The sequence below is a fragment of the Dama dama genome, chromosome 5, assembly GCF_033118175.1.
Source record: "Dama dama isolate Ldn47 chromosome 5, ASM3311817v1, whole genome shotgun sequence".
Classification (NCBI taxonomy): domain Eukaryota; kingdom Metazoa; phylum Chordata; class Mammalia; order Artiodactyla; family Cervidae; genus Dama; species Dama dama.
Genome location: NC_083685.1, coordinates 96073134 through 96317519, shown reverse-complemented (window position 1 = coordinate 96317519; position 244386 = coordinate 96073134). Strand labels below are relative to the sequence as shown.

Sequence of the window (244386 nt, the reverse complement as noted above, 5' to 3'; positions counted from 1 at the left end):
TGGTATGCATTGTGTCTGCCTGGGGTGAAAAAGTTCTGATTACTTTCAACCATAATGACAATACCCTGGGAGGTCTGGTAAATGTTTAACAACAGGAGAGACAAAAAAGATTCCTGAAATTTGTAGTGTTTGCTTATTTCCATGACATGAATATCCTCACCGGGGCCAATTTGAAGTAACTGATAAGAGTCAGTGGATTTGGCACTGGGAGGGGACACACACAATTGTCAGCTCACCATAGAAGGTGATAAATCCCACTAGGGAGTATCCTAAGGTAGGTGGCCAATACTTTGGCCACCTGATGCAAAGGACTGACTTCTAAGACCCTGATGCTGGGAAAGATTGAAGGCGGGAGGAGAAGGGGACGACAGAGGACGAGATGGCTGAATGACATCACTGACTCAATGGACATGAGTTTGAGTAAACTCCGGGAGTTGGTGATGGACTGGGAGGCCTGGTGTGCTGCAGTCCATGGGGTCGCAAAGAGTCCAACACGAATGAGTGACTGAACTGAACTGAACTGAGAGAGTATCCCCCTTCTGGGAATCAGGACCCCAAACCGGTACTCTTATCTCACCTTATCTTTACTTATTTGAAAGATTATTGTCTCCATTTTACAGGTAAGAACATCAAGGTTCTGGGTGGTTACATCAAGAATCAGCTCTGCACAGCCCAGGAAAGACCTTCAACCCAGGTCTGTCCATTTGCAAAAGTCTAGGTTCTTTCTCATTAAGGTTGACCCAAAACTTAGCTGCTCAAAAACTTCTCTAAGAGCAAACAGTAAATGATCTTTTGAGAAGTGAATAAATGCTTCGATAGGTAGAACTTGTCTTCTGCTATTCCTTGGTGACTCCTTGGTTTATGTCCCACTGACTCCTGCCATAACTGATTTTGCTAAGCCTTTGGGATGGCCATGTTCAGCTGAGACGCAGTGAACTTGGTCCGCCCACTGCTTTCCACAATGCACTTGGCACCACACGTCCAAGCAGGGGCGTCAGGACGTCCAAGTGCCGGACGCTGTCTGCCAACAGCTTCCTACGTGACCCCTTAGCCTCCCTGGGCCTCAGGCTCCTTGTCTGCAAAATAGAAGAGTTTGATAAACAGGAAGGTGCTTCAGAGATTGCGCCATGAATCTCTATTCCATTATTGTCTGGTCTCTGCATCTGGGACAGGATACCTCCTCAACCACCCTCCTCAACCCTGGACCTCAGCACAGATCTGGGCACAACCAAAAATGCCTAATGGATACGTGCTGACTGAAAAAAGAAGCCAAGTCATCTACAGGGAAAATAAGTGAGTTACATACCCAAAGGAGGAAACTCCATTCTAGCAACCTTGAGGGCCTACTTTGCCAGGTCGCATGCTGGTGGTTTGAGGGCCAGAGAGAAGAATTAAACACAGCGCCGGCCCTCAGGAAAGCCTCTCAGGTACAGAAGGAAGCCGGAAGCAATATAATGCTGGCGAGATTCAATGCCCTTTGCTGTGTGCCAGGACTCTGCTCTGAGCTGAGCAAGTCTCCCTTGGGGAACCCATGTTCTTCAGGGCAGAAGGGCACATAAGTGATTACCACTGAAACCAATGAAGACTAGTGCCATGGGAGCACAAAACGAGAGGGCTGAGAGGGCATTTGAACTGGGCCTTGAAGGATGTGTAGGAGCTCACCAAGGGGAGAGAATGTGGAGAGACCAACCCAGAGCGTTTGGGCAGCAGTAGATGGTTGTGCGTCTGGTGGGGAGTGACTGTGTTGGCGGAGGGAGTCTGACAGCAAAGTTGAGAGCCCCCATCAGGTGGACCTGCCCACTTCCTTGCCGCCCACACTTTCCTTGGCTCCGCCTCTGGCTTCCCACCACAGGAGGAGGACAGGAAGTTGGGGTGGTCTGTTTGGCCTTCTTCTAGCACATCTGACGGAGAAGGCAATGGCACTCCAGTACTCTTTCCTGGAAAATCCCATGGATGGAGGAGCCTGGTAGGCTGCAGTCCATGGGGTCGCTAAGAGTCGGACATGACTGAGCGACTTCACTTCCACTTTTCACTTTCATGCATTGGAGAAGGAAATGGCAACCCACTCCAGTGTTCTTGCCTGGAGAATCCCAGGGACGAGGGAGCCTGGTGGGCTGCCGTCTATGGGGTCGCACAGAGTCGGACACGACTGAAGCGACTTAGCAGCAGCAGCAGCACAACTGAACTGCTTCCTGCAGGAGAGGTCCCTGCAGGGATCAAGGCGCCCTCTGGTGGTCATCTGTGGAACTTTCCTCTCCTCAGGATTCTGAGCAGAGGTCAGGCTGGACAACTTTATCACCCTGTCTGTGGTTAAAAGTATCAAACTACCTTAAACTAAAAGAAAGGGGGGGAAAAGCAACAGTTCTTATTTTGGTCAGAATGGACAAGACCTTGGAGGTAAGGCTGGGCAAATAAGACGTTCACTGCTTAAAGCCACAAAACCAGTGACCATCAGACTAGAGGAGACTCAGAAGGAAGTCTAATCCATTCCTTACCCTCCACGACCGAGTGTCCTGGTTAACATCCTGCCAGGTAACACACAGCTTCTGCTGTGTTGTTTCTTCTCCCTAAGGTGGCCCAGCCACCTATAACATAAGGGTCTTATTCGTTGTGCCCCTTCACCAGTGTTCACTAATTCCTGCCATGAACAACAGCTGAAGACAGGGGTGTATGGAGTCATGTGGAGAGAAATAACATACCCAGAGGCTGTGGTTTCTGACTTCTGATTGCAAAACTGCTGACACAGGGAAGAAGTTTCCACTTGTATTGTGTGGCATCAAAACAGAATCAAAACCAATGGGTGGAAGCTCTCGGTGTGGGAGCAGCCCTTGTGGTGGCAGCTGGCACCTTGGAAGGAGTGGCCACTGAAGGGAGGACCCGAAGCTTAATGGAGTTTGCCGCCTTGAACATAGGGCACAGTTGGGCAACCTGGTACAGTGGGAAAAGAACTCAACTCAGCAAACTCAGATTTGAGTGAGGTCCTTCCCAACACTTCCCTTGTCTCTTCTGGCTCAGCTGGAAAAGAATCCACCTGCAATGCAGGAGACCTGGGTTTGACCCCTGGGTTGGGAAGATCCCCTGGAGAAGGGAAAGGCTACCCCCTCCAGTATTCTGGCCTGGAGAATTCCATGGACTGTATAGTCCAAGGGGTCACAAAGAGTCGGACACGACTGAGTGACTTTCACTTCACACTTCCCAATGCAGCTCAAGTGACTCCACTGAACCAGGATGCTGACGTCCTGAAACAGGGTAGCAGGACTTGGATGGAAGGGCTCTTCCCAAGAGGGAGGCAGGAAGGTCAGAGTCAGGGTAGGAGCCGTTACCATGGAAGCAAGAGGCTGGAGTGATGGAAGAGGGGTCATGAGCCGAGCAAAGCCGGCAGCCCCCGGGAGTGAGAAAAGGCAGAGCAACAGGTTCTCCCTGAAAGCCTGCAGAAGGAACCAGGCCTGCCAGCCTATTTGGGACACCTGACGTCCAGAACTGTAGAAGAGTACACTTGTGCGTCTTAAGCCCCTGCATTTGTGGTAATTTGGCACAGCCACCAACAGGAAACTAATACTCCTCCAGAGAAGGAAATGGCAACCCACTCCAGTGGTCTTGCCTGGAGAATCCTGTGGACAGAGGAGCCTGGTGGGCTGCTGTCCATGGGGTCACACAGAGTCGGACACGACTGAAGCGACTTAGCAGCAGCAGCAGCAGCAGCAGCATCTCCTGAATCTTACCAAACTCTCTTGTACACGTCTAAGCCAGTTCAGAGATGGTTTCAAGGTCATTTGCTTACCCAGACAATCCTTTCAGAACTAGTATCACGCCATCAGGACAGTTTCACCCCCCACCCCCACCCCCTGCAATTGCCAGCTCCTTTTTTTTTTTCAATCTTGTCCATTCTGTTCCATGGAAACTTCTAAATGATGGGTCACAGTTGTTTGCTGTTTGGTTGAGAACTGAGGGGATTTGGTGGAAGGAGGAAGGTTTATTTTTAAAAATCACACATACACAGAAGATCAGTCTCTGAGAAGCTGTGAAATCTTGTCCAATTTCAACTTTACTCACAGGAACCTACCCAAGAAAGTATTCAAATAAGCCATTCTTTTTTCTTTTTTTCTTCAATAAAATATACGTAACATAAAATTTACCATTTTTGCCATTTTTAAGTGTAGAGTTCAGTGACATTCAGTACATTTACACTGTTGTGTAACCATCACCACCATCCCTCTCCAGACCTTTCTTGTCATCCCGAAGTGGAACTCTGTCCCAGTTAGACATGAATTTGATGCCCAAAACTCAGCCTCTGTGCACAAGTGCTGAACAGATTCCTGCATGAAGTAGAAAAGAATAGCTTTATTGCTTTGCCAGGCAAAGGGGGGCACAGAGAGGTGGTGGCCTGAAAACCTGAGTGTCCCAACCAGGGAAGATTTGGTGAAGAGTTTGATAGCAGTGGCTCTAGGGCAGGTTTGCTGATGAGGATCAGGGTGTGTGCGAGGCCTGCACTCCTTTAATCTTGTCTTGGTAGTCTCTTTACAAAATTAATTAGGCTGCCTTGGGTGTCAGTCCCAGCCAGTGGAATCTTAGGTGCATCATGCAGCGTAGGGCTCTCTAGTTGTGGCATGTGGGCTCCAGAGCCCATGGGCTCCAGAAACTTGGCACATGGACTTCGTTGCTCAGCGGCACTTGGGATCTCGGTTCTCTGACCAAGGATCAGACACGCATCCCCTCCATTGGCAAACAGATTCTTAACCACTGGACCACACCAGGAATGTCCCAAAAGAAAATTTTCAATGAAAGATAAAATCATGGGCTTCCCTGGTGGCTCATTGGTAAAGAATCTGCCCGCCAATGCAGGAGACACAGGTTTGATCCCTGGTCCAGGAAGATCCTACATGCCTTGGAGCAACTAAGCCTGTGTACTACACCTACTGAGTTTGTGTTCTAGAAGCCTGGAAGCCAAAACTACTGAAGTCCAAGCACCCTAGAGCCTGTGCTCTGCAACAAGAGAAGCCACTGCAATGAGAAGCCTTCACACTGCAACTGCAGAGTAACCCCAGCTCACAGCAACTAGAGAAAAGCCCACCCAGCAATGAAGACTCAGCACAGCCAAAAATAAATAAAATTACAAAACAAAGAGAGATAAAATCATGAATCTCATGCAGATATAAAAATGAGCACCTGTTAAAGTTTTTTAATCCTACTAATTAATCAATGAGGCAACCAAGCAGACATTAGAGTAGGTTTGAAAGAAAATCCAAAGAACAGACAAATTTATAGATCAAGAGTATTGAAATAAATGTGCAGATGTGAGCCAAACTGGTTTTTCCACCAAGAGGGTGGGTGGGAAGAAAGCCAGCCTCTACAGGATAGGACTGAATTTCCATAGCTCTAGATAAGAATCATTTCTGTCTTGCTATCAATTATCTCTACACTTTATAGAGGACTAGGATCAGAAAACTCAGAGGGATGACCTCTAGAGTTTACATAATGCATAGTTTCCCACTGAATCTTTTTTTTTTTTCTCCATGAGAAGTAGCAGGGCTGAGGAGAAGAAATTAAAAAGAAGAGCAGCCCAGGGGACTTCCCTGGTGGTCCAGCAGCTAAGACTCTGCTTGAAATGCAGAGGGCCTGGATTCAATCCCTGGTCAGGGGACTAGAGCCCACATACCACAACTAAAGACCCCACATGCCCAAACCATGATGGAAGATTCTACATAGGCAACTAAGACCCGGTGCAGCCAAGTAAATAATAAATTAAAAAAGAAGATGAAGAAGAGCAAATCAGTGGAATTTCTGAGGGAGGAAGGACCTCAGGAGTAGGGGGGGCAGCGGGGGGGGGGGGAAGTCCATATATTTCTGAAAGCGGCTAGAGCTTCAACTATTAATTTGTTACTTGGGACACTACTGAATTTTGCAGTGCAACTCTGATGTGAAAGAGCTAAGGGTTTGCTTCGGGGGCAACAGGAAGGGGAAGTCACAAAGCAAAGTGGGACCCCAGTGCCGTCATGGGCAGGAGATCCACAGTGTTGGGATGAAGGCAAAGCTGCAGGGGAGTGGTACTTGGGCCACCCAGGCAGTCTGACCAAGGCTGGACCTCTCAGACCAGGTGCTGCCAGGGTGTTCTCCATGCCAGAGAGACCCTGAGGCCTAGGCCTGAATGGAGAGATGTGCACATTCCAGAAATGAGAAGGACAAGCTTACCCCTGAAGGAAGAATTCTGAGATGGAGGGAATTCCTGCCTGTGGATATGGAACAGTTTGGAGTCCCTGTGACCACTGCTTGGAGAGCACTGCCTGTGATTGCTGACCTGGCATTCTCCAAAACTGAATGAGGGAAGGAGCCACTTCAGCACCCACTGAACTGAAAAGATTCAGAAAGCTAAAGCCTGGCTGGTGCGGCCAAACCCCGCTTCTGCCTCCATTCACCCTTTTCCTGGGGTCCTCAGTGGAAAGTCTCCTCTGAAAGTCTGCAGATATTCTCCCCTCTACCACCAGATGGCGCCCCTCTCCTGATTGTCAAACCAGACAAGACTCGCTTAACAGACTCATTAGAAAGACCCTGATGCTGGGAAAGATTGAAGACAGAGAAGGGGACGACGGAGTACGAGATGGTTGGATGGCATCACCGACTCAATGCACTTGAGTCTGAGCAAGCTCCAGGAGATGGGAAAGGACAGGAAAGCCTGGCGTGCTGCAGTCCATCGGGTCGCAGAGTCGGACGGGACTGAACAACACACAGAGGAGCCTGGCAGAGCCCAACCCAGCCTGCGCGTAAAACCATGGGAATTTCTACCGTCTGGGCTGGAGGAGGAACAGTGGAAAGCAGATACTGGCTGGAGAGCTGAGAACCCAGACAGGGAAAGAAGATTCCCATCTTCCCCAACCCGCCTGACCACGTGATGCTATTTTTTTTTTTTTCACTTCACACTCATTGGTTAGGGCTTCCCTGATGGTCCGGTGGTTAAAGACTGTGCTCCCAGTGCTGGGCACCCGGATTTGATCCCTGGTCAAGGACCTAGTTTGCTCATCCTGCAACTAAGACCGACGTAGTCAAATAAATTAATTATTTTTAAAAAAACAAGATCAACCCTTTTCCCCTCCAAAATATGTTTAATAAGCACTTGTCATGTGCTCTGTTCTCTATGCTTGGGGGATACAGAAGTGCACAAAACATATATCTCTGCTCTCCTACAGTTTATTTTCTAGATAGGGAACAGTCACGACAGGAAACATAACACAAATAAATATACAATACAGCAGGTGGTAGCAAGGATTTTGGAGGATAATAATTCAATATTATTGTATAATTGTGTAACTGAATCACTTTGCTGTACATCAGAAATTAACATAACACTGTAAATCAACAGATAAAAAGCTAAGTCTTACTATATAGCACAAGGGACTATACTCAATATCCTATAATGAACCATAATGGAAAATAAAATAACATCTCTTGATGAAAAATTTCCAAGCACTTGATGAATCAGCACTTCATAATGGGGAGAAACATCAGTCAATCAAACAGACCCAGAAATGACAGAGATGATGGAATTAGTGGACAAGAGCATGTTAAGTAGAGACTTTTTTTCCCAATTTGATAAAAAATATAAACCCACATATCCAAGAAACTCAAAGAACCAAAAACACAATAAATGTGAAGAAAATGACACCAAAGTACATCAAAATTTAAACTAGCAATAAAGAGAAAATCTAAAAGCAGCCATAGGAAGAAAGGGCACATTACAGCTAGAGAAACACATTTTTCATTAATCTCCTTATTGGAATCAGGGTGACCTAGAAGATAGGGGAGAAACATTTTAAAAGTTCTAAGTGTAAACAAACAAACAAACACCCATCAATCTAGAATTCTATAGAATGACAAAACAAATACTAAAATTAATGAGTTTAATAATGTTGCAGGATACAATAGAAAACTGAATTATGTAACAGCAATGATTAATCAGATACTGAAAATTTTCCAAATACCATAAAAATATTAACTACTTGGGGAGACATCTGACAAGGACATGTAGGACTTGCACATTGAAGACTACAGAGGAATGAAAATAAATCCCAAATAGAGACCTATATTATATTCATGGGTCAAAAGACTCAATACTAGTAAATGTCTATTCTCTACAAGTCGATCTACAAAATCAACATGATTCAAATCAAAATCTCAGCGGGCTTTTTTGGTGGAACAAGTTGATTCTAAAATTGAGATGGAAATGCAAAGATGGATAATGGCCAATGTAACATGGAAGAAGAACAAAGTTGGAGGACTTAACAATACCTGATTCAAGACTTATTATAAAGCTCAAATAATAAAAGCAATGTGTTGGGCTTCCCTGATGGTCCAGTGGCCAAGACTCTGAATTCCTAGTGCAGGGGACATGGGTTTGATCCCTGGTCAGGAAACTAGATCCCACATGCAGCAACTGAAGAGGTCCCACATGGCTGCAAGAAAGACCCAGTGCAGCCACATAAATAAATACTTAAACGAAATGTATTATCAGTACAAATATATCAAACATACAAATAGCTCTTTGGAACAGAATATAAAGTCAAGAAATAGACTTGTATTTATATGGCCAGTTGGTTTTTAACAAAGATGCAAAGGCAATTCCCTGAAGAAAGGCTTGTTTTTCAATTCCTTAAATAGGTCAATGGAACAGAATAGAGTGTTCAGAAATAGATGTACACATATATGGTCAATTGATTTTCAACAAAGGTACAAAGGCAATTCAGTGCAGAAAGAAAGAATAGTCTTTTAAAAAAAAAATGGTGCTGAAATCATGGGATATCCACAGGCAAACAAAACGAAACAACTGAAAACCAAAACAGACAAAGCAAAACCGAACACTCAAAATGAACCATGGAACTAAATAGAAAATTCAGTATTATACAACTTCTAGACAAAAACACAGGAGAAAATCTCTCTGACCTTAGATTTAGCCAAGATTTCTGGGATACTACATTAAAAGCACTATCCTAAAAGAAAAAAAATCAATAAATTAAACTTCGCCAAGATTAGAAACGACTCTTCATTGAAGATAGGACACCATCAAGAGAAAAAAAGATAAGCCAGAGACTGGAAAATATGTGAAAATCATATATCTCTTAAAAACCTGAACTCTGAAAACTTACTAAGAAAACAAATAATCCAATTAAAAAATGGGGAAAATATTTGGACACTTCACCAAAGAAGATATAGTTAGTCAGTCAGTTCAGTCACTCAGTCGTGTCCGACTCTTTGCGACCCCATGAATTGCAGCACGCCAGGTCTCCCTGTCCATCACCAGCTCCCGGAGTTTACTCAAACTCATGCCCATCGAGTCAGTGATGCCATCCAGCCATCTCATCCTCTGTCGTCCCCTTCTCCTCCTGCCCCCAATCCCTCCCACCATCAGGGTCTTTTCCAATGAGTCAACTCTTCGCATGAGGTGGCCAAAGTATTGGAGTTTCAGCTTCAGCATCAGTCCTTCCAATGAACACCCAGGACTGAACACCCATCCTTTAGGATGGACTGGTTGGATCTCCTTGCAGTCCAAGGGACTCTCAAGAGTCTTCTGCAACACCACAGTTCAAAAGCATCAATTTTTTGGTGCTCAGCTTTCTTCACAGTCCAACTCTCACATCCATACATGACCACTGGAAAAACCATAGCCTTGACCAGACGGACTTTGTTGGCAAAGTAATGTCTCTGCTTTTTAATATGCTATCTAGGTCGGTCATAACTTTCCTTCCAAGGAGTAAGCATCTTTTAATTTCATGGCTGCAGTCACCATCTGCAGTGATTTTAGAGCCCAAAAAAATAAAGTCTGACACTGTTTCTACTGTCTCCCCATCTATTTCCCATGAGGTGATAGGACCAGATGCCATGATCTTAGTTTTCTGAGTGTTAAGCTTTAAGCCAACTTTTTCACTCTCCTCTTTCACTTTCATCAAGAGGCTTTTCAGTTTCTCTTCACTCTCTGCCATAAGGGTGGTGTCATCTGCATATCTTAGGTTATTGATATTTCTCCAGGCAATCTTGATTCCAGCTTGTGCTTCCTCCAGCCCAGCGTTTCTCATGATGTACTCTGCATATAAGTTAAATAAGCAGGGTGACAATATACAGCCTTGACGTACTCCTTTTCCTATTTGGAACCAGTCTGTTGTTCCATGTCCAGTTCTAACTGTTACTTCCTGACCCGCATACAGGTTTCTCAAGAGGCAGGTCAGGTGGTCTGGTATTCCCATCTCTTCAGAATTTTCCACAGTTTATTGTGATCCACAGAGTTGAAGGCTTTGGCATAGTCAATAAAGCAGAAATAGATGTTTTTCTGGAACTCTCTTGCTTTTTCAATGATCCAGCGTTTGCAGATTGCAACTGAGTCATTGAAAGCATCTCCAGCATAACGTTGTTTTTGTTGTTTAGTCGCTAAGTCATGTTCAACTCTTTTGCGACTCCATGAACTGTAGCCCACTAGGGTCCTCTGTCCATGGAATTTTCCAGGCAAGAATACTGGAGTGGGTTGCCATTTCCTACTTCAGGGGATCTTCCTGACCCAGGAATCAAACCCAAATCTCCTGCTTTGTAGGCAGATGCTTTACTGCTGAGCCACTAGGGAAGTCCATTTAGTGGTTAGGAGAATGCAAATTGAAATCTCAATCTACACACTTGTTAGAATGATAGCAATAAAGAGACTCACCATTCAAGTCTCTGTGAGCATGTGAGTGATCTTTTACATTCTGGTAGGAACTTAAAATGAAGCAACCACTCCACGGAAAATAGTTTGGTAGTTTTTGAAAAAGTTATGAGACCCACTTCCGCCACGGATCCCCTATTTGTTTACCCAAGAGAAATGAAAGCACATGGCCAGGCGAAGATTTGTACACAAGCACTCAGAGATGCTCTATTTGGGAATCAAAAACTGGGAGCAATTCAAATGTTCATCCACAGGCAAATGGATAAACAACTTGCAGTACATTCATACAATGGAAAATATTAAACTAAGCAATAAACAGAAGTGCCTTGTTGATCCATGCTACAACAAGGATGAATCTCAGAATAATTGTGCTGAGTGAAAGACTCTGGACAAAAAGGCATGTGTACTGTATGAGTCCATCTATGCATAACCATTCCCCCAGCCCAAACTGCAAGCTAATCTTTAGTGACAGAAAATGTATCAGGACTTGTTGTGTGTGGGGGATGGGGGGATAAGTGGGAAGAAGGGATGACAAAAGGACATGCAAAAATTTGGGGGAGGTGATAAATATGTTCATTATATTGACTGTGTTGTTGGTGTATGGGATATGTATTTTTGTACACATCAAAACTTAACAAACTGTACTTTTTTTTTTTTTGGCCATGCTTGGAATTTGGCTTGGCTTGTGGAATGTTAGTTCCTCATCTCGGGATTGGACCTGGGCTCTGGCAATGAAAGAGCTGAGTCCTAACCACTGAATCATCAGGGAATTCCCAAAAGTGTACACTTTAGATATGTGCTGTTTCTTTTATGTCACCAATACCTTGAAACGCTGTTGAAAAAAAGGTCTGGGGAGAAGGCTGAGTGTCAGAACATGGAGGACTTTGAGAGTCAGACTAAGGGACGTGGGTGACCCTGGAGTGATGGACAGCACTGGGCTGCTTCAGATAGAATTTGGTCTTGAGGAGTCAACCCTTGTGGGCAGGGCCAGAAATAGCCCAGAGGGGCAAAGTCAGGGCAAGAGATTCTTTTTTTTCCCCTAATTAATTTGGCTGTGCTGGGTCTTAGGCATGTGGGTTCTTGTTGCCTGACCAGGGATCGAACCCGGGTCGCCTGCTTTGTGAGCGCAGTCTTTACCACTGGACCACCAGGGAAGTCCCAGGAGATTCTTGTAATGGCTCCACCAGAGGGGTGGGGTTGTATTCTAGAGATAAAGGAAGGAAAAGCAACTGGATCAATGATGACTTAAGACCTATTCCCTGGCTCCCAGGGGAGTCATTTAATAAACCAAATCTGGGGCAAGGAGTGCCTTTAGGGCTTGAAAAAAAAAAAAAAAATCCTGCATGCCTGCTTCTTTCTTGTTTCTCCCTTGTGGATGGGGTCTGGTGACCGCAGCTCTTTCTGTTGACCACAGCTGGGCTTACTGCCTGTCAGAGAGCCACTCACTCAGCCGCAGCTCACCCGGCAGGAAGGGGCCCGACCAGCTGAGGCACTCTTCCTGCTGATCTTCCAGGCTCCTCCTGTGCCCAAGCCAGGCACTGATTTCTCCCTCAAGTCCCGGTCCCCCTTGGGTCTGACCTCCATCTTTCCAGCTTTCATGTAAGCCACGCATTCTCATCTCTGCCCTGTGTCTTGCTTGAATGAATCTGGGGTCGCTGCCCAGACATCTAGCCCCCTCCTCACTGCCCAAGGACCCACCTCAGTTTACTCCCGAAATGCGACAGCTGTCACTGTCCCCTGATTAATGGGTGACCCCATCAGGTGACAGAAATCTAAATATAGCTGTGGCTGCCTGCCTGGCTGGCTCACTTCCTGTATGTGTTCAGGGCAAAAGACCAAGATTGTGCCTTCCCCAAGCCTGCAGATCCAGGCGCTTGCTGCTGAGAGAGTACTCAGGGCACAGGTTTGCAATCTGATGACAAAGAGAGAAAGAGCAGGTGTACGTGTAGAAGACAGCACAGTCCAGGGAAAGATGGGGGCCAAACCCAAGCTAGAGGCAAGGTTTGGAGCCTTGTAGAGTGATTGACATCCCTGAAGGATGGATTTCTACAAGGTTTATCCTTCCTTGTGGAGAATCTGCAGGAGCTTTTGACTGAGATCTTAAATGAGTGTCTGAACACCCTCCTCACATTGGGTATTTCATTCTTTTATCTAGTTATCCTTGCAGCAGATATTCATTGAAGCCTCTTCACTGAAACTCTGGTTGTAGATCTACATCCTGCTTTCAAAGAGTGCGTGCTTAGTCACTTCAGTCGTGTCCGACTCTTTGCGACCTCATGAACTGTAGCCCACCAGACTCCTCTGTCCGTGGGATTCTCCAGGCAAGAATACTGGAGTGGGTTGCCATGCCCTCCTACAGGGGATCTTCTCGACCCAGGGATTGAACCCTAGTCTCTTGCATCTCCTCTATTGGCATGTGGATTCTTTACCCACTGAGCTACCTGGGAAGCCCTTTGAGGAGTGGACATCAAAGAACAAAACCAGAAATAACAGCCACTGTAATAAGGTCACTAAGAGGGCTGGTCTTCAGCCTAGATCTGGGAGGGGATGAGTCAGGGAAGGTTTGGTGGAAGAGACTCTATTCAGACTCAACCCAAAGAGTTAGAAGAAATAAACAGAGAGATGTGTCAAGTGGAACTGATGACCTTGGAGATATTTGCAAAGAACTATAAGTAGTTTGTCTATTGGGTACTTGGTGAGATGGGATGGGGTGTCTAGAGGAGGTGAGGCGAAGCTGGGATCCTGTTCTTGAAGGCCCTGTGTACCCGGCTGAGAAATGTGGGTTGTGTCCAACCAGCAGCAGAGAGCCACCCAAGCTTTTAGGTGTGTTGGAAGGATCATTCAGAGCCAGAGTGAAATGGAGGTAAGCAAGATGGGAGGTGGGGGAATCCACAAGGAGATGATGCAGGTGTCCCAGGTGGTCAGCAGTGTGAGGCCTGAGCTGGGTACTTGTGGTGAGAACAAGAGGAGAGAGTCTGAGACAGGAAGGAGGTGGAATTTGATCTGGCCACCAGACCTGGGGCGCGAGGAAGAGCAGGTGTGATCACCCCCATTTTATAGGCAGGAGATTGATGGCCCACCGTCAAATATGTTTGAACACATTCTGGAGTGTGGGGCACCTACTTTGGGTCCGATATTGTGCTGATGGATTAAGAGTAGTCCTGGATCCATTGAGAAATTTGCTCTCACCAAATGATTTTCAGATTTACGTGATTCTACCATTGACAACAGAGCTTCCCTGTGGGAGGCTAAACAACATATTTTTGAGCACATGCTACTGATTATTCTAGTTACTTACTGTATTTATAATTACTCACACTGCTGCTATAATTTTCTCAAAACTGACTATATGCTCAGGGTCAAAAGCATTAATTAGTGTGGACGTAAACATGTAGTTCAAACATTCTTTTTGATAATCTCTCTCTCCTGTTCTGTTGCTCATTTGCCAGATTTTTATCAAATCTGACTAGTTCACCATTGTTTTCATATCATACATGGCTGTAGAAGGACTTCTACCAGAAATAAGAGAGGTGTCAGGTCTGCTGTTTCCTTGTTTGGGGCGTGTACTCATTTTACTGGTTTATCTTCAATCTGTGTATCTGTGCAAGGCGTGTATCCAGTCTTGGAGGGTTGGTTTAGTGCAAACTGGATAATATCATCAGAAAATCTGTTTCACTGGGCCCACTTAAGCTGCAGCACAACACAATAGGCTGAAAGCAAAGATCGCAGTTGCCACTGTGCCCCTGTCCCCCTGCTCCTGAGCAGCTGCGGGTGGGCCTCCCCCTCTTCTCTCAGGACACCTGGTGCATCCTGATAGCGGGACTTTGGGAGACCTGATCTGCTCACCAGGAGGCCAGGGCCCAGCTGCATGATGTATAAGCCATGTGTAATGTATTTCAAGCTTTTTAGGCTTGATACAAAGTCACACTCAGATTAGCTTGCAGATCCCTGGAAAGAGAAGCCACTGTGTCCTCATACTGTTCTGTTTTGTTTTTTTATTTTATCTACTTGATTATTTATTTTTGGCTATGCTGGGTCTCTAGCTACGGTGAGTAGGGGCTACTCTCTAGTTGCCATGAGCGGGCTTCTCATCTCAGTGGCTTCTCTTGTTGTGGAGCAGGGGCTCTAGGACCCACAGGTTCCAGTATTTGTGGCACTTGGGCTCAATAGCTATGGTTCCCAAGCTCTAGAACGCTGGCTCAGTAGCTGGGGTGCAGGGGCTTGGTTGCTCCATGGCCTGTGGGATCTTCTGGGATCAAGGATGAACCTGTGTCTCCTGCACTGGGAGATGGATTCTTTATCACTGGGCCACCAGGCAAGCCCCTCATGCTGTTTTTTTTAAAGAAGCACTTGTCACTGGTGAAATTGCCTTTTAGTTTATTTGTTTGTTACCTATTATGTCTGCTCTGCTAGACAGTAAGCTTTGTGAGAGCAGGAACGATGTCTTTTTCACTGGGGTATTCTCAGTACCTAAAACAGTTTGGTGGGTGGTAGTCACTCTCTGGGGCTTCCTTGGTAGCTCAAACGGTAAAGAATCTGCCTGCAGTGCAAGAGACCTGAGCTTGATCCGTGGGTCGGGATGATCACCGGGAGAAGGAAATGGCAACCCACTCCAGTATTCTTGCCTGGAGAATCCCATGGACAGAGGAGCCTGTTGGGCTATATGGGGTCGCGTGGGGTCGCAAAGGGTTGGACACAACTGAGCAACTAACACTTTTCCTTGCAGTCACTCTTTCCATGTTGGATGGATGGATGAGTGAATGGATTAATGCAGTGGTCCCCAATCACTTTGGCTTCAGGGACTGGTTTTGTGGAAGACAATTTTTCCATGGGGTAGAGTTGGGGGTGGTTTCAGTTTTGCTGGGTGTTCATTTCCTGCTGTGTAGGCTGGGGCGGGGGTGGTTTCTGGACCGAGGCATACACATCAGATTCCCATGTTACCCCCTCCCAAAGTCTAGAGTTACAGCTACGCTGGAGAACTGATTTACATTTGTCCCCTGCATGACTGAAAAAACAGCCAGAGTCATCTCACCTCATTACTTAATAATGATCTGAGAGTTTTAACCAATGCAATGAGACAAAAAAAAAAAAAAGACACAAAAGATACAGTTGCTAGTAGTTGTTGAGTTGGTCAAAATGTTTGTTTGGATTTTTCCATAAGATGTTATGGAAAAACCAGAAAGAATTTTTGGCCAACCCAATAAAATCAAAAGAAATGATTGGTCACAAGGGTGTTTGAGGGGAGACTGAAAAGGAAACATATTTTTGCCAAAATTATTTGAGAAGGCAGGTGTTTTGCTGGTTATTGCCATCTTAGAGAAGGAAGAGAAAAAGTTAGCACTGTTGGGGACTAGTCAAGCATCAACAAAGATCTAATTTATGATTAAACTATACATGCTTGCTTCCTTGTCATCATCATAACAGTTCTTTTCAATGTATTTACTGGGACTGAGAAAGAAGGAACTAAAGATGTTCCATAAGATACTCATCTATTAGAGGACAAGAGGCTTTTTGTTTTTGTTTAATCTCACAGGAATCTAACCTTTAACCGTAAGGCTCAGGATAAGCAGAAAACTTGTAAACTGTGTTTATCATGAGAGATCGTATTTGTTCATTTGGGCCACAAAATACACCTGATATAGGACATTGAATTTGCTTACTTAATCCAAAAGTTAACTCGGTGGTTTTATGATATTAATGTGCCACTTTATAAATGAAGTAATTTGGGTTGCATACACATGGATTGGCTCAAAGAGTTGCTGGGAGGTCTGGAGAACCAGGTTGGAGGTTATGTGCTGAGACCCACAACCAAAATTACGGCACACAACCAGTCTGGAGAGGACACCTCTGCTGCCGTCCGAGAGCTAACTGTGCGGTGACATTGTTGACGGCACTGGGAACTGGAGGCCACCGTGATGCCAGGAGCCGGACGTTGCTGTCACCCCCTCTACCACTGTCAGTGATGATGCTCCACCATCTCTGTTTATTCCTTAGCTCCTGATTTGATATTCTGGACAGTGCACTGGTTGGCTGTACCTAGATCATGTGCTCAGGCCCATCCTCAAAGGAGACTAAGAAAGTAAGTGTCTGGAAAATTTCAGCTTCTATGCTGGGAGGAGGCATATATCACTCACTAAGACTGTTAAGGTGAGGGAGAGGGCTTCCACATGTAGGAATGGGGTTCTGATATGGGAAAGGGGCTCAGATTTTGAGCAGTCCATTTATTTATTTATTTTTAGCAATAAAGTTATTTATTTATTTATGGCTATGCTGGGTCTTTGTCGCTGCCCACAGGCTTTCTCTAGTTGCGGCAAGTGGCGGCTGCTCTCGAGTTTTGGTGCATGGGCTTCTCGTTGCGATGGCTTCTCTTCTTGCAGAGCACGGGCTTAGTTGCCCTGTGGCATGTGGAATCTTCCTGGATCAGGGACTGAACCCATGTCCCCTGAGTTGGCAGGCAGATTTTTTACCGTTGGACCACCAAGGAAGTCCCTGAGCAGTCATTTAAAAATATAAAGTCATCATAACGGGATAACTTTAGCTCTACTCTTTGCACGTTGTGAGAACATCACCTTCTTATATTGATTGAACTCACTTTTGATGTGTGACCACGGGCGAGTTTGCAACACCGCCACACTATTCTGCTTCAATTTCCTAGCACCTTCATTTTTTCTGCTTTCATGTTTCTCTTAAATCTGTAGCATCTCCTCCTCAGCCTAATTGTGTCTCTTTTTAGTGATCGCTTGGGAAGACAGACACGTTAGAGGAGCTCTATCCGGCTTCCCTGGTAGCTCAGTTGGTAAAGAATCTGCCTGCAATGCAGGAAACCCTGGTTCAAGTCCTGGGTCGAGAAGATCCCCTGGAGAAGGGATAGGCAACCCACTCCAGTATTCTTGGGCTTCCCTTGTGGGTCAGCTGGTAAAGAATCAGCCTACAATGTGGGAGACCTGGGTTCGATCCCTGGGTTGGGATGATCCCCTGGAGAAGGAAAAGGCTACCCACTCCAGTATTCTGGCCTGGAGAATTCCGTCAACTGTACAGTCCATGGGATCGCAAAGAGTCGGACACAACTCAGGGCCTTTCACTTTCACTTTCATCGTCTCTTCCCACCAACCCAACCCATCTTCCTTGTCCTCTGGATCCTACCCCCTCTCACCTACTCAGCTCCTTCCCTCCTTCACCCCTTTTCAGTCTAGAAGATCACCCCTACTGGCATGGAAATATGTGTTCACATCCCCTACCTTCAGAATCATGCTTTCTAAGCAAAACCAAAACCTGCTCCAAGCCCATGTCCCCTTCCACCTCTTGCTTCATATCTTTTTCTTAAACCAACCTCAGCATCAGAATTGTCTATCTTTGCTCTCATTCTTCCTCAAATCCAATTTTTCCACAAGCAACTTCAGTTAGGCTCTTGTCCTCACTATTTTATTAATATCAAGGTCACCAATGATCTACTTCTTGGGTCAAAGCCCATGTTTGTTGGATTTTTCTGTTGTCATTTTATTGAAATTCAAAGCAGCACGTGATAGTGTTTAACACTATGTTTTTTGAAATGCTTTCTTCTTGAGCTTCCAGGACTTCACACTGGTTTTTCCCCACTTTCTCAACTGACTTTGTTTCGCCAGAATTCCTCTCCTTAAGAGTCTCCTCTCCTCCATCTAATTCTTTCCCTCAGCGATTTTTCCAGCCTCTACCTATCATTTTTTAAAGCTCAAGAATATTTATAGAAATTCAAACATATACAGCATCCAACAAGATAAAATTAATAGTGTCCAATAAAAAATTATCAACATGCAAATAAGCAAGATATTATGATCTATAAAAAGTAGGAAAAAAATTAGTTAATGAAAGCCAATCCAGATGGGACACAGAAGATAGAATTAGTAAACCAAGAATGTAGACAATTCTTCTTAAACTTACAGAATGTAGCTATATTCCCTAAGTTTAAGAAGCTGGACTAAATATTGCACATTTTAAATAAAGACCAAAGATGTTAAAAAGACCCAGCTGGACATCCATGGATGAAAACTGTAGCATGAAATGACACTAATGAGATGACACCTTTCAGTTTTTGCCTGAACCTATTTTTTATTCCTCCATGAATTTTATCATTTTCCACTTAAATTGTTATTTTGAAAAATTTCAAGCTTAATTAAAAGTCAGAAGAAAAGTAACTATGAACTCTTCTATGAAGTCCATCAGTTGCTAACATTTCCCCAACATCTATGTGTGAACTCTGTCTTCCTTTCCCCCTCCTTTCTCCCCCGTCCCACTCACTTAATTTTTTGCTGAACCATTTACAAGCAAGTTTCAATCAATGTAATACTTATCGCTTAAGTATTTTTGCATGTATATACCCAAAGATTGGAATAAAGATCTTCCTAAGTAACTATAGTACTATTATGACATCTAAAACAATTAAGAATAAATTAATGTCACCTAATAAGCTGTGCCTATTTAAATTTCTCCAAATTTCTAATATATGACTTATATGGACATTTTTTTTCTTTAAATCCAAGATCCAATCAAAATGTATCTATTACACGTGGTCATTAATATCTAGTCTCTTTTATTGTGGAACAGATGACCCCCTACCCTACCATCCCCCTCCTTCCCACTAATGTTGATTTTTGGAAGAGCTGTCTCTTATAGAATGCATTCTAGATCAGTATTTCTTACCTAGGGTGATTTTTTACCTCCAGGGTAAATTTGACAATATTTGAAGCCATTTTTGGTTGTCACAACTTGAGAGGTGTATCTTAATCCCTTTGGACTGCTATAACAAAATAACATAGACTGAGTCATTTGTAAACAATAGAACTTTATTTCTCACAGTTCTAGAGGCTGGGAATTTCAAGATCAAGATGCCAGAAGGTTCAGTGTCTGGTGAAGGCCCACTTCCTGCTTCATGGACTTTTTTTTTGTTTTCCTATAATCTCAAATGGTGAAAGGAGGGAGGGAGCTTTCTTGGACCTCTTTTGTCGTTTTTGTTGTTCAGTTGCTAAGCTGTGTCTGACTCTTTGCAACCCCATGGACTGCAATGTGCCAGGCTGCCCTGTCCTTCACTATCTCCTGGAGTTTGCTCAAAATCATATCCATTGAGTCGGTGATGCTATCTAAGCATTTCATCCTCCACAGCCCCCTTTTCCTTTTGCCTTCCCTCTTTCCTCGAGTGTGTGCATGTCTACTAAGTCGCATCAGTCATGTCTGACTCTTTGCAACCCTATGGGCTCCTCTGACCGTGGAATTCTTCAGGCAAGAATACTGGAGTGGGTTGCCATGCCCTCCTCCAAGGATCTTCACGACACAGGGATCAAACCCGCATCTCCTGTTCTCCTGCATTGGCAGGTGGATTCTTTACCACTGAGCCACCAGGGGACGCCCTCTTTCCAAGCATCAGTATCTTTTCCAATGAGTTGGCTCTTCAAATCAAGTGGCCAAAGGATTGGAGCTTCAGCTTCAGCAGCAGTCTTTCCAATGAATATTCAAGGTTGATTTCCTGTAGGATTGATTGGTTTAGTCTCCTTGCATTCCAAGGTACTCTCAAGAGTCTTCTCCAGTGCCACAATTTGAAAGCATCAATTTTTTGAGGCTCAGCCTTCTTTATGGTCCAACTCTCACATCTGCACATTGGAAAAACCGTAGCTTTAATAAGGATATTATTCCCATTCATGAGCCTCTGCTCTCACGATCTAATCACCTTCCAGGGGTCCCACCTCCTAATAGTATCACCTTGGGGAATAAGATATCAACATATGAACTTTGGAGGGACATAAACATTCAATCTATAGCAAGGTGCTACTGGCGTGTAGTGGGTAGAGACCAGGGATGTGTCTAAACATCTTTCAGTGCACACAGCAGTACCCACAATAAAGAATTAACCAGCCCAATTATCAGTGGTGTTAAGGTTGAGAAACTCTACCCTAGAGTTATCTGATTGCTTACTTATGATTAGATTCAGATTTGACATTTTTTTTGGTGAGAAACCTAAACAGGTGCTATTGTGGCTTTTTAGTAAATCTCATCAGGAGGCTCCTCCTGTCACATTGTCCCTCTTGGTGTTCTTAAGTCTGATCACTTGGTTAGAGTGGAGACTGCTGGGTCTCTCCACTGAAAAGCTACATTTCCTGCTTTGTAGTCAGTGAGTAATCTCTGAGGTGATACTTGGAGATCCTGCGAATATTCTATTGCCTCCAAATATTTCATCCAGTAATTTACCATCCATTGACAATCCTTGCCGAAACCAATTAGTACACCAGGGGTTGCAGAATCGTTGTTTTTTTCTAGTCTATTTTTCCTTCTATCATTATTAGCTGGGTTTCTTCTGTAGAGAAGAGCTCTTCGTTTCTACTTTTCTTTTTCACTTAACTATACTATAGATTAACAGAAATGTTAATTTAACATATTATAAACCATTATCATTGTTACACATTTTGATACTCAAATTGCTACTAATTTGGCCAATGGGAGTCAAGTTAAGCTGTCTCCTGTGTCCTTTTGACATTCCCCTTAGTCTTTGAGCTTTCTTTAATTTTTTTTAAAAAGATGCTTTATTATTTTTATTTTTCATGGTTATTGACTACATTCCCCCCACTGTACATTTCATACCCATGACCCATTTACTTTGCAACTGGAAGTTTGTACCTCTTAATCTTTCTCATCTATTTCTTTCCTCCCCTCACCCTTTCTTCAGCCTTTTTGGTCTTCTTTGCTTTCTGGCACAAAATATATCCCAGGCTCATATTCTCCTTTCCCTGCCCTGGAATCATTCATTTCTCCAATTTCTCCAAATGTTCCTCCCCTCCCCCCTTCCCCCCTCCCCTCACCCCTTCCCGCCTCCCCCTCCCCGTCCCCCTCCTCCCTTCCCCCTCCCCCTCCCCCCTCCCTGGCCAGTTCCTGCTGCTTAGTTCTAGTGGTTGAACCCATGCTCCCTGCAGTGGAAAGACGGAGTCTTGTCCACTGGACTGCCAGGGAATTCCCAAGGGGGATAGTGTTTAGAAACCAAGAACTGGGTGTTAGATATGTTCATTGCTACAAGAGTATCATTGCTTCTAAGATCTTTCAGTTGACTGAGAAAAAATCATGAACTCTTAAAAAACATATACATTTTAAAAATTCTAATACTAAATCAAATTCAACAAATACTACTAGATTTTTGTTCTTCTATATTTGTATCTTATTTCTCACATGGTCAGAATCCTGGTTCTTAATAAAATCAATATATTTGTGCATTTGCTCTGTCCTATAACATATCCAAATAGTTTGAGGACTTCTCTCAATAGTGATTTTTGTTAGTCTGTGGTTTATCATTTCCTTTTGTGAAAAAATGAATACATATAGAAACATTTTCAGAATAGCAAAACAAAGGTCTCTGAAAATCTAGTCTTCCATAAAAGCAACAAAAATGCAGGCAAAAAAGGTCAAAGCCAACTTTTTCAGAACTCTGGAAATTAACCACAGGCTTGCTAAAATTCAAGAAGGATTTATTCAAGAAAAACTGCTAAAACTCGGTAAGAACAAAAAACTTTCTGACATTTTAATTTACTCTATTCTCCTTCCCTTCTCCTTAGCTTTGTGGTAGACATGAAACTAGCAGTTATGAAAACAAGCGGCCTAGAAGACCCTGGAGGGGATGGAGTAGGTTTGAATCTCCCTGCAAAATCCCCAACTCAGAGAACTGTCTCTATCTGGTCTGTCTGGTAGCTCTCTATGAATCTCCACTCTTAGGGCTTGTTTTCATTAGAGCTGACTCAGAGCTCACTCATTGCAAACAGCCCTATCCCCAGGGGAAAGTCAGTTGTAATTGTTTAATAACGTCACAGCTGCCACAAGTGGTAATACCAGTTGGGACTAACAAGAGGCTGACCAAAAACTTGAAAGGAAAATCTGGGGAATGAGACACCCATAAAGGATTTTGATCATATCTGACTTATTCTTGGAACCTTAGAAGGACATATGCTTGTGTAGGGCTGTGCACATGTCTAAGAAAGATCTGAGAGGCCTCAATCTCTCACTTCTGGCCAGCCTTGGGGCTTTGCACAAGCAGGAAGTTAAGGATAAGGCAGAGTTATAAACTGCCTACTGGAGCATTGAAGTCATGACCGAACACACACAAAGAGCCCCTTGGCAATGGCTGGGGACTCTTTGTCTAATCATTAGCTGATTGTTAAAATAATTGGGTAGAGACTTCAGTGACTGTGTAGACCCAAAATACAGACTTCATAGAATTAGCCCAGGAAAATCATTAAACAAACTAACTGCAATGGTGTCAACAACAAACTGGAACAACAACAAATCCTGGGGAACTGGGAGTATAATTTCCAGAATCACCACATTGTATTTTCAAGAAAAAAATTATGATTCACAATGAGGCATCATTCATGTCTGGACAAAAAAGAATGGCCTATATATAGAGGGGGAAAGGAGCAGTCAATAGGAGCTGTCCCTATGGAAGTCTAGACATTAGACTTATTAGACAAAGACTTTAAATCAGCTATTATAAATGTGTTCAGATAACTATAGGAAACTATATTTGGGACTTCCCTAGTGGTCAGGTGGTCAGATGGTTAAGACTCCATGCTCCCAATGCAGGGGACATGGGTTCGATCCCTGGTTAGGGAACTAAGATCCCATATACTGCATGGTTCAGCCAAAAAAAAAAAAAGGGAAACCATACCTAAAACACTAAAGTATGAGAACAATGCTGTACCAAATAGAGACTATCAATAAAGAAATGGAAATTATAGAAAGGGACTAAGTAGAAATTTAGGAATCGAAAAGTATAATATCTGAAATGAAAAATTCACTAGAGGGGCGAAACAGAAGATTTGAACTGGAAGGAAGAAACAGCAAATTTTAAAATAGGTCATTTGAGATCATCCAGTCTGAGAAAATGAAAGAATTTCTTTTGAATGAAGAAAAATGAACAGAATCTCCCTTCTCCAGGGGATCTTCCCAACCCAGGGATTGAACCTGGGTCTCCCATTGCAGGTGGATTCTTTATCAACTGAGCCACTGGGGAAGCCCAAAAGACCTGTGGGACACACATTATTAAGCATACTAACATATGAATAATGGGAGTCCCAGAAGGAGAAGGGGAGAGACAAAAAGAATATTTAAAGAAATAATAGCAGAAAGCTTCCTAAATTGGATGAAAAACATTAATTTGCACATTCAGGAAGCTCAACTAATTCCGTATGAAAAGCTCAAGTGATACATACTTAGCTCCATCATAGTCAAACTGTTGAAGACAAAAACCAAACAGCAAACCTTGAAAACAGCAAGTGAAAAGTGACTCATCACATAACATAAAGTAATAACATTAACAGTTGACTTCTCTTCAGAAACCACAGAGACCTAAAGGCAGAGGGATGACATATTTAAAGTGCTGAAGGAAAAAGATTGCCAACAAGCATTTCCATATCCAGCAAAATTATCTTTCAGAAATGAAGGAGAAATTAAGACATTCCCATATAAACAACGACCAACAGAGTTCATCACTGGCAGACTTGTTCTACAAACAATACTAATGGGAGTCTTCAGGCTGAAAGACTCAAATTCACACAAAAAAATAAAGAATAGCAATAAACATATGAAAAGATGTTCAACATTATTAGCTTTCAGGGAAATGTATTCCAAACATGAATGACATATCATTTCATACTCGCTAGGATAGCTAAGACTAAAACAAAACAAAACAAAACAAATCAGACAATCAACAGCAAGTCTTGGCAAATGATGTAGGGAATTTGGAACCTTCATTGTTAATAGAACTGTAAAATGGTGTGACCATTTTGGAAATCAGTTTGGTAGTTCCTCAAAATTCTAGAGATAGAGTGACCATATGAGCCATCAGCTCACAGTTGGATAGACAAGTGAAATGAAAATATGTGCCACACAACTTATATATGTATATTACAGAAGTGTTGTATGGAAATATCCCTCAGCTGATGAATGGATAAACAAAATGTAGTATATGCATACAGTGCAATATTATTTGGCCACAAAAAGAAACCAAATATTGATACATGCTATAATATGGATGAATCTTGAAAATGTTATGCTTAGCGAACAAAGCTAGAAACAAAAGATAGCATGCTGTATGATTCCTTTTATATCAAATGTCCATAAGTCCATATTCATGGAAAATAGATAAATGGCTGTCCATAACTGCAGGAAAAGGGGGATAGGGAGTGACTACAATGAGTAAAGGGTTTATTTTGGTGTTAATAAAAATGTTCTAAAATTGATTGTGGTAAAAAAAAAAATTGATTCGGAAAAAAAAAAATTGATTGTGGTGATGACTGCATATCTTCATGAACATACTAAAAATCATGAAACGTATATTTTAAAAGGGTGAATTTTATGTTTTATGAATTATGTCTCAATAGAACAGTACTAAAAACTAAGAAATATAGACAGTATAGGCTTATTTCCCCCACTTTTTTTCTTAACAAAATGTAGCATACTATATATACTTAAAAAATTTTTTTTAATTGGAGGATAATTGATTTACAATGTTGTGCTAGTTTCTACCATACAACAATGTGAATCAGCCATCAGTATACATATATCCCCCTCTCTCCCACCACATAACATACAATATATACTTTTGATTCACTTAACAATATAGGCATTCTTTTCACACTAGTACTTAGAAATATTCATTCTCTTTTTATAGGCTATTTTGAATATATATTTTTATTTACGTATTTATTTTATTTGGATGCACTGGGTCTTAGTTGTGGCATGTGGGCTCTAGTTTTCTCACCAGGGATCAAACCCAGGCCCCCTACAATGGCATTGCAATCTTAGCCACGGAACCACCAGGGAAGTCCCATTTCATTCTCTTTTATGGCTATGTAGTACTCAGTTGTGTAGCTGTACTATCTTTAATTCAGCAAGTTTCCTATGTAGCATTGGGTTGTTTTTAATGTTTTGATATTAAAATAATGTCACAATTAATAACCTTGTGCATTTGTTGTTTTGTTTTTTGCAGATGTAGCTCCAGGGTAACTTCCTTTAAAAGAGATTACTGAATCAAGAGGTAAATGCCTGTGAACATAAAGTTTTGTTAAATATTGTCAAATTTTCCCTCCATAGAATTTGTTCCATTTTGTTCTTTAAACAGCAGTGTAAGACAATGTCTGTTTGCATTACACAGCTTCACTAAAAGGGTAGGTTGTCAATCGCTTGAATTTTTGTCAGTCAGTGATAAACAGTATCTCTGTAGTTTCATTCTGAATTCTACTTTGAGTGAAGTTGATATGTGTAAAGAACTTAGTCTTTTTTAATGAACCACCATGTCCTTTTGCCCATTTTTTCTATCAGGCTTTCAGTCTTGTTTTTCTAGATTTTTACAGAGTTCTTTATATATCCTAGCTACTGACTATAAATATCATGTAAACTGGTGACTCTTAAACCATATGTCCATGCCTGAGCTCCAAATTTGTATATCTAACCATCTACTTTTTTCCCCCCTCAACTATCTACCTGACACTTCCACTCAGATACCCAAGAAGCATCTTACATGTACTATGGCAAAAACGGAACCTTATATTCCCCCCTCAGCAAATCCTCTCCTCTGTAAATAAATAACTCAACCCCCAATACCTATTTTTCTGTATCTTCTCTGATGTAATTCTGGACCAAGCCACCATCATTTATCCTTCTGAACATGGCAGCACTTCCTAACTGTGCTCCCCACATCCGTCTTTGCCTCTCTCCTCCCTCATAATCCACATTCCCAAGTAGTGGCCAGGATGATCTCTTTTAAAAGTGTAAATTAGAGCTTCCCTGGTGGCTCAGTGGTAAAGAATCTGCCTGCCAATGTAGGAGACACAGGTTCGATCCCTGATCCAGGAAGATCCCACATGCCTCGGAGCAATTAAGCCCGTGTGCCATAGCTACTGAGCCCAGAGCCTAGAGCCTGGGAGCCACAAGTGCTGAGCTGACATGTTGCAGCTGCTGAAGCCACACACCACAGAGCCTGTGCCCAGCAACAAGAGAAGCCACTGCAACGAGAAGCCTGCCCACTGCAACGAAGAGTAGCCCTAACTCACGCCACTAGAGAAAAGCCCTCGCAGAAATGAAGATCCAGCACAGCCACAAATAAATAAATAATTTTTTTTTAAAGTGTAAATCAAATCCTGTAGCTTTTCTCTTTAAAACTTTCCAGTGGCTCCCATAAGAGAAGGAATGTGTGCATGCTCAGTCACTCAGCCATGTCCGACTCCTCTCGGCCCCGTGGCCTGTGGCCCGTCAGGATCCTCTGCCCATGGAATTTTCCAGGCAAGAATACTGGAGTGTGTTGCATTTCCTACTCCAGGGGATCTTCCTGAGCCAGGAATCAACCCCAAGTCTCTTGCATCTCCTGCATTGGCAGGCAGATTCTTTACCACTGTGCCATGTGGGAAGCCCCAGTAGAAGGAATAAAATAGAATAAAATCTAATCATTCTTGTGGCTTCAGTATCTGACAGGATTTGACCCTTCTTACCTCTCTAGGAGTCTCCCACCCCTCTGGCCTTCATTCGCCCTGCTCCACTCACTGTGGCTTTCTTCTATCTCTAGAACATTTCAAGTTAGTTGTATTTGTAAAACTTTCATACATTTCTCCTCTTTTTGCATGAATGTTCTTCCCTTTCACGTCTTCCTATGGCTGCCTCCATCTCTCCATTCAGGTCTCCACCAAAATAGCCTCATGCTCTATTCCTCTAGTTAGTTATATTCGAAGCTTCTTCCCAAACCAGTTGGTGCTATGGATATTTCAGTTACATAAGCAACCAAATTCCATCTTTTTAAAAAACTATTTGAGGTTTTTCTTTCCCTCTTGCAACAAAAAATAAGTCTAGTTAATATATTTATAGAAACATCAACAATTAAAGTAAGGAAATAATGATTTGGGGACAGTTGCCTATTTATCTGAAAAAATTAAGTTAGATCCCCTACCTTATGTGTGAGTGCATGCTAAGTCACTCAGTTGTGTCAGACTCTCTGCGATCCTATGGACCATAGCCGGCCAGGCTCCTCTGTCCATGGGTTTCTCCAGGCAAGAATACTGGAGTGGGTTGCCATGTACTTTTCCACCCCTGCCTCATTCCATATGAAAAATAATTCCTAGTAGATTAAAAAACCAAACTAAAATTATAATATTGGGGAAATACTGGGAAAACTATTGAGAATACATGTATGAATTTGGAAGTGAGAAAGGCCTTCTTGGACAAGATGAAAAATCCAGGAGCTATGAAAAGATATATAAGTTGACAATTAAAATGTGAAACTTCTGTGATTTCTCTGGTGATCCAGTGGCTGAGACTCAGCACTCCTAATTCAGGGGTCCCAGGTTTGATCCCTGGTCAGGGAACTATATCCTACATGCTGCAATTTGAAAAAAAGGATCCTACATGCTGCGATGAAGATTGAAGATTCTGAGTGTCACAGCTTAGCACTCACACAGCCAAATAAATGAATATTTTAAAAAATAAAAAAATGTAAAACTTCTGTAAGTAAATAACACTATTAGTGTTATTAAAATGAAAAGACAAATAACAAACTAGAAGAAATACACTATATATAACATACCAACAGTTACTATCCAGAATACCTAGGAACACCTACAAATCAATAATAAAAGACAAATAGCTTAATTTATATAAATTTCATTGTAGCTGTATACAAACAGCAGATAAAAATAAACATGAAAAGGTTTCTACTCTCACTGATATCCAGGGAAATGCTTATTGTATACTTACAAGTATACAATAATTTTTTGTCCATCAGATTAGCAGACATAAAGAAGATTGACAAAAGCCAATATTGGCAAGGAGGTACAGAAACAAATATGTGCATATACTGTTGTTATATTATTGATGTGATACTTTTTGTCAACATTCATTAAATGAAAAAGTAGTGTTCATGATTTTTGATCTAGTAATTCTAAGGGGGTAGATAAATCTTCTGAGAAATCACTCATATAAGTGCCTAGATAGGTCTACATGTTCCTTGCAGCATTGCTTGTAAGTAATGAAAAACTGTAAGTAACCTAACCAATTACCAAAATGGAAAACTACATGAGAGTTAAAAAAAATGAAGTAAAGCCATAGGTATTGACCATACTGTTGAGGAAAAACACAAGTTCAGAGTAAATGTACAATATGATCATAACTATGTGAGGAAGATAAAACAGAGGCACGTGTTTCAGCATGTTCATAGATGCATAAAAAAATGTCTGAAAGGATTCATACAAAGCTGGTTACAACAGTAGTTTGCCCTGGAGAGAGGTGTGGGATTGTGTGTGTATTGGGGGGAGGAGAGGTTGAGGAAGTATTTTTGCTTTCTCTATATATTTAAAAAATTATAACTAGAATTTTAGTCAAATAATCTGAAAAAATAAACAAGTAATTAAAGGAAGTGTAACTTGGGCTTCCTTGGTGGCTCAGTAGTAAAGAATCCACCTGCCAATGCAAGAGACATGGGTTCGATCCCTTATTCAGGAAGATCCCATGTGCCTCAGAGCAAATAAGGCCATCCATCACAACTATTTCTAGAGCCCGGGAGCTGCAACTACTGGCCTCACGGGTTTCAATTACTGAAGCCCGTACACCTAGAGCTCATGCACCGCAGCTAGAGACTGGCTCCCGCTCACTGCAACTAGAGAAAAGCCTGCAGCCTGCACAGTAAGTAAGACCCAGCACAGTCAAAAATAAATAGATAAAATTATTTTAAAAAGAGTGTAACTTTCGGAGATACCATTTAAATGTCTAAAAACGAATTCAGTTGATAATGGCACTGAAGTGTTGGGGTATTTGCTGATACCCGATAGACATGGTTAGTCAGCACTGACAGCAAAAACATATACTCTGGGGTGAGACAGACTTGGATTCGAATTCTAGTTCTTCCGTTTACTGTGTGACATGGACAAGTCGTTTAACCTCTCTGAGTTCAGGGATAATAGAATCTACTCCTAAGAGCTGTTATCAGGTAAAATCTCTAGCATATAGTAGTAGGTGCTCAGCTAAGTGGTGTTATTATTAATAATGGTTAAAATGATGGTCTGTAATCCAATGAGAAGTGAGAAGCAGGTGAATGGTGATCAAATAGCATTGATGTGGATGGTTTACAGAAAACTTACAAGGGGAAAGCATACATGTGAAACACTTCCATCCTGCACAGAAGTTGTCTTTATTAAAGATCAGAGAAGTATGGTGTTATAAGCCTACTCTTTGGTTCCTTCCTGCCCTAGAGAATCTGGATCCTAGAGAGAGAGAACCCCAACACTTCTGAGTACTGTCAGCTGGTTGCCAAGTTGGGACAACTCATCTCAGAGCCGTACCTGTATTTGCACAAACTGGAGGATTCTGACATGGAAAATTTGGAGAATTTTGACATGGGATTTATCCAGGAAAGTTTGGTTTATCTACTTTGTGTCTACTGTATACCTTCTGGAATGCTGTGAGAAGTAAAATGAAGTAATACATGAGAAACTGCATGTATGCTCAGTTGCTCAGTTGTGTCCGACTCTTTGTGACCCCATGGACTATAGCTCTTCAGGGGGATTTTTCAGGCAAGAACGCTGGAATGGGTTGCCATTTCCTTCTCCAGAGGATCTTCCTGATCCAGGGCTCAAACCTGCATCTCCTGCACTGGGAGGTGAATTCTTTACCACTGAGCCACCAGGGGAACCTAGTAAACTTTAAAATGCAGCAAACTTATTGCCATTAGTATTGCAGAACCTTGAGGCTAAAAAGGACTGTAAAGATGGTCTAGTCTAACCTCACAAATGTAGTAGGAATCCTCCTATAAGCATCTCTAACCAGTTGCTAGCCAGCTCTACCTGCACACTTACAATGACAGGGACTCCGTCCCTGAAACGTAGCCCCTTCTCTCTCTAGTTAGCTGTGAGAAAGAGTTCTTCTTCAGGTCGGGTTGAAGCCTGTTTTGCTGCAGTCTCTGGGCATACAGCACGCTTGTTGTACACATTGACTTCCACAATTTGGAGACAGCCTTCACAGCTCAAGTCATCTTCCCCGCCTCCCCCACCAGAGTACTTTTGCCTGCTATTTCCATCAGGAAATAATTTTCAGATTCTTCTTTCCCTGGGACTCCACCCACTCCAGCTGGTTAGCGTCCCCTTGCAAACAATGGTGTGCAGAGCAAACATAGTCAGCACTGCTGATGTGACCTAATCAGGACAAAGTGCAAAACAGGCATCACCTCCTGTGATTTACACACAGTGACTCTATTTTTTTTTTCCCAATTGTGAATTCCACCAAGACTCTCTGTGACTCTGTTCATAAAGCACAGAATCAATACTTTCCAGCAGTTGCATCAAGTTGGCTCATTTTAAGATTGCATTTGGCAAATACTCCTAAGTCTTTCTCATTTGAGCATCAGCTTCCCAGATTTATAATTAGTTTAGGTGGACCCAGTTTAAGGAATATCACATTGCCAGCACCATTGATTGCCAGTAGAAGGTGGGCTTTTAGTTACCACCCTTCATCCCGTGTCCTTCCCTCCCTGGTTCAGGAACCACTGTCATGACTTCTGTGAAAGTCCTTCTCTTCCCATCTTTACAGTTTACCAACTTTGTGTGGATGAGGTTTAGTTTTGCCTGTTTTGGAATTTTATATAAATGGGCTCACTCTGTATGTATGATTCTACAACTTCTTTCTCTCAGAATTATGTTTGTGGGATTCATCTATATTGACTATGTAGCTGTTTGTTCATTATTATTGCTGTAGACTATGTGTATGAATATTTAAAAATTTATTCTGTTGATGAATTCTTGGGCTTTTATTTATTTTATTCTAAGCTATGTCACCTTAAATATTCTGTATCTACTGTGGCACATGTGCAATGTAATTGATAAGCAATTATTACATGTGTTTAAATCTTATCTCCCAATTTCTTTCCAAATATAAACATCATATCTTTACAGTTAATTAAGGCTTTGAGCACACACTAGTTTTCTTTAAAATGTATGCCTGGGGGTGGAACTGCTGGGTGTTAGGATTTACCTAAAAATATGAAAATGTACATAACCCAAGCATGCCCTTAATGTGATTTCCAAATTCCAACCACCTCTTTTGCATGGGGTGCTCTATGTGTTTAGATCAACAGTCTAATCCTTTTTGAGTGACCTTGACCTTGGGTCCTGGCTTCAAGCCCCAGATTATCAATGGCAATAAACACACCTCTTACTCACTAGAAGAGTTCCTTCTGTAGAGGGTATCAGCATCTGCTATCTTTATGGTCCCTGCCTTGAGTTAGTCATCACTAGAGAGAAGGTGCACAGGGCTGTCTTATCCTGGACAAAGGTCTTCATGTCCAGCATGGATCTGCAGGAGAGTCATTTAATGGGGGATTGGGGAAGTCACTCTGCTTGCTCTCTCAAAGGCATACCAGTCATTCGAAGATATTAACTGCTCAAAAGGCTCAAGTCTGTATACAGGCCCTTCTCTAATGTTAGCGGAATTTGGGGCAAAAGTACAAACAGATGCAACATGTCTACCTAAATTATTTAAAATTATAAATCACTCCAACTGTTCATATGATCTATTCTACGTTGACAAATATACATCTTTAATACCAGGGAAGACCAGGTCCAAATTTAGGATCCCCAGACTCCTCAGATTTATGCACTAAAATGAGGTGGTGGTGGGAGCACTTGTGCCGGCCCACTGCCCTCTTTTTCCATCTCTGTCCTGCACTAGGCATCTATACGCTGCTGCTGCTGCTGCTGCGTCGCGCGTGAGTCGTGTCCGACTCTGTGCAGCCCCATAGACGGCAGCCCACTAGTCTCCTCTGTCCCTGGGATTCTCCAGGCAAGAACACTGGAGTGGGTTGCCATTTCCTTCTCCAATGCATGAAAGTGAAAAGTGAAAGTGAAGTCGCTCAGTTGTGTCCGACTCTTAGCGATCCCATGGACTGCAGCCTACCAGGCTCCTCCGTCCATGTCCATGGGATTTTCCAGGTAAGAGTACTGGAGTGGGTTGCCATTGCCTTCTCCAGGCATCTGTGTACAACAGAAGCTCAAATGTCCGAGTGATGTGCCCCTCTCTCAAGCACAGCTGCCCCTCAGCCACTTCCAGGGGTTCCCAGACTCTACCTTAGAGAACATGGCCTGGAGAAGAGCCCACTGGCTCCAGTCATTTGGGGAGGGAATTCAGGGGTCACAAGTTCCAAGAACTTGGTCCTGAAAGAGAGGCACAGACGCCAGGTGGGCATGGCCCCTGGACACTATGTAAGGAATGCGGTCAGACCTGGGGTAGAGGTGCACCTCTAGTGTGTGTACCTATGCCCAGGTGTAAGGGCGGTATTGTCTGCCTACCACCTTCTCCCTCTCCCCTTGTGGGTGCAAGAACTGTCTGGCTGTATCCCCATCACCTCTCATGATGTGTGGCACTGAAAAGTCATAGCGCACGTAGGTGCGTGATGGAAAGTACCTAAGAAACAGTTCCGCACACTTCATTTAAACTTTTAGCAGCCATTATACAGGCAAAGGCTGTGAGGTTCAAAGAGGTAAAGTGACTCGCCCAAGGTCACACAGCTAGAAGAAGCAGAGGCTGGATTTGCACTAATTTCACCATCTAGCCTCCTCTCTCGCCCTTCTTTTTGTAATTATTCTTTGCTCGTCTCTGTTCTGGGGCGGAGGGTGGGGAGCTGCCCCTGAACAAGGCCTGGCCTCTCCCGCCGCCGCTCTCCTCCTGTTCCCTCTCCCCCTCCTCGGGTATTCAGCCTCCTCCTCCCCCACCACACCCCCCGCCCCTCCTCCAGCCTCCGCCTCGCGCTGCGCGCCCCTCCCTTCACGAAGCCCCGCCCCTCCCCCTCAGGGCGACGTCACGTGCCGCCCCATCCCCCCGCGCCTGCGCACTGCTTATTTCCCGCTGTCAGGATGAGGAGGCGGAGGTCGGCGCTCGGGTCCGTCTCTGCCCGCGGCTGTGGCGGCGCCGGCGGCTCCAGCCTTAGCGGTTCCTCCCTGGGCGGCGGCGGCGGCGGCTCGGTCGACGCCTCCTCCGCCAGCTGAGCCCGCGGGAGCCCGGGACGCCGCTTCCCCGCCCATCCCCGCTCCCCGAGGCCGGCCGCCCGGCCATGGCGCAGCCGGGCCCGGCTCCTCAGCCTGACGGTGAGGCGCCCACCATGGCAGGCGCGGCGGGCGCGGCCTGCCCGGCGCCGGCGTCGCGGGGGGACCTGCGGGCGGCGGGAAAGGCGAGCATGGGCCCGGGAGGTGACCCCGCCGGGCGGAGGCGGGAGCGCGCGGGGTCCGGCACTGGCTGCACGCGAGGGCGGTGCGAGGGCCTGGACGGCCGTCTTTGGCGAGGGGGCGGGAGGTGCCGGCGTTGGCCGTGGCTGGGGTGGGGGTGGAGTGAGGGGGGTGGTGAGGGGGGTGCGGGTGAGCTGGGGAGAGTGGAGAGGGAGCTGCTGTGGGTAGCGGTGGGACCGGCACGTGGGTTCTGCCCGTGAGGAGGATGGAAATCAGGAACATGTGCTATATTCTTTAAAAGAAAAAGAAATTGCTTAGGTAGTGGTGATGTGCCCTCCCCACGCCCCGCCTCCGTCCTTGTCACTGAACGCTTTGAGCTCAGTTCTGTGACTGAAACTAACTGGCTCGGATCTGTAACTGGTTTTAGTAGCGTTCCTTGAGAGGCGTCGTGGCTTAATGGTTGTGCTGGGGCCTGGGCGTCTAAAGCACCTGGAGCCTTCACTAACAAGCACGATGCGGGTTTCTTAGCCTCTTGGAGCCTGAGTGTTCTCATGAAAAGAGATTCAATCGTGCCTTTATTTTTTGTCTATAAGGGAAGTAAAGTGACTTACATAAAGTGATTAGTATTAAGGCGGTATTTGGGAATGCTGAAATCGAGGTAAAAACGTGTCTCTTTTATAGCACTTCCATCCATGGAAGGAGAAAGAGCCCCATCTTAAATAGTCCCAGGTGGTTGTCAGGCCTTTCCTGTCCTCTGGGAAGTTGGCTAAGCCCTGCTTCAGAGAGTGACCACATGGTTCCAGGTGTTACTATTTTGTGCCTGGTCCTTGGCAAGGTACTGTTGTATCTGGGAGTGAGAGTTCTTTCAGGTGTATTTCTATAATCAGCGTGTGTGCTTAGCATCTTTAAGTGTGAGTGGAATGTTGGGATTTGGCGCTGGGCACATAGTTGATGCTTAAAAACTTGCCTTTGCCTAGGGTTGCCTCAAGAAAATATTTCATGAAAACCTGATTCTTTGTTCTTGCCTTTGGGGAACGTGAAACAATGTTACCAGATTTTAATGCTAACTTCTTTCTTGGAGTGTGCTCTAAAGCCTGTTTGCCTTTAGTTTTGGGTTTTGTTAGCTGCCTGAGGAGAGATGTCTGTCTAGCACCCACACACCTGGAGTTGTGTGAAAATCTGGATGCTGTTTCTGCTTCAGTAGATGGGAGGCATTCTCTGGTGGACTGTTGGAGGAAACGGGTTTTCAGGCTAAGGAAAACGGGTTTTCTTTCTTTTAATCTTCACCTTTTGTATTTGGTGTCAGGGAAGAAAACATTGCCTTTCTACAAACACCTCTTTGTTACTGCAGACGAAGCAGAGTAGAGGGAGCCCCAGTGGCTTCTGGTTCTGATCTGGAGTGGTAGGTATGCTTAGCTGGCGGCTGCCTTCTCTTGAGTTGCATGGAAACAAAGGTCTAGGGCGGCTCAGGTGACAGGACAGTCCCGAATCAAAATTCCCTCCCTCTTTCTAGATGTGAAATGGTCTTTGTTGTAAATAGGCAGAAGTGACTAAGCACTTGAAAGAGGCTAGGAAAAATTAGCTTTAGGAAATCATGTATTCTTACTACAGGTTTATTCCCCATTTTTCAAATCCTGTGACTATGGGATGAGATTTAGTTTGCATAGATTGCAGTATTTTCAATTAGTGTAGTAAATGAGCAGCCACAGCTACTGTTAACAAAAGGAGAGAGAATTCTGTGTTTTTGAGTGCTTTGTGTCTGTGTCTTCTTAGAAATTCATCTTGGGGGATTTAATTTTTCTCTTTTGCTGAACTTAATATAGATCACTACTTAACACTTTAGCTTTAAGCACACTTGAATTTCCTAGCCCTACTGTTATAAAAAAAATGGCAGAATTCTTTTGAGTTAAACTGACAGTAAAAGGTAACTTTTACTTTTTGACTTTAATCTAGCTTTTATTCCTTTTTATTTTTTTCTTTGACCGCGCTGCACGACTCATAGGATCTTAGTTCCCTGGCCAGGGATTGAACCCAGGCCCTCGGCAGTGAGAGCACAGAGTCCTAACCACTGGACTGCCAGGGAATTCTCAGGTATCCCATTTTAGAAGCAGTTTTAATTTACGTTGATGTTGTTTTCTTTTCTTTCTTTGACATATCTTTTATTTTTCATGGAGATATTGTAGGTTAAAAAAAGAACTGATTTGTGTGTAAAATCTATAGGTTAAAGTGTAATAATTTTCTTGTTTTGTTGCTAAGTCATGTCTGACTCTTTGTAACCACATGGACTGCATCATGCCAGGCTTCTCCGTCCTCCACTATCTCCCAGAATTTGCTGAAGTTCATGTCCATTGACTCAGTGAGGCTGTCTAACCATCTCATCCTCTGTTGTCCTCTTCTCCTCCTACTCTCAATCTTTCCCAACATCAGAGTCTTTTCCAGTGAGTTGGCTGTTTGAATGCTGTGACCAAAGTATTGGAGTTTCAGCATCAGTCCTTCCAGTGAATATTCACAGTTGATTTCCTTTAGGTTTGACTGACTTGATTTCCTTGCAGTCCAAGTCCTTATTTCGTAAGTTTTTTAAAAACTGTTTTTTGGATTGTGCACCTTAGTTTACTCATTTAGAACAAAGGTAACTTTAATAGTCAAAGAAATTTCAGCCGATTATTTATTTTATCTTGAGAATTCAAAGAGTATATGTGATGTAAGCTATTTCAAACTGTAATATTTTTGAATCTAAGTTAAACTCTTAGAAGCATTTGCTCTGATTTTACTTCATTTCTTTTTTATTTAAAAACACCATCTTCTAAAATCCTTCCATTAAAAAAAGGTGGCTATTAAGTATGTCTTCTCTCATCTCTGAGAGGAAACCAGTATTAAGTTTTCTGTACTTGACTTTTTTCTATAAATTTCATAGGCTTTTCCCCCTAAAATGGACATGGTTTACATACATAGGTCTGCAACTTGTCTATTTCACTTGTAAATGATAACTGTACTTATTATATACTTGTAAATGGTTATGTGCCCATAAATGTGCTATAGACACTGCATGCATTATCTCAGGAAATCTTCAGGTCAGTGAAGTGGATACTATTATAATATTGTTCCTGTTTTATTGATGAGGAAACTGAAGCGCAGAGAAGTTAAAAAGTGCCTAGAATTACCTAGCTAGGCAGTGAGGGGAGCCAGGATTCAAATCCAGGTTATCTGATGCCAGAGCCCCCTGATCTGTTTACTAGATTGTGGGCTCTTTTCCAGTTCATTGCTACAGATGTGCCTCATTCTTGTTAAAGAATGTTGTCACATAACATGTACCACATATGATTTATTTGCCTCTATCTTTATTGGTAGATAAGTAGATTGCTTTCAGTTCTTCCATTTTGTAAGTAGTTCTGATCTAGATATTCTTGTACATACTTTTCAGGTACTTTTACTTCTGTAAGACTACTGAATTAAAGGGCACGAGCTCTGAGTGATTTAAATTTTAATAGCTATTGCTAGCTTACTCTCAAAAAGTATCAATTTACATACCTGCCAATAGTATATGAGAGGGTAGATTTCCCCTACACTCTTACAAGCCCTGGATAATGCCAGTTGTTTTAAAATTGTATTTTCTGATAGACGAAAAAAAAAAAAATCCAGTTAATAAATGTTTGTGTGCCTAGTCTAGGCAGAGCTCTAAGAAATAAAATGATGAAAAAAACCCAGTCCTTGTTCCTAAGTAGTGAAACAGAAGGCCATTAGTTAATCCCACAGACAAGTGTAAAACTGTTCAACACATGTGAGTATGTACTACTTGCCAGGCGCAATTCTAGATATTTGGAATATATCAGTGGACAACACAGATAATAAAAAACCCTGCCCTGGCGTGGGAGAAACAGATATTAAACAACAAACATATCAAATCATATGGATTGTTAGGTGATAAGGGCTATGGAAAAAGAAAAAAAATGGAACAGGGTAAAAGGCAGGGTAGGCTGGTTTTAAATAGGGTGGTCAGAGTAAGCTTGTTGAGAAGGTGACATTTGACCAAAGACTTGAAGGTGATAGAAGACCTAATGTGTGGATATCTGAAGGAAGAGTATTCCAGACAGAGGGATCAATTTTTGCGAATACCTTAGTGAAGGAATGTGTCTGTCACGTTTGAGGGATGGCATGGAGATCATTGTGGCTAGAATGAAATTACTGGGGCGGTAGGTGGAAGGATGTGGGAGAGGAAGGGAGAAGTGAGCAGTAAAATAAGAGGTGAAAGGTGGCAGGTATTATAGGGTCCTAGAGCATTGTAAAGATTGACTTTCACTGTGGGGAATCATTGAAAATGTTTTGAGCTGAGGAGTGATGTGATCTGACTTACATTAAAAAAAAAAAAACACCAAATCACTCTGGTTGCTAGATTGGCAACAGAGTTAAGGAAGGCAAGGGAGGTGTAATTAGTACTATAGATTATCTGAAATTTATTTCTTTTTAAATTTAACAGATAAAGTTTAATATAAAGAATTGTTAACTAGATATTCCTTCTCCAGGGAATCTTCCCAGCTCAAGACTTGAACTGGGGTCTCCTGCATTACAGGTGGATTCTTTACCATTTGAGCCCACATAAGAGATTACCTAAGGGAAAAGAAGAGCCTGAAGAATATAGGGATAGTAGAGATAGTGATCAGCTACTGCCTCTAGGGCTAAGGGAGAGCACCCGAGGAAGAAACACATCTTCAAGAGGCTGCTCCCAGAGATCCAGACTTGGTTGGAGGAGGTGCAGCTGTGGCCCTCTGAAGGGCAGAGCTCCCTGGAAAGCTGCTTTCTGGCTTGCTGGGGGATCCTGCCTGCATCTGGAATTCATTTTTGATGTGACATAGGGCTCTAACTTAATTTTTCTTCCAAGGTGTTGGTGATGGACAGGGGGGCTGGCGCCCTGCAGTCCTTGGGGTCGCAAGGAATCAGACAGGACTGAGCAACTGAACTGAAGGTGTTAAAGCTAGTTGTTTTAACACCATTTTATTCAATAATACATATATTTGGTTTATTATTACTTGATTAAGCTCCCAGCCACTAAACTTGATCTGAAACACAAAAGCCCTGAGCTTACCTCTCACAGTCTTAACTACTTCAGAGTGCCTACATGCAGTAGCCTGGGGTTGTATTATAATCCTTTAATTGTATGTCTTACCTGACTACCCGGTGGATGGAATTGCCTTTGACTCTTAAGGACTCTGATTTTGGTTTTTATTTAGTGAAATTTGATGTTGTTCTTGTATAATTAATCATTAAATTGAGTTTAGTCTTCATAAAACTATTTCGTAAACAGTTGTTCTCTTTTGTGTGGTACAGTTGTGCCAGGTAATGCAGAACTGGCATTCTGCATAGTTCCGATTTCAGGAATTTTATGGTATAGTGGAGGAATGAACCTTAGGCACAATAATGTGAAATGAGGAGGTGCCTAGTGTTGGTACATTGTTCTTCTCTGGAGCACAGGGGAAACTTAACTACGAGTAAAAGAAAGGGAAAGCTATGACGGAATGTGCCTTTGTTCAGTTTTCTCATTAGAGACTAATGAAGGAGTCAAAATCGATCTTATTTTCTCTTCCACACAGAAAAGGTCTAGATATTTAAAGAGTTTGCTTCCATCTTGCAGATCCTCACATGAGGGTTCTATACCCGCTCCATCCTTTGTCGTTTCCTCTGCTTGGCTAACCAGACGTTCCAGTACCATGTAGTTTGTCAGCGCTCTTCCTAAAATTTCAGAATATTCCAGACCTGGAGTCCATATGACTTATGCATTGAACATCTAAGATACTCGTTTGATTAAAACTCTCAACTCTGTTTAATATGTGGTAACATTCCCTCAAATTTGTTTTGTTTCTCTGTATCATATTAGTTTATAATAAAATAAAAGCTGTGGTTTATTGACCTGTTACATTCCTTGCTTTGTGCTGTGTGTTTTTTAATTACTACTTTTTCAGTGTTCACTATAGACCAGATACCATGCTAGACACTGGGGATACAGATATAGTTACAGGTTCTAGAAAATCAGTAGACACTATTTTTTAGAGTAGTTTTAGTTTCACAGCAAAACTGAATGAAACATAGGAATTGAACAGAAAGTACAAGGAGCCAGAAGTTTCCTTGTACCCCCTCCCCATTTCCCCACCATCAGCATTCCACAACATTCCACCAGTGTAGTAAATTTTTAAATAATCGATGAACCTGCACATCATTATCACCCCAAGTCCATTTACATTATTCACTCAGTGTTGTACATTCTGTGGGTTTCGATAAACATGCAATGCATGTATTATTGTACAGAATAGTTTCATTGCCTAGGAATCCCCTGTGTTCTACCTACTCATCTGTCTTTTCCTCTAGATCCTTGGCAAGCACTGATCTTTTTACTGTTCCCATGGTTTCTGCCTTTTCCAGAATGTTATATGGTTGGAATCGTACAGTTACATGGCCTTTTCAGAGTGCTGCTTTCACTTAGTGATACACATTTAACGTTTCCTCATGTCTTTTTGTGGCTTGGTAGCTTTTTTTTTTTTTTTAAGGACTGATTAATATTCCATTTTCTGGATGTACCAGTTATTCAGTTATTGAAGGACGTCATGATTGCTTCCTAGTTTTGACAGTTACCAATAAAACTTCTGTAAAGCAGGTTTTTGTGCGGATATAAGTTTTCTACTCATTTGACTTAAATATTAAGGAGTGTGATTGCAGAATCATATGGGAAAAGTATGTTGAAGTGGGTGTACCATTTTGCACTCCCACCAGCCATAAATGAGAATTCTTGTTCCACTTTTTCCAGCATTTGTTCAGCAAGTGTCTGTGTTTTGGATTTAAGCCATTCTAGATGTGTGGTGGTATCTTTAATTGTTTTAATTTGCAGTTACCGAAAGACAGATGATGTTGAAATTATTTACTGTTTGTATATTTTCTTTTGTGAGGTGTCTGTTCAGAATTTTTGCATAACTTTTAATGAGATTGTTAATTTTCTTATTGTTTAGCTTTAAGAGGGCTTTGTATATTTTGGATCACAGGACTTTATCAGATATGTCTTTTGCAAGTATTTTCTCCAGATCTGGGGCTTGTCTTATTCCCTTGGCAATGTCTTTCACAAGCAGAAGTTTTAAATTTAATGAAACCCAAGTTATTTCTTTCATGGATTGTACATTTGGTGCTATATCTAAAAAGTCATTGTCATCTAGATTTTCCCCTATGTCTTGCTCCAGGAGTTTTATAGTTTTGCATTTTACATTTAGGTCTGTGACTCATTTTGAGGTATTTTTTGTGAAGGGTGTAAGGTCTATATCTAAATTCTTTTTTCTTTATTTTTGCATGTGGATATTCAGTTGTTCCAGCACCATCATTTGTTGAAAAGGCTGTCGTTTCTTCATTGAATTGCCTTTTCTTTTTTGTCGCAGATCAGTCATCTATATTTGTGTGAATCTACTTCTGGGCTCACTGTTTCTGTTCCATTTATGTATTTGTTTATTCTTTCATGTTGTTGTTGTTCACTCAGTTGTGTCCAACTCTTTGGGACCCCATGGACTGTAGCATGCCAGGCTTCCCTGTCCTTCATCATCTCCCGAAGTTTGCTCAAACTCATGTCCATTGAGTCAGTGATGCCATCCAACCATCTCATCCTTTGTTGTCCTCTTCTCCTCCTGCTTTCTGTCTTTCCCAGCATCTGGGTCTTTTCCACGGAGTCAGTTCTTCACATCAGGTGGCCAGAGTATTGGAGCTTCAGCTTCAGCATCAGTCCTTCCAATGAATATTCAGGGTTGATATCCATTAGGATTGACTGGTTGGACCTTCTTGCTGTCCAAGGGACTCTCAAAAGTCTTCTCCCTCACCATAGTTCGAAAGCATCAATTCTTTGGTGTTCAGCCTTTTTTATTGTCCAGCTCTCACATCTGAACATGACTGCTGGAAAAGCCATAGCTTTGACTATACAGACCTTTATAGGCAAAGTAATGTCTCTGTTTTTTAATATGCTGTCTAGGTTTATTATAGCTTTTCTTCCAAGGAGCAAGCGTCTTTTAATTTCATGGCTACAGTTGCTGTCCACAGTGATTTTGGAGCCCAAGAAAATAATCTGTCTCTGTTTCCATTGCTTCCCCATCTGTTTTCCATGAAGTGATGGGACCGGATGCCGTGACCTTCATTTTTTGAATGTTGTTTTAAGCTAGGGTTTTCACTCTCCTCTTTCACCTTTATCAAGAGGCTCTTTATTTCCTCTTCACTTTCTGCCATAGGGTGGTGTCATCTGCGTATCTGACGTTATTGATATTTCTCCCTGTAGTCTTGATTCCGGTTTGTGCTTCATCCAGCCTGGCATTTTGCATGATGTGCTATTGCATATAAGTTAAATAAGCAGGGTGACAGTATACAGCCTTGACGTATTCCTTTCCTAATTTTGAACCAGTCTGTTGTTCAATGTCGGGTTCTAACTGTTGCCTCTTTACCCGCATACAGGTTTTGCAGAAGGCAGCTAAGGTGGTCTGGTATTCCCATCTCTTTAAGAATTTTCTAGTTTGTTGTGGTCTACATATTCCAAGGTTTTAGCATAGGCAATGAAGCAGATGTATATGTTTTTCTGGAATTCTCTAACTTTTTCTGTGATCCAACAGATATTCGCAATTTGATCTCTGATTCCTCTGCCTTTTGTAAATCCAGCTTGTACATCTGGAAGTTCTCAGTTCACATACTGTTGAAGCCTAACTTGAAGGATTTTGAGCATTACTTTGCTAGCATGTGAAATCAGTGCAATTGTGCAGTAGTTTGAACATTATCTTTGGCATTGCCCTTCTTTGGAATTGGAATGAAAACTGAACTTTTCCATTCCTGTGGCCACTGCTGAGTTTTCCAAATTTGCTGGCATATTGAGGGCAGCACTTTAACAGCATCATCTTTTAAGATTTAAAATACCTTAGCTGGAATTCATCACCTCCCCTAGCTTTGTTCATAGGGATTCTTCCTAAGGCCTACTTGACTTCACACTCCAGGATGTCTGGCTCTATGTGAGTGATCACACCATCATGGTTATCTGGGTCATTAAGATCTTATTTTGTGTAATTCTTCTCTGTATTCTTGCCACCTCTTCTTAATATCTTCTGCGTCTGTTAGGTCCATACCGTTTCTGTCCTTTATTGTGCCTATCTTTGCATGTATGTAAATTTAAATTTCTTAAAAATATTTTTTTGCATCAGAAATAAAAAAATGCTTGTAAAAATTTGAAAATGTATAATATGAATGGAAAAGTCCATATAAGTTCATAAACTCGCCTCTCAGAGATAAACACTGTTAAAGATCTGGTATATATTTTTTAAAAAAGAAATGTATATTCTGATGATTTAAAAGTGGAGTCACGGTGTATATGCTTTTCTCAACCCTCTTTTTCTTTACTTTGTTTTTGATATAGATAATGTTACTATTTTTGAAATAGATCACTTTTGTGGCTGCATAATATAGCTGCTGCAGTCCGTGGGGTCCAAAGAGTAGGACAGGACTGGGTGATTGAACAACAATATAGATGCACTATAATTTTTTAAAGTAAGTCCTCATTGATAAATATTCATGCCATTACAATAAAACTTCAGTGAATATCCTCCTACCTGTCTTCACACACTCATGTGAGTATTTTTGTGTCACAAATTGCTTGAACCAAAATTACTGAGTCAAAAAATGCATGTTTAAAAATTTAATGGTGAATGTCAAATTCTCTTTCAAAACAGTTTGACAGTTTACAGGCTCACTGTCAGGGTATAAGACAGCTTGTTGTTGTTTAGTCACTAAGTTCTGTCTGACTCTGTGACCCAGTGGACTGTAGCCTGCCAGACTCCGCTGTCCATGGAATTTCCCAGACAAGAATACTGGAGCGGGTTGCCATTTCCTTCCCAGGGGATCTTCCAGACCCAAAGAGTGAACCCAGGTCTCCTGCATCACAGGCAGATTCTTTACCGTTGAGCCACCTGGGAAGCCATATGAGAGCTTATAGCTCCTTAATTTAACAAATTAAGTTCTTTACATATGGGGAAGTTGACCGTATTATCATGTGTGTAGCGAATGTAGCAAAAATTTCCCCCATTTTGTATATTTATTTTGAGATGTTTTGGCATATGGAAATATTTTAACTTTGTGTGACTTACCAGTGTTTTCCTTCAGTTCAGTCACTCAGTTGTGTCTGACTCTTCAACACCATGGACCTCAGCACGCCAGGCTTCCCTGTCCATCATGTGTTTTCCTTAGTGGCCTCTAGATTTCCTTTGTCTATGTTATCTTCTAGTATTTACTTTTTTAAAAGAAATATTTTTATTTGCTGTGCCAGGTCTTCGTTGTGTCACGTGAGATCTTTAGTTGTGGCTTGTGGGCTCAGTAGTTGCAGTGCCTGGGCTGTAGCATGTGGGACCTTAATTCCCCTACCAGGGATCAGACTCTGAGTCCCCTTCTTTGCAAGGTGGATTCTTAACCACTGGACCACTAGAGAAGTCTCTAGTATTTACTTTTAAATGTTTCATCACTTTGGAATTTATTTTGATGTAGGCACTGAGATAGGAATCCAGCTTTTATTAGAATTTGTTTCACTGGCTAGCTGGATAGCACATATAGTGATTTTTCTTCATTGATTTAGACATGTCACACTATTTATTACATGCTAAATATCCAGAAATACTTGAGTCCATTTCTGAATAGTGTTTTGTGTTTTCTTTGATTTATCTTTTCTGGTGTTATACCACATAGTTACAATGACTTTTCCCCTACTTTCTAGTGTTTTAATGTTTTAAAGAGGGAAGAACCTTCTCGAATTTTCCTGAACTCTTCCTAGGTATCTATTTATTCAGATAAAAGTTGGAATGATCACATTAAGTCTGCCACCATGCTCCCTGACGGCACTTTAAATGCATTAGTTATTCAAATCTCTGAATTCTTTAAGGTTGATATTCTCCCTATTTCACAATTGAGGAAGTGAAAGTTTAGTAAATTGCTCAGGCTTCATGACTATTTTCATTCTACCCACTATCTCTTAGGTCAGGTTTAGTTAAGTAAACTCTCATCATTAAAAAGAGGGCAAAATTAAAACACCAAGGTTTTTTTTTTTTTTTTTCCCTACTGTAAAGTACAAAGAAAGTGTAAACAAAACTGGACTTATTACTCGTAATCATATGCTTTGGGATATTTTGTCATTTTAGTGTATTTCTGGTCATGTTTTATATCAACAAATACAATTTTTAAGCAGTAGATCATACTGCACTTGTAGTTTTGTATTCTTTTTTTTTTTAAGTTATTTTTATTTATTTATTTGGCTGTGCCGGATCTGAGTTGCAGCACGTGGGATCTTCGATCTTCAGCTGCACAAGGAATCTTTAGTTGCCACATGTGACCTCTTAGTTGCGGCATGTGGGATCTAGTTTCCCGGCCAGGGATCGAACCCTGGGCCCCCTGCATTGGGAGCTCAGAGTGATAACCACTAGACTACCAGGGAAGTCCCTCTATTTTTAATTATGATATAAAATTTTTCTGTGTAAGTTATTTTTCAAAAAAATTGGTTTTAAAAGTCTTAAAAAAAAAAGTCTTAAAGTTTATAAGTATGTCATAATTTATTTTCCTGTTTCTGCCTATTTGATTATTTGTAAGATCTTGCTATTAGTAAATAACTCTACAGGAGACATCCTTGGACATCTGTCTTACTTAGTTTACATTTCTCCTGTTAGTACTGATATCTTTTAGTGTAACCTCATTCCTGTTAACATTAAGTATAGATTAAAATTTTTATTACCAATAGCATAGACAAATGTTATTGCTGTTTTAAGTTACTAAATGCAACTTAAAACAGCAATAAGATACTGTTTTGATGGGTGTGATTAGGCTTTAATCACACCCATTATAAGTATTGACTACAAGTGTTGACTATTTGTTTTCTTTGTGCATTGCCTCTTCATGTCCTTTGTCATTTTCTTATTATTTATAAATATCTTTTTCATGGGCATTGGCCTTTGTCGTTTATTTGTTACAGATACTTTAGAGTTTATTCTTTCTCTTATTGCTAATGTATGGTATAAAGAAGCCTAAGGATTCTTTCGAACAAACTTGATAATGCTTTGATAATTTCAAAGACTTGCTTTATCTCAGTGTCAGATATCTGCTTATACTTTTTTCATTTTTGTTTCTTTCCTAAATTGTTGGCCATTTTTTTTCAGTATCATTTGCGTTTTCTGAGTTGTTTCTATATGAGCTGTTTGTCAAGTTAGGAATTTGAGATAAAATTAATATTGCCTATTGCAAGCAATTCAGAAAATGTAGAAAAGAAGCATAAAGAAAAAATGATTAGCCAAAGCTAATACCCATTCATTTGTTGGTTTATTATCTTTGCAGAGTTTTAATATGTATAATGTATGAAAAAACTCTTGAAAATTCTAATACTTATATAGGATGTTCCCACTTAAGTGACAAATTTTATTTTTAATGACTGCATGGTATTCCATTGCATGAATTCCATAATATTAATTAGGTCTCTTGGTATCTATTTATTAATAGTTAATTTTTTTTCTATTACAGTTAACACTGTTGTAAACATCCTGCTACGTATGTCTCTAAATATTTGTGCAAATACTTACCTTAATCCTTATTAGTTCAAAGGTTCAAAGGTTATGTGCATGTACATTTTGATACTTTTGATACATATACATTTTGATGTATTCTTCTGTGTCAAGAATACTTCTCCCCACAGCAATTGGAAATCCAGTCCCAAGTGACTCAAGGGTTGATTTTTTTGTGTATGACAAGTTTAGAAGTAAAGCATTCCAAGGCTGGTTCAATTGTTCAGGGATGTCCAAGATCCAAGTTCCTTCTATTTTCTTCCTGTGGCAACCTATTTGCTCGCATCTTTATTATTTTTTGTTGTGTATTCAGTTCTGGTTTCCTTTTGGAAATACTTGTTCTTTTAAATCTTTGAGTATTTTCTTTCTTTTTTCTTTTAATATTTTCTTAGTTCCATTTGTTGGGTTCTCTGTTTTAGGTATGTAGATCATCCTTTTTATTGGACATTATTTGTTTCTCAGAGCTGTTTTCCTCTTTCATTGCTTTACTTTTTTCCTTTGTAATTCATTGAGATTATTTCAGGTCTTTTTGATCTGTAACAAAATTGATTAATTGGTTTCCTAATGTTGGGACAGATTTTGTTGAGATAAACTCAACTTGGTTGTGGTGGGTTGTTCTAGTACGTATATAGATTGGGTTTAATAATATTTTAATGTCTTCTTCATTTGAAAAAGTTCATAACTGAGATTGGCCTATAGTTTTCCATTTTGGTACTACCTTGGGTTTTGGTATCTTGGTTATACTAGCCTAGTAAAATAGGGAAGCATTCCATCTTTTACTATGCTGAAGACAGTTTAAATAACATAGGACATATTTATTCCCTGTAGATTTGTTAGAGTTTGTTATGGTCTCTTTCAAGTTTGATCTTCAAACTTGTTCGGGGGTCACTTTTCTTTTGTTAGGCATTTGCTTATTTCTAACGTTTGAAATTCTAATGTTTTGAAATAAATGCTTTAAAGAAGTAACATTCTTGTAATGAAATCTGTATATTCATCATCATTACTTCTTAGGATATATACTTGGTAGTGAAATTGCTTGGTCGAAAAGTATACAAAATTTTAAGACTTTTGCTGTTGATTATTACGTAGTCATCTGTCCTGAAATATATCCTGGATTTGCTTTAATCAGGTATGGTAAGGAGACAGCATTTTAGGATTAGAATGGACTTAAAAAAAAAAAAGAAGTATAGTTGATTTATAATATTGTGTTAATTTCTGCTGTATAGCAAAGTGATTCAGATATATATATGTTTTTTCATATTCTTGCCCATTCTGGTTTATAACAGGATATTCAGTATAGTTCCTTACCCTATACAGTAGGATGCTGTTGATCAATCCTGTATGTAATAGTTTGCATCTGCTAACCCCAAACTCCCGATCCGCCTATCCCCCACCCCCTTGGCAACCACAAGTCTGCTCTCTGTGAATCTGTTTCTGTTTGTGGATAAGTTCATTTGTGTCATATTTTAGATTCCACATATAATATGATATGTCTTTGACTTACATCACTTAGCATGGTAATCTCTAGGCCATCCATGTTGCTGCAGAAGGCATTATTTCATACTTTTTTATGACTGAGTAGAATTCCATTGGATGTATATACCACAGCATCTTTATCAATTCATCTGTCAGTGGACATTTAGGTTATTTCTATGTCTTGGCTATTGTAAATAGTGCTGCTTTGAACAACAGGTTGCATGTATCTTTTTGATTTGTAGTCTTGTTCGGATATATGCCCAAGACAGGGATTGCTGGATCATATGGCAACTCTAGTTTCTTGAGGAATCTCCATACTGTTTTTCCATAGTGGCTGCACCAACTTACACTCCCATCAGTAGTGTAGGAGGGTTCCCTTTTCTCCACACCCTTCCCAGTTTTTGTTATTTGTAGACTTTTTAATGACGACCATCTGACCAGTGTGAGGTGGTACCTCACTGTAGTTTTGATTTGCATCTCTCTAATAATTGATGCTTTTGAACTGTGGTGTTGGAGAAGACTCTTGAGAGTCCCTTGGACTGCAAGGAGATCCAACCAGTCCATCCTAAAGGAGATCAGTCCTGGGTGTTCATTGGAAGGACTGATGCTGAAGCTGAAACTCCAATACTTTGGCCACCTCATGCAAAGAGTTGACTCATTGGAAAAGACCCTGATGCTGGGAGGGATTGGGGGCAGGAGGAGAAGGGGACGACAGAGGATGAGATGGCTGGATGGCATCACCGACTCGATGGATATGGGTTTGAGTAAACTCCGGGAGCTGGTGATGGACAGGGAGGCCTGGCATGCTGTGATTCACGGGGTTGCAAAGAGTCGGACACGACTGAGCGACTGAACTGAACTGAATAATTAGTGATGTTGAGCTTCTTTTCATGTGCTTTTTGGCCAGCTGTATGTCGTCTTTGGAGAAATATCTATTTAGTTCTTCAGACCATTTTTTTGATTGGGTTTTTGTTGTTGACTAGTATGGGCTGTTGGAGAAGGAAGTGGCAACCCACTCCAGTGTTCTTGCTTGGAGAATCCCAGGGACGGGGGAGCCTGGTGGGCTGCCATCTATGGGGTCGCAGAGAGTTGGACACGACTGAAGTGACTTAGCAGCAGCAGCGGTATGGGTTGTATCCTTTGCAGATATTTTGTCAGTTGTATCCTTTGCAAATATTTTCTCCCATTCTGTAGATTATCTTTTTGTTTTGTTTATGGTTTCCTTTGGAGAGCGACTTCATACCTGTCTTCTAGTCTGTCACTTGTATCTGAAGTTCTCGACCCTCCCTATCAGTTTATAAGAGATTTCTCACCTTTATCACTATTGACATTTTAGGCTGGATTATTCTTTGTTGTATATGACTGTCCTTTACATTGTAGGATGTTAAGCAGCCTCTTTGACCTCTAACCACTGAATACCAGTACCCTTAGCCCTCGGTTGTGACAACCAGGAATGTCTCCAGACATTGCCAGATGTCCTCTGGGGAGCAAAAGCACCTCCAGTTGAGAACCACTGGTTTATAATAAAATGCTTTAGATTGTGCCTTTACAATTCTGATATAAAGTTACAAAAATAACTTAAAAAAACCAAAAACCCTAACAGTATAATGCCCTTACTGTGAAGGGAAATGACTTCTTATTGAGTATATGTATTTCAACATGTAAATTAACAGTGTGACTAAATATAAGAGCCAACCTAGAAAGTGGTATTATACTTGTTTATAACTCATGTGATGCATGGATCTCCTATATTAATCTCTATTAAATACTTACAATCACAGGGAAATCTTTCTAGGCCTTGACAGATTGGTATTTGAACCCAGCTCTGCCATTTATTAACTCTGCAACAGTAGACATTTTACTTAATTTCTCAGAATGTTTCCTCACCTATAACTGGGGATGGTATGCCTACTTTATGGTTTGTTTTGAAAATTTAATGAGCCAATGTATAAAATAACTTGCCTAATACTCTTTAAGCTGTGTATAGATTATTCAATCCTTCCTACAACCCTGGAATGTAGTAGTAATCTAGTCTTCATTTTTACAGGTAAAGAGAAGGAACCAGTTTATAAGTGGCAGAGCTGGGATTCAAAAATCAATTCCAGAGCCTGTGCTTTCAATTATTATGCGTTACTGCTTTCTATATGATACCTGATAGGTAAGGGATACTTAATTGTTAGCTTCCATTATTTAATTTTTTCTAACTTTGAGACCCTGCAACAACCCCAATAACATCAGCACGCTCTCCTGGAAATATTTTTGCTCATTGATTTCTCATGTCTCCTCAGGGATATATAATTAATCTTCTTTCTCCACACTTAGGATAACTATTTATCAAAATTCTGATCCCTTTCTATGTATGACCTTGGTATTTCTGAAAAGCTCATAAATAATGCATTTAACTTTCCTTATAAATAAAATATAATGCTTGTGTTTTTATGATTTATTTATGAAGAACTTTTCTTGTGATAAGTAACTCCTAATGTCAGCTGTGTAGTTTTATTGTAGTCCTATAAACAAGTGTAGAGAGATAAGAAATTACATCTACACTTTAAGAAATTACATCTACATTTTAGGTTTTCTGTGTTATAATGAAGGACAGTGTGTACATAGGGGATTTGATTTGTTTTATAGTATAATCAAACATGGTTCTAAGAGGTATCATGTGTTGTGTTAGGCTTGACTTTTTCCCCTTGTAAATGATTTAAAAAAAAAAACCTACATTAAGACAATATGGTACTGGCACAAAGACAGAAATATAGATGAATGAAACAAAATAGAAAGCCCAGAGATAAAGCCAGGCACCTATGGACACCTTATCTTTGACAAAGGAGGCAAAAATATACAATGTAGAGAAGACAATCTTTTTAACAAATGGTGCTGGGAAAACTGGTCAACCACCTGTAAAAGAATGAAACTAGAACACTTTCTAACACCATACACAAAAATAAACTCAAAATGGATTAAAGATCTAAATGTAAGACCAGAAATTAGAAGACTCTGAGAGGAAAACATGTAGAACACTCTCTGACATAAATCACAGCCAGATCCTCTATGACCCACCTCCCAGAGTAATGGAAATAAAAATTAACAAATGGGACCTAATTAAACGTAAAAGCTTTTACACAAGGAAGGAAACTATAAGCACAGCGAAAAGGCAGCCTTCAGAATGGGGGAAAATAATAGCAAATGAAACAACTGACAAATAATTAATCTCCAAAATATATAAGCATCTCATGCAGCTCAATACCAGAAAAATATACAACCCAGTTGAAAAATGGGCCAAAGAACTGAACAGACATTTTTCCAAAGATGACATGCAGATGGCTAACAAACACTTGAAAAGATGCTCAACATCACTTATCAGAGCAATGCAAATCAAAACCACAATGAGGTACAATCTCATGCTGGTCAGAAAGGTTGCCATCAAAAAGTCTACAAACAAATGCTGGAGAGGGTGTGGAGAAAAGGGAACCCTCTTACACTATTGGTGGGAATGCAAACAAGTATAGCCACTATGGAGAACAGTGTGGAGATTCCTTAAAGAACTGGAAATAGAACTGCCGTATGACCCAGCAGTCCCATTGCTGGGCATACACACTGAGGAAACCAGAATTGAAAGAGACCAGAATTGTGCCCCAGTATTCATTGCAGCACTGTTTGCAATAGCTAGGATCCAGAAGCAACCTAGATGTCCATTGGCAGATGAATGGATAAAGAAGTTGTGGTACATATACCCAATGGAATATTATTCAGCTATAAAAAGAACTCTTTTGAGTCAGTTCTAATGAGGTGGATGAAACTGGAGCCTATTATACAGAGTGAAATAAGTCAGAGAAACACCAATACAGTATATTAATGCATATATATGGAATTTAGAAAGGCGGTAATGATGACCCTATATGCAAGACAGCAAAAGAGACAGATATAAAGAACAGGCTTTTGGACTCTGTGGGAGAAGGTGAGGGTGGGATGATTTGAGAGAATAGCATGAAACATGTAGATTACCATATGTAAAACAGGTGACCAGTGCAAGTTTGATGCATGAAGCAGGGCACTCATAGCCAGTGCTGTGGGACAACTCAGAAGGGTGGGGTGGGGAGGGAGGTGGGAAGGGGGTTCAGGATGGGGGACATATGTACACCTGTGGTTGATTCATGTCAATGTATGGCAAAAACCACCACAATATTGTAAAGTCATTAGCCTCCAATTAAAATGAATAAAAAAAAAATCTTAGACTATTCTGAGTAAATTTGCATTTTATATTAAAGGGATTGTTAACCAAAAGTAATTAAATTTTTTATTAATAGTTATGTGCTGTGAATTGTATGTATGAGTATGTATAATGCCCCTTTATCTAGAATGGTGGAGGAATGGTTTTATGGGGACATTATTCTTCAGCTGGATAGTCCAGGATAAACTACTTTTCTCAAGATCCTTAATTACATCATTTACTATATCAGGTAATATTTACCTGTTAGGTGATCAGGAAATTAGTATTTGAGGGGAGGGGTTGGTTCAGCCTACCACATTGATGTTCACATTATCTCATCATTGGTCATTGAATCCTCTAAGTTGACTCCTTTGTTACAAAGGGAAATCCTTTGATAAAACTGCAGTAGGTGCCAAGGTGTTCCAGGTTTATCATTTATACTTCTGCCCCAGACCTAGAATCAGTCATTTTTTTCTCAAGGAACCCTGGAAATGTGCTCAGTGTCCCAGTTCATCTTACATTCTTGTACAGACTCCTTACCTCATCAGGCCACTAGTAGTCTGCCCGCTGTAGCTGAGGAACACTGTGCTACTGTGAGAGCACAGGGGAGAAGGGCATCTTGGGTTTTAGGATGACTGACCTTAGTGTCTCACCTGGCTGTGAAGTATGGCGATACTTGAAGCAGGCTGGCAAACTGGGGAAAAGAGAGAGTGTAAGGCAAATAGAGGTAAAAATGAGGACTCAAAATATCTAGGGTATCCACCTCCCCACATAAGCTCTCTAGAACACTGCTGTCCAATAGAGATGGAATGTGAGCCAAAGAGTGTAAATTTGTTCTGGCAGCCACTTTGTGCTGTGCTAGGTCACTTCAGTTGCGTCTGGCAGCCACTTTAAAAGATTAAAAAAATCAAACCAAAACAAACACTGCTAAATAGGTGAAATTAATTTTATTAACAGCTTTATTGAGGTTCAATTCATACACCATCAACTTCACCCCTTTAAAACATACAATTCAGTGGTTTTTAGAGTATCTGGCAGAGCTGTGCATCCATCACCACTAATTTCAAAATATATTCCTCATCCTCCAAAGAATACCCCAAACGTTAACAGTCATTCCCCATTCTGTTCCTTCTTCCCCAACTGCTGACAACCACTAATATTTTAGTCTTTATGAATTTTCCTTGTCTGGATATTACATATAAATGGAATCATACAATAGGTAGCCTTTGGTGTCTTGCTTTTTTTACTTGATGTTTTCAAGTCTCATCTGTCTTGTAGCTTGTTAGTACTTCATTCCTTTTTTGGATATATAGTATTTTGTTGTATAAATATACCAGACTTTGTTTATCTAGTCATCAGTTGATGAACATTTGAGTTTCTTTTCTTTAGCTGTTATGAGTAATGCTTCTGTGAACACGTGTGTATAACTTTCTGTGGAGTGAATTTTAATACTCAATTTTATTTATCCAGTATATTCCAGATGTTGTAATTTCTACATGTGATAGAAAGTATTAATGAGATAGTAAAATTTTTTTGTACTGAAGTCTTCAAAATTCCATATGTTTCATATTTAACACATAATTCAGATGGCCACATTTAATGTGTTTGGTGGCTCGAAAGTGAAAGTTGCTCAGTCATGTCAAGACTCTTTTTGACCCCATGGACTATACAGTCCATGGAATTCTCCAGGCCAGAATACTGGAGTGGGTAGTCATTCCCCTCTCTGGGGGATCTTCCCAACACAGGGGTCAAACCCAGATCTACCGCATTGCAGACAGATTCTTTACCAGCTGAGGCACAAGGGAAGCCCAAGAATACTGGAGTGGGTAGCCTATCCCTTCTCCAGTGGATCTTCTGGCCCAGGAATCGAACCAGGGTTTCCTGCATTGCAGGCAGATTCTTTACCAACTGAGCTACCAGGGAAGCCCCATGGCTACCATATTGGAAAGCCAAGGACTAACTCATTGGGACTTGTATGCAAAGTTGGGAAAGTTGCAGTTTTGCCCTCATCAGAGATGTTTGCTTGCTGGCTCCTAGACAGATATACTTCACTGTCTCATTTCCATTGCAGTTGAAGACTCTTCTCTCCTTTGGTTCTTCAAATCCTTGCTGTCTTTTAAAACCCTGACTTATGCCCGTCTTCATCAATGGGTCTTAGTTATTCCTGCTTATCTTTTTTGTTTACTTATTTATTTAGTAAATGTTTATTGAATGCCTTCCATGTGTTAGCCACAGTTCAGGGTGTTAAAAATGTAACATGTAACAATGAACAGGATACATACAGTCTCAGTTTTCACTGAGGGTCTCCTCTAGCATGGAACAATATTTAAACATTCAGGAGGTGGGAGGGGGGATCGGGATTGGGAATACATGTAAATCCATGGCTGATTCATATCAATGTATGACAAAACCCACTGGAAAAAAAAAAAAATTTAAACATTCAGATATTTAGGGAAATAGTTTCAGATAGTGATAAGTGCTATGAAGATAATAAAACTGGCCTGAAGAGGACTGCACTTGTGCTTTGAAGCACTAATAGGATAGCACTTAATGCTACCAAGCACTGATTTATTCTTGTAATTTTAAATTCTTACCACAGTTCAGTTGCTCAGTCATGTCCGACTCTTTGTGACCCCATGAATCGCAGCACACCAGGCCTCCCTGTCCATCACCAACTCCCGGAGTTTACTCAGACTCATATCCATCAAGTCGGTGATGCCATCCAGCCATCTCATCTTCTGTCACTCCCTTCTCCTCCTGCCCCCAATCCCTCCCAGCATCAGGGTCTTTTCCAGTGAGTCAATTCTTTGCATGAGGTGGCCAAAGGTATTGGAGTTTCAGCTTCAGCATCAGTCCTTCCAATGAACACCCAGGACTGATCTTCTTTAGGATGGACTGACTGGTTGGATCTCCTTGCAGTCCAAGGGACTCTCAAGAGTCTTCTCCAACACCACAGTTCAAAAGCATCCATTCTTCGGCACTCAGCTTTCTTCACAGTCCAGCTGTAGAGCTGATCAAAAAATAGTTTATGCTAAAATTTACTAGGTTTAAGTATATAGATTCATGAGTTTTCAAATATACATAGTTTGTAACCATCACTTTAATTGTGTTATAGAATGTTTTACCCCAAAAAGTTCTTCCATGACACTTTGTGGTTAAACTCCTCTGGGCAAGTGCTGCTGTACTTTCTGTCATCATGGTTTTGCCTTTTCTAGAATTTTATATAAGTGGGATCATACTTTTTGTGTCTGATTTCTTTCACTTAAACGATGCTCTTGAGATTTATCCAGATTGTGTGAATTAGTAATTCATTCCTTTTTGTTGCTAATATTTCATTGTATGGATACACTATTATTTGTCCATTTATGGTGGGCATTTTGGTTTATTTCCAATTTTTGGTTATCATAAGCCAAAGAAGTTTTGTAAGTATTATCAAAGCTTTGGTGAGCACTTGTGTGCAAATCTTGGTGTGGAAATATGTTTTCATTTGTTGGATTGCTGTATCATATGGTAGGTGTGCATTTGTAAGGAACTATTTTCCAAAGTGGTTGTACTAATTTGCATTCTCACCAGCAACCTTACTGATACATGGTTAATTCAAGCACAAAATAAGGATTAAATTCAACTTCACTGATAGTGAATTCTCAGAGTTCGAAGCCAGGTCCTAAAGTGGCATGATGTAGTTCTACTTATGAATGCCAGTAGAGTTATAGGCAGAAAGCTGAATTCTTTTGGCCTTTTCTTAAGTAAGCCTTCTTTGAGTTTTAAGCTTAAGATATATAAGTTTTGAATTGCTTTCTTTGTCGTAAGTGGGACTCTAAAATATTTAAATATCCAAATAGAAAATATATTTGCTTTTCAGTCCAGTGAGAGTCATGCTTTTTCCTCTGTCTTGGCATTTGGTATTTGAAATACTCGAAGTAGAATAATACCAATTTGTACAAATTGAATAGATAGCTATCCATTTTTATACATGCATAGTTATATCAGTTGTTGAACATGAGCTTTTGACAGTTATGGTAATTGGGCTAAGTGTAATCAGAAATTAAGGTGATTAAAAAATTATCTGGTAAAATGGATGTAATGGTGGTTGAACTATATTGTATATCTTGACCAGTATTCAAAAATGTCCATAATTTATTTCAACCATATAGTTAGCTTTTTAAAAAAATTGAAGTATTATTGATTTACAATGTTGTGTTAGTTTCAGCACAGTGATTCAGTTGTATATATATGCTTGTGTGTATACATATTCTTTTTCAGGTTCTATTCCCTTATACGTTATTACAAAATATTAAGTATAGTTCCCTGTGCTATACAGTACGTCTTTTGTTGATTATCTTTTTTTTTTTTTGGTTATTCATTTTATATAAGGTATTGTGTATGGTCAGCTTATTTTTGAAGTTATCTTTATTGGGCCAGCAATGACAATGTGAGATCACGGCTAGTAAAAGCTAGGGTAAATTTATAGTATGTTATTAAGAGTATAGCCCCCAGATACAGTGTTTCTACTAAGCTGGTGTTGTGTTAGGATTAGTGTGTCCTGTTTTATGTAGAATTTTGACTAACTGTAGTGTGCAGAGAGAGCAACTGAGATTATGAAGAATTTAGACATTACTAAAGGGTAAAGAGATGTTTCATCTGGAGAAAACAGGAGAGGGCAAGTGTGAGATGTCAGATAATAGAAATTTTCCTCACTGATTCTGTAGGGCAAAACTAAGATTTCTAAGGAAGATGATTTAAAGTTCTTTTAGTAAAAATATATATATTTCTAACAGGTTACCAGTTGTTCAAGTAAAGTGGGGAGAATAATCTAAAATCTCTTAATGGTGGAATTGGCTGCCCCATAAGGCAGTGAACTGAGTTGTTAGCTTTATGTTTATGTGTAAGCCATGTGATCACATGTCTTTTATAGGAATGGATTCCTGCATGAATTAGGAATTGGTGTTTAAAACTATTTTGACCTCTCTCCACTGTAAGAAGCCCTTTCTCCAGTGCAACCCAATCATGAAACAACATATACCCATATTAAATGTGTTGCTGGTATTTCCTATTATATTTTATTTTTAACTTTAAATGGCAGATTGCTGATCACTAAATTGATGTAACAGCTTACTAATGGATTGACATTTAGTTTGAAATACATTGGACTATAATAATTGATAAAATCCTTATAACACTATTATCCAGTTATTATTCCCACTCAATAATTTAAACTAAAAATTGGACCCATAAAAGTCCACAAATAAAAGTCTGCAAATGCCTAGAGGTTAATTAATTAATTTTGATCATTAACATCTCTAGGGAGGTTGAAAATTAGAAAATGTTCTGTTTTTCGATTCTTCTCACGCTGTTCTTGTCACCTGTCACCCATTCCCCATATCAGTCTTTTCCAAAAGTAGAATTAACTTTTGCCCTTTTGAAGACTCTCTTCTTAATTTTGCATTATCTCATTATCTACCTGAATTAAAATTTGGTGCCAGTTCTTTTCATTTAATATTTTTCCTGGATTTATGACAACATTTTCAAGTCATTTAGATAAACATCAATTTTTACATGAGAAATGATTGATTTTCTTATTTGAAACCCATCATTTAAAAAGTGTTATCTTTTATCTGAAATACTGTAGCACCTAATTATTTAAGAGAGTTTTATAAAATGAAGAAAAGAGTTAAAGAAAATAAGGGTTTTCATTTTGCTTCACATAAGGAAGGCTAAGAAGATGTTCTGTGTAAACTTCATCACCAGATGTTCTTTTGTTTTAGAAATGGTTCATCTGAGTAAATGGACAGGGTGAAAGGCTGCAGTATCTTAAAGTTGTTAGAGTCAGATTTTGGAGGATTATATAAAATGAGATGACAGGTTTTCTATTATACTAAAGAATTTATGTTTATCTTTAGTATTATGGGAAAAATTATTCCCCAGTGCTGTATCTGTTTGCTCTAATGCTGTCAGGTGACTGGTAATGTTATTGTAGACTAGTTTACCTTCTCCTTCCACTTCCTTATTGAGGCAAGTGATTGTGGATTTACTGAATATTTCCTAAACAAAGCATCATTTAGTGGGTGTATTTACTGCAAATAATAATTTTTAGTAATCCCCCAAAAGGCTGGACAGGGTTTTCAGAGTACAGGGAAGGGTTTTCAGAGTACAGGTCATTTGCCAGCTGAAAGGCCACTTCTGAAACAAAAGATTTTTGTTTTTAGCAAATTTTTTTTTATTTTAGCAAATTATTTGTCCTGGGAAAATATACGTGTAGTTTTAAAAACTGACTCTTTAGTGTGTTAAAATATTTTAAAACCATTGAAGTAAGTTATGTGTACTTTTTATGAGCAGAGAAATTGAGATGGAGCAATAGGACAAAATAATAACCACTGAAACTAAAAAAAAAAAAAATGAAGCAGCTTACTACTTTTTAATTTAAATCCAATCAAGTGTAATTTACCCTTTTGATTAGCTTTGATTCAGAGAGACAACCACTCTGAATATAATTTGGCCTATTCTTGCCAGTCTGTTTTATATATATATATATATATATTTCCCTAGATTATATTATGTTATGTATCAATATAATTTTGTGTCTTAATCTTTTAATATAATTTTTCTGACAATATTATTCCATTGGATGGATGCACATACCTACAATACTTTATAGTTTCACTTTAAAGTCAGTGATACACAAGTTAAGACTTCTGAGTTTCAGGAACTGTTCAGATTCTTTTGTTCCACTGGAGTTATGCATTGTTGTTGTTTTTTTTTTTGCTTGAAATAGGTGTTTTCCTGAATCTTAAATGTTTTTAAATAAAAAAAATTCTGATTGTAGTGACGTTTAACCTAGATTGTGTTTTTCCCCCCATTGATAATGTCTCAAGTTTAGTGTACTGTTAGAGTGTAATAGTAGGACCCAGCTTGAGGCTTTAAAATATTTCTGAATTATTGCATATTCTCACATTCATGTCAAAATTAGGGAAGGAGATATACCTAACAATTATTGCACCTTTCCTTCATTTATTTGCCGTATTATTCTTTTCTTTCTGTATTGTTCCTTAATTCAGACACTTTTGGAAGGCAGCTATGCTCATCATTATACCACCAATGCAGACATTTTGAATAAATGATGTAATAATTTTTCTCTTTGCATGTCAAGCCTTAAAAGAAGTCATTGCATAACATAGTGTGCTCCCTTTATTTTATTACTCAGAGGAAGGTAGCAGTATACAGAATAAGTGGAATGTTTAGCAGAGTCTGATATGCTAATAGCTCTCAGCTGTGAGTTACAGCAGGCTTAGTGTTGTTGAAGTTGGCGTTAATGGTGGCATGTTGCTAGGATGATGCATGGTAGTAGGGAATGATATGAGCTGGAAGTCTAAGCATGGAACTGAGTCAGAATCATGAGGCTAGAAGTGACTTCTGGTCTTTTGTCAAAGCCGGTTCATCACTCTGCTGTTTTCCCTTATTCATTTAATATCGGTAAATCTTACTAGTTTATAGCTAACATTTACCCAGTTTTTCTTATATGCCAGGCTAAGTGGTTTTTACATGAGCTATTAACTAGTTATTGTGAACTGCTAGTCGCCATGTTAAAAAAAAGTATTTTGTGTGATGAGATCTATTTTCAGTTTGATTTGTGGTTGGTTGCTCATGCGTTATGATATAAGAGATGCCTGTTTTTAAACTTTCTTGCTGTTTTATGCAAGGTGAATTGATTTTTCCAGATAAAGCTTTAGAGGCATTCTTATAAAAAGCAGTTGTTTGGGCCTTTTTATGTGTTGTAGAACTGCAGTATGTTGGAAATAGTTGAGGTGGATTTAAAAAAATTTTGGGAGGATTAAAAATTTTTTTTATTAAAAAAAAAAAAGAATAAGAGAGTTAGTTACTTGGTATATCCTCAAGGGGATCACGATTGCAGGAATTGAAATTTGTCCTCAGTTGCGGAGAGAGGCAGCCAGATCTGTGGGTGTGGACTGCGCCTCAACTGTAGATCAGAGCCAGGACAGGGTGGGGAGTATTGGAAACACACTTAATTTTTCTTGGCTATAATTTTAAAGGCTATATTTTAGTTTTTATTGATTTATTAGCTTCAGTTCCTAAATATAATGTCGAAAGGTATGGACATTTTGTGTGTGTGTGTGCTTTAGTGGAAGGTAGTAGTGGGTGGGAGTGTAGTTTTTAGTGACAAGTAAGAACAGAAGGATCATCTTTCTTTATTTCCCATTGCTTTTCCCTAACTCATGTTTTAATAAGTAGCTACCTGTAACTAAAATGTGAAGTGGAAAATTTGCTTAATTTATTTAACAATTGGAATCTGGACAATTAAAAATACCAAGACAAGTAAATAGCACAGAGAACTTACTTTCTTCATGATTTCAAAAGTAAATATGAAATAACTACACATTTCCCTCTTCTAGTGGATTCTCGATTCCTCTTTTTCTCTGAAGGTTAACACGTGTTCAGATGATCAGATGTCATTCTTTGCTTTGACCCAAAGATTCTAGATGTTTGCTCCTCAAAATATCTCCTTACCTTTAATGACAGGGAACTCAAAGCAGCTATCATTTTCTCTTTATGCTGTGGATTGCTTTGATGCTGTTAGATCTGTAGTGAGGCTTGACTGAAGATGTCATGGGAGCAAATAAATACTGGTTCTAATTATTTAGTATTGAAGGAGTTGTAGAGAACTTTGATAAGCACATGGAAGAAATTAATTAGCCATAATTCTACATCTTGTAGACAGATCATTGCGTTTTTTCCAGTCTTTTTTTTCTGTGTGCTATAAATTTATAAGTTCAATGTAGTTGAGTAATAGGTTTAGAGGAGTATTAGGGCCTTCAGAGATAATCTCAGATCATGGTTAAAATTTTAGTAAATTGTTATTATCTGGTTGTAGGGGCTGACCTAGGTAGTTAGGCAGATGTGTTACTACCGAAACATATGTAGTATTATCTCCCTTTCTGGGAGAAGGAAATGGCAACCCACTCCAGTATTCTTGCCTGGAGAATCCCAGGGACAGAGGACCCTGGTAGGCTGCCATCTATGGGGTTGCACAGAGTTGGACACGACTGAAGCGACTCAGCAGTAGTAGCAGCAGTCACTACTGAGAAGCCTCCCCCGGAGCGATGAGGGCCGCAGCCCGTGGCTGGGTCACTGCTGGGGTAAGGACGCCGCGAGCATGGGCGTCCCTGGGCTCCCCTCTCTGTGCCTGAGCCAGACATGCTCAGGGTTTGGTCGGGATACGCGTTTATGTATCAGCTGCGGCCAAGGTACTTACGAGCTCCTCGAGTAAAAACGGGTCCCAGCCCCTGCCGTACCACAATCAAGTTAATCTAAAAACCAGATAATCTCCCAGTAATGGAGCGTTCATACAGAATGGACAGTTCATTATCCTTTCTATATGAAAGGTTTTTTCATTATGATTTCAGTATAATGAGCCATCTTGAAAGTGGGAGAGTGGTTCAGTCTGGAATAGCTGTCCTAATCAGTGTGCCCTTTAGATTTTGCTCAGAACACATGAGAGAGACAGGAACTAGCAAGATTGGCAGTGGATTTGTTTGTGGGATAAACAGCCCAAATAATCCAATGTTTAACAAATCCATAAGTGGATGGACATACTCAGTTATACAAAGGAACTTTGAAGCTTTCTTTTGGGAAATTTGCTTTATGTGATTCTCTATATATGTACATTTTCAGCTTACAGGATTCATTCACAACATGTATATTAAGTTGAGTAGAAGTGTCTTTTTTGAAAAATTAGAATTTCCGTGAATATATTGGATCTTTGGGAGAAGCTTGACCACTTGTTTCTTTATAGAAATATGCAGCTGCAATACTGATCTGTTCTTGTAACTTAATTTATAAATAAAAATTATTACTTGTTAACTAGTATTTTTCTTTTCAGTTTCTCTTCAGCAGCGGGTGGCAGAATTGGAAAAAATTAATGCAGAATTTTTACGAGCAAAGCAACAGCTTGAGCAAGAATTTAATCAAAAGAGAGCAAAATTTAAAGAGTTATATTTGGCTAAAGAGGGTAAGTTAATAAGTTTCCCCCTACCCCTGTACTAAAACTGTCTTAAAATGTCAAGTTTCTTGGTAGTATATACAATGTTAATTTTAATCACTGAATAAATCTTGATTTTATTTCTAGTTGCATTGTATAATAGAAACCTATTTAGAGGTTAGGGTTAAGAATGAAATTGTAAAACAAGTTGAATAATGGATTATTTAGAAATTTCTTTGTCTTTTGACCTTAATGATATTTAATATGGTAGGCTAGATAGTCCTAGGACACAGGACTTTCAGTCCTCTTAGCACTTGGGAGATAGCCCCAGGTAAATCAGGACAGTTGACATTCTAATAATAGCCTTAGCTGTATTATATTAAAACTGACATTTCATGTAATTTATTCAACAAATGTTAATTGTCCATTAATATGTTTAATACCTACTATCAGGTAGGCATTGTGCCTTGGTCCTGGGTATACAGAAGGGGCAAGATTTGTGTGGCTTTTTTATTCATAGAAGTTTGATTCTACTGAAGAAAAAAGATTAATAGTGTACTTAGTTGCTCAGTCGTATCTGACCCCATGGACTGTAGCCTGCCAGGCTCCTCTGTTCATGGGATTCTCCAGGCAAGAATATTGGAGTGGGTTGCCATGCCCTCTTCCAGTGGATCTTCCCGACCCAGGGACTGAACCCGGGTCTCCTGCATTGCAGGCAGATTCCTTACCATCTGAGCCACCAGAGAAGCCCAAGAATACTGGAGTAGGTAGCTTCTCCCTTCTCCAGGGGATCTTCCTGACCCACAACGCTCTGAGATGACATCTTGCAATGGCTTTGATTCCATGTCCCTGCCAGACTCTGCTGAGTACCCCCAAAAAGCAAAGTGTATAAGGCAAATGGACAAAGTGTATAAGGCAAATGTGTGAGAGCATATCATGAGGGAAACCTACTCTGAAGGATGACGGGAAGGGTTTACATTTTGGATATTGACATAGCAAGGTATAGATATGGTTTCTAGAGCCCTCTAGACCAGTGAGTGATTCTCAGAATGTGATTGTGAAAGAGCAGCATCTAGTTAATAATCTCCTGGGGAACTTGTTAGAAATGAAAAATTGTGGAAGCTACCCCGGACTTACTGAATCTGACACTCTGGAATTAGAGTCTATAGCAATTGATGTTTTAAGGAGCTCTACAGGTAATTCAGATGCACATCAAATTTTGGGAATAGATGCTCTAGTATAGACCAGCAACTTTCAGACTCTAAAGTGGATAAAAATAACCCAGAAAACTTGCTGGAACATAGTATGTTGGGCTGGAGCCTGAGAATTTGTGTTTCTGATAAGCTTGTAGATGATTGCATTACTGTCAGTCCAAGGGCCACAGTTTCAGAACCATTACTCTAGGCTGGTGATCCTTCAACATTTAAGTTTATCTATTCTGTAAAATGTTTACATACACCCCTCATTCCTTAAAAAAATTTTAAATTTAAAAAGATTTGAAGTATGTCAATTCTACTGTATTGTTAATGATGACAATTTAAATTAAAAATTCATGCTTTAGACATATCCAGTATAGTCAGTGATAGTGATTTATCATAATATTCATCACTGATCCATTGAATTAAAAAAATGTGAATAAATTCTTTTTTTTTTTTTTTTGAATAAATTCTTTAGCAGGAATTTTACATTTTCCACCCCTTGTGTTATTTTTAACATCTTCCTCGGAATTTTATTCTAAAAAGTGATTTTTAGAACACAAATTTGAGTGTGCATCAGAATTTTACCTCTAGGGTTTATGAAAAGGAAGATTGCTGGGCCCCACCCCCAGGGTTTCTGATTCACTAGATCTGTGGGATCCTAGACTTTGGATTTCTCGAAAGTTAACAAGGTAATGTTGTTGTTGTTGGTTCAGGGACGACACTTTGAGAACCACTGGCCTACAGTAATATTTTGTGCTTGAAAGCCATTGGAAAAATTGGTCTGACTGTTCTGCAATAAAAATATGCACATAAATTTCTTTTGTATTGCATTATCGCAGTAATTTAAAGTATACAAGTGATTACATCATAAATATTGTATACACTTAAAAAATAGTATGATAAGGTGTAAAAATTACTGGAAATGCAGGTCTTAAGAGATATATTGGTTCTCCCACCCAATTAAGTCATTAACCTCTAGTGAATATTATTAATGTCTAGAAAAAGATATGTTTCAGTTTTTTTCTTTTCTTTCTTTCTTTCTTTTTTTTTTTTTTTTAAACTAGATATAAGTTGGGAATTTCCTAGTGGCTTAGTGGTTAGGATTCTGGGCTTTAACTGCTGTGGCCCGTGTGCAATTCCTGGACAGGGAACTGAGATTCCATAAGCTGAGCAGTATGGCCTTAAAACAAAACAAAAATAGATGTAAGTTAAGCCCCTGATCTCATAAAGAAGTAGATGGAAATAGAAGTTTTTCTTTTTTTAAATAGTGATTGTTATTTTATTCTCTTAACTCTTTCTGAATTACGTGTTCAATCACCCAGTGCTCTAGCTTCAATTTTATTTTATAGACTGACAACTCAAATAGGTCTTCTTTCAGTTTTGTTGAAGTAGACTTTGCAGTCCATGCGTGCGTGCGTGCTAAGTTGCTTCAGTCATATCTGACTCTGTGACCCCGTGGACTGTAGACCACCAGGCTCCTCTGTCTATGGGATTCTCCAGGCATGAATACTGGAGTGGGTTGCCATGCCCTCCTTGTGAGGATCTTCCCATCCCAAGGACTGAAGCCATGTCTCTTATGTCTCCTGCATTGGCAGATGGGTTCTTTACCACTAGTGCCATCCGTGTGACCTGCCAAAAGATTTGTTACCCAGTTACAAGTCATTCACTTTGTTACTGACAGTGGAGTTTTTACACAATAAGGCAGTGAAAGTGAGGAAAGTGAAGTCACTCAGTCATATCTGACTGTTTGCGACCCCATGGATTGTAGCGCTACCAGGCTCCTCCGTCCATGGAATTTTCCAGGCAAGAATACTGGAGTGGGTTGCCATTTCCTTCTCCAGGAGATCTTCCTGACCCAGGGATTGAACCCGGGTCTCCCGCATTGTAGGCAGACACTTTACCATCTGAGCCACCAGGGAAGTCCAATAAAGCAGTGAACCATAGTAAAATTCAGGATAGTTGAAAGCCTTTCATTTGCTATGTAGGTAGAAGGGTATTAAGAAAAGGGAGGTACAAGAAGAATCTACACATAAACACCTCTCTGTTTTAGGAAAGATTTTTATAGAAGTTGAGGATCTAGAATTTGATTCCTTTAAAACACCATGTGGCTCTGAATCCCTTGGAAGATCTTTGTGTACCCGCTCAGGTACATGTAACTCACTTTGAAAACCACCGTCCTGGAATGGTGTTATTCAGACTAGGTTGTAGCTCTTTGATGGATAGTAGAATTGAATGGGTTGTGACCAGCAGTTTTTTGAAAAGAAATACAATGGAAAATAACAGAGCACATTATTTACCTGGCAAGGTTAAGTTACTATAATTGAATAAAATTTTCTGTTTCAGTTACATATACATATGTGTGTATAGAGTTGTGTGATAAAATATATTTTTTGGTATGAATCATGGTAAAAACAGTTTGAAAGTCATTGTTCTATAGAATGGAAAGTTGCTAGGGCTCACAGAATTCAGCCCTTGCTTTGGAAAGGTTTACTCACTGCAGTGTGGAATTGGATGGTTTTCTCATGGGTTGCAGGAGGGCTGGCTGTTCCCTGTTAATTTTTTTCCTTCATAGGCTGACAAGGACATGGGAAAGCTAGTGTTCCTTTCTAGACATGGTGGTAGTCTGCAAGACACTGTGGAGGTTGGGATGAATGAGATGGTTTTTATCTTCAAGAAAGTATAGTTTTCCTTATCTTTTCTGAAGTTATAAAATTGCCTTTTCTATAAAATTCTGAAAAAATGAAAATGACTAAGAAACTCATTTCTGAAATACATTATCAATTGCAGTTTTTTATCTAAGCAGCTTTGAATGTGGGTTTGTTCAAAAACATACCTGGTATATTAAAATTGCTTTGAATAAATCTAGACCCAGTAAATAATACTTTTGTATCTTTACTATCTGAACTTCTCAGTGAACTTAAACTGGCCATAGAAAATAGGTGAGTTAAATTTTTATGAATTTCAAAAGGAATATTGTGATTCTTTTTGAGAGTTTTTAGTGTCATTTCTAAAGAAATTGCACAATGTGTAAAAGGTAGAGGTTGATTTAGTTTATGGATGTCTTTGCCTATACAAATTCAAAGATGTCCTCTAAAGCAGCAGCTCATCTTATTGCATGAAGTATAAATCTAGTCTTCTATGATTTTGACCGGGGGTAACAGTGTAAGTCATGGTTTTGTTGTGTTCAGTAGTCTTTGTATGTTTTATCTTTCAGCAGATCAGGTCACAATAACCCCGGAAGTCCAAATATTGGTATTTTTCCCAATTAGAATAGCTTTTGCTTTGGTGTTGTAATAGCTGTGCTTTCATTTATTTGGAGAGTGGCTGAAATAGAAGTGCAAATAGTAATGAGAAGTACTAACAGGGGGTATTACTTCTTGGCTCCCCTTACTGCCTTTTCCTGCCTTAACACTCATTCTTTTCCCAGCTGACATCAACTGGGAATGTTATAAATACTTAAAATTCTGTTACTTTTCTGCTGAGATTGAAAAAGGGATTTAACTTTCAAAAAGCAGTTTTTGATTTAGGTTTCCCCTTTAACCAGTTTCAGTACAAAGCTTGGCACTGCAGCCGTGTTTGTGTTTTGGAAATCCTCAGTTTTGAGCAATGAGTAAGAGCCTGTTACACAAGGAATCAAACAAAAGGCCATAGAGTTCTCAATTTGAAGGAGCATAGTAGAAATAGAGCTCATGTTAATCACCAGAAGACAGTGAAATTTTCTAGTGGTGTTCAGAACGATTTTGTACATGGTCATTACTTATATAAAGCTCTGATGCCAACTAGCCAGAGCAATAATTAAAAGCTTGGTTTAGGAAGATACGTAAAAAGAATTGCAGGAGAAGAGAATGGAGGGAATAGTAAAGAATATTTTAGGAGATAATGACTGGAATTTTTCAAGCATTAAGAAACAGAAGTGTATCTTCAACATAAGTATGGAGTACCAAGTAGGGTAAATACTAGTGAATTTATACTTTAAAGATATAACAATTTTGAGCAATGAAATTTTAAAAAGCTAGCAAGGATGTACCCAGGAAACCAAAAAATACAGTCTTTTATATTCATCAGGGAGGCCTGGTGTGCTGCGATTCATGGGGTCGCAAAGAGTCGGACACGACTGAGCAACTGAAATGATCAGTTCAGTTGCTCAGTCGTGTCCAATTCTACGACCTCATGGACTGACGCACGCCAGGCCTCCCTGTTCATCACCAGTTCCCGGGTTTACTCAAACTATGTCCATTGAGTCGGTGATGCCATGCAACCATCTCATCCTCTGTCGTCCCCTTCTCCTCCCCCCTTCAATCTTTCCCAGCATCAGGGTCTTTTCAAATGAATCAGTTCTTTGCATCAGATGGCCAAAGTATTGGAGTTTCAGCTTCAGTATCAGTCCTTCCAGTGAATATTCAGGACTGATTTCCTTTAGGATGGACTGGTTGGGTCTCCTTGCAGTCCACGGGGCTCTTAAGAGTCTTCTCCAACACCACAGTTCAAAACCATCAATTCTTTGGAGCTCAGCTTTCTTTATAGTCCAACTCTCACATCCATACATGAATACTGGAAAAACCATAGCTTTGACTAGATGGACTTTTGCTGGCAAAGTAATGTCTCTGCTTTTTAATATGTTATCTAGGATTGTCATAGTTTTTCTTCCAAGGAGCAAGCGTCTTTTAATTTCATTGCTGCAGTCACCATCTGCAGTGATTTTGGAGCCCAAAAAAATAAAGTCTGTCCCTGTTTCCACTGTTTCCCCATCTATTTGCCATGATGGGACCAGATGTCATGATCTTCGTTTTCTGAATGTTGAGTTTTAAGCCAACTTTTTCACTCTCCTCTTTCACTTTCATCAAGAGGCTCTTTAGTTCTTCACTTTCTGCCATAAGTGTGGATCATAAGGAGCACTTAAAATATTATGTATATCTCAAAGGAATACTTTACATATTTTAAATGTCAAGCTACTTATCATATTTTCTTACCTAATGCAGTTAGAAAGATTTTAAACAATGTAAATTTTTAAAAAAACTTTGGAAACTAAGAATGCATTCCTATTGTTCATGAGTTAAAGAGGAAATCATAATGAAGACTGTAAATTACTTAGAAAACAATGAAGATATTTGTGGGATGCAGCTAAAACAGTATTTTGCAAGTAAGCTTATAACTTTAAAAACATTTATTAAAATTAGCTTATTAAAAAATGTGAGGGTGTAAGAAAGTGAAACTAAGTGATCTAAATGTTCAACTTCAAAAGCTAGAAAAAGAGTGAACTCAAAGAAAATGCAAGAAATAGACCAATAGAAATGGAAAGTGAAGTTGAGTTAAGCTCAATAAAATCAAAAGCACATGTTTTGGATGTACTTTGAAAAGATGAGTGTTCATAGTAGCACTATATTTTTAAAAATTAAAAAAAGTTAAGTATAGTTGATTTATAGTGTTGTGTTTTTGGTATACAACAAAGTGATTCAATTATACATGTATATTCTTTTTCATGATCTTCTCCATTTTGGTTTATTACAGGATATTGAATATAGTTCCCAGTGTTATACAGTAGGACCTTGTTGTTTATTTTATGTATAGTGGTTTGCATCTGCTAATCCGAAACTCCTAATTTATCCCTTCCCCACCACCTGTCCCCTTTAGTAACTATACATTTGTTTTCTATGTACTGAGTCTGTTGTGTAAATAAGTTCATTTGTTTCATATTTTAGATTCCACATATAAGGGCCAGTCCATCAGGAAGACAGAATAGTTATATACACATCTAACTACAGAATCCCACAATACAGGAAACAAGCTGACAGAAATGAAAGGAGAAAAATACAGTTTTACAGTAAGATTATATTTTTTTTAGTACTCCACTTTCATTAATGAGTAGAATAATGAGATCAACAAGGAAATAGAGGATTAAGTATAAAAGGATTGATAATACAGTCTTTGCTCTCTGATCACAATGGAATGAAATTTGGGAAACTCACAAATATGTGGAAATTTGGTGATATACTCCTGAGTTATCAATAGCTGAAAGAAGAAATCATGAAGAAAATTAGAAAATACTTCGAGATAAATGGAATTGTAGACATGCCATGCCAATCCTTATGAAATGCAGCTGCATCAGTCCTTAGACATATATAACTATAAATGCTTGTATTAAAGATTAAATATTTCAAATCAGTAATCTACTCTTTCACTTTATAACACTGGAAGAAGTGTTAATGAAGCCTAAAGCAAGTAGAAAGAAAGAATTAATAATGATTGGAGTAAAAATCAGTGAAATACAGAATAGAAAATTGGTGAAACTATTACTGCTTTCTGTGGAAAGAGCAACAAGTTGATAAATGTTTAGCTAGATTGGCCAGTAAATGAATATTGACCTTACAGAAATTAAAAAAAGCATAAGGGAATACTATGAATGAGGAAGTGGGTGAATTCCTAGAAAGATACAAGCACCAAAACTGACTGAAGAAGTGGAAAATCTAAATTGGACACGTAGAAAATAAAGAGGTTGAGTTTGTAATTAAAAAACTGCCCCCCGCCCCACCAAAATGAAAAGAAAAGCTGAGGCTCAGATGGCTTAAGTAGTGAAGTTTACCGTATGGTCAAAGAATTAACACTAATTCTTCTCTAACTCTCCTAAAAGTAGACAGAAAGGGAACTTGCCCTCCTGATTCATTGCTTCCAATTCAGGGGGCTTGGGCTTGATCCCTTATGAGGGAACTAGATCATGCATGCCACAACCAAAAGATACTGCTTGCTGCAGCTAAGACCCTGTGCAGCCTATATATATATATATATATATATATTCAGTTCAGTCACTCAGTCGTGTCCGACTCTTTGCGACCTCATGGACTGCAGCACGCCAGGCTTCCCTGTCTATCACCAACTCCCGGAGCTTGCTCAAACTCATGTCCATTGAGTCAGTGGTGCCATACAACCATCTCATCCTCTGTTGTCCCCTTCTCCTCCTGCCTTCTATCTTTCCCAGCATCAGGGTCTTTTCCAATGAGTCAGTTCTTTGCATCAGGTGGCCAAAGTATTGGAGCTTCAGCTTCAGTCCTTCCAATGAGTATTCCGAGTTGATTTCCTTCAGGATTGACGGGTTTGATCTCCTTGCAGTCCAAAGGACTCTCAAGAGTTTTCCCCAACACCACAATTCAAAAGCATCAGTTCTTTGGCATTCAACTTTCTTTATAGTCCAACTCTCACATCCATACATGACTACTGGAAAAACCATAGCTTTGACTAGACAAACCTTTGTCAGCAAAGTAATGTTTCTGTTTTTTAACATGCTGTCTAGGTTTGTCATAGCTTTCCTTTCAAGGAGCAAGCGTCTTTTAATTTCATGGCTGCAGCCATCATCTGCAGTGATTTTGGAGCCCCCCAAAAATAAAGTCTGTCGTTTCCCCATCTGTCTACCATGAAGTGATATTATAGTAGAAGAGGGGCTTCCCAGGTGGCACTAGAGGTAAAGAACTCGCCTGTCAATGCAGGAGACATAGGAGACATAAGACATACGGGTTTGATCCCTGGGTTGGGAAGATCCCCTGGAGAAGGAAATGGCAACACTCTCCAGCTTTCTTGCTGGAAAATCCCGTGGACAGAAGAGCTTGGTGGGCTACAGTTTTATGTGGTTGCAGAGTCGGACATGACTGAAGCAACTGAGCATACATAGTAGACAGAAGCACTTGCATACTCCATTTATGAGGCTAGTATTATCCCGATATCAAAACAGTATGGACATCACAAGCAGAAAGCACAACCAAGAAATTACAGACCAGTATCCCAATATAGCTGCATAAATCCTCAGCAAAATACTGGCAAGCCAATTCAACAGCACATAAAAAGAATTACACAAGGCAGCAGTGGAGAAACAGACATAAAGAACAGACTTATGGACACGGGGAGAGGGGAGGAGAGGGTGAGATGTATGGAGAGAGTGACATGGAAACTTACATTATTACCATATGTAAAACAGATAGCCAATGGGAATTTGCTGTATGTCTCAGGAAGTTCAAAACAGAGGCTCTATATCAACCTAGAGGGGTGGGATGGGGCAGGAGATGGAAGGGGGGTTCAAGAGGATGGGGATATATGTACACTTAGGGCTGATTCATGTTGAGGTTTGACAGAAAACATAAAGATTCTGTAAAGCAATTATCCTTCAATTAAAAAATAAGTAAAATTTAAAAAATTCCATGCATGACTAAACAGGATTTATCCTAACAACATAAAGTTGGTTCAGCACCTGAGAATCAGTTAATGTACCACATTATTAGGATAAAAAACAAAATAGGATCTTCTCTAAAGCATTTGACATGGTTCAACACCCTTTTATGATAAAAACTCTAGACTAGTAGTAGAAGGAATCTTCCACCTGATAAAGGGCATCACAAAAACCCCGTAGATAGTTATCTTTGTTGTTGTTTAGTCACTAAGTCATGTCCAACTCTTTTGTGATCCCATGGACAATAGCCTGCTAGGCCCCTCTGTCCGTGGGATTTCCCAGGCAATAATGCTGGAGTGGGTTGCCATTTCCTTCTACAGGGGATCTTCCAAACCCAGGGATTGAACCCAGGTCTTCTGCATTGCAGGTGATTTCTTTACCATCTGAGCCACGGGAATGTTAAATGGTCTAGTAACTGTAAAATAGCCTTTCATTTTCTCAAATGGTTAGACTTAAGAGTTACCATTTGACCCAACAATTCCACTCCTAGATTTATACGAGAAGGGAAAACATGTCCATACATAAACTTCTATGTGAATTTCCATAGCAGCATTATTCGTAGTAGTCAAAAAGTGAGAAACAACCCAAATATCCACAAACTAATATGTGAATTAACAAATGGTTTTTGTTTTCCTCCATAAAAAAAATGAAGTACTTATATTACAACATAGATGAACTTTAAAAGAATTATGCTAAGTGACAGAAGCTAGTCACAAGTATGAATGGTTCCATTTATATGAAATGTTCAGAATAGGTGATAGATAGGGATAGAAAGAAAGTGAAGAGGAACTAAAGAGCCTCTTGATGAAAGTGAAAGAGGAGAGTGAAAACGCTTTCTTAAAACTCAGCATTCAAAAAACGAAGGTCATGGCATCCGGTCCCATCAATTCATGGCAAATAGGTGGGGAAGCAGTGGAAACAGTGACAAACTTTATTTTCTTGGGCTCCAAAATCACTCCAAAATCACATGGTGACTGCAGCCATGAAATTAAAAGATGCTTGCTCCTTGGAAGAAGAACTATGACCAACCTAGACAGCATATTAAAAAGCAGAGACATGACATTACCAACAAAGGTCAGTCTAGTCAAAGCTATGGTTTTTCCGGTAGTCATGTATGGACGTGAGAGTTGGACCATAAAGAAAGCTGAGTGCCGAAGAATGGATGCTTTTGAACTGTGGTGTTGGAGAAGACTCTTGAGAGTCCCTTGGACTGCAAGGAGATCCAACCAGTCCATCCTAAAGGAAATCAGTCCTTGAATATTCATTGGAAGGACTGATGCTGAAGGTGAAACTGCAATACTTTGGCCACCTGATGCGAAGAACTGACTCATTTGTAAAAACCCTGATGCTGAGAAAGATTGAAGGCAGGAGGAGAGGGGGACGACAGAGGATGAGATGGTTGGATGGCATCACTGACTCAATGGACATGAGTTTGAGCAAGCTCCGGGAGTTGGTGATGGACAGGGAAGCCTGGCGTGCTGCAGTCCATGGGGTCACAAAGAGTCGGACATGACGGAGGACTGAACTGAACTCTGAGGGATAGAGAGTAGATTAGTGGTTGCCTAGAGTTAGAGGGTTGGGGAAGTGATAAAGAGTACTGGATTTCTTTATGGGGTGATTAAAATGTTCCAAAGTTGATTGTGGTTATGGTTGCAGAAGTCTATGCATATATTAAAACAATGAGCAATCACTGCAAACCTATTAAAATGGCTCAGATATAAAACACTGACAACACCCAAAGCTACTGAGGTAGAGCCACAGGAACTTTCATTCATTGCTGATGGCAATGCAGAATGGTACAGCCACTTCGGAAGGCAGTTTGGCAGTTTCTTACAAAACTGAACATACTCTTGGCATATGATTCAGCTGTTTTGCTCCTTGGTGTTTACCTGAATGAACTGACGTACGTCCATGCAAAACCTGCACAGAGATGTTTATAGCAACTTTCTTCATAATTGCTCAAACGTGGAAGCCACCAAGATGTCCTTCAGTAGAAGAGCTGATACACTGTGATACAGTGGAATATTATTCAGTGTGAAAAGGAAATGAGCACTCACGTTATGAAAATTCATAGAGGAATTGAATGTTTACTAGCAAGTGGAAGAAGCCAACCTGAAATGACAATGTCTGTGAGTTTCTGGAAAAGGCAAAACTATGGAGACGGTAAAAAAAAAAAAAAAAAAAAGCTAAGTGGTTGCCAAAGGTTAGGAGGATAGGAGAAATGACTAAGCAATACAGAGAGGATTTTTAGGGCAGTGAAACTTTTCTGTATGATAAAGAGGGGTGGCTACATGTCATCATACAGTATCCTAATGTAAACTGTGGACTTCAGCTGGTAAGGATGTGCCATTGTAAGTTCAGAGATTGTGATTAATGTACTGCTGTGGTGGGGGATGTTAACAGGACAGGAAGTTGTACCTGAGGAGGCAAGGCCATTTATGGGAACTCAGTACTTTTCTGCTCAGTTTTGCTATGAACCCAACATTGCTCTTAAAAGTAAAGTTTATTAATTACGCAAACTGGTAGTTGGGACAAGATTGCCTGTGGCTGTATGGTGACTGGGTCTGAATGATTGGTACATGAGGCTTTAATAATTTTAATATCCGGGAAGGCAGGTCCATCCCTCCACTTTATTCAAAACTGTGATGGGCTTTTAAAATTATTTACTGTGGGAAATGTTAGGCATATGTAAGAGTAGGCTAAATGTTATAAATAATGCTGTATTAAACAGTCTATTATTGGTATGAGAATAGACAAATAGGCCATACTTATAGAATAGAGGCTTCATAATCAGGCCCTCATTTATGTGGAAATTTGATATATGACATAGCATTATAAAATTGGGGAGACTGGGGCAAGGGTTTAGAACAAGGGGAAGATCTGTATAGAAAAAGTAGATTCCCGGCTCACAGCTGAATGCCCGTGAACTGTAACAGCTGATCTATTCATACTGTGGTATTGCAATTAATGAATGAGGTAGTTGCGTGTATTCAGTTCAGTTTAGTTCAGTCGCTCAGTTGTGTCCGACTCTTTGTGACCCCATGAATCACAGCACACCAGGTCTCCCTGTCCATCACCAACTCCCGGAGTTTACCCAAACTCATGTCCATTGAGTCGGTGATGCCATCCAACTATCTCATCCTCTGTCGTCCCCTTCTCCTCCTGCCCCCAATTCCTCCCAGCATCAGGATCTTTTCCAATGAGTCAGCTCTTTGCATCAGGTGGCCAAAGTATTGGAGCTTCAGCTTCAGCATCAGTCCTTCCAGTGAACACCCAGGACTGATCTCCTTTAGGATGGACTGGTTGGATCTCCTTGCAGTCCAAGGGACTCTCAAGAGTCTTCTCCAACACCACAGTTCAAAAGCATCAATTTTTCGGCACTCAGCTTTCTTCACAGTCCCAACTCTCACATCCATACATGACCACTGGAAAAACCATAGCCTTGACTAGACAGACCTTTGTTGCATGTATTAGCAATCTCAAAAACTGAGAGATGTGAGGTAATTATAGTAGAATACTGTGTTACAAGAGCATTAAGGTTTAAAAACCTGCAAAATAAAGGTGTAAAATATGCATGGTAATAATAACTCAAAATTCCTGATCATTATTACCTCTGAATAGTGTATTTGTAATGTTTTATTTCTTAAGGTTAAAAAGGAATTGAAGCAGATGGGACAATAATATAAAAAATTATTAAGCTAAGTAATAGGTATCCACTATAGAATTCTTTATACTTGTTTCCATGAAATATTTTATAAAGTATTAGTATTATCAAATGAAGTGTCTTATTTAGGTCCTAATCCAAACAAATTTTCAAAAAGACATTTTTGTGGCAGCTGGAGAAATTTCAGTAAGATTGAGTATAAGATTATATCAAGCAATTGTTAGCTGTGACAGTGACACTGTTTATATAAGAAAGTACCCATGTTTTTAGAGATGCGCGTGTAGTGTGTTAGATGATGTAATGCAGTTTCTGAGACTTACTTTTAAAAAAAGATAGTTGAAATAAATGGCAAAATGTTGATAATTGGTGATAGGTATGTGGAAGATTGTTGTAATACAATACTCTTTTGAGTTTGTTTGAAAATCTTCATAATTATACATGCAAAAGAAATTGTCCTTTATTAATAACTTGTGCTGTTGGCTACCATATTTGAAATGCTTTGTTACAAAAAATTTTTTAAGTTCTGTTTGTTTTCTGGTTTAAATATACACATACATATATATTTAATGCATATATTATATATCATATATAATAAATAACCTATGTCTTATCTAAATATTTACAAAGTAAGTCAGGAATGAAATTTGATCCGCTCTTCCTCCAGGATCTCTACACTGCTTTTAACTAGGAGAAAACATGCCAAAATTTGTATTTAGGTTTAATATTTATTTGAAGTGTTTCTATTCATAGTGACAACATGGTAGTGAATAGCCCTATGTAATTTTTGGTAAGTCAGAAGTAGCAGGGATAATTAGCATGAGGAGGTGTTAAGTATATAAACTGCAGCCTTGACAGAATTGTATTAATTTCTCAGAAATTGATAAGCTATTCCAGAAATAATGCTTTTTATTTCACATTTTATGAAATAGCACTTAGAGTGTTGATACACACACCTGCATACACACACCTTCAGTGGTTTCACGTGTTTATGTCTTTACTCAAGTTTCTTGGTCATTCCCAGTCACACACCTACCACTGTTTCTTAGATATCCAGCTTGCCTTCAAGATACTTTAGATAGTTACTTTCTGCAGCTAATGTTCTTATACCTGCCTCTGGCTAATGTTTCAAGATATTTTAATGGTGGTGACAAAATGATGTGAAACTGACGTTGAGAGAGTACAGATTTCTTAAATGACTTCACTTAAAATTAGTATGACTAGTTTTTTTTTCCTGTTACTTGAACTACCAAATTGTTAGTTAATTCTTATGGTGGTTTGATAATATTGAATATCTTTACAACATTTAAAAGTTCTATAATTGATTTATCTATTTGATTTTTTCAAGTACTTAGACATTTATGCAGACATGTGCATATTATTATCCTGTTATTCTGGCTTTAGGGCCGTGTGATTCCTTTAAAGTTACACAGCAGGTTAGTGGTAGTCTTAGATCTTATTTTGCCACTGGTTGAGGTAGTTATTGTGCTCTGTAAATGCAACTGATGATTTTGCAAAGATGAGAAGTTCTTCTGCATAAATAGTTTTTATAACATTAGATGGCAAAAGACATTAAAAAAAAAGTTGAGACAAAACAACAGCAGACTGGGAAAAGTTTTGTAAGATAAAATAAGACTAATATCCAGTATATGTAAAATATCCCAAATTAGAAGAAAAATTCATCAGAAATCACAGGTAAAAGCACTAAAGAGGAAATACTGGTCACTAATAAATATATGAAGAGATGTTCAACCTCTCTGTTAATAGGGAGCTATAGATGAAAACTCACCATTTTCTATCCATGATACAGAGAAGGACTTTAAAAAAATGAAAAAGTGGTTTGGTGTAAGAAAACAGAACACCCACATATACTGTTGTTTATCTTTTTTTGAAGTCAATTTGGGCAAACAGTTGTGCTCTTTAGGCTTAAATCGTGTAGTAGGCACATTAGATTGACTTTATATTTAAGATATTGTAAGTGAAAGTCGCTCAGTCGTGTCTGACTCTTTACGACTCCATGAACTATATACAGTCCGTGGAATTTTCCAGGCCAGAATACTGGAGTGGGTAGCCATTCCATTCGCCAGGGTATCTTCCCAACCCAAGGATCAAACCCAGGTCTTCTGTATTGCAGGCGGTTTCTTTACCAGCTGAGCCACAAGGGAAGTGTAGTAAAGGGGTGCTGAAAAATTAATCCCAACTTTAAAAAAGCCTTAACCTAGTAACTGCCATGTACTCTGGCTTTCATTTCTCTTTTCCACCAGGGAAGTCCTCAACCATTTCTTGAATTGTATTTCAATAAATTGTTTTATCATTAAAACAACTTTCTGGGTGGTTATTTTTATTCCAGTTTTGTAGATGTGGAAATTGAGACCAGAAAATTTAAATAAGTTTATTTAGCCAATAAGTGGAAGAGCCTCAGTTTAGCTCTAAAAGTATGGCTTTAATCACTCTTTGGTTACATAGTTAATAATTAATTGATTTGTGAAACCCAGCATACCTTATACCTTAATTATTAAAATGATTTCATTTCCTAAGTCAACATTTAAAAATGTAATGCTTAATTTCTTCATTGGAATGTTAACATTATAAACTTCATGCTTTATTTCTTTGTTGGAATGTCAGCCTGATAAAGGTGAACTTTTCATTAATGGAAAGTCTTTTACTTTTTTGCCCCAGAGGATCTGAAGAGGCAAAATGCAGTTCTACAAGCTGCACAAGATGATTTGGGACATCTTCGGACACAGTTGTGGGAAGCCCAAGCAGAGATGGAAAACATCAAGGCCATTGCCACGGTGTCTGAGAATACCAAGCAAGAAGCTATAGATGAAGTGAAGAGACAGTGGAGAGAAGAAGTTGCTTCACTTCAGGCTGTTATGAAAGGTAAAGACAATTTTATTTTATGATTTTCTAAGATAACTGATTCTGATGACTGAGGACATTTGCAGAAGGTCTTAAAATATATCCTGAGTTTCATTTATGGCTTTTATGTATTACTGTCTCTAAGATGTACTGTCATATTCAAAATAAAAGGGAAGCCAGTGAGATCATAAACGGAGTGTATCATCTGTATCTTTAACAAATTTAATGATGGAGAATTATGATGAGAGTGTTACAAATGAAAACTATAGTTCATTATAAGATTTAAAACAGGGCTTCAAAACGGATTCTCTTATAGGAGACAGGCCAGTAATGTCAATGAATGAAGTTGTATGGGCAAAGGAAGCGTGCTGGAGAGACCTCCCATGCAAAGAGTAAAGTTACTATTTATACTTGTTAGTTCCATCAAGTCCAGTGTTGCCGTATTTTTTTCATTTTAAAGAAAAATTTGGATTTTTATGTGAAATTTTCACTCAGTCTGTGAGGTAGAGTGGCCTATGAGTTAGAATAGGCTTTATGAGCTTCTTGCTGGTGACTGTAGATCTAAAGGAAGAGTGGTGGTTTAATCTCTATCAGCTGTTAGCTGGGAAGTCCCATACTTAATTACTTCTTGAATTTCTGAAAAATATGATAATGATATAAGCTGCCTCCTGAATCTTTGAGTTTCTGGAATTAGTTTAGTTAATAATATAAATGTGAAACAGTGGTTACTTTTTTCCCTGTCTTTGCAGTTATGTGTCATTGTTGCCCTAGTACTATTTATAAGAAGGCAAGTAAGACTAGCACTGTTCCTGAGTGTTTGGCTATCATCTAGGGATTACTCTGATCCTCATGTTACAACCCACCATAGCAGCTTGCCCAAATAAGAGTTCATTTTCTCACAGGAGAAGTTCGTAGGTAGGTAATCTAGGGCTGGGTACAGTGGTTCCTGATATCATCAGTGTCCTAGGCTCCTTCAGTTCTTCTATTTCTTCATCCTTAGCGTGTAGTTTTCAACTTCATTTTACCTTGAGGCTGAAAAAAATGACTGCTCCTCCAGTCCACCTCAGTAAAGCAAAGATTTTCTAGAAATCTTCAGCATATTTCCCCCTTGCCCTCCCTCCCTCACCCCCCAGTTTGTAGAGGTTTCTGGTTACACACAACTACCAAGACATGTAGAAATTTTAGATTTTAAATTGGGCCATTGATTTCTGGAACAAATTTGGGGTTTTATTAGAAAGAAAAAAGAGTGGAAATTAATGGACAACCAGCGGTGTTTAGCACGTTTTAGGATTGTCTTGAAGATAGTTGTTTTATAAAGATTTTATGAAATTTGTGTCTCACTTTAGAATCTTGGTCTATAGTAAAACATTATGTCCCTTTTCTCACACTTTCATATATGTAGTTGTATTGGAACGCATGTTATGTTTGTCTTGGGAGTCATACAGTTTTATCTAAGAACATAGATTTTAGAATTGGTCTTAGGTTTGAATTCTGGCTCTGTTTCTTTCTAGTTACAAGACGTTGGCCAGAGTATTTAACCTTTCCTAAGCTTTTTCTCATCTATAAAATAATATGTGGCACAGGTTTATTCTGAAGATTAGAGATGATTTAAAGTCCTTAGGAAAACTTCTATGTGTAGTAAGAACTGGAAATGTTAGTTTAGTGTTTTTAGTGAATTATTTCCAGAAACTAGGCTTGCTTACGTTCTTTATATAACTACTTTTAAAATTTTAGTGTGCCAGCTCATTTTTTCCAGAATGCTTAGACATGAAATATTTGGTGATGTTTTGTAGAAACAGTTCGTGACTATGAGCACCAGTTCCACCTTAGGCTGGAGCAGGAGCGAACACAGTGGGCACAGTATCGAGAATCTGCAGAGAGGGAAATAGCTGATTTAAGGAGAAGGCTGTCTGAAGGTCAAGAGGAGGAAAATTTAGAAAATGAAATGAAAAAGGTATGGAGGAATGTATTCATTTGTAGAAATATTTGAATCCAAATATGTTTGTGGTAATGCTTTAACTAATATTATTACGGTAATAGAAATTTTACTGTTTTGTTTTCTGTTAGAGAAATTATTTGGACACAGACCTAAATAGAGTACTAAATAATTTGGTGACCTTCCCCCACATTTATATATGGCTAACTCTCTCACCTTCTTCAAATCTGTGTCCAGTTGCTTCCACCTCATGAGTCCTGTCCTGACCACCCCATTTGACATTGCAACCTGCCCATCTCCCCCCCCCCCCCCCCGCCCCCCCCACCTACCACAACTTGCTCGGATCTTATTCTGATTTTTCTTTTTCTGTTGCACTTATTTCCTTATAATGTACACAGAGTTCTCCTATTTGATATGTTGACTGTCTGCTGCCTTTTCCTTCTCATTAGAATGTGAGCTTCATGAGGGTGGGAGTCTTTGTTTATTGTGTATCCTAAATGCTTAGGGTAGTGTCTCCCTCATAGGTGCTTAGTAAATATTGCTTGAATGAATGTTGTTGCTTGGTCTCAACTGAAGCTTGAGAATAGGTGTTAAGTTTTCCTTCTTTCTCAATATACTGTGGTTCCAGTGTCATGTATGTACTGCATATTATGCTTGAACATTTTAGATTCTGAAGATAGAGCAACTAAAATAGAAGATGGAACATTTTATCATTGAGAAAATTTAAAAAACTTTTTGGCCAGTTTGATTATGTAAACTTTTATTTTTCATTAAAAAAATTTTTTATTGGTGTATAGTTATTTACAATGTTAGTTTCAGGTGTACAGTAGAGTGAATCAGTTATGCATATTCAGATATCCACTTTTTTAATTTAAGATTCTTTTCCCATGTAGGCCATTATAGGAACTTTTGCTTTCTTAATTTATATACATATGTATATTTGAAATCACATATAGTAATTAGAATTTGATTTTTAATTTTCAGTTGAATTAACCATAATCTTTGTTCATACAAGGACTACTATTATGTATTTAGAAGTTTATTTAATTTTTTTTTATAATGTAAAAATCATATGAGAACTCAACACCTAGAACAAAAGCCTGTACCTTGAGGAATAGCTATTTTCATTGTCTTATTTCAGGAGAAGATTGTAATTCAGCTTCTTCATGAGGATCTAACAATGTCTTCATGATCACTAGTCACTTAGTCATCTACCATAGTTAGCCACAGTAGACAGTCTTCAGTTCTCTCAAGGCTTTTGAGATGAATTCATAGTTAATGCTATGATTAGATATTTTATTCTGAGCCACAGTACCATTCACATGAGGATAGTTTTCTTTTTCATTTTTCTAATATATTCATAAGAGACATCCCTGGTGGCTCAGTGGTAAACAATCCGCCTGCCAATGCAAGAGATATGGATTTGATCCCTGGGTCAAAAAAATCCCCTGGAGAAGGAAATGACAACCCACTCCAGTATTCTTGCCTGGAAAATCCCATGGACAGAGGAGCCTAGTGGGCTACAGTCCATGGGGTTGTGAAAGTGTCGGATATGACTTAGCAACTAAACAATAACAACAACAGTATATTCATAATCATTTCCACAGTCCACTTTTTATCCTTTTAAAAATTTTTTTATTTTTTAAAATAAACATTATTTTTAAAACAGTTTTTGATTTATAAAAAAACTGAAACTTAAGAGTTCCCATATCCTTCACTCCCAGTTTCCCCTGTTAACATCTTAATATTAGTATCTTAGATTTGTCACAGTTAATAAATCTGTATTGATTATTTTTAACTAAATGTCCTTTCTTTGTATTCAGATTTCGTTAGTTTTTACCCAAGTTCTTTTTTTCTGTTTCAAAATCACATCCAGGATACCATATTACATTCAGTCATGACTCTTAGGTTTCTCTTGGCTGTGATAGTGTCTTAGATTTGTTTCTATTGACATTTCTGTCATTTAAAAAAGTCATCTTTAAAAGTTTCTTTTTTTGATATGTGTCACTTAGAATTGTGAAGTCATCTTTGCATTAATAAATGACTCAATCTGTATTAAATTCTTCGTTGCTTTTCTCCTTTTTTTCCCCTGGTGATTTTTACCAGCAGATCTCTATAAACATCCCAAATTAGCCTTGACTGAAGATATTTTAAGCTCACATATCTTTTCCTAACTGGACTTAATTCAAAATAAAATAAATGATGAAATGACTTTGCAAGCACTGGCAAACAAAGTATGTCACTCTTTTCTGGGAGATAATCAATTTTTTTTTTTAATCTTCACTCACGTTTCTGCATAGGTAATATTTTCCCTATCACAAGCACTTTAGGATAAGCTTGGATTGGTTTAAATTCAGTGAATAAGATTAATTTTAATTTTCACTAGAAGGGAAAAAGTGAACTTTTTGAGTCGGTCTTTGTTTCTGTATAAATATACGTATGTGTATAAAGTGAAAATTAAGTTTCTTACCAATTTATTAGTTTATGGATGTTTGCTTTTAATCTGTGTTTTTGAGAATGAAGGATGGTAAACACCATGGCTTTAGGGGTTATTCTTTGAGTTTGTTTCATTTAGATGTCAAAAGTAAAATGATAATATTCTGTTTAAAAATTTAGGTTGAAGCCCTTTTATAGAAATATAATTTTCTAATATTTTAGGAAATAAATGTTCTATTTTTATGTTAGAAAATTAGTCCTTTCTGTATTTGTAAGAGATTATGGTTTTTAAAATTTCGTAACCAGAATTACAAAAATTAAAGTATTTATTATATGCGTTTATATATATACACATATATATATCTATATTTTCATCTCAGTTACTCAACTAGTTAAAAAGTCACATTTGTGGTTGCTCTCACTTTCTGAGACGACCACATTCTGTCTATGGAATGTATAATCTGTCTAAATAAACCTGCTTTCACTTTCCAAAACAAACAAAAAATTCAAGTTTGTCATAGTGAATACATTTTCCTACTTATTCCTGAATTCTAAATGAAATATTTGATAAAGCTGTGATTATGACTTGACATTCAAAGTAATGCAGCATTTAAGAGTAAGACATGGTTCAGTTTTGTGAGTGCTCATACAGTGTCTGCTAGCTTATTATTTCTTAGAAAAGTGATAAATCGGTAAGTTGTGGCATTTAATTCTTTTTAACAGGCCCAAGAGGATGCTGAAAAACTTCGGTCTGTTGTGATGCCTATGGAGAAGGAAATTGCAGCTTTGAAAGATAAACTGACAGAGGCTGAAGACAAGATTAAAGAGCTGGAGGCCTCAAAGGTTGTGAAAAGTTGTAATCCATTTGCTTGGAGCCAAAGTTCTACCCTTATGCTTTGAGCAAAATTAGAATACTGAGGGAGTAAAAACTGTAATTTAGACTATGTATTGTCAGAATCTTGCTTTCTTTAAAATGCAAGAAAATGCTTGGAGATGATTTTGCCTTTATGGATATTTAAAATAATGACAATAGTGTTGCTTGTGCTGCTTCATTACGTAGTCAGTGTTTATCTTCTTATCAAAATGAGTATCACTCGTTTTGAAGGAAAATAAGTTGTTCAAAGGTGACTTTGTTTCCTGACATCAGCCCTAGAATCGATCTTTGAGAAATTACGTAGCTGTAGTACAGCTGGATTTGTTGGCTGTAAAGACCCAATAGAAAAAAAACACAAGATTTGCTGTTATGTAGATCCAAATCTCTGACCACAGGTTATTATTTACAATAAAATGTAGTGAAGGTATAATGTTTGAAAATGAAAAAAATTAACTCATGGGAAAGGAATTGTCAAACATTTTAATAATTAATTTAAAAAATAGGAAAGAAAAAAAATTTAGAGGTAGTAATCAAAAGGACTATATAGGAGTGTAGAAAAAAATGTAGGAGTGTAGAAATGGATTGTGTATCAGTAATTCTAGTAAGTATAAGCTGATAATTACCTACCAAAAGAGACTGGATTTTAAATTTATAATGTAATATAAATTTATATTGCTTGTAAGAGACAAACCTAAAATAAAACTACAAGGTAATATTGAAAAAAAGAGATATTTAAAGCTATGCCTCGTAAATTCTAATCAAAAGAAAGTTGATACAGCATTTATTAAGCAGGATGAAAGGAAAAAAGAATTAATAGAGATAAAGAGGGACCTTTTTAAATTTATAATCCATCAATTAGATATGACAGTCATACACCTGAACGCATTTACACAGCTTTGAAATATGTAAACTAAAAAGTGACAATTAAAAGGAGAATTATTCACAATCATAGTAGATGATTTAAATTGTCCTTTAGCGTATGATAATGCAATCAGAAAAAAAATATTAGTAGGGATATAGGAGTTTTGAGCAACTTGGTTAGTAATTTAGATGTGATAGACACAGAATCCTGTCCTTAGGAGAAAGACTATTTTACACAGTAGTAGAGCATAGTAGTTAAGAGGATAGTGCATGGAATAAAGTATTGTTATTTTTAGGTACATTATACTTTTCATTGTCACAAAGAAAAAGTAATTTTATTTTGAAGATTTGTTATGCAAATCCAAATCTCTGACCATGGGTTATTAATTATTTACAATAAAATATAGTTAAGGTAAAATGTCTGGATATGAAAAAAATTAACTCATATGGGAAAGGGAATTGTAAAATATTGAGGGTGATTTTATTTTTTTACTCAAGAATCTAAAAGAACAATAGTACAAACAGTACGAATGGAAGGAAGTGATGCAGATAAGAACAGAAATTAATGAAGTAGAAAAGCAAAAGGAAAATTGAGAATGTAAATATAATGGAAAAAAAATGGAAAAACAAGAAAATGGAAGAATGTCAACCTGATAAGACTAATCAGGAAAAAAAAAACAAAAAGACTTAAACCATTAGAAATGAAGCAGGGAAATAACTACAAATCAGTTGAGACTTAAAAATAATAAATACTATGAACAATGTCACAGCAATAAATTTGAAATGAAATAAGATTGATGAAAAATTTTCTAATAAGAAATAATTAGCCAATATTGTCTCAAGGTATAACAGGAAAGCCGATGTAGTTAATACCTATTAAAGAAAGTGAGTTTATAGTCGGAATCTCCTTTATTCCTGTTTCCTTTCCTCCCAGAGATATTAGACTCAATTAGTTTTGCAGGCAAGTTTTTTCAAACCTCTTGGAAAAAGAATCCTTATATTTTACAAACTGTGTTAGAGAACAGAAAAAGAGGGAAAGCTCTCAACTTATTTTATGAGACTTATATAACTTCATTAGAAACAAACTCACTAAAAAGTATTAACAAAAAAATTGTAGATCTATCTCATTTAAGAAACAGAAACAATTTTTCAGCAGAGTAACTAAAAGAAAAAATGCAAAAAAGACACCACGATCAAAAAGGGATTGTCCTGGGGCTTCCCTGGTAGTCTGGTGGTTAAAATTGTGTTCCATGGGGGCACAGGTTTGATCCCTGGTCAGGGAACTATGATTCCACATGCCACTTGGTGCAGCGTGTGGTCGGGAAAAAAGTGGAGGAGATCTTTCCAGTAATTTAGGATGATATATCACCAGAAAACCTATTATTTTTGCGTACCACATAAAGAGATTATAGGAGAAACGTAATATATTCATCTTAGATTTAGAAAGGCATTTGATAAATTTAAACACCCTGTAACAATAAATATTTTGGCCACCTCATGCGAAGAGTTGACTCATTGAAAAAGACCCTGATGCTGGGAGGGATTGGGGGCAGGAGGAAAAGGGGACAACAGAGGATGAGATGGCTGGATGACATCATCGACTCAATGGACATGAGTTTGAGTAAACTCCGGGAGTTGGTGATGGACAGGGAGGCCTGGTGTGCTGCGATTCACGGGGTCGCAAAGAGTCGGACACGACTGAGCAACTGAACTGAACTGAATAATAAATAAAGGGCTGTTTATCAAACCTTCAGCAAACCTCAAAATCATGGTGAATGTTTAGCAACCTAACTGTTAATGACAGGAGCAATATGAGGAAACTCGTGCTCATTGATTTTGTTCAGACTGCTTCTGTGGTCCTAGATGATACAGTAAGACACAGTAAAGAAATGAGGCATAGCAACTGGAAAGAAAGCGGTGAAACTGATTTTTTTTAAATGGGAAAGCAGTAACATATTGGACATACTGAATTTCCTTTACCCTCAACTGAATTACCACCTCTCCAGGTGATAGGGAAAGTGCCTGATGACAAATCAGCCCTATGTCATGCTTGATTAGTGCATTTCTGATTGGCTCACAGCCTTTAGCGGCAGCTTAAATAATCATTTTGGTCCATGACCTAATGGTCTAGGAGTGAAGATTACTGAAAACAGATCAGCCAGCTATTTCAAGTTGGAGAAATGGGAAGATAAAAGGCATAAATATGACCTTGAAAGTGGAATGAGACATAACCATTTGAAAACGGTGAAAGTTACATAGCCAAAATTTAGGATGGACAATTTATAAGGGAAGGTAGAGCAAGTGATTCTTACATGGGGCAAGATTACAGTTTATTTTGGTTATTGATATTGTTTCAGACATTAGACTATATTGTTAGTACTTGAATATTGTAGTTAATTATTTAATAGAAATAAGACACTTAAAAAATGTGATTTTTAAAAGTACTCTGCAGTTGCTTCAAGTTTCTGTTCATTATGGTATGAGTTTATTTTTTCTGTCATGACTTCCCCTTTTTTTTTTTTCATGAATTTATGCCTATGAAAATGTCTCCTTTTTGTAAATTTAAGGCATTTGGAATTATCTCGCCAGAAATCAAAGAAAAGCAAACTTGAAAGAGTATGACACCATGTTTATCTTTAGGAAATACACTGATTAAAAACAACAAAAATAAAAAATAAAACCTCAGTAACCTGGGTTCACTGAGTATGTGATAAAATGAGCACATGTGTGTGTTGCTCAGGGAGTAGAGTTTGGAACCACCTTTTTAAAAGCTAGGTACAAAGATGTTGTGTGTAATCTCAATTGCATGTTTATTTTGGTGATGATTATGGATAATGCTTACTATTAATTATTGTCAATTATGTTATTTTCCCGGGCTTCCCTGGTAGCTCAGTTGGTGAAGAATCCTGCAGCGCAGGAGACCCCAGTTCAATTCCTGGGTCAGGAAGATCTGCTGGAGAAAGGATAGGTTACCCACTCCAATATTCTTGGGCTTCCCTGGTGGCTCAACTGGTAAAGAATCCTCCTGCAATGTGGGACACCTGGGTTCGATCCCTGGATTGGGAAGATCCCCTGGAGAAGGGAATAGCTACCCACTCCAGTGTTCTGGCCTGGAGAACTCCATGGACTGTATAGTCCATGGGGCTGCAAACAGTCAGGCACGACTGAGCTGGGAAAATATTATTTTCCTAGTTTTCTATAGTAAGTATGTGTTTGTTTTGTAAACTGGGTGGTAAATTTAAATTTATGTAAATATAAATGTAATTTTCTTTAAAGACAACCCAGAATATTATGCCTAAGGTAGAAACTGTTGGAAATTTTAGTTTAATAGAATTGCATCTTTTTCAGGTGAAAGAGCTGAATCATTATCTGGAAGCTGAGAAATCTTGTAGGACTGATCTAGAGATGTACGTAGCTGTTTTGAATACTCAGAAATCCGTTTTACAGGAAGATGCTGAGAAACTTCGGAAAGAATTGCATGAAGGTAAATACACACACACACACACTTTATATGTTTAATCTCAGTCTCTAAGAGAACTATGTAAGTAAAATTGGTATTGATTAATAACAATAACAAATTGCAAAATGCCAGTCCGACACGTTAGTTTACAGTTGGTTTGAAAAGGTATTTGGATTGTTGGTGGCTTCTTGTTTCTCTAGGACCCTAGTAAGAACTCACAGGTCATAAGCTCTGGGCAGACAGGGAATAGGGAATTTCTGCTTAAACTGCTTTGCCCCAGACCTATTTTGATGGAAATGAATTGGCAAAAGTGAAAATGGGAGAGAGGGCAGGTGGTATATTCTGGTGTTCTTAACTAACACCCCTGTTTATAAGAGATAATTTTTATTTTGCTAACCTAGTAGCAGAGTGATGCAGAAATTGACTCTGTTTTTCAGGGTAGGAGAAATAGACTTATCCTTTCCCATTAAGATATACATTTGTTTTTAATTCTTCTAATGAATCTTATATACCTGAGATTCTAAAACTTTTTGTGTCACAGACTCCTTTGGCAGTCTTGTGAAATCCTCTCAAAATCATGTTTTTAATACATAAAATACATAGAATTATACAAGAAATTAATTATATTATAAAACAGGAAAATATAAGTAATTGCAAACTTATGGTACAGTAATAAATGTACTGTTTCATCAATACATTAAATAACAAGGTCCAGTACCAGGTCTAATAACTACTGTAACTTTGAAGTGTGATGAGCGTAAATAATGAGATAGCTGCAACAACTCTACTAACATACAGAAGTATCTATGACTTGTTGGTGAACAATTGATGGGTATTGTTATACTTACTGTGGTTTGTTGCCTATATTTTATAATTGAAGGAAATGCTAAATTTCAGTTAGAGGTTAGTGAAAATAAAGATCTAAATTATTATTTAAATGTAAATGGAATTCTTGAAATTTTATACTTCTTGTAGCTTATACTAGTAACATGTTTTAATGTGAAAATTTAGGACTGTGGTCATGGAAAATATAGTTCTTTCACAAAAAATTCATGGAAATTGTTTTTTATCCCAAAATAGTGGGGATAGTGAAATTATATAAACTTACAGAATTATTTTATAAAATGTTATTAAAGTAATCCAAAATTTGAGTCTTTGGCTTTCAGAAAATGCTTTTCAAAAGTGCTACTGCAGTCAAAAAGACACCCAAACTCTGAAAGAGTGTCCAAAAGAAATAGGAATTTCTGTTTAACCTATATGTCCCAACCCCTTCCAGCAATAGTGCAAGACTACTAAACCTCCCTAATATGCCTGGGAAAGTGTCTGAGAAGTTTCACTAAAATGAGTAAAGGGATAGAGTAATTTCTACTGAAACAGTCATACCGAAAAACAGTATTTACATGAAAAGAAGATACTTAAAAATTAAGCAGCAGTTTTGTGTCTTTTGTGTCTGGCTTTTCCGAAGGGTTTTAAATTTTACCTTCTATAGAGTTAAGTTTTACAGCAGTGTGGAGGGTAGGATAGAGAGGTCCAGACAAATGGCAGGAAGAGTAACGGAGGGACCCCTGTTGTAGTTGTCTATGTCCTAAATCTAAGGCAGAAGGCAGACGATGGCTGTCATATCGAACAGGAGGTAGCCTTATTAGAGGCCTCTGTCACAGTTGAATGTGTTGGGTGAGGAGAAGTCAGAAGTATGAGTCATCTTTCAGGTTTCTGACTTGGATGACTAGGTGGATGGGCTGATAGATGATACCATCTCCTTCTTTTTCTGAAGATGGCTGAGCTGATGAATGTTGATAACAGAAGCATTTACAAAGATTCTTTGACTTATCCTGAGAGGTCAAACTAAATGGGCTCAAGAAGGATTCCTGGATAACAAGTTTATTCAGAATGTATTAAATTAGGAGTGGTGACTGTGCATTTGGCTGTAAGAGCAATGTTTCCCAAAATGTATTCCCTAGAACATGTTATGTGAGTGGCATTGTGGAAAGGACTTTTTGGTAAAATAAATTTGGGACGTATTGTATTATGTTTTACCTTATAAGGGAACATAGATATACTTAAGACCTTGAGTTCAAAGTCCTGCAATAAAGACATTTTCACTAAAAAAAAAAAAGCTTTTAACCTAAGTTTCTGAAACTTAATGAGTTCAGAAATCTTTTTTTCACATGTTCCTCTTCCTAGGAACGTACTCTGAGAGACTCTGCTTAGAGGGGTGGTGTGGGGACAGCTGCCTTGATCTATGGCAGTTTGCCCTGGGTTCTTGTCAGAGACAGAATCCTAGACTGGAAGACATTTGGCCAGACCTGGCTTGGTAGGCCTATGTTAAAGAAATTGCCTACCATTAAAATTCAGTGTTTTTGATTGGGGGATTCCTAAACAGTTTGCCATCTCTTGGAGCAAGAGCGACAACAACACAACCAGTTGAAACACACGTGGCAAAAGGCCAATGACCAATTCCTGGAGTCTCAACGTTTGCTGATGAGGGACATGCAGCGAATGGAAATTGTGCTAACTTCTGAACAGCTCCGACAAGTTGAAGAACTGAAGAAGAAAGATCAGGTGAATAGTGGTTTTGTAGAATTTGTTTGCTTTGTCAGTAAACCAGCCCATCCCAACATGAGATCGTATATTACTTTATGTATAATACATATTGACTTAAGCCTGAAACAAGGTTGATGTATGCTGTTTCAGAAAACATTATAGTTGTATTTGAGGGATTTTGTTTTTCAACTTTAGAAATGGCCTCGTCTGGGTGGGTGGGAAGGAATGGTTTAGAAATGACCCTCTTCAGTTTGCCGGTGCAGTAGTGCATATTTCTGAGAAAATCTTTCTCTACAGTTCTGTCTGCGTCTCAGACAGAAGTCTGAGAAGTCTAAATCCTCAACTTGAGGATTTAGGTTCTAAAGTACAGATCTCATTGTGTTAATACAGGCCATGTCTTCCACTCCAGTACTCTTGCCTGGAAAATCCCATGGACGGAGGAGCCTGGTAGGCTACAGTCCCTGGGGTCTCTGAGAGTCGGACACGACTGAGCGACTTCACTTTCACTTTTCACTTTGATTCCTGCATTGGAGAAGGAAATGGCAACCCACTCCAGTGTTCTTGCCTGGAGAATCCCAGGGACAGAGGAGCCTGGTGGGCTGCCATCTATGGGGTCGCATGGAGTTGGACATGACTGAAGCGACTTCGCAGCAGCAGCAGCAGGCCATGTCTTTTGTGATATTGCTCTAAAAGTCTTATTAGAAGGTAATGGGTGGAGATGGAGAGGCTGAGTGGTGTGAAAAGACAGGTGTCTAGAGTGCTACATACCCAGCATCCTGTTTTCTCATCTTAAAAAATTATTTAAATTACATGAGTAATACATAAATACATTCTCATGTTAAAATACTTTGTTTTAAATACAAAGTGAAAAAGTGATAAAATTAAACTCTCCCTTGATATCTCACACACTTCCCTTCCCAGAAATAGCCACTTTTAAAAATCAGCAATAATCCATTTGGAAGGTGGTATTCAAGACCATTTCTTTGTGTTTATAAGTGTATGTTTAGGTTTGTTTGTTTTTTCCCCATACAGCTGGAATCATGGTGTAAGTATTTATTCTGTAGCTTATTTTTCTCATAAGTAACATCTTGGATATATTTTTCAGAGGTCTATCTCATCCTTGTTAACTGGTACCAAGGATGTATTGTAATTGATTTAATCCTTTGTAGTGGGCGTTTCTTTCTTTTCTTTCAAATTGTTTTACAGCTAATATACTATGTTGTATATACAAATACTTCCTTAGGAAAATACTTTCTTAGGATAGCTATTCAGAAGTTTTCTAGGTATTGTAAGAAATATTTCAAGTTACCTTGTATAGTTTAGGTTAGATTTTGTTTTTCAGAAGTTTCTTTTTAAATTTCTTTTCTATCTCTTGTCTGACTCATTCACCTTGTATGTAGACACAGGCAACTTGAGGATTTAGATTCTAAAGTACAGATCTAATCATGCTCTTTCTACTTCCCATTCAGTTCAGTTCAGTTCAGTTCAGTCGTTCAGTTGTGTCCGACTCTTTGAGACCCCATGAATCGCAGCACGCCAGGCCTCCCTGTCCATCACCAACTCCCAGAGTTTACTCAAACTCATGTCCATCGAGTTGGTGGTGCTTCCTGTGAGAACAGTCTAAACTCCAGAACTGGTCATTTAAGGCCTGCATGTCAGCATTGTGCCAAGGCTTTGTATGTAAACTTTTATCTCATGTGGTTTTCAAAACAGATACACACAAGAAAACTTTCTACATGAGACAGGGACTAATGGCATATCTGAGGGTTGACCAGTCTCTGGTTCTAGAGTCTAAGCACTTAATCATCATCCCTTTCTCCCTGTACCTTGCTACTCATATGCCTGCTCTTCCATGCCTCTGCCCCTTTTATGTAGTTTTTTCCCTGAAACCCTTGCTTGTCTCCAAATTGGCAGGCTCATCTTACCAATTCTTCAAGATCCAGCTAAAGTGTTACCTTCTTTGGGTCCCCTTTCTGGCTGCCTTAGATGAAATCTTTATTTTGTTCTTCTGTAGAACCTTGTACATACTTGAGTAGTAGTCTAATTGTGTGTTTGTCCCTCACCACTAGAGTGTTTGTTGGGGGGGGGGGGTGGGCATTGAGGGTATTTTTCATCTCTATTTAGTGAATTATTGTATCAGCTTTAATAATTCATCTGTATTTCATATTTATTTGTACATGTTTCAAATGGATGTGTAATACCATAACTTTTTCCCGTTTGTTTTCCATAATAACCTGAAGGAACATTCTGTGTTAATTTTCTTTCTTGGATCACTTGAAGAAGAGGAGGTGATCTGCTTTCTTTTGTTTGGCTTTTCACATAGTGTACTTTTATATTTGTTTTGAGTGGTTAAAGAACCATTCAGTATACATTACCTGAGTAATATATATTTTTTCTTCCTAACTTTCAGGAGGAAGATGAACAGCAAAGACTTAGTAAGAGAAAGGATCACAAAAAAACAGATGTTGAGGAGGAAGTAAAAATACCAGTAGTGTGTGCTTTAACTCATGAAGACTCTTCAGCTCAGTTATCAAATGAGGAGGTACAGTGACTCTGTAATTAAAATCATTATATACACAATATTTCCATTTTTAGCTTCTCATACATCAGTCAGTTACATTGTTCATATGGGAAGTGCATATACTACTAGGTGAAGATTAGATAAAATGACTTTTATGTTCAATTATTTTTACAGTATTATGCATGTGTGTGTGTGTGTGTGTGTTAGTATTATAGGTAGTTCTGTTTGAAACGTGCAGGTTCTCTCATGGTCTGTGAAACAGTTAGATGTTCTTTTTTCTAGTGGTTCCAAAATTAAAACATTAGAAGAAAATTTAAATAATATCTGCAAAATATTTTCTGATGTGAATAAATATTTCTGATACTTTGAGCTTTTGTTTAAAGGGAAAGAAATTATCTAAAGTATTGAAACACTTAATTCTTTATGGCATGTATTTGAGTGTTAACAAGTATTAGGTATTAAGCCCTGAGAACAGTAGCTGGGTTTGGAAGACTGTGATGGGGGTAGGGTAGGACATTTTCGGTGTTAGGAATGAGTCCAGTAGAGAGACCTGGAGGTGGAAACTGTAAGGCGGTGTTCCTATGGCCTCATCACCTCTCACCCACATGTGGCAAGTGCCTCCTCATTACGTTTCCTGTTTTTATCCTGTCCCACTCCACTGTACCCTCAGCATTACTATCAACTATTAATTACTATTACTATTTTGCTTAAGTGCAGCTATAGTCAGGCTACTCCCCTACTCAGAACTACCACTCAGTCACATTACTTACATAAGTAAGTACAAGGTCCTTACTCAGATAGTCAAGACTTCATAAATGCACTCTGTTTTAACCACATTGGTTATCTTGTTATGCTGTACTCTCCGCCTTACATGTTGGTTCCTTCACCTGGAATGTTTACCTCGCTCTGCCTTTCTGAGTTCTAGAATCCTTCTATTCATCCTTCAGGACTCCAGCTAATACCTCCTTTCAGGAAAGGAAATGCTTCTGTTAATTGACTTTAGGGTAAAAAACTAAGGTCCCTAGCTTGCCATATAAGAGCCTTATTTACCATGCTCTCCGCTTCATCACAGCAGAGCTTTCCACTAGCTGTCCATGCTCATGTGCATTGTCTGTACTGTCTAGAGTTTCATACTCACGCCCCCACCTCCTTTCCCTGCCTGGTGAACCAGTTTCAGTTAAATTGGATATGGATCTTGTCTCACTTTCAAAGCTGTCATGTTTGTGTTTAGTTTGCAGATTTATGCTGAACCATGTATAGTCTACTTCCTGGTGGCTCATATTTCCATGTTTATGGATTATTTGACATTGAAAAAATGCTTTAAAAAAATCCTAGTGGACACTGAAAAGTATTATGTAATTGTTTTTGTACATTCTCTGTGTTGGCTCATGCACTGGGAACCTTGGCCTGATTTTGCTTTGTGCTTTTTTAAATAGTTAGACTTCCAAGAGAATGTCTCAGTTTTTGGGTACTGCCAAATATTATGTGGTTTCTGCATCATGCAGTTCTGTGTCCAGGAATGTTTGGGAAAGTTTCAGACTTTTAAAAAAATATTTTAGCAGGAAAACAGGAAAGGGAAATTTGTTGTGATTTACAGTGAAGCACTTAAAATTTTTTAATTCCGTCTTAACAGATTTATACTAAATGTTGTTTATAATATTATTTTCTGACATTGAAATCTCTTATAGACTTTCAGATCTGATGTTTTGCAGTTTGAATGTTGAATGTATACTTGTTTTGTATTGAGAGTCAGTGACAGATTACCTTAGCTTGTTGATTTAAAGTTAATATGGACTGCTTTGGAGACTTAAATAATAATATATTGCTAAAGACACTTAGAATGCATAGGATCCATATCTTCTTTGATCTAATGCTTAGAATGTGATTTTATCACTACAAAAGTAATATATACTCATTATGGACAATTTGGCAAGTAGAGAGTCACACCTTATAAAAATAACTGATAATTCTATTGCTCAGAGATACCACCGCCAACATTTTGGTATGTACCTCTCCTTTCTCTCTTTTTCCATTTCCAAAGGTAACATATGTGTTTCTGTTTGTCCTTTTTAAACATAATACAGATTGTAAGTACATAATGTTTTATGTACATTTCCCACTTAAATCTATTTATAAAGGTTTTGGTACATCAGTAATTGTTTTCCTTGAAAATGTTATTTAATTACTAACAGTATTTCAGCATGTAAGTATACTGTAATTCCTTAATCTCCTACAGATCAGATTGTGCCCAGGTTTTAATTTATAAAGGTAACTGAGGGACGACATGGAGAGATAAATGCCACTGAACAAAAATTTTAATGTTACAGCTGCCTAGACATGAGCGTCATGGCACACCATGCAGAGCCACATGACGGAAGCCCCATCAGAGCTGGTCATGAAGCAAGAGCAGTAGCAGGGGGAAAGCATGGACCACAGCCATTACCGGGATTTTCGAGGGAAAAGCAGGGTAGATGGCATAGGACTGGTAGATGGCTAGTTGGAATAACTCCAGTGGGCTTTGGGGCAGAGAATCTGTCTTCAGTATTCTGGTACCTAGCCCTGGGTTGATTTAGGGCAGGGGAAATACTGGCTTGGTGGATAAGAGTTAGATAAAGGAGTTGGTTAGGGGTGTTGACTTGGGATTGGTTGATTTGGGTGTGAAAGACATAGTGATAAGCAAGTTGTTTATTATTTCTGGGAGTTAGCTTAATTGGAAAAGGCAGTCACTCCTCAGCCAGCAAGGCCTTCAAAAGGTCAAAAACATCATAAAATATAGAAAATAAACACAAGTTGTTTCATTTTTTGCTAGTAAAAAAATGTTTCACTATGAGTAGTGCCATAATGCTATTATATATAATTCTTTATTGTATAAAAATCATGGGTTTATCTGATTACTTCCTTAATGTAAGTTCTTGGGAAAAGAACTGCTGAGTTTAAGAGCATAAACAAACATATTGTTGAATCATCTTTCAGCAACACTGTAACAGTTTACACTCCCCTACAAGTCCATATTCCTTATAAGTAAGCACTGCTCTGAGCACCCTGGTCTGGTGTTTCTTAAAAGGCCCTCGTAGCTTTTTGCCCGATCCCTTTCACTCTTCAGAGTCAAAGTAGCATTGTGTATGATAATGTTAGATGTCAGGTCTTCTATAAGCTGGCAGAATGCTTTCTCATCCCAGTTTCTATGAGGCTGCTTATCTGGGACCTTTGCCATAGCTTGTTCAGTATATGTTAGATTTGCGTTCCTTGGCCATCTGAATTTCACAGATTAAAAAACCTTAAAAAAAAAAAAAAACTTTAGAAAGAACTGAGGAATTAACATAAACGTTGTCAACTTTGTATTATGCCAGGTAAGGCATTTTTAAAACATTAAAAGAAATCTGTATTTTAGTTTTTTATAGTTCATAAAAGGAAAGACATTAACAGCAAAAAGTAGAAAGGATATTATCTGAAAAGCCAGTTATTTAAATTGAATAAATTTAATGTTTAGAAAAACTTGCAACATTTTCCTTGTTTTCTAATTTTCCTACTAATTGTGCTAGAATGGTACTGCTGTGCTTTTTGACTTTGGGAGTGTGCTGCACCACATTAAATGTAGAGTTCCAAAGAATAGCAAGGAGATAAGAAAGCCTTCCTCAGCGATCAATGCAAAGACATAGAGGAAAACAATAGGATGGGAAAGACTAGAGATCTCTTCAAGAAAATTAGAGATACCAAGGGAACATTTCATGCAAAGATGGGCTCAATAATGGACAGAAATGGTAGGGACATAACAGAAGCAGAAGATATGAAGAAGAGGTAGCAAGAATATACCAAGAATTGTACAAAATAGATCTTCATGACTGAGATAATCACAATGGTGTGATCATTCACCTAGAGCCAGATGTCCTGGAATGTGCAGTCAAGTGGGCCTTAGGAAGCATCACTACGAACAAAGCTAGCAGAGATGATGGAATTCCAGTTGAGCTATTTCAAATCCTGAAAGATGATGCTGTGAAAGTGCTGCACTCAATATGCCAGCAAATCTGGAAACTCAGCAGCGGCCACAGGACTGGAAAAGGTCAGTTTTCATTCCAATCCCAAAGAAAGGCAATGCCAAAGAGTGCTCAAACTACCGCACAATTGCACTCATCTCACACGCTAGTAAAGTAATGCTTAAAATTCAAGCCAGGCTTCAGTAATACATCAACCGTATGTTCCAGATGTTCAAGCTGGTTTTAGAAAAGGCAGAGGAACCAGAGATCAAATTGCCAACATTTGTTGGATCATTGAAAAAACAAGAGAGTTCCAGAAAAACATCTATTTCTGCTTTATTGACTATGCCAAAGCCTTTGACTGTGTGGATCACAATAAACTGTGGAAAACTCTTCAAGAGATGGGAATACCAGACCACCTGACCTGCCTCTTGAAAAACCTGTATGCAGGTCAAGAAGCAACTGAACTGAACATCAGTTAGATGTTAGAACTGAACATCGAGTTAGAACTGAACATCAAACAACAGAGTGGTTCCAAATCAGGAAAGGAGTAAGTCAAGGCTGTATATTGTCACCCTGCTTATTTAACTTATATGCAGAGTACATCATGAGAAATGCTGGGCTGGAGGAAGCACAAGTTGGGATCAAGATTGCCAGGAAAAATATCAGTAACCTCAGATATGCAGATGACACCACCCTCATGGCAGAAAGTGAAGAAGAACTAAAGAGCCTTTTGATGAAAGTGAAAAGAGGAGAGTGAAAAAGTTGGCTTAAAACTGAACATTCGGAAAACAAAGATCATGGCATCTGGTCCCATCACTTCATGGCAAATAGATGGGGAAACAGTGGCTGACTTAATTTTTTTGTGCTCCAAAATCACTGCAGATGGTGATTGCAGCCATGAAATTAAAAGACGCTTACTCCTTGGAAGGAAAGTTATGACCAACTTAGACAGCATATTGAAAAGCAGAGACATTACTTTGTCAACAAAGGTCCATCTAGTCAAGGCTATGGTTTTTCCAGTGGTCATGCATGGATATGAGAGTAGGACTATAAAGAAAGCTGAGCCCAGAAGACTTGATGCTTTTGAACTGTGGTGTTGGAGAAGACTCTTGAGAGTCCCTTGGACTGCAAGGAGATCCAACCAGTCCGTCCTAAAGGAGATCAGTCCTGGGTTTTCATTGGAAGGACTGATGTGGAAGCTGAAACTCCAATACTTTGGCCACCTGATGCAAAGAGCTGACTCATTGGAAAAGACCCTGATGCTGGGAAAGATTGAGGGCAGGAGGAGAAGGGGACGACAGAGGACGAGATGGTTGGATGGCATCACCAACTCAGTGGACATGGGTTTGGGTGAACTCTGGGAGTTGGTGATGGACGGGGAGGTCTGGTGTGCTGCGGTTCATGGGGTCGCAAAGAGTCGGACATGACTGAGCGACTGAAATGAACTGCACCACATTAAAAAAATTGAAATGGAATTCACATAAAAAGAAACCATTTAAAATGTGCAATTCCGTGACCTTTAGTGTATTCACAGTGTAGTGCAGCCATCACCTGTCTCATTTCAGAACATTTTCATTGCCTCCAGAAGAGAGCCCCATATAGCATTAAGGAGTCACTCCCTACTTTATTTTCTCTTTAGCCTCTGGCAGCCACTAATTTGTTTTTGGTCTCTGGATTTACCTCTTCTGGGTATTTCACTTGGATGGAATCACACTGTGTGACCATTTGTGTCTGGCTTCTTTCACTTGATGAACGCCTTATTTAATGTGCTGATTACATCTTGCTTGAAACTTGGTTTCCAGCGTACAACATTCTCCTCATTTCCTTTCTATTCTGGCTACTCCTTCCTTTGTCCATCTCCCAGATAGACAAAAGTGATGTTTCTCAGGGCCTTGCCCTTGGTTTTCTTCTCATCCTGCAGACTCATCCAAGGTGTTCTGATTTGCTGTCATAATTATTACTATATGGTGGTTACGCCCAAATTTCTATCTAAAGATTTCTTTGTCCCTCTGCTGGGTGGAAATCTCCACTTGGATATACAGCAGGACCCCATGTTCAATATACCCAACACTGAATTTCAGGAGACCTTCCTGATTTCCTGTGTCTGGGCTGAATTCTTCTCGTTGAGCTTCCAGAGCATTCAGTACGTAGCTGAAGCCTGTCATCATTTTATCAAGTATGATATTCTAATAGCCTGTTTCATTGGTTCTCTTGTTTATTTTCTTGATGAAACTGTAAGCATCTTGGGGTCAGAGATTGCTCACAGTTGTATCCTGAGTGCTTGGTTCAGTGCCCAGCATATAGAAGACCATCAGTAAATGTATGCTCAGTGAATATACAGAGGTGGTGTACTAAAGACTGTCATGTGTAACATGTGGCAAAATACTTGATAAAATGTGGTAGTTTTTCCTCTTTGAAAATAACAGGAATTGTCTAACTTGGCAATATATTTTCCCATTTCAGGAACATTTAGATAGCACCCATGGTTCAGTCCATTCTCTGGATGCAGACTTACTGTTGCCATCTGGGGATCCTTTCAGTAAACCAGACAATGATGTGTTTAAAGATGGACTCAGGAGAGCACAGTCTACAGATAGCCTGGGAACTTCAGGCTCGCTGCAATCCAAAGCTTTAGGCTATAACTACAAAGCAAAATCTGCTGGGAACCTGGACGAATCAGATTTCGGACCGTTGGTAGGAGCAGATTCGGTAACTGAGAACTTTGATACCGCCTCCCTTGGGTCACTGCAAATGCCAAGTGGGTTTATGTTAACCAAAGATCAGGAGAGAGCAATCAAGGCGATGACACCGGAACAAGAGGAGACGGCATCCCTCCTGTCGAGTGTCACACAGGGCATGGAAAGTGCTTATGTGTCCCCCAGTGGCTACCGCCTAGTCAGTGAGACAGAATGGAATCTCTTGCAGAAAGAGGTGAGCTCTCCTCCTGGCTTTGCCTCTTGCTTGCTCTGAGGGATCCTGGATAGCTCTGGATTTATTGTCCATTCAAGAGATAGCCCCTGGAGCCAGTGCTCACACTTGTTGCTCAAAAATGGGTGTTAATCCATGTTGTCTGACCCTTACCTTTTCTGCTTTGGCTGTTCCAGGTGGTTATGACAGAGAAGGGAACTTACTAGCTGATTGTGTTGAGTGTAAACATCACCTCACGTCACACATCTTCAGTTGGAGTGATCTGCCTGAATAGTATAGCTAAGTTTGTGTAGCTGAATTTGTTTTGCTTTCCAGTTTTGCATAATCTCAGTGTATTCTAAGATTCATACTTTGATCTTTCTTTGAGGTCTCAAGTACAGATGCTTTTCAGTAGTTGATGCTGAGAGTGAGTTTAAGGTGGGTTGGAAAATATGGGAGAGAAGAGTAGGCAACCTTTAATGAGGTTAATTTTCCTGCTAATAGTATTTGCAAACTAAGAAGTAAGATTAGGAGATAGAAGCGTAAATATGTAGTTGCATAGTGCTTTACAGATTACAAAGCTCTTTCACATACCTCTTCTCTTTGACCTTCTTGATAATAATGAGACAGTCAGGGTATGATTTTCTCCAACTTTAGAGATAAGGAAACTGGCTCAGAAAGGTCAAGTGAGTTGCTCAAATTTCCCCTTTGACTTAGAGGCAAAACCTGGATTGGGATTCACGTTTTATGACTTCTAGTGCTTTCTTTTACTCAGGGCCACTTTTCTTTAAAGAAACTTGGTTAGCAAGTGGAACAGCTTATTTAGGCTGAAAGAAACTATTCTCCTTGGGCTTATGCAAAACATGTGAAAAGGTGCTACTTAATTGTTTCATACCTGCTTTGTGCTTGGAGCTGGTGAAATGGTTAATTGGCACTCCGAGCTCCTGTCTCCTGTTGTTGGCTAGTATTGATTTAAATTGTGTGCCACAGTATAGTACCTTTTACTTTCCTTGTGTTTTCCTCAAATGTGGTAGTTTGGGGTCCCGAGCCTCTTGGTGATAAAGTTGTGTCCCTTGTTTTCCTATCATACTTGTATGGGACTTAGGATTTTTTAGAATTCAACTCTGTATTATAACTTCTTGCCATAAGCCCCTGAATAAATTGTTCACTCTGTTTTCTACTTCGAGTAGCATAGGTAAGACTACAAGTATTCCTCATGTATGTTTTGTGGGCTTATTTTGTTCTCGCTGATAAGAGATTATTTTGGTGTCCTTCAGATACACAATGCTGGAAATAAACTTGGTAGACGCTGTGATATGTGTTCCAATTATGAAAAACAATTACAAGGAATTCAGATTCAGGAGGCTGAAACAAGAGACCAGGTGAGTTTCTTTTGGGGTGTGCAAAACTGGTCAGCTGTTGATTTCATTGGAGGTGCTGAATTAATTGCCTTTCAGCCCTCCCAATTTGCTTTATGAAGTTTATCCATCTTGTGAAGTCTGAAATAATCTGTTGCATGTGATGTCAGTTACATTTCCAGTGGAAGGACATGACAGAATTTTTGCTTTTGTGTGTCTTTGCATGGCTGGCTTGCCCAGTACCACACTGGTCAGCTCAGCTGTTCCTTCTGCTTAAGGCCTAGACAGGTTATTGTCATATACACATGGAAAGTGCTTTATGATATGGAGGGTTAGGGAAATAAGGGGTTGACTATTGCTTATTGGATAAAAGCTTAATTGAATATTACATTAGCAGTATTTGGACTCTTTGTTGCTTATTGCCTACGTCTTGTCATAAATTTGTTGAATTAAGGGTAGTTTATAGGGTCACAGAAATTAAGATTTGGTAGATCAGATATGCTGAGATTGACAAGACCTTTCCAAATACAATACAAAAACAAGACTGGGAGCTGGCTGTGGCTCAGATCATGAACTCCGTATTGCCAAATTCAGACTTAAATTGAAGAAAGTAGGGAAAACCACTAGACCATTCAGGTATGACCTAAATCAAATCCCTTACGATTATACAGTGGAAGTGACAAATAGATTCAAGGGATTAGATCTGATAGACAGACTGCCTGAAGAACTATGGATGGAGGTTCGTGACATTGTACAGGAGGCAGTGATCAAGACCATCCCCAAGAAAAACAAATGCAAAAAGGAAAAATGGTTGTCTGAGGAGGCCTTACAAATAGCCGAGAAAAGAGAAGCAAGAGGCAAGGGATAAAAGGAAAGATATAGTTCCAAAGAATAGCAAGGAAAGATAAGAAAGCCTTCCTCAGTGATCAGTGCAAAGAAGTAGAGGAAAACAACAGAATGGGAAAGACTAGAGATCTCTTCAAGAAAATTAGAGATACCAAGGGAACATTTCATGCAAAGAAGGGCTCAATAAAGGACAGAAATGGTATGGAGCTAACAGAAGCCGAAGATATTAAGGAGAGGTGGCAAGAATACACAGAAGAACTGTACAAAAAAGCTCTTCACAACCCAGATAAGCACAATGGTGTGATCACTGACCTAGAGCCATACATTTTGGAATGTGGAGTCAAGTGGGCCTTAAGAAGCATCACTATGAACAAAGCTAGTGGAGGTGATGGAATTCTGGTTGAGCAACTTCAAATCCTAAAAGATGATGCTATGAAAGTGCTGCACTCAATATGCCAGCAAATCTGGAAAACTCAGCAGTGGCCACAGGACTGGAAAAGGTCACTTTTCATTCCAGTCCAAAGAAGGGCAGTGCCAAAGAATGTTCAAACTACCGCACAATTGCACTCATCTCACACCAGCAAAGTAATGCTCAAAATTCTCCAAGCCAGGCTTCAACAGTACATGAACCCTGAAATTACAGATGTTCAAGTTGGATTTAGAAAAGGCAGAGGAACCAGAGATCAAATTGCCAACATTCGTTGGATTATCGAAAAAGCAAGAGAGTTCCAGAAAAACATCTGCTTTATTGACTAAGCTAAAGCCTTTGACTGTGTAGATCACAATAAACTGTGGAGAATTCTTAAAGAGATGGGAATACCAGACCACCTGACCTGCCTCCTGAGAAATCTGTGTGCAGGTCAAGAAGCAACAGTTAGAACTGGACATAGAACTACAAATTGGTTCCAAATTGGGAAAGGAGTAAGTCAAGGCTGTATATTGTCACCATGCTTATTTAACTTACATGCAGAGTACATCATGTGAAATGTTGGGCTGTATGAAGCACAAGCTGGAATCAAGATTGCCAGGAGAAATACCAGTAACCTCAGATATGCAGATGACACCACCCTCATGGCAGAAAGCGAAGAACGAAAGGGCCTCTTGATGAAAGTGATAGAGGGGAGTGAAAAAGTTGGCTTCAAACTCAGCATTCAGAAAACTAAGATCATGGCATCCCGTCCCATCACTTCATGGCAAATAGAGGGGAAAACAATGGAAACAGTGACAGACTTTATTTTTTTGTGCTCCAAAATCACTGCAGATGGTGACTGCAGCCATGAAATTAAAAGATACTTGCTCCTTGGAAGGAAAGCTATGACCAACCTAGACAGCATATTAAAAAGCAGAGACATTACTTTACCAACAAAGGTCCATCTAGTCAAAGCAATGATTTTTCCAGTGGTCATGTATGGATGTGAGAGTTGGACTATAAAGAAAGCTGAGCTCCGAAGAATTGATGCTTTTGAACTGTGATGTTGGAGAAGACTCTTAAGGGCCCCTTTGGACTGCAAGTAGATCTGAGCAGTCCATCCTAAAGGAAATCAGTCCTGAATATTCATTGAAAGGACTGATGCTGAAGCCGAAACTTCAGTACTTTGGCCACCTGATGCGAAGAACCGACTCATTGGAAAAGACCCTGATGCTGGGAAAGATTGAAGGCGGGAGGAGAAGGGGACAACAGAGGATGAGATGTCTGGATGGCATCACTGACTTGATGGACATGAGTTTAAGTAGGCTCTGGGAGTTGATGATGGACAGGGAAGCCTGGGTGCAGCAGTCCATGGGGTTGCAAAGAGTCAGACACAACTGAGCAACTGAACTGAACTTTCCAAATACAGTGCCTAATAGTGGGTTCCTTGATAACATTTAGGAAATAATATAGAATTTCATGAGAGTAGACTTGTGAAAGTATATATAAGGAAAAAATAACTTTTTTTCTTATATTTCCAGATTGTTCTTTGGTTATTATGGAAGTGCTACTCTAGTCTTGAAGCTTAAGCTGATTAGAATGATGGCTTAATATTTTCAAATGCCTTTGGCATTAATTTCCTCCATATGTGTGTGTGTTTTTTTTTTTTTTTTTTTTACGATGTCTCAAAGGTAAATTTCTAAAGCCGTTTGTGAAGCTAATACAGCAATAGATGACCTCTGGTAGTTTGGTACAGGAATGGGTCATCTTGGGTTCCATAGTCATGTCAGACATTTTGCTCTTGCTTCAACTGTGCAGGCACTTTGCTGGGTTCTGAGTGTTCAGACACGGACAGAACACAGTACTGCCCATGGGGACGTTTTAGTGTTTCAACCCAAGCCATCCATTCAGTGTGGTTTGTTCTTGTACAGATAGAACTAGATGAGGAGCAGAGACATCTAACTTAACTCTGGGCTCTTAACTAGGGAAGGTTAGGGTTAGGGTGCAGCGAAGTTTGTTTCAGAGCTAGTGGGGAAAGGGTGTTCAAGGAGAGGAAAGATGTACGAAGGAACAGTCATGAAAGAAAATTGTGTGTTCCAGGGAGTATGAATAGTTCATGTGGCTAGGCATAGGGCGTGTGAGGGTCAGGGGAGAGAGAAGAGAAAGAGTGGGGGAAAATGGTGGGAAAGGAAGCTCCGAAGGGAAGGCCATGATAAGATCACTGAGGGGAGTAGTGTTGTGATGACTGAAGGGGTTTAAATTTTACCCTGAAGATTTTGGGAGGCATTTTAAGGATTCTAAGTAGGGACATAATGTGATTCGAGTTTCATTTTAGAAATATTTATTGTGTTAGTGTGGATTGTAGACTGGAGGATGAAGATAGATTAGAGTTAGGGAGGCCAGGGCCCTAACCTAGAAGACATAGGAGAGGAAAAGCGTCTGTTTTCAAATGGATATGAAAAATGTTTTGTTAACTGTAAAGCACAATATAGTTGTTGAGCAAGGTAATTCATCTCAGTTTTTTCTCAAATTGACAAATACGATTCTCAGGAAAAAAAGATTATATTTAAAATTTTCTGGAGCTAGGGATTTAAAAAAATTCTATGAAAATTCTGTTACTTCCTTCTAATTGACATTTAAAATTGCATAGGTGAAAAAACTACAGGTGATGCTAAGGCAAGCAAATGATCAGTTAGAGAAGACAATGAAAGATAAACAGGAATTGGAAGACTTCATAAAGCAGAGCACTGAAGATTCAAGTCACCAGGTAAATGAGGGTTTTAGAATGTGACCCGTGGGAGATGACTGAGTTGTTTAAATAAGACAGTTCTGAAAACAAAGTAATGTTTTTTTCTTGCCCTGAAGATCTGACAGTTCTGTTATTTTCCTTCAGTTAAAAATAATCTCAAACTGATCTTTCTCTGGTGTCTGTTTTATAGATTTAAGGAAAATAATTTTTGAAATAACTGATTAGTGAATAATCAGGAGGGTCTTGTTCCTTTATCCCCTTTGATTTTTATTAGGTTTTTCTGCTGCACAAGAAACCTGCTGACAAGAAAGATACTAGTTATCTTCCTGACTTTTTGAAAAAGTGTAGCATGCATAGAAAAACCCCCAAGATTGACTGATTAGCTAGAAAATTAGCCAAGAAAATTAGCTAGTACGTCAGAAACCCTCACTTCCCCCCTCCATGTACTATTTTCTTTCCAGAAGTAAGTATAGCCCTAACTTTTAACACCATTAGATCAGTTTTGTCTGCTTTTTTATTTTACAAAGTGAATTATATAGTTTGTATTCTTTTCTGTCTGTCTGTCTCCATTCAACATTGTGACGTTCCTGGTTACAAATGTCTGGCAGTTGTTATTTTCATTGTTGTAGTAGTTGTACAATTCATTATATGGCTGTATTATAATTTATCCATCTTAATGTTGACGAGCCTTTGGGTTGTATCCAGTTCTGGGATATTATGAATAATTCTACTTTGAAATTTTTGTATAGGACTTTATGCACATGTTGCTGCTGGGTATATGCCTAGGAGTGGAATGTCTGGATCAAAATGTTCAAAATGTATGTCAACTTTTGGAGATAATAGTGCCAGAAAGTGGTTGTATGAGTTTATACTCTCCCCAGCAAAGTATGAGAAGAATTCCTGTGGGTCCACAGTCTTGGCAGACTTTGTTTTGTTTTAATTATAGCTGTTTTGGTGGGTGTGTAATGGTATTTCATTGTGGCTTAGTTTGCACTGAGGTTATGTAGCATTTTACGTGTCTATTAGCCATTGGGGTATTGTTGTGTGTATGTGTGTACGTGTGAAATTACTTCTTAAGTCTTATTTTTTTTTAATTGGGTTGTCTTTCTCTTTTTTTCCACTTGTTTTTCTCTTCAGTTCAGTTCAGTCGCTCAGTCGTGTCTGACTCTTTGCAACCCCATGAATCGCAGCACGCCAGGCCTCCCTGGAGGATCTCTTAGGGGTCCTTTACGTAATCTTGTTAGAACGTTTGGTGATGTGTCCCAAATGTCTTCTACCTAGTACCTTATGTTTTTGTTATTTTAATGATGTCTTTTGAAGAAGTTATTAATTTTAATTTAGTTAAATTTATTGATCCTTCTCTTTATGATTTAGTGATTTTTATTGTGATCCTGGGGTTATGAAGATATTTTCATATATTTTGTAGAAGCTTCAGCGTTTATAGCTACCCACATTAATATCCAAAATCCATCTAGAACTGACTTTTATGTATAAGCTATAGATAAAGGTAAATTTTTACACATTTTTTTTCATTTGGATAGTCCATTCCTGTACCATTTAGTGAAAAGATTACCTTTTTATCATTGCTCTGCAAGATCATCTTTGTAAACTATCAAGTGAACATACATGTGTGGGTCAGTTTCAGGACTCTGTTTTAATTGATTAGTCTATTCACCTGTTTTTGTGCCAGATTCTGTGATAGTCATTTTTTTTTTAGTTTTTATTTCTCTACTGAGAACTGTTCTTATTCATTTCAAGAGTATTTATGTTTACTCTAGGCAGCAGAGTTACAATAGCTACTTCAAAATCTTTGATAATTCCATTCTAGGTCGTCATGGGGTTGGCATATGTTGATTTTCTTTCCTCTTGAGAATTGGCCACATTTTCCTGGTTCTTTCTATGTCAAGTACTTTTACATTGATCTTGGAGATTATGAATATTTTTTTGTGAGACTGAGTTTTGTTACCCAGATTAGGTTCAGTTCATAAGTTCTGTCTTGCCTGGTGTAGTAGGTAGTTCTAATGTCAGTTCATTTTTGAAAGCCTTTGCTGTGCTCCTCTGGCTGTGTCCCTGTGTGTATATAGCTCAGGGGTGAGTGTGAGACTTGCGCTGGTTCACGCGCAGAATTAGGGCGTCCTTTTCTAGCTTTCTCTCTCAGTACCACTCTACGCTTCAGCTCACAGGGGCCCTGTCCTGGCCCTGTGATCAGAAAGACAGTTGTTCATCCTGTGCTGCTTGCTGCATCTCTTACTGCTTTACAATTGGAGCCACTCTCAGATTCATGCTGGCAAGAAAATAGGAAAAACCTCAAATAAGCAGTAAACCACTGTATGAATTGTTTCTTCTCATTTTGATTTCCTTCCCTAAACTGTCTGCTTTTGCTTAGTTTTTAGAGCCCTCAGGTAGTTGCTTTTTGTATTTTATGCAGAAGTTTTTAGGTGTAATGGGGGAGAGAATGGTGTTGGTGGGCTTAGTCCCTCATGGACAGTGCCAGAAGTCTCCGTTCTCTCACATTTTTGTTTATTAGATATATCTTTCTCTTTCACCTTCATTCAGGAAGGATACTCTGGCCAGGTGTAGAATTCTGAGTACTTATGTTGTTTTCTTTCAGCACTTTGAAGTTATTATTCCATTGCTTCTGGCTTCCATGTTTCTGATGAGAAGTCAGCTATCAGTCTTATTGTTGCTCCTTTGAAGGTAAAATGTCATTTTTTCCCTAGCTCTTTTTGAAAATGTTCTTTTGTCTTTTGTTATTAGCAATTGTACTCTATTATATACCTCAGTGTGTTTTTCTTCATATTTCTGCTGTTTGGAGTTCACGGAGTATCTTGGATCTCTGAACCAGTGTCTTACATCATAATTGGAATATTCTCAGCCATATGTCTCTTTAAAAATCTGTTTTTATTGATACAGTAAGTGCATAAATCTCAAGTGTACAATTTGGTGAGCTTTATTTTGTGTAAAATTTTACCAGGTAATAAATCATTATCTACATCAAGATACAGACCGTTTTTAATACCTTTATGTTCTTTACTAACAAGTAAATACCCCACCTGCTGTACTTAGAGGTAGCCAGTATTCTAGCTTTTAACACTATGTTTTTAGTATTGCTTGTTCTTGGACTTCATGTGAATGGAATCATATGGTATGTAGCCTTTAGCATCCAGTCTGGTCATTATGTCTGTGAGACTTATCCATACTATTCTGTGTATCAGTGGTTAGGTTTTTTAATGCTATGTATATTCTATAACATGATTATAGCATAATTCATTTATCCATTTTGCAGTTGAGAGATATTTGGATTGTTTCTTGTTTTTGACTATTGTGAGTGAACACACTCTCTAACATTCTTCTTGTACATGTCTTTTAGTGGACATGTGGACTTATTTCTCTTGAGTATATGTAGGTGTGAAATTATGGAGTTTTTGCATAGGTTAATTTTAACTCTACCAGTTATTTCCATTGACTGTTACTATCTTCAAATATTTTTATATGTTAGACATTAGCATTGCATCTACATGGCTTCTTTAATCTTCTTTATTTCCCATCTTTTTGTCTTTATTATTGTAGGATCACTGATTTTCGCTTCCAGTAGGTCTAATCTGTTAAACTTATTCATTGAATTTTTAATAATTTGGATAATTGATTTTTTTAGTTTATTATTTCCATTTGGTTGTTTTTATTGTTTCCATTAAATCTCTGGTGGGGCTAAATTTCTGAACAGATCAAATACAGCTATTTTAAAGTCTGTTTTTAATAACATGTGGATTCATTGTAGATCTATTTCTGTTTTGTTTTCTATCACTTCCTTTTGTTTTTTTTTATCATAGTCTTTTCTTGTGCATTCTTACTTGAGTGCTAGACATTATATATGAAAATTGTTGAAATAATTTTTCTTAGAGGCAGACAACTAGTTGTGGGTCACCAATAATCCAATCATGGATCACCTTAATTTGTTTACAGGAATTGAGATTATATGCAGTTGTGAAGGTTGGATTATTTTAAATTCTTTCCTTATACTCTTGGGTGTGTCCCTTTGGGGACCCGATACAAAGTGCAGGGTGTTACCAGGGATTCCTCTGGGTAGTGGGTCTTGGACTCTCTAACTTTTGCCCCTCTTCCTGAGGCTCTGAGACGCTCTGCTCCATTTCTCAGTGTCACATCTGTTTCTTTTGGAATTGGCACGTGCTTCTGGAGAAGAGTTGTTGCAGAGGCTGCATCCAGTTCTCCAAGTGTCCTCATTCTGGTCCTTGGCTCTGTGATTGTTTTTTGCCTTATTTTTGTCTGGTTTTCTTAATTCTCAGCAGAAATGTTGGTTTGCACTACCTATTTTGCCACTACTGGAGACAGAATTCTGAAAATAATCATTTTTTAAATGTCTAACCAATTTATTTTTATTTTACCACTCTTATATACAAGTCATCAATTTGTACATAAACCCCTCATTGGGAACATTAAACTAATTCAGGGGAGTTTCTCATGTATCTGTTCTCTTAAGTACATCATCTTGGAAGACTGCAGCTAGTTCAGAGGAGATTTGTTTATCCTTTAAATGGTGTGGGTTTTTGTGTGTGTGGACAGTTTCAAAATTTTTTTGATTTTTAATTAGCTCTTTTAAGAATAATATTTATAATTGGATCACATGGATTATTACTATGTCTGGAGGCCATATAATGCATTGTTCATGTTCGGCAGTGGCTGAGCCCTGAGGACTTTGGTACTGCCTTGTGTCATCTGAAAGGCTGAGACTTTTGTACACAGTAGGTTCACACATATTTGTTGAATGATGGATGAGTGGTGTTTTATGAACTACTAAAAAAGTCAATTCTGGACATTAAGCAGGAGATGGTAGAGTTAGTTTCAGAATAGCCAGATTCCTAATAGCCATGTTTTCTGTGTATGATTTTTTTTTTTTTTCTTTCAAGATCTCTGCACTTGTCCTAAGAGCCCAAGCTTTGGAAATCTTACTTGAAGAGTTACAGCAGGGGTTTTCCCAGGCAAAGAGGGATGTTCAGGAACAGATGGTAAGTTAACAGTTAAATAAACATTAACTATGGTAAATATTTTGAGTAAATTCTAAGAGATCATAAAGGACAGAGGAGCCTAGCATGCTGCAGTCCATGGGGTCTCAAAGAGTAGGACATGACTTAGTGACTTAACAACAACATATTAAATGCATTCTGTCTTGAAATAATCTTTGATGTGACTTTATCTTCCTGGCCAAAGTGGTTCCTGTTATGTTCTTCAGAGCCTACAGAACATTAGTAATGAACAAGATTATGTAAAGAGATTATTTTTTTTTTAAACTTACCTCTTGATTGAAAAAAATGATCACTTTTAACTTACTTTTCTTTGATCTGAGAAATCTAAACAAAATAAACTATGGACCAGCATTTAATTTTCAGTTATAAATACAAGCTAAAAGTTAACCTCTCAAAGACCTAGGAGGTACAGCTTTTGAGCAGCTATTGCACTTTCCCTGGACAGCTGACTTATTTAAAAAAAAAAAAAGCCTCGGTAATTTCATAGGAGTTATGATATGATAAAAGTGCATCATAATTGCTACAGTAACGGAGAACTTCCAGAAGGCTGTCAATTTTGAGAGGAATAGAAACAGATAAGCTTCCCAAAGAAGAGCTGCCTGGAACCTCTGCAGAATTTTCTCCAGCTTTGGGCCTCCTCCTCCCCAGGCAGGCTCCATTTGCCTTGTTCTTCCTTTTTCTCAGAGTTGGAGCCCTGCATCTGATGGCCCTTGTAAATTACAGCAGTGTTGGTCCTGCTGGAGTGATCCTGCAGAGTTGCCTCTTGTTCATCTCTTCCAGGGATGACGGGAAAACACACAAACCCTAGGTTGTATGGTAATTGTTTTTGAGGGGCATTGGGTCAGTATATGAATGGCCTTGAGCTGACCCCTGAATACCAGCCCTGGTCTGTTGTGGAACATCTCATTCTCAACACTGACTGGAGAGAGTTTCATGTCGTTTCATTAATTAGAGACTATGAAATAATAATCTGACCTCAAAAACAGTTAAATGCTGGCAAAGTTTCATTATTCAGTTTCTTCTCTTCAGAGAAGAGTAGCTATGGTAATGGTTGGAATTTTGATATCTCCCACTGTTTGTTTTGAAAATTTTCAAACTTAGAGATGTTTATGTTTATGGACTGAACACTCATAAGATCTTCACTTAGGTTTACCAGTTAATATTTTGCCACATTTTATGTGCTTCCAGTTGTTACTCAGTCTCTTTCTTTCATATATATGGATGTTATGTAATGTACATGTGTATTTGTTTTTTTGTTTTTTTTTTCTGAGCCATTTGAAAGTAAGTTGTAGACATCATGACACTCCTAAATATTTCAGTATGTATATTTCCAAAGAACAAAGAAATTGTTCTACGTAATCACAATACGGTTATTATGTGCTTAAAATGTAACCACTGTCCCCCAAAGCCCTTGATTGTTTTAGTGCTGGTTTTACTTTTTGATCAAGGAACCAGTCAAAGATCACATACTGCTACTTTGTTGTCATGTCACTTTATTCTCTTTTAATCTAGAATAGTCACCCACTTCTTTTTTTTCCTTTGGCATTTACGACATTAACATTGTTAATAAGAGTCCAGACCATTTGCCTTGTAGAGTGCATTTGTCTGATTATTTCCACATGGTCAGACATTTTGGAAAGAATACTACATGGATGAAATGATTCAGTGGAAAGTTCATAACAAGAGGCATGTTATGATGGGTGGTTCCATTGTTGGTGACGTTAAGTTCAATCACCTGGTTAAGATGGGGACACAATAGTTTTAGAATGACTACATTAATATTGCTACCAACAGCAAACCTATTAAATGAAGCTCAGCATTTCTTTGTTGGCCCTCCATTGGGTCCGCATATGTGGATGCAGAGGGCTGGCTGTAAGTGAGTTGAGTATCTCAAATTTGGTATGGGAGCGTGTCTTGGAACCAATACTCTGTGGATACCAAAGAACAACTGTAGTTCTTTTTACCCTGAGAATGCATCCCAGGTGAGGATTTACAGTCTGGGCGCTGTGTTCAGAGATTACTTGAACTGGTTTTTCTCTCTGTGGTTGTGTTACCAGTTTGAACACAAACAGAAGCAAATGGAGCTGTGTATTACATTTTTTATTTTCTTCTTTTTTGATTTACTTTTTTGTTTTTTGAACAAGCAACATGGTTCATAAATCAGAACTATAAGCATATGCAATCGCTTAGAAATTTCACTGCCATTCCCTCATCCTTTCATTCAGTTCCCACACACTCCCATACATGATATTTTACAAGTATTCCTGGTTTATCTTTCTGTTTTCCTCGTTACAATAATAAACAAATATAAACATATTCTCTTTTCCCTTCTTTCATATCCAAGAGGTAGTAGAGTGCTAATATTTTGTTGTAAGTGGGTTGAAATTAAGCATAAGGCACCATTCTGGTCTGAAATAAATAAGAGTCGGTAGAATTAACCAAAGCTTTTACATGACCTTGCCTTCCTACTAGCAGCCTATTTGTCCTTCAGGATGCAGTGGGCACCTTCTATGGGAAATCTTCTTGAACCCTCTCTGCTAATTAGATGCCCTTTGTCCTTTTATCACTGTGGTACCCTTGTCTGTTACAGCACCTGTAGTATGGTTGGGTGATTCTGGGTTTACTTGTCTTTCCCTCCACTGCTCCATGAGCTTCTCTAGGGCAGTCTGTTGGTTATCCCTGTTTCCCGTAGGCAGTAAAATGCTTGGTTAGAATAGTAGTTGCTAAACAAATGTTGAAGGTGGAGTAATCTTGTTAAGTATATGTTTAAGTTCAATGCTTAGTATTAAAAATTATCAGAAATATTTTTACAGAATTGTATCTGCAGTTGTATCTGCAATTGTATGTTATACTCAAATTAGCTGACTAACTTTTATATTGATATAAATTCACAGGAAATACCTAAAATTGTTTTATACATCAGCTAGCAGAAAAAGTAAGAACATGCTCCATTTTAAGAATGAACTCCTCAAAGGCCCTGTATTTCCTAATATTTGGGGTCCTTGGGCCACTCACAGTGGTCCTGAGCTTGAACACATATGTGTGTGATGAAAGACGAAGTCACTGCTTTCTGTTGCCCCCTACTTCGTGTGGGATGCGTGCTGTGAGGAAATAGGCGTTCTCTTGGAATAGGCTCTGTGTTTGATACAAGTCTCAATTATGTAAACCTCTTCCACTGAGCTAGAGATGCTGGTCCTAGGGGTGTGGGGGAAGAAATTCGTTACCTTCAAGCTTTTGGTGGCAACAGCGGAGAATGAGCTCAGGTACCCATTTCCTGTCCCCTTGAATATACGTAATGGCTGTAGGTCAGTCAATCTCTGATCTGCTTTCTGTGAGTCTTACAGAGCTTTGTCATGTACCCTCCATCCTCAGCCCTTATTTCGTTTGACCTTTGTTTTTCACTGGTGCAGTTATCAGCAGACAGGATTTACCTTTCTGGCTGTGATTAGTGTCTGTTTCTATTTTAGGCAGTGCTGATGCAGTCACGGGAACAGGTTTCAGAAGAACTGGTGAGGCTACAGAAAGATAATGACAGTCTTCAGGGAAAGCATAGCTTGCATGTGTCATTACAACAAGCAGAAGACTTCATTCTCCCAGACACTATGGAGGTAACTTGTTTTCTATATGATAAAAAATGTAAACAAGTACATTTTCTGAAATATCTATAAATTCTTCTTTTTAAAAAAGTTTACAAATAACAAATGCTAGAGAGGGTGTGGAGAAAAGGAAACCCTTCTGCACTGTTGGTGGGAATGTAAGTTGGTACAGGCACATAGAGAACAGTATGCAGGTTCCTCAGTAAACTAAAAATTGAGTTTTCATATGATCTAGCAATTCCACTCCTGGGCATATATTTGGACGAAACTGTGATTTACAAAGATACATGCACTCCTATGTTCACAACAATGCTATTCACAATAGCCAAGACGTGGGAACTACCCAAATGTCCATCTACAGATGAATGGATAAAGATGATGTGGTACATAATATACAATGGAAAATATTCATCCATAAAAAAAGAACAAAATAGTGCCATTTGCAGCCACTTGGATGCAACTGGAAATGTGGCCAAAAATTTAAAAAAAAAAAACCAGACTTTACTGAAATATAATTCACTTACCAAATAACTTACCCATTTAAAGTGTACAATTCAATGTTTTAAAATATATTCTCAGATGTGTAGCCATCACCACAGTCATTTTTAGTACATTTTCATAATCTCAAAGAGAATCCCCTTACCTTTTATTCAACCCTTCCTCCCCAAGCCTTAAGCCACAACTAATCTACTTCCTGTCTATAGATTGTCCTTTCTTTCATATGAATGGAATCCTACAACTTGTGGTCTTTTGTGTCTGGTTTCTTTCATATATCTTTTTGTTTTCAAGGTTCATTCATGTCATATAGCATGTTATCAGTATTTCATTCATTTTTATGACCGAATAATACTCTACTATATGGCTATTTTGTTTATCCATTTGTCTACTAATGGATATTTGGGTTGTTTCCACTTTGGACTATGAATATATTGCCATAAACATTCATGTATAGGTTTAGGTGTGGACATATGTTTTCATTTCTCTTGGGTTTAAACCTAGGAGTGGATTTGCTGGGTCATTTCTCCACATTCTCACTGACAATCATTGTTATCTCACTTTGTGATTATCGCCATCCTAGGGTGTGAAATGGTGTCTTATTGTAGTTTTGATTTCCATTTCCCTAAGGTTAATTTGCATTTCCCTAATGGCTATTGAGCATCTTTTCATATGTTTATTGGACATTTTTATATCTTCCTTGGAGAAATGCCTGTTTTAAGATCCTTTGTTTACTCTTAAATTGGGTTGTTTGCTTTTTATTTTTTTGAGTTATAAGAGTTCTTTATAAATTCTAGATTTAAGTACTTTCTCAGGTAAATAAATGATTTACAGGTGTTTTCTCCCATTTTATGGATTGTCTTTTTCATTTTCTTGATGGTGTCCTTTGAAACATAAAAGTTTTTAATTTTGATAAAGTCCAATTTATCTCTCCTTCTGTTGGCTTATGCTTTTAATGCTGTATCTAAGAATCCTTTGCCAAATTGAAGGTCTCTATTCTTGCAGGATAATTGAGAAGGCACCAGAAATGAAATATTTGAAGGGGGTCTCCATGCTGGCTCCTTGTGATGTTAGGTTTTCTATATAGCACTTAGGATACAGCACACTCCTGTCTTCTGATAACTTTTATAACACTTGGTCACTTCCATTCTTTTGTGGTTGGGTGAATCAGGGTTGCGAAGCCTGAAGTTTCTTGAGACATTTATAACTATCTCAACTTTTTCCAGCCTTTATATTCATGTTTAAAAATCTTTCACTATATGAAAAATATCATCTTGGGCTAAACCCAAGTAAACATAAATTGAATAGGCAAAGATGAGATTTCATAAAGCAACTCTCAGAAAAATACTTCTTGTAAAATCTTTTGGTCTTTTTTTTTAAAAAAGAAATTTATAATTGTTAAATTTTTAAAAGTCAGATATTACAGAGATTTATAGCTTTGTAAGTAACAATGTTTCCTAATCCTGCCCTACAGATTAATCCCCTACTGTTTGGACCTCATTCTGTTTTCCTGTATAGATGTTAACATGACTTTTTTTTTTGTTCTTATTTACTTATTTACACAGGCTCCATTGCCTGCCCTTCCTTTTAGCTCCTTGCTGTCTCCCTCTCCTTTCCCTGCCCTTCCCCAACCTGTGGTCTCAGCTCAGGTTACAGACACTCTGAAGAGCTCTCTATCCTTTCTGAACTGGTCACTGATATCATCAGGGAGAAAGTTTTGGGGACCTGTCTACTTTTGCTATCAGTATACCACTTTCCTTGTCAAACTTTTCTCTTGGCAGGAAAGATTCCTCTCATCCATGTTCTATAGAGACTTTTAATACCTAGATTTTTAAGAAGTTCCCAGAATCCTTGAAGGTTATAACCAGTCAAGCTTGTAAAGCTTGATTTTTTTTAATAAATCTTAATGAAATTTTTCTTGATACAGATTTTCAATTACTTTTTTTTCCCTGCTGTTCTTTAATTTATATACATTTGGTAGTTATCTAAGAATCCCACTTTTTACTGTAAGGTTGCTTTAGGATATAATTGGGAGGGTTTTTAGAAGACGACAACTACAATTTAGGGAAAAAGTAAAATAAGACTTAAACTGAATTTATTACAGAAAAACAGCTGATCACCTTGGAAAGCCTCTCATTGCATATTTGCCTCAGACCTGACAGTACTTTGCCTTTGTGGTAGATGTTCAACAAGTGTTTATTTGAATGAATAAATAGATAAATAAATAAGGATATTTTGTCATCTTGGAGTTCACACTTGCTTTTGAGTTTCAGTCTTTTTGGTCCTCATTCACTAACTCCTCTCAAATTTAAGCAGGTAATAGTGGAAGTGTCTAAGCTATTCATAGTGAACCCCACATTGTAAGTCATCCAACATTTAAATTTTTACATTTATGAAACAGTTTTGAGGGAAAAATACATAGTTCACAATATACAGTTTTTGGTTGGCAATGTTATCTTATTTCTGTAACATACTGAATATTAACATGGCATGACACCTGCCTCTTGAAGCCAAGAATGGGTTGGGTTCAAAGTCCTGAGTTTTGAACTATCTAAAATAATATCTGAAGTTCTGGTTGCAGAAAATCTTTAGCTTTTTTTGTTTATTTTCTTTCACCCTTAAAAACCCAGTAACTATTTGTTTCTTGGATCCAGGCACTCCGGGAGCTGGTGTTAAAATACCGTGAGAATATCATTAATGTGCGGACAGCAGCAGATCACATGGAAGAAAAGCTGAAGGCTGAAATACTTTTCCTGAAAGAGCAGATTCAAGCAGAACAGTGTTTAAAAGAAAACCTTGAAGAAACTCTGCAGCTAGAAATAGAAAACTGCAAAGAAGAAATAGGTGAAGATAAAAGTGATGTAGTTTAGAATTGGAGGCACTAAATAAAACTTCTCTCTGGTTATGAGAAGTAGTAATAGTCTTGGAATGTAGAAAACAAAAAGTATAGGAAGGAACTAAGTAAGGACTCAGTCCCTTTTCCCACATGTTCTGATGATATAGCCCCTGATAAGGAGTTTAAAAAAAAACCCAAACATCTTTTTAGGAGCTCTGGTGGTCTCTGGCAGTTACTAAATAGACAGGGAACTCTGGACTTGAACCCAGACACTGGAGCCTGTGAGAAGATGGGTGGCAGTTCCTCCAGAACTTAGAATTGTTAACAGACTTCTGCCGGGGTTACCCTGGCCCCGCCCCACCACATAGTGAGGTGTCAGGATTTGAGGCAGATAGTTTATGCCATGGTGTTCATCTGTGTGCGCTCTGACCTTGACATGAGCTTGAATGTTATGCTGATTGGTTGGGGATAATTGTGAGAAGGGATGTTGGTCCCCCACCACCACCCTACCCACTGTGTTCAGTACATTTGACTCCTTTCATTCTGAGATTGAGCTAAGGTACAAAAGGGCATTTTAAGATTTAAATGCAAAATAATCAATAAATGCTGACATGTCTCCTTTTTTCCTCCTAGCTTCCATCTCTAGCCTAAAAGCTGAATTAGAAAGAATAAAAGTAGAAAAAGGACAGGTGAGTTTCATGAGTTTGAAATTGATTCTGTCAGTAGCTAGTAGGTATTTATTGAATCCTACTGTGCTAGACTCAAGGAATAAAGTATAGTTAGAACATAGTCCCTGCCTTCAAGGAACTCCCGGGAAAAGTATAGTGGAATATGACGGAATATAGTGGCTGATGATGGTAGAGACCATTTAGTGAGAGCCTGCTCTGTGTTGGCAGGAGGAGATACAGGGAAGACTGAGATGTGACTTAGTCTGGAGCTTCCACTGTGGTGGGAAGACAGGCAAGGCATGGTCTTTTCTTTAAAGGTTTTTATTTGGCTGGTTTAAGTGACTGCACTGGGTCTTAGTTGTGGCATGTGAGATCTAATTCCCTGAACAGGGATTGATCCTTGGCCCCCTGTATTGGGAGCATGGAGTCTTAGCTACTGGACCACCCAAGGCATGGCCTTAACATGACACGTACTTAAAGCTACCATGGAAATACATATGAAGTCTGTTACAAACAGGAGGTGATGTTTTCCACTTGCTTAGTCTCCGTCTCGTAAGACATCATGAACACCTTCTGGTAAATGACCCATTCAGCTCACTGGCCTCATAATTTCTTGAATCAGTGAACTTTACTCCATCTAGCCCTTCCTTGCCACACTCCTGCTTGCACCTTGCCCCACTTCTGACGTCACACTCCAGGCTCATATCTCTTGACCTCAGTCTACCATCTTTCTAGCCCTTTATCCTATAGGTTTATCTGTCTGAGAACGTCATTCAAACCTTCAGTTCCTTTTTTCCTTTTCTGGTTTTAGCAGCTTCCTCATGACTTTGCTTTCTTTGCTTCTAAGCGGCATCTGACAGGGCTTGTCTCTTTATCTAGTCTCCCCCCAGTGCCTGCAAGCCCTCTCATCCCTTGTCCTTCTGCTGACCTTATTGATATGCCCAACCCCAGACTAATCCTGGTGTCCACCTTCTCTGCCTCTTGGACCACTGGAAGGAGTAACATGCCTGCTCCTGCTGCCACATGCTGCTCAGTAGCTTTTCATCTGTTCTTAGTTGTTCCCTTCCATTCCCTGCAGTGGTTGTCCAGTCCCCACTCACCTCACCTCTTGATGGCCTTGTACCCCTATCATAAGCAGGACCATCTTCAGCTCTTGCCTCTGCAGTAACATGTTTGCTTTTTTCCTCCCAGCCTTCTCTTGCATCTTAAGAAAGGATGATGACCTGATTCTGACCAGTCTTCTGTCACTGCACATGTGCTTTGACTTAACCACTCACGTCTTTTCCTGGCATCTTTGCTGTCTTCCTCTTTCACTGTGGGCCTTGAACTTCTATGTGTTGATTGGTTTTTTCCATTTTGCATAACCACGCTCAGAGGTCTCCTAGTAAAGGGGAGAAGTTTCTCTTTGAATTGCACTTCTTTCTCCAGCTACTGATCTTTCTTTTTCCTTTTATGCCCAGAGTTCTTGAAAGAGTCATCTCCACTACCTGACCTCCCAGTCATTCCCCCGCCCACTGCCGTCTGGCTGCGGCCCCCCTGTGCTATCAAGGTTGTGCTGGCAGGAGTCGCCAGGGTCCCAGTGTGTCTGGCTCTCCCACTCCCACTGTTTGGGTTGACTTCAGTGCTCACCTGACTCATTGTAACAGTGTAACTTCTTTCCCTGACTCCAAAATGTATCCCTTTCCAATTCATTTTTGTATTGAAACCAAGGTGATCTTTAAAGATTATAAACTTGACTGTGAGCCAGTCTGGTTTAAGACCCTTCAGTAGTTCCCGTAGCCTGGCGGGGCTCCCCTGCCTCTCAGGCCTCAGCCTCCAGGGCCAGCACCCTGTGCTGTGAGGTAGCAAGAACTCAGCTCAGTTCCTTAACTCATTATTTATATATGTCCACTCCCTCCTTTTGGAGTCTCTCTCTCCACCTTCTCCCCTTTACAACCCCTTTAAGGGTCAGATGTCATCTCTTCAAGGAAGCCCTTGCCAACTTTTCTGGCAGAATTAAGTGCTTCTTCATCCATGTTCATATGCCACAGTTAACTGACATGTCTGTCTCTCCTGCAGCACGTAGGAGGTACCTAATAAATGTTTAATAAAAGAAACAGTAGGTCTTGAAGAATAAATTGAAAATCCACAGATACCAGAGGGCAAGGAGAGGATTCCAAGCACAGCCAATGTCCAGGGCCCTGGAGGATGAGCGTTTGGGTGCAGCTCTTCAGGCTGCAGGCTCCTGGCAGGTGTGCCGTCACCTGCAGGGAGTTTCTGTGTTTCAGCTTTCTCCTTCTTAATTTTACAGTTGGAGTCCACATTAAGAGAGAAGTCTCAACAGCTTGAGAGTCTTCAGGAGATGAAAATGACGTTGGAAGAACAGCTGAAGAAAGAAACTGCTGCTAAGGTAGAACATTTTTGTTGATAGTTTCATTTAAACAAAACAAAACAGGGACTTTCCTGGTGGTTCAGTGGCTAAGACTGCACTCCCAGTGCAAGGGGTCCAGGTTCAATTTCTGGTCAGGGGACTAAATCTGACCTGCCACAGCTTTGTTTGCATGCCACAACTAAGACCTGGCCCAGCCTAATAAATAAATAATATTAAAAAAAACCACAACAATGTAAAGGATGTAGGATCACATCTTCCCTGTTTAAAAAAAAGCCCTGCTCCTTTGATAGAGCCCCCTTCTGAAAGCTGGCAACTCTCTGCTTCAGGGAGAAAATGGATTTCTCTCTTCAGAGCTGGGTTAGGTCTCTGCACACTGCCAGTTTTGCGGGTCTGTCACAGGCCCTGCTGGCTGAAGGCCATGAACCAGACTTGGCACCATCGAAGCCAGAGACACTGCTCTGGAAGTGCCATTCCATTCGATTGATTTTATCCAATAGTGCATTGAATTGTATTTGCTGCCCACAATTCTGATTAGTCCTGTTAGAATAAAAGTGCATGGGGCTAATTGTGGGGGAAGTTTGCTTTCAGGGGGGCTGTGGTCTGATCTTTAAGTGTAAAAATGTTGTGTTTGTGTTTTTTGATAGTCCTTTGTTTTTAGAAAGGATCTGGTGGAGTTTCTGTGAGGAAGACTGGAGATAGCCGGGCTGCCTATAAGGCTGACTCAGAGAGGATTTTCCTGGCAGATGCTTAACTGTCGTGATTGCCAGAGAAAAGCCCTAAAGTTTCTCTCCCTGTTGCTATGATAGCTGTTGATTTTAACAGCAGCTGCTTTTTGATGATTAATCATTATCAGTGGGCTGCTGGGGGTGAGAGGTGGGGCCTGCACTTTCATTCAATTTGGCTCTAATACTCGATTCATTTTAGAATCTAGAGCAGGTAGCTTAAGCAGCTTGCACCCTTGCCTTGTGAAGACAGAAATAAAGGGAGACGAACAGGATACGGAAATGTGACAGGCACCATCTTTCCTCTCTCACAGTAGGAAACAAGTGCTGCCCAGGTTTCCTCAGTGACTGACCTGTGGCTTTCAGCATTAATCCTCATTCAAAACTTGTATTTTTTAGGTTACTGTCGAACAACTAATGTTTGAAGAGAAGAACAAAGCTCAGAGGTTGCAGACTGAACTAGATGTCAGTGAACAAGTGCAGAGAGATTTCGTAAAGCTTTCTCAGACCCTTCAGGTGAGGCATTTGGGAAACCTAGATGGAACACCAAGGAGGCACTTTCAGGGTTCTTGGCTTCTAGGAGAATTTCCTAATCCCTGACTCAACCTCTGACAAAACCTAGAAGACTAGAGACTATGGCTGCCCCTGCCCCATATTCCTGCCTGGTCATTTCAGCTGGAAACCTGTCCCTCCAGTGTTCCTCACACTTGTCCCCTTTTCTTCCTCCTTGCTGCCCTTAAGGGTGGTGTGTAAAGCCCTTACGTGGGATGTAAGACTTTTCCCAACCAGGCCTATCTCTCTACACCTTACATTTTATACTGTTATAATTTTTAAAAACTATATGTGGTTCCTTGCACCCAACATGGTGTTCCCTCTGGAAGCATCCTTGTCTCATTGCCCCCTTGTTCCTTCTTCCAAGGCCCTGCTTATTAGCTTTTTCCTCCCCGTGGAACCCTCTTTGAGTCCTCTTTGAGGCATAGTGTTTAGTATATTGTGCTGAAATTCTGTAAAGCTTGTTTGTTCCCTCAACTGAACTATGGCTTCTCAGGGATCAGGTCTCACTCATCTCCACAGTCCCAGCACCTTACACTGGGTCTGTTACACAGCAGCTTTGGGGAAGTATTTTTTAGTTTGTTTTTAATCTTTTTAAAACTTACTAATTGAAGGATAGTTGCTTTACAGTATTGTGTTGGTTTCCTCCAACATCAACATGAATCAGCCATGGGTATATATATGTCCCCTCCCTCTTGAACCTCCCTCCCAGGAATTTTTTGAATTTAATTGTTCTTGCTGCTTTCTTCGAAGTGACTTGTCTCTGGTTTTAGCTGAAATAGAGATTAACTCACCAATCACAGTAAACCAGAAAGTCAAGCAAGAGCCACTTGCACTTACATCACTGCGTTATTTCTCTAGGTGCAATTAGAGCGGATCCGACAGGCGGACTCCTTGGAGAGAATCCGGGCAATTCTGAATGACACCAAACTGACAGACATTAACCAGCTCCCCGAGACATGACACCCTCATGGCAGGACTCTAGCCTGCACTTTGGGTTTTTAACTCATCTTTAGAGCAACATTAATTATTATTTAACTCTTAACTGAAGAAGAAGTCACACACAAAAAGGAAGACTGGAGAAATGTTTAATTCTAGTGGGAGGAGACTGTGCAGCACAGGAACAGCAAACAGCCAGGGTAATTTGCAGCAAAAAGACCTTTCAAACGGAACACTAACCAGACTCCAGACTGGATTCCAGTGAGTGTGGGATCAGACTTGGTGACGGAGAAAGTGCTGTTTCCTTGCCTGCTTCGTCCGACATTTCCCTGCCCTAAAGCACCCTTCTAATAGTGTTTGAAATGACATTTCCTGTTCATAGATATTGGAAGAGAGAATTTTTTTTTCCTGTTGTCTAGAGTTAATCAGTAACAGTATTCAGCTAGCAGACAGGTGTAGTATGCGGTATGAATATTTTATATTAAAATATGAAGTCTGAGAGCAGGCCATTGGCTAGTGACTGTATTTCCTAGCTCAGTGTATTTTTTTTAAACCATTGTATCTTGCGTTGGAGGACCTTAAATGCTACTGAAACTTGCCTGAGAACCATAAGACGGTGGCAAACAAAACCAATTCAGTTGGAACTGAATTAATTATGAGAATTTGAAAACTTGGCTGGGGCTATATGTATTGGAAATTGAGGTTAAAGGAAAAGCACAAGAAACTGTTTGGAAGCACTTTTTCTGCTACCTGGTAAATTTCGTGGACCCACAGGTACCAGGGTCAAGCTGAACCCGCACCGTCTACTCTTAAAAACTGTTTTAGTTACTGGATCAGTGGAAGAAATATTAATAAAACAAGCTATGTCTGACAACACCTAGTATAAATGTATAAGTCTGCTGCTTATTTTATTTTCAACTTGAATAGTGGATTTGAGTACTATTTGTTTCAAAAGTGTCAGACGCAAAAATGGTGATAACTAGGTTTGGCAGATACCTGTTTTGTATTTTTCTTTTGTATTTTAGACCTGGAGTGTGATGATGCTTATGGTGAAGTTGGGGGAAACCCACCTAGTTCATCAGTTTGGAAATCTGCTTTGTCATTTCTATGAGGTTAAATTCCGTTCCTGTGTGGAGAAGGCATCAGTGGACAGGTTGTCTTTGCCGTAGCCTTATGAAGTGTTGCAGAAAGCACAAGAATGGATGTGTGTTCACTGTTTACCTGCAAGTACTGTTAGCCGGTGGAAGGCTATGCTGTTTTATCAATAATTCATCATATAGGTGGTTCAAAAGTAAAACTCTTGTTTTCAAGTACTTTTTGTGATTGGTGGTGTGTAATGATGAGTTCTTGAAGGAACTATGTGGGAATTAAGTGGATTAGGTAGATTTTCTGGCTCAAGTAAGCCTACAACTTGAATTGTCTTTGTTATAAATGAAGTCAAACTAGTCCTAAAGATCTTTATTTCTGTCTTCCATAAGACAAGATATGGCCTACATACCTCATTCCTTGGGCTACTGCTGTAGTCTTACATTCATGATTATGAATTTGAAAGTAAATACTAATTATGGAAATAGTGCTATAGGCTTGCATGAATGAAACATCTTAATTGGTTTAAAGTCCTTTTGTATAAAGGGGTACTTGGTTTCCTTTAAAGGAAACATGTATCCTCACTGAATTACAGGGAATTTTTATTATTTCCAAAAATGCAATCACTTTAAATTATGTAAGATCAGTTCCTTGGATAAACTCCAAGCTCATTTGTTTTAGATTATTAAAACTGGCACTGTAGTAAATCAAGGCGGATAATTCATAATCCTCCTGAATGAACTATAGCTCCCAGGGAACTGCTAGGCTGAAATTGGGCACCTTTCTCATGTTTTTCTCCAAAAGATGGTTCTGGGCCAATAAAATCATGATTAGGAAAGTGTTAGCAGTCTTTACAGTGGCAGATGCAAATTGTTGGAACCCACTTTTTTGAGAAAAAATCTCTTTCTGGTATGAAACACCTCTTTAAACTGGGTTTTCTGTATAAATGGGAAACTGATTTGGAAGGCAGTGTTTAGCCCTCCAAGACAAATGAAAAGGTTGGGTTTCATAAGTGTTCCTGTGTTTGTATTTAGTCCATGTACACATGTTCCCATGCATGTCTAACCTGATTTTACCCCTTACCTGTAACCTACCTTACCATGTGGCTTTTCATCGGCAGTCACTTAGCCATTTCTAGGCAGGTATAGTGTTACCTTTCAGAACTCATATTTGGCAGGTATAAAAATATTACCTAAAGCTAAAGGACAAAATCATATACTGTATACCAGGCTCTCTGTCTCTCCATTTGAGATCCTACACGTGCACCTCACACCCATCAGTGACATGAACCGGGACACAGCACAGCCCAGCTCAGCTCTGAAAGGTAATACTGCCTGTCACGGAAGTGAGCCAGCGGTAGCCTTGCAACTGTGGAGCCTGAGTTCCGCTCTGAGCAGATTTCAGGTATAACCATTTGTTAACTGCACTGGAGGTGTATCCTTAAGAAGAAAGTGTTCAAATTAAAAAAGCTGCTGCCTAGTATACTGTGTGGCCTTTTTCTTTGAATCTGAGGGTTCTGTCTCTCTTCAGAGTCACATTTCTGGTGTTGCTATACTTTAAGATAAAGCTTTTATTCTTGCTCAAATATGGAGAAAACTCAGTAGGGTTTATGGAGGTCTGGCAGTGTGTAGCTCAAAATCTCAGGCTTTTTTTTTTAATTAAATACAAGCATTTATTCAGTTAATTATAAAACAGTATAAAAAGTGATGTACAATCACACCAAAGTTCATCCAGAACGCCTCTTTATAAATTATGAGACTGATATGCTAACAAGGCACCTCCTTCTTTATAAATTAGTGCTACTTGTTCATTTTACAATGAGATTAAGCCTTCACATTGTTAACTTCAGATGCGAGTGTGTTCTTGGTGGTTCAGAAGTTAACATGATTTCGGATGTCGTTAATTTGCTTCACCATTTCTCTTATGTGCTCACCCCTGTAAAATCATACAGTTACTCACTTTGGGGGAATACAATGAATTAATAAGCCATTAATAATTAATATTGAATCTTAAGAATTTAGTTATGTTGAAATATCTTAGAAGTGTTTTGCTAAAATTAATGGCTTAAGGTTTCAGATGGATGGTAATGTTAATTCATTTAAGGCTAGCAGCAGCAAATATTGTAGTGCAACTGCTGGAAATATTTTTGAACATATTCACTGGGGAACACCTGGACCACCCAACAGAATTACAAAGAAAGACATCCATTTTGACACTCCCTCCATACTCATCTCTTAAGTCCTTATTTATCACTACCATAGACCTCCTGTCCTGGTAATTACTTCACTTGCAAAATGTCAAATGCTCTTATCTGGGCAAAGAAAGGTTGATTTTGGCATTTTGTAAAGTAAAAAACTACCTTGCAGGAACAGCTGATTAGTAGTACTACTTACTCCTCCTTCAGGATGGACTGAATGCATTTTCGCTGGTAGGCGCTGAGAGTAATGGTGGGCTTTTGAGGACTCAGTACCTTTTCCATCTTTCGTTGTTGATAGTCTTTTTTCATAGTAACCTTAAGTATCAAAAAGAACACATAGACACTTTAGCTGTGGTTTGCTACACATTTTCATAATATTTATTTTAGCCTATTCTTTTTACACTTGATAAAATTATTTTCTGTAGAAGGAACACTTTAAAAAGTACCAACCAAATGCAGCCAACCTTGTATCCATTCCTACCTGTTTGATGGCATTGCCCAAATGTCTAAGTTGATCAGGTATCAGCTGTAATTCTTTCTTCATGTCTCTCTCACTGTCAGAGAGAACTGGGAGCTGAGAGTGAAAACTGTGAAGTACTTTTTTCATCCTGGGCAAGAAGTAAGTAATAAGCAAACGTTGCGGCTTAAGATCTCAGCTCCTTAGGAGGAACACAATCCCAACTAAAGCTTCTAATATAGGAATCTGGTGCTTATGAAGGAGGGCCCTCCAGGGTGGGTTTGGGGAAAGCATCACCGCACTGTGTTCTGTAGGACACACCTCACAGGGAGCGCCCAGCACCTAAGAACTTGTAACACTAGTAGTACCTGAGTGGGGAACTGAACGTTACGCAGTTTATACAGCCCACTGACCTGTTCATGATGTCTTCTTGTTTTTCCTTGGCTTCCTCGTATCTGTCAGCTAAGTGCTCAGCCATTTCCCGTAGACTTTTCCTAATGGCATAAAAAGCAAGAGCCCACCATGATGGTGACGCCACTAATGTTGCTCACTATCTTAGGGAGAGCTCCAGCTCCAGTCTAGCTGAACTGTTTGCTTCCTCTCTGGTTGTGGCACTCACCTCTCCTCTCTACAGTAATTGAGATCTTCTAATTGTTTCTTTTTTTGGTCACATAACAATTTGACCCTTCAAGAACAAAGAGAAATTTAATCAGAAGCCGGGTACCAGCCAGGGACTGATTGGTCTGTGAACAGAGGCCGTCCTACCTCCGCTGAATCTCCTCCTTCGCCAGGTCCTGTTTTAGAATGTACTGTTCTCTGAACACCTGGGTGGCTCTGCTGATGAGCTGAAGACATTCTTCAGGAGGAGGAGCCATATCTTTTTCAGATGATCTTAAAAAAAATTCTATCATTAGTTTCCTTAGTTGAGTAAAACAAATGAAAACAGACTCATGACATTACTGCTTTTTACACTTGCTGTTTATTCTTCTCAAATGCCTCCTGGTATCTGTTCCCTTCCTCCGTTCTCACTAGCTGATTAAAGGTGCCCTGTGTTTCTTCCAACTCCAACATAGTAAAAAGTATATGAAAAGAAACAGCTGAGGACAAAGAGGATGAAGAATAGTTACAAAACAGAGAAGGGAGGCACTTTTCAAAACCGATAGGCCCTGGGACTTCCCTGGTGGTCCAATGGGGAAGAATCTGCCTGCCAGTACAGGGGACATGGGTTCAATCTCTAGTCCAGGAACTAAGATTCCCTCATGCCACAGCGCAACTAAGCCCATGCACCACCAACTACTGAAGCCCGTGCAGTAGAGACCGTGCTCTGCAACGAGAAGCCACCGCAGTGAGAAGTCCCCACTGACTGAAACTAGAGAAAGCGCACATGTAGCAATGAAGACCCAACACAGCCTTCAAAACAGAACTGATACACCCTAAATCCCATACTTCAAAAATGCTGGATTTGCAACACTACGTTGCAAAATGCTTCTAATATGCTTTTCAAAGGAATCCGGGGTTTCAGCCAGAATACGAAGGGGAGACTCTGCCACTTCAACATCCTCTCGGGTACAAAGCAGGGGAGGAGATGCTGGATGGACTGTGCTTCTGCAAAATAAATAAAATTGACCATGGAGATACTTGAAGTATAGGGAAACCTGTCGCATTTATCCAGAATTCTGAGGGTTAAGAAACTATAGTATGTAACAGAAACTCTCAATAACTTCAGAAAGCTTGAAAGACTGAAGACTTTTTAACAGCTTGGCAAGTGACTGACTGCAATAATTCAAACCTGGGAGTTTGTTAATAACGTTACTTTATATAGACAACTTACATTTCAGGGAGCTGGCAGAAAAACAATTTGAAGGTATCTAGATAACTAATAGCTTACTATGGGTTCCTTAAGGGGAACAAGAATTATGAGTTCAGCTGCATGTTCACTTTCTTCCAGAGTTTACACATTCTATGTATGATGAGCCTGACAGGCTGGCAGAGATGTAGAATTTAAGAGTGGGTGTGGACTTTGAAGTCTGAAAGCCCCATACCTGCAGCCGCATTCTCGGTGTTCCCTATGATTTCAGCATCTACTCAGCCTCTCTATTCCTGTTTCCTCGTCTATGGAATGAGGGTAACACTGCTGTCCTTGCAGCACGGTGGTGGTTGAGTCGCTCAGTCGTGTCCGACCCTCTGTGACCCCGTGGACGAGGCCCGCTGCTCTGATTACAGGATGCAGTGCGGGTAAATGGCTAGTACTTCTGAGCCTGACACAGAGTTTAAAATCACTAAATCTAGCTAGCTCATATTAATGATGGAGTTCAGTATTTTAGTATTCTTTCCACACTTGGAAGTAAAGCTCCTGATTCTGCTAGCCAAAGGAGATGCCAGAAATTATGCCTAAAATAAACTCTTCCAGAGATGACAGGAGCAACAGAAATACCCCACTTCCAACCCTCTAGTCAGAAGCCAGAGCATAAACCATGTACTGGTTTATGAGTACAGTCTGGTTACTGAGGGCAGCGCCCCAGCTTAGATTCTGCAGAATTAATGAGAGCTGTGTGGGAACACAAGAGTGGGACTTACAGTAAAGGCCTGACGAGGCATTCGTAGGTACTGGTGATGCAGATCATTGTTGGCCCCAGGATGTCAGGGACAATCCAGAATCCTCGAATCGGAGCCGGCTGCCTGAAAAGAACACAAGGGCACAGTCACACTGCAGAGCAGCCAAGGCAGCGGATCCAAAGCAACAACATGGCTGAGGTTTGTGGCCTTCTCAGGCCTGGGCTAGCAGGTGCCTGGGACATGCTATCAGTGCAGTAACCTCAGAGGTGGTGACTGGAAAACCCGTACCACTTATAGCTCCAATGGGGCTGAATCAAGCTGTCACTCAGCAGCCTGGGGCCATCTGACTTGCAGGTCACTCAGGAGCCCACAGCCCCCTGGTACTTGCTGTCATCTCAGAAGTTACCACGATACCATGAAGCCAGTTCTCCATGCGTTTCTTCCCAGCCCGCCCAGAAGCCCCAGGGACCTGTGCATACCTAGCAGAGCACCCAACCCCATTAAAGCTCAGATCTCTGAAGCAGTGTCTTTCTGACATTAAAAATTCAACGCGGGCCAGTATCTGTGCCACAGAATTCACTGTACCGTGCACAGCAGGCAGCTTCCTCTCAAGTCACGGTTCTTACTTCACTGAAGAAACCGAAGACGGGACCTCAGACAGGAGCTGTCTTTCCTGCCAGTGCGCGCCTTCCTGCCCTCATGCTCCTCCCACCCCCACAGGTGTTTCTGCCCCCGCACTGTAGACGCCACCCCTCTCCCCTCTTCTGAGCTCTATCGGCTCTGATCACAACCTCCCCACTATCTACTCACCCTCAGCTTATCAGCAGCTCACACCTGTCCCACCTGAAGCACTCTCCTCAACCTACTCCCTCTCCCTTTGAAGCCAGCAGTCTCTCCTCAGCAGCCCGAAGCACTATTTCTCCTGCCACATCCTTCAGTTGTCTTATTTTGCAGAGGGAGGGGAGTGATGGTGAGTGGGGGTGGGGGGCAGTCTGGGAAGTTATAATTTTTACTTTTGTATTTTTAGTGTGTGAAATATACACACAACGGAGTACATACGTGCACTCTGCAACCACTCTCCAGGCCAAGACTTAGAACACTGCAGGGGCCTTAGACCTCCCATGTGACTCTCCCTGACCACAACCTTCCACTTGACTTCTATGATAATCAGGTTCTTGTTTTGTTTTATAGCTTTCCTATCTATGTACGTATCCATTCGTATTCAATACTGTTTAATTTTACTTATTTATGAAATGTTTATACATGGAATTTTTATTACCTGTTTTCCCCATTTATTTTTCACCTGTGCTATCCTCTCCTGCCCCAAAAAGCATTTCTCTATGGTTCCTGATGAGCCCCCATGTGGACACTTCACCTCTCTGCAATGCTCTGCTGTGCTTATTTGAAGCTGCTGCCCTCTGCCTCCTCTTTGAAACATCCTCCTCCCAAGCATCCTTCCCTGGGTTCTCTTTCAGTCTCTCTGGCAGCCTTTTACTCCAGTAAAATCCACCTGCCATTGCAGAAGACATGAGTTCCATCCCTGGTCTGGGAAGACCCAACATGCCTTGGAGCAGCTAAGCCCATGTGCCACAACTACTGAGCCTGTGCTCCGCAACGAGAGAAGCCACCACAATGAGCAGCCCAGCCCTCACAATGCAGTGAAGAACAGTCCCCGCGTGGTGCAACTAGAAAAGACTGATGCAGGGAAGACCCAGCACAGCCAAAAATAAAAAAAAATATGTATATAAAAAAGTATGAAACAGACATGGTCTCTGCCTTCATGAAACATATATATTCTAGTAGTGGTGACAGTAAATAAACACAAACATGAATATAAATTATGTGCTTCAAAGATAAAGAATGAAAGAATGTGAAGGGGTTCTGGGAAATCAAGGGAACCCTCTATGAACTGATATTAAGATCAGATAGAAGAATCAGAGTTAGTCAAGTGAAGCCTGGGGTTATGATAGGGGAAATACCTCTGAGACAGAGGACATACAACGTGGACTGGGCGTGGGTGGAGGAGAGCTTTTGAAGAACAGATTCTTTTGGGGTGAAGAATCCTGTCTACGTGTGAGTGTAATATACACATATACCCATGGACCTGAATTACTGAAACAACTACTATCTGTGTTTACAAGGGCGAGAAGGTCTTTACCTGCATGGCAGTGGCTTTGTACAAAGAATGTGTTCTACAAAGCATTTCTGTTCTGTAGCCAGTTCCTGTAAACTGTCCTTATCTTCTTCATCTACAAAGAACACATTATCGAACACAAATCCATTATCAGATATATAGATAGCAAATATTTACCCCCGTTCTGTAGGTTGTTTTTAGTGTGTTCTTCTACGTGGTATATAATTTTTGCTTTCATATTTTAGTCTTTGATCAATTTTGAGTTCACTTTTGTGTCTGGTGTGAGGTAATAGTCCCATTTCATTCTTGCCTGTAGATGTACACTTGTCCCAGCACCATCTGTTGAAAAGACTATTCTTTCCCCCAAGTAATTGTTCTAGGACCCCTGCTGAAACCAACTTACTATAAATGTAAGAGTATGTTTCTAGACTCTCAATTCTATTCATTGACCTACATCTGTATCCTTACACCAATTATCATACTGTTTTTGATTACTGTACCTTTCTAATAAGTTTTGAAATTGCAAAGTGGGTCCTCCAACTTTTGTTTCTGTTTTTCAAGATTGTTTTTTTACACCTATACTTATAAGAGATATTAGTCTCTAGTCTTTTCTTGGATGTCGTTATCTGGCTTTTATCACAATAATATTATCCTCATAAAGTGATCAGGGAAGTGTTTTCTCCTCTATTTTTTGTAAGAGTTTATGAAGAATTGGTATTAATTCTTCAAAAGGCTTCCTAGGTGGTGCAGTAGTAAACAATCTTCCTGCTAATGCAGGAGACATAAGAGATGTGGGCTTGATCCCTGGGTCAGGAATATCATCCCCTGGAGAAGGAAATGGTAACCCACTCCAGTATTCCTGCTGGGAAAATTTCGTGGATAGAGGAGCCTGGTGGGCTACAGCCCAGAGGGTTGCAAAGAATCAAACATGACTGAGCAAAGCACAGTAATCAAAATCAGTTTTGATTACTGATTTAATCTCATGCTATGTATTGTTATATAATAGGTCTATTCAAATTTTCTATTTCTCTTTTAGTCAGTTTTGTTGATTTGTATCTTTCCAGAAATCTGTCCATCTCATTTAGGTTATCTAATTGGCATACAGTTGTTCTTGGTATTCCCTTATCATCTTTTGTTCTTGGTATATCCTTATAAGCTCATATTTCTGTATGGTCAGCAGGAATAGCCCCTGTTTGATTTCTAATTATAGTAACTTGAGTCTTTATTTCTTGGTCAGTTTACCTATAGGTTTGTCAATTTTGCTGATCTTTTCAAAGAACTATCTTTTGGTGTCATTTATTTCCTCTATTGTTTTTCTGTTCCAAACTAATTTTTGATAGACTCTATGAAACATACTGAAAAGCACAAAAACTCACCTGACCCAAGAAACTTGTGAAGTTTATGAATCCAAGTTAGCCCAACACTATGTACACCAGCTTCATGAGTACAGTGGTATCTTGAAGGACACTTGGGATCTGAAAATGGAATCAACAATATAAAGGAAGCCATTAGAAAACTAAGAGAATTCACCTGAGTAGGCCACAAATGCATCTGGTGATGGAAGTGATGCAAGGTTGACAGGACCTTCATACTGTGGCACTATGCCAGGGGTTTGGGAATTTAAAAACATGACTTCAGTTTTCAAATACATTTTAAAAGTATAATTAAGAAACTCATTTCAAATATGTTATTTCTCCAAGTATTAACACAGAGTTCACTGAACATAAACACTTGTTATCAAGTAACTGACTTATGCCTTTCTGTCCATCTCTGTGCACTTATTTACAGTTTTCAAAATAAAATGGTAAGAAAGGCTCTAGCTCTGTAGAAAACCTGTGCTCCCACACATCTACTTACATGAAACTGTTGAAGCTACTGCACTCCGCCAGCACAGGTGCTGAAAAGACTTCAGCACAGCAGCTTAGTGAACAGTCCTGCCACAGATGGTAAGTCAGGTGTGAAACGTGCAGTTTTACTTGTCCTGATAACGTTGACTTACAGAGAATTGTTTGTTGAAATTTTAGATATAATTTTTGTATTTATATTTACACCAAGAAATATGAGCAGTTATTACATAATTTTAATGAAAATTTCTCTATTTCTTTGAAGCCCTAGTTATCAGTAACACTATCATTAAACTAATAGATGAACTCTTGAATATTTATTATTTATATTTATCCCTGTGAGTCAGGATTTTTAAAACATTAAACAATGAAAACAAGATTTTTTTAAAAAATGTATATACTAAAGTTGGTTTAAGATGGCAACTGTCAACCATAAGGTCCTAAATCAAATTTTTCTTTTATCTAACATCCTCACTTTCTCACTGCCAACTTTATAGTAAGTAAATGTTGTAAAGTAAATGTTATATTATTTTTATCTGTTTTATATGTTGGGGTTCTGCATAACACCTCTGAAAATAGCATCATGTTATGAACAGTAAAAAAAAAAAAAAAAAGGCTTCTGGCAATCTCTATGGTAATCATCTCTCTGAACAATAAAGTCCTGAAAAGTTTCTTTTCATCTGCTCACACCTTAAGACTTAATTTGGGACTTCCAAAGCTCAAATCATCTCATTAGGTTTCCCATTGTTTAACATGGCTTTTTGAAATGTGTCTGTGGTGCTGAAGTTAACAGAAAAACCCTAATATTGGGATGTGACAGAATCTGTTATGAAAAAAGGAAATACTAGTAACTGCAGTAGTAAATTTGCTAGACACCCCTGACAAGATATGTGGTAACATAAGCCATTCATTTACGTCATTAAAAATCTGGGAATGTTTCAGTGATTGTAATATGCTTTAATTAGTACAAACATGAATGAGTGAGAAAATTTATTAGTTTCATATATGAAAATGTTCTCTTATTCAAAGAATCAAGAAAAAAGCCTACAATTAAGATTTCCCAAAGACATATGTATCTATAAGGAAACCAATTAGTTTACATTACTTTACCTCACTAGGTCTCAATTTCCTCATCTATAAAGCAAAGTTCTGAGACTTAACATTTAGACTATATCTCTCCAATTAGAGAGATGAGACACGCCCAATGAGTTCTCTTTGCTGGTTTATTACATAAAGACTACTATGCTCTTAAATGTTAGACTATACTTTAGTACAGAGTTGAAGCCAGTATTACCAAACCTGGGCAAACGGGCTTATAGGACTGTAAGCAGATTAGATCAGGCTGCTTCAGGATTGAACTCCCTTTCTCTGGACTGAGAGGAAAACTATGAAAGGTTCACCCCATTATTCCCGACTGAGGAAGCTTTTGTTCCTCATTCTTCACAGGGAAGACACCTAGATCCTAGAGGAAACTAAGAAAAAGTTGAGGAGCAAATTGGATTATAGATTTTTATGTCAGAAGGGACTTTAGAGATCATCTGATGTTATCCCTATTATTTTTAGGTGAGAAAATTAATGATCAGGCTGAATAAATGTCCAATACTACAGAGCTGATTAACATTAGAGCTATAACTAAGACCTAGGACACTCCAGATTCCTAGTTACCAACTCCTTTCACTCAACCACTCTGAGTCTGAATGACACACAGCAGTTTAGCCAAGAGCTCCCTAGATGAACAGAGATAAGCTGCCAGAAAGCTCTGGAGCCAACCCAGGTAAGTTAAAGCAAAACAAAAAAGATAAAAAGGTAACATTCAAATGGGTCTGGGTATAACAAGATAATATGTTCTCAAATGAAGAAAGGTATTTTAAAGAGATATCTTAATACAAGCATATTATCACTTAATTTTTAAAATTATTTTTACAGTTTATTAAAGTCTGCATAAATTTAACAATTTGAATAATGAACCTACTTTTAATTAGACCAGGAAAAAAAAATGACTATTATAAATCTGAGTTGATCCAGCCTGAAGACCACGATCTGAATGAAAACTTGGGAAGTTTGCTTTTCTTAAATATACAGTGTAATGTTGTGGCTAAAAGGCCAAAAGAACCTAGTCAAATTTTTAAAGGCTGGAACCACACAAAATACAATTACACAGGAATGGTCTGTGACAATATCATTTAAGAATAAATTTAGTGAACACTTTACCTCTGTGAAGTTTGATTGGACAAGAAAAGTCAGAATCAAAGGGCTCATCTTCTCCAGATGCCAGTTTCAGGGCGAGCTCCAACTCAACACACTCAAACACATACAGAGACGGGATGAGGTCAGCCCTGGAATCCCAGGACTTTTCTGACTGTAAACAAACAAACAAAAAACATGCATTGTAACTTTAGTGTTTCATATTCCTCTGAAAATGTACACAACTAAAAACAGAAGCAAAAAGCTGTATCAAATAGTGTTTCCAGACTTTTCTTATTTCCACCCTCTATTCCAACAGTGTGCTCTGTTACTCTTAAAAGAGGATACAAGGCTTCTCTGCTCTTGGGAAGATGTAAACACACAAATTTAGAGAAGAGCCACTTCAGTTATTCAAAGGTTCTTTTTACCTGTCACCAAAGGCAGCAGCTTAGAGTTAAGAAACATGTAGGCTGCTGGACCAAATAAGCTGGGTACATCCTAACTTTTTTCAATTTAAGTATTTAGAGTGGGCTTCAATTAATTTTGAGTGTTAAGTTTCCAAAATAGTGCCAGATATGAAATTCCAAAATAAGTGCCAGATACATAGCTCAGCAGGTAAAGCATCTGCCTGCAATGCAGGAGACACAGGAGACATGCGTTCAACCCCTGGGTCAGGAAGATCTCCCAGAGGAGGAAATGCAACCCACTCTAGTAATCTTACCTGGAGAATCCCATGGACAGAGGAGCTTGGTAGGCTACAGTCCACAGAGTGGCAAAGAGTCAGACACAACTGAGCACATGCATACACACACACACACACACACACACACACACACACACACACACACACACACACACACACACACACACACACACACACACACACACACACAAAGTATAAAATTCCTCCTATACGAAGCCTTCATACCATTCTAAGAACTGTCCCCAGTGTTGGAGATGCAAATATGCCCACGATCGCCCGACTTACTGTTTGGTCATCTTCTTCGTCCCCCTCCAGCACAACACAGTGATAGAGCATTCCTGACTCAGTAGCAATCACCAGGATGTTAGGGACACACGGTAAGCAGAGCACAGCACAAGCATCATAGCCATAGTTATCTTCCGCAGCAGGATGCATGGGCAACGGGCCCAAAAGCTTGCCCACACTCCCAGGGCTAAAAAAAGAGTGAAAACATACTTGGGAAATGTTGACAGAAGACCATACCTATCACTTAAAACCCTTTTTGACTCTGTCTCCAGCTATGAGACACTGATTAAAAATATAGTCTATTCTCCATGTCTCCACTTTTTCACTTTCCAACTCAATTTCCACCTCTTTGGTGCTTTTCTACTGGAGATAATTTTGTCCCCAAGGGGACACTGGTAACGTCTGGAGACATCTTTGGTTGCCACAACTGGGAGGATGGGGGACAGGTTACTGGTGTCGAGAGGCCAGAGATGCTGCTAAACATTGCCCCACAGGGCAGCCCGTGTCAATAGTGCAGAGGTTGAAAGGGGCCAGCCCCCCAGTTCACTGTGGTTTATGCCTTCACCACTCTACTGAAGTTGCAGGACGGTTTTGGTTCGTAGCATGACTTTCTGGTGAACAAGGAACCACACAGCAGGGACTCTGCCTTCGATCTTGTACTCCTATATTCTGCCACATATTGAGCCCTGAATAAATATCTATTGAGCTGATTTATAAATAAATCATGATGTTCAGACTTAGGCCCTATGCCTAATTACGAACTTTCCCAGAATTCTTATACTCTACTGACACTCTCATTAGAACAGTTTTCTCTCTAGTCCTATATTTCCAACTGTCCACGGAATACTTCCAAATTATTGGAATTATTTATTTCAAATTAGTTGCCTTTCCTGACCTCACTATTTGTGTCAATGCCTCACTCCCTTCAGCTTCCCCTGTAGCTCAGTCGGTAAAGAATCTGCCTGCAGTGCAGGAGACCCAGGTTCGATCCCTGGGTTGGGAAGAGCCCCTGGAGAAGGAAATGGCAACCCACTCCAGTATCCTTGCCTGGAAAATCTCATGGACAGAGGAACCTGGTGGGCTGCAGTCCATGGGGTTGCAGAGATGGGCACGACTGAGCGACTAACACTTGTAGTATTTCCTATGTTCATTTCTCCCTCACATTATGACTAACACTTGTAGTATTTCCTATGTTCATTTCTCCCTCACATTACCACCAGAGTTTAAACTCTTGAAGACCATAAGCTAAATTTTGGAACAATTTCTTTAGAAGTTCCTCTGTTCCAGTCCCTTTCCAGCCAATTGTTTTATCCTCCTGTTTAGAAACCATCACTGTCTTCCTATTACCCTATTCCTACAGAAAAGACTCCACATCCCTTAACTAGGTACTTGACTCCACCAAGTTCTCCCTGGACAGATACCTCCAGGTTTATCCTTAAATGCTCCCTATGTGAATCTTCAGCTCTAGTCCCAAGTGTGGAGAAGGCAATAGCACCCCACTCCAGTACTCTTGCCTGGAGAATCCCATGGACGGAGGAGCCTGGTAGGCTGCAGTACATGGGGTCGCTAAGAGTTAGACATAACTGAGTGACTTCACTTTCACTTTTCACTTTCATGCATTGGAGAAGGAAATGGCAACCCACTCCAGTGTTCTTGCCTGGAGAATCCCAGGGACGGCAGAGTCTGGTGCACTGCTGTCTACGGGGTCGCACAGAATCAGACACGACTGAAGCAACTTAGCAGCAGCGGCAGCAGCAGTCCCGAGTGTTTAATCACTGGGACCTTGAATGACACTTGCACTTGCCTATTTTCATACTTGACTTCAAGCTATACTTCTGACTAAAATGGTCATTGATGCTTCATTTAATCCTGCATTAAAGCCTTAAGTTCCATATGACACAGTCCTTCTCTATGAAAATCTCCTTAACTTCTTCAGTCAGAATGATCTCTCCTTCCTCTGGGCTTTTATGAATATAGTCTATAAATCATTACCTTTCCATGGTTATGTACGTCTCTTCCCCACAACTGGGACATTAAAAGACCAGATTACCATGTCTCACCATCCCCATGGTACCTTGTTCACATAAGATCCACGATACAGATCTTCCTTGACTTAAGGTGGAGTTACATTTCAATAAATCCATTGTTAAGTTGAAAATATTTTAAGTCAAAAAAGGATTTAATACACCTTATCTACCAAACATCATAGCTTAGCTGAGCCCACCTTAAATGTGCTTGGAACACTCACATTAGTCTACAATTAGGCAAACTCGTCTAACACGAAGCCTATTTTATAATGAAGTGCTAAATATCTCTATTTCTTGAACACTATACTGAGTGATACACAGAATGCCTGTACGTGTGTTTACCTTTGCGATCGTGCAGCTGACTGGGGGCTGCGCTCACTGCCCAGCATCACAAGAAGCTATCAATTGACTATCACTAGCCCGGGAAAAAAATCAAAAGGAAAAACTTAAAGTACAGTTTCTCCTGAATGTAACTGTTTGTGCCATCATAAAATCATAAGTCTGACTAAGTTGGGGACCATTTGTAAATACTTTTTGATTGACTAGACTTTGTGAACACAAATCCAGCCTTAAGAGATTATCTGAATATTCTATAGAACGTACCCAAATAATATGAAGAGGTCAAATGATCTGTACAAACTTTCTCTCCAAAATGGGCAAGCCAGCATTGCAATATTTGCAATGGTTGCAACCATTTGCAAAAGGTTGCAATATTTCCAGAAACTCATAAACATGGACACTGGATCCAACCATGACAATCTATACTACAGCACAAGCTCGACTTTCATTTCAGGTGGGTTCCCCCCTCAGCTTACCTTTGCAACAGACTAATGTATGTAAGAAAAGTCTCCCCATTCTCATATAAGATGTACAGAGGGTAAGCTGCTACTTCTTCTTTGCCTTTTTGTCCAAATATGTGCTTCGGGACTGCTGACAATGGCCCAAAGTCAAATGCAACTGCTGTCTCTCCCAGAGATGCAGTGTAGGCCCTTCTGAAAAGGGAGTTAAAAACCAAAATGAAAACAAAACTTCCAATAACAGCAGGTGGGGTGGAATTTGTATTCAATGGAGTGAGAAGACAAAAAGTTATGATTATGAAGAATGCTAAATAATACTGGAAAAGGTTCATAAAGTTAAATGAAAGCAGCAGACTATAGAACCATATAAACTGTTTAAATATAGAGTCACACAAATAGTAAAAATACACACATACAGACATGCATAAATATAGAAAAGAAACAGGAAGAAAACACATAAAGACATCCATAGTTATTTCTAAGCAGTAGGAAGCATTCAGTTCACAAATATTTACTAAGTATCTCCTTTGTGCCAGGCACTGTAGGTTCTGGGAAACCTCAGTGAATTAAACAAAGGCCCTGCCCTCTAACGAAAAAGATGTCAACAGAGAAGACACAATCAGATAACACAAAAATCAGAAAAAGATGGTTATTAAGAAAAATAAAGCAGGGGAAGGGGGTGCTGATGGAGGTGCTACTTCAGGTGACCTGAGAAAGGCTGGGATAAGGTGATATTTGAGCAAAGATTTGAAGGAAGTAAGGCAGTGAGTCTGTGGTTATGCGGAGGAGCAGTAGTTAAGGAGGAGTAGCTGAGACAGAGGCTGTGAGGAACTGCAAGAAGGCTGAGTGGCTAGAGCTCAGAGCCAAGGTGGTGGGAGGACTGAGGTGGAAGTGTGCAGTAAGGAGGCAGACTCGTAGGCCTTCAGGCCATGGCCTCTCTGGGAAATGAATGAAGTATAGAGAGCAGGGAAGTAGAATGAGCTGATTTATATCGAAAAGTAGCACTCTGGTGCAATATTAAGATCACACTATAGGAAATTTTTAAATATTTAATTTTCTTAATACTTTTCTATAGTTTTCCCGATTTTCTACAAAAATACACATTACCTTTATAATCAGGAAAAATAAATGATAAAACATGCTATTTTATTATTTAAAAAATTTCATATAATTGGTTTTTCAAAAAGATTCAGCTTAATACAAAAGTAATAATGAATATGGTTAAAATAAAACCACAATTTCATACAGTTTTTGAGACAGTCAACATCATTCCAAGGTGTGATAAGTACCACATCTTAGTTCCTTTATCACATGGAAAGGTATATGGTATTAGGAGGCAAGAAATGAGGAATCCCCAAATCCAAAATAAAAGAACAACCTGAGAGTTAAACTAAACAATTAGGACAATGACTGGAAACAAATAGACACATCGGTTATTTCAAAAACTTAAAGCTATCCAAACCTAACTGGAACTTAATATAGTAATATTTCTAAATGATAGAAGGTATCAATTAATGAGTACTTATTCTGTGCCATGTTAAGCACTTTCTATGCATGATCTCATTCATTCTGTACAGTAATCCAAGTACATGGTGACTATTCTTTTAAGTGTTATTTATTTATTTGCCTGTGCCAGGTCTTAGTTGTAGCATGTGGACTCCTTCGTTGCAATGCACAGCCCCTCTAGCTGTAGCACATGAGCTGAGCAGTTGTGCTGCACGGGCTTGGATGCTCCATGGGATGTGGGATCTTAGTTCCCTGACTAAGGACTGAACCTGCGGCCCCTACACTGTGCGTTGGATTCCCAACCACTGGGCCACCAGGGAAGTCCCCAATTTTTACATTCATGGAATATATAGTCATGGAAATGAGACCAAGTGAAATTGAATAACTTGCCAGATGCCACAACTGACAAGTGGGAGAGCTAAGACTGGAACACAGGTGCTGACACTAGAGCCAAAGCTCTTAACAACTGTGTTTGTTCTATAGCCTCTCAACTAGACAGTGAGTCTGGCAAAGGTTGAGAAACTATGGAAACGCTCTGCCGACACCAAAAGAGGACCTATTTGCAGATGTTTCCCGATTGTGAAGATGGATGGATGGGATTTTAAGAAGCTAATGCTGTATAAGACATTAAAGTCATCTGATTGAAAACTTTCAGTTCTGGGACTAATGAATTCATTCATTCATTAATTAATGAGAATTAATGTGGTCCCAGGCTAGTGGCGACCTCTGACTCCTAACAGAAGCAGAAGAAATTCCCCTCTGGAAGAACATACTCCCAGCTTGGGCTCTTGACATTTCCAAACATTAAGATCAAGTAAACACAAGTTCACAATGAGAGATCAGCAACCACAGGAGGAAGTGACTGTGATTACAGGACAGGAGAAAGAACAAACAGATTTAGAGCCCTGCCTCGCCATGACTTCAGAAACTGAAACTGTCACATATAGAATAGCTGTGTGTAAAATATTCAAAGGAATAACAAACAGAAAAACAAAAATAGACTATTAGATATGACCATTATGAAGACATGAAAAAGAACTAGTTGGAACTTCCAGAAATATTACTACTACAGGCTTCACTCCACATACACACCCTGTGGGTGATAGGGTGTGGTAGTCACCAGAAAGACTGAGCAGGAGGCCAGAGGAAGGGAGTTTGTAAGTTCAAAGGGTGATTCTGTTACTGGTCAAAGTAGGCAGGAACTTGCTCTGCAGTGGGCAAGAAAACGTAAGATAAACCAGGGTCACATGAGAAGCAGGAGGCAGTCTGTGGTCCACTCCAGCTTCTGGGGTACTAGGTGCTGGTCTGGGGGTCCAGCAATCTGCTCGTCCATAATGAGTGAACAGCCGGCAGGCCTCCAGCCCAACACTCTCACCTTCCACTTTTTCTGTGACTTTGAAATATTATAATTCATTCTCTTATTCAAGATACAAGAGGGACTAAGTTTTGGCTACTCACAGTTTTGAACTTTCTTGAAAAAAGATCAAGCTAGCAGAGTAAATTTCAGATTTGTAACTTCTTATTACCTACTCATATCACGTATTTTTTCTTATTTCTCATATTAACAAAAACCATGCTAAAGTCACCTTTGTAAAATCTTATAATCTTAAAATTGCACTTACAATCCCAATAAACCAATTTTTAAAAATTTAATGACAGAAATAAAAACTTACCCTTTGTTGAGTATTAGGCTTTCCTCTTCTGCTTCTGAAAGTACAATGACCTTAGTTGGTGTCTGGGGCTCACGCAAAGAGTAAATTCTAGCAATCAAAAGAGAAGAAAGCCAGCACTTAAAATTCTCTTTTATTTCCTAAAGTTGCTCCTTCCTTTCCACCCAGTTTTTGAGAATTTTCCTACCAGTCATTACAACCATTTGCCAAAGACCTGACTGTTACTGACAAAAATAGCCTACCTCATTTGTTCTGAAGCAACCCAAAAGGAAGGTTTCCTTGGTACATGAAGAAATATTCTCTGCCCTTACCAAAATTCCTTATATCAGCCTTCCCCAACCACTGCATCTCAGTTCTTAGCCGTATACACCTTGTCTAGTCATCTCACAAACTTTTTACATAAGGCAGATCCAGAAAGTTAACTGGTAATATCAATCTCTGTAGGACGAGGGCATTTAATCATAACAATGCAAACCTGGAAAGCAGCTTTAGAAATGATCAAATCAAACCTGCTCATTTGACAAAATAGAAACAGATGCCCAAGTCGTTTTTTAACATCCCAAAGACAGAAGTGACACTGGGAAAAGAATTCAAATCTCTCACTTCCCAATTAAATTCTCTTTTTCTCTATGCTATATCACCTCCAAAAGAGTGACATGGTAAAAGCAGTTTTAGGGAGATTATTTTAATAGTTAGATTGGGAATGGAGAGACTGGAGGCAGAAAGACTAGCTGAGAGGGAACAGCAGTAATTAAGTTAGGGCAGCTGAACACTGCTTCCATGATGGAGAACAGGTTACAGCAGCCATCAGATAGATTTCCAAGCTGTTAACTGGCAATTAAGAGAATCTTCCCACTCACAAAACTGTAAGATACAGACTTACCTTATGACATTATCTGACGTTAACAGCACTATGTGGGGATCTAGCATCTCGCTCGGATACCAGGCAGCATGCTTCAGAGTTAGAGAGGTTGAACTGGTGAAAAATCTCTCAGCAACGGGAGTGGTACTAAAATAAAGACAGCAATTTTCCAAAACTTTCTAAAGGAAAACCTATCTCAACACTTTTTGCTCTTCTTTCCTTTAAATTCCTTTTTCAAACATCTTGCTGAGACAGCAAAGCATCTGCCAACCAGTATCAAAGAATCAAATATTTTCTAATCTGTATTTTATAGAGTACCAGTGATTTTAGACAGAGTAACTTATCCTTTTAGTACCTTTGTAAAGAAAATACAAAGGCAATTATTGTCACTCCTATTGTAGATATGAAACAGACTTAGAAAAGAAACATTTTCAAGGAGGCCCAACCTAAGGGTTGTGGAGCTAAAGGTATGTTTCTACCTTATATTCTTTTCATATTTTTCACACTCTCATTTCTCAAGATATGTTGACAAAGAAAAAAATACAAAACTAAGTTATACTTATGAGAAAACTGTTTGGCTCACAGACAATAATTGCTTTTAAAGCATCTTATTTCAACCTACCTGATAAAACAGCCTGACTTCCAATGAGACAGCAATGTGGTAATCTAGGCAAAATATATATACTATATATATCATATATACTATAAAAGTCATTATCACAAGAGGCCAATGTGCAGACTACCTACAGTACACTGATGTTTCAATAGTAGCAGAGTAAACACACCTTAAGAACCATTGATTTTAAGGAATTTTCTGCATGTATTACAAATTATACAGATAAACACTCAATGGAAATGCAACTTACCTACAATTCACTGTTGATTTTCCACCTTCAAACTCAGAATTCTTTCCCCATCTTTTAGGTAATTCTAATATCATAAGACCTTTTATTCCCATAAGTGCTACATGATGTTGTGTTGGGCTTAACAAGACTTGATAGATTTCAAACAGGGGTGGATTTATGCAAAGCAATCTCTGAAAATTAAAGCAAATTGGTCAAAATAGTTCACTTGAATGTAAATATATATGGTAGTTACTCGAAAGTGTAGTACCGCTTTAGTTTTCTATTAATGTAGGATAAAGAAGCATTCTAGATAAGTACTAACACTTCAGCCATTAACTGATGAAATATTTTTTTAACTGCTTACTTTGGAATATTATATAAAATGCATCAGATTTCCCTACTTTGGTAAAAATACTACATAAAATTTGCCTTTTTATGATCAAACTCCAGACTACCACTTTAGCCTCAATTTTCCACCATTCCCCACTTGTACTTTATACTCCAGGTTAACCTGATTTCTAGGAAATCATGTATTTCTGTACAACTATCCTTCCTGCAATGCCCTCATTTTCGGCTGACACATTCTTGGAGACTCAGTTTCTATGTACTTTCCTCCCAAAAAATATCTCTGATTTTCTGCGCAGGAACCAGCGCATCTTTTCTGTCCTCCTATAGCACACCCTAAATAATTCTACTGTAATCCTTATCACCCTGCATTCCAATTATCCTTTTAATTGCTCATCCCACACAACTGTGAATTACCTAAGCTCTGTGTCTTTCTTGTTATCCTTGGCAAAGTATGTGGCGTGTTGCTAACTCTTAGTATATGTTTTAGTTGACTAGCCAGTTAAGAACTCAGAAGTATTAGTAAATAATTACTATGTTATAAATAGTACAACAAGATAGTGGCTTCAAGAACTTCTGCAGCAAGTAAAATGCTGCTTTGCCTAAGCAGATTTAGTTATGGAACAGAGACATTTTCAGGAAGGTTCTGTTTAAGTTGTCTGTCTTGGCATTATACGCCTTCCGAAAAAAATTGCATTTCTTCCTATTTCTTCTCTTATGAGTATCTCAAATTCCCAAATTCCCTTTTTCTTTTCTATCCACTTTCAGTAATAAACCAAGAGATTACCAATGTATTCCTTATCCTGGTGTACAGAGAATCACCGTCTGCCAAAATCGTATTAGACAAGACTGTTATATATAATGTGATTCCAGTTAATTGTTACTGATGTAAGTCTGGGCTTTGTTTTTTGTTTGAGTTTTTTTTTTTCTTTTGGGGGGGGGGGATTGCTTTTGCTTTTAGCTGCCCTTTGCTGATTCTAATCAAATTGCTTTTTCTCCTGTCAATGGTTCGTTACTTCTTTCCACCATCTTCTCAATCTTCTACATGATTCTAAAAATCTATCTCAAATCAAAGGCCACCTTTCTTTGGCAGAACAATCTCATCACTTTAAGTTACCTGTGATAATCAAAGTATTCAGGTGTTTTTTGTTTGGGGGGTTTTTTGGTTTGATTTGGTTTAGTTTTTAAAGTCACTATTCATGCCTTTGATCTGTTTTTTTTTGAGGGGGGTATTTTTTTTAAATTTGGTTTTTAAAGTTACTATTCATGTTTTTATTTCCTTTAAAGTTGAGACTCATGCAAAGCTGCCGCCTCCTTCGAGTTTTTAGATTTCTGAGGATTGAAGGTCATTCAGACAGTGAGAGTTCATATGTTCCAGGCACACAGAAGTACTGGTAATACAAAACTAAGTAAGGCAGACAGCCCTGCCCTGGTGCTTGTAATCCAGAAAAGAATTCAGGCAATGAATTAACAAATAAAAATAATTTAATCAAGACTGTGCTAAATTTTGCACAGAGATATAGAGCGCTATTGTACTGTGTGCTGAACATCTAATAATTACTCTTAACTTTTAGGACTTCCCTAGTGGGTATAGTGGTTAAGAATCCACCTGCCAAGGCAGGGGACACGGATTCCTTCCCTGGCTGGGGAAGGTTCCACACGCCTTGTAGAAACTAAGCCTGTGCACCAGAACTGCTGAAGCCCAGGTGCCCTAGAGCCCCTGCTCCACAAGTGAAGCCACGGAAATAAGCAGCAGCCCCCACTCTCTGCAACTAGAGAAAGCACAGACAGCAATGAAAACCCAGCACAATCAAAAATAAAAATAAATAAATAAAGCCTATTAAAAAAAACTGAAATTTTAAAGTGAGTAGACAGTAAGCTCCTGACCTGTTTTCAAAACTGCAGAAACGTTGCTAGCACTCTATTCAAATAATTTCTCATCGACAAGGTTCAACCAGCACACAACAGCTGCCATAGGTTAGAATGGGTGCCAAGTTTTCTTATTTTGTAATCTTTAAATGACAAGAATTGGCTTGTTGTTACAAGTAAACTTGCTTGTAACGTTGCTTCCATAAAGCAACGTTTAATCACAAGAAGTCTAACACTCTCTGATTACACCGACTTTCACATGCTGCTGGTTTCTCCAAGACAAGCCAACATCCCTTTCAACTTTGGGGATGGCCTAATTTCCAGAGAATTCCGCCTCCATGTCAGGCAGGAAATCTGGTGCTTTGGAATCGACGACCTGACTTGAGGCTCACAACCACCCCAAGAGAAAGTCAGGATTGTCCCTCTCATTTTATGCAGTGACGCCGTGACACCGGTTTCTCAGGATCCACCTCCTAAAAACAGCGAATGCACCCACGCTCTCAAGTCCCGTATCCCCCTCTGTTTTTCTCAGAGCACTCGTACCACTGATACTTCACTGTGACTCCACGCTCCCTTCCTTCCTCTCAGACCCGGACAACTTAAGCGCCTTGAGCGCATAAATTCCTGTAACAGTGTCCAGCGCGATGTCAGAATCAATGAACATTTGTGGAAGGAATGAAATACGGGAAGAGAGGCTTCCAAAAGCTTCGCGGCCGTGGTAGAGCGAATGAAAATAAGAGACTTCTCCACTCGCTGCTGGGCACCCCCCCAAAAGACGTCTGCTTATGCTCGCATAGCACCCCTCCCACCCAGCGGACAAAAAATAGCCAGGATGCGAAGGGGACGAAAACGCTAGTTAAGGGTCGTTTCCCAATTCGGCCTGGCCGTACCTGGTACTGGGAGAGGGAGGGCTCCTCACCAACGCCGCTGGGGCCCCGAAGGCGCACGACTAGGAAGGAGCTGTCTTCTGGGTCCCACAGAAAGAGTTCTCCGCCTAGGCCTAAGACCAGGTTTCTCGTCAACAACTGAGGAGGCAGCGGCGGCGACGAAGGCAATGATGAAGCCGGCTTCTTAGTTTCGGCTGAGCTCTGGTTTTTCAGTCCCTCTCGGAGCCGCAAGAACACGGCGTGGTTGGGCAGCCAGGTCTGCCACAGCTCACCGTCGCCCGGGCCTCCTTCGGCGCCCGCCATCTTGAACCCACAGCTCTCTGCGGCCTCGCCGCGGAGCGCAGCCAATCCGTTTCCAGCCTCCACTGCTTCGGCCAATCATCGATCAGGCAGACCGGAAGCACGAGACAGGATAAGGGGCGGGGCAAAGGTGAGAGCAGCCCATCAGACAGCGTCATCGCCAAAGGAAAGCCAATCACCAGTCAAGCCTATTCTGAACCAAAGGGGCGGGAGGAGAAAGACAACAGGCCAGAACCTGAATTGAAGCGTCGGCGTTACTGGAAGTCTGGTACGGGGCGGGAAGGATGTGGGTGAAAACTGAGATCTGCGTATCTCGTTGTTTATCGGACATCTCCGCCTGGATAAAGCTAGACATCTAAAAACTTCCCTCAAAAAATAAAATCTTCCTTCAAGACTTACCTCCTTCAGTCTAGGTTGGATAGACTTCACAAATGTCACTACTTCAATCCCCCATCCTGGGGTTGCCCAAATCCGTCTCCGTGTGGGACCCACCGAAAAGAAAACGTTTCCCAGAATTCCCCGGGACCTGGCGCGGTCGGAACCCAAGAACTACAACTCCCAGGATTCTGTGCCCCGCTGGAGGCGGGGCTTTCTGGCGACTACTCCCGGGAAAACGAGAGATGGCAGAGAGGCCGGGGTCTCGGCACCGCTCGCTGTATAAACTGATGGGCTCGCCGCCTTGGAAAGAGGCTTTCAGGCAGGTGAGTGTGAGATTTGGGAAGCCTTGGCCAGGTTGTTGCCACTCCCCTAGTTCGTCCCAGGAACCGCTCTCCTCCGTAACTTCCCTCCGCCCGGCAGGGTGAAGTAGGAGTCGGTGCAGGTGGATCTCCCGGACACTTCCTGGAGCTTCTGGACCCATGGGTGTGGGACTAGCCTGGACCGGCCCGGTCCCAGGAAGCCTTCGTCTGGGACTCGTGTGCTTTCAGTGTGAAATGTGGCCGTGACTGCACCTCTACACCCGCTGTTGTTGGGTCGGTGGGCACCAGAGAAGCACCTTGTATACTCACCGCAATCTAGAGAGGCGTTATGTCTATTCCAAAGGGGAATAGAATAATTAGATAGTATTTTTTATTCCGGAAATGATTTCTCATTCCATTCCAAACGGTTTCTTCTGTGCCTCTGTTACTAAATCTAGCAGAATTGTAGCTTACAGTCAGCCCTGACCTTTCCTGAACTCAGTCTCGTTCCTGTAAATACTGTGGCCTGTCTTTCCTGGAATTTAAAGTAGTGGATCTATCCCAGGAAAATAATCTGATGCTAGAAATGACTGTTGACAGCAGGATTTCTCAACCTTGACTGTCCACAGTTTGAAGAAGATAGTTCTTCATTGTGGAGTGGGGGGCAGTTCTGGGATTGTACAGTGTTTAACAACTTCCCTGGCCCTATAACTAGAGCTGTGACAACCAAAAATGTCTCTAGGCATTGCCATGTGGCCACTAGGGGAAAAGATCGCCTGAAGCTGAGTAACTGATTAGGAAGGTGACTACCAGAGCCATATCTAGAGTAGCAAAAATTTGGAAGCAGACTAACTGTCTTGATAGCACAGTGGATGCTGCGCTAATATCACCAACCATTCGGAAAGCTGGTATTGAAGATAGACTGCGAAGTATGTTGATCTGGAAATACATGACCCAGGCATTGTAATTGCACCCATTGACATGTGGGTAAGGACTGGAGAGGAAAGTGCCAAAATAACAATATTTAGAGTTAGAGTTTAAATTACATGTCTATAAATTTCCTTTAGTGTTTTAACAACTAATCTGAAGGTTATTTTTTTTCCCCTCTCTCATCTTTCTCCTCTTTCCAAGGGATGCCTGGAGAGAATGAGAAACAGCCGGGACAGGCTCCTGAACAAATACCGCCAGGCTGGAGGCAGTATGTCAGGAGGCGCTCAGAACACCCTTCTAGTGCAGGAGGTGATGGAAGAAGAGTGGAATGCTTTGCGGTCGGCGGAGAGCTGGCCACAGGCCTGGGCTCAGGTCAGGCTGGGATATGTTCCTTTAGCACCAAGAGTGGCAGTGTCCTCTCTCTTCCTGTCTCCCCAGCTTCTCTAAACCCACTCACCCTCCAGCCCCAAATCAGGACTCTAATGGCCTCTGACCCAAGTTCTTCTACCTTTAACGTTAGACTCTTCTAGATCAATTGATGGTTCATAAATTCTAGACTTTCAACCTGCTGCATCATTGCATCATCAGTTCAGTTCAGTCGTTCAGTTGTGTCTGACTCTTTGCGACCCCATGGACTGCAGCACACCAGGCTTCCCTGGCCATCACCAACACCTGGAGCTTGCTCAAACTCATGTCCATTGAGTCGGTGATGCCATCCAACCATCTCATCCTCTGTCTTCCCCTTCTCCTCCTGCCTTCAATCTTTCCCAGCACCAGGATCTTTTCCAATGAGTCAGTTCTTTGCATCATAATCACTTACAAAACTCAACAGAGAGAAATTTCACTCCTTGGCTTCACCCCTGGAACTTTTGATTCAGTAGGCCTGAGCTAGTGATCTCTCTTTTTAAAAAAGGTCTCCAGGAACTTTCTGATTCTAATCTCAGCCAGAGTTGGGAACTGGGTATGGATAGGAAACCATTTACCATGTATCAAGAAAAGCACTGGATTGGAAGTCAGTAGTTCTGGAATTCCTTTTTTTTTTTTTAAATATTTATTTGGCTGTGCTGGGTCTTAGCTGCAGCACACGGGATCTTCAGTCTTTCTTACAGCATGAGGTGTCTTTTAGGTGCAGCATGTGGGATCTAGTTCCCTGATCAGGGATGGAACCTGGGCCCCCTGTGTTGGGAGCACAGAGTCTTAGCCACTGGACCACCAGGGAAGTCTCAGTAGTTCTGGAATTCTGATCCTGGTTTTGCTGCTGCTGCTAAGTCACTTCTGTCGTGTCCGACTCCATGTGATCCTATAGACGGCAGCCCACCAGGCTCCCCCATCCCTGGGATTCTCCAGGCAAGAACACAGGAGTGGGTTGCCATTTCCTTCTCCAATGTGTGAAAGTGAAAAGTGAAAGTGAAGTTGCTCAGTCGTGTCCGACTCTTAGCGACCCCATGGACCACAGCCTACCAGGCTCCTCCATCCATGGGATTTTCCAGGCAAGAGTGTTGGAGTGGGGTGCCATTGTCTTTTCCACCTGGTTTTGCTATTGCCTCTTAATTCTGCCTCTTTGAGCTTTAGTTTTCACATTTGTAAAATTGATAATGTTGTCAGTACTGTGAGGACAGTATAAGAAACATGTGGGAAACTGCTCTGAAAACATCAAGGCTCTCTCTAATAAACAGGCATGATTTGGTGCCTGCTGTGTGTCTGAGTTACATAATCACAATTAGTGTTTACAGTAACCCTCTCGGGTAGGTTTTATGTCCATGTTACAGAGGCCCAAAATGAGGCTGATGGTGATTAGAAACTTTCTAGTGGTCACACAGCTTTTTGGCAGAACCATACACTTAGCTGCTACCCTACACTGCCTCCCTCAGCTTTGGCGCCATTGTTTTGTCACTGGCTGGGTGAATCATTTGTGGATGCTTTCTCAGCATGGCCATGTTACTGCATTGTCAGCACATTCTACAGGATTGGGTTGATTTCTTCAGTTGAGTCTGGGTTCTTCCAGCCAGTCTCCAAGTGTGAATCATGTGGGTCTTGTCAGTTGATTGTAACTTCAAACCTCTGGTGAACCCACTTTCTCTTGCAGTTGGAGGAGCCGATGGACCTGGCTGTGCTGGAGGAAATCCAACAGGAGCTGATTGATCAAGGTGATGTCTAGGAATAGTTATTCCTGCCTGTACATCTAACTGCTCTAATGCTGACCTCATTTCTAAACAGAATGTTTTTAACTCCTTTGTTTCCACCTTCAGTCGAGTGTTCAGGGGTCTCATGTTCTTACTCTAAAGTCTTGGCTGTACTTGGCTGTCCCAGTAACAAAAGAGTCTTCAGTTGCCAGGCCTTGTGCTCAGACCTCTCCTTCTACTGTTCTGTCCTTATGATGCCCATATGAGGTAGTATGAGGAGACAGTGGTGTCCTACAGGCTGCATAGCTGGTGGTGGAGTTGGAAAGTAAAATCGATTTTGTGAATCCAGTTCCTGTGTCTGTTCAACCCAACAGTACTTCTCTGTTAGTAGATTAATAGTAACCTTGTCCCCTTACAGGACAGTGCATGATCAGATCTCTTGTGCTACCTAATTTCAGTACCTTCTCTCCCATCTGTTCTTTACTGACTCTCCAGGGTCTTGTGAGCCTTCCCTTCCTGTAGCATCAGAGAGCCACAGAGTGCCTAATTTAGTACCTCATATAACTAAGACATTTATTTCACACAGGCCTGTCTTGATGAAGCTCAGTTTTTGTCATCTGTTAAACACAGAGAAACAGACTGCCTCTGTAGTTTATTTGTAGGCTTAAATAACATGTGTTGAAGACTTAGAGCAGTGCCTGCCATATAAGAAAGCTTTCAATAAACAATCGCTATTATCTTGAGGATGCAAGAGCATGAACTCTTGGCCCAGACGGCTAAAATTCACTTCTCAGCTTTACCACTTTAACTCGTGTGGTGCTGGGCAAAACACTTAATCTCCTTGTGCCTCAGTTTCTTCATCTTTAAAATAAGACGAACAGTGAAGATTAATATATATGTAAAGGACTTAACATAGCATTTGACACATAATAAGTGCTATGTGAATGTTAGTTATGATTGCTGTGTTGACTCCAGTTAAAACTGTAGATTCCTTTTTTTTTTTTTTTAATTCATTTTCTCTTTACTCTCACCTGCAAAACCTATCTCGGTGGTGAAAGGACTCACTAAATGTTTCTTTTGGGGTGTATTTAATTGAAAAATCTGAAGTGATAAGAATTTGCTATGTTCTGCCATCCTCAGTCATGAGGAACCCTCTGGAATTGGGGTTGGCAGACTCTCCCTTAGGAGCCAGATTGTGAATGTTTAGGCTGTTGCTACTACTCAGTTCTGCTGTTGTAGTGGGAGAACCATCACAGCCCATTCATCGACCAAATGAGAATGGCTGTTCCATTACAACTTTACTTTAAAAATGGAAGGTGGTTAGAGAAATGCAAATCAAAACCACAATGAGGTACCATTACACGCCAGTCAGGATGGCTGCTATCCAAAAGTCTACAAGCAATAAATGCTGGAGAGGGTGTGGAGAAAAGGGAATCCTCTTACACTGTTGGTGGGAATGCAAACTAGTACAGCCGCTATGGAAAACAGTGTGGAGATTTCTTAAAAAACTGGAAATAGAATTGCCATATGACCCAGCAATCCCACTTCTGGGCATACACACTGAGGAAACCAGATCTGAAAGAGACACATGCACCCCAATGTTCATCGCAGCACTGTTTATAATAGCCAGGACATGGAAGCAACCTAGATGCCCATCAGCAGATGAATGGATAAGGAAGCTGTGGTACATATACACCATGGAATATTACTCAGCCATTAAAAAGAATTCATTTGAACCAGTCCTAATGAGATGGATGAAGCTGGAGCCCCTTATACAGAGTGAAGTAAGCCAGAAAGATAAAGAACATTACAGCATACTAACACATATATATGGAATTTAGAAAGATGGTAACGATAACCCTATATGCAAAACAGAAAAAGAGACACAGAAATACAGAATAGACTTTTGATCTCTGTGGGAGAATGTGAGGGTGGGATATTTCAAAAGAACAGCATGTATACTATCTATGGTGAAACAGATCACCAGCCCAGGTGGGATGCATGAGACAAGTGCTCCAGCCTGGTGCACTGGGAGGACCCAGAGGAATCGGGTGGAGAGGGAGGTGGGAGCGGGGACTGGGATGGGGAAGACGTGTAAATCCATGGCTGATTCATATCAATGTGTGACAAAACCCACTGAAATGTTGTGAAGTGATTGGCCTCCAACTAATAAAAATAAAAAAAAAAAAAAAAAAAAAAATGGAAGGTGGGCAGGATATGGCCTGTGGTCTGCTGAGCCCTACTCTGAAGTCTAGATGGTGAGCTCATCAAAAGCAGGGACCAGCCTTTTTCATCTTTTTATTTACCCTAGGCCTCCCAAGTACTAGGCCTTTTTACATATCTGCTGAGTGGATGAACACACACATTCTGAACAACATAGACTGAGTCTGGGGACACTGGTGAACAGATCACCTTAGACTTATCCAGGTGGGCCTGGCATCAGAAATACGTGTCTTTGTCAGCTTTCTTCAGCTGCCTGACACTTTTTCAGCTCCACTCCTGTGGCCTCATCACTTCAAAAGGAAGAGGGCAGACAGGAGGGGAAGGATCCAATAAGATGAGGCCTGACAGAGCAGTGAATATCTAGCGATTGTAGTGTGGTTTTACCCTCATTTTTCTCTCATGTGGATGGAGCCTTTGGAAATGAATCTAGAGCACGCGGGACAGGGCGCCCCAGGTGACGCAGTGACACTCCAGCTCTGCTTTGCCTTGCAGAACAGGGCATCATCAGCGAGTACGAGAAGAGCTTGCAGTTTGATGAAGAGTGTCTCAGTGTCATGCTCGCTGAGTGGGAAGCAAACTCCCTCATCTGTCCCGTGTGTACAAAGTAAGAGTTTTCACAACCTTTTCAGCACTGTTCATTCCCACCCCCCACTCCAAGGTGAGTGGAACTCCCCCCAAATCTGTGCTCTGAGAAGGTGGGGGGATAGGGGTCTGCCAGCTGTAACGCTCTGGTCTCCCTTCTGCTTCCAGGTACAACCTGAGGATAGCAAGCGGACTGGTTGTCTGTCAGTGTGGCCTGTACATCCCGTCTCATGTGAGTGTTCCTCACACAGGTCTTGCATTACCTCTTCCCACATGTACCAATTTCTTAAATAACTGCAGCGGTATGCACAGCTTGTCCCAGCCTCACGTCCAGTTCACCCACTGGTAGCTTGAAATTGGTCACAGTGGCAATACGAGACACCATGGAATTGGCAAGCTCCTCCCAAGCCATTTGTGAGGCACTTGCCTCTATGAAGAGAGCACGGTTTAGAACTGGAAACTCTTGGATCTGATCTACCATAAAAACTGTCCACATCTGAAGACAAAGCTGCATTCAGAATTTAAGTGTCAGTAATCTTCAAGTATAGGAGGCCTCTTATTTGACATGTTGTTGACCAAAAGTTTGCCAGTTGATTGAAGTGAATTATACAAATGACATACTTTATACTTTGTAAGTTTCAAACATACATGTTTACTTGCCAGTCCTTGAGCAAGACTGTTGACTGGAGAGCTGAGGTGGTTTTTCATAAAATTCTCTTAAAGTCTTGTGTTTCCAGTTGTTTCTATAAAGTGCATCAAGAAGTTGTATACACTTCAGGATTTTTCCTCCCCATCTTTTACTTTTACCTAATTCAACAGCTTTTTTTTTTTTTTTTAAAGCATCTTTTTTGTTTCCTAAACATTCCATTTACTATCACAAAAACAAAACTTTGTTTTCTTATTTCATTAGTTTACAGAGTATGTAATTAAATCACTCAGTTACAGTAGCAAGTTCAGTAGCAGACCTTGCTGGTTCTGGGTTAGCGCACACTTGGCTGGTAGAGGCAGAAACACAGGGAGGTTCCAACCTTCCAGCTGAGTGTTCCTGGTGCGAAGAGCAGCAGTTAAGTGTTTCCCAGCAGGAGCGGAAGAGCACTGGTTCATTTGGAGAGGCGGCTAGATGGACATTTAAAGAGATCCTCTTAGCACAGTTATAGCGTTTTTAAGGGTCCAAGGAATCAAGCCATCATGGGGAGCCAGCTTTGGATTGGTGTGAGGAGCTGCAGGTTTTCAGCCTATTGACTGTGAGGCTAGTAAGATTAGGTTGTAGTGTAATTTGTCTATTTTTTAGTCTCCGGAGGTGACAGAGCAAAAGCTTCGCGCCTGCTTAGAAGACAGTGTGAACGAGCACAGTGCACATTGTCCCCACACGCCAGAATTTTCAGTCACTGAGGGGACAGAGGAGAAGTCGAGTCTTCTCATGAGCTGTCTGGTAAGCCTCCCACGGGAGCCAGTAGTTGGGAGTGGGTCAGCGGTTGGTTTTATTCCCACCCTGGTAGAAGAGAGGAACTTAGGTGCATAGAAAAGTGATGTCATTTCAGTTAAAAGGCCAACCATCTCCTGAAGGGGGGAAGGAAAGAGGCCACCCAGGTCGTGGAAGGAGCAGCTTAAGTGTCATTGCTATTGATGACTTTTAACCATATGCTGAGACTATCTTTGTGACTGGAATAACTCTAACTTTTTTCTATTTAAATCCAGGCTTGTGATACTTGGGCTGTGATCCTCTAGAGTCAGTCCCAGTCTTGATGCACAATCTACTGGGTTGGAAGAAAGTCCCATCTTGAAAAGTGGCCTTGTAAATACAAACCTTTTATTTATAACTTATTTAATATTAAAACATTTCAGACTTTCCTCTGTTTCATGTTTTGTAATGCAGGTTGAAAGGGAGGGTATAGAAATAGAAAAGACAAATCACCTTGGAGATTTTATTGTCCATCATTATGTTATACAAAAATCCAGAAATAATGGGTTTGTAGAGGATAAATGAATGGTAAATAAGAGACAACAGAAATAAGTTAAAAGTGAATTATTTTCCATGATATTGGGATTTAAAAAAAAACCAAAAACCATTTCAAAGCATGTGGGTCTGACTTCAGAGTTAGGTTTTGTTCACTGGCCAAAGCCTGCCCTAAAATTAAAGGTGTTCAGCACCTTGTTGCCTGCTCTACTGGCTTTTGACAAAACCTTTGAGGTCTTCGAGGAAAGAAATATACTCCTGGTGCTCTAGGGCTGTGCTGAGCTCCACCAATTCATCGGCAAAAGTGTTGTCCACCCCTCGGTCCGCAAGGAAATCCATTAGGTGGTCGTATAAACCCTAGGAGGAGAATCATTTACTAGTTAAAAAAAAAAAGACACCTGAGACACTTACTACGATGCTTCTTTGTCTCTCCTTGGATTAGGTAGGCCCCTCCCCACCTTATCTAGCACTCACCCAATCCAGGGAATCTGTGTTGAGTGTGTAATTTGTGTCCTTCCAGTCAGACTCGCCGGTGGCCTGAAAACTCACTTCCTTGATGGAGAAAATGTCACTCTGGTCATCCTCTTGTCCAATCTGAAGAGAGACAGTATTTGGGGAAACGGAAAGGTTTTCCAGGACAAGCGAGACTCAGGCAAAGAAAAGGGATTACTTACAGCTTGAAACTCAGATTGTAACCTTGCTCTCTCCCCTCCCACTAATCTTCCCAGCTTTGCTGCTCCAAGCCAGAAAATGTTAATATCAGCTAGATGGAACCAGGGAAGCCCCCTGGAGGCCCCCCTTGTCTTCAAGGCCACCAGCTCTTCACTCTACACACCTCATCTTCTGGATAGTGACAGTCCAGCACAAGGGCCTTGCTGCTGCCATCCTTTGTAACTTCGACCACGAAATTGGGAGTGGATGTCAATTCAGGCTAGGGAAACAAGAACAAGTCAGTAAATGTATTTGTCGGCAGGGGTCTGGACTGAAGGTCTCAATTCAGGGGTCTGATGGCCACTGCTATTACAATATTACTTAGCCACTTGCAAGTCTTACACTATGCTAAGAGGTTCCCAAATAAGAAACCTAGGATCTTTAACACAGTATTACAGCCACATAACCCACTTGTTCAGAGACTGGGCAGAACACATCCTGTCATTCCTTTCTAGAGTTATGGACTGTGTTTTGGAGGAAGAGTATCACAGTTTAGTACAGCCTTTCATTTCTATTAGCACCCTGCTTGTTTAAAGAACATACAAGGTTCAGAATTAGGAACTCAGCTCTAGCCCCACCTAGGGTACAGTTAATTTTCCTGGGTCAGTTTCTACATCTAGACACTACAAAGCTGGCTCAAAGCTCCTAAACCCCTTTCCAGCTGTTTCGGGATCTTCATTACAGCCCGGGACCAAAGGCTGGTGCCTCTGACTAAATCCCAGAGGCCCTCCCTTTGAGGGTGAGCCAGCCAACCTCAGGGAGGAGGAGGGTCGGGCTGGGAGTGGTCTTTGTCAGGGGGGCTGGGCCAGTACTCCAGGGAGCTGAGCTGGGTCATAAGACAATACCAGGCCCACCCAGCCAGAAAGTCTGGGGACCTGTGGCCCTCATACTGGCTGGTTTATGGGCCAGGCACAAAGCTTCCTAAAATGTTCGAGGACTAAGCACCATCCAGGTCCAACCAAGAAGGGCAGCAACTTAAGGAGAGGCCTTGCCAAAGTCTCTGGTGCCCCTGGCTGGTGTTTACTACCAGCCCGGGAAGTGTATTCCTCATGTGGAACACTCCAAATGATTTATCTCCTGATCATGAGAAGGGTTAAGACAGTTTCAGTTTAACTTCCTGTTCAACTGTTCCTGTTAGGTGAACACAGGCCAAACTATAATGCTTAAGCCCACAGAAAACAATTCATTAATACTTGGCCCTTGGGAAAGAAAAGTGGCCACACAGTTCTGGTGCTCTACAAGTAAAGGCCCAAAGATGGCTGCCTTTGCCTTCTCTCCTGGCATTAGAATTTAAACAAAACAAAAACCAATGCTCCTTCCCTAAGCCTGTCAGAACTAGGTGGGTACAGGCTGGTTACAGTGTTAGAAACTTACCTCCTGCTCCTCAGCCTTCTGCCCTTGGGAGGGTTCCTCCTCCTCACCACCAAAAGCTGGTGGGATGCTATTGTTAATGTTGAAAGTGACAGTGATCCTAGAAAGGCAACCAAAGTAAGCACAATGGAGAAGATGCCTTTTTAACTGAGTAGCTGAGTAAGTACTGAGGCTTGCTACAGTTAAAAATGCTGTTGAAACAATGTATCTCAGCCGGCTTTATGTCTAATTTGCCTGCATCCCACCCACAGTCGGATTCAGCAGGTCTGAAGTGGGCCTACTATGTGCTGGCTGCTGGAAGTCAATTAGGCACTATTTCCTCAGCCAAACACAGTTGTGTGTGGGCTGCTTCTGCCATCAGGCCACCATCCGGGCTCTCTGTCAACCTTATGGCCACAGTCAGCTGACACTGCCACCCTTGTCTTTCCAGGGCACCTTCCAGTGGTGGTAAGCAGCTGAGAAGCTGGGGGCATAGGATAGAAGCCGCCTCTAAAAAAATAAATGTACTTGGCTGCACAGGGTGTTGGTTGCGAGGTGCGCATGACCTTCATTGCTATGTGTGGGATTGCTCAGTTACCGCATGCGGGATCTTGGTGCGCATGACCTTCATTGCTATGTGTGGGATCGCTCAGTTACCGCATGCGGGATCTTAGTTCCCTGACCAGGAATTGAACCCAGGTCTCCTGCACTGAGAGCAGAGAGTCTTAACCACTGGACCACCATGAAGTCCCAGAAGCCTCCTTTAAAAATCTTCCTCCATTAGAAGAAAATCTGCCTGAGAGGAAGAGAAGGAGCACTGGAGAGCTGTGGCATGAGCTGAGAATGAAGAGTAGCCCTGGCCCCAGGGAGGGGAGGCCTCACAAAGGACACCACACAGCGGAGTTCTCTGGTGGGCCAGCGGTAAGGACTCGGTGTGTTCACTGCCATGGCCTGGGTTTGATACCTGGTCGGGGAACTAAGATTCCCACAAGCAGCATGGCAAAAAAAAAAGAATATGCTGCTGGATAGGTTTATTCTTCAGAGCAGATGTGGGACGTTTAATAAATGACAAAGCAGGCCACAAACACCACTTAATGACAATTTTAACTTGCAAGAATCTTCACCTGACTTATCATATTCCAAAATTTGAATCGAAAATTGAGTGACACCTGGAAGGAGCACTGCTGGGTTGCAGATAATGCTGCCCTCTCCTCACCAGGCAGAGGTTTGATGTTCAGGCACAAAACCTGGCTAAGCTGTGACAGTGTGGCCCAAACTGACCCCAGGACACAGAAAGGCAGTTACGTTCAGCAGCACATTATGTGGTCCCAAAGCGCCTGTGACTCACCCGGAGAGTGGTATGGGTCACCTTACAGACTACACAATCGACCTATGAGGAGGACAGACACTACACTACTAGGCAAAACAACCAGGCCGCTACTTCACAGCACATGCAAAACTTCAAAGTGGATCATGGATTTAAAACAGCTTCAGCAGGTCAAAAGCTTCCCTCTTTTCTAATGAAAAGCTATACTGTAACCCCACCTTGTTAATTATCTTGCTTTCTCAACTGTAAACAGAACAGGGGCTTTATTTTCCTCAGCCAGAGCCTGAGCATAGAGCCAGCAGAGTAAATCTGATTCTGTTGGCACCGCCAGAATCTCTGAATTTGCACGCCTAGTTGTGGGCAAGGCAGAGCCTCATCACCAGGAAGGGCTCAGTGACCGCTGCCCCTACTGGTCCAAGACACTCCCGGTGGCTTGGCTTCAGTGCTACTGGGGTGATGTTTAGTCACTCAGTTGTGTCTGACTCTTTGTGACCCCATGGACTGTACCCTGCCACGCTCCTCTGTCCATTGGATTTTCCAGTCAAGAATACTGGAGTGGGTTGCCATTTCCTTCTCCAGGGGATCTTCATGACCCAGGGATCAGACTCACGTCTCCTGCATTGGCAGGTGGGTTCTGAACTGCCAAGCCACTGGGGAACCCCGATACTAGCTTACTGTCTCCTTATTAACCGCCACAACACATTACTGTGCAGTGAATGAGTGAAAAGGAGCTTAAGAAGTTATCCAAATTAATCCTACCATCTCTGGGAAACCAGGAGTCAGTTAAGCACCTCTCTTCCATAGGCCCCTGGTACTTACTTTTCTCCAGCAACTTTCCTCACTAATTTGGCTTCCGTCCCATTCACTTCCAGTTCCCAACCTCCTGACATTTTGGGGAGAGACTTATATTTCTGTATCTTCTTTTCCTCCTTGATCTCATCGCTGAGGAAGTCAACGAAAGCTTTGTCTCCTACAATGGAAATAAGTTACAGAAAGAGTCAATTGATCTAAAATGGAAAATGACCCCGTTACTACAAGCAGAGACCAGGACTTGGTCTGCTTTTTCCTAATACTTCTATTCTTAATGGTGGCTCTGTGAACTTAGCCCAACTCATATCCATTAAGCCTCAATTCCTTCATCTATAAAAATGTAAGCTATCAGTGGGAAGCTGAGCTTGGATTCTGGGAAAGTGATCCCCAATAATGAACTTCTTACCACGTTTCAAAATAAAGCAAAAAAAAAAAAAAAAAAACCAAAATTCGCCACTACCCTTTCACTTGCCAAGAAACATCACCACGCTACTTCTAACCGCGACCTTGGGCTTTCGCAAAGTTCCATTTTCGAGAGACTGAGGTAAAGCCGGCCTCCAGGACTTTACAGTCTCTCTCCCCGCAAAGTCAAACAGGGGTGGGGCAAGACAGGAAATGTTATTATGCGTGGGTTTAATTAGCAGGTCGCCCATCAGTGGGAGAAGGTTCCGGACCTCAGGAGCGCTCCGGACTGTCCTTTCAGGTGGTCTACACCTCCTAGCCCCTGACACCCCGCCCCACCTAGGCCCCCGCCCCTCACGCCCCCAGCCCACGTGCATGAGTCTCACCTTCGGTGTGCAGTCCGCTACAGCCGCAGCCGCAAGCGCAGGGCCCCCGAGGCTTCAGAAGGCCGGGCAGCTGCACCGATCCCGCGCGCACGCTGAGCAGCCCGAAGGGTCGGGCGCATGGCCGGGACGCGGGCTGCAGCAGCGGCAGGGAGGGCGCGGCGGCGCGGAGACCAGCGACGGCAGTACCCAGAACTCGGGGCACGCCGCGCAGCAGCTGGAACATTTTGGCAGCGAAGGCGGTGGCGAACACGTGCAGATGCGAAATACAACTCTCGCTTAGAAGGACAACTCCTTGCCGCTGCGCCCCCTAGATCTAGGACCGCCGCCGGAAGTCCCGCCCCGCAGCCTGGAAGTACTTCCGCGCCTCCGCCTTGCAGACCAGAAGGTACAGTGGATAGGACCTTGCCCTCTGCTGGTGGCCTCCGTCGTAGTCTCCCAGGGAGGCTTGGAATCTGATTCCTAAACTTCTTTAGTTCCTGAAGATTCCTAGACATCCTGAAATGCGAAGTCAAGTGGGCCTTAGGAAGCATCACTACAAACAAAGTTAGTGGAGGTGATGAAATTCCAGTTGAGCTATTTCAAATCCTGAAAGATGATGCTGTGAAAGTGCTGCACTCAATATGCCAGCAAATTTGGAAAACTCAGCAGTGGCCACAGGACTGGAAAAGCTCAGTTTTCATTCCAAGCCCAAAGAATGTTCGAACTACTGCACAACTGCACTCATCTCACATGCTAGCAAAGTAATGCTCAAAATTCTCCAAGCCAGGCTTCAACACTATGTGAACTATGAACTTCCAGATGTTCAAGCTGGATTTAGAAAAGGCAGAGGAACCAGAGATCAAATTGCCAACATCCACTGGATCATTGAAAAAGCAAGAGAGTTCCAGAAAAATATATGCTTTATTGACTACACCAAAGCCTTTGACTGTGTGGATCACAACAATGGGAATACCAGACCACCTTACCTGCCTCCTGAGAAATTTGTATGCAGGTCAAGAAGCAAAAGTTAGAACTGGACATGGAACAAGAGACTGGTTCCAAATCGGGAGAGGAGTAGGTCAAGGCTGTATATTGTTACCCTGCTTATTTAACTCATATGCAGAGTACATGATGTGAAATGCGGGCTGGATGAAGCACAAGCTGGAATCAAGATTGCTGGGAGAAATATCAATAACCTCAGATATGCAGATGACACCACCCTTGTGGCAGAAAGTGAAGAGAGTGAAAAATTTGCTTTAAAACTCAACATTCAGAAAACTAAGATCATGGCATCTGGTCCCATCACTTCATGGCAAATAGATGGGGAAACAATGGAAACAGTGAGATTTTATCTTCTTGGGCTCCAAAATCACTGCAGATGGTGACTGCAGCCATGAAATTAAAAGATGCTTGCTCCTTGGAAGAAAAGCTATTACCAATCTAGATAGCATATTTAAAAACAGAGACATTGCTTTGCCTACAAAGGTCTGTAGAGTCAAAGCTATGGTTTTCCCAGTAATCATGTATGGATGTGAAAGTTGGACTATAAAGAAAGCTGAGCGCCGAAGAATTGATGCTTTTAAACCGTGGTGTTGGAGAAGACTCTTGAGAGTCCTTTGAACTGCAAGATCAAACCAGTCAATCCTAAAGGAAATCAGTCATGAATATTCATATGCTGCAGTCCATGGGGTCGCAAACAGTCGGACACGACTGAGCGACTGAACTGAAACTTCTTTAGCTGAGTGGCTCTGAGTCTGGTGTCCCAGGACTGCTGTTTAATTGGCTTCTATCCAGTACCTGCTTACTCTCCAAATTTCCATCTACTGTTCTCAAGCATGACCAGGCTTTCTGTGACTTCGTGGAGCGCACTCTTGCTGCCTTTGACTCCCAAAACCAGCCTCTGAGGTCATCTCCTATGAAAGGCCTTCCTGGCTCTTCCTCCTCTTTTCCCTGAAAAACCAAAACTCATGCCTCTGTGACCAGATCCCTGTACTTCATTCTTTTCTCAGCAGAAACCTCCTGGCATTTCTCGTTTACCTGACAGCTGCCCCTTACTCCCATCAGACCTGGAGCTCCTGAAGGCAAGATGCCTGGTTAATTCTTGCAGCCCTCCAACCTTACACCCAGGTTCTGATGGAACGTTATTTTTCAGGGGGCAAGAAGCCACAGCTTACATTAGATTTAGGTTAAGAACCAATGTTGCTACTTTACCAGGAACCATAAAATATTATAAGGTACCAAGAAAATAAATCTTCCCAAATCAGTGGTAAAGATATGACTAATATTAATATATTCTAAACAGCATTCTGTGAATAAGGGAAAGGAGACCCAAGAAAGAAGCCACACACAATATGTACTAGATTCACCTTTAATGGGTTTGAGTCATGTGCAAATGCTGATACTTCTACAGATCCCTTCCTGTTTGAATAAGAAAAGAGTCTCAAAACACAACATGAATCTGAACTGAGCTTTTCCCTGCAAGTTATAATATTCTGATCAAATAAAATATAAGAAAACTCTTCCTTCCCCACAGGTGCAGTGTTTCTTTATATTCACAAGGAATGGTATCTTAAATGTCTGGCCACAGGTTTTCTTGAGAGCTGGATTAAACGGATTTATGCATCACAGTACATAATCAGTTCTTTCACAGAGCACAAACTTGCCTCCCTTCTGGCATCTCTTTATTCCTAGCAGAGACGCAACATTAAGGAAGGGTTTCTACCAAGAACTGGGTGTTGGGCAGTTCTTCCCCTTGTAAATGGGATCTGTGCTGCCCTCCATGATTACTAGAAGCAGAAGACAAACATCTGAGGCATGCAATCTGCTTGGAGTGCATCTATTTATTAATACATAAAGGTGCTCAAGGGAACTAGTGATTCACCCAGATATGATATGAAATCCATATCAGATATGGATTTCATAGGTTGGAAAAAAAAAAAGGTGGCACACCATCAGAGATTTTAGGGATTGAAAGGAATAGCTCAAGATGAGATTGCAACATCACTGTGAAACATTTAACTTTATTAGAAAGTTTAAAGTGTACTTATCTGTGCCCTGCAGCTAGGTATAAACAACCTTGTATCTCTTTGTAGTAACATGGAGCAGGGATAGGCTTTTCCAATCTGATTTAATTCCTGAGCAGCTATGTGAAAAGTTAACTTTTTAAAAAGCCTGATAAAAAACTACTGTATCAAAACTCTACCAGTGATAAATATATCTTTGTACAGAAACACAGACGCTACTTACATTTATTTAGAAGCTATTTACCCCTTACTCCTGCTCAGAAAAAATACATTTCCTGAAACAGTTCAGGAACTTTGAGGTGCACAAAAATGATTAAAAGCTAAATTTTACTTGCCCTAGAGAATGTGCTTAGTTGGTTAGCTGTGTCTGAGTCTTTGTGATCCCATGGATTGTAGCCTGCCAGGCTCCTCGGTCCATGGGGATTCTCTAGGCCAGAATACTGGAGTGGGTTGCCATGCCCTTCTCCAGGGGATCTTCTCAACCCAGGGATTGAACCCAGGTCTCCCACATGGCAGGAAGATTCTTTACTGTCTGAGCCACCATAATATGCAACGTTATGAGAAACATAATACATCTCTCCACTCCCAATATTTTTTATCAGTGTGATGAATGTTTTATTAAAAATACAGTAATTTCTTTTACCAAGTCAGGCTACACCTCCTAGGACTCTTAAATAAGTGAGAAAAATAGTTTGTTTTTCTGAAAAACTTCTCAGAAAGTCAGCACTGGTAAGAACAAGAAAAATCTAAGAATTTAGTAAGACAGGGTATTTAGGATCTGTCGACTCTTCTTTGGCCTTAATGTAACTATTTTTAACAGGAAGAATTCACATATGCCCAGATAGCTGGGAACGCTGGCTACAAGTCTGACTGCTTAGACCCACAGCTGGTGCTGGCAAACTTGACACACACCACCGTATGAGGCCTGGGAGGGGGTGTTCCCATCCGCCAGGCTCTCACTGAACCAAAATGAAGACACCATCCGTTATCTCTGAAGAGTCTCTCAGGCCATTTGGGCCTCTGCTTAAAAGCTGTATGATTCACTGTATGTAATGACCAGAATACTGTATATTGTGTTTAGACAATTAAGCACAATAAAAGGGCTAATTTTGGCATTTTCCAGGCCAAAGCATTCTCTGGGGAAGGTCTCAGGTTTGATTCCTGGGTTGGGAAGATGCCCTGGAGGAGGAAATGGCAACCCACTCCAGGATTCTTGCCTGGGAAATTCTATGGACAGAGGAGCCTGGAGAGCCACAGCCCACGGAGTTGCAGAGTCAGACACAACTTAGCTATTAAACAACGACGATTTTCAAATTAAATAGCTAAGAAGGACTTTTGGTGTCTTTTCCCTTCTCAAAATATGAGAACAGGAAGTCTGTGGAGACCCTTTAATCCCCTCAGACAAATATTGAAAATGAGTGTGAGAGAGAGGTGCCAGCAGCAAAGCCAGGATGTTCCTTGCTCCCTAAGAAGAAGGAAAAAAGATCATAGGAAATAAGATAAAAGAAAATAAACACTAGATGAGAGGAGGAGATGAGCCAAGACTGCCTGGCTTGACCTCCGCCCACCCCCAGAGGCCTGGCCAGAAGGGAAATGGCTTAAGTTCAGCTCAGTCAACCCTTAGCTCATGGGTTTATGGCCCAGAGACAGAAAGAGAGAGGTTATGCTGAAGGCCATCACACTACAACCTGAAATCAACCCTGAATGTTTATTGGAAGGGCTGATGCTGAAGCAGAAGCCCCAATACTTTGGCCAGTCGATGTGAAGAACTGACTCACTGGAAAAGACCCTGATGCTGGGAAAGATTGAAGGCAGGAGGAGAAGGGGACGACAGAGGATGAGATGGTTGGATGGCATCACTGACTCGATGGACATGAGTTTGAGCAAGCTCCGTGAGATGGTGAAGGACAGGGAAGCCTGCCATGCTACAGTCCATGGGGTCACAAGGAATTAGACATGACTGAAGGACAACACACAAGATCAGCTTTCCCACTTCAGAAGATACAAATACCTTCACTCAGGAACTTCCCTGAAAGCAGGGTGGGGACAGGGCTTAGCACTTCTTTGCTGTGAAAGCTCCCTGCCCTGGGGAGTGAGGTTAGGTGCTCAGCACCTCCCTATTGAAACAGAAGTTAATCTCTTCTATTACATAACTTCATACAGATAGATGTTCAAAAAGATCCAAGGTCAAGAGCTGTGTGACCTCTTGTGGTCCCCCTCCCAGACCATCCCCTGCAGTCTTGAGGACTTGGGGGTTTTGCTGTACCCGATCCATGGCACGTACATAAGCAGTAACACCAACCAAGCACCTCGGAACCCAGTCCACCGTGGCTTATCACAGGCACGCACACCTCTGGGTACTTTTCTTTTCACTTGCTCTGAGCTTCATGACTCCAACCCTGTAAGTATCATCACTCCCACTTGGCAGATCAGGAAACTGCACCTCAGAAGTAGAGGAAGTCACCCAAAGTCATCCACCAAGAACCCAAAGCATCATTTTGAAGTCTCCCAGGCCTCTACATGACTGTGCGGTTCAGTCTGAGGAGTGTAGACAAAGAGGCTCTCAAGCTCCTGGAGGCCAGGCATGACCCACCCCTAACCACCGTGGCCTCCGTAGGTGCCAACGTCTAGAAGTGGCAGTGAGGCCGGCTGCAGCCCGGCTCCGGGCACCAGGCGGCTCAGGTCCTGGCAGTCCGCAGCTTCCTCCTGAAGAAGTCGGGGGCGGCCTCGTACAGCCATTCGGCATCCACAACGCACAGGTCACGCATGTAGCACTTGTTGGTGAAGAGCAGCTCTGTGAACACGACGCAGGCCGGCTTGCAGTGGAAGAGCACGGACGAGGGATGGATGGCCACTGGCTGGTGGGTGTCCGTGGTGGCGTAGGACCCGTCCGGCTGCAGCTCAGCGGTGCTCATGAAGAGGCTGTGCGCCAGGCATCGGCGGATGCTCTCCGTGTCCCCCCGGGAGGACAGGATTGGCATGGACATCTGGTTCGGGAGGAAGTGAGACATGGAAAAGACCCCAGACGTGAGCACTGTGCAGCCAGCCCTGGTACCTGGAGCCACACTGCCTACAGCGCAGCCTGGTGCAAGGCCGGCAGAGGAGGCTGACATCCGGGGTGGACGCTGACCTCCGGGAAGCTGCCTCAGATGCCTGAGGTGAGCGCGGGTCGAGGAGCGCCACTTCTACTGTCAGTAAAAGATGAGAAAACTCACAAAGCCAAGGGGTGGTCTAGCAGGAAAGCCATTCAAGGACAAGAGGGGTGAAAACATGTATGCAACACAGAACACAACAGGCTACTGTGAAAAGAGCTGTGTGCTCAGTCGCTCGGTCGTGCCCGACTCTGTGACCCTGCAGACTGTAGCCCGCCAGCTCCTCTGTCCATGGGATTCTCCAGGCAAGAATACTGGAGTGGGTTGCCATTTCCTTCTCCAGGGGATCTTCCTGAACCAGGGATTGAATCCGCGTCTCCTGTTTTGGCAGGTAGATTCTTTAGCACTGAGCCACCTGGGAAGCCTGGTAAGAAGTTACTTCAGTGCTAACAATAGGCTGCTGGCATGGGATACGGGCCTGGGTAAGGGTGACAACTGTCTCCTAGGGTCATGTGGATGGTCTGCACTGGGGGCTGTCTCAGAAGAGGCCTTACACAGAGACGTCTGGTCACCACAGAGTTGTTCACGGCAGCAAAACGAGGACACTCAGTGCTCAACACAGGAGACTGCGAACACAAACCACCCCACCTCTGAGGTAAAACATGGTGCGTCATACAGTCACTGAATATAGAAACATCATGTCCTCTAAGAGGGAATATAAGCTGGTAGGAGACTTTTTGGTGGAGGCTTGGCAGTGTCTATCAGAATCTAAATTCCCCATCCAGAAGTCCATTCTCTGTGCACCAGAGCACAGATGTTTGTGCAGGAGGATGATCACTCTAGCACAATCTACATGACCGCCACTAGGGACTTAGTTAAATAACTGTAGTGAAGACAGGAGCCAAATGCTACCAAGTCAATAAAAAGAACGATAGACATATACAGGCACTGAGAGACAGCCCACATACAAAGTGAAATTCAAGAGGTACTCCAAGTGGAAAAAAACAAGTTGCAAAACAAAACGTACATCAAACTTTTTTAAAAAAGAAAATGCATATATCCACGTATATGCATAACACACAAATAAACAAAAATATACATACATAGAAAAAAATTCTAGAAGGATCTACACTGGACTATTGCTTCTCTTTGGAGGGGCAGGATTATACTTTTATACTTTCTGCACAACATATCACTATTTTCTTATTTTATTTTTATTATTGGAGTATAATTGCTTTACAATGTTGTGTTAGTTTCTGCTGTATATATATCACTATTTTCTGCACTCTATATCAATGTGCAACAAGTATGCACTGATTTTGTAAACTGAATAAAATTGACAGGTATTTCCACTAAAAAAAAAAACTTAGGAAGAATTCCAATAACATTGGAAAACACTGTTAAAGTTTATAAAAGCTGGATATAAATCATATATACAATGTATTAATAACTATCCATGTAAAAATACATTTAAAAGCAGAGCCATGATGAAATGGACCAAACTGGTGAGAGGTGGAGTTGTGGGTAATTTTTACTTTCTTCTTTATTTAAAAATTTTCCTACAATGAGAGGTTTTTCTGCAATCACTAGTAACAAGCAATTTGAGAATTTTCACCTAGAAAAAGGTGACAGCTTCGCCCCCCAAAGATCAGCAGGAAGAAAAATACCTTCATGCAGATGTCCCTCAGTTGTCCTCTGACTTCAGCTACTAGCGTCATATTCTTGCTGTTGACAAAGTTCTCTTTGCACCATTCCTGAACAGGGAGAAAAAAAGAGATGTCACAGTTCTCTTGTTTCTTCAGAGATAAAAATATAGCACAACTTTTAATTTTTTACTTAATTAAAAAATTTTTTTTAGTCATAACATGCAGCATTTGGGGGTCTTAGTTCTCTGACCACGAATTAACCACTGGACCACCAGGGAAGTCCCAGCATAATTTCTAGAACATAGTTTGAATTCGGAGGTTAAACTGCAGTTGCCAAAAGTAAATACAAGAAAATATCTTTATATCAAAAAGCATGAACCATAATGAAAACCATAGTGGAAAAAGAATGATGACCTTCAGAATATACTTAAAAAAAAAAAACAACACCTACAAATCAGTCAGAAAATGACCAATAATCTAGTAGAGCCACAAAGGATATGGACAGACAACTCACAGAAGGTTAACTACAAATGACAATAAACTTAAGCAAAGCTTCTTGGTCTCTCGAGGAATCAAGTCAGTACAGTTTCAAATAACTGAGATACTATTTGATGCTTTCAAACTGCAATGCTGGAGAAGACTCTTGACAGTCCCGTGGGTTGCAAGAAGACCAAACCAGTCAATCCTACAGGAAATCAACCCTGAATATTCACTGGAAGGACTGATACTGGAGCTGAAACTCTAATACTTTGGCACCTGATGCAAAGAGCCAACTCACTGGAAAAGACCCTGATACTGGGAAAGACTGAAGGCAGGAAGAGAAGTGGGCAATGGAGGATGAGATGGTTGGATGGTATCACCAACTTGATGGACATGAGTTTGAGCAAACTCTGGGAGATGGTGAAGGACAGGGAAGCCTGCAATGCTGCAGTCCATGGGGTCACAGAGCTGGACATGACTTAGCAATTGAACAACAACTACTTCACATCCATCAACCTGCCTGTGGACAGGAAGTGAAAGCACGGTGTTGCCCAGGGAGGTCCAGACCCACTTCAGGACGGTGGTTACAGGAGGCAGGGAGGACTACACGAGGAGCGGCGTGGGGCTCGTGCTGTGTCCACAGCATTTATTTCCTTAAAAATAAACTGACGTGGCCCTCCCTGGTGGTCCAGTGGCTAGGTCTCTGCACTTCCACTGCAGGAGGCATGAGTTCCAACCCTCGTCAGGGAAGTTCCACATGCCATGCAGAGTGGCCAACAAGAGAAAATAAACAAATAAATTGAGGCAAACGGAGCAAAATGTTTACAACTACTAAACCTAGGTAGTGGCTTTTCTTTTTATTAAGAACTGACTGCATTAAAACACAAAGTTAAAGTGTGTATGGTATGGCACAATTACTGATTCTTTTGGGAAGGGCAGCCACTCGGCAGGCGGGATCTTAGTTTCCCGACTAAGGATTGAACCCAGGCCATGGCAAGTGAAGGCCTGGAATCCTAACCACTAGGCCAAAAGGGAACTCCCCCAAATATTTATTTATTTTTAAAATTTTCTTGATAAATGAAGGCCCTGTTTGAGAAGAGGAAGAGGACAAGGCCTACCTTGTTCCCGCCGGTGTTCTTGAAGGTCCGGTAGACATTGAGCAGGGTGAGGTGATCGCCCTCGCTGGACACAAACTTCTTCCGCACGCTCTGCACTTCATCCCGCCGGGATGGAGGGTTGTAGAGAACGCTGTCCACGGACAGCAGGGAGACAATGGTCAATATCTCCTCCGTGCAGTGGAATTTGGGGGACAGGAGGATGGTCTGCAAACCACAATGAAAACACTGTGTGAGTCCAGTTTTTTCCTGGCTTCTGAATTTCCATGTATTGCTTCTGTAGCTTCCCTTGTAAGGCATAAAGGGGCAGGTGTTTCTAAAACCACGACAATATATGTTATGCTCTTTTATATATTTATTTGTATATTATTTTCTGTAGAACAGATAGCTGCCTTTCTTGTATGATCCATACAGGTAGGGCTCATGACTTCATTGGTGGAGGAAATGGCAACCCACTCCAGTATTCTTGCCTGGAAAATTCCATGGACAGAGAAGCCTGTGGGCTACAATCCAGGGGGTCGCAGAGAGTTGGTCATGACTGAGCATGCACACACACATGACTTAATATGAGCTTGAAATACACAGAACGTAAGTCGAGGTTTGACACAAAGCAGGTGTTGATGATCGTTTAAGAGAAAAGGTGAAGATGAACCTAGAAGCACTGGGCTGAGGAGACCCTGTGGGATGGCTGACCTGTAAGGTACAGAGAGGGGACTGAGAAGAGGGTGTCACTTACTTTGGCAAATTTGGGTTCGAGTGGGAAAGCCGCCATCTTTCTTCCCATTGGAGTTAGGGTGAGCTGGCCATCCCTCTGTTCAAGGGCACCGAGCAGCTCCAGCTGGGCGATGGCCGCCTGGATGTGATCTAGAGAGAAAGACATGAAAAGGAGTCAAACATTCAAAACAGGACGGAGCTGCAGCTGCTTCATCACGTCAGCGCATTTGTGACAAGCCTAAGTCAAACCACGGTGAAGACCGCGACCACACTGTCCCCATGAGGTACTTTTCAAAGCTATTCATGACATCACTGTCTTCAGCTCATCTCTTTTCATTTTTTAAATTTTCCAAAAATAATTTTACGTGTTTATTTTTTGCCTGTGTTGGGTCTTCGTTGCTGCTTGGGGCTTTTCTCTACTGTGGTGGCTTCTCACTGCGGTGGCTTCTCTTGTTGTGGAGCACAGGCTCAACAGATGTGGTGCACGGGCCTAACTGCTCTGTGGCGTGTCAGATCTTCCTGGACCAGGGATCCAACCTGTGTCTCCTGCACTGGCAGCCAGATTCTTTACCGAGCCACCAGGGAAACCCTCAATTCCCTTTCTAAATAGTAGCCTGCAATTTGGCGATATGTATGCAAATCTGAAGCCCAGCAAAGTTACACTTCTGAATTTCACACTCGGATATACCTGAACCTCGTACAGGGACCTGTGTCTCCAGATGGACACACACAACAATGGAAACACCAGGGGCCTTGGGAGCCCCTGGAGAGAAGGACACTATTTACTATTTACTGTTTAATCCCTTTTTAATTTGAACTATGTAAATGTATTACCTATTAAGCATAAGGATGCATGTCTAAGGATGCAATAAATATATATGTACAGAGAAAAACTGATCTATAAAATATATTAAGTGAAAAAAGCAATGTGCCAATGTCTACCAGGAGGAGGAAAAATGCATCTTGGCTTATTCATAGAATGGAATAGTATTTACGTGATAAAAATACATCAAACGTAAACTTTACAAAACATGACAGATGAAAACGAAGGTCACCAGAAAATTGAGACATAAACACACCAATCGAAACCATGCTTGTGAATGGAATAGATATATTCAAGAAAAGCAAGGGAATCACAGATCAAACCTGGGTGGTGGTGACCTTGAGGGAGGAGTGGGAAGGAGGTGAGGGGCGGGGGTGGGAATGGGCGGTCCCAGGGCTTGGTGGCCCCAGTAATGTGCACACAGGTGTGGCTTACTTCTACCTGACATGTATATTCCTCCTCTTATTTGGTGGTGGTGGGTTGGGGGTGTTGTGTGGCAATGCAGGATCTTAGTTTCCTGACCAGGGATTAAACCTGTGACCCCGGCACTGGGAGCTCAGAGTCTTAAGCACTGGACCACCAGGGAAGTCCCTGTTCCTCCTTTATATGTAGGAATTTAGTAATTGATAGGAAAAAAAAAGTATAGAACGGACTGAATGGGTGTTGCTATTTATGTTTTGAAAAGGAGACTGTATGTACTTACCCACACAGATTTTCTCTAGGAGACACTAGGAAATGGCCCCAGGAGTGGCTGTGGGGGAGGGAAACTAAGAACCTGAAGATTGTGGCGGTCCATGTCTACCTATCCACTGTTTACTTTTTTTTAACCAATTGCACTTCTTCACTTTAAAGAAAAAGAAAACGGTATGTGTTGAAGGGATGCCAAGGGCTAAGCTACCATGACAAAGAACCCCAACTACTTTTTCTTCCTCCATGGAGATTCCCAGTGAAGGGCAGAGACCCATCAAATTACAGCTGAAAGCAAAGAAACGCAATCTGCTCAGTCCCTTTGCAAAAGTCAAAGTTTGTTGGGGCTGCAGTAACCTGTGGACCCCCTCGACTACCTTCCCTGGTTCCTGTGACCACGGAACCCACCGGAGATGGTGCCGACACGAAGCCCCTGATTCTGTACCAACATGGTGTGAACAGCACCGGGTCTCTTCCATGATTCTGAGACTCTTCTCTGAGAGTTAAGGTTGTTATTCCCCCCAATTACACTAAACAACAGGTCACCAGGGGCTTCCCTGACTGCTCAGTGGTTAAGAACCCACCTGCCAATGCAGGAGACATGGGTTCAATCCCTGCTCCGGGACAATCCCACACGCCATGCAGCAACTAAGTCCATGCGCCACAACTATTGAGCCTGTGCTCGATGGCCTAGGAGCTGCAACTACTGAGCCCTCGCGCCCTACAGACTACAGACTGTGCTCTGCAACAAGAGAAGCCACTGCAATGAGAAAACCAGTCACTGCAGCTACAGGGTAGCCCTCCTCGCCGCAACAAGAGAAAAGCCTGCACAGCAACAAAGATCCAGCACAGTCAAAAATAATAAGTATATAATAACAAAAAAAGGAGACTGCCAGAAGGCCTGTGTGGAGCCCGTGGAGGTCCCTTTCTGTGTGCCCACCTCCCGAAAGACTCCACTCACCTGGAGACGGCTTGGACATGAAGTCAAAGGTGAGCACGTTTGGGACTTTCATGGCGAGGAGCTGCAGCATCACGCTCGCCAGGTTACACCTGCAAGACAGAGACACAGGTGGTTCACAAGGGCGCCTGACCCCCCAGCCAGCAAGGCAGAGCCACGCACCAAGGAGTGGCAGTTGGAGGAGACACAGGCTGCATGACAGGACCTCAGGACGCATGGCAGGTGGCGAGCCCCACTGGCTACCTTTGGATCTCTGGCACCGTCATCTTCTCAAACTTCTCAAACTCATCCTCCGTGTAGAGCCGGTAACAGATGCCGCTGTCCTCTCTGCCGGCCCGGCCTGTGCGCTGCCAGGCCTGGGTCTTTGATACCCGCTGCACGGCCAACACCTCCAGGCCACTGTCTGGTGGGAGAATGGCCAAGTCAGACTCTGCTCATCATGTGAACAAACTCCTTCTACAACGTAGACAATGAGGAGCATTCCTGGGGATACCCAGGATTCTTTCCGCAATACATGAGTCCAGAAAAACTCAAGGCTACATTGGAAAGAGGGCTTTCCTTCGTGGCTCGGTGGTAAAGAATCTGCCTGCTAATGCAGGAGATGTGGGTTCAATCCTTGGGTCAGGAAGATGCCCTGGAGGAGGAAATGGCAACCCACTCCAGTATTCTTCCCTGGAGAATTCCATGAGGAGCCTGGCAGCGTACAGTCCATGGTATTACAAAGAGCTGGCCACCATTTAGTGACTAATCAACAATATGTCAGAAAGCACGTAACCAGACTGGTTTGTGGTAAAAAGAGGCCTCGCCATGAACACTATGTGAAATCTGTGACTGTAGCATCAGAAGGACCTTGAGCTTGGGGCAGTGGCCAAGGCGAGATTTCAGAGGCCTTGCCTTAGGTCACAATTGAAAACAACCCCTGGGGTGGCCTGGGACTCAGGGGTCCTCCAAGAGGTGGCATTTTCAGTGCCAAAACCCAGTTTCCAGCAAACCAGGATGGCTGGTCGCCCACTGATCATGACCCCAAAACGAAACGCCTCCAGTCCCTTGTGGGCTACAGCCTCGCTCTGCTCTATTATAAAAGAGAGACGGTGTCATGTCACTACACCTAGGAGTAAACAAGACTGATTTTCTTGATAAAGGTGTATGCGGTGCCAGACAGTATGGAGAACCAAGCCCTTTCACAAACATGGTCCCCAATTTTCAACACACGTGAAAGTCAGCATCCTTGAATGCACAGCAGTTCATTTGAAGTGAACACCTGGGAGCTATCATGTCAGCTGCCTCAAATCCTCCATGGAATAAAGCAAGGTATAAAACAGACCTGAATAAAAACGACTTCAAGCAAGCTGCGCACTGCACACAGTCGGGAAACAGCTAGTGCCTTGGCCCAGCTGGGGGTGGGGTCCTGCTTTCTTTCTGGGAGACTGGGGATTGAACCAGCCATGCTCCGATATCATTTCCCAGGAAGCCTCTGATGTGGTATCGGGCTGTCCCTGGCCTGACAGCCACCATTCTCGCCCACCTTCTGATGGAATCTCAGTCCCTCTGTCCCCAGGTTTGCCACGGATGGGCTCTTCTTCCCTGCCTCACGTGTCTTTCTGGCCCCGCCTGCTGGATGGGGTGCCTGGTACTCATACACGTGAAATGCTCAGGTGGGGAAACTGCAGGACCACGGGCCGCTCACTACACAGAGAAGAGACATCAGGGGCTACAAGTTCTCACCAGGGTTATACTTCTTTGCTTTAACCATGCCCGTGTCAACTACATATTTTATTCCTGTAATGGTTATGGAGGTTTCAGCGATGTTGGTTGAAATGATCACTTTGCGATAACCCTAAAAGGAGGAAGAAAACCAAAAAGCCACATGACACATGTATGATGCAGAAGTTTGAAAACATATTCCTCATTGCTAACTGTCACAATTCACTCATGATCAAGAAGAGATGACTCCGCTATCTGGACAGTTATTAATACTGATGGCCGGGTCAGTGTTGGGTTGGGGGGCTGGGTGTTTCAGTCTTCAAGGCTTATTTTGAGGTGATGAGGGGTGGTGGGATGGGCATTAGAGCCAGGAGGAAGTAGATGTTACTTGGGATCCTGGCCCTGCCCGGTACTTACTGTACCCCGTGGGCACCTATCACTTCACCCCTTGGGGCCTCAGGGTTTCTGAACTGGAATGGAGACCGGCCTTGTGGTTCTTGAGAAGATGAGGGACAGTGTGTGTCTGGTGTTGGCGCAGTAGCTGGCACAGCAGGGGTACCCAGGGAACATACGGTAGACATGTGCTTGTTTACTGTGGACCCCGGGAGAGTCACTCAGGGAGCTTCCGGCTTCCGCGGGCATCTCTCCCTCAACCCCAGACAACTGTCTCCCTGTTCCTACCATGGGAGAGCCATGTCTGCAGCCCTGCATTGCATGCTTGCGTCTTTCCAGCTCGTGAGAGATAGCTGGGTACCCTGTCCACACATCTTATCTGGAGCCCGCTGACAGGGGCACAGGCCCCACTGGTGCATCCGTCTGGGTACCCAGGGACGGGCCTGGGCAGGAGACGGGGTGCACTCACCTTTGGGGCCCCCTGGAAGACGCGCAGCTGCTGGGCGTAGGGCAGGGAGGCGTAGAGCGGAAGGACCAGCATGGAGGGGCAGCCGTCGGGGAGGTGCTTGGCGATGTCCCGGCAGGTCTTACTCACGGCTTCGATCTCTTCCTGCCCGGTGAGGAACACCAGGATGTCATGCGAGGAGGGCGCTTCCTACAGAGAAGGCAGAGCGGGGCTACTGGGGTTACTGGGCCTTGACAGATGCGCAGGTGGCACCGAACAGAACAATGATCGTTAATGAAGTTTCCCAGTTATTCTTAACTTTGGAGCTGTAACTGAGCCTAGATATTGGTGTCACCCCTGGGGAAGAAAAAAACAACTTCACCAAATGCATAGCTGCATCTTATTCAAGTTAGCCAGCTATGTTTAAAAGTGAATTAAGAGGGGAAAAAAAGAGACATAATAAAAAATTAAGGGGATTTTGAAGGGAAATCACCAGATTGCTTTTGCAACAAGAACAATGCCATGAAAAAGCACAACCACACAAGCAAATAAAACCTGCCCGGAGCTGCCTTCCTTTCGTAATCATCTTGAAAGATGAAGCTGACAAAGGAGACAACTTAGAGAAACCCTGATCCATGAAAATGGCCAGAGTCTGGAAAAGAAGCCCTTATTGAATGAGGCCATCAAACACACTTTCATAAACTCCCAAAGCACCCAGAACTTGGGCAAGGGCTTGGTATCTCAGGTTTAACTGGGTCCTTCACCTTGAGAAGGGAAGAATATCTAAGTGTTAAGTACATATACCCAATTGACCCAATCTTCTTTGAAGTCTGTTTAGATACATTAAATTGTAGAGTGCCTGTTTGGCAAAATAACTGAAAAATGTTCAATAATTATCTGTATTTGTGAAGGTGTGCAAGTTGCTCTGTCATGTCCGACTACCTATATTTGTATGTACATGTACATATAATGAAGGCAAATATGGCTCAGACAATAAAGAATCTGCCTGCAATGTGGGAGACCTGGGATTTGATTTCTGGTTCAGGAAGATCCCCTGGAGAAGGAAATGGCAACCCACTCCAGTATTCTTGCCTGGAGAATTCCATGGACAGAGGAGCCTGGGAGGCTACAGTCCATGGGGTTACTAAGACTCGGACATGACTGAGTGACTACCACCACATTTTTTTCTTTCTGTATATATACTATGGCTATGTTTGCATACATGTATCTATGTATTTATGTGTGTGCATATACTTTTTTAGCTCAGTGTTAAGAAGACAAATGTTCAGAGGTACACACACAGAGACAGGATAAAATCTAAAACAATAAAAGCTTCATCACTAGGAGGACTCATCAAAGCTATTATATAACTTGAGGGCACCACAGGTATCATTCATAAAATATCCTTATCTCAAGTTTGCTTCTGGCAGCTAAACAAGGCTGACTGGGACTTCCCTGGTGGTCCTATAGTTAAGAATACACCTTTCAATGTAGGGGACATGAGTTTGATCCCTGGTCAGGGAAATAAGATTCCATGTGCTACGGGGCAACTGAGTCTGCGAGTGGCAACTGTCGGCCTGTGTGCCACAACTAGAAAGTCTGTGCACTGCGACCAAAGATGCTGTGTGCCACAACTAAGACCTGAAGCAGCCAGTTAAATAAATAAATAAATAAATACATTTTTTAAAAAGTTGGCTTCTAGATATTTTCAGAAAGTTAATGGGAAGGTAAAAACAGTCAATTATATACAAGTTAAACCAAAAAATGAGGTTATACACTCAAATTTTTAAATAAATGTTTACTAAAATGAAAAAACTATTGAAATGTTTCTCTAATACATTTTTAAAAAAAGCAAACTCTAAATTGCACTCCATTATTGGCTAATACACCAACTTTTTATTTTTCAATGAGACAGAATATCACATGGAGTAAAAGGAGGCAGTATTTCCTAAGACTCCTTTCTACTCAGTTCTACATGTGGTGTCCTGGTTGCAACACAAAATGTGCTTCTTACTGGGGTTTCTGATCACATTATGCACACGGGCCACTGCTCTAACACATGGAGGTTTTCCAGCTCAGCTGAAGAAACATGCTGGTTGGGGTTTAATTTTTTTTTAGAGGAAAAGAGAGATACTATAAAAAAGTATAAAAACGGGGACATGGCAAGGAAATTCCTTATTCACCTAAAGAACATAGCTTACAAAGCAGTTTGGTCCAGCACCTTTTCTTCTCATGGCTGACTTCAAGGTCAAACAGGCCTTTCCAGGAATCCGCTCCCCACTGCCTACCTGGTGGATCTGGAAGACGGAGACCAGGGCGGCATGCAGGTAATCGTGCTGGGGCTGCTTGGTGTAGAAAATCTGGATCGGGTGCTGCCGGCCCTCCAGGTAGAGGACAGGGGCTCCGTTGAAATACTGGGAGAACAGGTCCACGTCCATCGTGGCTGACATCACAATCACCTGCCAGCGAGAAGGGGGAGAAGGATGGGAGGAAGGTTCGGGCCAGGCTTTCTGTGCCCTGCCAAACCCTGAAGGCTGCTTGGGAAGCTGTACTCCTCTCCCCCCGGCCCCCCAGCACCTTTGCCCTGAGTCCCGCAGCAGAACGGCTGCACCCACTTTGAGAGGCAGCTTCCCCAGCTCCTTTCGCCTCTTCTGTGCAGCTTTCACCACCCCGAAGAGCACATCCGTGTGGATAGTCCGCTCGTGGGCTTCATCCAAAATGATGCAGCTGTACTTCCGGAGCAGGGAGTCTGAAATGGCCTCGCGCAAGAGCATGCCATCGGTCAGGAACTTGATCTTGGTGTCGTCAGAGGTGACATCGTCGAAGCGCACCGTGTAGCCAACCTGTGCAGAGGTACCACTCATTCATCCAGCCAACATATCTGCTGCACCCAGGGTACCCAGAGGGGCGCCAGGCGCTGGTGCTAGTGTAGTGAACATGACCCACTCCAACCCTACCCTGCTCCCATGGACACACACCCTCAACTGCAACGATGAGAAACTCTGCAAAGAATGTAACACTAGTCCCCTCCCCTCAGCCACTTCAAGCGAAGCTACATACACAAGTGAAAAGATGCCCAAGATGTTTTGAAGTCAAATGCCTGAACACAAATAAATCTGACTTACATATGCTTCTGGAACTCATTCTCAATAACCACCTATATGCTAGGAAAATGCTTACAAGTTTGTAGAAAGATATATAGACAAACAGACCTAGCAAGTGTTACTGAAGCCTTAAAAGTGCTCAAGGAAAACAACTAATTTATTCTACTTGCCAAGAGACTTTGAAAGCAAAGCAAATGGGACTGATAGACCCTCTGATGTCTAAGGAACTAATAAAGAACTCTGAGTCTGAAACAACTGTGGCAAGAAAGAAACTTGGAAAAAAAAAAAAAAAGAAAGAAAGAAGCTTGAGATGTATAAGTAGTCTTGTTTAGAAAAATAAAAAAGTCAGGGAGGTGGCAGGGGAAGAGGGTAGTGAGGTGTTAGGGACCAAGAACTGTTAGTGAAAAAGAAGTTAGGTACCAGCTTCCCAAGTTCTGTTCTCTTCTCATCAGAGACTCTGGCAGCCAGAGAGATGGCAGCCACTCGGCGAGGCTGAGTCACAGCAATGATGGCCTGGCGGCCAATCCCCCCTTCGTAGAGGTACTGAGGAATCTGTGTTGTCTTCCCCGAGCCTGTTTCCCCTAGGAAAGAAGAAAAGTCTCATTTAAACCTCAACAACAACAACAAAAAAACCCCAACAGATCAAAGTCAGAAGGAAAAGACATAAGAAAAATACTAGAGGGACTTCCCTAGCACTCCCAATGCAGGGGGCTTAGGTTCAATCCCTGGTCAGGGAACTAGATCCTGCATGCCCCAACTACAGATCCCTAGGCTGCAACTAAGAGCTGGCACAGCAAAATAAAATAAATAAATATGAAAGAAAAGAAAGAAAATAAGTCGATAAAGTCATGGGAAAATGTGCACCCATGAATACTGCTAGTGGAGTGTTAATTGGAATTGCTTCTCAGAAGGTCAAACTAAGTAGGAAAATCTTTAAAATGTTTATACTCTTGACCCACAATTCCACTTGCAGGAACTGACTCTAAGGAAATAACGATGTGCATAAAGAATCAGCTTCAAAAGTGTTTTATTCACCTTTGCTCATGGCAGTTAAATTTGGAAACAATGTAAATGGTTAGCAATAGTAACTGGTAAAGACGTACAGTGAAATACAGCTGTTATATAAAAAGTCCTACTTTTCGAAGGGATAAATGAGATATAAATGTACTGACATGAAGAGACATCTGTTCCGACACTGCAGCCATAGCTGGCTCCTCACCCAGCCTGCCGCTTCCTTTCAAACCCTCTGCCTTTGCCCACTCGATTATGAAGTATCTGCTCCCACACTGCCTGCATGACAAACTCCACAAGATGAATTAGACCTCAAACTTTCTCCCCAAGGGCTGCACCTGCCTCTGTGTTCCTTAGTGCCTCCTTCATCTCTCCTCCATCACTGATCACTCTACACTGTTTGAGTGTTGAAACGTTTCTGTTTGCCTCCAGCATCAGAAGTCCAGGGAGGACAGACACCTGTCTCTTTCATGTACCTGAGCACTACATACAGTAAGCACCCAACCTTATTACTACCGTCCTGTGTTTCCTTCCCAGCACCTGACCAGAACAAAGAACTGTAAGCCTGGGCATCCCTCCCTCCACGACTACCACTACCCGCCCCACCCCCCCCACCCGCCGCCCCCGCCCCACCGAGTCCTACAGGCCCATCGTCCTTCCATTTTCTCCCCTATGGCTCATCCTTCCTGACCTGGACACAAATCATGGACGAAGAACTTGATTATTGTGCACTTCTCTTACTGAGTTCATCAGGCAAAACCCAAACTTCGATCAAAGTCTCCCTGCCCATCTCTTCTGCTCCTACACCAAGAAACTGAGCACTGGGGACTTCCCTGGTGGTCCGGTGGTTAAGAATCCGCCTTCCAAGGCAGCGAATGCAAGTTCGATCCCTGGTGGAAGTAGGATCCTACATGCTGCGAAGTAACTAAGCCCAAGGGCCGCAACTACTAAACCGGGGCTCTAGAGTCCGTGCTCTGCAACCAGAGAAGCCAGAGCACCACAACCAAAAACCTTGTGCAGCTAAAAAAATAATAATAATAAAGAAACTGAGCATCACTATAATAAAATAATCCAGCTGGGCTGACAACGACCTTAGTTTGCCATGGGGCCAAATGCACCTGGGTGCCAGCACCACGGCTGATCCTTGTTCTTGTTTTTGTAGCCCCTTTCCTCTGTTCCCATCCTCCCCAAGGACCCCGTAAGTCCCAATCTCAGAAGAGCTCCTGCACCTACTTCATAGAAAAAGTGAAATCCTCAGTCTCCCTTCATCTCCTCCTACAAGCTCTTCTGCAGTCACCCCATTTTTATCACCTTCCTCCAGTCCCCTAACCTCTTGCACCACCTTCCTTCTATTCCAGGCCAGTGCCAGCTCTAACCCTTGTTGCCAAAGGCCCCCTTTCCCCACGCCCTCCATCTCTGCTGTTAGTGCCCACTTTCCATCTTCAGCATCCCTCTCTACTGAGTTCTTCCCCTTAACCTATGAAGACCTGCAAGTTCCGCTAGGTCCCCCTGCTTCTTCTCGAAACAGAAGTCTGTTCCCATTGCCTTCATGACCTCCTCACTTCCAGCCCAATGACAAATCAGTTCCCATCCCACAGCTCTGCCAAAACAGCGCTCACCTCCATCCCTAGTCAAAAACTCCCACCCAATCCAGCGGTCATTTTTTGGGTCCCTACTTACTGGACTTCATTTTTGCATTTGATCGCTGCCTTCTTCTTAACAACTCTGTTCCTTAGACTATCAGCTCTCCTGGATCTCCTCTTTGGAGGCTCATCCTCTCCGTCCTTCAGGGGCTCCTCTTACTTAAAACGTTGGGGATCAAAGCCCCTTGCAATCGGTTCCCGGCCCTCAACTCTGCTTCAATTAATGCACCAGAAACTACTTCTTCCCTCAGACTGGACTGTCTCGTCTCCACTTCGTCTCTTATACCGCAGGCTCTCTCCTGTGTCCAACGCCTTTCTAGGTCCACCCCCTTGCCGTCCCCTCCACACCGGCTCAGATCCACTTTTCTAAACTCCCCCAAGTCTTCGGTGCATCCCTCTACCCTTCCGGCCCAGAAGGCGAGTTTTTGCCTAACGTGTGGTCACTCGCCCGGACCGTGAGCACCTCCAGAAAGGGGGACTGTCCGACTCTCTTCCGAGGCCCCTCTCCTGGCTCCGAACAGAAATAGGCGGTCAGGTTTGTTGCAGAAACGGATGAAAGACGGTGAGGAGCCACCTAAGAAAAGCTGTTCTCTCAAGAGAACGAACGGGGAGTGAAAAAGGACCCGCCGGCATGGTCACTCACCGATAAGGACGGCGCTGTCCAGGTTTCGGAGCTGGGCCAACAGCTGGCCTCGCGCCTGGAAGATGGGCAGATTCCGGCGCTGCTGCTCCACGGCCTCGGGGTAGAGGCTGGCCGAGGGCTGGGCCAGGGGCGGCTGCTGCCTCCGGCCTCCACCTCCTCCGCCGCCGCCCGCGGCCAGCAGCATCACCACACGCCGCCCGGGAGGGCAGGACCCGGTGCGGCTCGGAGGCCCGGCGCGCGCCCGGAATTTCTTGGCGGGCGGGAAGCCCGCCTCCTCGGGCATGTCGGGAGGGCACAGTGACTGGAGGCGCCGCGACGCGAGACGCGAGGGCAGGCAGCTCCCGCGGCTCTCGGGAACAGACAGCTAGTGCGCACCGCCCCTTCCCGCCACGTGCTAGAGGCTCCCAGCGACGCGGCTTACCTCACGGCCATTGGCAGCCTTTAGGGGGACTCCAGCTCCCAGCATGCACTTGACAGCGTGGCGAGGCTTTCACTTCCTGAGGGCGGGGAGATCAGAGTCTGAGGTACAACGGGAAAAAGATCCGGAGCGACAACAGTGAAAGACGGTGTGTACGGTTCCACGGAACCTAACTGCATAGCAATCACGGTTCCTAGTCTGTTTTGTTGTCCTGCTAACACTATTTCTTTCCAGTAAACACACGTTTCCCTTTCTCTGCCACAATAATACTCGCTCTTCAAGAAAGTGTTGAATTTTGTAAAATTAATGAGGAATACACAAGTGAAACTCGTTCAGTTGTGTCTGACTCTTTGCGATCCCATGGACTATACTACTGTTCATGGAATTCTCTAGGCCAGAATACTGGATCGGGTAGCCTTTCCCTTCTCCAGATCTTCCCAACCCAGGGATCGAACCCAAGTCTCCCTCATCGCAGGCGGATTCTTTATCAGCTGAGCCACAAGGGAAGCCCAAGAAGACTGGAGTGGGTAGTCTATCCCTTCTCCAGCGGATCGTCCCAACCCAGGAATCCAACAAGGGTCTCCTGCATTGCAGGCGGCTTCTTTCCAACTGAGCTATCAGAGAAGCCCTGTGAGGAACACACAAACATTTGCATTATTTAGTCCTCCAAACAACTGATGTTATATACTAGATACTAATGTCATCCCCATTTTACAGATGAAGAAACTGAGACTCTGAGATGACTCAGATGTCACAGTAACCTAAGGTTGAAAAGGATACTTGTGATCATCTTGTGTTACAGAAAAAGAAGGAAATGCATGATATATTCTGGGACAATCATACATTCTCCTCAGAAAGTAGCTATCCCAGTGGAGGTGATCTGCTCCTCTAACACAAACAGGGGAAGAGGAAGTCTGATGGAAATAAAATTATCTTTTACCCTTCCTTTCCCTGACTATTCCTGCCAGACTCTCAAGTTCTTTACAGGACTCCCAGTCTCATCATACACATGGCAATCAATGAAAAGATTTAGAACTCCAGCGGGAAATAGGATATAATTAGTTCCTCCTTCCCCTCCTAAATTCAAAACTCTTAGAGGATTTGCTAATTCGCCACAGAAAAACTGGCAAGTAGCTCTTTGCTCTGTGTCCAGGAAAAGCAATTTCCGGAGAATTCATGGTAAGCTTCAACTCACGTTAAAGACATCAGGCACCTTCTAAAGTTCATTTCCATGAGACTTTCCCTGTTTGTGAACCTGTTAAAAATTCTCCTTCCCCTTTCCTCCAGATCAGAGGTAATTTTCCTTTAGTTGTTGATGGCATAGTGACCAGGAGCTACTGAAAATGTGCATGTTGAACTAATAGCAGATATGTATTTAAGAATGTGTGTGTTCAGTTGCTCAGTCATATCTAACCCTTTGTGACCCCGTGGACTGTAGCCTGCCAGGCTCCTCTGTCCATGGAATTCTCCAGGCAAGAATACTGGAGTGGGTTGCCATTTCCTTCTCCAGGGGCTCTTTCCGACCTAGGGATTGAACACGCATCTCTTGTGTCTCCTGCATTGGCAGGCAGATTCTTTATTACTAGCACCACCTGGGAAACCCATATGTAAGGATAAATTGACTTAATTCCTTTCCCCTAAATATTAATTTAGAAAGTCAACCCCAAACTAAAAGGGAAATAACTGTCTTAGTCTTTCCAGGTTGCTCTTACAGAATACCACAGACTGGTGGCTTATAAATAACAGAAATTTATTGCTCACAGCTCTGCAGGTACCAGCCTGGTTGCCTTCTGGTGAGGGCCATCTTCCTGGTTCATTGCTGCTATTTTATATATAATATATGGCTGCCTCGGGTCTTAGTTGTGGCATGTGGGATCTTTTGTTGCTGTGCGTGGACTCTCTAGTTGTGGCATGTATCAATAGTTGTGGCACGTGGGCTAAGTTGCTCTGTGGCATGTAGGATCTTTAATTCCCCCACTGGGGATCCAACCCTCGGAGTCTTAACCACTGGACCACCAGGGAAGTCCTGCTGACACCCCTCTGCTGTGTCCTTACTTGATGGAAGGGGCTTGGAATCTCTCTGGAGCTATTTTGTAAAGAGTTAATCTCACTCATGAGGCTTCCACTTTGTGACTGAATTACCTCCCAAAGGCCCCACTTCCTAATACCATCACATCAATCATGAGGATTGCAGCATGACTTTTACTGGGACATAAATATTCAGACCATAGTGATATCTAAATGGTCATCTGAGTTCAATTCACCCATTCCAGTCCGTTTTAGTTCGCTGATTCCTAAAATGTCGACATTTACTCTTGCCATCTCCTGTTTGATCACTTCCAATTTGCCTTGATTCATGGACCTAACATTCCAGGTTCCTATGCAATATTGCTCTTTACAGCGTCAGACCTTGCTTCCATCACCAGTCACATCCCCAAATGGGTGTTGTTTTTGCTTTGGCTCCATCTCTTCATTCTTTCTGGAGTTATTCTCCACTGAGCTCCAGTAGCATATTGGGCACCTATTGACCTGGGGAGTTCATCTTTCAGTGTCCTATCCTTTTGCCTTTTCATACTGTTCATGGGGTTCTCAAGGCAGGAATACTGAAGTGGTTTGCCATTCCCTTCTCCAGTGGACCACATTTTGGCAGAACTCCCCACCATGACCTGTCCATCTTGGGTGGCCCTACATGGCATGGCTCATAGTTTCATTGAGTTAGACAAGGCTGTGGCCCATGTGATTAGATTGGTTAGCCATCAGAGTCAACAAAAGAGTCCAAATGCAGTACTTGGATGCAGTCTCAAAAATGACAGAATGATCTCTGTTCGCTTCCAAGGCAAACCATTCAATATCAAGGTAATCCAAGTCTATGCCCCGACCAGTAATGCTGAAGAAGCTGAAGTTGAACGGTTCTGTGAAGACCTACAAGACGTTCTAGAATTAACACCCCCAAAAGATGTCCTTTTCATTATAGGGGATTGGAATGCAAAAGTAGGAAGTCCAAAAAAAAAAAGTAGAAAGTCCAGAAACACCTGGAGTAACTGGCAAATTTGGCCTTGGAGTACACAGAATGAAGCAGGGCAAAGGCTAATAGAGTTCTGCCAAGCGAATGCACTGGTCACAGCAAACACCCTCTTCCAAAAACACAAGAGAAGACTCTACACTTGGACATCACCAGATGGTCAACACCGAAATCAGATTGATTATATTCTTTGCAGGCAAAGATAGAGAAGCTCTATACGGTCAGCAGAAACAAGACCAGGAGCTGACTGTGGCTCAGATCATGAACTCTTTCTTGCCAAATTCAGACTTAAATTGAAGAAAGTAGGGAAACCACTAGACCATTCGGGTATGACCTAAATCAAATCCCTAACGATTATACAGTGGAAGTGAGAAATAGATTTAAGGGACTAGATCTGATAGAGTGCCTGATGAACTATGGATGGAGGTTCATGACATTGTACAGGAGACAGGGAGCAAGATCATCCCACCATCCCCAAGAAAAAGAAATATAAAAAGCAAAATGGCTGTCTGAGGAGGCCTTACAAATAGCTGTGAAAAGAAGAGAAGCAAAAAGCAAAGGAGAAAAGGAAAGATAAACCCATTTGAGTGCAGAGTTCCAAAGAATAGCAAGGAGAGATAAGAAAGCCTTCCTCAGTGATCAATGCAAAGACATAGAGGAAAACAATAGAATGGGAAAGACTAGAGATCTCTTCAAGAAAATTAGAGATACCAAGGGAACATTTCATGCAAAGATGGGCTCAATAAAGGACAAAAATGGTATGAACCTAAGAGAAGCAGAATATATTAAGAAGAGGTGGCAAGAATACACAGAAGAACTGTACAAAAAAGATCTTCACGACCCAGATAATCACGATGGTGTGATCACTCACCTAGAGCCAGGCATCCTGGAATGTGAAGTCAAGGGGGCCTTAGAAAGCATCACTATGAATAAAGCTAGTGGAGGTGATGGAATTCCAGTTGAGCTATTTCAAATCCTCAAAGATGATGGTGTGAAAGTGCTGCACTGAATACGCCAGCAAATCTGGAAAACTCAGCAGTGGCCACAGGACTGGAAAGGTCAGTTTTCATTTCAATTCCTAAGAAAGGCAATGCCAAAGAATGCTCAAACTACTGCATAATTGCACTCATCTCACACGCTAGCAAAGTAATGCTCAAAATTCTCCAAGCCAGGCTTTAACAATACATGAACCACAAACTTTCAGAGGTTCAAGCTGGTTTTAGAAAAGGCAGAGGAACCAGAGATCAAATTGCCAACATCCGTTGGATCATTGAAAAAGCAAGAGAGTTCCAGAAAAACATCTATTTCTGCTTTATTGACTATGCCAAAGCCTTTGACTGTGTGGATCACAACAAACTGTGGAAAATTCTGAAAGAGATGGGAATACCAGACCACCTGATGTGCCTCTTGAGATATCTGTATGCTGGTCAGGAAGCAACAGTTAGAACTGGACATGCAACAACAGACTGGTTCCAAATAGGAATAGGAGTACATCAAGGCTGTATATTATCACCCTGCTTATTTAACTTCCATGCAGAGTACATCATGCAAAACACTGGGATGGATGAAGCACAAGCTGGAATCAAGATTGCTGGGAGAAATATCAATAACCTCAGATATGCAGATAACACCACCCTTATGGCAGAAAGTGAAGAACTAAAGAGCCTCTTGATGAAAGTGAAAGAGGAGAGTGGAAAAAGTTGGCTTAAAGCTCAACATTCAGAAAAAGATTATGGCATCTGGTCTCATCACTTCATGGCAAATAGATGGAGAAACAGTGGCAACAGTGAGACTTAATATTTCTGGGCTCCAAAATCACTGCAGATGGTGATTGCAGCCATGAAATAAAAAGACACTTAATCCTTGGAAGGATAGTTATGACCAACCTAGACAGCATATTAAAAAGCAGAGACATTACTTTGCCAACATAGGTCCATCTAGTCAAGGCTATGCTTTTTCCAGTGGTCAAGTATGGATGTGGAGTTAGACTGTAAAGAAAGCTGAGCACTGAAGAATTGATGCTTTTGAACTGTGGTGTTGGAGAAGACTCTTGAGAGTCCTTTAGACTGCAAGGAGATCCAACCAGTCAGTCCTAAAGGAAATCAGTCCTGAATGTTCATTGGAAGGACTGATGTTGAAGCTGAAAACTCCAATACTTTGGCCACCTGATGTGAAGAGCTGACTCATTTGGAAAGAACCTGATGCTGGGGAAGATTGAAGGCAGGAGAAAGGGATGACAGGGGATGAGATGGTTGGATGGCATCACTGACTCAATGGACACGAGTGAGTAAACTCTAGGGGGTTGGTGATGGACAGGGAGGCCTGGCGTGCTGCAGTCCATGGGGTCGCAGAGTTGGACACAACTGAGTGACTGAACTGAACTGAGTGATATCTAAATGTTAAGTCTCAAATTACGGACTTAGAGTAACCCTGCTGTGCTTTCCAAAGTAACCTAAGGGAGGAGACAGGCTGCACATGGTTACAAGAGTACCTGGCAGGAGATAGCAACAAGTGAAATAGCCTCTTAACAGAGCACAGATCCTGTCTATAGAAACAGCCACTAGTCATCTCTAGGCCATAGCTGCCATGCAGGCCTGGTTTTTCCAGATCTTTGAGTATTTTTTTTCAAGAAAAGCCCCAAATGAAGGTTTCCATGCGAAATCTGTGAATTTAATATTGGCTCAAATTGAAAGAAAACAAAACATGATGCAGGCAAAACAAGTCATATGCACAGGTAATTCATTCATAATCCCTAGCCTAATGACCCAGCTATTCTGAAGCCTCAGAGCTAAGTAGAACAGTGTTGGAAAATAAAATCCTCTATTGGCATTAAGTGGTGTTACATACATTACCCCCTCCACCAATCCCTCAGGTTAGTAGTCTGAAAGAGGCTCTCTCTCTGAAAGTAGGCGGCTTTCACATACAGATAGTTATAAACTAATAGCTCTTCAAGGAGTATCTGGGCTCTTCTAAAAGGTGAATTGTCAGACACGTCATTCTTAACTGCTCTGCAATGGTCCACACCAGCAGAGCATGACCATGACCACACCAGCTGGTGGTCATTGTTGGCTGGCTTGTCAGACCACCAAACCCTGCCCTTGATCACATTCAGTTGTGCTCCATCCCACTTTGACGGTCACAAGCCACAGCAAATAGGTACAAGCTTGCATGCACATACATTAATCCCTCTATAATTAAAAATACCAGATAATAGTTTGCTGATCAATAAAGTATTTATTCAGCACCCATGTGCCAAGCATTGTGCTAGGCACTGTGGTAGATACAAAAATGTAAGACTTGGTCCCTGCTCTTAAGGAGCTTACATTCTCAGGAAGGAGACAAGACTAATATACAGGTACCAGCTAAGAACAATACAAGACAGTTTGGTCTAAGAGTATGTTGTACAGCCTGGAAGGGTCCTAAGAATTCAGAGAAGATAGACAATGAAATAGGCCCTACAGTCACGGTTTGCAGAGGAGCCAGGAATTGGGCCAGGCCTTGAAGGACTGAAGAGGATTAAATTGAGGTCCCTGTTAGCTAGAAGTAGGAGTTGAGGTTCAGAGGAAAGACAAAAAGTATGCATTTGCTATGGGAGCTTACTAAGAAGTTACTGTGGATTTCTGAGCAGAGAAGTGATTTGATTATACAAAGTGCAACAAATTTTATGCAAACTTGTAAAACAGTAAGTAGTTTAGGGGTAGACAGACTACAGAACACTGAAAACAATGGCAATATCATGACTAGCAACATGGATGGCACTTACCTGTTAAAGGAAAACATAGTCACAACATAAAATGCCTGCTATCAAGGACAGATGACAATTCTAGGAGGTCCTTTACCCAACAAGTCAGTAACACCAACATTTCCTAACTTTCAAAGGCCCCAGAGACAGAGTGAGGGTTTCGTTACCAAGATCTAAGACTTGGGTGCTCTCTGCTTAGAGACTAAACAAGAGGTGTGAAAGATACTAGGACACACAAGGAAAAGAACAAGTGGAAGGGAGAAACAAAGAGAAATCCATAGTGGAAAAAACACACCAAAATGTATAAAGTGTATCTCCTATGGAGATGCAATTTGCATGTCCATGTTTTTTTTTTTTTTTTTTTTTTTAATAAACATATACTGTATTTCTACAACAAAAAAGCTACGCCTTAGTCAGGTGCACCTTTCAGTATTACAGGTGGAATCCAGGAATCCTTTAAATTCTATGCATGTCAGGTAAATTAGTCACGCAATTCCATGCATCAAATCTCACTTTTTGGTTGACTTGAATTAAGAAGAAAACGTGTGTTCTGGAAGAACCTAACTCCAAAGTTAACTAAAGGAGAATAAATTTAACTAGAGAAATCTATTTCTAGCCCCCAAACAAAAACCCAACCTTCTAATTAAATTCAAGCTTTCTTGAACAGACAAAACTTAAGACTCCCATAAGGACTATATATTCTAAGATTGGCATTTAAAGATTTTTTTTTAAGTCACTTAGGAAAAAAAAAAAAAAAAGCAGTCCCATTAACCCACATTCCGTAAAATTGCAACAACCATATTCAGTTACTGACTAGCATCATGTACTTATATTGGGTTCCACTACTGATGTGTATTCCATTGAAAGGTATGAAAAATACTTTTCACTTCACAAATGATCTGAAAATTCCCATTTAAGATGTTTATTATGTTTAACCTAAACCTCATGTCCATCTTTCTAAGAGAACTCTCCCACTCTAGAAAGCAACCACTTAACCAAGCTGGAACTATGGGGGAAATGTTTCCAGACCTACATGCTGTTTATTAAAACAGTTTGAACTAATCTCTTTTCTGGGGTATTCATTCTATCCTTCTGAGTTTTCTGAATTACTTACACAGTCTGATAATAAACTTGTTGAACCCCCAGGAAGTGAACATCTGGGGTAAGTACTTACTGAACCACTGCTGACTTCTGTGAACCTGTCCTGTTTCTACCTGGTTAGGAAGGTAAACCAGGTACTTGGCTCTGAAGGCTTCTTGGCTTTTCATGAAGCAAGTGATAAATATTCACTAGCCAAAGACCCAGGAGCTATGTATCCTTGTATTCACTTATCTGGCTCCAGAATCAACATTCTAACTCATTTCCAACTTTAAATGTTGTTTTCCAAAATGGTTGCTGTGACGTGTCTTTCCCTGGATATTTCCAGATGGAGTAATAGAGTAAATAAACGGGATACCACATTAGCATCAAGCCTACCTGACTCTCCCACAGCAGAATTCCAGGATCTAGAACACCTAGATCCATCCTATCCTTCCCCTTCCACCCCTTGCCCCCCAGTGTCTGATCCTTGCAGTATCAGAAAACCCAAATGGAGAACAAACTATCTGGGCAACAGAAACAAATCTTCTTCCCACTGGAGCTGGCATTCTGGGTTAGTAAGAGGTGTGCACAGCCATGGCATCTCAGCCATGTATTTCCAATCTTGCAATGAAATCCAGTCGAAGGCCACGAAGACACAGGGAGAGCGGGCATGGAGACTGCTCTGAGCGCAGACCTGTGCAGGAGAGCTAGGAGACACGGTGGTAATTTAAAAGATCACACACAAAAGCTTTAATTCAGTGAGAGAGAGATGGAATTCAGTTTTATTTCGTTCTCTCTGAAACTTCCATTTACACCACGGCCTCGTCTATCAAAGAGGAGGAGGAAGAGGAGGAAAACACTCTGCCCGTCACCACAGAACTCAAGTATCAGGTACTCGTTCCTAAGAGGTGGCAGGGTATTTGTTGCTCCAGTTTTTTGGCTCTGAGAGATCACACATTCAGTACCAGCGTAGTGAGGAGCCACTGGCGAACTGCTGGAAACGTCTTCTGGGTGAATCAGTGGCCATTTCATAAAGTGCTTCTGGAGTTAAAATTCTTGTTGAGCTGTCAAAAGTGTCCACGCTTCTGCAACACAGAGGATAAAAGAATCCCAATGGGTGTGTTACTGAGTCCGTCCCAGCTGGGTCGTGTTCTTGGCATTGCCGCTTTAGCCGCCCAGGCGCTGGCCCTCACCCCAGGCAAAACCTCCTGGCCGCTCTTCAGGTAGTGGATTATAATTTGGATCTTCATCTGGTGTATCAAAAATAGCCTTCCTAAAAGACAGGCAACAGATATAATTTAGTCCCAGGGTCATCTTAGGTCCTAAATGCTACTCTGAGATCAAAAAGATCCCATAGGGTGTCTGCCAATGGATAAGTATGTCGTCTGCCTACCAATGAAACAGTTCTCCTATTTCGAAGGTATTTATAATTATTGCACATTTACATTAACTTTTACCTCCTTTACTAATTTTTACTACAAAGCAACATATGGAATCGTAGAGAAAACAGGAAACATATACGAGCAAGACATCCTCAATCCCCAGAGATAATTATGTTGGTGTTTTCAATATTCTTCCAAAACGTTTACATATGAAATTTTACAAAGGTTAGATCATACATGTTGAGAAGTACTTCAGAGCCAGTGGGACAATATAAGCATCAAAATAACAATGTTAAGGGATTATAAGCCATGAATAAAACAAGAAATCATGGATTCTTGCAGATATAAATGAACTCAAATTTTGTAAGAAAAAGGATGTTTTCCATAGTCTCAAGTACCTCTTCACAAAATATTTAATCACAAAGGAGAAAAAAAAGTAACTGCTGTGGAGAAGCCCTGCAGATACCTTAATCAAGTAATCAAAGTGATTAACACCACTCTGGCAAATTCAACAACCTGAAACCCTGTGCCAGCAGGCTGCAATTAGAATGCAGTATCACTTCTCTGATGTTCCTGCAACAGACGAAAAACCTGAACCTCAATGTGAGGGAACATCAGACAAACCCAAATTGAGAGATGTTCTACAAAAATGGGCTTACAGTTTTCAAAAATGTGAATGTCATGAGGGTCAGAGCAAAACTGAGAAGCTGCTCCAAACAGAAGGAGACTAAACAGACATGACAACGAAGTGCAACGCCTGAATCTGAACTGCATTCTTCTGCTATAAAAAATCAGGACAATTTCCCAAAGTGGAATTGGGTCTGAGGATTAACGTTTCTTTCCAGATTTTGACTATGTAGAAGAAAATACACATTAAAGGGGATCATGGGGCAGTAGGTTAACAATTCACTTTCAAACACTTAAAGGAAAAAAGTCCTTTGTCCTGTTTTGCAAGTTTCTGCAAGTCTGAAACTGTTTTGAAATTTTAGAAAAAGAGTAATAGAAGACAACAAGACACCACTTTACAGCTATCAAACTAAGAAAAGGTAAATACAACTTCTCCCACATTTTACGAGATTGTGGGGAAATGGACACATATGGTGCTGGCGGAAATGTAAACCTGAGTATCCATTCCAGATGGCAGTTTGGTGATAAACCAAACAGCTATTCTACTTGTAGGAATTCATCCTTTGAAAACAATCATGGAAGTGTGCAAAGGATGTGCTGCTACATGTGCTACACGAATGTGTAGCTACAAGGACGTTCACCACTCTAATCATGGAGGGAAGAACAAGAAGGATGTCAATGTCCATTGATGAGGGATTCGTAAATTGTGTTCCATTCATACTGGGGGTATCATGAAGCTGTTATAATTTCTGTCAGAAATTTATGACAGAAAGATGATTATATTACATTAGAAAGCTATGAGATAGCACTTTTTAAAAAGTTTACAGACAGTAAAAGACTGATGAATACATATCAAAAAGTGCATCAAATCCCACCACTGTTATATCTAAGTGGTGGGGTTATGGCAGATTTTACTTCTTTCAGTTATTCTACAACCAACATTTTATAAGAAGAACGCACATTTTATTCCTTAAGTGAACTCTTTGTAATGCAGTACACCCCAAGGACACAAAATTCTGGCATAGAAGGAGGTGCTCTGAATCAAAGCTCTACCCTCAGGACACCAAGGTATGGAAAAAGGAGAGGCGCTTGCTTAAAATCACACAGCTGGCTGGCAGCACAAACAGCCCATGTCTGGTTTCGAGCCGAGAGCTGTTTCTACTCTATTTCACTGCTTCTCTCTACCACCTGTTTGGAAGACCAGACATTCCACCTTTAGAAACCCTCGTTTGGTCAGCTTCTTGCCATCTTGCTACTTCACATCTCTAAACTAAGACAGCAGTCTACATGGAACCAGCAGGCTCTTTCCTCCTGGGGCCAGGAGGTGCTGGTGGTCATGTGAGACAATTACCACGTTACCCTCGGGACACCCTGAGCCTCTGGCCACAAATCTGGCGCTTCCCACCCAATCTGAATGTTCCCCAACGGCAGCTGGATTGCTCAATCTGTAAATATTTACTGGCCTGAACTATGTGTGCTGGGAGCTTTGGGGGCCCCAAGAAAACAAGATCCTGGACCGTGCCCTGGTTTTTCTGCAAGAAACACATAACCTGGTGTTAAATACTCACAAAATAGATGGTGTTTTCAAAATTCTTATTCCGCCGGGTTGATTGGGAAATACATCTTCCAAGAAAAAATATATGTGTCCAACTGCAATACCTAGAGTCAACCAGAAATAAAGGATGAGGGAGAGGATTAGAATTTTGATTGCAGGTGTCTGTACCAATGGAAAATCTTTCTACTTAGGAAGAAGTGTCAATATACTGGGATTCCCTGGCAGCTCAGCTGGTAATTTATTTATGAAAAAGTTGAAAATGAACATTATAGTCCTTGAGCATATAACTATCAAACAATCCTACAATAACTTATATGAAGGCCAGACAGAATTAACATGACAAGTATGACAGAATAAGTTTGTAAGTAAAATAACAGAAAAAGTACTGCCAAGAATCTTACCCAAGAGGTCCACAATGATTGAGTTCCCCAACAACAAGGAAAAGCCCATGAGCACCCAGGGTAGAAAGGGGGCCTGGAAATTCAGAAGGCCGAAGAAGTTCATGCGGACGTATGGGTTCCTCCGGCTCCACACGTAGACAAGCATTATTGTAAAGGCCTGGCCCAAGAAAACTAAGCTCACAAACAAACCAAAAAGCTAGTGGTTGGAATTAAGGAAAATAGCAACATTAAATGTTAACAGAGAAGACTGGGCAAGAGAACTAAGGATTGTACTCTAACACAAGTTTGCATTAGGAAAGGCAAGCAGTTGTTACAAGTTTGGAGTGGGGCAGGGTTGGGGGGGGGGGGGGGGCTGAAAATAATTACCCAGAGTGATGAGGCAAAAACCTTAGGCACCTGGATTGTTGCTACTTCAAATTAATATTCTGCTTTCATGAAGTTCTTGCCTCTTTGGTCAGTTATTACATGAAAGCTCATTCACCATGAGGACTCTTAGAGGTGAATCAAGCCAGCTGGGGCAAAACCATCTTGTCAGACAGGGCTCCCTTTAAGTTTGGTGACAATTATTATTTAAAAAACAACAACAACAAAAACTATCAGTTTTGATGGTGACCAAATAAATGTCCTACCAGCTTAGTTTAAAAGTGAAGTATACCTGGGGAGTCCCTGGCAGTCTAGTGGTTTTGACTCCATGCTTTCACTGACAAGGGCCTGGGTTCATTCCCTGGTCAGGGACCTGGGATTCCACAAGCCCTGTGGCACAGCCGGAAAAAAAGAAAAATGAAGTACACCCACCAACCAGAACACACCCAAGATTTCTAATAGTAACCCAACTGGGTTAAAGTTTCTCAGACTTGCTCACAGTGGAAAAACACCCTGTGCAACCTCTAGGCTTAGACAAGCTGTTACATAAACTGGGCTGTAAAATAAACAGGAGCCTGAAGCTAAAATGGAGAGGGAGAGGGGTGGCGCGGGCGCAGAGAGTTGATACTTTTATATGTTCATTCCGAGTCTCTAGCCTCTAGTGCACTTCTGGAGACAGACGAAAAGCTTTAGGGAGAGAGAGGGAGTTCTTTAGTATTTTCCTGTATTTGTTCTATTCGTCGAAGGATACGGTCATTAAGAATCCACCAAAAAGGAACATAAATACAAAGTCTGCTGTCCGACCTCGGAAAGAGCCTTCTTCTAGCATTCGACAGTAACGATATCTTAAGTTCCAAGTTAAGAAAATATTAAGTACACAAACATGGAGAAAGTGAAATTGAATGTATCACCTAAGTACACTTGGACTCCCTGTTATTTGTGAGAAGTCAAGACTTTGTTTCTGTAAGAATGTTTATGAGTGGTATTATTGTTACTTCTTTTTCCAGGCATTCTAGGCAATGGCTCTGTGTTTTACAAAAACCGTTCCTGATTGGGGAACGAAGTCAGACGCCACATAAACATGCTTCAAATCTGTACTGTCTTCCCACGTTCAGCCACACCACAATCTACACCATCCTCGCTTTTTCCAACCTAACTTGGTGGAAATCCCCATCAAGAAGCCTCATGTGATAATCTGCTGTTTTTAAGGCCAGGAAGTTAAGTATATCTATACTTCAGTCAATAAGGAGGCATTTCAATGAAAAAACTTAATTATTAGAAACTTACCAGAATGATGTAACATAGAGAAGACACAGGAATCCATCCCAGGGCAGGAAGCCTGTTACCCCGACAAGGCTCTCTGGCTACTGCAAATGAGCTGAGCTGCAAATTCCCCACTTCATCCAGGGGGTTGGGGCACAGGAGAAATGCCCTGCCCAGTGGCCCCAATTACCATCTGACTACAGCAAAACCCTTCCTCTTTTTCAACAAACTGGAACATGGTGAGCCTGGCAGACAAAACACTGTATTTCCAGGTGGCAGAACCAGCAACTGAGATCCAAGTAGATCTCAACTTCTCCATCCCCCATGAACCCACTTCTAGGTTGGGCTTTATCACTTGGGACCCATTGGTGTTATTTTGTAAGAACACCTCAATTAAATCACTCTGATCTCCCTTAATCAGACCTGTAAGTGGCACATGGGCAGAATTGTAAGAAAATGCTTACAATAATTAAATACCTCCCATTTGAATAAACAGTGACCTACAAACACCCTCAAAACATTACTAACTGACCAACTATTCTGTGTATCACTGAGCCAGTAGCCAGAAGTTACAGCTGAGATGGTAACAAAAACAGCAAAGTTAATAGTTTCAAACTTAATACTGTATTTCCTAAATAAAACTAAAGTTTCTATGCTAACCCCACTTAGTAAAGGATACAGAAAAATCATGTTAAATAAAAAATTGAATCCAACTGGCCCAAAAAATAAGAAATTGGTGATTAGCCTCCATATCTGTTAAAAGAAAAAAAAAAAAAAAAATCAAGAGAAAGAGATTAAGTAAAATATATCAGGGAATATTTTCATATTAAGACAAGAGATAGCCTATGACCACAATGGTTGTAGGCTACAATGGAAAGGCCACAAATAGGTGATTCTATTTTCTAAACTCAAAAGTGAGACACACAATCGGACACTGAATTTTTGTGTCGCTTCAGTGAAAGTCTGAAAGATATCACTTGCCCCTGGAAAGTTCTAAGCCTGACAGGACAGAAAACTTGCAATTGTGATTGTATTTAAGAAAAAAAAAAAAGAAAAACACAAAAATCCATACCATATGGTCAGGCAAATGATGGGAAAAGTGTGATGGCAAGACTAGACTGTTTCCTAATCTGTAGACTAGGAAACAGAGCTTTCATATATGTAGTATCACAATCTAATGAACAATCTCAAGATACCAAAGGAAAATTACAGGACCTAACAGCAATTGTTTCTATATTAGCCATCAGAAACATCCAGAGTAAAGAGTAATTCTAAAGCAAATACTTGAGTACTAGCCTGAACAGAGAGCCAACTCACTACAAGTAAAGATCTAATACTGTAATAATTAGTTTAACTGGTAGATATGCACTTATTTTCAAACCCTGATATACACTTCCCCACCCAAACCATCCATGCCTGCAATAAGAACAACTACTCACAATGATAGAACACTTAACATTTAAAGTGTTTTAAAATATTATCTCATGTGATTTTAATTATCCTGTGAGATGAGCAGGCTGGCAATACCATCCCCATTTCACACACAATGTAACTTAAGAGACTTGGATGATTTGGCCTGCCTAACATCACACAGCTTGTATAGGGAGACTCTGAACTCAAACCTAGAACTCCTAATTTCACACATGGTGTGAAGAGTTTAACCTCAGGCAAAATCAAGCTTTGTTTGTTTGGATGGAGCTAAAGCTCCCAGTGAAGGGCTTGTGAGTGGAGAAGGAAGAAGGCAGTGATAGGGTTCACGGGACTCCTTTATGATCATTAAATTCTTAAGAATTGCTAACTATTAAAGTTGAAACAACTCAGTTGAAACAACTCAGAATTGTTTACTGCATACTAATTGCATCCAGGATTATAGAGTCCTCAACCTTGTGAGGAGACAGGCATATAAACAAGTGCAAGTATGAGATGAGAGACATAAGAAAAATTATTTACAGATAACTCTAGGGACACAAAGGAGGATGAATCTGAGAAGGCTACACAAAAACTGCATTACTGAAAGACAAGCTGGAGCTCAACGGGTATAAAGCGAATGAAACACCTCTGAGACAGAGGGAACAGCAGGTGTAGAAACAGAATTACTGGCTTTTGGGTCTCTCTTACTTCGACTATGGCCAATATGATCCTAGAACAGAAAAACTCATCTCTCTTTAGCATTCTAATTACTGGAAAGGACCGTCTCTCACTGTAATCTAATGAACTGGCGTTGTTTTAGATGTCAGTCTTCGTGAAGATGATGTGATCCCTGGGAGATGGATTAGAGCACTCACTGAGTTTCTGAACTGGACCACAGGGATAACACCAAGGTGGTGACTATGCCACATGGTGCTGAATGGACTAAATATGGACATCCTCTCTGACTCTCCCCGAACAACTAGCCAATCCAGTCTCCTCTCAATCTATAATACTAAATCTGAACCAGTGATTCCTAAATATAGGAACTGGACGCATCAAATCAAAACCATGCAGGGAACTTTATAACATACCCTTGGTGATTCTGATTTGGTACATGCGGAGGATCCTGAGAATCTCTTTAAAAGTTCCAGGCTGCAGAATCACTGCTTTGTACTCCCCCACCCCAACACTTATAATCAAATATTCCCACTGAGTTATTTGAGATGTAGCAGGATTAGCTACTAAAAAGTAAGAAAAATAAGTTTAAAAACTGCAACATTAAATGGCGGTTGTGATGGGCCACTTACTTGAAAGTGTTTAAAGATTAATTCAGGATTGAAGTACAACTGAAAAGGTGTGATCAGTTCCAACTGCTGAAATAGAAAAACAGCTTCTTCAAGCAAGTCAATCAAGAAACAAAATATCATCATTTACTACAAAAGACTAGTAGTTCTGGCAATTTCCCACTCTCAGTCACTTACACTGAATTATTTAAGGTTTACTTCTTAAGCTGGAGGGAGGTTGGTAAAGAGTTCTCTAGAACTGGCACAATTCTTTGAGTTCCCCAATACCAAACACAAAATAAAAGTCTGTTGTTTCAATAGCTGAGGCTGATGTGAAGGTATGGAAGGCAGATGGTAATGTCTTAGATTCAGGGCAAGAGCAGCTGCTAGGATTACGCCCAACACGTGGGCACCACCTAAAACAGCTGTGTGAAGCAACACAATTCACTCGAACCAACACTCAGTACCCTGCCACTGTGAGGGCTGCGTACTTCCAGCCAACCTCTATATCAGACTCTTTCTTTCAAGACTTCCCGCTCAACAACTTCTATCTTTTTTAAAAATTCATTTTAATTGGAGGCTAATACTTAATCAGACACGGGTGTACATGTGTTCCCCCTCCTGACCCTCCCTCCCACGTCCCTCCCCATCCCATCCCTCTGGGTCATACCAGTGCACCAGCCCCGAGCACCCTGTCCCATGCATCGAACAACTTCCATCTTTCTATCTTCCACGTCTACGTTTCTCCACTAAGCGGACCTTCCTCCCAGTGGTCACAAAGTATCATTTTGTGGATCTGAGAACACCCTCAGAGTTCTCAGACACGTTTCCTGGGTGGGCGGCTCCCGAAGCCCTGACTTGGTACAGATCCTGCCTGCCTTTATGTCTCCCAACTGACCCGCAGTCCTGATCCTCCACCCCTCATGGAACAGCACCCCTTTTTCTGGATCACTGGATAGCACTTACGGGGCGATTCTGAACCCCAGAGTGAGCCCTGTACGCCTCCACCCACCCTTGAGACCAACCCCTCTGAGCTTCCCCGAGGCCCAAACCCCAGTTTCCCAAGGACCCGGGGATATCCAGTACAACTCATGAGAAGCTGGCGCTGCAGCTGCTCACCACAGCGGCGGTGGTGAGGACGCAGGCGGTGGTGTAGGCGCGGCTGACCGGTGGGATCTGCAGGTACTCCAGTCGGAGGCTCTGGTACGCCATCTTCCCCACCGCCGCCGGCCCCCCCCACTTCCCCTTCCGCCAGTCCATCCCAGCGGCGGGGCGGGATCAGGGCGGAACCAGAGCGGGGCCCCTCCCCGTTACACTGCTATCCAATCAGCGCTGACCAACCGTCCAGCCACCAACCGCTAGAGCCCGAAGAAAAGCACATTCGCCAATCACGAGTTGCGTTTCCGCGGCGGCCCAACCTAGCTTCTCCACCCACCAACGTCTCGGGGAAGGGAGTGAGTACCGATTCCTTCTGCCAATCCCCGCCGGCCACAGCTAGCTTTCCCGCCCGGCCTCTTTCCGTCACCAATCTAGGTGGCCCCCTTCCCGGACAGTCGGCCAATCAGGAGCGCGGTGGCATCCTGCCCTAGCTGTCGTTCGCTAAAGCAGATAGCGGTCAGAATCTGGGGAAGTCAACCGCGCCGCCTATCTCTGGCAGCCTGCGGTGGTTTAAAGGAGGTGGCGGGAAGCTGGTGTTTGGTCGAATTCATCACTCTCATAGTCGCTTGGGTAAGTGCCACGGGGCTGCATTTTCTCTGAAGAGGAGCGGGAACAGGTGGCACTCGGTGGGGCGCCATCCCGGGCGCTAGCGCAGCCTGAAGGAGCAGCGTCGCCGGCGGGCCGCGAACCTCCACCCTGAAGGTCCCGGCATGCAGCGGGGGCGCGGGGCCTGTCGGGAGCCACTTCTCAAGCCGGAAGTAGTTCCTGCCAGGAGGTTTCTGGAGCTTCGGCTCCTCAACTCGCCGAGGTACCCTGTGTACTTCCTGCGTATCACCTGCAAATATCAGTTGAAGCCGTATCGGTTTCCTGCCCTCAGGAAATCTAAGGCTTGCAGAGAAGATAGGCTTGTGATAATAGTATCCTAAAGCAGGACTTGGGGTCGCAAAGAGTCGACGACTGAGCGACTTGTGAACTGAAAGCAGGACTTGATCAGTGCCCGAAGAGAGGCTGTTGGTTTAAGGTCGATTTTTTAGTTTGGAGGCTTGATTAGGATTGGGTAGAGCTCATGAAAAGCAGTCCAGTTTTGGTAGAAACTGCTGAATCAAGAGTTTCAGAGAATCTTGCTGTAACAAATTGTTGGCGAGATATCCTGGAAATGGCAGCACACTCCAGTATTGTTGCCTGGAAAATTCCATGGACAGAGGCGCCTGGCGGCCTGCAGTCTATGGGATATAGAGAGTCAGACACGGGGAGAGCTGGTTCGCACGCACGCCACGCATTCCCATTAAAGAGTTCATCAGTCTTTGGGGGTTTCATAATGAACAATCCAACCATTTGGACAATGAAAATGTTATTCTGGTCTAGAATAGCAGAGTCATGCTAATGTAAACAGTAAGTTGTTGCGGGGTGGGGCAAGGAGACTCTTTGTTAGTTTCAGTTCTCAGTGTTCAACCTGTGTGTGTGTATGGGTGGGGGGTTAGATGTTTTTGGTTTTCAAGAAACAACGCTGTAAAATCATTTTACCAGATTGGCAAAGATTAGAAGCATTATCACTTCAATTATGCTTATGTAAGGTACTTAAAAAGGAGGACAGTGGTTAGTAAAGCTCCTTGTAAGCCATGTGAAAAAGTTTAAAACTGATCTTGAAGGCATAGGGAAGTGTTGAGAAGTTAAAATCCTGTTAATCCACAGAATCCTCTCCACAAGACAAAGAAGAGAAAGCAGTTCTATTACTGAATAAGCATATCCAGATTATGATGCATTAGAGATAATCTGTAAATGAGATTACAGAGACAGAAATTCTACCCTATTTATACTGCTAAGCTATTAGAACCATTCTATTTTTAGCCATTACATAAATTCTCAAGATTAACAGCACAGTCTTATAAAAAGATTTGACAGCACCACTTGCTTCAGATTCTTTGATAAGGTTCATCCTAAATTTGCCTGGTAATTGAGGTAGCCATTTGTTTCAGCTAATTTGCAGGAATAATGAAACTTCTTTTATTTCCATGACAAGTATCTGGTTACAGCCCCAAAAAGGTCCCTAGGTTAAACACCCACAGTGACAGGGAGATAGGAATGCTCTTTTCCTAGATGTTTACATTTGAAAGGAATGACTCCCAGACCCTTAAGAAAATGCCAGGGTTGTAAAGCTTACTGGAGGCTTACTCACCTTCTAGTGGTATTTTTTCAGATAGCAAGATTGGAAGGACAGGGAGTTGACATTGGTAAAGGAGTGGTTGACGTGATGGGTCATGGAGCCTAAAGTATTGTGGGGAAGTGAAGTGGGAGAGACTAAAAAGAGAGGCTCGGAGGGCTGAAAGTCTTGAAGATTAAGATATAATATGAATATAGGAATGAGTGTTGGAAGACTAGCATATGAGGTTGTGGTCAAAAAGTAGGAGAGTTGGGGAGAGAAGTTACAAATGTCAGTACCCAGGTCGCTGAAAGAGTGGAGATGAAGGTCTGAAAAAGTGGAGATGAAGAACTGAGTTTCTAGGGCATTGGTTAGATCATCCATGTAAATCTGAATGTTGTCTGGGGTGATAACAGAATTTAGAAGGCTGAGCCATGGGCCAGAGCCTCAGTAATTGAGAGGTGAGGGAAATGGACAAAGAGGAGGAAGAAGGGAGGTGATAGGCTGATGAGAGTGTCAGAGAGGCAGGATTTGTATCCTGTTGTGCATGTGTGAGGCTGGAAGTAGCATCAAGTATCAAGGAACATAAACTTCATGGTTTTTTTTTTTTTTTGAGCATTAAAATATTTTATTAAACTTCATGGTTTTTGTTTGCCACTTTGTTTTGTTTGTTTTGCTGTCTATAATGTCTAAAAATTTGTTACTTTTTTTTAAACAAATGAAAATTTTTCTTATTACATTTGCAGGTTGTTCACAATCAAAATTAACAAAGCAAAAACAAAACAAAACAAAACCCCACCAAGATGTCTGTTGATCCAATGGCCTATGAGGCCCAGTTCTTTGGCTTCACACCGCAGACTTGCATGCTTAGGATTTACATTGCCTTTCAAGACTACCTGTTTGAGGTGATGCAGGCTGTTGAACAGGTTGTTCTAAAGAAGCTGGATGGCATCCCAGACTGTGCGATTAGTGCAGTCCAGATTCGCAAGTGCACAGAAGAGTTTCTTTGCTTCATGAAAGGACGTTTTGATAACCTTTTTGGCAAAATGGAGCAGCTCTTCTTACAGTTGATTTTGCGGATTCCCCCAAATGTCTTGCTTCCAGAAGATAAATCTCAGGAGACACATTCTTACAGTGAGGAAGAATTCCACCTTCTCCAAAAAGAAATTGAACAGTTACAGGAGAAGTATAAGACTGAATTGTGCACTAAGCAGGCCCTTCTTGCAGAATTAGAAGAGCAAAAAAACGTTCAGGCCAAACTCAAACAGACATTGTCTTTGTTTGATGAACTTGAAAACGTTGGCAGAGACCATGGGGCTAGTGATTTTAGGGAGGGCTTGGTGTTCCTGATCCAGAACTCCAGAAAACTCCACAGTATCAGAGAGAATGTGGAAAAGGAAAGCAAACGATTGAAAATATCTTGATTTCTCAATAGAAAAAGGAGTTTCTCAGAAGGTGGACTGGTACGGGATTTATATCGATGATATCCTTAATCCTAGTGAACACTATATTTTTGGGAGGGTTTGTTTGTTCACACTTTCTTATATTCCACATCCTCCTCTTTTTTAGTCCACTCTCCTGAAGCATCTGTGCTTTATATTGAACTAATCTTTGAAGCATCTGTGCTTAGAGGTCTGTAATGGGTGGGAATGGATTCTTGGTTCATTAAGAACTCATTTGGGGGCATGACTGAAGAAGTAAAGCTTTCCTTGGCCATTCAAAGATATTTGTAAAAGTTGTACCTTGGTCGTGAGTCCTTTGTAACCTTGACCTTTTTGTCTTACTCTTTGGATAAAATGAAATGACACAAAGGTTAAGTGGGTGTCTTCTTTATTAACCAGTCACCACACTGCGGGACAGCCAACACAGACTGCTTGTTCTTGCCCAGTAACTTTTTTCTCACATGAGGAAGTTAATGACTAGCTGAAAGAAGCAAGTAGCAGAAAAAACAACCATGACCTTTAGAAAGAAGAAAGAAGTTGTTTGTTTCTAAGATAAATCCTTGATGATGTTAAAGAGTTTAATGTCTTGGAGCCCAGCAATGGAAGACATTGGACAAAAAGGAAGCATCTCACTGGCATAGAAAAGGAAGCCTGGAACATACTGAATTGCAAAGATTATATTAACTGACTATTAGGAATATATACCATTTTTTTGGTCATACTTCAGTTAGTTTTGGAATCTGCCTTGAACCTAATATTTAATTAACTTATTTATTCACACTCATAGAAACTCTCAGTGATAAATTTTAGCTGTATCTTGTACTTAAATTCAATGGAACCTAATATTTCCTTTTGTAACTAATCCATGTAAAATGTTAGATCAGCCATGGAAAGGGGAGAAATGGCAATAACTGCTCTCAAGTTATTACTTGCCTTCCATGTCTTCCTAAAGAACAGAATTTGAAGTTTCTCCTTTATATAGAAGTGTAATTTAGGGTATTCATATTTGCAATTAAATATTCATCAGTATAAGAAGCCTGTGTTTACCTGGAATACAATCCTGTACATTAAATATGTCTATTTTAAAAGCTTTGATTTATGATATTCTGCTGTATTTAATGTCATGGTGTGTGTCTCAGTATGACTTTTTAGCCAAATGATCCTTTAAAGTCATAATCATTATTTTTTACATTTGGAGCTTATTTAAAATGTCCTGGGACTTTCCTGGTCCACTGGGTAAGACTCCAAGCATCCACGGCAGTTTCAGTCCCCGCTCAGGGAACTAAGATCCCATATGCCCCAAGGTGTGGCCAAAAAAATAAGGGATGGGGTTGTGTGAATGGGAAACAATGGGATCACATGTTTGGAGAGCACTAGGCCATGTATTGGAGAAGGCAATGGCACCCCACTCCAGTACTCTTGTCTGGAAAATCCCATGGATGGAGGAGCCTGGTAGGCTGCAGTCCATGGGGTCTTGAAGAGTTGGACATGACTGAGCGACTTCACTTTCACTTTTCACTTATGCATTGGAGAAGGAAATGGCAACCCACTCCAGTCTTCTTGCCTGGAGAATCCCAGGGATGGGGTTGCACAGAGTCAGACACGACTGAAGTGACTTAGCAGTAGCAGCAGGCCATGTATTGGGATTCAGTGCTTAGTCAATATCAGAGGACAGTAAAGATCCAGTATCCAAGATTGTAAACTGGAAAAAAATGGTACATATTGTACCTTGGAGACTTAATTTTGGAGAACAGTGCCTTTTATTGGGGGTAAATTATTGTAGTAAACTGGCTGCACAGCTCAGGATGATGTTGGGAAATGGTAGGTGTTACACTTTTGGTACTGAAATAAAGGGTCCAGATATCAAGGCAGGTGGTGATATGGGATTCTGGGAAAACAGAACTGGGAAATGACAAGATCCTGCTGTCAGCAAACACTGAACTTATAAAGGTACAAGCTGGTGGATTGGGACAAATTCTAGAGCTCAGTGGGGGGACTGTCGGGGGGTGGAAGTGTCTTGATAAGAGGCAAATGGGGACTGGATACTGAGGGCAGTGAGTCACTAGGGGACAGAGGCCTGCTGTCAGACAGGAGAACTGGACTCTGGTATGCTGTCAGGACATGAGATGGAGAAGATACCATCTTCTATATAGTTTCTAGCTATATAGTTTCCATGGCAACAAATTAGAGGTCTATATAGCTATTTAACTATCTACTTCCCTTGTGGCTCAGTTGGCGAAGAATCCTCTTGCAATATGGCAGATCTGGGTTCAATTCCTGGGTTGGGAAGATCCCCTGGAGAAGGGAAAGGCTATCCACTCCATTATTCTGGCCTGGGGAATTCAGTTCATGGAGTTGCAAAGAGTTGGATAAGACTGAGCAACTTTCACTTTCTTTTTATAGCTATTTAGTGGAGAGAAATGCTGTATCTTGGAATGCTGGGTAATGGGATGAAATTGGTTTTGGAGGGACAGTAGGGACGTGAAGATTATGGGGTGAATTTTGAAGCGGAATAGGAAGTTTGGTGGGCTCGCTGCATAGTTGGAAATAAAGGACAGAAATAGAGGAGACCGAAAAGGAAGAATTTATTTCATCAGAGGTACCACAATTGCAGACATTTCCAAGCATACACTGTAGTAGAGAGCTATGTTTTGACATTAAACATTCATGAGAAAACAGAGATGGCATGTGGGTAAATAACCTGCCAAGGTGGGTTTTGGTATTGCGCCTTTTGGGTATGAGATGACAAACCCCCAGGGGTTGGGTGATTTCCTAGAGCGAATTCTCGTCAATCAGAGATCTCACTCCCTTTTGCGAGGCTCTAGAAGGGCTCCGGGCCAGGATAAGCAACCCCCACCCCCTCAATTCCTAAAGACGCAACGGCAACCCTCTCTTGGGCCCCAAGCCTCATCCCGCGCAGCGCAGCGTGCAAGCTATGGGCCGGCGCGTCCCTGGAGGTCTGCAGCCGCTGGTCCCAAGCGTCCAGGACACGACGAGAGCGTGACTTCCTGGCAGAACAGCTCCTTTGGCCTTGTTTCCGCTCGGTTCCGATATCGATAGCGTCATCAAAGCCTAAGGCAGGGAAAACGCAGTCCGGGTGAGCTCAAGTCTCTGGGGAGGTGGTGCGCTACCCCGACAAACGCCACTCACTGTGTGCTGCGCTCTTGTGACGTCCGCTGCGCGCTCAGGTCCGCCAGCTCCCTCCCACGCGCCGGGCTGTCTGCGCCAGCTCGGGGTGGGGTGAGGGGCACAGCTGGCTCCTGGGAGGGGGTGGTCGGGCGATGCAGCACCACAGGACTGCGGCCCCAGCCCAGGCTAGGGCGCCGACCCTCCCCGCGGGGCCCTCTCTGGAAGTCCGCGGCCCGGGTCGGCTCATCCCTTAAAAAACAGAAGGTTGGACTCGCTGTACACGCCCCAGACACAAAACGACAGGCTCCCTCTGCGTCCCCCCACCTCACAAAGCGGTAGGGTCCAGAGACATTATCCTCATGATAAATGGGGATCCATCTCACCGCGAAGACTCTAAACGTTGGAGTCTGTGTTCCCGTCCCCTCGTCCCCAGGTGCTCATTTCATTAGCGACAGCTGCTTTGGATGTTTATACTGATGGACACTTAGACAAAGGCGGTGACAAGCAGAGAAGAAAAGACACAAGCGTCAAAAGCTAGACGAAGGGGGTGCGGCGCGTCTCCAGGCACAAAATGCTGAGCACTTCCTTTCCCTTCCCGCCCGCCTCAGCCCTGCGCGCATCCCGTCCCGCCCCCGCCAATCAGGCAAGCTGCAAATGGATATAGGTAAAGATGCAGGAGGTGATGGAGAAGGCGATGGCCGCGTAGATAAAGATGGAGAGGTGCGGAAAATGGTCGAGATAGCAGCCTTCGTCCAATGGAGGGGCCTCTTCCTGGGGCTGGGGGCGCATCGCGCCCTTAGGGGGCTGCCCGGGGCGGGCCCCTTGCGCCTTCCCGCCAGTGCGCCGACCCGCCTTCCTGCCCCCGGCCCACGCCGACTTGGGCCCACGGACAGCGGGGGGCTCTTCCGGAGGAGCCTTGTCAAACAGGCCTTCGGAGTCAGAGTCGGGGTCCGGGCGAAGCTGCTCGGGGTCCCAGGGTTTGCGCTGAAAGAGTTGGTCAGCCATAGGCGAGGAATGCGGGGAGACGGGTATGTGGGTTCCAAGTGGTCCGGTCCTGGCAAGGTCTAGGCGCAGTGGGCGGCGACGGCGGGGCTGCGGCTGTTTTTCAACTACCCGGGTGGGGGCGGAGCCGGGGGCCTCTGCAGGGTCTGCGCCACGTCTGTCTCAGTCTTGGAACCTCTTATTTCTGGCTTGCGCTTCAGCTCCCAGCCTGTTGCAGAGGTTGGCTGTCTGGGTTCAACCTCCAGGATGCTCCAGGGCTGGCGCCTCAGGAGTTCTGTGTAACCTGGCTTGTTTCCATGGCAAACTGACCCGGGGGCGGGGGGGTGGGGGTGATGCAGGAAGCGGGTGGGGGTGCGAGCTGCTAACTGGGACCCGGGAGGGCAAAAAGGGGACTTGGGGCCGAAGAGGCTGAAATGCAGACGGTCAGGATCCCAGTTCCACGCGGAGCTCCCTGGGGGTTTATTTCTCCTTTCAAAAGAAATATTATGTGATCTTTTTTAATTAAAAGATTTAATACATAAAGAAATAATACATAATCTTTGTAGAAAGCACTAAAGTTCGAAAACACTATTGCAAAAAGAGTAACAAAATAAAGTCACCCACAGTCTCAAGCCCAGAGGTAGTACAGTCAGCCATGGTGGTGCTTTTCTTCCTGCTCCTCACCCAGGAAGGCAGTATCCCAGCCTTTTGGGCGTATCACATGTGGTTAGAAGATTAGGAACAAATACTTTCAAAGATGGCCTGAACTGAGCAGCCCGCTCCCCCACTGCCACCCCTACCCAGGGTCCTCTTGGCAGCTGCAAGACTCTTCCACGGGTTCCACTGGTCTACCACAGATGGCTGAGTACCCTCTTCTGGCATGTCTGTCGCACCCACGTTTCCAAAGCTGGTTGGTGTTCCCTTGTGGAATTGGGGAAAGCAGCCACTAGGAGTTACTTGGGTCCCAGTGGTTGGGAGGAATACATGGCAGGCCCTGCCAGTTGCTGCAGACCCAACTCTGCCATTCAGGAACTCATTCCCTCTTGCAAGTGAAAGGCCAGAGGGGACCAGAACTAGCATGCGGAAACAGTGTCACCAGGCTGCTGTCTCTCTCCATCTCACAGAGCTGTCAGGGACTTCTTGTGGGGCCAGAGTCTACCACATAGTGCCTAGTGGTAGGTATTCAGATAAAATTTGTTGAATGAATGAATCGAAGTGAATGAATGGTTGTTGGCAGCAGCAGGATCACAGTCTCACAGTTTAGCAAGTTTAGCTGAAAGAGCATTTAGTTTCCTAGAGGTGGAGTATATGGAACCATTGTTGCGAATGTAAAATGGTGCAGCAACTTTGGAAAACGGTCTGGTAAACTGCATGAAAAGTTAAACCATTCACTTACCATACAATCCGGGAATTGATTCCACCCCAAGGTTTCTATCCAACAGAAATGAAAACATATGTCTGTGTAGAGACTACACGAATGTCCATAGCAGTGTTATTGGTAATAGCCCCAAACTGGGAACAATCCAAATGTCAATCAAATGGTGAATAGATAGGCAAAATGTTGACTATCTATGCAATCGGGTAATATTCAGCAATAAAAAGGAGTGAACTACTGAAACATGCTACAATGTGGATGAACCTCAAAAGCATTATAATAAGTGAAAAAAACCAGATGAACATGGACACAGATTGTATGATACATTTAAATGAAATGTCCAGAAAACAAAAATGAGATATCACCTCACACCTGTCAGAATGGCTGTCATCAAAACCCCCACACATAACAAATGTTGGCCAGGATGTAGAAAAAAGGGAACTCTAGTAGCAGTTTAGCAAGACAGAAAGTCATGATATTCATGTGCTTTGATACAGTCATTTCACCCCTTAATATTGTTTTCAAGTCAACAGTGTAAAGAGTAAAGAAAAGCTTTCAGCAGAGAGATTCATACTGTTTATCATGGCAAAGAAACTGGAGCAAACTCAATGTTGGAACAAGAGGAGAATACATAATTAAATGATGGTGTGTATACTGCAGCCATAAAATTAAAAGACACTTGCTCCTTGGAAGAAAAGCTATGACAAACCTAGACAGTGTATTAAAAAAGCAGAGACATCATTTTGCTGACGAAGGTCTGTATAGTCAAAGCTATGGTTTTTCTAGTAGCCATGTATGGATGTGAGAGTTGGACCATAAAGAAGGCTGAGTGTGGAAAAATTGATGCTTTTGAATTGTGATGCTGGAGAAGACTCTTGAGAGTCCCCTGGACAGCAAGGAGATCAAACCAGTCAATCCTAAAGGAAATCAACCCTGAATATTCATTGGAAGGACTGAGGATAAAGCCCTGTTACTTTGGCCACCTGATGTGAAGATTCTACTCATTAGAAAAGACCCTGATGCTGGGAAAGATTGAGGGCAGCAAGAGAAAGAGACAACAGAGGATGATATGGTTGGATGGTACCATTGACACAATGGACATGAGTTTGAGCAAACTCCAGGAGACAGTGAAGGACAGGGAAGCCTGGCGTGCTGCAGTCTATTGGGTTGCAAAGAGTTGGACACGAATTAATAACTGAACAACAACAGTCCACTGCATGGTATCACACAGAGGCATCAGAGAGCTTATTCTCAAAACTCTCAAGTAGCTTGAGGGGTGCTTATCATACTGTAAATCAAAGTCAGAAAAGCAAGGTTTAAAACCACATGTGCTAGGATGACAAGATAAAAATGTATTCCTGCAGAGAAAGGTTAGAACAGGAAGAGTAAAGATGGTTATTTTTGAATTGTTTGGATGGTGAGATCATGGGGCAATTTCTAATTTTTCCAGACTTTGTTTACCATTGTTATACTATTTTTTTGTGCAACAAAAGCAATTAATAGATGAGAAAATCTAAAAATAGGCCCAATGGCCACTTGTCAGATTAACAATATCCTGCAATGTTCTGATTGGTGCCCATGCAGACTAAGGACAGTACCCAAGTGTCTGGATGGCCCCACATTGCCTAGCAACCACATGCTCAACAGTGGTTGCTAGGAAACCAGGGACAGAGACAGGACTCCTGACTAATACCCAGTGCCCATCGCGCTGCAAGCCTCTTCCCCTTGTTACTGAAAGCTTGGCCTCTCTGTACACCAGTGCCAAATCAAATCTCAGAGACTGAATTTTGGGTGATGTAGAAAAGGATAGCTTTATTGCTTTGCCAGGCAAATGAGGACACATCAGGCTTCTGCCTCGAAATACTGTGTGTCCCTACCTGGGAGGATTTGACGAGGGGTTTCATAAGACAGTCACAAACCCTCTGTGTGTGTGTGTGTGTGTGCATGCGTTCTTAAAGAAAAAGATTATTCATGACAGTTGTTCAAATAGTAAGGCAGAATTTATTGAGAACTACTGTGATAGATGGACTTCCCAGGTGGCTCAGTGGTAAAGAATCTGCCTGCCAAGCAGGAGATGCGGGTTTGATCCCTGGGTCAGGGAGATCCCCTGGAGAAGGAAATGGCAATCCACTCCAATATTCTTGCCTGGAAAATCCCATGGACAGAGGAGCCTGGCTGGCTACAGTCCATGAGGTTGCAAAAGTGTTGAACTCGACTTAGTGACTAAACAACGACAACACCGTGATAGGTATAGGAACTTCTGTGACAGCATTTGGCAGCAGAGGGGAGAGACTGGGCTTAACTCGGAATACAAGGGAAACGTGGGGGTCTATAGCCAAGGGCAGAGTGGGCTGGCTGGGAGATGGGGCAGTGGTAGTGGTGCTGGAGGTGTGTTTGTCAGTGGAAAACTACTGGGAGAGCTGGGTAATTCTTTGCTAACAGGATTGTTGCTGAAGGCAGGCCAGAGTGATCAGGTATCATGTGGAGGATGAGGAATTTAATCAGGTATCAAGGGTGGGCGATTCTGGATAAACTAAATTAGTAGGGTTCTAACTAAAACCAAACAACGCAAAAAAAGACATGGAAGTCCAAGAGTCAAGGCCCAGTTGGGAAGAGGATTCAGAAGAGCCTAAGTAAAGTTCGTTCCAGGAGAGACTTTTGTCAGTGGGTACACAAACATATATATGATTATAGAGATAGGGCTTCCCAGGCAGCTCAGTGGTAAAGAATCCGCCTGCCAATGCAGGAGATGCAGGATGTGTGGGTTCATTCCCTGGGTTGGGAAGATCCCCTGGAGTAGGAAATGACAACCCACTCCAGTATTCTTGCCTGGGAAATCCCGTGGACAGAGGAGCTGGGTGGGCTACAGTCTATGGGGTCGCAAAAGGGTTGGACACAACTCTGCGACTAAACGACAAACAGCAGAGAGAGAAAAAAGGTGCGAAAGGAGATACGGAAGACTGTTATCAGAATTTCTGCATTTCTAGGGCACAAAGCAGCAGCAGTACTACCAACAGCAAGGATGTCTGTGGGCAAAGGTCTGACTCAGATGTCACCTCCTCAGGAAAGCCCTTCATGAATGTCACTTCCTCAGAAAAGTCCTTTCTCCCTGAGCATTCCAAAGTTGTATGCTGTTCCCTCAGCCCTAGCTATCACCCTCTCCAATTTTTGTTTTCTTAAAAGTACCTCACAATATGTGAAATTATCTTCTAAATGGATTTATTTATCTCGTTTTCTCAGGCTTTCTCTAGTTACAGCAAGCAGGGGCTACTCTCTAGCTGCAGTGCACTGGCTTTTCACCGAGGTGGCTTCTCTTGTTGTGGAGCACAGGTTCTAGGCATAGGGGCTTCAGGAGCTGGGGCCTGCAGGCTTAGTTGCTCCGAGGCATGTGGAATCTTCCGCAAACAATGACTGAACCCGGATCCCCTGTATTAGCAGGCGGACTCTTATCCACTCTACCACCAGGGAAGTCCAAAATGGATTTATGATTTCTATTAATATTTCCTTACCACTGGAATATAAACTGCTCATCTAGAACGTCCTCAAGCACAATGAAGATAAGGTTTGTTGACTGACAGTTGTTCACTGAATCGTAGCTGTGGACTCACCTTACGCATCAGTCCATGCTGTCTTCAACCATTTCAGGCAAGTATCATTATCCCCCATTAACAGACCCAACAACTGAAGTTCACAGCAGTTTAGACTTTTCCAGGACCACATCTAGTGGGTGAAGCCAGGATTTGGTTCCCAGCTCACTGCCTTTCCCTCAGTACCCCAACTGTTGGCGATTAGGATTCGGATCCAAAGTAGTCAAGCATCTTTTCCCCCAGTTCCGGACCTACCTTTGTTTCTGGCCATTCTCCTCCCCCAAGACCCGCCCCACTTTTCAGTTGGCTGCCATGAAGATGGCTCCCGATTTGGGAATAGATTACTGGGCCTCCGGAAACGAGACTGCAATGGACTGGAAGGGAGGGAAGTGAGTAGGGGAACCCCGCGGGAGAGGGCAGAGCAGGCAGACCCTTCCTCGCGCACCCTCACCCTGACCTCCACCTCCTCTCTCTGCGGTCCGGTCCCGGGTCTTGGCCCGGAGTGCACCTGGGCTTTTCCCTCACTTAGTCTGCAGAGGTCTCGGGGTCGCCGCCCTCCTAGCTAGGGAGAAAACTCAGCTGGATGCACCCTCAGGAGGCCTCCGCCAGAGGCCTGAGCTTCTCCAAGAGTTTGTGGGAAGACCGGGCAGCCTGGGCACCTTTGGGTATCCTAGGGCCACCCTATCCCCAGCTGTGGTCTCTGCTTCCTCTCGATCATTCTGGAACTCATGCACACTTCAGCTTTCCGAGGCATTGGGGCCAGTTGGGAGAGGAAAGAAAGGGCAGATGGGTGTGAGTGAAAATAGAGGATTTGTGTTTTCGGGTGTTTGATACTCTGTCATCTCGTGGTTTGGGGGAACGGTGTGTGTAGATATGTGTGTGCGCCCGCCTGTCTGACCTTTGTTATCTGTTCTCCCTGTAGAAAGGAACAATCCATGACTGCTGCTATCAACCAGAAATTTTGGTTTGCACCGCGACATTTCCCCTGACTTTATTTGGGAGTGGTTACCGAGTCACTTTATGCGCTCAACTATTTTGTGATTTGGGGAACATCTCTGCATTATCCCAGGAGTTTGCTCATCTGTGTGAACAGGATGTCCCGGGAGTGGGACCGCAGCCCTCCAGCCGCTGTATTTGAGGAGGGGTTGCCTTGGAGCCCTGGGGGTAAACCTCCCTCTTCATGGCCCCTTTGACGGTTGGGCCTGGGGTTGTGGGTTTGGGGGAGCCTGGAAAGTAGAGACGCCCTTGGTCGCACCTCTGCATGTAGGAGCCTCTGCGTCCCTTTTTGTTCTTGGCCTGTCTACAGGTTGGTGGGTGGGCTCGAGTTCCCCTGGGAATGAACCCGAGGAGGGCCCTGAGGGGAACGTGGGTGCCCCAGCCCTGGCTGGACAAGTGAAAAACCAATCTGTTTTTGTTCCTGTTCACAAGCCTTTCGAAACCCCCAAGGTGTCCATTTCCATTGTCTATCTCCAGCCAGAGCCCCCAGTCCCACGTTCTCTCTGCTCCTCTTTGCGTCTGCATAGCACAGGGAGGACTCTGGGTTTGGCTGCTGTGGCCAGCGGACCAGGCTCTTGGGCGAGGCTGCTACAAGGTCTGCAGAACTCCTGCCGGCTCCAGGTGGACATTCTCTGAGATGCTGTCGTTTCACCTGGACAGCTGGCCCGTGAAAGCCAAGGGAGGCCGTCTGGGTTCCTGTGTGGCTTTCCTGGGCAGGGCAAGGTAATGCCCAGCAAAGGCATCATCATCAAAGTTTTCTTTAGGCCTAGAAGGCAACTCGGATGGTAACTTGTTTCCCGATGAACAACAGGCCCAGGTGCTCTCAGGCAGAGCGGGGACTCACAGCAGGTGTTCAGACAGCAGCCCAGCTTGTCAGGAGCCCGGCCTGGTCTCTTCACTGCCCCACTTCTCCCAGAGTTCCATGATTAGGTGAGGATGGGTCTCCTTCAGGGCTTGGTAGAGACGATCTTTGCAGGCCCAGTCCCAGGATCGGCTGAAGCCAAACAGCTTCCGCATCTGGCCTGGAGCGGTGGCCTCTGCCCGCACCCCCTCATACTGTTCTTCGCTCAGCACCTGTCCATGCAGCTTGTCCAGGACAGGGTCCACGGATGTCACTCGAGCCACCAGCTGTTCCCGATGTCGGTCCACAAAGTGCCTCAACCTCAGGGCAGCTGGGGAGCCAGGTGAGGCTGGAAACGAACAAAGAAGGGCTCGTACCACCGCCCCTTCCTCTGACCCTCCATCTCTACTTCTCTTCGCTCAGCTCATCTGCATCCCTGGCTTCCTTCTGCCCTGTAAAGGCATTTGACCACCAGAAAGCCACTTTTGCCCTCCCTCACGTCAGTACCTGCCCATTCTGCTTGAGCTTGGAGTGGGGCTCTTGGTGGAGGCATCTGAGGTGGTTTGGTGGGAGGTGCCAGGGCTCCCATGGGCAGGAGGAAGGGGCATGGGGCACACAGCACTCTCCAGGGCCTGACTGCTTGTGAGATTTGCAATGAGAGTCTTTCCTTCCCCTCTTCCCAAATCTCCAGGACCTGAAAGTACACCCCAGAACTGCCACTGGCTCATGTGGTCTCTAACACCTGTTACTGACCTCTGAGGCCTGGAGAGGCCAGAGTAACTGCCCGTCTGAGATCTCCTGGAGGGAAACAGAGATGAAGAAGCATCTGTAACAGTGCTGGTTATTTACACACGCGATACTCCTCTAAACTCCTACCTACTTCTGAGAGTCTCTCATTCTGAGAACAAGCTACGGATAAATTCTGATAGAATCTGGAGTAAGGGCTGGAAGGGCCTTTAGAGATTATCCAGGTGAATCCCTTCCTTATGCATATGGGGAAACTGAGGCCCAGAAGCCATGATTAGACAGAGGGTGGGAGAGAGATAGGAGGCATCCAAGTGAACAATAGCAGTTTCTCTCAGCATCCCAGACATGGTTTATCCAGTGTTGTCCTGAAGGGAACGCTGGTAGAGAACTAACCAGGGTTAGTTAGATAGCTTAAACTATCTAAGATGTCCTTAAATAGTTTAAGGACGTCTTAAACTTCTGAACAGACATCTATCTCCTTGCCCATGTTTGGCCTCCTAGATTCACACAGATGAAATCTGTTCTGAATTTTGATGTCAGAAGATCAAGAGATTTCCCTGGTGGTCCAGTGGCTAGGACTGTGTGCTCCCAATACAGAGGGCCTGGGTTCAGTCCTTGGTTGGGGAACTAGATCCCACCTGCCGCAACTAAGAGTTCACGTGCCACAACTAAAAATTTGCAATGCTGCAACTAAGACTGGCCCAGCCAAATAAATAACTTAAAAAAAAAAAAAAAAGGGAACCAAGAAAACCTTAGCACTTGGGAGTAGTGTGATAATTTCAATAGCAAAACAACAGAAATGACTCAAGGGGCTTAGACAGTTACTTGCATAAGGCGAGAAAGGGGCTGTTTACAATAGCTCATGTGGACAAGACCTGAGAGTCTGAGCAGACTCAGGTTCACTGTGACCTGATGGTGTGTGGAGGTGGGCACAAGATAGGGGAGCTCCAGCTGTGGCTTCAGGAGCATTGGGTTCATTTGGAGGGTGGAGGAGGGTATTCCACATCCCCCCAAAGACTGGAAACTCAGGGAGTCCATCCTGGCTCATCTGTAAATGGCAACATCTACCAGAAAGGTGTCTGAATGGCAAAGAATTTAAAAACCAAAATACAAGAGGAATGATGGAAGTAGAGATATTTAACTTGCATAAGAGGAGACTTAGGGGAGGCCTTGATCCCAGTCTTCAAGTATCTCTTCTTGAAGAGGTACTCTTCTTGATACTTTCTCCTGGGCTCTCCCAGGAGAAACAGATTAGAAATAGAAATAGATCTGTCAGCTCCAAGGGACAGAATCAAGATAGGCAAGGAAGTTGGCTTAATACAAGGAAGAAGAATAATATTGCTACTATTTACTAGGGACCACTGGGCTTTACTATTTCCAGCTCAGATGGTAAAGAATCCACCTGCAAATGCAGGAGACCCAGGTTCGACCCCAGGGTTGGGAAGATCCCCTGGAGAAGGGAATGGATACCCACTCCAGTATTCTTGCCTGAAGAATTCCATGAACAGAGGAGTCTGGCGGGCTACAGTCCATGGAGTCGCAAAGAGTTGGACACGACTGACTGACCAACACTTTCACTTTTTACTAGGAACCACAGCACGAGATATGAACATATCTCATTTTATTTAATCTTTTCAACAATTCCACACATTAGGCATTGTGATCCTCACTTTACAGATGAGGAACCCAAGTTCAAATGAATTAGGTAATGTTCTTAAGATGACCCAGCAAGTAAGGGTCCTAGCTGGGGCTGGTGAGTTCTCCACCTGTGTCTGCACCCAAGCTGGGACCAAGTAAAGTCCATTCTCTTTCTCCCACACTGTGATGACTGTGCAGCTCAGGATGGAATGTGACCAAGAACCAACAAAGGCTGGTTGTCCTAGGAAGGACTGTCCAGGAGATTTTGTTTCTTGGGGGTGCTGGTGTTGGATTAAGAGATTGTAAAATTTCTTCCATTCCTGAGAGTTCAATATTTGGATTTCCTTTTGCCTGCCTTGACAATAACTGAATGATCTGGGTTAGAGTATCTGATATTGCCAGAACTGGCCTAATCCACACAACCATACAACCATCTGGCATCTAGTTCTTACTCTTTTTTTTTTTTTTGACCGCATGGCATGTGGGATCTTAGTTCCCAAACCAGGGATTGAACTTGTGCCCCCTGCAGTGGAAGTTTGGAGTCTTAACTACTGGACCACTAGGGAGTCCCTTAGTTCTTCCTCTTTCATCTACCTTCCAAGCTTTCGTGAGAAACTGCCAAAAACCTTGTGGGTATCAAAGTCTATTCAAGGGCAGAGTGGACACACATGGCGCAAGAGAAGGCAAGCACAGGGCTTACAGTCAGGTTAACCTGAGTTCCGAAGAATTGATGCTTTTGGACTGGAGTGTTGGAGAAGACTCTTGAGAGTCCCTTGGACTGCAAGATCTAACAGTCAATCCTAAAGGAAATTGGTCCTGAATATTCATTGGAAGGACTGATGCTGAAGCAGAAGCTCCAATACTTTGGCCACCTGATGTGAAGTACTGACTCATTGGAAAAGACCCTGATGCTGGGAAAGATTGAAGGCAGGAGGAGGGGACAACAGAGGATGAGATGGTTCTATGGCATCACCGACTCGATGGACATGAGTATGAGCAAGCTCCGGGAGTTGGTGATGGACAGGGAAGCCTGGCGTGCTGCAGTCCATGGGACTGCAAAGAGTTGGGCGCGACTGAGCGACTGAACTGAACTGGACTGAACCTGAGTTCCAGTTCTCCTCTTATCAGTTGTTGTCACTAGGAAAAGGTGCAGAACTCCCCTGGACTATTTCTTTTCATCAGCAAGTTGTGATAATACAAACTCCCTTTCACACACACACACACACACACACACACACACATTCTTTGACTTTCTCTCGTTCCACCTCTGTGCTCCCTGGACTTGACTTTACCTGGCTTCACCAAGGCTTCCCACACCACAGTCTCATCTTTCTTGCTTCTTATTTGCAACCTGATCCCTGACCTCAAATGGCGAACGTAGAACTCAGAGAACAGCTGAGATTCTTGAGGGCTCCGATAGCAGAGCTCCAATTCCTGTAGAGAGAGAGAGAATCACTGCATGAGAAGCCACCTCACAGCCTGCCAGTAAGGTCTTTCCCCACCTGACACCTCACTTGGCCCTGCTCAACTCTGACCATCTCCTGGACTGAAGTCAATCTTTAGACCCTACTTTTTTCTTTCTTTTTTAAATCTTTATTTATTTTTGGCTGCACTGGGTCTTTGTTGTTGCCCAAAGGCTTTCTATAGTTGTGGAGAGTGGGGGCTAGTTCCCTGACTAGGGATTGAACCTGGGCCCCCAGCACTGGGAGTGTGGAGTCTTTTTTTGGTGGGGGGGAGTGGGGGAGTATGGAGTCTTAACCACTAGACTGCCAAGGAAGTCCTTGGTGGCTTTAATTGGAGGTCATTGTCACTCTATAGCCCAACTCTTCCCAATGTTGTCCCCATCCTGAATGTGATCCTCCCCAGCTTCCTGTCTCCTACCCTTTGAAGCATTCCTGCTCACCCTAAATCTCACTTGTTTTCTGTGCTGTGCTTAGCCACTCAGTGGTGTCCAACTCTGTGACCCCATGAACTGTAGCATACCAGTTCCTCTGTCCATGGGGATTCTCCAGGAATCAAACTGGGGTCTCCTGCATGGCAGGCAAATTCTTTACCAGCTGAGCTACCAGGGAAGCACCACTTGCTGTTTGCCCAACCCCAGTGCACCGGGTCCCTGGGAAAGCTCTGAGACCCACTCAGAGCTATTTCCAAGCAAGACCTCTGACCCCAGCAATGGCTGACCGCCTGGGCTGCTCACCTCCGGCAGTATTTCCAGCTTCTCTGAACCAGACACAATGTAGCGGGAGCCCACGTAGAGCGGGGTCAGTGGGGGTGGCTTGTGAATTCGTACAAACTGAAACTTCTTTTCTTCATCGTCTATGGCCTGAGGAGTACAGAACAAGGATCAAAGCAGCAGATATGTCTGGCCCCTGACTCAGATTCTGCCTACAGAACCCGGTCTGAACAAAGTGAGATGATGTTTCTGTGTGTGTGTGTGGGTGATGGGGGCTGTACCCCCCCTGCTGGCTTCCCACCCCCCACCCATGCTTGGCCTCTGCTGTGCTCAGGGTGGGAATTGGCGATGTTGGAGAAGACATGGTAACAGGGGAAAAGAGACAGTTCTAAGCTCCAATAGTTTGGCTACCTGATGCGAAGAGCCAACTTACTGGAAAAGACCCTGATGCTGGGAAAGATTAAGGACAGGAGGAGAAGAGGATGACAGAGGATGAGATGGCTGGATGCCATCATCAATGCAGTGGACATGAGTTTGAGCAAACTTTGGGAGATGGTGAAGGACAGGAAAGCCTGCAGTCCATGCTGTAGTCCAGGGCATCACAAAGAGTTGGACACGACTTAGTGACCAAACAACAACAACAAGAAGCATGGAAACCACCCATTCTTTTGACTCCTGGGAAGAGGCTTGTCCTGAGATGAGTGATGGTGTGGCAAAGTCAGCCGGAGGAGAACTTGGGGAGCCAGACTAGTCCATGGCAGGGCAGGAGCAGGACTATTTACCCACTTCAAGGTTCCTGCTTATAAGCGGCCCATCCCAATTCCCAGTTGACCCATCTAGGGGACTCTTTGGTCGTGTTTCCTGTTTGTTGTCAAGCCCACCCTGGCCCAACCTTTCTGGCTCTTATTTCCACCTTCTGAATGGAGCAATCGCTGGGGATCAGGTAGAGGTGGAAGGTAACTTCTTCAGGCTGGAGGTAATGGTAGAGCAGCACAGTGGAGGTGATGGGAATGAAGCGCAGGGCAGTGTGGACCATCCTCAGTAGAACTCCCATGGGCGAGAAGCTGGGGTTTTCCAGGGCGGCGTAACATGGCGTCACCCTGGCTGGCTTCTCCAGGAGCATCCCCTCCTCTTTGAAGTGGGCCACTTGAAACCGGGAGATGTCCACATCGTTCTCTGTCAAGGGACGGATATGAGAGGCAAGGACTTAGCACCTCACTGAATCAGACTTGGCTGGGGGAGTGACGTCCTTGAGTGTAGCCTCAGTGTTCTTCCTTAGGGAAGCCATCGTGCATAGGCCTGCCACCTTTGGGGGCTTCAGACAATACTGTCTCTAGGGTGGGAGCACCACAGAAACTCCCTTTAGCCAAACCCATACAGAGGACCAGCCCCTGACCCAGGAGTCGGGAAAGCTATGGACCCTGTGGTTACTGGCTGGTGTGGATTCTCTAACCATGAGGGCCACTGAGCGATGTGGGCGGGTTTGACTCCAGGCAGAGGGAGGACGAGGAGGAGGAAGGGACAGTGAGGAAATGGAGCAGCCAAGGGTAGTATACACTTGTCCAGTGTTTGGCCACCCACCATTCATACTCTCCTTTTAGGGAAGACCCCTTCCCCCCCCCAGTGTGGGGGGTCTCGGCAGGAGACAAGCAGGGCCTCCCACCCTGGAAGCTGCCATCCCCTGGTGGCTATGATGCAGGCATGTGACCAAAACTTGAGTAAGTGAATGCTCCTTACCAGGACCTGGATCTAGAGAGAATGAAGAAAGATTCTTCCGGCAGTAGCAGTGGGTCGAGTCCAGCGGCCACCATGGCAGGAGGGTCCTGCAATGGCTATGCCTGCGGCACAGGTCCCTGCCTAGTTTTGTTGGTTCTCAGCATCCTTGCACACTGCCTTTTTTTTTTTTTTTTAAATGTTGCCTAATCTTCTGTGAAGTCTACAAGTTACTCAGGAATCTTTTTATATATTCCTTTCCTGCCTAAATCAGCCAGAGTTAGTTTGCAGTCAAGAAATCTGACAAGGTATGGACACTGATGAGTTTAAGATGAAGAGACAGCTTGAGAGATGAAGGCTGGTAGCGGGAGAGGCACAGGCTTAGAAATCAGGAGTCCTGGTTCCATCTCTGTGTTGTTTGGCAACTGCAGCAATGCAGTGGTTTCTGGGTAGCAGAGGGACATCCAGCAAGCCAGGCAAGGCCCTTAGGCTGATGGGCACCAGTCAGAACATTGCTGACTGATTTTAGTCCCAGAAAAGGCCCCCAGAGAGCACATTCATTGCTTTTTTGGGTGTGAAAATAATATCACCGTGGTATACACCATCTGACAAAATGCTGAAGAATTCACTAAATACAACTATAATTACCATCTTTCTCTTTTCCACTAGTCTTTCTTTGAAGCAACACCTTTTCATGTTTCTGTCATAGCCCATGGATTTTTTTCAATTTCTCATCATTGTGTGTCTTCCTCTTAGTATCATGGTGAGTATCCCCGCCTGTCATGTGGGAGACTGGGGTTCAATTCCCCAATGGGGAGACTAGAGTACTACCTTTTGGGCCTGTTTGGTGGCTCAGATGATAAAGAATCTGCCTGCAACATGGGAGACCTGGGTTGGGAAGATCCCCTGAAGGAGAGCATGGTAACCCACTCCAGTATTCTTGCCTGGAGAATCCCCATGGACAGAAAAGGCTGGTAGGCTACAGTCCATGGGGTCACAAAGAGTCAGACATGACTGAGCGACTAAGTACAGCACAGCACGGAGAAGTCACATCTTTCAGTGATCATAGAAATTTCCTGGCAATTCTCTCTTTGAATATTTCATCTTCTCCATTCTCTCTGACATATCCGCTGGAATTCTGATTAGGTGTATTCTAGGCCTTCTCATAGTATCCTATCCTCCATGTCACTTAATCTTTTTTTTTTTTTTTAATGTTTTCCTATTTTCTTTAATTAGCTTGTTTCCAAATTTGATTTGTCATTTTTAATGATTTATTGCTTTTTGCTTATTTTTTTCCCAGGGTGATTTCTATAAGTATATGGTGGTTTAGTCACTAAGTCATGTTGAATTCTTGGGACTCCATGGACTGTAACCCAACCAGAATACTGGAGTGGGTTGTCATTTCCTTCTCCAGGGGATCTTTCCAACCCAGGAATCGAACCTGGGACTTTTGCATTGCAGGCAGATTCTTTACCGACTGAGCTATGAGGGAAGCCCCATAAGTATATGAAACACATTTATTTTGTGTTTTGTTTCTGATTACACAAAATGTGTGGAGTCTTTATGGGGTTGATTCTTATTATTTTCTTATTTTTAAGTTATTTTAATTAATTAATGTATTCATTTAACGGGACCAGTTCTGCTACCTGTGTTTCTTCAGGTTCTCGTTTGTGATGCCTTGTTTACCGTTTGTAATTTTTGACTGTGAGATTATTTTTTTATAATGTTTTATTTTCAGAATAATTGATATCCTCTCCTTATTGTATTTATTTATGACTTTCCCTGGGTCTTCATCACTGCACACAGGCTAGTTGCAGCAAGTGGGGACCTCTCTGCTTGCAGAGCATGGATTCTAGAGCACAGGCGCAATAGTTGTGGCTCACGGGCTTAGTTGCTCCGCGGAAAGTGGGATCTTCCTGGACCAGGGATTGAACCCATGTCTCCTATATTGGCAGGTGGATTCTTACCCACCGTACCACCAGGGAAGCTCAATGTTAGCTTGTATTGTACTTTCTATTTAGGGAAGCTTTTAAGTGATTCAGGCAAAAATTATTATGAGTCTAGGGACAAAAGTGCTTCAAAAAAGATATGCCCAGAGCACCATGGAATGAGAGAAAAGCTGTCTCCATTTCTGTTAATCCTTTCTCAGTCTCTCTAAGGAAGCCCTGAGTCCCCCTCAGGACATCTCCTCTAAAGCCCTTTTCAGGCCCATTCTTACCACCGTCACCTTGCTTCCGCCTCTCCCTCCTGCTTACCTTGGAAGGCCACAAAGTGAGGGAGGAACACCACTGCCACAGCGCCTGGTTCAGCCTTGATGTCAAACAGAGGCCCTGCAACCAGCCAACTGTGCTGTGGGAAATTCCTGTTCAGGAACTGGTCCCAGGCACAGAATTCAATTTCAATGGTTGCTGGCCCTCTCACCTCAAAGCGGAGACCTGTGTTGGGCCAGTGGTAGAAGCCAGCCACAGGCAAGTGAACTCTGCAAAAAATGGGGAGAAGTGGACACTGGATTACTGTATGCAGACTCACTGAGCACCTACTGGGTGCCAGGCCCTGTGCTGGGCATTATGGATCCTATAGAGTGGCTATCAGCCCAGACGTTGACGTCAGATGGATTTGAATTTGAATCCTGGCTCCCCTGGGCTTCCTGGGTGGTGCTAGTGGTAAGGAACCTGCCTGCCAATGCAGGAGACACAAGATGTGAGATTAAAGCAGCATAAAAAGTCAAATACAACAAGTGGTCTGTCTTTGGATCATGATTAGAACAAATCATCTGCAAAGACACACTTTATACAATTGAACATATTTGAATAAGGATTGGGTATTGGACGATATGAAAGGCTTAATTGTAAACTTCTTGACATGTGAAAAATGACATTGTGGTTATGGAAGAAAAGGTCTTTGAACTTTTTGAAAGGTATCACAAAATATTTAAGGCTAAAAGCACTCATTTCTTTGGACTTAAAAATACTGCAAAAAAAGGGGCGGAACGTGAATAGTTGAAACAAAGTTGGTAAAATGAAGGTTGAAGCTGAATAGTGGGTACATGGAAGTTCCCTGGACTCCACGTGTGTGTCTATTTAAAATTTTTCATAACAAAATCTCTTTTTCCAGGGACTTCCCTGGTAGTCCATTGGCTAGGACCCTGAACTCCCAATGCAGGGGGCCTGGGTTCAATCTCTGGTCAGGGAACTATATCCCACATGCTGCAATTAAGACCTGGCACAACCAAAAATAAATAAATACAAATAAATATTTAAAAAAATCCCAACCAATGTTCTTCCTCCCCCATCCAAACCCCTTCTTTTTTCATAATAAAACACCAACCAACATCTCAGTCCTGTCTTTCTTTGCATGGTGGTGTGGTGAAGGGGGATACAATGGACCATGACTGGGGTGCAGACTGTCTGTGGGGACCCAGCATGGGGATGGAGGGAATGGGACAGGACAGGCCCCCTCACTTACCGGTACAGGCTCCTTTCTTTGTCAACCGCCTCAGTAGCCACAGGCCCTGTGGGGCCCCAGAGATCATCCTCGGTCCCCAGAGACTCCATGTGCCCGTCCCCCGGAGGGACAGGAGAAGACAGACAGAAGGGTCTCACCTGTGCTGCTTGAGGAGAGCTGCCCTCTAGAACAGACGGGGCAGTGGCCAGCTTTAGGTTCTCCTGCCTGGCTGCCCCCGGCCCGCTAGGCTAGACCACAGAGGGACCCTTCCCAAGGCCAGTCTGCCTGCTGTCCAAGGGGGCTCAACCCTGCTTCCTCCCCTTGCCCAAACCCTCCTCCCTTCCCTTTCTCACTTCCCAGAATTATTGCTCTTCGCAGCACTCCCTGGGTGGTCAGCTTTTGAGGGGAACATGGCTCCAAAGACAGACAGGCAGAGATGGAGAGGGGATTCCAGGCCTTAGAATCCCAGAGTGGGCCTTAAGAGACTGGGCTCTGGTTCAGAGTATGAGTCATGCTGTAGATATTTAGGAGAGGAACAGTCCAGCCCCCTGAGGCTGGAAGAGAGGGAAGCAGAAATCCTGCAAGGTTCAGGGAGTGCAAGATCTTTCATGGAGTCTCCCCTAGGTGTCTCTGTCCCACTCCAAAGGCAGGAGGATGGAGGAATGACCTTTCACAGCTGCCATAACCCCCTCCACCCCCACAAGCCCACATCATGATGCTCCCAGCCTGGCCCCTTCAAACTACCTGATGCTTGTCTCTGTCGCTTGAGTGAGGACGTATCGCTCATCTCTGCTCCACGTGGGACCTCGTGAAGGATCCTCAGACTTGGCTTCCTGGATAGAATTCATTCTCCCTAAGATCGTGGAGGATTCTGGGGGCTGTCTCCACGATATCCCCACTTGAGTTCAACTCATTGGAATTTGAACTCCTGATCCGCATTGGGCTTCTCCTATAGTCCCTGCTTCCATGAATGGCCCCCATCCACCCGGCTGTTTATACCGGAACTGAGGCATCGTCCTGACTTCTCCCTTGGCCAGTCTGAGAGCTGATTGATCACTTTGACAGCCTCCAAAACAGCTCTTTTCTCTCCATCTCCATGGCCTCCACCCTGGTCCCAGGCCCTGACATCTGTGGCTGGAACCACTGCTTCATCTTAAAGGGTTCCCTGTTTTTGCTCTTGACCCTCTGGTCCACTGTCCACTCAGCAGCTGATCTGAAAATGGGAACCTGGCACAGAACTTCGATGCTGAAGTCCTGAAATGTCTATTGATTTGGGGAGTAAGATCGAAATTCTTAACGCGGCCCAGAAGATGTTAGGTACTGACTGCCTCCCACCCCCAGCCCCACCTGTGCCAGTCTCCCTGCTCCCATGGCTCTAGATCAGTGTTAAAAATCACCTTAAGCCCTGCGTTAGAACACGGATTCCTGGGCCCACCCCAAGATTCTGACTCAACAGGTCTGGAGTGGGGCCTTTCTGCCGAGCTCCTTACTGTTGTTTAGTCGCTAAGTCATGTCTGACTCTTTCACGACCCTATGGACTTTAGCCCGCCAGGCCCCTCTGTCCATGGGACTTTCCAGGCAAGAATATGTGGGTGAGTCGTCATTTCCTTCTCCAGGGTATCTTCCTGACCCAGGGATCGAACCAGAGTCTTCTGTATCGGTAGGTGGGTTATTTACTATTGAGCCGCCTGGGAAGCCCTCTGAGCTCCCAGGGAATGTTGATTCTGCTGCTGATTCTGAGGACCACGATTTGAGTAGCTCTGCTCCAGGTCCCTGACCTCCTATTCCTCAAAGAAGCTAAGCTCAGCTCCTCTCCTGAAACGGCAAGTAAAACATGGACCAGCTTAAACTGGTTTTGCCGCCTTTAAATAAGTTAATTGATTAACGCAGCCTTGAGTTATTTAGATAGCAACCCCACGTGCAAGACAGAACCTGTGTCTCCAGTATTCAGAACCCATAATCTTCAGTCTACAGAACTCAAAGGATAGAAATGTTGCCCCAGGAGCCCTTTATGGGGCTAGAAGTCCTTCAAAAAAGGAAGATCTGGCTTCCAGCAGTGTGAGTAGCTTGTTTGGCTTATTTGAAACTAGCCAATCAGCTTCCAAGATTGACATTTCTCTAAACCCCTTAAATGTCGCCCTGAACCGTGGATCGATTTGAGAGCCTTACCTCCTGTGCCCTTGCTAGTGGACCTTGCAATAAAGCTCTTTCTTTTCTCAAAAGCCAGTGCCCTAGTCTTGGCTTCTATGCACTTCGGGCATCTGGCTCTTGTTTGGCAAGCTACACCACCTCTGCCTGGAATCAACCCCTTCCGGGCCCAGCACACCCCTCCCATCCGTTAGAGCTCAGCTCAGCTGCTCTGCATAGAATCTAGTGGGCCCATCAGTGTCCTTAAGAAACCCAGATGTAGTTCTGTGGGCGGAGGTGGGAGGCTGGGGTGGGGGTGGGGGTGGGGAGGGAATAATTTGCACCTGCTGGGCTGAGCTCTTGAAATTTGGGCCCTTGTTCACTGCTGTGTGCCTCACACGTCGTGTGAGGGATACAGGGCATGTTCTGTGACAAGTGGGTCCTCCTTCTAAAGCTAGGAGCCTTTTCCTTTCCTTTTAAGGTGAGGCACAGCTACTGAGAATCAGGGAACAGTTGCCCTTTGTGGTCACAGGCCGAAATGCACCAAACTGGGAGAATATGGGCGCTGCAGCAGATTCCCTGGGGAGGAAGAGGGACTCTCCCATCTCTGGGGCTCATCCCTCCAGCCTCTCCGGCTGTGTGTATATGTATATTGGCCGGTGAGGGTCGGGGGGAGGTGTCTGGCACTTCCAAGGTTCTCTCTGTCTTTGTCTCCCCCTAGTGGTCATTGCTTTCCAAGTTCCAAATCTCATCCACGCACCCATTCACCTTTTTTTTTTTTTTTTTTTAATTTTCTTATTGGAGAAGGCAATGGCAACCCACTCCAGTTTTCTTTCCTGGGAAATCCCATGGACACAGGAACCTGGCAGGCTACAGTCCATAGGGTCACACAGTGTCGGACACAACTGAAACGACTTGGCACGCACACATTCATCTAATGGAAAGGTTTAAGCAGAGGAGTGGCATAATTCCGTTCGCACTAAACAAATCAACGCCCAAACCTCTCTCTGGCTGCCATGCTTTCTTGGTTTCTTCCCGGCTCTGCCGTGTCTGCCTCCACCCCATGTCTTTCCCCATCTCTTGGTTCTGGACCTGCCCCAAGGACTCAGCCGATCCTGGAACAGCAAGAGTGGGTTCTGAGTCTCCCCACCTTACCATATCCCGGAGACTAGCAGCTGAGGCTTCTCCCTCTCCAGGGCCCTCAGCATCTCGGTCACCTCCTCGCTCAGCTGAGTCTGGTCCAGCCTGCAAGCACAAAGGAAGCCTGGTTCTCCCAGGACCCCTGCGTGATCCCGAGGTCCTTGGGGGCTCAGGATGGTGGAATCTGCCACCTCCCAGAGGAAACTGTTGCAGGTTGGGTTTGCTGGGAGTTGGGCTCTGAGATGGAAAGTGGAGTGAAGTTTATTAGGGGGTGTTCTTGGATCAACACCAGGGTGGTGGGGAGAGGGAAACAGGTCTGGGCAGAGAGGAAGAAGTTGGGCTGTGATGCCGTCTCAATGGACACCTCAGCCAAGGCTACTGGAGGCTCTGAAGTTGGGATGATCCCTCAGAGCTATCCCAAATTGGGAGGAGGCGCTGGGTCTTTATACCCTGACATTGGTCAGGCCTTAGATGCAGGTCACTCCAGGAACGGGATGGATCTTGGGAGAGGGGGCCCTTGTAGGCAAACGTCATCCCAGTAGCTGGCTGTCAGTAGCATTCCCAGTGGCTTAGGATTACATCCTCATTCCTGGAGAGCATCTGGGCAGTGGCTCACAGCGCCCACCACAGAACACCCATTCCCCACAGCCTGAAGATGACCACTCAGGGGTCGGTCCTGGGATTTCCTGCTCAGAGGCTAGATGTTTGCTGGAAAGGCGAGTGCCCTGTTTCCGTTCTCCTGGCCTTGTGTTCTGGGCTGCTTCAGATTTCAGAAAGCTGTTGCTCTTTCTGGGCCCCCATGCCCTCCTCTCTAACACAGACGGACAGGCTCCACCTGTTGTGAGCCCCGGACAGGACGCACTGTAGAGGGCAGTGCACGCTGCACTCGTTGCTATGATCAGAGCTAGTGTGCCCTAGGGAGAAGATGGAGCCCCCCCACGTAGACGGTTGTCCCTCCCAGTCTGGTCCTGGGTCTCTGGGAGGAAGGAAGCAGAAACCTTCACAGGACCACAAGGCACAGGCTGCTCTGAGGCAACCCAGGTCTGACCAGTAACCAGTGAGCTGGCCACAAATTCAGATGTCCCGGTTGAGGCCAAGCTCTGGAGAGGCCTTGCACTATGTAGCCGGAAATGCTTGGTGGGGAGGGAGCTGGAGTCCCCCTGGTTGTAAACGGTCAGGGTTAGCCTTGGGGGAACCCACTTGCAGAGTGTTTATCTCATTATCTTGTCCCGACTTCGCCTTTAGGCCTGAGAGTCTAAAGGAGGGAGTCCTGGCTGAAGGTGGCCAGGACCCAGACTTTGCAGACCCCTCAAAGACCCGGGTTCGATCCCTGGGTTGGGAAGATTCCCTGAGAAGGGAATGGAAACCCACTCCAGTATTTGTGTCTGGAAAATCCCATGGACAGAGGAGCCCGATGGGCTACCATCCTTGGGGTCGCGAAGTCAGACACGACTGAGCCACTAATATTGTGATTCCCACTATGTTTCTAAGGGCTGCTGGAGCTCAACAGAGGACCCGAGCGGGTAGGGGATGGAGGGTCTGGAGCCCTCAGCTCTCTGAGTGTGTGACAGGGTCCCAGCCAGGAGCAATAAGCAAGGGCTCAGCCAGAAACAGCCAGTGGACTTGTTCTCAGGAAGTGGAGGAAAGAGGAAGTGGCTGAGAGTCACGGTAGGGGCTGCTGCTCAGAGAACATCGCCCTCAGGGCCTGCAGGGCAGCAAGGAGGGCTGGGGGCTCACTGCTTGTCGGCTGCACAGGACTCCAGTGCTCCAAGCCCATTTCTGTCTGAACTCTGTCCTAGTGTTCACAAGCATTTTATTGTTATGATGGCCCCATTAGACAGATAAAGAAACCAAGTCTCAGGTGAAGAGCTGCCTGAGTCACACGGCCTAAGTAAGTGGCGTCACTGGTGAGGAACCCTGGCTGACCGTGCATTTGTCTGTCCCTTTTCTTTTCTCTGTCCAGTTCTGCGGCACTTGCATCCCCTCCCTCCATTCCCTGCCCTCTGCCCAGAAGGGGCCCGCAGAGCCTCACCATAGGAATATGAGCTGGCAGGAAGGGTGCCTGAGTCCTTCACAGAGCCTCCTCACGCCGAGGTTGTCCAGGTCATTCTGCAGCAGGTTTAGCTCCATCAGGCTGGGACTGACCCTGAGCACGGAGGCCAGGTCCTGGCAGCAGCCAGACGTGAGGCTGCAGCCTTCGAGCCTGCAGGGAAGACACATGTGGGCCTCCAGTCAATGTCCTAACTGGCATCTGGTTTTCCTTTCTAGTACCTATGGCCCTATGAGGGTTCTAGGGTGACATTAAAGGAAGATAAAGACCTGCCTGGCTTGCAGGAACCTGGGAGATTTAAATATTCCTCTTGCAGCCAAGGAGCCACTCAGGATAGAGACCACATCCCCTTTTCACTTCCGTGTGATTCCCATGAATCCTGCTCACTCATTGTATCGATGTTGTATGATTTATTTACACCGATGTTCCACTGGGATGCCTGGATCTCATTGTTAACTACCTTGGCCCTCCCAAATGCCCAGAGTTACCTGACATAGGTTTCAGCATTTTGTGCGTTTCAACATTAAGGGTGTCTACAATACAGGAAGAGAAAATAGCGAGCTTCTAATATAAGAACAAAAATTAAGGAGGAATATGAGGGCTTCAGTGGGAATCTATCATGGCTTCCATGAGCCCTTGCTTTCTCTCTGCCCCGTGGTGCTAGGGCAGCTCCTTCTGTCTCCCCGTGCCCACCCCACAAAGTAGTGCCAACGAGGAGCAATTACAACAGTCGCTGCAGCTTGCAGGTTGGCTGTCTCAGGCCTTGGCAAAGGTGCTCAGCTCCTGCGTCCAGGATTGTGTTGAAGCTCAATTCCAGTTGCATCAGAGTTTGGCTGGCGCTCAGCCCAGAGGCAATGTCCTTGCAGCTCTCAGCTGTGAGGCTGCAGCTGGCCAACCTGTGGGAGACACATAACGATGGCCTTGCCTTTACTTATCTGTTGATTCCACAATCACCCATGAACAACCTGTTGAACATCTACACCTGTGGGCCAGGTGGAGGTCAGTAAGCCCCCAGGCCCCCCAGAAATGCACAGACACTGGGGGATAGACATAGAAACAAATAATAGTAAGTCAGGTTTTCGATCTCTTTGGATTAAAATCCTCCCACGTTTTCCCAGGTCATCAGAAAGAAATTCATGGTCCTTGACCTTGTCTGTGAGACAGTGGCTGTCTGACTCCTTGTCCTCTCTGTCCTCATCTCATATTCCTTTTAGCTGCTTCTCCACTGGCCTCCACACTGTTCCTTAAACTCTCCAGGCATGGTCCCACCTCAGGTTCTCTGCCATGGCTGTTTCTTTTGCCTGGAACAAGCTATCTTACCTGATAGCTCATGGCTTATTCCCTCACCTGCTCCCAGGTCTTTGCTCAAAAGTCCCCTTGCAGGAACCTTGCCTCACCACCCTCCCTATTTAAAATGGCACACCCAGCCCCAACTCTCCACTCCTTTTTGCTTTACCTTTCTCTCTAGTCCTTACCACATGCAATATACTTTACTTGTTCTTTTGACTTTTTGTCCCCACAGCCTCTGGAATGTAGGCTCCATGAAGAAGGAGCTTTTGCCCATTTTCATTACGAGCTGTACCCAAGTGCTCACAGTAGTGTCTGACACGTAGTAGGCACTTAAAAAGTAGATGTTGCCCCAAGGGACAAGTCAAGTGTGGCTGAAGGCAGAAGAAATGATTAATTTTGACAAGGGAAGGAGGTGGAAATGTACGAGGAATGCCTTGAATGATGAGTCGTTCATCAAGACGCCCATCCCAAGTAAATCTTCTTCAGATAAATGCCCAGAAGTGGAATAGCTGGCTCACATGATAGTGTTGTTCTTCTTATTTTTTTTTTTTGAGAAATTTCTATACCATTTTCCATGGTGGCTGCATCCATTTCCATTCTCACCAACAGTGTATGAGAAAGTACACATTTTCTCCACATCCTCTCCAATACTTGTGATTTCTACCTTTTTGATAGTAGCCATGTTATCAGGCATAAAGTGATATCTTTTTTTGGCAGTGCCGTGAGGCTTACAGGACCTTAGTTCCCCAGTGAAAGATCAAGCTCAAACCCACAGCAGTGGAAGCACTGAGTCCTAAGCACTGGACTACCAGGAAAGTCCCCAAGTGTCGCTTCCTTAAGGACGTTTTCCACTGGAGACCCTTATCTGGCCCTGCAGTTACACCTTTATCGGCATGGTTCCTTGACTAATGTGTCTTTTGCAAGCCCTCTGAGAATAGACACCCGCCTGTGTTTGCTTACCATGGTGACCCTGGCACCCGGCACAGTGGTGGGCCAGAGAGGGGCTCAGTGAGTATTTGCTGAATGCAAGGACAATTCCCCCTCCCAGAGTCAGCGCCCATCTTAGATCTCCTGTCCCTCCCTGTTCAGAGCAGAGCCCAGGCCAGACTCACCGCAGGGTCTCTAGGTGGCACCCAGGGCATCTCAGGGCCTCATCAAGACTCTGTACTGCAGAGCGGCTCAAGGTGTTTCCACTCAGGTCCAGTTCCTTCAGGTTTCCAGTGACCCGGAGGACGGAGAAGAGAACCCGCCAGCCGGCCTCTGTGACCGGGACCCAGCTCAACCTGTGGAGGGAGAGAGGGGTTGGAGGGAGAGAGGGGTTGGAGGGCTGCGATCTGTGTGTGCAGGCTGGGAGGTGCTGTCCCCAGGGCTGACCAGCCTCCCTGACTGCCCCTGAACACCGCAGATAAAAAAGATGGAAAATGGCCCCCTTGCCCCTCAAGAAACTTCCAGACTGAGGCAGAAGCAGACATCCACGATGAACACCTCAGAGGAGTATGACAAGGGCTGTAGACTGACGAGCCTCAGAGGAGAGGGGCCCCCAGCCCAGGGTGGGGGCGGCAGAGGGGCAGCCAGCTATAAAACAGAATGTCCAGTGTGGTTCAGTTTTGCCATGAAAATCAGCATAAAAAGACTAGATGATATACCTCAATTCTTTTTTTTTTGTTTGTTTCTTTTTTAAATCTTTTGGCTGCTCTGCGCAGCATGTGGGATCTTAGTTCCCTGACCAGGGCTCGAACCTGTATCTCCTGCATTGGCAGCATGGAGTGTTAATCACTGGACCACCAGGGAAATTCCATACACCTCAATGTTTTAAAAAAAGTTTTTATTTAAAAAATTTTTTTTCTAATTTTTAAATTATGAAAGCATGATAACACATTTACAGGAGACTTGGAAAATACAGAAGAAATACATCTAGTTACATAGAGTTCCACTGTTTACTATAATTGTTTTTTAAGTAGGTAAATTAAGATTTTTAGTTGGAGTTTCAATGTCAAACTCTCAAAAATTACTGGAATGAGTAGACAGAAAAGTAGAAGGATACAGTAGATCTGAAAAGCACTACTTAATTCAACATAATTAAGATGTGTACAATTTTCACACAATAGCACCATATACTTCAATTCTTAATGACAGTCATTTCTGAGTGATGGCATTCTGGTTGATATTAATTTCTGTCTTTTTGCTTCTCTACATATTGTCATTTTCCTATAATGGACATGGGTTTTGCTGTGAGAAAAAACCCTTGAAAGTCTGAAAAAACCCAAATCCAACATTTCTTCCTCTGACTCTTCTCTTGTGTGTGATTGTGTGATTATGTGTGATTGGGCTTCCCTGGTGGCTCAGACAATAAAGAATCTGCCCACAACGCAGGAAACCCAGGTTCAATCCTTGGGTTGGAAAGATCCCCTAGAGAAGGGAATGGTAACCCACTCCAGTATTCTAGCCTGGAGAATCCCATGGACAAAGGAGTCTGACGGGCTATGGTCCATGGTGTCGTAGAGAGTCGGATGCGACTAACACTTTCACTTTTTCCCCCCTGTTTTTGTGTGTGATTACTCCCTTCCTATGGGCTTCCTAGGTGTTGCTAGTGGTAAAGAATCTGCCCACCAATGCAGAAGTTGAGGCAGGAGTTTTGTTTGTTCATCTGTGATCTGGAGGATCCGGCCTAAAAGCAGTGCCAGATAGATATTCACAGAACAAATCATAAAAGGACTAAATGACCAATACTGCAACTGAGGTTGGGGAACCTGGGTGGGGAAGTGAATGGGGTTGGAGGATGTTTAGAGAAAACCCTGCCGTCACACTCAGGTTGGTGGGGGCGGGTTTTAGGCTAAGTGCCTGGGGTACAGGAGTGCATTATTGACACAAAGAAGTCAGATGTGCGGGGGAACATGGAGACTACCTTTAAGACACACACATTCTGTGATGGAGGAGATCTCTGGACCAATGCCATGGTCAACAGCCATCAAGGGGAGTGTCTGAAGCAGCTGAGGGAGTGGTTGCTTAGAGACAAACATGAGGGAGAAAGGGAGGCCGGTGGGCTTCGTGGAGGGGAAGTCAGGTCAGCACGGGAGGTGGAGAATATGGTGGTTGTCGAAGAGACAGGACGAGGAGTGGCAGGACACAGTGGGCCCACCCAGAGGCAGGCAGGGCACATCACTTGGATGGACCCTGCTGCAGGGGATCTTAGGCAGATGGGGGATGGTGGGCGGGTCTGCCATGGTGGTCGCTGGAGGCCTCGATCCTTGAGCCCCTGGGGTTAAGTTTAGTGAAAGTGACTCCAGCGCCTAGGATGGAGGAGCCAACAGAGGAGCCGGAGAGAAGAGAGAGTGGAGTACTCACAGCACTGCATCGGTGGGCCTGCATGCTCCTTGGTGTTGTCCGCCCTCGTTCAATTGAAGCCGCCACACGTGGCAGCAGAATCTAATGCAGAAAGTGAACACGAGCAGCTCCATGCTGGTTCGGATGCACACTCTCGTTCCTTGGAAATGGGCCATCGCTTGTGTCAGGAACTCCTCGTCCTGAATCTCGTACAAACAGTGAAACAATTGCAGAGAGTAATGCTCACGCCAGACTTCCAATTCAGCCCACCGCAGCAGTGACTCTCGCTTTCTCTCCCAAGACAGCTTGAATTGGAAAATGTTCTCCACCTCTCTCGCTCCTTGCTCACTCAAAAGGCCGGATAGGAAACGCACGGTTGGTGCCCCAAACAGGTTTTTGATCCCATATACTTCTACTAACTTTTCCATGCTTCCAGTGCTGTTAGGATGGTCACTTTTGTCCCCCATGTCCCATAAGGCAAAGGACACTGCTGCAAGGAACTCCTGGAAACACAGGTGAATGAAGCTGTAGTTCAGAGACATGGGGTGCTTTTGAAGAACATCCATCTTTAAGGGAGTGGAGTTGATGACCCCATCTAATCCATGCTTCTTGAGGTCCCCTGGACTGAACAGAGTCTTTCCTTGCCAGATACCCTCGGCAGCTAGAGTACAGAAGCCCCTCAGTTGAGTCCCCAGGGGCTGAGCTTGGATAGCCTGGGAAAGGTAGCGCAGATAGAGGGCTGTCATGGTCTGCGACCTCAGTGAGAGTTCTTCCCCTGCCTCCATCTGCTGCTTCAGGCAAGTGCAGGCCAGCCAGGACACCAAGGGCGTGAGACACATGGTCAAGAGGGCTTGGTTTGATTCAACCACGCTAAAGGCTCTAGTTGCTTGGCTTTCCTCTGTGAAATATTCATAGAAATAGTCCTTCCTGGAAGACTCGGAGAACCCCAGGACCTCCACCCAACATGGCTGCTTCAAAGAAGGAATGAATCTCCGCAGAGCTGCAGTCCGAGCTGTGATCAGCAAGGATGCCTCCGGAAATATGGTTTTCTCCAGCAAACTGCCCAGTAGTGTCTGCACGGGCTGCTGCTGGCTCCAATGCAGACAGAGCTCCACCCTCTGCTCCTCTGAGACCCATTCCAGTTCATCTAAACCATCGAGGATGAAGAGCAGCTGCTCTGGCTGAGACTGGACCTGTCCAGTGGGAGCCACAGTGGCGGACTGGTCTTTTGTGATGAGTTCCTCCAGACTTGTCAGCTTGGACGTAGCCAGCTCTCTGCAGTTGAAGTAGAAGACATGCTGGAAGTGGTTCCTGTATAGCTGGCCCTTCTCCCAGGCTCTTCTCACGTGCCTGGCCAGTGTGGACTTCCCGATTCCAGCAGCTCCATGCAATATGACTGTGTGAGGCCCTTCCTGAGGACCCAGGTCTGAGCCAAATAAGTCTCTGACCTCAATCAAATGCCCTTGCTCCTCAACCATCCCATGATCCCAGCTTCCCCAGTTCAAGGACTTGTAGTCTCTGGGGTAAGGAGTGTGTAGAAGTAGCAACTGCATGAATTTTTGGTGCAAATCTTCATTTTTCCATGACCAGGTGGAGCAAGGTCTCTCTCTCCTTTGGTCCTGGTATCTCTCTCTGCTTCCTAAGTAAGGGAGGGAGAGATAAAACATAAAGGTATAGGATAGATGTGTTCACTTATCCCTCCTTCCAATACTCAACAACTGTTTTTTGCACCTGCTCAAGCCACATGCTGTGCTGGCTGCTGATTCAGAAATAAAGGAAATCGAGATTAGAAAAACAGTAGAGAGGCTGGTGAGATATCTGCACTCCCACACTCATTACAGCACTACTCATGATATGGAAGCGTGATACGAAACAACCTAAGCTGTTTCAGTGGATGAATGGATGGATAAAGCAGACATAGTCTATTGATCTAGGTATCTACCTATCTCTCTATAATGGAATAGTATTCAGCCATAAAAAAGAAGGAAATCCTGACATTTGTGATAACATGGATGAACCTGGAGGGCATTATCCTAAGTGACATGAGCCAGACAGAGAAAGACAAATACGTATGGTATCACTTATATGTGGAATCTAAAAACAAAAAATTAACCTTATAGAAACAGACAGAGGAATAATGGTTCCCAAGCATGAGGGGGTGAGGGAAATTGGGAGATGTTGAGCAAAGAATACAAACTTTCAATTTTAAAATGAATTAGTTTTGAGGCTTTGATGTAGAGCATGATGATGATAGCTAATAATACCATACTATATGCTTGAAACTTCCTAAGATAGCAAATTATAAGCATTCCCAACACACACACACACACACACACACACACACACAGACACAGGTATGCAAGGTGATGGATATGTCAGTTAACTTGATTGTAGTAATTATTTCACAACGTATATCAAATCTGTACACTTTTAACATAGTACAATTTTATTTATCAATCATGCCTCAATCTTGACTGGAAAAACCAATGAAAAAGAATTCAGCATTAGGAAAAGTTGTATTTCTTCTGAACTGGTCTTTTCTATTCTATTGTGCAGGGCTTCCCAGGTGGTACAGTGGTAAAGAATCCACCTGCCAATGGAAAAGATTCGGGTTTGATCCCTGGGTCAGAAAGATCCCCTGGGATAGGAAATGGCAACCTATTCCAGTATTTTTGCCAGGAGAATCCCATGGACTGTGCTTGCCATGGAGTTGCAAAGAATTGGACATGACCGAGCGACTGAGCGCACATGCATTCTGTTGAGTAATAGATATTAGGTAACCAACCCATTGTCTTTCCCTTTTTGCCCTGGTTGCTAGGATGCTCAGAATCAATGAATGTTTTTTTTATAACAACTAATTAACCTCTTGGCTTTCATATTTACTTCTTCATGTTTAAGGTTATTACTTTTGTATGTTTTGGTAAGATGCCTCTTACATATTACAAAATTCTTTCTTTTCTTCTTTATCTTCTTCCCTCCCTCCTTTTTTTCCTTCCTTTCTTCTTTCTCCCTTCCCTGAATGGGAAAAAGTATGATTAATTAAGTCAGTTAATTCATCTCCAACCTGGGTCATATTTTAGGACCATGAATTCTACAAGTATGCTCCTACCTGGGTGCAGAAGGGATCATTTTAACAAAATATCTCTCAGATTTCAAAAGGGACTTCTCTCATCATTGAGATCAATGTTAAGAAGATGCCTTGTGCATGTCCTAAGCCACTTCCGATATGTCTGATTCTTTGTGAGCCTAAAGACTGTGTAGCCCACCAGGATCCTCTGTCCATGGGATTCTCCAGGCATGAAAACTGGAGTGGGTTGCCATGCTCTCCTCCAGGGGATCTTCGTGACCCAGGTGTCAAACCTGCTTTTCTTACATCTCCTGTATTGGCAAGCAGGTTCTTTACCACTAGCACCACCTGGAAACCCTTAGATGACAAAGGAAGCAGAACATTAAATGTGTGGATAGTGGCATTTAGAACCAAACATGGAACAACAGACTGGTTCAAGTTTGTGGAAGGAGTGTGTTAAGGCTGTATATTGTTGCCCTGCTTATTTAACTTATACCCAGAGTACATCATGCAAAATGCTGGGGTGGATGAATCACAAGCTGGAAGCAAGATTGCCAGGAGAAATATCAGTAACCTCAGATATGCAGGTGACACCACCCATATGGCAGAAAGCGAAGAGGAACTAAAGAGCCTCTTGATGAAGGTGAAAGAGGAGAGTGAAAAAGCTGGCTTAAAACTCAACATTCAAAATTAAGATCATGGCATCTGGTCCCATCACTTCATGGCAAATAGATGGGGAACAATGGAAACAGTGAGAGACTTTATTTTCGTGGGCTCCAAAATCACTGCAGATGGTGACTGCAGCCATGAAATTAAAAGACGCTTGCTCCTTGGAAGAGAAACTATGACAATCCTAGATAGCATATTAAAAAGCAGAGACATTGCTGACAAATGTCCATCTAGTCAAAGCTATGGTTTTTCCAGTAGTCATGTATGTGTGTGAGAGTTGGGCCACAAAGAAAGCTGAGTGCTGAAGAATTGATGCTTTTGAACTGTGGTGTTGAGAGTCCCTTGGACTGCAAGGAGATCCAACCAGTCAATCCTAAAGGAAATCAACCCTGAATATTCATTGGAAGGACTGAGGCTGAAGCTGAAGCTCCAATACTTTGGCCACTTGATTAGAAGATCTGACTCAACTGGAAAAGACCCTGATGCTGGGAAAGATAGAAGGCAGGAGGAGAAGGGGACGACAGAGGATGAGATGATTGGATGGCATCACCGACTTGATGGATATGAGTTTGAGAGAGCTCCGGGAGTTGGTGATGGACAGGGAAGCCTGAGTGCTGCAGTCCATGGGGCCGCAGAGAGTTGGACAACACTGAGCGACTTAACAACATCAGTGGCATTAGAGAGAGTGCCATCTCTGCCATTCTGAGAGTTTCTATTTTTGAGCCTCAGTCTTCTTATTTCCGAGGTGGAATAATAATAACATCCATCTCATGGAGTGGTCATGAGATTTTATACTGTGCAAGCAAAGCACATGGCACAGAGCCTGACACATAGAGAGTGTCCACCTGACGTGCTCCAGGCCATTTGGGGCCTGAGAAGCTCATCAGAAATGGAATCTTTCTCTTCCGACTCTAGGCCAGTGACTGTCCACTCACCAGGTGATGTGTCTCCTGTAATGGATAATACTCCTGTATTTTAATTTCCAGGGGCTTCCTGGAAACAGTGCCTTAGGCAGGTGGAGAGATTCTGGCAGTAGGATTTCTTTTTTATTTTTTTAAAAGTAGTTTTACTTATTTATTTATCTTTGGCTGCACTGGGTTCTCATGGCTTTGTGGGCTTTTTCCTTGCTGTGGCAAGCAGGGGCGACTCTTCGTTTTGCGGTGTTTTGGCGTCTAAGTGCAGTGGCTTCTCTTGTTGTAGAGCATGGGCTCCAGGGCGTGTGGGCTTCAGTAGTTGTGGTGCACTGGCCTAGTTGTTCTGCAGTATGTGGGATCTCCCTGGAACAGGGATCAAACCCATGTCCCCTTCATTGGCAGGCAGATTCTTAACCATTGGACACTAGGGAAGTCCTAGCAATAGGATTTCTGGAGAGAGGTCTCAGATGTTTGCCAGACCCTTTCTGCTCAGTCTATCAACCGGGCCCCCATCCATGTCTTTGCCTCACCCACCCCTTTCCGGAAGCTCAGCAGGGCCTTACCTGTGCAGCTGTTTCCAGATGTTTCAACCAGTGGCCATATGGTCCCAGGACCCTCCTTCTCTCTGGGCTCTGGACAGGAATGACTTGGGGGTTCACAGACTCTCAGGACTGCGGTGGAGGTGGGGTCATTGGGTAACTCTTGGCTTGGTGACTCATGATATGGGGAACTTGGAAAAGCTTGGTAAATGCTTAGGGAATGGTCTTCAGGGGAGAAAGACAGGAAAGAAAGGATCATTTATTGAGCATCCATTTCAGGCTCATACATTTTAAATTCTCACAAAAATCCTGTGAGATGGTGTTGGTAATCCAATTTTTAAAATCACAAAGATAGAGGTACAATTTAATTCTCTTAATGCTCTGAAACTTCCTCTATCAGGTAGAAAGATTTTGATAAACCCCTTGGGGAAGGGAGTTAAACTGCCCACTTCAAGCAACAACAAATAGTTACTAAGTGGCATTCTAAAGTAGTGGGTCCTCTTCATTGCCAGGCACTGTTTTATTTTTTTTTAAAAATATTTATTTATTTATTTAGCTGCATTGGGTTTTAGTTGCAGCTTGTGGGTTCTTTTTTTTTTTTTTTTAAGTAATAAAAGTTGTTTATCAGTTTTCACAATCAATACCCAGACGAAAAATAGAAGATAATTACAATCACGACTTGTGGGTTTTTTTAGTTGTGACATACAAACTCTTAGTTATAGCATGTGGGATGTAGTTCTCTGATCAGGGAAAGAACCTGGGTTTCCCGCAGTGGGAGTGGAGTCTTAGCTGCTAGATCAACAGGGAAGTCGTTAAATGCTTTATCATTTTATTCAGGCACTGTTTTGCCAGACAATGAAACTCAGGGTATGCAAGTTTGGGGCAGAGGGGAACTGCTCTGCGTCTTCAATAAAGGAAGAGTCAGTGAGACTGGGTAGTGTGTGTGGGGAAGGACAAGAGAGAAGAAAGCTGGTGGGGGCACAAGAGGGGACCTTTGTGGGCAGAGAGATGTGAAAAGTCTAACACTTTTCTTCTACAAGATCTTATAGAGTCTACATCATATATCTGAACTTCTGTGCACATGGGTTATTTTAGTGTGGAGTTCAAAGATGTGTAAATTCTGTACTGTGGCCTGGGGTGGTGTGCAGAGTAGATCAGACGAGGAAATTGAGACATAGGAGGATGAAGTGGTTTGTTCGGTGTCATAGAGCAAGTGGGTGAAGTCATGGTGGAAACTGAGGGCATTGGAGCTTGTGACCATCACTCTTGAGGCTTGGGAGTGGAGTGGTGAGAGTAGGCATAGAAGGAAGGGGAAGGGACTTCTTTGGTGGTGCAGTAGATAAGAATTTGCCTGCCAACGCAGGGGACATGGGTTTGGTCCCTGGTCTGGAATGATTCCACATGCCGCAGAGCAAGTAAGCATGACAGCCACGACTACTGAGCTTGTGAGCCTAGAGCATGTAGTCCGCAACAAAAGAAGCCACTGCAATGAGAAGCATGGGCACCGCAATGAAAGGTAGCCCCCGCTCACCACAATGAGAGAAATCCAGTGTGCAGCAGCGGACACCCAGTGCGGCCAAGAATACTGGAGTGGGTTGCCGTTTCCTCCTCTGGGGGATCTTCCCAACTCAGGGATCAAATCCATGTCTCTGGCATCTCCTGCATTGGCAGGTGGATTCTTTACCACTAGCACCTCCTGGGAAGCCCAAGCTGGGGATGGGGACCTTCGAAAAGCAGCAGCAGATGGAGAGAGAAATGACTGTACCAGGAATGGGTGGTTATAGGTTCCAGCCTGGCTCTGTCTCCAGATGCTGTGTGAACTTGCACTTTGATACTGGGATGAGAAGAGGAAGAGGCCGGGGTGTGGCTGGGGTTTGAAGCTGGGTGACTCAGGATGATGGAGGCCAAAATAAGAGAAGTCAGGAGAGGGAACCGGCTTAGGCTGAGGGGTGAGCCTACCCTTCTCTTGGGGTTTATCTGGAGAACCAAGTCCTCCTTGGAACTTTCTAAACCACCCTGACCCCCAGGATCTTCAAAGTCCACTGAGGTTGTGAGCTGAGCTCTGCCAGGGCAAAGACCACATTGCACCAGGTTGGGGGAGATTCACTGTCTGACCAATGTGAGTCTCAGCGTCCCCATCTTATCAAATCAGAAGGAGTGCAGTCTCAGCAGACGGATGCTCCTGAAAGATCATTTTCAGGCCCACTGTACCCACCACCCTGCTTCTGGCTCCTCCAGCCTTCTGTAGTTCCTTCTGACCAGGTCCACATGGAGTTACAAGCCCACTGGCTGCCTCAAAGCTGCCCCCCACCCCGCATCTCCCCACCTATCCCACCTCAGGGCCCGTCAGCAAGCCTCACCTTTCCAGGTATATCCAGATGTGAAAACTAGGGATCTTGACCTCTGTTCCATTGAGGGCTCGAGCACTGGTTGATTAGGCTTGCAGAATTTCAACACTTCGGTGGAGGTGGGCCAGCTGGGGGACTCCAGGTTGGGTGCACTTGGTGAGTGGAAGAATGAGGAAGACAGGGCTGTGGGGAGCAGACAAACAGGTTGGAGGATTGCCAGGGGAAGGGGCAGGAACCAGGGGGCTGAGGTCTGGGTCCTTCAGCCAAGAAGAACAAGAGAGGTCTTTTGTCTCAACCAGTAGAGGTTAGGAGGGAGACCATTGCAGCCTGCCTCTTGTTGGAGGACGATTTCCTGATGCTGCTGGATGATTCATCCTCATTTGGGGTCCAGAAGATTTGCATCTGTGTCCTGGCTCTGTTTCTACCTCCTCATGAAAGTTGAGCCCCCTCTGTGCACCTCTCCCCGGTGGGGTGAAGAGTCCCACCTCCCAGGGTTGCTGATTAGTAATAATAACTGCAGTGACAGCAACAGTAGCAACAGAGCTCCTATTTTTTTTTGGGGTTTTTTTTTTGAGTACTTATTATGTCTTAGGGGCTTCCCTCATAGCAAAGTCAATAAAGAATCTGCCTGCAATGCAGGAGACCGGAGTTCGATTCCTGGGTCAGGAAGATCCCCTGGAGAAGGAAATGCAACCCACTCCAGTATTCTTGCCTGGGAAATCCCATGGACAGAGGAGCCTGGTGGGCTACAGTCCATGGGGTTGCAAAGAGTCGGAATAAACCACCACTAGACTCTTAGACCCTGTGCTAAATATTTAATACGAATTATCTCTCTAACCCTTACATAGTCCAAGGAGGTAGGCTCTTGCTCTCCCATTTCACAGATGTAGAAACAGAGGCACAGAGCAGTGAAGTGACTGCTTCCCGATTCCCAAGTCCATGCTTATAACATAAGGCCAGGCAAGTGCCTGCTTAGGAGTTGGGCATGAAACCCCCAGCCCTCCCTTCCAGTTTCCCTTCTGAATGCCAGCCTCCTCCCTCCCCGGCCCTCTGAGCACCCCTTCCAGGCCCTGTGAGGACCACATGGGATCCTAGGAATCCACTTGGCTAGAAGAGGAATCCAGCACCCTCCCCTCCCTGCCCAAGCAAGCCTCTTAGCTGCAGGCTGGCCGAGGTCTGGATCCGCCCTGATCGGGCAGTCCTAAATCACCACCCAGAGGAAGGTGTGTGTGTGTGGGTTCTCTGGTGGGGGGTGAGGAGATCGGCAGTGGGCAGAGGAGGCTTTGTAAGCACCTGAATTCAAGTCTGTCTCTTCGAGGGTCTTGGTGCACGCCCCTTGCTTGTTCATGTGCGGTCCCTTGGTGTGGATGGCCATGCACCCATGCTGTACCTCCTTGTACTGATGCAGCAGGTGTGAGGCGATCTTCACGCTCCTTGGCTTCTCTGGTTGAGCCTGGACCACCTCAGGAGACTGCCCGCAGGTCTCCTTATCGGACAGCCAAAGCTGGAGCTCCTTCAGCTTCTCTTTCTTCTTTTCCTCCAAGTCCTCCAGCCTCCGGGCTTCACCAGCCATTGCTGCCGGGCTGGGGGACCCTGGGGATGTCAGCTATAAATTGGCACTTGCCATGGGCACTGGCTGTCTACCTCTACAAGGATTAAATCATGTGCTGCTGTAGCTGCTGACCTTCAATGTCCCCTGAAGGGAGTTCAGGGTGGAGATCAGGAATGGGGCCCTCTGCGCTTGAGGAAAACCTGGCAGTACAGGTCCTCAGAGCGTTAGGTCTTTACAGGAGCTTATTTTTATGAGCCCAGTTCTTGCATCACCTCACATCTAGAAAAGCACTAAAATCCTTCATGGGGAGGTATGCTCCTCTTGACGAGCAGCATATACAAACCTGCAAATACAGGTTGCATGAACTCCCCCTTTATCAAAATCACATATATACTGACCTTCGTCTGTCTCCCTCTTTGAAGCAGTTTCTTAGCACTATCTGAAATGCCGTCTTCTGGGCTGCAGTCCTCATTTTGCTTTCAACAAAACTCGACTGGCAGCTCTCAGGTCACACTTTTTTTTTTTTTTTTTTTTCAAGTCAGCAGGGATGTTTATGGGGAGGGGGTGGATGTTGGGTTGGTGACGACAGTCAGGAAGGCAGAGAATAGTCACTTCCTTGACCCCTACCAATGCAGGACTCCCATGGGGATCACTGCTCTCCACCCGGCAAACTCCTATTCAGCATTTAGAATCAGTTTTATAAAATCCCAGGGCATCTGCTGATAGATGGTGTTGGGAGAAGGGAGGGGAAAGAGTGGGAGGAAAAGCCACAGGAAGAGGGGGTGTCCAGAGGGGGCCTGGGAGACACTGGAAGCTTCCTGGGTGCCAGGGTCGGTCAGGAGAGGGAAGGTGCAGGGCTGGGATGGTGGGTGAGATGCGCTGGGTACTTACTGTTCTGTGTCCCTCGGAGTCTTCCTTCTCCTGGGACTTGGACAGCTGGGACCAAGCCTTGATATGGACAGGAGGTAGGGGCTTTCAGAGTGAAGGGTTGAGTTCAGAGCTGTCCGCCCTCAAGTATCCTCAGATCTCTCCTGGCCCTGGGTCACTGACCTGGGAGAACAGTCCTCACCATGTCCGAGCAGGCATGGGAGTCACCAAAAAGACCCACTTGAGAGTGTAGCCTGAGAGAGGGGGGTCAGGACAGGCATCTTCTGCAGCCTCTCAGTTTTCAGGGCTTCCTGAACCCCACTGCACATCCTGCCATGCTAGGAGGGGCACCAGGGTGTGTTCCAGGCCCGGGGGGCTGCCTGCTTTGTGAGCACCTCGGCACGCAGCTAGTAAATATTCCTGCTTGAAAGCGGAACAACCCTGCCGCATCTCAGCAAATCTGAGCCTCTGGGGAGTAGGTATGGACTTTCTTCCTTTTTTGTAGAATCCTCAGGGTTGGAGACTCCTGGTGGAGGCACGATATTACCTAACTCATTTCCTGTTGTGTAATGGTTTCTGGCCTTGATTTGACCTGGGCTGGAGGGGACCAGACCTAAGGAGCTTCAAGCTGCCTGTTGGCCTGGACGCTGACTCCTCGTGTGACTGATACCTTTCTCTGAGCCTCAGTTTGCTCATCTATCAAATGGGACAGCATAGGTTTGCAAACAGGCTCCAATTAAATACTGGAGTGGGTAGGCTTTCCCTTCTCCAGGGGCTCTTCCTAACCCAGGGATCGAACCCAGGTCTCCCGCAATGCAGGTGGATTCTTTACCAGTTGAGCCACAAGGGTGGCTCAAGCAAAAACTCTTGCTGCTGCTGCTAAGTCGCTTCAGTTGTGTCTGACCCTTTGCGACCCCATGG

General features: G+C 42.4%; 9 protein-coding genes and 1 non-coding gene across 21 annotated transcripts; 3 read left to right on the top strand and 7 right to left on the bottom strand.

Moving 5' to 3' along the window:
* Positions 1–33678: 33678 nt before the first annotated feature.
* RABEP1 (rabaptin, RAB GTPase binding effector protein 1) lies at positions 33679–124744 on the top strand. 3 transcript variants are annotated; one of them, XM_061143206.1, is made up of 18 exons: positions 33679–33798; positions 62045–62173; positions 77895–78098; positions 79871–80031; positions 83173–83292; positions 87533–87668; positions 90028–90206; positions 92599–92730; positions 99150–99617; positions 100871–100975; positions 104857–104973; positions 109881–109979; positions 113465–113605; positions 116743–116932; positions 117558–117613; positions 119883–119981; positions 121085–121201; positions 122099–124744. In XM_061143206.1, the coding sequence occupies exons 1-18, from the start codon at positions 33765–33767 to the stop codon at positions 122198–122200; spliced, it is 2589 nt and encodes an 862-aa protein (XP_060999189.1). In that variant the 5' UTR covers positions 33679–33764; the 3' UTR covers positions 122201–124744. The 3 variants fall into 3 exon arrangements, with proteins under 3 accessions (XP_060999189.1, XP_060999191.1, XP_060999190.1); XM_061143207.1 differs by lacking the exon at positions 33679–33798 and adding an exon at positions 69042–69163; XM_061143208.1 differs by lacking the exon at positions 99150–99617.
* Positions 35887–35959, bottom strand: TRNAE-CUC (transfer RNA glutamic acid (anticodon CUC)). Its single transcript has one exon. It is a non-coding gene; the product is annotated as a tRNA-Glu (tRNA).
* Positions 124745–124908: 164 nt separating the features above from the next.
* On the bottom strand, positions 124909–146791 carry NUP88 (nucleoporin 88). The gene is made up of 17 exons (XM_061143210.1): positions 146434–146791; positions 143351–143520; positions 142506–142631; positions 141626–141712; positions 138465–138641; positions 135623–135809; positions 134662–134809; positions 131983–132081; positions 130631–130721; positions 128494–128595; positions 127363–127521; positions 126682–126807; positions 126536–126601; positions 126330–126410; positions 125941–126067; positions 125656–125774; positions 124909–125197 (listed from the first exon to the last, which is right to left on the bottom strand). Exons 1-17 carry the CDS (start codon positions 146731–146733, stop codon positions 125134–125136), a joined length of 2229 nt encoding a protein of 742 aa, XP_060999193.1. The 5' UTR covers positions 146734–146791; the 3' UTR covers positions 124909–125133.
* A 153-nt stretch (positions 146792–146944) lies between these two features.
* On the top strand, positions 146945–155116 carry RPAIN (RPA interacting protein). Its single transcript, XM_061143211.1, has 7 exons — positions 146945–147431; positions 148539–148709; positions 150424–150484; positions 153176–153287; positions 153434–153497; positions 154557–154697; positions 154964–155116. Exons 1-7 carry the CDS (start codon positions 147162–147164, stop codon positions 154991–154993), a joined length of 849 nt encoding a protein of 282 aa, XP_060999194.1. The 5' UTR covers positions 146945–147161; the 3' UTR covers positions 154994–155116.
* A 60-nt stretch (positions 155117–155176) lies between these two features.
* Positions 155177–160537, bottom strand: C1QBP (complement C1q binding protein). The gene is made up of 6 exons (XM_061143212.1): positions 160209–160537; positions 159430–159580; positions 157308–157404; positions 156058–156153; positions 155697–155816; positions 155177–155579 (listed from the first exon to the last, which is right to left on the bottom strand). The coding sequence occupies exons 1-6, from the start codon at positions 160429–160431 to the stop codon at positions 155430–155432; spliced, it is 837 nt and encodes a 278-aa protein (XP_060999195.1). The 5' UTR covers positions 160432–160537; the 3' UTR covers positions 155177–155429.
* Positions 160538–162539: 2002 nt separating this feature from the next.
* DHX33 (DEAH-box helicase 33) lies at positions 162540–182021 on the bottom strand. The gene is made up of 12 exons (XM_061143205.1): positions 181669–182021; positions 178792–178952; positions 177883–178110; positions 177556–177726; positions 175292–175477; positions 174451–174562; positions 172969–173128; positions 172729–172817; positions 170280–170407; positions 169547–169750; positions 167970–168056; positions 162540–166197 (listed from the first exon to the last, which is right to left on the bottom strand). Exons 1-12 carry the CDS (start codon positions 181949–181951, stop codon positions 165889–165891), a joined length of 2118 nt encoding a protein of 705 aa, XP_060999188.1. The 5' UTR covers positions 181952–182021; the 3' UTR covers positions 162540–165888.
* An 8658-nt stretch (positions 182022–190679) lies between these two features.
* On the bottom strand, positions 190680–199491 carry DERL2 (derlin 2). Of its 4 annotated transcripts, XM_061143201.1 has the most exons (8): positions 199334–199490; positions 198239–198304; positions 196201–196274; positions 195010–195103; positions 193896–194091; positions 193508–193598; positions 191124–191203; positions 190680–191015 (listed from the first exon to the last, which is right to left on the bottom strand). In XM_061143201.1, the coding sequence occupies exons 1-8, from the start codon at positions 199472–199474 to the stop codon at positions 190978–190980; spliced, it is 780 nt and encodes a 259-aa protein (XP_060999184.1). In that variant the 5' UTR covers positions 199475–199490; the 3' UTR covers positions 190680–190977. The 4 variants fall into 4 exon arrangements, with proteins under 4 accessions (XP_060999184.1, XP_060999182.1, XP_060999183.1 ...); XM_061143199.1 differs by lacking the exon at positions 191124–191203 and having other exon boundaries at positions 199334–199491; XM_061143200.1 differs by lacking the exon at positions 191124–191203 and having other exon boundaries at positions 198239–198301; positions 199334–199464.
* Positions 199492–199640: 149 nt separating this feature from the next.
* On the top strand, positions 199641–204049 carry MIS12 (MIS12 kinetochore complex component). 2 transcript variants are annotated; one of them, XM_061143203.1, is made up of 2 exons: positions 199641–199942; positions 202259–204049. In XM_061143203.1, exon 2 carries the CDS (start codon positions 202316–202318, stop codon positions 202934–202936), a length of 621 nt encoding a protein of 206 aa, XP_060999186.1. In that variant the 5' UTR covers positions 199641–199942; positions 202259–202315; the 3' UTR covers positions 202937–204049. The 2 variants fall into 2 exon arrangements, with proteins under 2 accessions (XP_060999186.1, XP_060999187.1); XM_061143204.1 differs by lacking the exon at positions 199641–199942 and adding an exon at positions 200034–200180.
* Positions 204050–205522: 1473 nt separating this feature from the next.
* On the bottom strand, positions 205523–207235 carry LOC133057098 (uncharacterized). Of its 2 annotated transcripts, XM_061143198.1 has the most exons (3): positions 206467–207235; positions 206105–206332; positions 205523–206026 (listed from the first exon to the last, which is right to left on the bottom strand). In XM_061143198.1, exon 1 carries the CDS (start codon positions 207086–207088, stop codon positions 206723–206725), a length of 366 nt encoding a protein of 121 aa, XP_060999181.1. In that variant the 5' UTR covers positions 207089–207235; the 3' UTR covers positions 205523–206026; positions 206105–206332; positions 206467–206722. The 2 variants fall into 2 exon arrangements, with proteins under 2 accessions (XP_060999181.1, XP_060999180.1); XM_061143197.1 differs by having other exon boundaries at positions 206105–207235.
* A 5766-nt stretch (positions 207236–213001) lies between these two features.
* On the bottom strand, positions 213002–243880 carry NLRP1 (NLR family pyrin domain containing 1). 5 transcript variants are annotated; one of them, XM_061143191.1, is made up of 17 exons: positions 243490–243880; positions 242340–242639; positions 241059–241229; positions 238723–238923; positions 233531–235148; positions 231298–231468; positions 229621–229791; positions 228878–229048; positions 226861–226950; positions 224323–224411; positions 223600–223762; positions 222390–222613; positions 219335–219597; positions 218446–218571; positions 217541–217682; positions 214617–214661; positions 213002–214212 (listed from the first exon to the last, which is right to left on the bottom strand). In XM_061143191.1, the coding sequence occupies exons 2-17, from the start codon at positions 242617–242619 to the stop codon at positions 213896–213898; spliced, it is 4242 nt and encodes a 1413-aa protein (XP_060999174.1). In that variant the 5' UTR covers positions 242620–242639; positions 243490–243880; the 3' UTR covers positions 213002–213895. The 5 variants fall into 5 exon arrangements, with proteins under 5 accessions (XP_060999174.1, XP_060999175.1, XP_060999176.1 ...); XM_061143192.1 differs by lacking the exon at positions 214617–214661; XM_061143193.1 differs by lacking the exon at positions 238723–238923.
* Between the last annotated feature and the right edge of the window lie 506 nt (positions 243881–244386).

What these genes read in the sequence shown, in the direction of transcription:
- LOC133057098 (XM_061143197.1), bottom strand. Translation starts at nt 207,088, where the DNA reads ATGGCTGACCAACTCTTTCAGCGCAAACCCTGGGACCCCGAGCAGCTT.
- C1QBP (XM_061143212.1), bottom strand. Translation starts at nt 160,431, where the DNA reads ATGTTCCAGCTGCTGCGCGGCGTGCCCCGAGTTCTGGGTACTGCCGTC. An exon ending in AGGAAAGTTGCTGGAGAAAA is followed by an intron (nt 157,405 to 159,429) that starts GTAAGTACCAGG and finishes TTGCCTTTCTAG; the next exon opens with GATCACTGTCACTTTCAACA. An exon ending in ACACAGATTCCCTGGATTGG is followed by an intron (nt 155,580 to 155,696) that starts GTGAGTGCTAGA and finishes TTCTCCTCCTAG; the next exon opens with GGTTTATACGACCACCTAAT.
- DHX33 (XM_061143205.1), bottom strand. Translation starts at nt 181,951, where the DNA reads ATGCCCGAGGAGGCGGGCTTCCCGCCCGCCAAGAAATTCCGGGCGCGC. An exon ending in CCGTCTTCCAGATCCACCAG is followed by an intron (nt 175,478 to 177,555) that starts GTAGGCAGTGGG and finishes CCTTCTCTGTAG; the next exon opens with GAAGCGCCCTCCTCGCATGA. An exon ending in TCGAACCCAAATTTGCCAAA is followed by an intron (nt 169,751 to 170,279) that starts GTAAGTGACACC and finishes TGTGGTTTGCAG; the next exon opens with ACCATCCTCCTGTCCCCCAA.
- RABEP1 (XM_061143206.1), top strand. Translation starts at nt 33,765, where the DNA reads ATGGCGCAGCCGGGCCCGGCTCCTCAGCCTGACG. An exon ending in CCCGGCTCCTCAGCCTGACG is followed by an intron (nt 33,799 to 62,044) that starts GTGAGGCGCCCA and finishes TTTTCTTTTCAG; the next exon opens with TTTCTCTTCAGCAGCGGGTG. An exon ending in AACTGAAGAAGAAAGATCAG is followed by an intron (nt 90,207 to 92,598) that starts GTGAATAGTGGT and finishes CCTAACTTTCAG; the next exon opens with GAGGAAGATGAACAGCAAAG.
- MIS12 (XM_061143203.1), top strand. Translation starts at nt 202,316, where the DNA reads ATGTCTGTTGATCCAATGGCCTATGAGGCCCAGTTCTTTGGCTTCACA.
- DERL2 (XM_061143199.1), bottom strand. Translation starts at nt 199,474, where the DNA reads ATGGACTGGCGGAAGGGGAAGTGGGGGGGGCCGGCGGCGGTGGGGAAG. An exon ending in TCCTCACCACCGCCGCTGTG is followed by an intron (nt 198,305 to 199,333) that starts GTGAGCAGCTGC and finishes TTTCTATTTCAG; the next exon opens with CAGTTGGAACTGATCACACC. An exon ending in AATCATTGTGGACCTCTTGG is followed by an intron (nt 193,599 to 193,895) that starts GTAAGATTCTTG and finishes GGTTGACTCTAG; the next exon opens with GTATTGCAGTTGGACACATA.
- NUP88 (XM_061143210.1), bottom strand. Translation starts at nt 146,733, where the DNA reads ATGGCGGGCGCCGAAGGAGGCCCGGGCGACGGTGAGCTGTGGCAGACC. An exon ending in AAGGAGGAGATTCAGCGGAG is followed by an intron (nt 126,602 to 126,681) that starts GTAGGACGGCCT and finishes TTGTTCTTGAAG; the next exon opens with GGTCAAATTGTTATGTGACC. An exon ending in TGGGCAATGCCATCAAACAG is followed by an intron (nt 125,775 to 125,940) that starts GTAGGAATGGAT and finishes TTGATACTTAAG; the next exon opens with GTTACTATGAAAAAAGACTA.
- NLRP1 (XM_061143191.1), bottom strand. Translation starts at nt 242,619, where the DNA reads ATGGCTGGTGAAGCCCGGAGGCTGGAGGACTTGGAGGAAAAGAAGAAA. An exon ending in ATCTGGATATACCTGGAAAG is followed by an intron (nt 238,924 to 241,058) that starts GTGAGGCTTGCT and finishes TCTCCCCTGAAG; the next exon opens with ACCATTCCCTAAGCATTTAC. An exon ending in ATCTGGAAACAGCTGCACAG is followed by an intron (nt 235,149 to 238,722) that starts GTAAGGCCCTGC and finishes TCCCTTACTTAG; the next exon opens with GAAGCAGAGAGAGATACCAG.
- RPAIN (XM_061143211.1), top strand. Translation starts at nt 147,162, where the DNA reads ATGTCACTACTTCAATCCCCCATCCTGGGGTTGCCCAAATCCGTCTCC. An exon ending in ACAGGAGCTGATTGATCAAG is followed by an intron (nt 150,485 to 153,175) that starts GTGATGTCTAGG and finishes TTTGCCTTGCAG; the next exon opens with AACAGGGCATCATCAGCGAG. An exon ending in GTCTTCTCATGAGCTGTCTG is followed by an intron (nt 154,698 to 154,963) that starts GTAAGCCTCCCA and finishes ATTTAAATCCAG; the next exon opens with GCTTGTGATACTTGGGCTGT.